General features: G+C 45.1%; 2 protein-coding genes across 2 annotated transcripts; both read left to right on the top strand.

Moving 5' to 3' along the window:
• Positions 1–49,819: 49,819 nt before the first annotated feature.
• On the top strand, positions 49,820–128,347 carry LOC143930767 (cytochrome P450 2J6-like). Its single transcript, XM_077455347.1, has 9 exons — positions 49,820–50,034; positions 59,182–59,344; positions 77,881–78,033; positions 96,467–96,627; positions 103,987–104,160; positions 105,141–105,285; positions 105,474–105,661; positions 124,504–124,645; positions 127,859–128,347. Exons 1-9 carry the CDS (start codon positions 49,873–49,875, stop codon positions 128,038–128,040), a joined length of 1,470 nt encoding a protein of 489 aa, XP_077311473.1. The 5' UTR covers positions 49,820–49,872; the 3' UTR covers positions 128,041–128,347.
• Positions 102,979–224,989, top strand: LOC143930745 (cytochrome P450 2J6-like). The gene is made up of 10 exons (XM_077455316.1): positions 102,979–103,021; positions 185,922–186,115; positions 192,725–192,887; positions 202,515–202,667; positions 209,471–209,631; positions 211,240–211,413; positions 212,834–212,975; positions 213,183–213,370; positions 220,845–220,986; positions 224,507–224,989. Exons 1-10 carry the CDS (start codon positions 102,994–102,996, stop codon positions 224,686–224,688), a joined length of 1,527 nt encoding a protein of 508 aa, XP_077311442.1. The 5' UTR covers positions 102,979–102,993; the 3' UTR covers positions 224,689–224,989.
• The last annotated feature ends 63,369 nt before the right edge of the window (positions 224,990–288,358 follow it).

A 288,358-nucleotide genomic window follows, 5' to 3' on the forward strand; every position in this document is an offset into this window, starting at 1 on the left:
AAAGCGGTCGTGAGTCATGTGACCGGCCTTAAAACAGCTCAAATTCCGTATTTACAATGCTCGTTTTTTAAAAACAACTTACATAGTGTGCTATGCCAGCCTCTAATAGAGGGGCTGGCAGTGACTTATAAAAACAGGTTAACAAATACTTTAAATTCGCCACTGAATGTTCCTTCAAATCACTTCTGATTGAAGAAATTACCCTCAGCCCATGGAAGGTGATTTGTAACATTCCTTGCAGGCACTACAGAATTCACAAACAAAGTAAGTTTACTGTTGAGTTTTATTCTGCCTGAAGTTCTACAAATTATAAAACAAAAAGTAATCATACATGTAGCCTTCCGCTGTATGTTAATGGTTGTGACACAATACCAGGTGAAGTTCCACAGCATTTCTTCAACTCTGTGCCACCCCACCAGCAGTTCATTGAAAGGTAAATACATTGGCCACTTTCAGTGACGTGAAAAAAACAAAAACAAAAAAAAAAAAAAATTATATATATATATATATATATATATATATATATATATATATATATACAGTGGTGTGAAAAAGTGTTTGCCCCCTTCCTCATTTCCTGTTCCTTTGCATGTTTGTCACACTTAAATGTTTCGGAACATCAAACCAATTTAAACAATAGTCAAGGACAACACAAGTAAACACAAAATGCAATTTGTAAATGAAGGTGTTTATTATTAAAGGTGAAAAAAAATCCAAACCATCATGGCCCTGTGTGAAAAAGTGATTGCCCCCTAAACCTAATAACTGGTTGGGCCACCCTTAGCAGCAACAACTGCACCCAAGCGTTTGCGATAACGTGCAATGAGGCTTTTACAGCGTCCTGGAGGAATTTTGGCCCACTCATCTTTGCAGAATTGTCCTAATTCAGTTACATTAGAGGGTTTTCGAGCATGAACGGCCTTTTTAAGGTCATACCACAACATCTCAATAGGATTCAGGTCAGGACTTTGGCTAGGCCACTCCAAAGTCTTCATTTTGTTTTTCTTCAGCCATTCGGTGGTGGACTTGCTGGTGTGTTTAGGATCATTGTCCTGCTGCAGAACCCAAGTTCGTTTCAGCTTGAGTACACGAACAGATGGTCGGACATTCTCCTTCAGGATCTCTTGGTAGACAGCAGAATTCATAGTTCCTTTTATCACGGCAAGTCTTCCAGGTCCTGAAGCAGCAAAACAGCCCCAGACCATCACACTACCACCACCATATTTTACTGTTGGTATAATGTTCTTTTTATGAAATGCAGTGTTCCTTCTACGCCAGATATACTTGGACACACACCTTCCAAAGAGTTCCACTTTTGTCTCATCGGTCCACAGAATGTTGTCCCAAAAGTCTTGGGGATCATCAAGATGTGTTGTGGAGAAATTAAGACGAGCTTTGATGTTCTTTTTGCTCAGCAGTGGTTTTCTCCTTGGAACTCTGCCATGCAGGCCATTTTTGCCCAGTCTTTTCCTGATGGTGGAGGCATGAACGCTGACCTTAACTGAGGCAAGTGAGGCCTGCAGTTCCTTGGACGTTGTTGTGGGGTCTTTTGTGACCTCTTGGATGAGTCATCGCTGCGCTCTTGGGGTAATTTTGGGCGGCCGGCCACTCCTGGGAAGGTTCACCACTGTTCCATGTCTTCGCCATTTGTGGATAATGGCTCTCACTGTGGTTCGCTGGATTCCCAAAGCTTTGGAAATGGCTTTATAACCCTTTCCAGACTGATAGATCTCAATTACTTTCTTTCTCAATTGTTCCTGAATTTCTTTGGGTCTCGGCATGATGTGTAGCTTTTAAGGATCTTCTGGTGGACCTTACTGTGTCAAGCAGCTCCTATTTAAGTGATGTCTTGATTGTGAACAGGTGTGGCAATAATCAGGCCTGGGTGTGGCTAGAGAAATTGAACTCAGGTGTGGACAACCACAGTTATAGTATGTTTTAACAAGGGGGGCAATCACTTTTTCACACAGGGCCATGATGGTTTGAATTTTTTTTCACCTTTAATAATAAACACCTTCATTTACAAATTGCATTTTGTGTTTACTTGTGTTGTCCTTGACTATTGTTTAAATTGGTTTGATGTTCCGAAACACTTAAGTGTGACAAACATGCAAAGGAACAGGAATTGAGGAAGGGGGCAAACACTTTTTCACACCACTGTATATATATATATATATTATATATAGTTTGCCATATGGAAAATTCACATAAAAGGGAGCAAGTATGCTTAATTTACAGCTGAATAGTAGTGGGAATTGAACAGAATACAAAAACCAACAGTTTTATAAAAAAAAAAAAAAATTTAAAATCTATTGCTAGTTAAAACCTCAGGCAAGAATTATGTTTTCCAGATGAATTCTTGTTAATAATTATGCTGTACTGAAACGTTGTAGCGCTCACAGAATTGATTGTGAAAATTCATAGATATAGTGTGCTCCCTAGTGTGCAGATATGAATAGTTCAGCTTCTTCCCCTATTGTGGGGACAGTAAGATATATTGTAGCAGAGTAAAGCTGGCCATACATGGGCTCAGTTTTTTTTTTTTTTCAGCCAGCAAATTCAAGGTAGAATCAGTAATCTTGGGAGAACAAATATTGCCCTTCCACCAACCACAGGCACTAGGTAGTTTTTTTTATGCCTACTGAATACCAACCCTGGGGCATTGTTTACTTTCAGTAGTAAATGAGTAAGTACTGGAATTAATCTTCACAAACCAGTCTTTTAAAATTTGAACATTTTGTTGAATTCCTCCAATCGTAATGTCAACAGACCAGGATTGGTGAGGTCTTCTGTAGTCTTTAGTGTGTACTTATCCTAAATGCTAAACAAATCGAGAACACTCAATAGCAGTTCTCTAAACTGAAATGCTACTTATCTGTGCCTACAAAGCAGATTACACTCAATCAGGTTTAAACCAACATAGAAGCCATTGCATACAAAAAAATGTAATGCAGCACTGAACTTTCCCTCAAATCACTTTTGATTGCAGAAATTACCCTCAGTCCATTTAAGGTTACTTAGTTACATAGTTACATAGTTAGTGAGCCCGCAGCAAAAAGACAAAAAGAATAGGCGCAGGGCGGGCATGACTGGGTTAACAGTGGAAGAATGGAAAGCAAGAGGAGGGGCTTAGGTGCCGAGGGGGACGGGTTGGGGCAGAGCTAATTTATACTCCCGGTGCATCATTTAACAGAAGGTCAGGGGAAAAAGTTCCCACCCACCCTCCCTTTCTTATTGCTGTGGTTTTTGTGTCTGGTTTGTGTTTGTGTGTTTCATTTTCTCATGATAGGTGCTAAACTGTGAATGTCGTGGCGGAGGCGGGTGTTGGTCTGTGCAGGGGAAGGATACCGTATATACTCGAGTATAGGCCGACCCGAATATAAGCCGAGGCCCCCAATTTACCCCCAAAAAACTGGAAAACTTATTGACTCGTGTATAAGCCGAGGGTGAGACATGGCTGTCCATCCCTGTGTGTCCGTCCATCCCTGTGTGTGTGTCCGTCCATCCCTGTGTGTGTGTCCGTCCATCCATCCATCCCTGTGTGTGTGTCCATCCATCCATCCCTGTGTGTGTGTCCATCCATCCATCCATCCATCCATCCATCCATCCCTGTGTGTGTGTCCATCCATCCATCCATCCCTGTGTGTGTGTCCATCCATCCATCCATCCCTGTGTGTGTGTGTCCATCCATCCATCCCTGTGTGTGTGTGTCCGTGCAGCCTTGTGTGTGTGTCCAGCCTACCTGTGTCCCGAGCCTGTGTCCCGAGCCTGTGTCCCGAGCCTGTGTCCCGAGCCTCCGTCCCGAGCCGCCGTCCCGAGCCGCCGTCCCGAGCCGCCGTCCCGAGCCGCCGTCCCGAGCCGTCGTCCCGAGCCGTCGTCCCGAGCCTCCTCCGTCCTTCCAGGATCGCCGCTCTTCTCGGCGGCCATTCTAAAATTCAAAAGCCGCGCCTCCGCCTTCGCCTGTGATAGGCGGAACACTGAATTTCCCAGCAGCCTGTGTTCCGCCTATCACGGACATCGTCTCATCCTCGTCCGTAGTACGAGGATGAGCGGATGTCCGTGATAGGCGGAACACTGACTGCTGGGAAATTCAGTGTTCCGCCTATCACAGGCGAAGGCGGAGGCGGAGGCGCGGCTTTTGAATTTTAGAATGTCCGCTGTCTGTCTGCTCGATACGCTGATCGAGCAGTCAGACAGCGGTGACTCGAGTATAAGCCGAGGGGGCACTTTCAGCCTCAAAAAAGAGGCTGAAAATCTCGGCTTATACTCGAGTATATACGGTATATGGCAAAAGAAAAGTTCAGGAACTATCGCTGGATGGCTCCCGATGGTGGTTTCCGGACAACTAAGGTTAGACGGAAAGTGTTATGGGGCACTGCGGACAGTGTTTGTCTCTGAGCCTGCTTGTCGGCTTGAGGCCTAATATTACACTTGGAGAGGGACCGCAGTGCCAGTTGGTTATTTGTTTTGGAGGTTTACAAAAAGTGCCTGCACAGACCAATGCCAGATAGTATTTATAACTGAAGTTTTATATTCATACAGAATTTTTTAGATTTATTTGTTATTTGTTATTTAAATAAAGTAGGCCGCTACGGCCTTTGTTACTCCAACTCGGTGTTGTCTCAAGTTAATGGGTGAAAAAGAGGGGTAAGTTCGGGGTTGGAATGATTCATATCTGGTATACAACAGTCAAGTAAGGTTGAATAAAGACACCAGTCCATCCAGTTCAACCTGAGTAAGTGTCTAGAATTGTCCCTACCCCTGTACATTGCACACTCACATTGCTCCCTACCCTCAAGGAGCCCACAAAGGTGATTTGTAACATTTCTTTCGGGTCCTACAGAATTCACAATCAAAGTAAGTTTGCAGTTGAGTTTTCTTCTGCCTGAACTTATAGGCTCTACCACAATTTACAAGACAAAAGGTCTTTCCGCTGTATGGTAATGGCTTGGCAGGGCCGTCTTTAGCGCAGGGCAAACGGGGCACCTGCCCTGGGCCCAATGTTTGTAGGGGGGCCCGCATTGCTACCCGCGAATTGGGGCCCCAATGAAGGTTTTGCAGAGTGCGCAGAGGACACGGGACGGGAGGCTGTATTCTCCCGCGCTAGCCAGCTGAGAGAGGGCGGGGCCGGGAGCTCCACTGACGCTCTGACCCCGCCCCGTGCAGTCTGTATCCTCGGAACAGAGCGGCTGTAGTGAGAGTCAGTGATCAGAGTGGGAGCGTCAGTGGCTGGGGAATACAGAGGTCCGGGGGCGGGGGCGGGAGCTCCACTGACGCTCCCACTCCGATTACTGGCTCTCACTACAGCCGCTCTGTTCCCAGCATACAGGCTGCACGGGGGCGGGGTCAGAGCGTCAGTGGAGCTCCCGGCCCCGCCCCCTCTCAGCTGGCTAGCGCGGGAATACAGCCTCCCAGGTCCTCTGTGCACTCTGCAAAACCTTCATTGGGGCCCCAATTCACGGGTAACGGGGCCCCCCTACAAAGCATCAGTGGAGCTCCCGGCTGTTGTAGTGAGAGCAGAGAATGGAAGCCCGCCCACATACCTCTAAATGTATGTAGTGAGTTTGGCTGCCCAGGTATGTCCTTGCACCCATAAAATGCCTGACTGCTTAAGCTGTCTTAACCCTGAGCTGTGTTATTCAACTGTCAAGCTGTGGGTTGCTGAAAGTTTTCTGACCATCACCTGTAGCATGTCCGCAGTCTTTGATTGTCTCCTGTAGTATGTCCGCAGTCTTTGATTGCCTCCTGCAGTATGTCCGCAGTCTTTGATTGTCTCCTGCAGTATGTCCGCAGTCTCTGATTGTCTCCTGCAGTATGTCTGCAGTCTCTGATTGTCTCCTGCAGTATGTTGGCAGTCTCTGATTTTCTCCTGCAGTATGTTGGCAGTCTCTGATTGTCTCCTGCAGTAAGTTCGCAGTCTCTGATTGTCTCCTGCAGTATGTCCGCAGTCTCTGATTGTCTCCTGCAGTATGTCCGCAGTCTCTGATTGTCTCCTGCAGTATGTCCGCAGTCTCTGATTGTCTCCTGCAGTAAGTTCGCAGTCTCTGATTGTCTCCTGCAGTATGTCCGCAGTCTCTGATTGTCTCCTGCAGTATGTCCGCAGTCTCTGATTGTCTCCTGCAGTATGTCCGCAGTCTTTGATTGTCTCCTGCAGTATGTCCGCAGTCTCTGATTGTCTCCTGCAGTATGTCCGCAGTCTCTGATTGTCTCCTGCAGTATGTCCGCAGTCTCTGATTGTCTCCTGCAGTATGTCCGCAGTCTCTGATTGTCTCCTGCAGTATGTCCGCAGTCTCTGATTGTCTCCTGCAGTATGTCCGCAGTCTCTGATTGTCTCCTGCAGTATGTCCGCAGTCTCTGATTGTCTCCTGGAGTATGTCCGCAGTCTCTGATTGTCTCCTGCAGTATGTCCGCAGTCTCTGATTGTCTCCTGCAGTATGTCCGCAGTCTCTGATTGTCTCCTGCAGTATGTCCGCAGTCTCTGATTGTCTCCTGCAGTATGTCCGCAGTCTTTGATTGTCTCCTGCAGTATGTCCGCAGTCTCTGATTGTCTCCTGCAGTATGTTCACAGTCTCTGATTGTCTCCTGCAGTATGTCCGCAGTCTCTGATTGTCTCCTGCAGTATGTCCGCAGTCTCTGATTGTCTCCTGCAGTATGTCCGCAGTCTTTGATTGTCTCCTGCAGTATGTCCGCAGGCTCTGATTGTCTCCTGCAGTATGTCCGCAGTCTCTGATTGTCTCCTGCAGTATGTCCGCAGTCTCTGATTGTCTCATGCTGTATGTCTGCAGTCTCTGAACCTCTCCTGTAGTATGTCTGCACTCTCTGACACTCTCCTGTAGTATGTGTATTAATGTGCCCCTATACTTGCTCAATTATTTAGGATTGCTCCACTGCTCAGTGAGAGGTAATGATGTGCATTAACCTGTAGCAACCAATCAGCGAACAGTAGTGACCTGCTTTAATCTCTAGCAGCCAATCAGTAAGTGGTAATGATGTGCATTAACCTTTAGCAACCAATCGGCAAGCAGAAATTATGTGTTGTAACCTCTAGCAACCAGCCAGCGAGCAGTAAGGATAGGCTGTAACCTCTGGCAAACAATTGCAATCACTGCGTGATCTGCTGCAGTGAACTGATTTTGAGTCTACCTGCTATTTTTTGTATGTCTCAGAATGGAGGGGGGGGCCCCAAGAAAATGTTTGCCCAGGGCCCAATCAAAATTAAAGACGGCCCTGTGGCTGGGGCACAATACCTGGTGAAGTTCTACAGCATTTCTGCAACTCAGTGCCACCCCACCACCAATTCTTTGAATGGTTAATACAATGGCCACTTTCATCATAAGATCAGTTTTAGTGACATGAAATATTTATACAGGAGGGTTTGTCAAAATTGTTTATATATATATATATATATATATATATATATATTAGGATTTGTTAATGTGGAAAATGCACATAAAAAGGGAGCAGGTACTCTGTTCAAGCAATTAGTAGAAAAAAAAAAAATGATTTGTTTTCCTACACTTAATTTATATCCGAATTGTAATGGTAATTGAACAGAATACAGAAACAAACAGTTTTTAAAACAAAAAATCTATTGCTAAATAAACCCAAGAGTAAAGTTTTTCCAGTGAATTCTTGTAGTTATGTTGTACTGAATCATTTGTAGCACTTACAGGAATTGATTGTGAAAAATCATAGATCTAGTGTGCCCCCTAGTGTGCAGTTATGAATAATTCAGCCTCTCCCCCTATTGTGGGGACTATATAATGCCGCAGAGTAAAACTGGCCATACATAGGCTCAGTTTTTTGTTTGTTTGTTCAGACAGGGAGCAGGTACTCTATTCAGGCAATTGCATAGAAAAAAATATGTGTTTTCCTACACTTCATTTATATCCGAATAGTAATAGGAATTGAATAAAATACAAAATCGAACAGTTAAAAAAATAAATCTATTGTTAATTAAAACCTCGGGCAAGAATAAAGTTTTTCCAGTGAATTCTTGTTAATAGTTATGCTGTACTGAAACTTTGTAGCACTCAAAGGAGTTGATTGTGAAAATTCATAGATGCAGTGTGCCCCCTAGTGTGCAGATACGGATAGTTCAGCTTCTTCCCCTATTGCAGGGACAGTAGTATAGCTGGCCATACATGGGTTTTAGTTTTGTTTTTTCATTCAGCCAGCGTATTCGAGGTGGATTCAGGAATCTTCACCGCTGTATCATTGTATTCTAACAGCAGGACTCCCTGCATCCAATTCGCATGTCAGGAGTAGGGATGAGCCAAACACCCCCCGGTTCAGTTCGCACCAGAACTTTCAAACGGACCAAAAATTTGTGCGAACTTTAGAAACCCATTGAAGTCTATGGGACTCGATCGTTCAACATAAAAAGTGCTAATTTTAATGGCTAATATGCAAGGTAATGTCCTAAAAAGGGTTTGGGGACCTAGCTCCTGCCCCAGGGGACATGGGTCAATGCCTAAAATGTTTTTAAAAACTGCATTTTTTTCAGGAGCACTGATTTTAATGACAATTAAAGTGAAAAAAAAGAAAGTGAAATATTCCTTTAAATATCGTGCCTGTGGGGTGTCTATAGTATGCCTGTGAAGTGCCACGCGTTTCCCGTGTTTAGAACAGTCCCTCCACAAAATGACATTTAACGGAAAAAAAGTCATTTAAAACTGCTTGCGGTTTTAATGTATTATCTAGTTCCAGCAATACGGATGAAAATCATTGAGAAAAATGGCATAGGTAGCCCCCCCTGCCCATTACCAGCCCCTTTGGGTCTTGTACGGATATTAAGGGGAACCCCGTACCCATATTAAAAAAAGAAAGGTGTGAGGCCCCCAGGCCCTATATACTCAGAACAGGAGAATACAGGCGGTGCAAACAAGACAGGGACTGTGTAGGTTTGTTGTGTTAAGTAGAATTTGTTTGTAATTTTCAACTGGTACATTTTTAAAGTGTAGCTCCAAAAAATCTATTTTTAAGCTTTTCGGAAAACATAGTATAATTTGTTTTGCCGTCCGTCTTTTTTCATCTCACTTGCTGTTGTCTCCTTCTGTTTGCAAGTAGGAGACGTTTGTAAGTTGGATGTTTGAAAGTAGGGGCCTGCCCTATATGCTCTGCAGAAATGGCGGAACAAGGTGTTGGTGGGCGCTGGAGTGCCCTGCTGTGAACGATTATATCAAGAATTGTAATTACATGCCATTGTTGAACAGTGGTAGAAAAATTGGGCCTTTGGTGGTTGTTTTGGTGGTGCAGGTGCCACAACACTATAAGTCCTCACAGTTACTCTCGGTGGTCACAGGAACGGGCCCTGCTGTGAAATATTATATCAAGAATTGTAATTACATGCCCCTGTTAAACAGGGGGTGAAAAATTGGGCCTTAGGCACTGCTTGCTGGTGCCACAACACTGCAACCTCTCCCAGATACTCTAGTTGGAGTGCAGGAATGAGCCCTGCTGCAAAGAATTGCATGACAAATTGTAATACATGCTCCTGTTAAACAGGGGCTAAAAAATTGGGCCTTAGGCACTGGTGCTGGTGCCACAACACTGCAACCTCTCCCATATACTCTATTTGTAGTGCAGGAATGAGCCCTGCTGCAAAGCATTGCATCAAAAATTGTAATTGCACACCCCTGTTAAACAGGGGCTGAAAAATTGGGCCTTAGGCACTGGTGCTGGTGCCACGACACTGCAACCTCTCCCATATACTCTATATGGAGTGCAGGAATGAGCCCTGCTGCAAAGCATTGCATCAAAAATTGTAATTACACACCCCTGTTAAACAGGGGCTAAAAAATTGGGCTGGTGGCATCACCCAGAACCAAAAATGTTCTTCCAAGATATCAGCGGAGGAGGAAGAGGATAGACAGTCAACATAACAGGACAGTCACTCAGCATCAGCATAGGCAGTCTTGAAGGGATGTGATATTTAAAAAAAAAAAATATTTGGTTACATCAGCTTCAGGTGCTTGGTAGCTGGTGGTGATCCAAGACTGATTCATCTTTATGAAGGTCAGTCGATCAACCAAGTCGGTGGACAGGCGCACCCTGTGATCAGTTACAAAGCCACCAGCAGCACTGAAGGTGCGTTCCAAAAGAACGCTGGATGTAGGACAGGCCAGTAGCTCAATTGCATACTGTGCAAGCTCTGGCCAGTGATCCATCCTCAAGACCCAGTAAGCCAGAGGATTTTCAGTGGGAAAGGTGTCTAAGTCTGACCTTGCCCCTAGGTATTCCAGCACCATGTAAATCAGACGCTGACGATGGTTGCTGGAACCGATCATACCTTGGGGCTGACAGAAACCGTAGTCTGTCATAATACCACAGCCTGGGGACATACATGTCATCTGCTGCTGCTTCTGATCTCTGGGAATCCTGGACCTTCTTGCGCTCCCTATTAAAAGTGCTCCTCAGGCCACCAATTTTGCACTTCAAATAGTTGATATTTGCCGTGGGGATCTGTAGCTTCACAAATTCCAGCAATTTATCCAGTGCTGCCTTCCTCTTTATTCGATTTGTATAAAAGGGGTGTTTTGTCTGCCACAGACAGGGCAGCACTCTGTACAAATTAATGAATTAGGGGAGGAAATCATGATCATTGAATCGATCCATTTTATCTGCAAGACACAACACGAGACAACCCCTAATGTCAGGCTAAACTCTTCTAATCTTGTCCCAATATAGGCCTCAATCTATAAGCAGTATAGGCCACTGATGCACCAAGTGAAAATTGTACCTTTGTTATAATGATCGGCGATTCCACTACTACTTTCTCTGCTCACAGATCGTACATACATCGCACACATGTTCTGCTTTATATACTTTATATACATTGCGCATGCGTTAAACTCCACCTGCCCCCTGACCTTCTTTGTGGTATATTTCCCACCCCTTTTCTTTCGGCGCAGTGGGAGAGCACATGGCGGAGAAAGAACGAGTACATGAAGACAGCAGCAATGACGAAAGCCCGAAGCCTCAAAGGTCCCGATCCCGGAGGAGATTTAAGGCCTCAAATATGTCCTTTGTAGAGATGGTGGAGATGGTGGACATCTTGAAGCAGGCCGCCTATGATGGGAAGCATGGACCTTACCTAAAATTCAAATGTGAGAAAGGCCAAGATCATAAGAGTTCTGCAAAAAAGTAGTTGTCGTGTGTGTTCTATTATTATTATTACTTGCATGCTGCTCCATGTGCTTTTCTTTACTGTTGTACAGTTTAAAATGGAAACTTTCAGGTTCGTGGGCACAGTAATCGTTCATAGTAAACATTGTTCGTTCACTAATACAATGTTTTTTGCAGATGCAGGTTAACTACATTTGGTCAGGCCTATTTGTATTAAAAGAAGTTTAGCACATTGTTGTCTAGATGGGTTTGTAATCCGAATGAAATGCCAACTTGATTCAGTGTAAGGAGAGGACTCTCAGCAGCTGTTTATACAAATGGACACAGGAGCACTAGTGTGGGACACCAGAACAAACTTTTTAGGGTGTCCCACACAGGTGCTCCAGTGGATATTAGGGGTCTCTATATGTGTGATACTTTACCAAAAACTGTAATTATTCCAGCTTTAAGAAATGGAAAAAATCATGTCTTCAGCTTGGAACTCTGCCAAAACAGACAATTGGACGACACTTCCAAGCAATGTTTCATATTTCTATTTTTTGCCTAAAATATCTGTCTGCTAAGTATACCTTTTTTATTCACATAGGGGAGAAAAGACTCAGGCCATCAGAGGACACCAGGGACCCACAACCTCCTAAAGAAGGGGAAATCCCAAAACCACAACCTCAGGATGTGGAGGAAGGAGAGGTTTATGAATTGGGCGAAATTATGACTACAACAGGTGAGTGTCTGAGACCACATGGTGTGGCAACATCTGAAGTGAAGAAGAGAAGAAGAGAAGAACAGAAGGCGGCGACAGAAGACTGGGCCACCGCCTGTAAAAGAGCTAGAAGAAGGCGCGGTGGCCCAGCAAGAAGAACCGAAGAGGGGTACAAGACCCCCGAAGTCGGAAGAAGAGGGTGGCGACGAAGAAGAAAGCCGGGCTCCTCCACTAGCAAAAGAGCTAGCAGAAGATAGCGGAGGAGTCCGGCGAGAATACCCCTGAAGATGGAAGACCCCCGGAGCTGTGCAATAAACTATTTTAACCCTTGTGTGTTGTGTTTTATTTTTACTTTTTTCCACAGGTGAATGGGTAGGGGTACATTGTACCCCATACTCATTCATATAGGGTGGGGGGCCGGTATCCGGGGGCCCCCTTATTAAAGGGGGCTCTCGGATTCCGATAAGCCCCCCGCCCGCAGACCCCGACAACCAACAGCCAGGGTTGTCGGGAAGAGTCCATTGTCCTCATCAACATAGGGGCGAGGTGCTTTGGGGTGGGGGGGCGCCCGGCCCCCCTTCCCCAAGGCACCCCCCATGTTGAGGGCACGCGGCCTGGTATGGCCCAGGGGGGGGGGGCGCTCGCTCGTCCCCCTCTTTCCGGGCCGGCCGGGTAGCGTGCTCGGACAAGGGTTTGATGTGGACCTGGGGGGACCCCCACGCCGATTTTTTCGGCGTTAGGGTTCCCCTTTAAGTCCATACCAGGTGGCGGGGCCAGTGACGCTTCCTTCACGGGCCCTGCCTACCTGGAGACGCACTCAAAATGAGCGGACTTTTCTCCGGGCGGGAAAAGTCCGTTCATTTCAAAAGTACGGCGGACTGGCATACGCACGGCCGGATTGCCTGCCGAAAAGCGAGTCCGGCGGTAAGATTGGAGTGCAAAACTACTTTCTAAGTCCGCCGTACTTTTGGGTAAAAAACGTCCGCCGGAGGCTACACACGGGGGGATTGTCCGGCGGACTTGAGTTTGCCGGACTTTTCCACTGGATTGTTTGATCGTGTGTACGCGGCATTAGATTGTAGATGCCAGTAGATTTACAGATTTTAGTATTAAGGTGAACTTCTACTTTAACCCTAAAACTAACCCTAATGCTAACCCTTACTCTAACTGTAACATTACCACTAATGCTAATTCTAACTGTAATCTTAATGCAAACCCTAATGTTGAATATAACCCTAACCTTGATGCCAACCCTAACTTTTACCCTGTGAACTTTTTTCAGATAAAGCCATGTGATCATCATATAAGCTCTTACATTGTGATCACATTGTTTTATTGATAAACAAAATAACTAATCAGCACTAATCTGGTATTGTTTATTAACATCACCAACTTGGATTGATTCGTTTTATCAACAAAGCCATTTAGTGTATCTAAATCTGCTATTACATATACTTCCCTCTCTCTGGATTAACAATGCTGCTGTCCAAAGGTGCCACCTGTGTTCCTTCATCCAGAGTAGGGGCACTCTAATACAGGAGGTGTGTTACTGGCCAGAGCACCAGGTTAAAACAGAGGGGGTAAAGAATGAAGAAAAAAAAAAAAACAAATGCAACCACCACATATAACGATTGGTAAGTTGCAATATTTTACAGTTTTGGTTTTAGCTTGTGGTTTATTCTCGCTTTAAGCACTGGCAGTGTGTTTGTTTATTTCATCATAATATTACAGTTTGCGATTATAAACTACTCATGAAAATACATGAATTAATTAATGGAGTACAGAAGTTAATATTGCACCCCTACTCTGCTATTCTACAAGGACAGGTGGTGGCATTTTGAGTGAGAGAAAGAACAAAGTGGAGTTAGGAAGTGTGATATTAAATGAGGACACTAGATGGCCCTAGAACACCTCACAATCCTGGCTCTTCATAACATAAACATATAATAAACATATACTACTGTGCAAAAGTTTTAGGCAGGGGTGAAAAAATGCTGTAAATTTAAAAAGTGCTTTTCGGAAATAGAAGCTGGTTTTATCAATCAACAAAATGGAAAGTAAATGAACAGAAGAGAAATCCAAATCAAATCAGTATTTGGTGTGACCACTCTTTGCATTCAAAACAACACCAATTCTTCTAGGTACACATCCATTCAGTTTTTTAAGGAACTCGTAGGTTGTTCCAAAAATCTTGGAGAACCAACCATAGATCTTTTGTGGATCTAGGCTGCCTCAAATCCTTCTGTCTCTTCCCAGAGTCCCAGACAGACTTGATGTTGAGTTCAGGGCTCTGTAGGGGCCAAACCATCACTTCCAGGACTCCTTGTTCTTCTTTGCACTGAAGATAGTTCTTGTGATTTTGTATGTTCAGGCGCTAGCTATTAAAGTTTACACCATAAATTTTGACACATGTATCCACTTCAGAAATCGAAAAAAAAAAAAAATACACACGTGAATGGGAATAAAAATAGAATTAAACAATTCCGTGCTGTCGATAACGGTGAGAAAATGTCCTGTAATCTATTAAAGCAAACTATTACCAGAAGAGGGACTTTTGTGTTGATAGACCAGGGCTGCAACATTTGATCAATGATCTTATTGTACTTGTGGGTACAGCAAAGCTTTCGAACGGGACCGCATCTTCTGCAAAGTTCCACCGAGGTGTCATCATGGATGGTGGACATGATGTAAACATCTTTCCTATACCTCCATATCACGGCCAACATTTCCTCGTTCAGGCTTTCTGATTCCCCCCTTTGTAGCCTTGTGGTGACTAAATGCTGTGGGAAGCCCTTACTGTTTTTTCTTGCTGTACCGCAGGCCAAAGTTTTCTTCAGGTATAGGTGGCGGAAAAAGGGGCAAACTAGTATAGTAGTTGTCCATGTAAATGTGATACTCCTTTTGGAAGAGTGGGAATGACAAACTCCCAGACAATTTTCCTGCTTATTCCCATGTACTTTGGATACTCGGGGGGCTGGAGCTTGGGAGTCTTTGCCTTTGTACACTTGAAAGGCATGCACATTTTCAGACGAGCTTTCACAGAGCTTGTATGTCCTAAAAGTAAATACAATTACCATGTGCAAAACACCATATATGAAACCTTTAAAATGAACAGAAAATCCAATCAAAATATTATTCAATCTAAAGATGTCCTTATACAAAAGTGCAAAATATTTATTATTCATAAATTGATATTTTAAGTTCATAAATTGATCACTAAAGTGCTCCTGTGCAAACAGTTCGTGCATGCCAGTGTCCCATACTGGATAGATTGATCCTGGTGGCGCAGTTCTCAGACATTCTGACACCTTCACCATAAATCACATGGGGGATGACCAGACCACCACTGAATGTCCTTACTTAGGAAGATCATTCAGCGCTTATTGGGATCTCTGGTCCTCAAATTGAAATCCAGAAATGTCCCCCTGCCAGCCTCACTGTGTTTCCCTTATGGTCACAAGATGATCAAGTTCACTGTCTCAGATGAGATGGATAGATGAATCCTCAAAGGGTAAAAAACAGGGAGACTCCTCATAGTTTAGTTTGGTCTTAACCATTTTATTTTAAAATCAGTGCACTTACATATAAAACAAATATGCTGCTGGCTGTAAATCTCTCCACTATAGCCAGTGCTATCCTTCAAACAGTCATAAATTCAAAAACGCAACAAAGCTTAAATTCAAAAAAGCATCTGTGCAGCAGCGTGTGTGCATCGTCCCTATGATTGTTTCATTACATGTAATGTCATCAGGGTTTCACAGAACTTGTTGAGCTTCAATCCGTACCTAGCCCTCTTACAGGGGATATACTTCTTGAATCCCAGCTGGCCTGTGAAATGGACCAGGGATTCGTCCACAGAGATTGTCTGGTCAGGGATATAAATTTTGGCAAACCTCTTATAGAAAAAATCAATTAGGGGGCAAATTTTATATAAATTATCATAGTCGGGTGATTTTGGGGGGGACACTGAGTTATCACTGAAATGCAAGAAGTGCATTGTCACAATAGGACCTGGACATGACAGCTGCAAAAATGGGCATGTGGTGGATGTGGTTGGTAGACCAGTATGCATGCAATTCATTTTTTTTGTAAGCCCCAATTGATTGTATGGCCTAAAAATCTAAGGTCCTCCACTGTTAGGGGTCTCCATTCGAAAGGGGGGGGGCATAGCTTGAGTTGCGGTTGTTTTCTATAAATTGATGGGCAAAAAGATTTGTTTGATCCACAACGCTTTGAGCTAACCCATCAGGTAAAAAAATAAATAAAATAAAAAAATCGATTTCAGAGAAACCTTCGGTGTTGACCTGCATACCTGGCTGTGCTGTGAAAGGGGGGATTGTGGCTGACCCTGTGCTAGATGTAAGCCACAATGGGTTTGCCAAAGCATTCAGAAGCTGGGTTTGGGCCCTAATTCTTTGCCATGAATATCCAGCACTTGTACTGGGCCTTTCCTCCTGGGGTCTAGCCCTGTTGGCATTGGGTGATTGGCCATTGGGTTGTCTGGCGCTTCTAGTAGCTGCCTGGTCTTCTTTTAGGACAGACTACATCCTCCTCTGATTAGGATGCCGATATACTGCCTTCGATGGGCTCGTATTCCAAACCAGAATCTAAATGGGAATTGGAACTGTAACTGGGCGGTAAGAGCTCCCCGCTCCTCTCATCGGTCAGGCTTAGTATTTGATATGCCTTTTCTGGAGTGCATACTTTTCTGGACATGGTGGCTATGTGATGGGTGACACTGATGGGCTGCACAGCTGGTAGTGATGGGTTGCACGACAGGGACTAATAGGCTGCATGTGGGTAGTAATTGGCTGCACAGACAGGTACTCCTGCTGGGCACATGGGACAGGTAGTCCTGATGGGCTCACGAGACAGATACTCCTGATGGGCTCACGAGACAGATACTCCTGATGGGCTCACGGACAGGTACTCCTGATGGGCTCACGGACAGGTACTCCTGATGGGCTCATGGATAGGTACTGAGATGGGATGCCAGGTACTGAGACAGGATGACAGGTACTCTGACAGGGTGACAGGTACATTGACCAGATTACAGGTACTTTGATGGGGTGACAGGTACACTGACTGGATGACAGTTACTGTGATAGGGTGACAGGTACTCAGACGGGGTGACAGGTACTCTGACGGGATGGATGACAGGTACTCTGATGAGCTCACAGACAGGTACTCAGATGGGATGATAGTTACTCTGATGAGTTTACAGACAGGTACTCGGATGGGATGAAGACAGGTCCTATTTTTTCAGAAGGGGCAATCTGGACACAGTAGTATTCACAGTAAAGTGGTAACTCACTTTTCCCACAATCTCCTCCTCATGCTGGATCGGTGTGTGGGGAAGAGAACCCATTAACAGGCAGTTACCCATAGTTTGTTTACATTGTTTGATTGGACACAGCCATTCACTTGGTAAAGAGCCAATTTAATTGGCTCTTCACCCTGATTGAGGATGGGCTGTGTCCAAGGGACACGCCTGGTCCCTGATCGCCACACTGCGTGCTCCCCGGCGGTCAGAAGCAGAGGACATCATATGACCTCCCTGGATGGGATGTTCCTGCGGGCATCATTTGACTATGCGCCGGTATGGAAGTGGTTAAATCAGAGTTCCCAGAGTTCTCCCTTACATTAGATTATGCAGCAGCCTTACAATATAAAAGAACTCTGTGAGTTCAGATGTAAGGGAAACACTGCAGATTTACATGTAAAGGGGAACTCTGAGGATTCAGATGTAAAGGGAACTCTGTGGACTCTGATTTGAGGGGGGACTCTTGAGTTTAAATCCATAATTAGAAAACAAATATTTCAACCTTCATGGTTTCTTACACCAGGGCCCTGAAGGTTCTAGTTATGTCAGAGAATGGACAGTCTTTGAGAGCTACTCTCTGCACTGGGTTCCCTTGGCTGTTTGGTGCCATAGCTGCCATATGGACTGATACATACAGTCTTCAGTGCTAAACTGGAAAGGCTCAATGTCATTTACTTCATCCTCCACCCCAAATCATGTGTTGCCTTATAAGGAGGATTTTATACTGATCTGATTAAACACATAGAAACTTTACTTCACATGATATTTCCTCTACTTGCACACTTTTATGATTGTTCACATTCTGACAGTTGACTTTTGGCCTCCATTGAGCTGTATATCTCACGTGCAAACTCAGGGGCTTCACTAACATGAGTCAAGTTTCATGTGCTGCCTCGGGTATATTTCCTGATATTACATAATGGCTAATATTATAAAGCCGTGCAAAAATCAACGATGTTCAGTATTAGTAAATTATTGTACAACTCCAAAGTTATCCCTTTATTAAATTGACCCTTCTGATTTTCATATGTCATACAGAATTTGGTGACAGATAATTGTTTGTTTGATTTTTTTGGTTTGTTTTTTAAGATTGGGATAAAAGGGAAACTATAGTGAACAAATCTTGTGAATCATTATTTTGCCATTTTTATGTACTGTAAGTAGAATTTGCTGAAAATGTTAAATTTTTACATTTTAACCACTTCAATACCGGGCACTTAGACACCTTCATGCCCAGACCAATTTTCAGCTTTCACGCTATCGCATTTTGAATGACAATTGTGCAGTCATGCTACACTGTACCCAAACTAAATTTTTATAATTTTCCCCCACAAATAGAGCTTTCTTTTGGTGGTATTTGATCGCCTCTGGGATTTTTATTTTCTGATAAACAACTAAAAAAAAGACCAAAAATTTTGAAAAATAAATGTTTCTTTTACAAAACTTTGTAAATAAGTAAGTTTTCTCCTTCGCTGATGGGCACTGATGGGGCTGCACTGATGGGCACTGATAAGGTGGCACTGATAGGCACCGATGATGGGCATTAATATGCAGCACTGATAGGTGGCACTGATATGCATTACTGATGGCCACTGCAAGGTGACACAGATGGGCACTGAAAGGTGGCCCGGATGGGAACTGATAGGCAGCATGGATGGGCACTGATTGGCGGCATGGATGGGCACTGACAGGTAGCATGGATGGGCATGGATGGCCACTGATAGGTGGCACTGATGTACACTAATAGATGGTACTGATGGATGGCAATCAGTGCCAAACAATAATGCCTGCCAATCAGTGATGGCTATTGTGGGCATTGATTGGCATCCATTGTGGGCACTGATTGGCATCCCTGGTGGTCTAGGGTGGCATACCTGGTGGTGACATTACTGGTGGTCCTGGGGTCGTCCCTGGTGGTCCAATGTGGGCATCCTCGGGGGGGGGGGGGGCGCACTGATAATCAATCAGCACAGACCCTCCCCCCTGTCAGAGGAGACAACAAAGAAGAGGGGGTCCCCTGGGGGTGGACTTTTAAGGCACGTACAAATTATAATAGTATACAAATTATTTTATCACATAAAACCAACAAAAGGTAATTGAATATACAGTATACATTAAAAAGTACACCAACAGGTATATATACAACCAGTATTGATGCTATGTCGTATCATTAATTTGAACAGAAACACCCTACGCGTTTCGGAGCTTGGAAAAGCGTGTCCTTCTTCAGGGGTGTGTGGATACAATGTTTCTGGGTAAAACAACTATAAAAGTCCCAGTTCATATGAAAAAAAATCTTCTTCCCCAATAGGGGACTGCAGACCTGTTTTCACACCACTCCTGCAGGATCTCTACAACACTTTATTGAATAGAGATAGACTGGGGCATATACCTCGAGCATTGGCGGAGTCAAATATACCCATATGGTCCTGTACAATTGTTTGTTCTTTTATCAAATGGTGCCCAGCGGCTATTGTCATATATCTTAACAGTATTATTCTACAGAAACCTGAAGAAGGACACGCTTTTCCAAGCTCAGAAACGCGTAGGGTGTTTCTGTTCAAATGAATGATACGACATAGCATCAATACTGGTTGTATATATACCTGTTGGTGTACTTTTTAATGTATACTGTATATTAAATTACCTTTTGTTGGTTTTATGTAATAAAATAATTTGTATACTATTATAATTTGTACGTACCTTAAAAGTCCACCCCCAGGGGACCCCCTCTTCTTTGTTGTGATGTTTTAGGATGTGGCACAACAAATTTACGTGACCCTGTCATACCCTCTCTTTTGTCCCTGTCAGAGGAGCAGCCGATCGCCTCTCCTCTACTCGCGTCTGACAGACGTGACTGAGGGAAAGCCGATCACCGCCTCTTCCTGTTTACATCTTGATTAGCCGTGATTGGACATGGCTGATCACATGGTAAAGAGTCTCTGTCAGAGACTCTTTACCTAGATCGGAGTTGTGGTGTGTCAGACACACCGCAACAACGATCACTGCGATGCGCACCCATCTTAACCAGCAGCTCTTTCAGGGGTAGGGATACAATAAGTTCACCTTTTCTTGAAAAATGAAAAGCGGAACTAAATCTGAATCTCCCAGCCACCCCTCTGAACTCTTCTGCACATAGCAGCTGTGTTGCCCCATGCTTACAGTGGTCTGTATACTGCAGTACACAGCCCCAGAATGAGTATTGTGAGGGGTTAGCTCGGCAGCGGGTGTGTGTGACCCCCTGGATGGGTACACAACACAAAATTAGGCACAGCAGACAGCGTTGTAGGTGCAAAAAAACAAAAGATGCAGTTTATTTATGCTACATGCAGTGAAACATATAACAGCCAAACAAAAATAAAACATGAAAATAAATCCTGGTCAGCTTGACCTCTAATTACACACTTAGACTCCCTGTCTAACAACTGAGTGCAGCCTTGTGCTGCCCCCCAGTCCTTGTCTCTGTTGTAGGGGTTTGCCACACAGGCGTTAACTCACCGCACAGAACAGGTATCACACTCCCCAGTCTATACACACAAAACTGGTTCCAGGATGGAGCATCTCCCTAAGCATGCTGGGGTTTTTTGTAGAGGTCTTAATGAGCCCACTTACTTCAGCTGGGCTCATTAACTCTTCCCCTCTAGTTGTACAAGTCTGTGTAAAGCCTGAATCTAGGGCACACATATTTCCCATCCTGGATACAACCAGGTGACTTTACCTGTGTGCTGCCACATACCCCCCCCCCCCCTCTTGTTTCAACCTTGGGGTTGTAACACAAGCAGTCAGACACGCATGTATCCGAGACAAAGCATCCACATTCCCCATTTTAACACCAGGGCAATGCTTAACTGTAAAGTTAAATTCCTGTAGGGCCAGGAACCACCTATTTACCCTTCTATTGGTCTCCTTGTTTTGAGCCATCCACTTTAAAGGAGCGTGATCAGTCACCAGGTCAAAGTGCCTACCTAGCAGATAGTACCGAAGGGAATCTAGAGCCCACTTCACTGCTAAACATTCCTTCTCAATCGTGGAGTAATTTACCTCATGGGACTTCAACTTCCTGCTGAGGTAAATGACTGGGTGCTCTTCCCCGTTCCAGACCTGGGATAACACTGCTCCTAACCCAACGTCTGATGCATCAGTTTGTACCACGAAGTCCTTAGAGAAGTCTGGTGAGTACAACACTGGCTGGCTACATAAGGCTGTTTTTAAGGACTGAAATGCTTCTTCAGCCTCTGGGGACCATTTAACCATGACCGACTCTTTCCCTTTTGTCAGGTTGGTGAGGGGCACAGCCTGAGAAGCAAAATGGGGAATGAATCGTCGATAATAGCCAGCGATTCCCAGAAAGGCTCGTACCTGTTTCTTGCTGTTGGGACGTGGCCAACTCTGTATGGCCTCGACTTTATTGACTTGGGGTTTTATCACCCCCCTCCCAATAGTGTACCCAAGATATTTGGCCTCCTCCTGTCCAATGGTACACTTCTTTGGATTGGCCGTAAACCCAGCTTCCTGGATAGAGTCTAGGACTGCTTGTACTTTTGGCAAATGTGAGACCCAGTCTGTGCTATGGATAATCACATCATCCAGGTAAGCTGCAGCATATTTCTGATGGGGCCTCAGAATCGTATCCATTTTCCGCTAGAATGTTGCCGGTGCATTCTGTAACCCAAACGGCATTGTCTTATATTGGAATGCCCCATCTGGGGTTACAAACGCAGTTTTCTCCTTGGCCGACTCGGCTAGGGGAATTTGCCAATACCCTTTGGTGAGATCAAGAGTTGTCATATATTGGGCTGTTCCCAGCCGGTCAATCAACTCATCTATATGCGGCATGGGGTAGGTGTCAAATTTTGTAACTTTATTTAATTGTCGAAAATCGTTACAAAACCGCCAGCTCCCATCAGGTTTGGGCACTAGTACGATAGGACTGGACCAGTCACTCTGGGACTCCTCTATTACACCCAATTCCAGCATCCTTTGTACCTCCCCACGTATTGCCTCCCGTCGGGCCTCTGGTATTCTATAAGGTTTTAGTTTTACCCTTTCTCCTGGCGGGATGATAATGTCATGCTCTACGCCAGATGTTTGTCCCGGAAGCTCAGAGAAAATCTCTTTGTTACGAAGTACAAACTCTTTAACCTCCTGTTGTTGGGGTTTCGATAAGGTGTCTGCTATTCCAACCTCAGGAACTAAGCAATCAGGCTGTACTTGTGACAAAGTCTCTGCGACTAGGGATTCCCTATCCCTCCAGGCTTTCAGCAGCTTAACGTGATAGATCTGCTCCGGCTTTCGCCTTCCTGGCTGTCTAACCCTGTAGTTCACCTCACTAATTTTTTCAATTACTTCATATGGACCTTGCCATTTGGCCAGAAATTTGCTTTCAACCGTTGGGACTAGCACCAAGACCCTATCCCCCGGGGAAAAAGTACGGGTCTTGGCTCCACGGTTGTACACTCTCTGCTGTGCTAACTGCGCTTGGGTTAAATGTTCCTTTACAATTGGCATTACCTGTGCAATTCTATCTTGCATCAGGGCGACATGCTCAATCACACTCCTGTGAGGAGAACTCTCATTTTCCCAAGTTTCCTTGGTGATATCCAGCAGCCCTCTTGGGTGTCTCCCATAGAGCAACTCGAAGGGTGAGAAACCCGTAGAGGATTGGGGTACCTCCCTAATGGCGAACATCAGATAGGGTATTAGACAGTCCCAATTCTTTCCATCTCTATCCGCCACCTTCTTTAACATTTGTTTTAGGGTTTTGTTGAATCTTTCAACCAACCCATCTGTTTGGGGGTGATACACAGATGTACGCAATTGCGTCACTTTGTACAACTTGCATAATTCTTTCATAACCCGGGACATAAAGGGTGTACCTTGGTCCGTAAGCAGTTCCTTACAAATACCCACGCGGCTAAAAACAAGAGATAGCTCTTTGGCTATGGTTTTGGCCGAGGTATTTCGAAGAGGAATTGCTTCCGGATAACGGGTGGCATAGTCCAATATAACCAAAATGTACTGATGCCCCCTGGCGGACTTCATTATCGGACCTACCAAATCCATTGTGATCCTTTCAAAGGGGACCTCAATGATAGGAAGAGGTACCAGCGGGTTACGGAAATGTGGCATAGGTGCCGACTTCTGACACACAGGGCAGGAGGAACAATAATTTTCTATTTCCTTCATGACCCCAGGCCAATAGAATCTCTGCAATATCCTCTCTCTGGTTTTCTTTGTCCCCAAATGACCTCCCAGAATGTGCCCATGGGCCAATTCTAACACCAACTTCCTGTAAGGTTGGGCACTACAAGTTGCTCAATGGTTTCTTCTGCCCTTTGAGCCACTCGATACAGCAGGTCCCTTTCCATAGTGAAGTACGGGTAAGTGCAAGTTCACTAACGCGCCATCTATTTTCACCACATTTTCCCGTGCCTTTATTAGGGTGGGGTCTTTTAACTGTTCTGTGGCAAAATTTTCCCTGTGAACCTCAAGATCTGAAAACTCCACAGATGGCATGTTTTCATCTGAGGATGTTGGCTCCTCCCCAGTTTCTCGAGTTTCCCCCGCCAATACCGACAAAGGAAATTCAGGAGAGTCCTCACCACTCCCAGAGGAATTCTGGTCATCTTCCTGGTTTATAGGGGCACCAGTGGGGGGCTCAGGACAATCCCAGAGTTCCCAGAATTTTGGAAAATCCCTTCCCACAATAGCATCATGTGGTAAGTGAGACACTAACCCCACCCGATGAGAGAGGATACCTTTGGGGGTCTCAAAAAACACTGTAGTTACAGGATACTCTCGGGTGTCCCCATGCACACAAATAACAGCCACCCTGTTCTTCCCAGAGACCTCTGTAGTAACTAATTCAGCTTTTATCAACGTTACCAGGCTACCTGAATCCAGCAACACATCAACATTTCTACCATTAATACACATTTTACATAAATGTTTCTCAGGTCCCCGAATGGCAGTGCATGCAACTGTCGCAAACAGCGACTGACGTCTCTCCCTTATAAAGTCACATTGCATAGGCTCATCCACAACGGGGCAATTGGCTGCAATATGTCCCTCTTGGCGGCAGCGGTAGCAAATAATCTTTTTCGCTGCCTCTTGCAGCATGGGCTTCCTGGGCTGCTCCCGCCAGACCTTAGGAAGAACTCCCACCCTCTCACTCTCTCCACCCTCACCCCTTGGAGTCATCTTACCTGCCACTGGGAATGATCTGGTCTTAGGGTGGAAAGTCCGTGAGTCCCTGGAAGAGGTGGTCAGGTTCTCTGTAGCCAAGTACCTCTCAACCAGATCCACAAGTTTATCTGCATTTTCTAGATCTCCATGGCTTACCCATTTTTGGATGGCAGTAGGAAGAGCTCTCAGGAAACGATCCATAACAACACGTTCCACAATGTTTGGTGCGGTCAAAATCTCTGGCTGCAGCCACTTCCTGCTCAGGTGAATGAGATCATACATTCGAGACCTGGGGGGTTTTCCAACCTGAAAAGTCCAATTATGCACACGCTGAGCCCGGACGGCCAGGGTAACACCCAGCCGTGCCAATATTTCTGTTTTTAGCACCACATAGTCTTTTGCTTGGTCAGGCTCTAGGTCATAATAAGCTTTCTGCGATTCCCCAGTTAACAGAGGGGCCACCAGTCCAGCCCATTGCTCCTTAGGCCACTTTTCCCTTTCAGCAGTCCTTTCAAATGTGGTCAAAAACACCTCCGGATCATCCTCTCCAGTCATTTTTGTCAGTAAACGGCTCACACCAAAGGATGCGGTATTAGTGTAACCACTTGCCTCATTGGTCTGCGGACGTTGCTGTATTAATGTCTCTATTTGCTGTTGAAAACTCTGCTCTTGCTTCTGCAACAGGTCTATGAAGCGGGCTTCAGATCGCTGCTGGGCTTGTTGCTGAGCTTCCAGACTCTGCTGCAAAGTTGCATTTGTCTGCTGCTGGGCTGCAAGGCTCTTTTGTAAAGCTGCATTTGTTTGCTGCTGATTTGCATTTGTTTGCTGCTGATTTGCATTTGCTAGAGCCAGCTGTCTCAGTATCTCTTCCATGCTGGCCTTAAAAAAAACTGCCAAAATTCTCCACCAACTGTGAGGGGTTAGCTCGGCAGCGGGTGTGTGTGACCCCCTGGATGGGTTCACAACACAAAATTAGGCACAGCAGACAGCGTTGTAGGTGCAAAAAAACAAAAGATGCAGTTTATTTATGCTACATGCAGTGAAACATATAACAGCCAAACAAAAATAAAACATGAAAATAAATCCTGGTCAGCTTGACCTCTAAATACACACTTAGACTCCCTGTCTAACAACTGAGTGCAGCCTTGTGCTGCCCCCCAGTCCCTGTCTCTGTTGTAGGGGTTTGCCACACAGGCGTTAACTCACCGCACAGAACAGGTATCACACTCCCCAGTCTATACACACAAAACTGGTTGCAGGATGGAGCATCTCCCTAAGCATGCTGGGGTTTTTTGTAGAGGTCTTAATGAGCCCACTTACTTCAGCTGGGCTCATTAACTCTTCCCCTCTAGTTGTACAAGTCTGCGTAAAGCCTGAATCTAGGGCACACATATTTCTCATCCTGGATACAACCAGGTGACTTCACCTGCGTGCTGCCACAGTATCCATCACAATGCTTGCAATAGCAAGTGTGTAAGGGGGACTAATGTCCCATATACACGGTCAAACATTCCGACCACAAAATCCATCAGATTTTTTCTGACGGATTTTGGCCAAAACTTGTGTTGCATACACACAGTCACACAAAGTTGTCGGAAAATCTGATGGTTCGGAAAGAGGGGACGTACAAAACGTACAACGGGATTACATAGAGGCCAGTAGCCAATAGCTTTCGTCTCCAAATTTGTTCTGAGCTTGCATGGCACTTTGTGCTTCGGAATTCTCTACACATGATCGGAAAAAAGTCTGATCGGACTTTGTTGTCAGAAAATTTTAGATCCTGCTCTCAAACATTTTCCGTCGGAAATTCCGACTGAAAAAGTCTGATAGAGCCCATACACGATCGGATTTTCGACACCATAACCCGATCGGACTTTTTCCGTCTGAATTTCCGACCGTGCGTACAGGGCATAAGATTGGGCAGGTGCTGGTGCCAAACTGTGCAAGTCCCCGCCCCACTTCTCAGATAGAACAACTATGACCTGTTGTAGAGTTACACTATCCGACATCTTGTGTCATTTTCCTAGCTTGAGGCCCACTCATGAAATCCATGGCCTAAGGCCTTAATATTTGATAATAAAGGAATGTCCACACACATGTGTTTTGCACTCTTTGCTGTAACTTTTTCTGGCTCCAGCAGCTGTCAAAATACCCAAAGCCTCGATGTTTCGGCCACCGATTTTCCACACAACTCCTTCAACAAAAGTCAATTGTTCAATTGACTTTTGTCAAGCTGGGTGATGTCAACAGGGGAAAAAGCTGTGTGACCAGTAGACAAGTGCAGAAGGGAAAATTGTGTTTTGTTTAATTTCGGATAGATTTGTCATGTTATTAATTTAGTTCCCTTATGGAATTCGTTTAGTTTGGTTTTGGATTTCGTTTAGTTTTCGTTAAATATAGTTTAGTTTTAGTTAAAATTAGTTTAATTTATTAACTTTTTAACGCATTCCAGCTTTTTACAAAGAATTCAAATTTTGCGTAAGAATTATGCCACCCGCACCCTTAAAAAAATGATGTATTGTAAGGGGAACCCCACACCAAAATGTAAAAAAAAAAACTGATTCCATCCCACCTCCATGTGAATGGGTATAACATCGTACCCTTGCCCATTCACAAAAAAAGTGCTAAAGGGCCTGGTATGCTATTGCCGGCCTTGTTTTCTTTACATTCATTTGTCACACAGAATTTGAAACAAATTGCACATGTCTAGTCACCAGTGCCTAGGCTGAAGAATTGGAAGCCACATTCTGTGGTAAGGAACTTTTAATATTTATTACTAAGGTTTTTTCCTATGTATTCAGCTAGCAGGAGCAGTGACAAAGAATGATTCATTTTTAGTGGAAGGTCCTCTTGAAGAAGTTACAGCATGGAGCCACATGATGTGTGTTCCTTGCAGAGGCAAAAATCTACTGTAGGGATGTAATAATTACTCTAGGGCCATCTTTAAGGCAGGGAAAAAGGGGCAGCTGCCCTGGACCCTGCCATTACTGTGGGGCCCAAAGTAGCTGCCTCTTACTTTCCAACTATCCCAGTTTGAATTCCCTCATCCCTTGAGGTTTTAGTCCCATGCTGTGTCCTGATATCTCTGTGTGAAGTTCTGTTACAAATGCTGCCCAGCTCTGCCCTATTGTTGGGTACAGATGACTCACCTGCAGACCCTGTGTTTACATGTAAATACCAGCATTGATATGTAAATAGCAATGGACCAGCAGCATTCATATGTAAATATAGGTGGTATTCATATGTATATCATGCCCCCCGAGGTCATATCCACCATCACCTATACTGAATACTGCCCACTTGGGAGATAAGGGGGCATGCTTGAAAGTCCTGCCTACAACTGTGGTCATTAAGCCTACCATCAGCCTGTTCTGCAAAGGTAAGCAAATTAGTGGGGGTGGGGGGGTAGTGTGGGGTGTGCAGAGGTAGGCAGAGAAGGAATTACAGTTTGTGGTGCACAGGTGAGCAAGGAGAGGATGTATGGAGGTAAGGAAGGTAGGTGCAAAGATGAGCAGAGGAGGCAGGTAGAGTTAAAGGAGAGGGGTGGAATTAGAGTGGAGAGGATGTGGGAGGTTTGGGGTGCAGAGATTAGCGAGATTAGCATGGGTTTTAGGATGCAAAGGTGTACTGACATAAAGATGTAGATAAAGATGTAGGTAATGTGTAGGGCAGCCCATTCCCCATTCATTTCAATGGGCTGCTCTATGTGCTACAAATGTAGAAGAAAGTTCCTAACCCTTTTTCAAAATCACACGGTGCCAAGGCACATGTCAGCAGATGCCTGAGGGTGTCATTAACAATTAATGGCACTGCTTTGTATCTGCTAAAGGGCAACACGTTTCTGTGGTGTCAGGAAAGCGATCTTGCATGGGTTCCCGACACACATAAATGTGAACGCAGGCTAAATGTCTCAGTTACATTGGTGGTCAGTGTAAATATTCTCATGACATTGGTGCTTGGTGTAGAATCCTTTTATTCACACTAGCGGCCAGTGTGAACATCCCCCTTACATTGGTGGTCAGTATAAATCCCTCCTTACATTGTTGGTTACAGTGAATGCTTCTATTACGTTAGTGGTCAGTGTAAACCCCTATTACATTAGTGGTCAGTGTAAACCCTTATTACATTGGTGGCCAGTGTTGAAAATCCTCTTTATTTTGGTAGTCGGTAAAAAAAATCAGCATTGCCATTGATCACACCCTCCCCTCCCTCCTGCACTGCCACTGATCCCAGGAATCCTAGGATTCCTAGGAGTTTTCTGTCTACTAATGGGTCCCCTCACCTCCCCAGTCCATGATGTCCAGGCAGTGAGGAGATGATGTGCTGAAACCTCTAGCAACCAATCAGTAAGCAGCAATGATGTGCAGTAACCTCACCGTTAAAATAATCCTACCATTTAAATTATAGACTGATCATTTCTTTGTCAGTGGGTAAACGTACAAAATCAGCAGAGGATCAAATACTTTTTTCCCTAAGCCCGGGTTCACACATGTGCTTTGCGAATTTAAGCTCCGGTTTTGCTGCGAAGATAAAAATCAGTTGCTCAGAGTTGCTCTTGTTTTAGCTGTGGATTAGTGAGCAGGGAGGGGAGGAGGGAGGTGTAGTGAGGAGAAGGAGAGAATTTGTGTTTAGAATGGAATGCATCTGCGAATCAGATGCGTTCCCATAGAAGATAATGGGCTTGTAATTCGCACCGCAATGCCCAGAAAACACACACTTTTTTGTGCAATGCGCAAGTGTGAATGCAGGTGTGAACCAGATGCATTCAAATGAATGTATTTTAAAATGTCCCGTCAATTGGATGCGGGGTAAGGCGCATCTAATTCGCATAGGTGTGAACGGGGGCTCACTGTATATGAAAATGCAACAGAGAATCAAAGCAAATAAGAGCAAATCAACCATTCTGGTTTCTTGAATTTGTTTCCCAAATGTTAGATGATAACACCTTAATGGTCAAAATTAGCAACTTGGCCGTGTTTTAAGTGTAGCGCTGGTATTTTTAATACCAATGCTAGTGCATTTTTGTAAATGTAAGTTGTCTGAAGCTGCACTTTGGTTCAGACTAAGTATTCTAAATTCCTGGCTTCTGTACCAGTTTGGCTGGGTTGTGCTCATTCCACTTGACTGTGGGTGTCGCTGTCACCACCGGTAAGTGTTGGAAATGCAACAAATGTTTTGGGTACCTCTTTACTCAGAAACAGCATGGTGGGAGTGGTCTACCCACTGTGCATTCTGGGTAAGGGTACTTAAAGTGGTTGTATGGTCTTAATTTGAACTTTTACCTACAGGTAAGCCTATAATAAGGCTTACCTGTAGGTAAAAAAATAACTCCTAAACCTGTATGGTTTAGGAGACATTCCCCTGGCAATACGCCGCTGACTGCAGCAGCGCATGCGCACAGGGGATTCTTGGCTGGAAGCCCGGCAGACGCTGGACCCTGCCGGAAAGAAATCTCCTGTGCGCATGCGCGGGAGTGACGATATCGCTGCTTCGGCCACTCACAGCGCCGGAGCTACGATATCCGGAAGACACGCCGTTTCAGCTCCCTCAGCGTGTATCGGGTGAGATGTCAGGGGCTCGTTCTAAGGTAAGTAGCTCATTATGCCATTTGCCTTGCAGGTGTGAAAAAAAAACAAAAAACATGTCAGCGGGTTTACTACCGCTTTCAGGTACCGACGCCATATTTTTGGAGAGGTGGTGGTTCGTTTTCTCTGGACCTCGTGGCCCTCCTGGCCTGGAGGTGTGTGCTGCCTGATTCAATGTCTCAGGGCTGGCTGGCCTGAGGCTCCACAACTGAAGGGTAGGCCCAGAGGATCTGGGGCCTACTGATCCAGAGATGATCCTGTGCTGTGTTGCCTGTGGGGAGAAGCCAAGCAATTGGAGGATCCAGGGGAGGACTTTTCTGAGGAGAACCGAGCAATAAGGCTGGTACCTCATGGAGAAGCCTGGAGACTCAGTTGGAGAATGCATCCTGGGTCGTCTAGCACACAGTATCACCGTGGCAGAGGATTGCATAACAAGGTGGTTAATTTTATCAAGTCTGTGGCAGAGACTTTGTTTGAGTATCTCACCGGCTGCTAGGTCAGTGAGAGAGGCCTATGCGGTGATTGCTAGATCCAGATTGTGGGAATCGTTTGTCCTCTGGATCAAGGAAATACCTTTAACCCGCATAACTACAAAGGTACCTGAATTCCCCTTATCCTCTACCCCTCTATTGCAGAAGTGTGTTTTTGTTGAATAAACAGCCAGAGAAAAGGACTAAAAAAGTGTCGGAGGTAATATTCTTTAATCCACTCTACAACGGGACCCCTAAGACGGACACAGTGACAAGGTGAGGTAATGGTAAGCCCAACAAAAACCAGCAGCTCCTTCGGGGGTCAGTGCTACATAATATTTTCATAAAGCAGCCCCATATTTCTGGAGTCTGGAGTAGAGTACAGTATATATGAACCATCATCACAATGCAAAGATTAAACGCTACAGTGAGGCGACCGCCTTATACCGGTTACATGGGTGCAGCACTCATGTCTATGATAAGGGGTTAGTATGGTCATGACTGTGCATATTTTATCACATGATCTTATGACATGCTTTGTGTACTGTTGCAATACACTTTCTTTCAACTTTTTTCCCTGTGTATTTTTTCCTTTTGTCAAATATTTAACTAAGTGTAACAAGGGTCTGTTTTGATAACAATACCAGGTCTATGATAGTTACAAGCAGCTTCTGTAACCCTCAGGAAATATTTGAAGCCCACTGCACCCTTTATAACAACCAATGAAATGCATTTTGTTAAAATGGCAAAATGTTGTTGAACTCTTCTGATATTTCACACAATTTCAGGGAAATGAAAACTCTCTGTTGGAAATTAGAATGTGTTTATGCATGTTTTAAGACTCTCCTTTTTAAACAAATTTCAAGTATTGCTGTATCTTACTGCAGCTAAAACAGACCATCAACGTCTCTCTTCATTCTGATCAGTGGGAACATCAATTCATACATTTGTTCGCTTTTTAGTAAGGGGACCACAATGGGGGAGATTTACTAAAATTGGTGCACACAGAATTTGATGCAGTTGTGAACAGTAACCAATCAGCTTCCAACTTCAGCTTGTTCAATTAACCACTTGAGATCCGCGCTATAGCCAAATGACGGCTACAGCGCGGATCTCCTTTTCCGGGACTACGTCTATTGACGTCGTCCCGTGCACGAGCGGCCTGCGTGCCCCCTGAGGGGTGCACGCGGCGCGCTCTGTGATCGGCGAGTCCATGAGACTCGCCTGATCACCGATCCGTGCAAGGGGTCGATCCCGACCCCTTATCACGTGATCAGCTGTCAGCCAATGACAGCCGATCATGTGATATAACGGAGCCAAAAAAAAGCCGATCACCGGCGGCCGTGATCGGGACATCAGTCCCAATCACGGCCAGCCATGCTAGTGCCCACCTGCCCCCTGCCAGTGCCCACCTGCCCCCTGCAGTGCCACATGTATTAAAAGTAAGTGCCCCCCGTCAGTGCCACCCAGCAGTGCCCATAGTGCCACCCAGCAGTGCCCACAGTGCCACCCAGCAGTGCCACCCAGCAGTGCCACCCAGCAGTGCCACCCAGCAGTGCCCACAATCTGCCTCAAAGGTGCTGCACCCCAGTGCCACATATCCGTGCCCATCAGTGTCATCTACCAGTGCCCAGCAGTGCTGCCCATCAGTGCCCAGCAGTGCCACCTATCAGAGCCACCTATCAGTGCCACCTATCAGTGCCCATCAGTCCCATCTATCAGTGGTACCTATCAGTGCCCATCCGTGCCACCCATCCGTGCAACCCATCCATGCCACCCATCCGTGCCATCTTATCTGTGCCCATCTTTGCCCATCAGTGCCGCCTTATCTGTGCCCATTGGTGCCGCCTTATCTGTGCCTATTAGTGCCGCCTTAACTATGCCTATCAGTGCCCACCAGTGCAGCCTATCAGTGCCCACCAATGCAGCCTATCAGTGCCCACCAATGCAGCCTATCAGTGCCCACCAATGCAGCCCATCAGTGCCCACCAGTGCAGCCTATCAGTGCCGCCTAATCAGCGCACTTCAATGAAGGAGAAAAATGACCCGTTTGCAAAATTTTATAACAAACTATTAAACATGATTTTTTTTTTTTTTGCATCTTTTTTTGTTTGTTTAGCAAAAAATAAAACTCCGAGCTGTAACTAAATACCACAAAAAGAAAGCTCTATTTGTGGGAAAAAAATGATAAAAATTTCATTTGGGTACAGTGTTGTATGCCCGCGCTATTGTCATTCAAAGTGCGTCAGTGCTGAAAGTTGAAAATTGGTCTGGGACTGAGGGGGGTTTAAGTGCCCAGTAAGCAAGTGGTTAAGCTTTAACAATATACACATAAAATTGATGATCATTACCAGCAGCTTGGTATAATTGGTATAATTGGTTAATCATACACTTGACTGTAATCCTTCAAAATCCCTGACTTTGTGAAGTGTAAAAAGTGTAAAAAGTGTGCAAGTGTAAAAATTGATGCTGAACCAAAATGTGGTCACACCAAATATTGATTTGATTTAGATTTTTATTCTGTTCGCTCACTTTGTAAATTGATGAAAATAAACTATATACATATTATATATATATATATATATATATATATATATATATATATATATATATATATATATATATATATATATATATATATTTATGGTCAGAGCCCTCCGCTCTAAGAGATATGAAAGAACACATAAACACGTCACAAGACTAACAACATAAAATAGACCTGAATTGTGCCCTTGGTCTGCTGTAAGGTAAGCCCTGGGGAGCTGTGCGGTGAGCCTTGGTCTGCTGGGCGATATGCCAAGAGAAGGCCGCATACCTTAAGAAAGTGAATGGATGTTTCTGTAGAGAAACGTGTTTTAAGAGAAGTACTCTGAGAAGGGAAATGGGTGGGTGGGTACCTTGCACTGGAACCGACACAGACCGTTGTGGGTGGTCTGATTAAATACCCTCCAGGCTCCTCCCATAATTACGGGCCACCATACTGGCCCTCTTATTTATGGTCGGAGCCCTCCGCTCTAAGAGATATGAAAGAACACATAAACACGTCACAAGACTAACAACATAAAATATACCTGAATTGTGCCCTTGGTCTGCTGTAAGGTAAGCCCCGGTGAGCTGGGCGATGAGCCTTGGTCTGCTGGGTGATATGCCAAGAGAAGGCCGCAAAAGACTTGATTTAGGGAGGTAATTATTAATTTATGTACAAGACACTATGGGGCAAAGTTGCTGAAGGCTCAGGACATTTCCACTTGTGGATTGGAGATGTATCGAGTAAAGCAGGTGGATTCCCGCCTGCCCATCTTTGATTGCGTGGACTGGGACCCCGTTTCGTGAGGCTGCAGATACTGCTCCAATGCGAAAGAATGTCTAAGAAAATGACCAGGGTCCTGGCCTAATTTGCTCAAAAGGAAGCTGACGTGACTAATGAACTGGTTGCTGCCTGGGGTACTAATCAGGAACGGTAGTAATGGGCTGTCCTGCGAGGGATCAAACATATGGGCCAAAAATTGATCTAGGACGGACACAGGGCACCAGGCTTTGAGAGTTTGGAAAGGTTTGATGTCAACCCCTGGACCGGACTATTGTGTTTTGGACACCCTGAGGAGCAAGATGAAGTAAGTCTGATGGCGTGTGAGGTGGCGTCTACGTAACACTTTACAACTGGGATGGTGACAGTATTCACTGGGGCGTAAGAAGCTGTAGAAAGCCAGGTAGATGGCTGCTTGCACGACCAGGCTGAATTTAGCCAAAGGGGAATGTGACAGGATGAAAGACACATCTCGGAATATGGCGCTGGTGACGGGTAGCCGTTTGATACTGATTTGGGGTCATTGCCTGTGAATGCCACACAACATGGTCTTGACCGTATGGGCGGCAAACAAGACGGTTTGTTAGGATCTCATAAGGGGATGAAATACTGGATGTCAGCTGAGTGGGGTCTACGGTATTGTGTGACAATGCCAACTGTGTGTGGTGGCATAATATGAAGACCAGGATGTGATGGAGAACTCTTGGTATTGCTCTGGGGTTTGAGGCTAGTAACCTGACATGCAGTAGAACCTCTAGGCTGCACGGTAGGCGTTCAGGGTGTTGTGAGATGATGAAAGATTAATAAGGCAGGTAGCGTCATGAAGGTGTTGTTTGAATCCGAGGTTAGCTACGACCAGTGTGGGATAAGAGACATGGATGGGTCGGTTCCAGCAAAAAATAACGAAGCAAGGTTAACGGGTAGTGCGTCAGCTAGATTATTGCGTTTGTCTGGGATGTGGACGCATAGGATGTTAGATTGGTGCTGTGGGGATAGTGGCACCAGCCTGCGCAGGAAGGCCACGGTGGCCGGCTACTAGGACCTCCTTTATTCATAATGCTGGCTGTGGCTTGGTTGTCTGTGGCGAACGTCACTGTTTGTCCTGCCCAGTTGTTGCACCAGACTTGAGCTGCTGCGACAATGGGGTAGAGGTCGAACAAAGAGGGGGACTAACTGAACCCAGGAATCAAGAGGATTTCTGACGGCCATGGCCCTATAAACCCAAGTTGGCCAAAAATTGAGGCAAGGGTCTGTGGAGGCTGTGGTGACCATGACTACCCGAGATGAAGAGAGAGATGCTGAGGGAATACACATTGGCATGCCATTCCAATTTGTGAGAAATTCGACTCCCATGGGCAGATCTGCTATAGCTGGCACATCTTAATTTAAGGATTTAGTCAGGGTCTTTACCTGGAAGAGAAACACTAAAAGATGGGAGGTAAAGGATCCCCTTGAGTCTGGCTGCTGCCTTGGCTGAAAATGAGTGGTGATAGTCAAAGGATGGGCACCCTGCGTACTTGTGACCTGCTGCATGCAGATACGGGTCCAATTCTACCCTCCTGTTGGGGTTGCTCTGCCTAGCATGTCTCTGACTGTCCCCAAGGTCAGCACAAACTCTGTGACAGTGAGCTTGCGATTAAGTAAAGGGTCTCTGGCCTTCAGGATTACGGAGACATCTCCCCGCGAATATGACTTGTTCTAGGCCAAGTTGTGTACTGCTATGAGGAGGGATGCTAAGTTAACGTCGTTGTCATCCAAGATGTCCTCCTAGATGCCCTGATAGGACAAGGTGTGCAGGGAAGACAATGGTGCAGAAGTTGGGTGTATCTGTAAGTGAAGGTACGGGAATGACGGTGGTGACTGGAGCTGATAGGGGCACGGCTGGGCATACCTCCAGGCCTGCCACTTTGCTTGGACTTCGGCGACTGCTGTTTACAGTGTGGTTAACCAGGAGTGCAGCTGAGTAGTCGCAAAGAAGATAGACTGAAGTGGTGCCTGGAAGGGCTGCCACTGGCGGTGGGAACAGTAGCCTAAAGGCTTGGTTTCCTGGCTGCGGCAGGATAGGATTTACTCCTGCGACACCGTTCTGCTATGAGTTTTTTTTTTTGTTTTTTTTTTATTGGTCCAAGCTTTTGTGAGACTGTAAACCGCTGCTTGCTGAGCCCGTAAAGAGTGATGGCAGGGCTGAGGCAAAATCCTCACTGTCTGCCTGCGACATGGCGTCAACTAAAAGCAAGGGGGGGGGGGTGCGTATGTTTGAGGTAAGTTGCAAAGGTAGAAGGGGATAGTTGCGTTTGGGTAGATAAGATGAAAGGCGGAAGGAAACAAGAAGAATAGGACAAGGAACGACAGCCATAGTGACAGTTGGTTTGCGCTCGAGCGCTGTTGAGCGAGACTTTAGAAAACTCAAAAGAATGCGTGACAACTGAGGTGAGCCAGGAGGTGACTGGCTAGGTAACGATAGCTCAGGTGTCAGTCTGTGCTCGGCACAGACTAATGAACCAGAGCACCCCAGGGCGGACTGGGGTGGGTAGCTTAAGTCTGGTACTAAGTAGGAATGTTGCGATCTGTAGTTAATTGACGTGGGTTCGGTCTACTAATGCTTGCACTGCCAGCAAGTATGGAGATTAGGCGAACTTGTCTGCGTATTGAAGGCTTGTGCTTCGAAAACAGAGTGAAGTGCACAGAAGTATGTGACAGTTGCTAACGCCTCAAGAGCAGGTCAAATTCTGTATGTGAAGTAAAAATATGTAGTGAAAGAGTGTTTAAGAGAAAGGCGGAATCCCATTGAACTAAACACCTGACTTTATGCCCTGGTTGTGAAGTCGACTGGTTGGGGTCGAGAACTGAGTTGACCGGGAGCCTGTAGTAAGGTGACATGAGAATTTCGTTTTGACAAGGGGGATTGCAAAGAGGTGTTTGGGGCAAAGCTGGCCCCCTGGTGAAGATGCAAGCCCTCGACAATGTTTTTTTTTTTTTTTTTTTTTTTTTGGGAGATACTGTCCAAACCTGGCGCAGGGTGGACTAACTGGTGTTCTAACTGGCCTAAAAAGGGGAAAGCGACAGAGAAAACAATGAGCAGCCGTGTTGCTACTGGAGACGATGAGTGGCAGTTTGAGCCACTTGCTGAAATGCTTGCAGCGATTGCAAGGAAGCGGCCTTATTTGAATTATGAGGTGAGAATGAATGAATGGATGAATGAGGTGAGCAGCTATGTTGCTACTGGAGATGAGTGGCCGTATTGAGCTATTGCAGAGATGCTTGCAGCGATTGCAAGAAAGCAGCTTTATTTGTATCTATAAATTAAATTATAAGTGTGTAGGAAATGAGGAGAGCAGCCGTGTTGCTACTGGAGATGAGTGGCCGTATTGAGCCATTGCATGGATGCTTGCAGCAATTGCAAAGAGCTTTGTTAAAAGGCGAAAGAAAAGGTTATAGAGGAAATGTGATTATGTAGGAATGACCGTGCGCAACACTGAGCAAATTGGTGGAGAGAATTGTGTATGAACATGTATGGATAGACTGAGAAAGTCAAACGTAAGTACTGCTGAATTTGTACAGTCAATGTGACTAGTTTGAACTGGGTTATAGCTATGGAATAGTCTGCAAAAGATTTGACTCATTTGAGTTGGTGATGCAACAGGATTCGGCTGGGTTGTTAGAGTTGCGTTTGGCAAGGACTGGAATCGTTGCGCCGATGCTGTGACTAGACTCGAATCCTCTGTAGATGTGACTGAGAGGCTCGTATATGGGATCCGACCGTATCGCTGAGGATATGGCTGGGTTCGGATTGATTGAATTGTGATGGTGGTTGAAGGGGCTGGTGATTGCCAATGGTCCGAAACATAGAAGCGAAGTTGCGACTAGATTTGAATCGGCCGTAGATGCGAGGTGACTACAGGGCTCGTATGACAGATCTGCCCGTATTGCCGATGATATGGCTGGGTTTGAATCAAACTAAATAGTGATGGCGGTTTGAAGGGGCTTGTGATTGCCGAGGATCCGAAACATAGAAGCGAAGTTGCGACTAGTTTTGAATTGGCCATAGATGTGAGGTGACTACGGGGCTCGTATGACAGATCTGACCGTATTGCTGATGATATGGCTGGGTTCGAATCAACTAAATGGTGATGGCGGTTGAAGGGGCTTTGTGATTACCGAGGATCCGAAACATAGAAGCGAAGTTGCGACTAGATTCGAATCGGCCGTAAATGCGAGGTGAGGAAGGGGCTTGAGTGTCGGATTTGAGCGCATCGCCGTGAAGTGAATGGTTCGAGTAAACCCGCGTTGGGTAGAAAGCATGAAATACATGAAAGATGACATAGAAAGACTTACGGTGGCGTAAGTGTGACTTTTTGCAAAACAACATGATAAACAAACATGATAACGTAACTACTAGAGTTTAGAGGAGCGGTAATAACAAAGTCCTACCTACGACAGCGAGTGTGTAGCGGTCCAAGCGTGGGACAATCGATGAAGATATACGACCGATCTCGAAGGTACAACTACGTGGACACGCAGTGAGTTGGCAGAGTCAGCCTGTGCAATGCCTTTGACACGAATCAGCTTAAAAAATGTATGAGATGAATCTGATATAAATTGGCAGTAAGGAGTATCTGATACTAATTGGTTGTAGAGTGTATGCCATTCCTTACTGTGAAACCAAACACCTATCAACCACCCACCCCCCCCCCCCCTCCCCCCATGCTAGTCAAGTGCAGGAAAGACATCAGGTGGGTTTAATTACACCTCAATCAGCCACAGAAACCCATACAAACAATACATGTTTATCTCAAAAAAAGCATGAGAACAGTGAATCTTATAACCAGTGAAGCCTATAGCGAGTGATATTGGAGAACGACCGACAGCGACTCGGAGGCTTGGATCTATGAATGAATCGTATGTTTGGTAGAAGGAATTTACGAATGTACTATGCCTGTGCCGAAAGATGTCGGGACATGAGTGCCAACAACTCAGAGGTAGGTTTTGCGAAAGGGGTGCAGGATAGTAAGCATGATAAGCCGCAAGTTTGCACATGATATGAAAAGATTCGGATACTACTTATCTGCGACCATGAGCGGGAACCGCCGATGAAGACTACGAATGAAGAAGCCGAAGTGCACCTGCGATTGGACGCACAGATAGTCCACCGTGAGGGAGCTGAGAAGAGTCGGCCCCTTGATGTGCAGTACCTTGCACTGGAACCGACACAGACCGTTGTGGGTGGTCTGATTAAATACCCACCAGGCTCCTCCCATAATTACGGGCCACCATACTGGCAAGGGCTAATTAGCAGAGAATTAAGAAGACTACGAAGAGGTCAATTTGATGCCTAGGTATCCAATCAAGTGGGAAGCCCAACAATATGGGAAATGCTCCTGAAGGCATTCCATCATATCAGTAGAAAGGGTGATATTCAGCACCGTCATTTTAGAAGGGTTCATTTGAAGACCTGAAAAGGCTGAGAAGCGGTCTAGTGTGAGTTTCAGATTGGGGAGAGAAATGAGCAGGTTGGTCAGGATCAGGAGAGCATCATTGTCCAAAAAAGCTTTCTATTGGACCCCAACATATGTCACTGCCGATACATCGACGCTGGCACTAATTGCCACTGCCAATGGTTCTAATGCCAAATAAAAAGCACCAGAGACAGGGAGAACCCTGCCAGGGTTAGGGAACGAATCAGCAGAAAAGCTTCCATATTTCACTAAGGTTGGCAGCAATTAATACAGGGCCAGGATCCATGATAGAAAGTAGTCTCCAAAGCCCCATTGTGACTCAATGAATTAAAGATAATCCCAGGAAAGCCTCAAACGTTTTGTAAATACCAAAGAGTGTAAAAAGTCTGGAATTTTACACTGGTGAAGAATATGTATAAGATGAATTGCCTTGTGTACATTATCACCCGCTTAGGGTCCAGGCATGAAGCCCACCTGGTCCCTGTGAATAAGGGCCTGAAGGTATTTGTTAATACGTGAGCTGAACATTTTTCCTAAAGTCTTCAGGTCCACATTCAACAGGGGAATGGAATGGAAGTATGGTAGGTCAAAGGCCTCCATGGTTTATTTAGGAGTCATAGTGATGTGGGCTTTGAGTGAATCCAGGGAAGGCCTCACCACGTCTTGTAAGGAGTAGAAGTTAAAGTGATTGTAAAGTCTAATTTAAAAAAAAATACCAAACATGTTATACTTACCTCCTCCGCGCAGTTGGTTTTGCACAGAGCAGCCCGGATCATCCTTTTCTCTGGTCCCTCTTTGCTATCCTTGGCCCCTCCCTCCTATTGAGGGCCCCCACACTCAGAAGCTTCCAATGGGTGCACTGGAGCTGATTTGCTGACTGACTTTGACAGTCATGGGAGCCAATGGCACTGCTGCTGTGTCTCAGCCAATCAGGAGGAGTGTCCCAGATGGCTTAGACATTTGTGGACACCCTTGGAGAGAGACGAGGCTCGGGTAAGTAATTAGGGGATGCTGGGAAGGCTGCTACACACAGTTTTTTTTTATCTTAATGCATAGAATGCATTAAGATAAAAAACCTTCTGCCTTTACAACTGCTTTAAGTGTGGGGTAAGAAGAGCTGCAAACATTTTATAATATAGTCCCATGAAACCATCCAGGCCAGGAGCCTTAGCTGGTTTCAGGGCATTAATAACTCATATGACTTCCAATTCGGAGATAGGAGAGTTTGGGGTGTCCCAGGTCGACGACAAGATGAGGCTCGGCGATTAAAAGAAGCTCTCAGCTTTGTCCAGGTCAAAAGAAGATGATCTACTGTAATGGAACGAGAGAAAGTTAGCGAAGGTGGAAGGAATCTTTGAAGGGTCTGAAGTAAGACCCCTCCCCTTAGCCTCAGCTGAATCGACCTATACATGCAACCCAGAGAATTAAGTTTCCTGGCTAGCATGGAACCAGATTTGTTTGTTTTAATATAGAAAGAATCTATGTTTGATCCAAAGCAAGGCCTTTTCTGCCTGGTCAGATGCGAGGAGATTTAGTTCAGTGGCCAAGTTGCCACGGGCCTTCCTATTTACCACTGTTGGATGTGCCTTCCAGGTTGCATCCGCAGCGTCTGGAAAAGAGATGAACTGAACACCCCCTGGTTCAGTTCACACCAGAATATGCGAACAGACAAAAAATTTGTGTGCACTGTTAAAGTCTATGGGACACGAACGTGAAAAATAGAAAGTGCTAATTTTTGAAGGCTTATGTGCAAGTTATTGCCATAAAAAGTGTATGGGGACCTGGGTACTGCCCCAGGGGACAGGTATCAATGCAAAAAAGTTTTAAAAATGCCCGTTTTTTCAGGAGGAGTGATTTCAATAATGCTTAAAGTGCAACAATTAAAATTAAATATTCCTTTAAATATCGTGTCGGGGGGGGGTCTCCTTAGTCTGACTGTAAAGTAGTGCATTTTTCCCATGTTCATAACAGTCCCACAACAAAATTACATTTTTTTTAATTTTTTAAAACCAACTTTATTGAAAAATATATGCATGGTACATAAATCGGTATAAGCCAGTATGGCCAAAACAGTAGTACATACATAAACACATTGAAATATCTATGTGACATAATGCAAAATAACCATCGGGAGTGGAACCAGTACTTAATAAACAAAAGGAGAGCGATGAGGGAGGAAAAAAAAAGGGGGGGGGGAGGGGTGAACATATAAAGTACACGTTTCACTGTCTGCTAACCATCTGCTCCAGACCTTCTCATACTCAAGCAGGCACCCTCTATGTAGATAGATCCGCTTCTTATATGGAAGAGTGTCGTTAATCTCTATTTTTTGTAGCACTGGATTGTAGGGGGCAGGGCCTACATCCATTTGCGAGTCACAACTTTTCTCGTCATGAATAGCATCTCATGTAGAAAGGTACGGAGGTGTTTGTCTGCATCTAAGTCTGGCAGCAGACCGAGTAGGCACATCTTTGGGTCTAGGGTAGCAGGAGAGCTGATTGTGCAGGAAACGAACCACCTGTATCCAGTACATTTATATAGTTGGACAGGACCATATAAGGTGATAGAGGGAGCCTGGGGTGTGGTCACATAGACGGAACCCTGGGTTGTACGTGGGTTTGTAGAGCGCTATCCTCTGAGGAGTCAGATACGGCCTATGTAAATTATACAACTGTGTGAGGTGGTCTGACAGTTTGGGGGAAACTTTTTTCACATCCTCCAAAATTTCATCCCAATCCTCATTCTCAATACTCCAACATCCGCCTCCCATCTAGTATTGGCAGTATAGGCCAATGCTGTGGTACTAGGAAGGCGGATGGCAGAGCATAGGGTAGATATTAGCTTGGCTGGTTCAGTACCTGTGATTGTGTCTAAAATAGAGGGGACTGCCAAGGATGGGTTGGAGCCAGTAAACTGGGTTTGTATAGCATGGCAGAGTTGTAGATACCTGAAGAGAAGGCAATTGGGGAGGGAAAATTTGTCCTTTAGCGCTTGGAATGTTTTAATTTCCGTAGAGGTCATGATCTGGTGTTTTGCGCTAATCTGGTGTTTTGCGCTGGCAGCGCACCTCATCAGTCGGGTGTTGCAGGGGGTGCAAGATATCTTCCGCTCTGCTGATACGGGTCTCCTTCTCCGTCACATGGTCTCGCAGGGTAGAGAGATCCTGCCAGATGGGGGATACGTCGATTTTGATCTCCTCTATTTTGGTGGTGAGCGTTCTCTGACACAGGGCAATCGCATCAAGCACTTTGTTGGTGGCCACCATGGAGTTCTCCGTATTCGAGGATGCGCCATCCTTGGCCTGTTGGTCTTCCTCGAGCCGGTGGTACTTGGTGAACTTGTCGGCAGCCTCGGAAGCCTTTTTTGGTGGAGACATATTGCAGGGGTGATCGGGAGGGTCCCTGGGTGTACCAAGATGGCTGCTTCTTATTAGGCTGGATCCTCAATGCCCCCTCCTGTCGCAGTTTAGAAGTGTCACACTGGGGGCTGCAAGTAGCAGCTGACCAGTTGTGGCATCCAGTGGCTGCGTCAGGAGGAATCTGGGCTCAGGGTGTTCAGGGAGTTCTGGAGTATCTGCTATGGCCGCCTCAGGGTGGAGCAAGATGGAGTCTTTATCTTTTATGTACCACGTCCATCCATCTACCAGTCTGAGCTTATAAGAGGCGGCTTGGGGATAACTAAGCAGGCTCATTGTATGTTGGAACCAATTTGTGTTTAGACTGCAAATGCTTTCCTTGATCCTCTGTAACGGGGGATAATGGTAATCTGGTAAGAAGTGATTTATTTTATCTGGTGGTGGATTCAGCACATCGGAGATGCCATTGCATACATTTATGGACTATATTATTTGAGCACTGGTGGACTTTATATAAATTTTCAATTTAGGCAACTATCAATTATTGTTTGCTTATAGGTTTAGCACAATTCTATTTTCTTTTGAAACATTGTAAGATGTTTCTGGTCAAGTGTCCCCAGTCTAGGGGCCACCAGTGGGAGGCGATCATTGAGGGCCCCCTGGCAGGAGAGACAATACAGGTGCATTGTAGCGCACACGGTAACCGGCAGTGGCTCCAATGGGGTAAGGGGTCAAACCGGAGTATGAGGCGAAACTCTATTAAGGAGAGGCCTATCAGATAAACCAATAGAACAATAGATAACAGCCTGGTGCATTAAAACAAGGGGGGAAGGAAGGGGAAAATGGTGGAGTGGGGAAATAAAAGGGAGGGGGTGAGAATTGGAGGAAATGGAAGGCAAGGAAAAACGAGGGATGGAGGGAGGGAAAGGGAAGCGAATATCAATAGGTCTCCCAAGTAATAAGTAACCTGACTGAGAAAATGTGCATACCAACTCAGGTCTCAAGGGATATCAGAGCATCAAGGTGTACGACTCCCACATGGCAGACTTGGTATGCCATGTCAGGTCTTAGAGGTAGCCATATGGCCCACAGAAGGAAACCCAGTCCTGAGTCACTGAGGTCCTAAGCGAAAGTTTGAGTGCAAGAAATGGAGCGGCACAACATCTAACAAGGTATCATCAACCTACAGGTAAAAGTTAAGAACGGGCTTAAATGGCCAACAGAAAAAATTAACAGTCATACTGGAAAACAAATAATATTTACCCCTTTAAGGGTGACGAACGGCAGGGAAAAGGGCAAGTCCCAATTTCAATAAAAGGAGGTTGTCACGGTACTACTTACAATGAGCCCACAGGCGAACAGGTGACACAGGATCCCCCAGGGCATGGAGTCTAAGGGCCAGCCGGTATCCTGCCAGGGACCCCCTCAGGAGGGTTTGGGCTTAGCTGTGTGCTGACCCCAGGACACGACCCCCGGGTTCACCCTGCTTGCTAGGGAAGTACCAGAAGACACTGTCAGACAAGGTTGGATGGATGAAGCAAAGGAGAGCTGGGAAGCGAGCCAAGGCCAGGGTGGGCTGCAGACACAATCTCCTGACAATCAGAACAAGCCACGTTGGTACACAAGCGATCAGTTTACAAGAGGTCAGGCTAAAGCAGGTTACATGAAGGGAGCTCAGAAACAAATGTTGCTCAAGCAACCAGAAAGTGGTCTGAAAGGGATTTAAATAGAGAAGCACATGAGGGGCTGGACAGGTAGCAGGAAGGAATTGTATATTAAGCAACAGGTGAAGCCGGCGACACATATAGCTGCAGAGTACAACAGAGCTGAACACAAGCTAGTGGAACAACAGGTGCCAGCCGACCACAGTAGTAAAGGTAAGATACAGATCAGCTCCGCAGCTGATCTGTGACAGAGGTATCAAGCAGGCTCTCCCGTTTAATTGCTCATCCAGGATCAGAGGCCCACACAAGGCTAAAATATATATTTTTTAAAGCATTCTTACTTTACAGCATTTCTTCACACCTGCCTAAACCTTTTGCATAGTACTGTACATACAGAAAGAATTTGTTGAGTACTGTCCATATAAGGCTCTGTATAATACTTTGCTCCCTAATGATTCACAGTGTTCAGTGATAACTAACCCCTTCCAAGTGTACACTGATAACATACATTCTGGATGTAGAGGCAATAAAGAGAAGTGATTAATTCCCTGTAAGTCTGAATCTGCTTAGTCTTTCACAATTTGTATGAAGAATATGCAGTATCTCACAAACGTGAGTACATCCCTCACATTTTTGTAAATATTTTATTATATCTTTTCACGTGACAACACTGAAGAAATTACACTTTGCTACAATGTAAAGTAGTGAGTGTACAGCTTGTATAACAGTGTAAATTGTCTGTCCCCTCAAAATAACTCAACACACAGCCATTAATGTCTAAACTGCTGGCAACAAGTGAAAATGTCCAAATTGGGCCCAAAGTGTCAATATTTTGTGTGGCCACCATTATTTTCCAGCACTGCCTTAACCCTCTTGGGCATGGAGTTCACCAGAGCTTCACAGGTTACCACTGGAGTCCTCTTCCACCCCTCCATGACAACATCACAGGGAGGGAAAATTGCTAATTGGGCCCAATTAGGGGTGTACTCTTGTTGTCAACAGGTTAGACAATAATGGCTGTGTCATTGAGTTATTTTGAGGGGACAGAAAATTTACATTGTTATACAAGATGTAGACTTACTACTTTACATTGTAGCAAAGTATAATTTCTTAAGTGTTGTTAAATGAAAAGATATCATAAAACATTTACAAAAATGTGAGGGGTGTACTCACTTTTGTGAGATTCTGTACATGGCAATAATTTTTTTTTCTTTTTACATTTTTATTAGGGATGCACTAATTCCAAGCATTTGCATGAGTATCGGTACTCGTGCAAATGCTCCGATGCCTAATCCGATACCTGTTGTATCAGACCAGGCGTCATCAAGCACAGTAGGGGATTCAGGCAGCCTCACAGGTGATTGGTGCGGTGGTGGGGGCAGTTAAAAGCACTGATCTCCCTGTATAGCTTTTCTGACAGACACTTCTCCTCCTCTCCCTCCTGCAGCTGTCAGGTGCTTTATTGAAAGTTATATAGGGAAATTGGTACTTTTAACTGCCCCACGATCACCCCCGACTGTCCCCTGTCCAGATATGTCAGGATGGGGAGCAGAGGAAGGAGACCTTAAATTTACTGGCTCCTTTCTTTTCTGAATGCACACTGATCACTGACTGTCCATTCATAATTGAAACATCGTAACCTGTGTTTACGATGCTTCAGTTTATGAATGGAGAGGAGCCGCTGTCTCCTGTCCATTCATTTTCAGTGCTGCTGAGGCTACAGAGAAAGGGACTGGGGAATCTGTGCCCCAAGAAAATAAAGCATTGTAAAAAAATTAAAATAAAATAAAATTGTAGAAAATAAAGTTGTAAAAATAAACGACTGACACAGTCCACGCTTAATCAGTGCCCATCAGTACTGCATATTAGTGCCACTGTCACACATTAACAAAAAGTATCGGTAATCTGCGAGAACTTGAAAAAAAGTATCGGTACTTGTACTCGGTCTTAAAAAAGTGGTATCAGTGCAACCCTACTTTTTATGTAATACACTATAAGTAAAGAATTATCTGGTTCTACAGGTTGGCACCTTTCAGGAGGCCACAGCAAGATGGTCTTGAATATGAAGGGTATCAAGAATATTTCCTTAATAGAAGCCAACCTCAAAATTATGACGAGATGGTATCTCACCCCATATAAACTGGCCCGCATGTTCCCCACTGCAAATCCCCTGTGCTATAGGGGCTGTGCCCTGTATGGAACCATGGCCCACACCTGGTGGGAATGCCCAAAAATCAGATCATTCTGGAGGAGGGTCTTCGCCTTAATTCACAAGGTAACAGGTCTTCGGCTGGCTAGAACTCCAGTGGTAGCCCTACTAAATGCCAATGTCCAGGCCGACCGCCGACTGATCCACTTTATTCTCCTGGGCGCTAAGGTAACTATAGCCAAGGCCTGGAAAAAAACAGGGGTTTCATTCACAGCAGCCAAACATAAAATATCTTGGATCATGTCCCAGGAGAAACTGGCCAGTATTCTCCTTGATTCCAAAGAAAAGTTTGAGTCCGTCTGGGAGCCCTGGGAAAACTATGTTGGCATCTCCCTTATCCCAGGTGTTCAACGGTGACCCTCAAGCTTCTTCTTGTTCCCTTTGGCCTACCACCTGTCGGACGGCTCCTGCCTTTTTCTAGTCTCTCCTTCCCTACTTATCTGCCTTTTCTACTCTTTCCCTCTTTGAGTCTTAGGTAATGAAGAGTCTATTTTCTGGTCCGCCTCAAGAGGGCGAGATGTGGTTATGGAATGGATTCAGCTTGTGTTGTGAAACGGGAGCCCGGGGAATGGGGTTTCCCCCCACCCCGGGACCGACTGATATGAGCCCGCTCCACTTCGAAACTCATACACCCTTATGAGCCTCCATGCTATTTTTTTTTCTTTTTATTAGAGCTTTAAAGGTTCTGGGTGGCCCGGCCTGGCACAGTTAGATCCCATTAGGGGTGTCGGGAGGGCCCACTGGTACTAGATCTGTAAGAGAAGGGCGAGGGCTAAGGTCTCTCGAAGTGCCCTCTGGGGGAACCGAGAGTAGCAGATTGAGGTGATTTTGGATCGACCAAAGGTTTATTTCTATGCCTGGCTCATAATCTTGCCTGACTGATACCTTACTGCGTAAATGTAGCACAATACGAGGCGGATGGCCTCTCTACATATATTCTTCGTACATATATGCTTTTGTTTTTTTGTATTTTCTGTCTCTATAATACTCAATAAAAATGTTGAAAGTGGAATTTTACTGACAGAATGAAGCTACCATCTTTCCTAATAACCTCATGCAGAGGTGAACAGAAGGACTTACCCTTGTCCTGACCATGTGAACTAGTTTTCTTATGCCGCGTACACACTATCGGAATTTCCGTCTGAAAAATATTGGAGCAGAATTTCCAATTGGAACTTTTTCCGACCGAAAAATAGAGAACCTGTTCTCAATCTTTTGCTGGCAGGAATTCAAGGAGCATACACACGGTAGCATTTTCTGACCAAAACTCTCATCTGTCTTTTGCTGGCTGAATTTCCGATCGTGTGTACGGGACATTATAGCGCAAACTTTTGCCTGGGGTAAAAACACTTTCTTGTGGGTTGTGTCTATAACTAGAACCAAGTATTCCAGTCTTCTCACTGGCCATAGGGATGATTTTTTTAGGTTGAGAATCCAAACTAAATGCTCCAGATATTTGACCGTGTTTAACACACTGTGATCTGGCCCTGTTATGGACTGATCTATCAGCAGCAGGTTGTCTAGGTATGCCCCCACCGCGATACTCTGGGCTCTTAATCTCGGCAAAAGCGGAGCCAGGATTTTTGTAAATACCCGAGGTGCAATGGCCAACATGAAGGGCAAGGCCACAAACTGAAAATGTCTCTGTTCCACTGCGAATCACAGGAATCTCTGGTGAGCGGGGAATATTGGAACATGGAGATAAGCATCCTTTATGTCTATTGATGCTAGGAATTCTCCTCCCCTTAGAGTGGACACTACAGAGCGAATCGACTCCAATGCGAAACAAGACAATGTTTAGGAACTGGTTCCGACCCTTGAGATCCAAAATAGGCCTGACATCTCCATTCGGCTTTGGCAACGTGAAGAGGTTTGAATAAAACCCCAGCCCCTGTTCTCCTAAGGAAGTCTCTATGATCACCCCCTGAGACAACAGTCGGTCTATTGCCTGGAATAAAGACTTTCTTTTTATTAGGTCCTTAGGAATGCTTGATTTTAGGAAGCGAGATGGTGGAAACTCCCAAAACTCTAGTTTGTATCCCGGGGACACTGTGGAGATGACCCATCTGTCCTGGATTTCCTCCCGCCAGACTCCTGAAAACTGTCAAAGCCTTCATAAGGAGGCCTTGGGACTCTGTTTTGCACATTTCTGCCCCTAGGGCTTTTGCTGGCCCTGCATTTGGTTCTGAGGCCTTCCTCTCGGAGTTGACGTCAGAGGCCGTCGTAACTGCCTGGAGGCCATTGTCCTGGCGATGGAGAGGCAGAATGTTTGAAAGATAAATGCTTACTCTTACTTTTTACTGGAAGAAGGGTACTCTTTCCACCCGAGATTTTTTGGATGCATTTATCCAAGTCATCCCCAAACAATTGTTCCCCATGGAAGGGAAAACCAGTCAGCAGCTTCTTACAAGGCTCACTGATCACTAGTCTAGTGTAATACACACATGTTCCCACACATGTCCCCAAAACACACATGTTCCCAAATAATAAAAAGACATGTCCCCAAATAATAAAAACACATGTCCCCCACATATGTCCCACTAAAATCACATGTCCCAATGATTATCTGCACACATATGTACGTGATCACCTGCACACATATGTACATGATCATTTGCGTACATATGTCCGTGATCACACAAACCAATTATTATACACTTAACGGAATTTTTTTTACCAAAAACATGTAGCAGAATACATTTTGGCTTACATTTATGACAAAATTTGATTTCATTGGATTTCTTTTCAAATAGAAAGAAGAAAATATAGTTTTTTTCCCAAATTTCTGCTTTTTTTGCGCTTATATCACTAAAAAAAAAAACGGAGTCGTGAATAAATACCACCAAAATAAAGCTCTATTTGTGTGAACAAAATGGTAAAAATTTCATTTGGGTACAGTGTAGCATGACTGCACAATTGTCATTGAAAGTGCGAGAGCGATGAAAGCTGAAAATTGGGCTGGGAAGGAAGGGGGTGAAAGTGCCCAGTATTGTAGTTGTTAATTATAATCATATTCTGAAACCACAAATTCATTTTTATTTTTGTGTAGAAAGAATGCGGGTTCATTTTTTTATACTTCCTAATTATGTTTCCTAATCCTCTTACCAAATTATCATTTTTGGACCCATGGCATTGCAGGTTGCAGCAAAAGAAAACATAGTTCACAAATATGAGAAAAAAACTATTTTTGAAATTGTGATATTTTTATTTCTATTTTGTCTTGCGCTGTCCTGTGTATACATTAGATCAGAGTTATATATTTACATTTATCTAATTCCTTGAAATACTTTTTTGTTGTGGCTTGCTGTATTGTGTTGAGCAATTTTAAACCTATTTGTACTTATGAATGTTGTGGTTAGAAACAAGAAAATCTTGCTTTGTGGGTTTAACTAAACACCAATGGTGATCACATCAGACTCTGAGGGAGGTGTAGTCTCAGTGTTGTACTTTGTATTCTAGGAAGCAGAAACAGACATTGTGAATTCTCAATCATGGAGCTGAGTACTGCACTGCTGCTGGGCCTCCTCCTCTTGGCTTTGTTATGGAAGAAATTCTCTCGGCCAAAGGATTTCCCTCCTGGGCCTCTAGCATTGCCTGTACTGGGTAATATACTACAAATGGACTTTTCTAATCCTATAAAGAACCTGAGAGAGGTGAGTTAAAGGATAATAATAAAACTAAAGAACATCTATGTATATGCTGATAGTAGTTTAGCAATGAGCATTATAGCCACCCACCTATCTTGGAAGGTCAGTCTAGGGTTTTGAAGATTTGATATTGAATATACTCGCTACCTGTTCTCAAAAGTAAAAAAAAATATCACCAGCAAACCGAGGATTGTCAAAACTAACGTCCAAATATTTATTTGAGAGGATCACTATTCTGTGGTAAGGTCCCCTTTGTCAGGCATGTGATCCATGTCTGATGAAGGCGCCTTGTGTGACCCCAAAACGTTACACTTTACCGATGTTAGGTGATCTTATCATATATTTGAATGGTAATTTTTACAATCCACAGTGTGCTGGTAATATATATTTTGATCTATAGTGTCACCAGTCTCCAGCTGGTATCTGCTACAGCCTATGGTTTTACCCCATGCATTACACATGCATTAGGAATATTTTTATTATTATACAGGATTTATAAACAGCAGTGGTGGCTGGTGTTTTTTTGTTTGGGGGGGTGCCAAACACCCCCCCACCGCAGTACTTCAACCCCCCCCCCCACCGTCTGCCGTCTGTCTTACCCCATCGGCAGCGGGGATCGGCAGGCACATGGGGGTTCGGTGGGCACACAGCATCGGGGATCGGCTGGCACACAGCGGCAGGGATTGGTGGGCACTTCGGTCAGGGGATCAGGCTGCAGTCTGTCAGTGTCTCATGTGTCCTCTCCTCTTCTGAGATCACTGCGGCTTTGGCCGTGCATCTCCTACCCTCCTCCTAGGCGCCCAATAGGATCGCCTGCCCTTTCAGCCAATCAGACTTGCGCTTCCTGATTGGTGGAAAGGCGATTCAGTGTTAGAAATGCGAATATTTATTCTCTTTTCTAACACACCTTGGTGGGCTCCGAGCACAATGCTCTGCACTCTGAGTCCACCCTATTTTGAAATATATTAGAACCTATGGCTTTAATCAGCTGCTTCAAAAAAAAAACCCCGCCACTGTAATTCATGCACCCGGCACCCTGAAAGGGGGCAGACACATGAATACGGGGTGGCTGTGGCGGGCATGGATAAATTCATGCAATGCATGAATCTATCCATTAACCATATAAGGGTGGCATGGATAGAGGGGGCGGCGCCCGTGCGCCCTTAATGGACGGACCGCCCCTGATTTACAGCATCTCACAAATTGAGTACACTCCTCACATTTTTGTAAATATTTTATTATATCTTTTCATGTGACAACACTGAAGAAATTACACTTTTCTACAATGTAAAGTAGTGAGTGTACAGCTTGTATAACAGTGTAAATTTGCTGTCCTCTCAAAATAACTCAACACACAGCCATTAATGTCTAAACTGCTGGCAACAAAAGTGAGTACACCCCTAGGTGAAAATGTCCAAAGTGTCATTATTTTGTGTGGCCACCATTATTTTCCAGCACTGCCTTAACCCTCTTGGGCATGGAGTTCACCAGAGCGTCACAGGTTGCCACTAGAGTCCTCTTCCACTCCTCCATGACGACATCACGGAGCTGGTGGATGTTAGAGACCTTGCGCTCCTCCACTGTCTGTTTGGGATGCCCCACATATGCTCAATAGGGTTTAGCTCTGGAGACATGCTTGGCCAGTAGGGATGAGCCAGCGGTTCGAGTCAAACATCAGGTGTTTGTTTGTTCTAAAATGAACCGAACATATGGGGCATTCGTGGGAAATTCGAGAGAATATGGGGAACACCCCACAATGCACTGCAAGATTGCGAGGTCATCATACAGCAGTGCATTGCTGTATGATGATTATCCAAAGCATGCACCTGACCTGCATGCTTTGGCTAATCACAGCGTGATGATTATCCAAAGCATGGACCTGACCTGCATGCTTTGGCAAATCACAGCGCGCAAGGTGCTATTGGCTAATCATGGCTCAGGGATACTAAGTCCACACCACACACTATATAAGGCTGCTTACAGAGCGTCTGCATGTAGTGTTGTTGGCGTGGACAGAGATATAGCTTGAGTTAGATTAAGCACGTGAGTTATTCAGTTAGTGGCAGTGTATTTGATATATGTATATGTGTAGGAAGGCCAGTATGGTGGCCTGAATTTATGGGAGGAGCCTGGGGGGGTATTTAACCAGCCCACTCACCTGTGGTCTTTTTCGGTTTCCTGTGCATGATACCCACCCTCCCATCCCTTTTTCAGAGTATTTCTCGAAATAAATTTCTCTTCACGGAATATTCATTTCTAATCTAGGGTATGCCCCCTTATTTTGGTATACCGTCCATCAAACCAGGGCACACTTTCAGGTCCATTTCATGTGGCAAGTCCTATGTTAATGCTTATCCATATCTGTATCGGCCATAGGGCTCCGTGTATATATAAATATATATATATATATATATATATATATATATATATATATACACATACACACACACATACACACACACACAGGCAGTGTATTAATATATATATGACATATATATATTGTAGAGGACGCCAAGGTGGGGTCCTGGATGGGTGCTATGTAGCACCAGTATTCGGGTTGTGGTCCCTTTAAGGAAATCCCGGTAGACTTTAGGGGGTCACCCAAAATGGGTGAGAAATTCCGGGTATAGTCATCAGGAGAGGACTGACTCGCGGTCCTCTCTATATTGAGAGAGAGATAGTTGGGACCTGGAATTTGGGGGGCTCTGAAGTGACATTTGGGTGGGAAAGAGCCTCCCTCCCTGACCACAGGGATTCTGCACAAAGTGGGTTAAAGGCCTCTAAGAAGACAGCTCATAAGACAGGAAGTAGTGAAGAGTTGGTGGTGAGGAGGAGTAGGAGATTAAAGCGGATCTCCACCCTAAAGTGGAGCTTCCGCTCATTGGAACCCCCCCTCCGGCGCCACAATTGGCACCTTTCAGGGGGGAGGGGGGTGCAGGTACCTGTACAGTACAGGTATCTGCACCCACTTCCGGCATAGATATCTGCAGAAGCTACGTCCCTTTCCGCAGAATCTACGCCCCTTTCCAAAGGTCCCCCGCTGTCTGCTAGGGAAACACACGGATCCCAGAGACAGCGGGGACCATCTTTATTGCGCAGCGCGACTCGCGCATGCGCAGTAGGGAACCGGCAAATGAATCCGCAAGGCTCCACTTCCTGATTCCCATACCCAAGATGGCGGCGGCAGCACCCGAGAGACGATCGAGAGATCGGCTTCGGGTGCCGACATCACGGGCGTGCTGGGCGGGTAGGTGTCATTATTTTAAAAGTCAGCAGCTGCAGTATTTGTAGCTGCTGGCTTTTAAAAAAAAAAACGGCGGACTCCCGCTTTAACACCTGTCTGATGAGCTGTGTTGCTGTTTTGGAGGCTGCAAAAGATTTCTATAAGGACTCTGAAAACTTTGGGGCGAAGACCTGGCTAAAGAACTGTAGGTGTTTTCTTTAATTAGTGTTTTTGTGCTGAAGATAAGCGGACTTTAATTTACGTTTTGATCTGTGTGCTGAAGAAAGCATTATTTTTGATTTAATTATAAATAAAAATCTTTTGGTTTCACCTTTGAACGGTTTATGCACTTGGTCCCGCGGAGCTATTATCCCATATATATATATTTATATTAATACACTGTCTGAAGTGTATTAGAGACAGTACATCACGGAATGCACTGTAGATATAGGCTACACTGGATGCAGTATAGCAGTATATATATATATATATATATATATATATATATATATATATATATAGTGTCTTTTCAACCTTTTGCCACATTTCAGGCTTCAAACATAAAGATATAACATTTTTATTTTTTGTGAAGAATCACCAACAAGTGGGACACAATTGTGAAGTGGAACGAAATCTATTGGATTTTTGAAACTTTCGCTTGGGGTATGTCTCTATCAGTTTTGCACATCGAGAGACTGAAATTCTTGCCCATTCTTCCTTGCAAAACAGCTCGAGCTCAGTGAGGTTGGATGGAGAGCGTTTGTGAACAGCAGTTTTCAGCTCTTTCCACAGATTCTCGATTGGATTCAGGTCTGGACTTTGACTTGGCCAATCTAACACCTGGATACGTTTATTTGTGAACCATTCCTTTGTAGATTTTGCTGTATGTTTGGGATCATTGTCTTGTTGGAAGATAAATCTCCGTCCCAGTTTCAGGTCTTTTGCAGACTCCAACAGGTTTTCATCCAGAATGGTCCTGTATTTGGCTGCATCCATCTTCCCCTCAATTTTAACCATCTTCCCTGTCCCTGCTGAAGAAAAGCAGGCCCAAACCATGATGCTGCCACCACCATGTTTGACAGTGGGGATGTTGTGTTGAGGGTGATGAGCTGTGTTGCTTTTACGCCAAACATATCATTTTGCATTGTGGGCAAAAAGTTCGATTTTGGTTTCATCTGAAAAGAGCACCTTCTTCCACACGTTTGGTGTGTCTCCCAGGTGGCTTGTGGCAAACTTTAGATGAGACTTTTTATGGATATCTTTGAGAAATGGCTTTCTTCTTGCCACTCTTCCATAAAGGCCAGATTTGTGCAGTGTACGACTGATTGTTGTCCTATGGACAGACTCTCCCACCTCAGCTGTAGTTCTCTGCAGTTCATCCAGAGTGATCATGGGCCTCTTGGCTGCATCTCTGATCAGTCTTCTCCTTGTCTGAGCTGAAAGTTTAGAGGGACGGCCAGGTCTTGGTAGATTTCCAGTGGTCTGATACTCCTTCCATTTCAAAATGATCGCTTGCACAGTGCTCCTTGGGATGTTTAAAGCTTGGGAAATCTTTTTGTATCCAAATCCGGCTTTAAACTTTGCCACAACAGTATTACGAACCTGCCTGGTGTGTTCCTTGGTCTTCATGATGCTCTCTGCGCTTTCAACAGAACCCTGAGACTATCACAGAACAGGTGCATTTATACAGAGACTTGATTACACACAGGTGGATTCTATTTATCAACAACATTGGATCATTCAGAGATTCTCGCTGAACTTCTGGAGTGAGTTTGCTGCACTGAAAGTAAAGGGGCCGAATAATTTTGCATGCACCACTTTTCAGTTTTTTATTTGCTAAAAAAGTTTAAAATATCCAATAGATTTTGTTCCATTTCACAATTGTGTCCCACTTGTTGGTGATTCTTCACAAAAAATTTAAATTTTATATCTTAATGTTTGAAGCCTGAAATGTGGCAAAAGGTTGAAAAGTTCAAGGGGGCCGAATACTTTCGCAAGGCACTGTATATATATATGCTACACTGGATGTAGTATATATAATGTCCTCTAGAGGGCAGCTTAAGGGCAGCCAACCTATCACATCACACCGCAGAGGTGCAGGACGCAAATGACTCCTCAGTGACTTTTAAAGTTCCTTCGTGTGGGCCTTTTTTGACACATGTGCAGCATATCACACCATTGCTGTTTGAAATCTATGGCTAAAGTGGATCAGGCATGGGCCAGAACAGCAGACACTTCGGAACCACATGCTTGACCAGTGGTATGATGACCTCCCATGCAGTCTGTTGGCAACAGCACTTGAAAGACCCACATCAAAGAAAAAGGCAGACTTCTCCTTGCTCCTCATCTGGGATCTCCAACCCTACTATAACTCCAGTCCTCTCAAAAACCTGCACTGAGGAATGAAGGTACAGCAATAGGTGTCCCAAGTATTTGCAGCCAATCTGCTAGCAGTACACCACCAATTGATTATAGAGGGCAAATTTCCCTACCCCAGTTGCTGAACCGTAAAAAGAAACCATCCACATGCTCAGTGTCTAAATGCTAGCTTGGCCAAATTGCTAGCACTGCAACTGCTGCCTTTTCAGCTGGTAGACGCTTCCCCCTTTAATGAATTTGTGGAATGTGCTGTACCTCACTGGCAAGTTCCAAAATGCCATTTCTTTTCACGGAAGGCCATTCCGGCTCTCTACTGGCATATGGAAGGCAATGTTTTGGCCAAATTGGTCAGCAGTAAGCTTCATATTACTGCTAACCCATGGTCCAGCAGGCATGGGCAGGGATGTTACCTTTCCTTCATGGCGCAGTGGGTAACTCTGCTGGCAGCTGGGAAGGATGCAGGACAAGGTTCAGTGTTTTTGGAGCTTGTTCCGCCACCACGGCTCCAAAATGCTAGTGGTGATTCTGCCACAGCTCTCTCCTCCACCACTTCCTCTTCTTCTTCCTCTATGGCCTCTTCTGTAGATTTATCCTCTGAACCAGTGGTGCTCTGTAAGTATTCAAGGGGCTACGCAAGCAGTCAGGCTAAAGGGTGCCATGCAGTGTTTGAGTTGGTCTGCCTAGGGGCCAGGAGCCACACTGGGGCAGAGATTCTGTCAGTTCTGCAGGGGCAGGCTCAGAGGTGGTTGACCCCATGCTAGCTTCAGCCAGGAATGGTTGCATGCGACAATGGCACTAACCTTCTCTCCGCCCTCCAACATAGACTCTTGACCCATGTTCCTTGTTTGGCAAATTGGCACACTTCCAGAATTTGGTGGTGCAGCAGTTCTTGAGCAGGTACCCAGGCTTACAGGATCTCCTGAAACAGGCCAGAAAAGTCTGTGGTCATTTCTGCCGGTCATACAATGGCAGTGTTCGGCTGGCTGACATTGAAAGGGAATGCAACCTGCCCACCGCCTCATTTGTGACATGTCCACCAGGTGGAACTCAATGTTGGCAATGCTGCAGCAGCTGCACACGCAGCAGAGAGCCATCAATGATCCCTGTGTCCTGTGTGAGTATGGCACCAGGACAGGGTCGGGGGAGCTTGGCTTCTTTTCACCACGCCAGTGGCTACTGATCAAGGATGCATGCACTGTCCTGTCACCATTTGAGGAGGCCACAAGGATGGTGAGCAGCGACAATGCATGCATCAGTGACACTGTCCTTCCAGTCTTGCTGCTGGAGCACATGCTTCATGGAATCATGGACAGGGCACTTGAGGCAGAACAGCGAGAGGAAGAGGAGGACTTCCTTTCCTCTCAAGGTCCCCTTTATCCAGATAGCATTCCTGCGGGCCCACTAAACACACAGGGAGAGGAATTGGAGCAGGATTGTGTCAGCATGGATGTTGAGGATAACACTCAGCAGCAGTCTTCAAGGGATGGTTTTCAGTCCCCAGAAACCCAAGGAGTTGTACTTGGTTGGGAGGAGGTAGTTACAGATCATGTGATCCTTAGTGACCCAGAGGACTCAGAATCGAATGCCTCTGCAAACTTAAGCTGCATGGCCTCCCTGATTCTGCAAAGTCTGCAAAAGGACCCTAGGATTCGTGGTATCAAGGGGAGGGATCATTACTGGCTGGCAGCCCTTACAAGGGTAAGGTTGCAGAACTCACTCTGCCTTTGCAGAGGGTGCAGAGAGGATAAAACATCTTCAGGAGGCCTTGAAGAAAGGTTTGTGCAATGCATTTCCAGACCCTGAGAGGTTACCATTTCCTGGTGCTGGACTACATGTTGCTGAGGCTTCTTTCAGTCAGAGGAAGAGTGGTGGAGAAGGTGGCCGTCTGACCAATGAATTTAAAAAAGTTTCAGTCCTTAGTGCCAAGGTCTGATTGGTTCAAGCAACCATCGCCAGCGTCTGCGTTATATGGTGCAGGAATAACTAGGGACAAGAGCAGACTTGGAGACCTTTCCAACAGAGTATCCACTGGGTTTTGAGGATGGACCACTGGCCAGAACTTGCTCAATATGCAATTGAGTTACTGGCCTGTCCTACATCCAGCGTGCTTTCTGAATGCCCATCCAGTGTTGCTGGAGGGTTCGTAACAGATCAAAGAGTGCGCCTGTCCACAGACTCTGTTGATAGGCTCACGTTTATAAAAATGAATCAGTCCTGGATCAGCAGCTATCAAGCACCTGATGCTGATATAACTGAATTTGCTATGGATCTGGGATCCCTTGAAGACTGCATATGCTGACTATTCTATTCCTCCTCAATCTTGATGATGATAGCTTCCAACAATATTTTTGGTTTAGGGCATCCCCACCACCACCACCCAAGGGCAAATTTTTCTGCCCCTGTTCAACAGGGGCATGTAATTAAAATTTTTGATATAATATTTCACAGCGGGGCCGACTCCTTTGCCCAACAGGAGTATCTGTAAGGGGTTACAGTGTTGTGGCACCACCACCACTGCCCAATTTTTCTGTCCCTGTTTAAGAGGGGCATGTAATTACAGTTTTTGATATAATATTTCAGTGCAGGGCCCGTTCCTGCACCCAACACGAGTAACTGAGGGGTTACAGTGTTGTAGCACCACCAAAACCAAAGGCCCAATTTTTCTGCCCCTGTTTAACATGGGCATGTAATTACAATTTTTAATCTAATATTTCACAGCAGAGCCCGTTCCTGCGACCAACACACAAGGCCCAATCTTCTGCAGAGTATATAGGGCAGGCCGTGTAGTATATATACTGTTGTTCAGAGTATATAGTGCCTGGGGCCTGGGGGACCCCCACGCCAGTTTCTTTAGCAAGGCAGTTGTTGTCTTGGAGGTGTGTTTGGGGTCGTTATGTTGGAATTCTGCCGTGCAGCCCAGTCTTTAAAGTGAGGGGATCATGCTCTGCTTCAGTATGTCACAGTACATAGTCTGTCTATATAATACCCAAGCCTGTTCATATACTACCCTAGTCTGTCCATATACTATTTAAAACATATAAAAGGTTGGCGCTAACTCTCATATATTTGTAGCTATGAATATAGTGCATAACATATAACCACACAAATAAAATGAAATTATACAGTGTCTATATACTACCCTAGCCTGTCCATATACTACCCTAGCCTGTCCATATACCTGCGGAACACAGCTGGCATGAGGTAGAAAGCTGGTGCCGCCACGATTTGTCTTCAGACCGGGTCCAGAGGCTGAAGAAGTAGGTGAAGAGGTGTCGCAAACATCTCCACCCCGCCACCTCCACCGTATACATGGGCAAGGCAAAGAGGATGGGGTCAGGAGCAGAGATAATGGGGGAGGGCCAAAATGAGGTTTCACCTATGGTGTCAAAATTCTTTGCACCAGCCATGCCACTAATCCTGCACTGTTCATAAAATGGCACTAGGAACTTCATTGGTTAAATATAGTTGAACTTTATTTTTTGTGAAGTTTTCATAAATCAGTTCTCCAGTGTTTATTTATAGTATGCAAAACATCATTTGTAATTTTTCAGTTTTCCAAGGTGTACGGCCCAGTGTACAGCATTTACTTGGGATTTACCCCGGCTGTGGTCATCCAAGGGTTCAAAGACCTCAAAGAGGTCCTGGTGAACAAAGGAATAGATTTTGCAGACAGACCGCAAAATAGAATAATGAAAGTAATTTCTGATACCCGAGGTAATGTGATTATTTTTTTTATTGACTGTGAATATTTTGATTGGATTACTGACCAATTTGGTCACAGAAGTTAAACAGAACTGACTTAACTTTGACAATTTACCAGTTACATCAATTTTAAAAGTTATAAAGTTGCATACACAGAAATATAAAACACAATGTAATTTATTGCATAATTTAAAAAAAATATTAAATGTATACAGTTGTGCTCAAAAGTTTTCATACCCTGGCAAAAATCATTAACTTTTAGCATTGATATTGAAAATATGATTAATCATGCCAAAAAACTGTCTTTTATTAAGGATTGAGGTCATATGAAGACATGTATTATCACATAGTAGTTTTGCTCCTTTTCAAATCATATTGATAACAGAAATCACCCAAATGGCCCTGGAAAATTTGCACGTTAAAATTGCAAATAAAGGTTAATTTCCCATATCTGTGGCTTTTCAGATTGCAGTTAGTGTCTGTGTATATAACCCAGAAGGTGAAAAAAGAAAAATAAATAAAAGAAAAAATGAAACTACATCACAAAAAACACCTTGTGGCGCTAGATAACTCCTAAATAGTGATAATAAAATTAATCCATATGGAAAATATACAAACATTTACATGTGCATAATAAACTTCCAAAAAAGATAAATTGAAAAGTACTGTGATCAAATATCAGATAAATTGCTAAAAGCAATCACATGTGCATATTAGTGTTTTAATACCAATACAGAAAATAGTGATTAAAGTCCCCAAAAAAAGGAAAATGAAAAAAGAAACCCAAATCAGTTCAAAGGCTCCTTTTCAGGTGAAAAAAGCACATATAGCAGAGTGTCCATATAACGAAAAGCCTCCACCGCACCCTTGATGTTCGTGCCCCCCCTCGTTTGGAACACTCACCAGCTGTATTGCTCAGCACTCTCGTGTCGAGCCAAAGGAGCTTTTAATGAATGAGGATGATCAACGTTTCTCCAGCAAACACTTGCAGTATACTTCTCAACAAAGGATAACAAACTATCATCTCAAATATACCTCGGGGAGACAAAGAGACTTCCCATAGTGCAAGATTGCAAAACTGCTTTTAATCTCAATAAAAGTCAATTAAAATCACACTCACATGGACCAACTTAAAAACAAGCACTTCGAACAGAAATTTCACTTCCTCACAGGCATCGGTGAGCACACTGGATGCTGGCTAGGTTAATATCATAGGCACTGTCCATATAAATGGTAGCTGTGTGGTACCTGACAGCAGACAACCAAATTTGAAAGTAGTGCCAAAACGTAACGTCCAGTCCTTTCGCTTGTGTGTCCTCCTCCCTCCGCCTTAACTCTGCTTCTTACTGTGTACAACAATCGCCGTATAGCCACGCCCTCGACATGTTTCGTCAAATAGACTTTCTCATGTCCCATGAGGAAGTCTATTTGACGAAACATGTCGGGGGCGTGGCTATACGGCGATTGTTGTACACAGTAAGAAGCAGAGTTAAGGCGGAGGGAGGAGGACACACAAGCGAAAGGACTGGACGTTACGTTTTGGCACTACTTTCAAATTTGGTTGTCTGCTGTCAGGTACCACACAGCTACCCTTTATATGGACAGTGCCTATGATATTAACCTAGCCAGCATCCAGTGTGCTCACCGATGCCTGTGAGGAAGTGAAATTTCTGTTCGAAGTGCTTGTTTTTAAGTTGGTCCATGTGAGTGTGATTTTAATTGACTTTTATTGAGATTAAAAGCAGTTTTGCAATCTTGCACTATGGGAAGTCTCTTTGTCTCCCCGAGGTATATTTGAGATGATAGTTCGTTATCCTTTGTTGAGAAGTATACTGCAAGTGTTTGCTGGAGAAACGTTGATCATCCTCATTCATTAAAAGCTCCTTTGGCTCGACACGAGAGTGTTGAGCAATACAGCTGGTGAGTGTTCCAAACGAGGGGGGGCACGAACATCAAGGGTGCAGTGGAGGCTTTTCGTTATATGGACACTCTGCTATATGTGCTTTTTTCACCTGAAAAGGAGCCTTTGAACTGATTTGGGTTTCTTTTTTCATTTTCCTTTTTTTTGGGACTTTAATCACTATTTTCTGTATTGGTATTAAAACACTAATATGCACATGTGATTGCTTTTAGCAATTTATCTGATATTTGATCACAGTACTTTTCAATTTATCTTTTTTGGAAGTTTATTATGCACATGTAAATGTTTGTATATTTTCCATGTGGATTAATTTTATTATCACTATTTAGGAGTTATCTAGCGCTACAAGGTGTTTTTTGTGATGTAGTTTCATTTTTTCTTTTATTTATTTTTCTTTTTTCACCTTCTGGGTTATATATTAAGCGTTGAAGTGGCAGCTATTAGGGGAGGAGATTGAGCACTGTGGTGATACACTAGAGGGGAGGTCTTTTATGGTGTATCTAGATTTTTAGTGTCTGTGTATAAACAGATAATTTGTTTGTTAGCTCTCGCGTGGATACACTCAGCAGGCTAGATACTGAGTCATAGGGAGCAGAAAAGAACTGTAAAATGACCTGCATAACAAGGTAATGGAACTTTATAAAGATATAAAAATATATCCAAAGTCTTCAATATGCCAGTCAGTACTGTTCAATCACTTATTAAGAAATGGAAAATCTGGGATCTCTTGATACTAAGCCAAGGTCAGGTAGACCAAGAAAGATTGCAGCCACAACGACCAGAAGAATTGTTTGGGATACAGAAATAACCCCACAGGTAACCTCAGGAGAAATACAGGCCACTCTGGAAAAAGACAATGTAGTTGGTTCAAGGAGCAGACTACGACGATACTTGAACAAAAATTAACTGCATGGTCGAGTTGCTGGAAAGAAGCCTTTACTGTGCCAATGCCACAAAAAGGCCGGTTACAGTATGCCCGATAACACCTTGACACGCCTCACAGCTTCTGGCACACTGTAGTCTGGAGTGACAAGCCCAAAGTAGAGCTTTGTGATCACAACTATAAGGGCTATGTTTGAAGAGGGGTCAACAATGACAAGAATACCATCCCCACTGTGAAGCATGGCGTGGCTCACTAAAGGCATGGGGAATCTTGTGAGAATTGCTGGCAGCATGAATGCAGCATGTTATCAGAAAATACGCACATTCTTCTGCACAAAAGATGCACATTAGACACTCTTTCAATTTCCAGCATGACAATGACCCTAACCACAAGACCAAGTTGACACTCCCAGTGGTTACAGCAGAAAAAGGTCAAGGTTCATCACAGTTTCCTGACCTCAATATCATTGAGCCACTCTGGGGAGATCTCAAACGTGTAGTTCCTGCAAGACAACCAAAGACTTTGCATGACCCGGAGGCATTTTGCCAAGATGAATGGGCAGCTATACCACACCTAGTGTATAGACAACTGTTACAAAAGACTGCATGCTGTCCTTGATGCTAAAGGGGGCAATACACATTAAGAATTAGGGGTATGCAGACTTTTGAACAGGGGGACATTTAATTTGTTTACTTGTTTCCATGTGTGGTTTTTATGATTGTGCCATTCTGTTATGACCTACAGTTGAATATGAATCCCATAAGAAATAAAAGAAATGTGTTTTGCCTGCTCACTCATGTTTTCTTCAAAAAATGTACATACTATATATTACCAGTTCTCCAAAGGATATGCAAGCTTTGAGCACCACTGTACGTAACTAACATTCAACATCTCCTGATATCCCAGGGACAGGGAGATTTCCTACCTACACCCCTCTTCAACAGAGACCTCATGGGGCAACCCGTCGGTAGTTTGTTAAACTGCGGTGTATATGATTTTAATATTGTGAATGTTCTGCCGTATAATTTTCTGTCTTTATTAAATTATTTGTAATTTTTTATAATTTTTTCTGTGCATTTTCTACCAAGTACCGAGAGATAGTCCATACAACAAAAAGTTTTTGGGTGTAGATACAAAGGGAGCAACTTCAGCAATTGCCCCGATATTCCTAGAATACCTTCCTTTTCCTTGAAAATTATTAATCGGGATAATGGTACTTTTATGTGTATTGTGTCTAATATTTACTTGTGGCTATACTCAGTCTATGGCTAGGTTAAGTTATTAGAGATCGAAGCTTTTGGAATCTAAGCTTAAGTTAACGAAAAAAAGGGTGAGTATCATATCAGTCTAGACTCTGGAGTCAGTGCCAAGTTGTCTAGTGACAGGCTGGGGACAGGTTACTGACAACACCATATTGCTATATTGAAGAGTTTGTGCATTAGTAGGAACTATAAACCACTTATATACAGTGCCTTGAAACAATATTCACACCCCTTGAAATCTACAACCCAAACATAAATGTATTTAATTGGGATTGTATGTGATAGACCCAAACAAAGTGGCACATAATTGTGAAGTGGAAGGAAAATGATAAATGGTTTTCAATTTGTTAACAGATAAATATCTGAACAGTGTGGCATGCATTTGTTTTCTGATACCCCTAACTAAAATCTAGTGGAACCAATTTCCTTCATAAGTCACACTAATTAGTAAATAGAGTCCACCAGTGTGTAATTTAAAGCGGTTGTAAACCCTCTAGGTTTACAGGGGGTGTTTTATGTGGCGCTAACTAGATTAATACTACAAAGTGGTTTTACTAAATAAATACATTTGTAAATAAAAAATTATATAAATAAAAATATGTGAATACATCCAGTGTATCAAATTGTGAAAAAATAGCCAAACTAATAACGGCAATAAAAGCATGCATAAAATATCAATATGATATGAATGATAAAGTGCATCAACAATAGCAAAATACAAATTATCTCAGTTGCAAAAATGCATGCAGCAATGCAAATAGTGAAAAATCGCCTAACATATTACTGCCATAATTCTGAAAAATTATTGAATAACCAGTGCTTAAAAATTAAAATGTACCAAAGATAATAATATACTAGAAATATATATATATATATATATCAAATGCAAAGTCCATGCAGCAGTGTAGAATAGTGCAAAATCACATTACGGCACTTAAAATTTTTTTTTTATTATATGTGAACGTTAAATATCCAGTGCAAAGTGAAACCAGTGTGTAAACAGTCCACTCCAAAAATGTGCAGTCTGTATAGCAATTGATGGTATTCATGCAATGTGAGAAATCAATATGGTGTTCCCTCTTCCTTTGCCTTTCAGTGCTTTACATGCACCCCTTGTTTCCCCCAGCCTCTCACCTCCAATAAAGGTCCCTACGGACCGGATCACGCTTGAGGGGTGGTTAGTAAGAAATCTTCCACCATTAATAATAAAGCCTCCAAGAACTCCAACTAATTCCTCCAATATCCATAATCCAGGCAGTATATAAAAGAGTAAGGGGGGGCTCCAATGAGTAGTAACGCACAAATAAAAAAATCCACACTTACATTACAGTAAAACGATTCAGGAAATATATACAGCGGTGCTTCCGGTCTCGGCCGCAACCGGAAGTAACAAGCGACACCTCAACTCCTTCTGACGCGTTGCGTCACAATCACGTGACTTTCTCAAAGGGTGAGGGGTCAGGTGTCTCTCTTCTCTTTTTATATGGTGCGCTCAGCTGTCGTGTTAATCGAACGGCAGCGGAGCGAGCTAGATCTGATTGCAGCAATTTTACTATCATACTTTCTTTACTTATTCTTTATAATGATTATTCTCAACTCGTCAACATTAAAATACTATTAAAATATCCTTCTATTTAATGTTAAAATTCGCTAAATTACAGCTTAAAAGTATAACTGGGTTCATTAATAACCAGTGTGGCCATCTTGTGGACAAAATGTAAAATGCATTAAAATTCATTGCAATTGTAATAGGTAATCCACCTGCATGCTCACTATGGCCATCTTGTGTATAAACTAGAGAATGCAGTCCGGCTAAACGAAATATTAACTACTAAGCAGCCCAAATGCTAAGTAAGGTCAACTTATAAATAAATAATACAAAAAATTGGATCAAAAATAGGTATAAATTGACAGCTATAAGTAAATTCTTAATAAAAATTATTGCTTGGTAGAGTATTTCAATACCACAAATGGAATATATAGAATATAATAAAAAGTAATCAAAAATGTATATATATAAATATTATCAATAAATATTACACAAGATGGCCACACTGGGTATTAATGAACCCAGTTATACTTTTAAGCTGTAATTTAGCGAATTTTAACATTAAATAGAAGGATATTTTAATAGTATTTTAATGTTGATGAGTTGAGAATAATCATTATGTAAGTGTGGATTTTTTTTCATTGAAAATAAAGTTTTGTGCGTTACTACTCATTGGAGCCCCCCTTACTCTTTTATATACTGCCTGGATTACGGATATTGGAGGAATTAGTTGGAGTTATTGGAGGCTTTATTATTTATGGTGGAAGATTACTTACTAACCACCCCTCAAGCGTGATCCGGTCCGTAGGGACCTTTATTGGAGGAATTAGTTTGAGTTCTTGGAGGCTTTATTATTAATGGTGGAAGATTACTTACTAACCACCCCTCAAGTGTGATCCGGTCTGTAGGGACCTTTATTGGAGGTGAGAGGCTGGGGGAAACAAGGGGTGCATGTAAAGCACTGAAAGGCAAAGGAAGAGGGAACACCATATTGATTTCTCACATTGCATGAATACCATCAATTGCTAAACAGACTGCATATTTTTGGAGTGGACTGTTTACACACTGGTTTCACTTTGCACTGGATATTTAACGTTCACATATAATTAAAAAAATTTTTTTAAGTGCCGTAATGTGATTTTGCACTATTCTACACTGCTGCATGGACTTTGCGTTTGATATATATATATATTTCTAGTATATTATTATCTTTGGTACATTTTAATTTTTAAGCACTGGTTATTCAATAATTTTTCAGAATTATGGCAGTAATAGGTTAGGTGATTTTTCACTATTTGCACTGCTGCATGCATTTTTGCTACTGAGATCATTTGTATTTTGCTATTGTTGATGCACTTTATCATTCATGTCATATTGATATTTTATGCACGCTTTTATTGCCGTTATTAGTTTGGCTATTTTTTCACAATTTGATACACTGGATGTATTCACATATTTTTATTTATATAATTTTTTATTTACAAATTTATTTATTTAGTAAAACCACTTTGTAGTATTAATCTAGTTAGCGCCACATAAAACACCCCCTGTAATTTTATTTTGAGTGCAGAGAACACTTTTATATGTGAGCAGCTTCCTATAGTTCATACTCATTTTTCCTAGCGAAGGTGTTGCGCAACAGGACTTTCCCATTTTTCTAAACCCTCTAGGTTTTTCACCTTAATGCATTCTATGCATTAGTAAAAAGTAACAGTACAGCGCAAATAAATAAATAATATAAATAGATAAATAAATAAATAATACTCAATTGATATAGTGCATAAAACACAAAAGTCCATAAGTGAGAAGAAAACAGGTGTAGTAATCAAGAAGAGTCCGCTTGTGCAGTGTGTCTTCAATCAACGTAACAAGTGATGATGTGATCCCTTCACCAATGAGCAAGATGGACTCTCACCTCAAATAATGGACCCCAGATATATCAGACAGGTCAGAAAACGCATGTTCCCATCAAGGGTAAATCACAGCATTCAGCAGACATAACGGAAGTACTCCAAGAATAAATCCTTTTCCATGTCCTCAAATCAATATGATTCCATATAGAAACATAAAACACAAAATCTAGTGCTCTCTGTTTATACAAATTTATTAAAAAAGAAACAGTAGTAAGAAAGGTACACTCACATTCTGATGCACTGATCTCCAGTGCCGAGTGCTGAGCATAAAAACAAATACAACCAAACGTCCATGCGCGGATCAGTGTAACAGCTTGCGGATGACGTCACGGCTTAGGTCACGTGGTCCGTACGCGTTGCATCCCCGAAAGTAGGCGGGACTTCATCAGCAGCGACGGCGTGATGTCGGACAGCCGCTTTTAAGCTAGTACATTGATAGTAAGCCAATGAGAAAGAAGATTGTGCGCAAGACAGCTACCCAGGGACACACGCATCAAGCGTGACCCCGGAAGCCAGATTTACGCCTAATAAATTGCAGGAGAGAGAGGAGATATTAAAAAAAAAATAATAATATTAGAAAAAAACAGAGGAATGCGCATGAATTGTGCCATTTCAGTAGTAATATACAAACACTACACCTCCAGTTGCCCTCAAATGGAGCATATAGATATAAAAAAATACCAAAAATGACTAAAAAAAGCATGTATTAAATTACCAAAAACACAATCATGCAGTATTTAGCACTGAAGTGGGGACACATATGGGTCTCTTAGATAATCAGTGCAACCCTGCTGACATAAAATGAAATAAAATATAAACCACATAGCCGCCGACGCCATCAACAAGCAACACTGATCCGTGCATGGGGAAAACAATAAATATGAAAAAATGAAAAAGAAATATGAAAAAGAAAATAAATAATGAAATAAAAATAAAAATAGAAAAAAAAATATAAAAATATATAAAAATGACAATAAAAATAAAAATAAAAATACAATAAAAAATACAATAAAAAAATATAATGTAAAATATATATATATATATATATATATATATATATATATATATATATATATGGAATTAGCTAAATTATCTGTCCGAAATGAAGCAATTTAAATCAAAATCAACGTTCAAGCCACTCGGGGCGAGAACCCTTGTTTCATGAATCCAATAAGACTCACGTCTACTTAATTGGCGTATGAAGTTGCCTCCATGCCAATGTTTCGTAACCTTCTCAATCCCCCAGAAACTCAAACTTTTAGGATTCTGGGCATGTACCAGTTTAAAATGACGAAACACATTGTGTGTCTTAAGACCCTTCTTAATATTATTCACATGCTCACCTAACCTAACATGGAGGGGCCTGGACGTCCTACCAATGTATTGGAGGCCGCATCCACATTGTAACATGTATACCACCCCTACCATGGAGCAGGTAATAAGTTGATCAATCTTATACTCCCTGTTGTTACTGGTGGCAACGAAAGATTTTCTCTTTTTTATGTTACATCTGGAATGTTTGCATGCTGTACACCTACCACACGCATAAAAGCCTGACAGAAAGGAAAAAAGCCTACTTTCAGTTTGCACAGGAGGATCGATGACACTAGGGGCTATCTGATCACGTAACGAAGGAGCCTTTTTATATATAAAAGAGGGACGTGCGGGTAGGAGAGGTCCTAATACCCGGTCTTGTTTCAATATAAAACAAGACCGGGTATTAGGACCTCTCCTACCCGCACGTCCCTCTTTTATATATAAAAAGGCTCCTTCGTTACGTGATCAGATAGCTCCTAGTGTCATCGATCCTCCTGTGCAAACTGAAAGCAGGCTTTTTTCCTTTCTGTCAGGCTTTTATGCGTGTGGTAGGTGTACAGCATGCAAACATTCCAGATGTAACATAAAAAAGAGAAAATCTTTCGTTGCCACCAGTAACAACAGGGAGTATAAGATTGATCAACTTATTACCTGCTCCACGGTAGGGGTGGTATACATGTTACAATGTGTATGCGGCCTCCAATACATTAGTAGGACGTCCAGGCCCCTCCAGGTTAGGTTAGGTGAGCATGTGAATAATATTAAGAAGGGTCTTAAGACACACAATGTGTCTCGTCATTTTAAACTGGTACATGCCCAGAATCCTAAAAGTTTGAGTTTCTGGGGGATTGAGAAAGTTACGAAACATTGGCGTGGAGGCAACTTCATACGCCAATTAAGTAGACGTGAGTCTTATTGGATTCATGAAACAAGGGTTCTCGCCCCGAGTGGCTTGAACGTTGATTTTGATTTAAATTGCTTCATTTCGGACAGATAATTTTGCTAATTCCATATATATATATATTTTTTTTACATTATATTTTTTGTTGTATTTTTTATTTTTATTGTCATTTTTATATATTTTTTTATTTTTATTTCTATTTTTTTTTTTATTTTTATTTCATTATTTATTTTCTTTTTCATATTTCTTTTTCATTTTTTCGTATTTATTGTTTTCCCCATACACGGATCAGTGTTGCTTGTTGATGGCGTCGGCGGCTATGTGGTTTATATTTTATTTCATTTTATGTCAGCAGTAGGGATGAGCCGAACACCCCCCAGTTCGGTTCGCACCAGAACTTTCGAACGGACCCCAAATTCGAACGAACTTTAGAACCCCATTGAAGTCTATGGGACTCGAACGTTCGAAATTAAAAGTGCTAATTTTAACGGCTAATATGCAAGATACTGTCCTAAAAAGGGTTTGGGGACCTGGCTCCTGCCCCAGGGGACATGGGTCAATGCCTAAAATGTTTTTAAAAATGTCCATTTTGGCGGGAGCACTGATTTTAATGATGATTAAAGTGAAAAAAAGTGAAATATTCCTTTAAATATGGTGCCTGGGGGGTGTCTGTAGTATGCCTGTGAAGTGCCACGTGTTTCCCGTGTTTAGAACAGTCCCTGCACAAAATGACATTAAACGGAAATAACACCATTTAAAACTGCTTGCGGTTTTAATGTTATATCTGGTTCCTGCAATATGGTTGAAAATCATTGAGAAAAATGGCATGGGTAGCTCTCCCTGCCCATTACCAGCCTATTTGAGTCTTGTACGCATATAAAGGGGAACCCTGTACCCATATTAAAAAAAGGAAATGCGTGTGGCCCCCAGGCCCTATATACTCAGAACAGCAGTATACAGGCGGTGCAAACAAGACAGGGACTGTGTAGGTTTGTTGTGTTAAGTTGAATCTGTTTGTAATTTTCAACTGGTACATTTTTAAAGTGTAGCTCCAGTCAAAAAAACAATTTTTAAGCTTTTTGGAAAACATAGGGAAGGGTTATCACCCCTGTATAATTTGTTTTGTCGTCCATCTTTTTTCATCTCACTTGCTGTTGTCTCCTTCCGTTTGCAAGTAGGAGATGTTTGTAAATTGGATGTTTGAAAGTAGGGGCCTGCCCTATATGCTCTGCAGAAATGGCGGAACAAGGTGTTGGTTTTGCCACAACATTGTAAGCCCTCAAAGTGACTCTTGGTGGGCGCTGGAGCGCCCTGCTGTGAACGATTATATCAAGAATTGTAATTACATGCCATTGTTGAACAGTGGTAGAAAAATTGACCTTTGGTGGTTGTGGTGCTGGTGCCACAACACTATAAGTCCTCACCGTTACTCTGGGTGGGCACAGGAAGGGGCCCTCCTGTGAAATATTATATCAAGAATTGTAATTACATGTCCCTGTTAAACAGGGGCAGAAAAATTGGGCCTTAGGCACTGCTGCTGGTGCCACCACACTGCAACCTCTGCCATATGCTCTAGTTTTATTGCAGGAATTAGCCCTGCTGCAAAGCATTGCATCAAAAATTGTAATTAAACGCCCCTGTTAAACAGGGGCAGAAAAATTGGGCTTTAGGCACTGGTGCTGGTGCCACCACACTGCAACCTCTCCCATATACTCTAGTTTTATTGCAGGAATTAGCCCTGCTGCAAAGCATTGCATCAAAAATTGTACTTAAACGCCCCTGTTAAACAGGGGCAGAAAAATTGGGCCTTAGGCACTGGTGCTGGTGCCACCACACTGCAACCTCTTCCATATACTCTAGTTTTATTGCAGGAATTAGCCCTGCTGCAAAGCATTGCATCAAAAATTGTAATTAAACACCCCTGTTAAACAGGGGCAGAAAAATTGGGCTGATGGCATCACCCAGAACCAGAAATGTTCTTCCAACATATCAGCGGAGGAGGAAGAGGATAGACAATCAACATAACAGGACAGTCACTCAGCATCAGCATAGGCAGTCTTGAAGGGATGTGATATTTCAAAAAAAATTATTCTGTTACATCAGCTTCAGGTGCTTGGTAGCTGTGGGTGATCCAAGACTGATTCATCTTGATGAAAGTCAGTCGATCAACTGATTCGGTGGACAGGCGCACCCTGTGATCGGTAACAAAGCCACCAGCAGCACTGAAGGTGCGTTCTGAAAGAACGCTGGATGCAGGACAGGCCAGTAGCTCAATTGCATACTGTGCAAGCTCTGGCTAGTGATCCATCCTCAAGACCCAGTAAGCCAGAGGATTTTCGGTGGGAAAGGTGTCCAAGTCTGACCTTGCCCCTAGGTATTCCTGCACCATGTAAATCAGACGCTGGCGATGGTTGCTGGAATCGATCATACCTTGGGGCTGCGGACTAAAAAATTGTCTGAAAGCATCAGTCAGACGGCCACCTTCTCCACCCTGACCGATGCCTCAGCAACACGTTGTCCAGGACCAGGAGTTTGTAACCTCCCAGTCTCTGGGAACGCGTTGCACAGACCTTTCTGCAAGGCCTCCCGGAGATGTCTCATCCTCTGCTCCCTCTGCGATGGCAAGATAAGGTCGGCAACCTTACCCTTGTACCGTGGCTCAAGGAGAGTGGCCAGCCAGTAATGGTCCCTCTCCTTGATCCAAAGAATACGAGGATCCTTCCGCAGGCTTTGCAGGATCAGGGAGGCCATGCAGCGTAGGTTAGCTGAGGCATTCGGTCCGGAGTCCTCTGGGTCACTAAGGACAACATGATCCGCAGCTACCTCCTCCCAGCCACGTACAAGTCCACGTGTTTCTTGGGACTGTAAATCATCCCTACAAGACTGCTGCTGCTGCTGCTGATGATGCTGAGTGCCAGCCTCCACCTCCATGCTGACACACTCATCCTCCTCCTCCTCTTCCTCCTCCTCATCCTCTTCCTGTGTGATGGGTGGCACAGCAGGAACACTGTCTGGATAAAGGGGGCCTTGAGAGGCAAGGAAGTCCTCCTCTTCCTGCCTCTGTTCTGCCTCAAGTGCCCTGTCCATTATTCCACGCAGCGTATGCTCCAAGAGGTGGACAAGAGGTACAGTGTCACTGATGCATGCACTGTCACTGCTTACCATCCTTGTGGCCTCCTCAAACGGTGACAGGACAGTGCATGCATCCCTGATCATGCCCCACTGGCGTGGTGAGAAAAAACCGAGCTCCCCTGACCCTGTCCTGGTGCCATAGTCGCACAGGCCCTCTGCTGCGTGTGCAGCTGCTGCAGCATGGCCAACGTTGAGTTCCACCTGGTGGGCATGTCACATATAAGGCGGTTCTTGGGCAGGTTCAACTCCCTTTGGAGCTCAGCCAGCCGAGCACAGGCATTAAATGATCGGCGGAAATGCACACAGACTTTCCTGGCCTGCTTCAGGACATCCTGTAAGCCGGGGTACCTGCCCAAGAACCGCTGCACCACCAGGTTAAGGACGTGAGCTACACAGGGCACATGGGTCAGTTGTCCCTGTCGGAGGGCGGAGAGAAGGTTGGTGCCATTGTCACAAACCACCATTCCTGGCTTAAGCTGGCGTGGCGTCAACCACCTCTCGGCCTGCCCCTGCAGAGCTGACAAAACATCCGCCCCAGTGTGGCTCCTGTCCCCCAAACAAACCAGCGCAAGCACGGCATGGCATCGTTTTGCCTGCGTACTTGCGTAGCCCCTGGAACGCCTACGAAGCACCGCTGGTTCTGAGGACAGAGCACTGGAAGAGGCCATGGAGGAAGAAGAAGTGGAGGGGGTGGAGGAGAGAGGTGTGTCACAACCAATAGTAGCATTTTGGAGGCGTGGTGGCGAAACAACCTCCAACACTACTGCACCTTGTCCTGCATCCTTCCCAGCTGCCAGAAGAGTGACCCAATGGGCCGTGAAAGACAGGTAACGTCCCTGTCCATGCCTGCTGGACCATGAGTCAGCGGTAATATGCACCTTACCGCTGACCGCCCTGTCCAGCGAGGCAAGGACATTGCCTTCCACATGCTGGTAGAGAGCCGGAATCGCCTTCCGTGAGAAAAAGTGGCGTTTGGGGACCTGCCACTGAGGAACCACACATTGTACAAACTCACGGAAGGGGGCCGAGTCTACCAACTGAAAAGGCAGCAGTTGAAGTGCTAGCAATTTAGCCAAGCTAGCATTCAACCGCTGGGCATGTGGATGGCTGGGAGTGAACTTTTTTCGCCGGTCCAGCAGCTGGGGCAGGGACATTTTCCTGCTATAATCGGACGTGGGTGTACTTCTAGCAGAGTGCCCGGAAGCACTTGGCTGTGACACACCTAATTCTACACCTTCATTCCTCTCAGAGCAGGTTTCAGAGAGGACTGAAGGTCTAGTGGGGTTGGAGATGCCAGCTGATGAGGAGCAAGGAGAGGTCCGCTTTGTTCTTTGGTGTGGGTCTTTGAGGTACGCTTGCCAACGAGCTGCATGGCAGGTCAACATATGTCTGGTCAAGCATGTGGTGCCCAAGCGGCTGATGTTTTGGCCACGCGAGATACGCTTGAGACATATGTTGCAAATAGCAGCGGTGCGATCTGATGCACTCGTCTCAAAAAAGGCCCACACCAAAGAACTTTTAGAATAACGCGCAGAGGCAGCGCCCTGCACAGGCGGAGCTCTGCGGTGTGATTCAGTCGGTGTGCTGCCCCTAAGCTGGCCCCCGGAGGGCATCCTGCCTCGTAGAACATGTGCCTCCTCCTCCTCCTCCTCCTCCTCCTCTCTCCTTCCAGGCACCCACGTGGAGTCAGTGCCCTCATCATCCCCTCCCTCTTCATCGCTGTAGCAAACCTGGCAGTATGCTGCAGCTTGTGGAACATGACTGCCAGATTGCTGTCCTTCTTGAGCATCCCCTCTCTCTGCGCTCACGCTACTGCCTTCCTCTAGCTGAGTGTCATCATCAGAGCCCACAAAACACTGGGAATCCTCCTGGAGCATGTACCCAACACTGTGCTCAAAGAGTTCAGGAGACTCCTCAGGAGGACGTGGTGGGTCTAGGGAAGGAGTCACTGATGATGACATTGAGAGGAGGGAAGACGATGCGTTGGCAGCTGCTTTGCTAGTACCCTGAGACTGGGTGAGAGAGGATGAGGAGGATGAAGAGGGCTTGGTCATCCACTCTACCAAGTCGTTGGCATGTTGCGGCTCAACATGTCCAGCTGCCGAAAAGAAGGACAAGCCACGTGCTGATGACAATGCACCGCGTCCACGACCAGCACTGTTGTCTCTAGACACAGAGTCTGCTTGCCCTCTTTTATTGGCCTGTCTGCCTCTCCTTGCTGGCCTTCCAGACATGGTAATGGCCTGAAGGGAGTTGGGTAAAAAAGCAGTTGGGTAGTGTATATTGTGCTAGAGGCACACAACACCCACTAACTACTGCAGATGCCTTTATTATAGAACACCAGAGATAAAGGGGTATATACAGATGTATACTGTGCTGTGCTGGAGGCACACACTGAAAACGATCGGTGTGCACTGTGTTGAAGGTACACAGAACACCCACTAACTCCTGCAGATGCCTTTATTATAGAACACCAGAGATAAAGGGGTATATACAGATGTATACTGTGCTGTGCTGGAGGCACACACAACTTCCAATAACTCCTGCAGATGGCAAGTGGGCTCAAATAGAGAACAGCTATGTAGGTGGATATAGCGGTATGTACTGGGTACAGAGCACGCAGACAGCACGCACAAGCTCGTAACACTACTGACTGCAAGCTCTATTATAAAAGATAGATCACTAGCTATATAGGTGAGGTGAATATAGCGGTGTATACTGCGGTCAGGGCACGCAGACAACAACCACTACACAACAGCAAGATCGAAAATCGGCCGAAAATGATCGGTGTGTACTGTGTTGAAGGTACACAGAACACCCACTGCTTCAGACGTCAACACACTACACAAGGCCGCCGCCGCGCTGGCGGCCTTATATAGTGTGGGGCGTGCACTACACAGCCTGAGCTATGATTGGCCACAGGCATCCTGCCTGTGGCCAATCATGGCTCTCCTCGCTGCTGGCGCTGCGATTGGCCAAGCATGCGGGGTCACAGTGCATGCTTGGCCAATCATGAGCCAGCAATGCACTGCGCCATCGCAGTGCATTGTGGGCCGTGAGCGCCACACGAATTTGGCGCGAACGGACCAAAATGTTCGGACTTCGCCGAACGGACGAACAGCTGATGTTCGAGTCGAACGTATGTTCAAGTCGAACGTATGTTCGACTCGAACACGAAGCTCATCCCTAGTCAGCAGGGTTGCACTGATTAGCTGAGAGACCCATATGTGTCCCCACTTCAGTGCTAAATACTGCATGATTGTGTTTTTGGTAATTTAATACATGCTTTTTTTTGTCATTTTTGGTATTTTTTTATATCTATATGCTCCATTTGAGGGCAACTGGAGGTGTAGTGTTTGTATATTACTACTGAAATGGCACAATTCATGCGCATTCCTCTGTTTTTTTCTAATATTAGTTTTTTTAAATATCTCCTCTCTCTCCTGCAATTTATTAGGCATAAATCTGGCTTCCGGGGTCACGCTTGATGCGTGTGTCCCTGGGTAGCTGTCTTGCGCACAATCTTCTTTCTCATTGGCTTACTATCAGTGTACTAGCTTAAAAGCGGCTGTCCGATGTCACGCCGTCGCCGCTGATGAAGTCCCGCCTACTTTCGGGGACGCAACGCGTACAGACCACGTGACCTAAGCCGTGACGTCATCCGCAAGCTGTTACACTGATCCGCGCATGGACGTTTGGTTGTATTTGTTTTTATGCTCAGCACTCGGCACTGGAGATCAGTGCATCAGAATGTGAGTGTACCTTTCTTACTACTGTTTCTTTTTTAATAAATTCGTATAAACGGAGAGCACTAGATTTTGTTTTTTATGTTTCTATATGGAATCATATTGATTTGAGGACATGGAAAAGGATTTATTCTTGGAGTACTTCCGTTATGTCTGCTGAATGCTGTGATTTACCCTTGATGGGAACATGCATTTTCTGACCTGTCTGATATATCAGGGTTCTATTATTTGAGGTGAGAGTCCATCTTGCTCATTGGTGAATGGATCACATCATCACTTGTTACGTTGATTGAAGACACACTGCACAAGCGGACTCTTCTTGATTACTACACCTGTTTTCTTCTCACTTATGGACTTTTGTGTTTTATGCACTATATCAATTGAGTGTTATTTATTTATTTATCTATTTATATTATTTATTTATTTGCGCTGTACTGTTACTTTTTACTTTGTAATGTGGGATTTGGTATTTTGACCTATAGTATTCTAGCTGCAACATTTTTTTCACTATTTTTTTCACTATTTCACTTATTTTATTGTGTTTAGCGCTGATTGATTTTTCGTTTTTTAATTCTATGCATTAGCCCTGGTTCAGACTGACTGCAGGAATGAAATTGTGCGAGTTCAGCTGAACTCAGAAGATTTCATTCTGGCGTGTCAGTCCCTACTTCGGGGGGCAATTTCAAATGGTTTCTGCACAGACGTCAATGGAAATCGCACACCGAAATAACCAAAAGTAGTACAGAAACAACAAATCGGTGCAGCGTCGCATGGATTCAGACATTGCCATTGCCGGGCGCCCTCCTTTTTCTTACCTGAACCCGGTCTTTCCAGTGACAGGGACGAGCACAACAGCTCCAGTCGGTGTCTTGGGTCCGGATTGGATAGATTGATAGCAGCACAGCCATTGTCACTGTGAGTGCCCTGAGGGAGAGGACTCTCCTACAGGGCACTCGAGAAGAGGAGGAGCCAAGAGCACTGCTGAGGGACCCCAGAAGAGGAGGATTGGGATCACTCTGTGCGAAACCAACAGCACAGAGGAGGTAAGTATGACTTTAAAAAAAACAAAAACAAATAAAAAAACTAACCTTTAGTTATCCTTTAATATCACTATAAATGCAGCTGTTCTGTGAAGCCCTCAGAGGTTTGCTAGAGAACCTTAGTGAACAAACAGCATTGTGAAGGCCAAGGAGCAGTTGTGGAGAAGTATAAAGCAGGGTTAGGTTAAAAAACAAAAACAAAGCTTTGAACATGTCACGGAGCACTGTTCAATCCATCATCCGAAAATGGAAAGCGTATGGCACAACTGTAAACCTACAAAGACATGGCCATCCACCTATCCTGGCAAGGAGAGCATTGCTCAGAGAAGCAGCCAAGAAGCCTATGGTAACTCTGGAGGAGCTGCAGAGATTCACAGCTCAGGTGGGAGAATCTGTCCACAGGACAACTATTAGTCATGCACTCCACAAATCTGGCCTTTATGGAAGAGTGGCAAGAAGAAAGCCACTGTTGAAAGAAAGCCATTGGAAGTCCTGTTTGCAGTTTGCAAGAGTGAGGTGAGGAGGGGATTCCTTTCATTCCTATTGTTCTATGCGTTTTACAAGTTTACTAAATGGGAGCAGATGGATTTTAGCTTCAAATGCGTTTTTATTATCAGTATTGCGCTATGGTTGTCTTTTTTCCCCTTTGCTTTGAACAACATCCTTTGGGGAGATAAGTTTTGCAAACTGAAACCCCTGACCCAGAGATTCGGACCAGAATAATTTTTTTAGAAATAAGAAAATTCATCCAATAGAGCAAATAATGGACTCCGCACTGGTGAAGCAAATTTTCATTACTCGTTCATCACTGCTATGGAAGTGATAGGCTGTACTTAAGACTATTGGATTAGATTAGATTATTCTAATAAATTATCTTATTCCAGGTCTGGTTACTGCACCCTATGGGCGAGCATGGAAAGAACACAGGCGCTTTACCCTGTCCACACTGCGTAACTTTGGCCTGGGCAAAAAGTCCATGGAGGAGAGGATTCATGAAGAGAGTGTGTACCTAATTGACGAATTTAGGAAGAATCAAGGTGAGATTAGATGGCACTGGTGTCCTAGAGAAATAAAGAATATACAAAGCCGCGCCAACCCTCCCCTACATATATAATATAAATACAAATTAAAAACTAGTACAGTTAAGTAATAGGTTTCAAAAAAATGTGAAGGTGACCAAAAAAAGGCAAAAATGGCAAAAAATAAAAAATACAAAGTCCAATTTAAGAAAAATTCACAGGTGAATCCAAATGACGGACATAAGTGTTCTTAAATGACAGCACCACAGTGGTTCAACACTTTCCTAGGCGCGTGAGATACCCGTCACCATATATTGAATGCGCTTACCAGAAGATATATGGAATGAAGCATATATGAATGATAAATGGATGACGTCCAAGTTAACCTTCCTCAGCTGGGTCAGCACTCAATCCCTTAGCGGTGATTCCAAGGTAATAATCTGTTCAGTGGTCTCGATATGTGACACTCAGAAGCCCACAGAAAAAAAAGGGACTGACATAGCGTAATAACGTAGGAACAGTTTAATGAATAAAAGTAATGCACTTACAGGTTTGTAGATAAAATACAGCATATAGGAGCAAATATAAAAAGCCGGCCGGCAAACAGGAGCCCGTCCTCCTCTCCTACAACGTGGTGGCGTCACTGCGTGCCTTCCCAGACGCGTTTCGTCATACCAGATGTTGTCAATGGGGACATTGACAACGTCTGGTATGACGAAACGCGTCTGGGAAGGCACGCAGTGACGCCACCACGTTGTAGGAGAGGAGGACGGGCTCCTGTTTGCCGGCCGGCTTTTTATATTTGCTCCTATATGCTGTATTTTATCTACAAACCTGTAAGTGCATTACTTTTATTCATTAAACTGTTCCTACGTTATTACGCTATGTCAGTCCCTTTTTTTTCTGTGGGCTTCTGAGTGTCACATATCGAGACCACTGAACAGATTATTACCTTGGAATCACCGCTAAGGGATTGAGTGCTGACCCAGCTGAGGAAGGTTAACTTGGACGTCATCCATTTATCATTCATATATGCTTCATTCCATATATCTTCTGGTAAGCGCATTCAATATATGGTGACGGGTATCTCACGCGCCTAGGAAAGTGTTGAACCACTGTGGTGCTGTCATTTAAGAACACTTATGTCCGTCATTTGGATTCACCTGTGAATTTTTCTTAAATTGGACTTTGTATTTTTTATTTTTTGCCATTTTTGCCTTTTTTTGGTCACCTTCACATTTTTTTGAAACCTATTACTTAACTGTACTAGTTTTTAATTTGTATTTATATTATATATGTAGGGGAGGGTTGGCGCGGCTTTGTATATTCTTTATTACTGTTGGGTGTCATATCACATTTATTGCTGCTGCCTATTTTTGTTAGTTTTGTCATTTTTACACTATTCATCCTAGCGCAGTTTACATTTTTTCTATCTACTGGTGTCCTAGAGCCCAGTGCCAAGAAAGTTCCACCACCTGTTGCCAGTTTTTTTTAAAGTTAACTTTTTATTGTTTTATAAACATAAAAAATAATAGTTACACAGTTGTATAATCAGAGCGAACATCGCTACAGTCATAGTGCAATACATTGATCGGGTATACATTATGAAACATCATACAAAAAGTGTCATTCAGCACAGTTTATTCTAGTCAGGGCTCAGTCCCTGGTATTCTTTAAAACGTAATATCCTTATTATTTTCTGCAACCTAGGGGACAGGTGGTATTGTACTATCTGAGTTGACCCAGGAGTTCCATATTTTGATGAACTTTTTTGGGCATTCTCTAGCTTCGTACGTTAACTTATATAGTAGTATTGCTTGGTTGATAATAGCAAGCCAGAACTTTATAGTCGGTAGAGATTGAGATTTCCAGTGCATGGTTATTGTTTTTTTTAGCGTAGAACATCACTATGCGTATAAAGGATTGTACATTTTTGGATACATTTTCATCATAAATGTATCCTAGCAGACATCTAAGAGGATTACAAATGTTTGGTATTTTAGCTACAGAGCTGATGAAGGCCATGACTTCCGACCAGAACTTCCTTATTGGAGCACATTCCCACATTAGGTGAAAGAATGTGCCATCGGCCATTCCACATCGGGTGCATAAAGGAGATGGATAGTCTCTTCAATCTATATAACAAATACGGTGTGAAATACAGTCAATTGGTCTGGATCACCTTGTCCCATGAGGAGACGACGGAGGACATCTGCAGGGGAAGAATCTCACCACAGATCTCCTCTGTCAGCTCAGGTATGTCCAGGGCCAGTGCTACCACTAGGCAAACTAGGCAGCCGCCTAGGGTGCCCTGCGGCCTAGGGTGCCCAGCCACTTGTGTTCCTACTCTCTTCACTCTGCAGCAAGCATTTAAGTCTCAGCATCAGCAGGCAGCCACCGCTCTGTTCACACATAGTGTCAGAGGCGCAGGACTGTGTCTGTATCTCATCTCCTGAATGAATGGAAGCAAGCAAACATTCATTGATGGGCGCTGGTAGGCTGCATTTGATGGGCGCTGGTAGGCTGCATTTGATGGGTGCTGGTAAGGCTGCATTGATGGGCACTGATGAGGCTGCATTTATGGGCACTGGTGAGGCTGTATTTGATGGGCGCTGGTAAGGCTGCATTTGATGGGCGCTGGTGAGGCTGGATTTGATGGGCACTTCATTAAAAAGGTGGGGTTTACATGGACAGGGGAAAGAGGGTGGAGTCAGGGGTTGAGCCAGGGGGGGCGGCAAAAGGAGGTTTCGCCTAGGGTGTCAAAAATCCTTGGACCAGCTCTGGGTATGTTCAAGCGCTATCTGTGTTCAATGGTGGCAAGCCTAGTAGCCGTGGAGTGGAGTAGTCTTATAGTATGATGAAACTAATTTATGGTGGGAGGGGTTGATAAGTGTTCAAGCGGGGAAGATTGCATCTCTATATTTTGAAGCCCAAATTGTGCAGCAGTAGTATGTCTTATCTGTAGGTATTGAAAGTAGGTCATGCACGGGAGTCCAAAGTCTCTCTGGAATTCCGCAAAAGAGCGGAATGAGGTGTTTACAAATAAGTGTGAAATTGTTTTTACCCCTTTCTTGAACCAATTTTCCCCGTCAGTTCTCTGGTAGAATTCTGGTAGGCATGGGTTTCTCCAAAGTGGGGTGTTGGGAGAGGATGTAGCATGGGTACTGGGTGGTAACAGCTTAGAAATTCAAAAGATCTGCAAGGTCATGGCCTGGACATTTACTCCTTCCCTCCCCCTAAGCGGCATACAGTGTATTAGGTTCTGAGAGAGATTCATATGAGGTGAGGATGGTCGCCTCCAGGGAGTAGCTGCATTGTTGGCCTCAGGATGGAACCACCAATGGGCATGCACCAGTTGTGAGGCAATCTAGTACTTTTGGAGACAGGGGAGTGCCAGGCCCCCCTCCAAAGTAGGTGGCTATAAAGTGTGTTTAGCGATCTTCACCACACCGCCCCTCCAGATAAAATTGGTGATTATGGAGTCTATCTCTTTAAATTTTGCTTTGGTTATATATATTGGTGAATTGCTCAGGATGTACAGAAATCGTGGGAGATAGGGTGTTGTATCAAGACCCCAAGATATCGAAAAGTGTGAGCTATTTGTAGTGGACACGCTGGAGGTAGTGTTATTGGTGTCTCCTGGTCAATCTGAAACAAAAGGGATTTGTCCCAATTAACCCGGAACCCTGAAGTGGCCAAAACTCCAGATAATTTCCAGTAGGGCAGGGAGTGACGTCTGGGGGTCCGCCAGATATATCAGCATATCATCCGCATATAAGGATATTTTTTCCTCTAGAATCCCAATCGTCAGTCCCCTAACCTCCCCACTGGATCTTATTGCTGCAAGGGGCTCTATCGCCATCGCAAACAAGAGCAGCGACAGTGGACATCCCTGTCTGGTGCCTCTTTATCAGGAAGGGGTGTGAAAGGGATGCGTTAACTCTTAGTCTAGTGATGGGTTTGGAGAATAGGAGTTGCACCCACTTTATAAAGGTAGTGCCAAATCCGAATTTAGCCAGGACTTCAAAAAGATATGGCCATTCGACTGAGTTAAAGGCCTTGTGAGCATCTAAAGCCAGTACAGCTCAAGAGCCAGTCGTGTAATGAACCGCTTGTATATTTGTAAAGAGTCTGAGTCCAGGCATAAATCCCTATAATGGTTGTAATTACTGTATTCAATCGTTGGGCAAGCACCTTGGCCAGAATTTTAACATCCGAGTTAATAAGTGAAATCGGTCTATATGATTCGCAAAGGAGGTGATCCTTGTGGGGTTTGGGAATCAAGACTATCAGTGCTTCAAACATGGAAGGCGGTAATTGTCCCATTTTAAGAGCAAAATTGTACATTCATAGTAAATGTGGGATCAATAGATCTCGAAATTGCATGTACCACTTAAAGGGAAATCTATCTAAGCCTGGAGTTTAATGTCTGGCGAACGACTGTATAGCCTCCCCTATTTCTTCCGTCGTCAACGGAGCATCAAGTTCCAGAGACCTGATGGTCCGTTTTGGGAGTGAAATGTCTGAAAGATAGTCATCTAGTTCCACTATTGTATAATGGGCTCTAGTAGCATATAGCGTGGAGTAGAAAGTGACAAACGCTTTCATAATGTCATTGTTTTGCTCAATTATTGTGCCTGCTGAGTTTGTTATTCTAGGGATGTTGCGTGGCTGGTAATCAGGCCTGGTTAAGTAGGCCAGTAGGCAGCTATTTTTATCCCCGAGTTCAAATATTCATTGATTCTGATATAGTAGTTTTTTTTTGTGTGCGTTCCAAAAGTACCAGCTCTAATTCTCTGGCTCTGTGTCGCTATGTAGCGTGTGCTTCGGAGGTAGGGTTTGCAGAATAAGCAGTTTCCGCATCCCCAAAGTCCTCCTTCTGCGTTCATCAGTTTGGACTGTAATGCCTTGCAGGCCCGCCCAATCACTGCAGCAAATGAGCCACGGGCAGTGGACTTAAAGACATTCCAGACCACTGGGGCGGACGCACTTTGTTAATCACCCAAAATGATTGCTCATCTGCCGAACACTAGTCTATCATGGCATGGTCTGCCAACCATAACGGGCTCAGTCTCCATACCCGGTTCAAAGAGGGTGTGCCCAGAATGAGGTCCACCATCAAAGGTGAGTGGTCGGACATAGTTCTGGGGAGATATGTGACTCCAGCCACCAATTGAAGCATATCTGATGAAACAAGGCAGAGATCTATATGTGCTAATGTACGGTGAGAGTCAGACTGGTACAAGTATTCCAAAACATTTGCATGTTTCCATCTCCAGGCCTCCACTAGGTCAAATTAAGTTAGGAAGGATCCTAGGGGCACGGGGGGTAGTATAGAGCATCTAAATCTATCCATAGAATTATCTTTAACTGTGTTATAGTGCCCAGCTATTATTAAGGGGCCTTCAGCAATCTCCAGTATCGTGCCCATCACCTTCTCAAAAAATGTCTTGGTGAAAGGCGGTGGGACATATATATTTGTCACTGTATATGGTTTACCCAGAAGTTCCAGGACCACAAAGCAGCCATTAGGGTCAATTTTAATGTGTTTAATTGAGATTGGTGCTGATTTGGTTATAAGGATAGACGTCCCTCAAGCATATGTGGAGTAAGTGGAATGAAGAGGGTATGCTATTTTGGCTCTTTTAAGGGAGTGCTGGAGATGAGTTTCCTGGAGAAGGATTACATGCGGTTTGTGCTGTGCTAAATAGGCATTCATTATAGAGCATTTAACTTTACAATTAAGCCCCCTAACATTCCATGAAATCAGGCATAAGTTAGTCATGTGGGAGTGTTGGTCAAAAATATGCACGTCCATCTCTCGCAACGCTCCAGAAGCCAACCAGACCTTGGAGCTCTGTGCATCTCGAGAGATGGGGGCGAATCCTGATAAATATATATGAGAGTACATTGTGCTTCCATTCAATAATACCTGTGCACCCTGATGGCCTATCAGGCCTGTGAACCTGTAAACAAATGGTATAAAATAACAGTCATGTAACCTTAACGAACAAATTCTGCATGTATGCGGACGATGTCCTGATGTTTATGTCCAAACCACTAATCTCCCTGCCCAATTTATTTAACGTATTATCAGAATTTGCTAATGTCTCGGGTCTATCCATCAATTTATCCAAATCCGAAGCTCTTCCCATAGGCATTCCCTTGCTGGAACTCTCCCATCTTAAGCAGACTTTTCCCTTTCATTGGTCTTCTACCCACCTCTCCTATTTAGGGATAGTTCTGTCAAACAATTATAAAAAACTATTTTCATCTAATTACCCTCCGTTGTTTGTTAAAATCAAGAACACCCTGAAATCATGGTCAAATTTACACATTTCCTTTATGGGTCGCATAACGGCTCTTAAGATGGTCATTCTCCCCCGCCTGTTATACGTTTTCCGGTCTCTCCCAATAAGAATTTCCAAATCATATCTTAATAATATCCAATCATATCTCAATAGGTTTATATGGCAAGATAAACCTCCCAGATTTGCTAGGGACGTTTTGTACCGTTCTGCTACAAACGGGGGACTGGGAGTCCCACAAATTTGGCTCTACTACTTGGCCAGTAGATTTTCCCAACAGGCTCAGTGGTCCATTAGGAATTCTAGGGTACCGTGAGTTCAATTTGAACAGGAATCCATACTTCCTCGAGTTCTGCCAAACATTATGTGGTCCCCTTACTTACCGAAATGCTCTCATATTCATGCAAACCTTATTGTTCTAGATGGCCTACGCCTCTGGCATATGTATGGTGATAAATATAGCTTGGTACCCCAGACACCTATGGGGGCCTCATACCTAGGTGACCCTAGATTCACATCAGCCCATAATCCCCAAATTGCATTCCGTACTTGGATTGAGCTCGGCTTGGAGGACTTCCTTATCGACTCCCATTTTGCCACCTTTCAGGAGTTGCAATCCAGATTCCAAATCCCAAATACTGAATTTTTCCATTACTTACAAATTCGGCATTTTTTTTCTCAACATTATCCTGGCCCTTACACCTCGCCTCCGGGGTACTTTGAAGATATCTGTTACACGGCTCCTAGACAGAGAGGCCTTATCTCCGGTCTTTATAAAACTCTGGCGTCGGCAGTGGAGGCAGTAGGACTGAAATACAGACTCAAATGGGAATGTGAGTTGGAACTGGATTGCGATACTATGGATTGGGACAAAGCCTGGAGGAATATGCGCCAGTGTTCAAAAGCTCTTTCACTTAGAGAAACCGCAATTAAGTTACTCACTAGATGGTACTATACACCTCATCGGTTGCATAGTATTTTTCCTCAGGTTTCCCCTACCTGTTTTAGGGGTTGCCCCCGCCCAGGCTCCTTTAAACAAATTTTTTGGGAATGCGACCGGATCCAGCCCGTATGGCGTTTACTTTTCGACCTAATTAATAAAGTAGCAGGTTATACGATTAATATTGACATATCTCATGCCCTTTTATTTGAAGCCCCACCTGATACTTCTAAACATTTAAGATGCCTGGTTCATTCAATTTGTTTGGCCATGCTCTGGTCTATAGCATTTAACTGGAAATCTCCCTCCTTACCTTTTGATCAGATCCTTTCACGCATAGACCTAATGATGCATATAGAAAAGATTTATCACACGCTACATGATTCTATCCCATTATTCGATGCTAAATGGAAACCATGGTCGGTATTCAGGCTCCTGCATTAAATGTGCTGGTCTCTTCCCTTCCCCTGGTTTAATAACTTTTTAATTTCTTTTATTACCGGTACTTCATTTTGATTTTGGATTCTCTTTTTCCTTTCTCTATATTATACCTAATTCTTTTTTAGAGCCTTGTGGTATCTCGTATCTGAGATGTTAATACTCATTTTATCCATATGGATCTCATTGTACATGTATGATTCACATGCATTGACTAGTTCTTTCATCATGGACTGTACGTGAAGCTTACTATGCAATATTATATTCTTGTTCTGTATGGTTGTATATGCTCTACCACAAAATATTTTTGTTTCTGCTTATTATTTCTTAATAAAACCCTCCCAATCCACCCTAAACCTCCCGTCTTCCATACCCAAACACATGAGAGCTTTGTTCCCTGAACTAAAACTGTGAAACAGGGGGGTTTTAACCACTTGACAACTGGGCACTTAAACCCCCCTTGTGACCAGACCAATTTTCAGCTTTCAGTGCTCTCACAGTTTGAATGACAATTACTCAGTCATGCAACACTGTACTCAAATTCATTTTTTGTTCTTTTTTTCATACACATAGAGCTTTCTTTTGGTGGTATTTGATCACCTCTGGGGTTTTTATTTTTTGCGCTATAAATGAAAAAAAGACCGTCAATTTTGAAAAAAAACGCAGAGCCTGGCTTAACGTGGGACCTGGACAGACAGCGACTATCACTGAAGCGCTGGACGCTTCAGTTGTTTTGCCTATTTTAATCAACTTAAATGTGAGTGGAATTGTTTTTTCTTAATAAATTGGGCATCGTTTTTTAAGATATCTGCGTAATGAGTGTTGTTATTTTCCTATATCCACATGACTGCTGAACTGCATGGGAATCTTAATACCTGTTCATGATTGGAGAGATTTCTGATTCCAGTGTACTGCTTGTGAGGAGTAGTGGAGCAAAGTGGCTTTTCTATTTTGTGCATTATCGTTGCACTGATGCTACGGGTCTGTAGTGTTGGGTGATGGTGATGGGACCCCTACTATCCTTATCTCTGCTGAATGAGGTGGAGGGAGATCTGTTGTGGATTCACTGAACTTTCAGTACCTGTTTTGGACTTTTACACATGAATGCATTACTTTAAATGCGTTTATATTTTTTGTTTTGTGCGCCGCATTTTCTTTGTTTCTATTGTTGGCCTAGGCAAGAAATAAATCAGCTTTGCAACCTCACTTCCTGCCACATCGCAAGTCCCAGGAGGCTGCGGGACTAGTCTCATAGTGCTGCAGTGCCATAGCTCCCAACTGTCCCTGAATTTGAGGGACTGTCCCTGATCTGGAGCAATGTTCCTCTGTCACTCCTTCCTCCTCATTTGTCCCTCATTTTGGCCTGATCCATATAGTTGTGTATAAAATGCACTTTTTACCTTTCAAAAGGTGTTGCCCAGTGCTAAACCTTTTCATCCAATTTCTAAATTACTGCATTTGTACATTTTAAAAGCCAATATAAAGGAATAGTAGTGGTAAAAAAAGTCCTTGTGGATTTCATCTTTTTTTGGTTAATTTTCCTTCTAAGATGGTGTGGTAGGAGGGGGCATGTCCTATGCCTACATACGTTTGTTAGTAGGTGTCCCTCATTCTCACCTCAAAATGTTGGGAGGTATGGCAGTGTCTCACGCATGCACAGTGGGGAGCTGACTGTGAGACTGCAGGAAGTCACAGCCAGCTATCATATACAAGATGGCAGCATCAGAGGGCCATAGCCCGACAAACAACTGGCTCTGGGTTAGATAGCGCTGAGTTCCACACTCTGGTAAGTATCCGTTTGTTAAAAGTCAGAAGCACAGTATGTGTAGGTACTGACTATTAATTTTGGATTTTGCAGAGTTTCTATTTAAAGCTGCGTACACACGGGCGGACTGTCTGGCCAACTTAGTCCGTCGAAACACATTTCAGCGAACAGTCCGCTCGTGTGTGGGCTTCAGCGGACTTTTTCAGCGTGCAATCTGGCGGACTAAGTATTTCGGAATTTCCGAAATACTGTCCGTCATACTTTGGTTTCAGCGGACAATCCGCTCGTCAGTAGGCTAGTTGGACGGACTAAGTATGGCGCATGCTCAGAAAGGATTTACACGGCGAAAGGTTGCATTGCTGTGTATTGGACTTCCTATTTCTAGTCCCGTCGTACGTGCTGTACACGTCATCGCGCAAGCTTTCGACGGACTGTTTGTGCATCCGTGTGTGGTCAAGTCCGTTCATTCGAAAGTAGGACGGACTGTCCGTCGGATTGTCTGACGGACTAAGTTGGCCATACAGTCCGCCCGTGTGTACATGGCTTAAGAGCTCTGGAATCTACTCTTGTCTAATCTGTCTGAACAATTCAAATGATAATTCCACAAGTGATTTTTATTTTATTTTTACCACGTCAGCGAATCTTCACCAGAGACTATAAATCAACTTGACGTGCATTGTTGTCTCTTAATATTAATCTTCACATCATTGTGGCGTTTTTCTTATTGATTTCTTATATAATTTAAAAGAATGTTTATATAACTTTTATTTCATATTCTTAAAACTATTCTTACATCTTACTCCCATTATTCACTAAGTTTTTACAACCCCCCCCTCCCTCCTCCCCTATTCCCATGTCAGTAGTGTCCCTACTCCTAATAACCTAGTCTTTATGGTCTTAATTGTGCGGAATAACTCCAGTCTCGCTTAAATTGTTTCCAACCTCTCCATTTTTTTGTAAATATTACCCTTTCCTCTTCTTCTCTCAGAGTCAGGCTTTCCATGTTATATATTTCCTCTACCGCATCTACCAACTCCCATGTTGTTGGACAATCTGCCTCTTGCCATTTTTTGGGAATCTGTTTTTTCGCTGCATTTAATAGATGCGGGATGATTGTATCCTGATATTGTTTAACCCCGCCCTCTGTACCATGGAAGAGTACTATCCAGGGGTCAGGTTTCAATGTCATTTGAGTTATTTCCTTTATCATTTGAAGGATCTTTTCCCAATATATCTTAATTTTGGCACACTCCCACCAAATATGTGTCATGGTTCCTGTTTTTCCACAACCCCGCCAACACTCGGCGGTCCCGCCTTGTTGGTATTTGGATAACTTATCCGGAGTGTTATACCAACGGGAAATAAGTTTGTAGTTCATCTCAGCTGTTTTATTATCCCTTGCCGAACAGTGTGTCATTTTCAATATTTTATTGATTGTTTCTTTACCCTTTTGTGACCCCAATTCCCTTTCCCACTTATTTATATATGGCGGCGCCTCTCTCCAGCTGGCCCATATCAATAGCCCATATAGCTTTGAGATTGTGCCCTTCGCCCTGTCGGCTATACATAATTGTTCCACCCCTGTCAATTCATCTTCAGATCTAATCGGCTGGGGTAGTTTTTCTATGAAACGGGTCAGCTGGAGATAACGCCACCTATCCCTTTTCATGAATCCCATGTGCACTAACTCTTCATGTGAAAGAAGTTTCCCTTTTTTAATTATATCTTTTATTTGTGCCCCCTCGAGTCTTATCCAATTCCCTCCTATCACCCTTCTACCCGGGGGGAAGTATTCATTATCTTTTAAGGTTATCAGTGGTGAATTATAGTGTCCGTTTAATCTTTTATACACCTTATCCCATATCTTCAGTGCAATCTGTGTTAACTCATTTGTGTCTATATCTAGTGCCCTATTTTTTGGAGGGTTCCATATTATCTTACTTAGTTGTGCTTTACTATATGTATATTCTAAATTAACCCATCTTTTTTCCTCTTTTTTTTTTTCCCTCATCCATTCGACAATTCTTGATAGTACTACCGCCTGATGATAATATTGTAAATCCGGGACCGCCAATCCTCCCCTCCCTTTTTCTTGTTTTAATACCCCATGGGAGATCCTAGGTTTTTTATTATTCCATATATATTTACTCATTAGTGATTTTAATTTTTTTAAATAACTGGGTGGAATTTCAATCGGCAACATCTGGAATTTATATAAAATTTTTGGAAGAATAAACATTTTAAACACATTTATTCAGCCTATCCAAGAGATCGGTCTATTACTTGCTCTTCTGAGTTCAGTTTTTATTTCATTTAGTAAAGGAATAAAATTTAAGCGGTATATCTTATCTAAAGTATTTGCCAGTTTTATTCCAAGGTATTTCAAATCTTTAGTCCACCTAAATTTACTTTGTTCTTGGATTAGTTGTGCTTCTAGCGTACCTACATTTATATTAAGGATTTTATTTGATTAATTTTGAAATTTGATAGTTTCCCGTAATCGTCCAGGGCCTTAATTATCTTAGACAGTGAGTCTTTAGGGTTACTTATATAAAACAGTACGTCATCCGCATATGCTGAAAGTTTATGTTCCTCCTGCCCCGCCTTAAATCCGATTATTTCCGGGTTATTTCTAATTGTCGCGAGTAGGGGATAATTCCACAAGTGATTTTTTTAACTACATTTCATAATAATTTTGGCACCAATAGGCTTGTCCAAAACATTCTGCTTTATCCACCCAGTGAGTAATCTTGCAGCCAGTTTTATGCCTATAAGAATGGGAGGGGAGATTTATCCAGAGGTTCTTGGTGCTTAGAAGTCACTACAGCAATGGATGGATCTGGAAAGGCCTGACCAGCCCAGGGATTGAGTTTTACTGGTTACATTATCAATGTTGGATGCTCCATGTTCCATTTATGACCAGTTAGCTGTACTACCATCAATAACTGACTGTGTGCAAGGCCCTTTGCCAAGGAGTCCAACTCAGATGGTTGCTGGGCAGTGCTCTTTGTCCATCTTCTTTATTTATTTAGAGGTATTTAACGTTGGTGGGAAGAGTCTGGTTTGGTTGTTGGGTGACCTGGGTCCTCAGGCCTAGGAGTCATATTTGGACTTCAGAGCAGTAGCCTGGGAGCTACTGCACCTGTTTGTGTGTGTGGCCTGTCATAGGAAGGTGCTGACCTTGACAGTGCTGTGTTACATCTAGATATAGAATATCCCATAGTTGGCTTTAAATTCAAGGTTGACAAGATTTTCTAGTTCAGAGCCCCCTATAGCCCTTAAAGTGGCCGCCGTAAAGCTACCGCGTTTCGTGCAGGGGAGCCAACCTGCTGCCCTAGAACGACGGCAGCTGGTCATCCAGTAGTTAAAGCAGAAGTTTAATCTGCTTAGATTTTGCCTTCTGTGGTTCCACCTTTCCCCCTCATCAACATGTTAATGACATTTTTCAGTAAAACTTTTATATTTTCATTCCACATCTTATATAAGACCCAGTAATGCCATCTCTGTGTTTTGCTGTGCAATGCTGGCAGATCATGGCTGGTGGGAAAGGCTGGCAGGATGCAATAAAAAAAAGTGCAGGCCAGGAACAGTAATGCCGCGTACACACGATCGCACTTTCCTTCAGAAAAGGTCCGACGGTCTTCTCAACGGAGTTCCGACCGAATGGACTTGCCCACACATGATCACACCAAAGTCCGTTCGTTTCTAAAGTGATGACGTACGACGGGACTAGAAAAGGAAGTTCAATAGCCAGTAGCCAATAGCTGCCCTTGCGTCGTATTTGGTCCGTCAGACCAAATATAATACATACCGTATATACTCGAGTATAAGCCGAGATTTTCAGCCTCTTTTTTGAGGCTGAAAGTGCCCCCTCGGCTTATACTCGAGTCACCGCTGTCTGACTGCTCGATCAGCGTATCGAGCAGACAGACGGCGGACATTAAAATTTAAAAGCCGCGCCTCCTTCTCCGCCTCCGCCTGTGATAGGCGGAACACTGAATTTCCCAGCAGTCAGTGTTCCACCTATCACGGACATCCGCTCATTCTCATACTACGGACGAGTATGAGAGGATGTCCGTGATAGGCGGAACACAGGCTGCTGGGAAATTGAGTGTTCCGCCTATCACAGGCGGAGGCGGAATTTTGAATTGTAGAATGGCCGCCGAGAAGAGCGGCGATCCATCGGCACGGCACGGGACGGAGGAGGCACGGGACGGAGGAGGCACGGCACGGGACGGAGGAGGCACGGGAAGGAGGAGGCACGGCACGGGACGGAGGAGGCACGGCACGGGTCGGAGGAGGCTCGGGACGACGGCGGCTCGGGACGGAGGCTTGGGACACAGGTAGGCTGGACACACACACAAGGCTGCACGGACACACACACACACACACACACACACACACACACACACACACACACACACACAAGGCTGCACGGACACACACACACACACACACACACACACACACAGGGATGGATGGATGGATGGATGGATACACACACACACACACAGGGATGGATGGATGGATGGATACACACACACACACACACACACACAGGGATGGATGGATGGATGAATACACACACACACACACACACACACACAGGGATGGATGGATGGATGGATGGATACACACACAGGGATGGATGGACACACAGGGATGGACGGACACACACACAGGGATGGACAGCCATGTCTCACCCTCGGCTTATACACGAGTCAATAAGTTTTCCAGTTTTTTGGGGGTAAATTGGGGGCCTCGGCTTATATTCGGGTCGGCCTATACTCGAGTATATACGGTAATAAATAAAATAAATAGATCAAATAAATAAATAAAATGCAGATGAACGGTTTTCCCTATAGAAATTGATTCCGTTGGAAAGATTTAAACATGTTCTATTTCTAGGTCCGTCTGAATTTTTGAAGAAAAAAGTCAGATGAAGCCCACACACGGTCGGAATATCCAACAGAATGATTCTGTCAGACCTTTTCTGCCGGAAAGTCTGGTCGTGTGTACGCGGCATAAGGCTGGGGAGGTAAGATGGTGCTAGATCTCTTCCAGCCAGGAAATGAGGCAGGCTCTATCTAACTTCCTGCTCCTTCTATTGCACACTGTAAGAAGCTCATACGTAGTGAAAGGAGCCTGTTGGACTGTATAAGAACATAATGAAGGCTTTAACATTTTTACACCTTTGTGCTTTGATTGAACCAATTTATTAATGAATGAATTCATAAAATCGGTGACGTGTGTATAGATGCATTTAGCTTTTAAAAACTTGCAAGCGATTTAGTGTATATACAAATTTAACCCTTTCAGTCCACCCAAGAGAATGCCTTTTAACAATTTACTGAATTAGTAGAATCTGAGATTTTTAATACTTTAGCCATTTCATGAAGGTGACGGCACTCAGCTTAAGTTACAAACACTCCATAGTTCAGAAAAGGGTGACATGAGAGGAGAGCAGCGGTGTCTGCAGACTAGACATATTAGAGTGTGCACCCCAAAGCTCAAACACATATGCACATGTGTGTATATACTGAATATACAGCGTCAGCTGCACTGGACAGTGATTGAATGGGAAATGCTCTGTACTGAGTTGCTCAGTTCATGTTCATTTACAAACTGAAGCCTAGTAAACACAGTTTACTAGGCTTCAGTTATGAATGGACATAGTGAGTGATCTGTACCAATCACTCACTGTGCTCATTCAGAAAAGGAAGCGGCCAGTAAATGACATGAGTCCAGGCAGCAGGGGGAATCTACACCGCATGTAGGTGATTACGGTGTGCCCAGACATTCCTGGAACACCCCCTGTGCACGCCTATAGAGGAGAGACAAAAGGCCCATTACTCACAGAAGGGGTGTCCCAGCATGAGGTATCCCCATTGATCCAGGCTTCCCCCTAAGGCTAGCTGCCTATGTATAGATCTGGTCCGGTTCACCCACAGAAAAAAACAGTAGTCACTTTCCTTGTGGTAACTAACCCAGGAAGATCATTCTTTTTCCTTACCTAGGGTATCCATTTCCTGGCAGGGCTGGCACTTAGTTCATACAGCTCCTAAGCAGAATATCACCCTCAAGCTATAGGGGCATTTAATGGTCAATGTGGGAACAACGGGCCATATCCATGCCCTACCCTACAAAAGCATAATTAAAAAATTTAACAACAGTATACAAGTAACTCAAATCACTGCCAAATACATAAAAAGAAAAAAAAACACATATACAAACATTCATTAAAAATAAACTAAATTAAAAAACAAAAAAAACCTCAATATAAAAAACAATCTCCTTTTTTCAAGCACATTTTATCTCCATGAGTGAAGTTGAAACTTTCTGCTTTGACAATAATTTACAAAAGCAATCATTTATAAAAAAATTGATCACATTTATTGGCATTCTGCAAAATAATTACTAAATAATTAAGAGAAAATAGGAAATTGTTCATTTAAATTATGTTTATACTTACAGTGCCTTACGAAAGTATTGGGCCCCCTTGAACTTTTCAACCTTTTGCCACATTTCAGGCTTCAAACATAAAGATATAACATTTTTATTTTTTGTGATGAATCACCAACAAGTGGGACACAATTGTGAAGTGGAACGAAATCTATTGGATTTTTGAAACTTTTTTAACTAATAAAAAAATGAAAAGTGGGGTGTGCAAAATTATTCGGCCCCCTTGCGTTAATACTTTGTAGAGCCACCTTTTGCTGCGATTACAGCTGCAAGTCGCTTGGGGTATGTCTCTATCAGTTTTGCACATCGAGAGACTGAAATTCTTGCCCATTCTTCCTTGCAAAACAGCTCGAGCTCAGTGAGGTTGGATGGAGAGCGTTTGTGAACAGCAGTTTTCAGCTCTTTCCACAGATTCTTGATTGGATTCAGGTCTGAACTTTGACTTGGCCATTCTAACACCTGGATACGTTTATTTGTGAACCATTCCTTTGTAGATTTTGCTGTATGTTTGGGATCATTGTCTTGTTGGAAGATAAATCTCCGTCTCAGTTTCAGGTCTTTTGCAGACTCCAACAGGTTTTCATCCAGAATGATCCTGTATTTGGCTGCATCCATCTTCCCCTCAATTTTAACCATCTTCCCTGTCCCTGCTGAAGAAAAGCAGGCCCAAACCATGATGCTGCCACCACCATGTTTGACAGTGGGGATGGTGTGTTGAGGGTGATGAGCTGTGTTGCTTTTACACCAAACATATCGTTTTGCATTGTGGGCAAAAAGTTTGATTTTGATTTCATCAGACCAGAGCACCTTCTTCCACATGTTTGGTGTGTCTCCCAGGTGGCTTGTGGCAAACTTTAGACTAGACTTTTTATGGATATCTTTGAGAAATGGCTTTCTTCTTGCCACTCTTCCATAAAGGCCAGATTTGTGCAGTGTATGACTGATTGTTGTCCTATAGACAGACTCTCCCACCTCAGCTGTAGTTCTCTGCAGTTCATCCAGAGTGATCATGGGTGTCAGGAAGATCCTCCTCACGAACGTCCGAGCGGCGAAAGTCGCAGAAGATCTTTTGCCCAGTTTCAGGAGCGTTACCGCGATCAGCGGTGCGCGCGTGCGCGTGTGGCTGTTTGACGCAAATTGGCGCCAATAGCGCTATTTAAACTGGAGCCATGCTTCACTGTCTTGCTGCCTGATCAACAGCGTTCCTGTGCTTCCTGGTAATCCGTATCTGAACCTGAACCTGAACCTGTACCTGTATCCTGATCCGTATCGAACCCGGCTTGTTCCCAACTCTGCTGTTTGCTGCCTGCCCCCCGACTTTGGCTTTGTACCCGACTACTCTTCTGGATTCCGTTTCTGTACCTGATCTGCCCGCCTGTGCCTGACCTGGACTGTTACACCATCCGTCAACTGTAAGTTGCTTGCTGTTGTACTACAGGACACCTCCCAGTCCTCCGCAATATTTGGCTGTACTCCCTCTGCGTTTGTAGCCTTCTACCTCAGGCTGCAGACTACTGGACTCTTCCACTTCCGCTTATTCCATTGCACCTGCATCCGTTGTTGGACTACAATACCCCTCCGTTGTTTGTCATTTCCTGCAATCACTTGTATGCCGTTGCTGGACTACAGGAATCCTTCTGCTGTCTGCTGAACCTTACCTCACCTTTGCCTGCATTCTGACACCGGACTACAATACACCTCCTCCTTCAACGGTCTGCTGCCTCTACCACCTGCTATCCAGTCAGGCACTTGTGCCCCTCTGTGCTCCTGAGCCCCTGTCATCACTACCAGGGTCTCTCGAGTCAGAGGTCTACGAGAGGCCACTCCCTGCACTCCGGGCTCTGCTTAAAGGTACGTGACAATGGGCCTCTTGGCTGCATCTCTGATCAGTCTTCTCCTTGTCTGAGCTGAAAGTTTAGAGGGACGGCCAGGTCTTGGTAGATTTGCAGTGGTCTGATACTCCTTCCATTTCAAAATGATCACTTGCACAGTGCTCCTTGGGATGTTTAAAGCTTGGGAAATCTTTTTGTGTCCAAATCCAGCTTTAAACTTCTCCACAACAGTATTACGGACCTGCCTGGTGTGTTCCTTGGTCTTCATGATGCTCTCTGCGCTTTCAACAGAACCCTGAGACTATCACAGAGCAGGTGCATTTATACAGAGACTTGATTACACACAGGTGGATTCTATTTATCACCATCAGTCATTTAGGACAACATTGGATCATTCAGAGATCCTCACTGAACTTCTGGAGTGAGTTTGCTGCACCGGGGCCGAATAATTTTGCACGCACCACTTTTCAGTTTTTTATTTGCTAAAAAAGTTTAAAATATCCAATAGATTTCGTTCCACTTCACAATTGTGTCCCACTTGTTGGTGATTCTTCACAAAAAATTAAAATTTTATATCTTTATGTTTGAAGCCTGAAATGTGGCAAAAGGTTGAAAAGTTCAAGGGGGCCGAATACTTTCGCAAGGCACTCTATCTGACTCCTTGATTAACTAAGTAACAGTAAGTATTTACTACTGTCATTTTCAGATACACTGGTTGACCCTCATTTTGTTATTGAGAATGCTGTATCCAATATTATCTGTTCCATTGTGTTTGGGAGACGCTATGACTATGATGATACCACATTCCGAGATATTCTTAATGTCGTCAATGAAAATATGAAGATGGTCACTGGAATTTGGGCTCAGGTAGGTCCTTCTCTGACTGCCCAGTCCCAAAGTAGAAGTATTTATTTAATAATGAAGTGCAAAAATCAGTCACTCCTGACCAGTTTGCTAAAGCCACATTATATAAAGCTGAATTCCTGGAAGATAATAACATATAACATCAATGCAGCTTTGTATTGATCAATATATCATTAAATGTTTTTTTTTTTAAAGCAAACAATGTTACATTGAATATGACTTGGTATAAGCCTCTTGCAGTTCAATGTACAGCAGAGACAAGACTAGGAGTCATAGAAGCAGCACATGGAGGCAATCAGATTGGCCGCAGTGCTCATTTTCTAAGAAGGAACATATTGATAGATGGATAGAGAGAGGAGTGACAATGGTATAAGCTCAGAAGTCTGCTTCTCATTTCACTCATTTTCATTTCATTCAATTTCACTATCTATTCAGACGCTGGGGGAGGGGACATGAACCAGGCCTCCTGGATAGGGCTGTGCTGTTTGTCAGAGCTGTTTAAATCTCAGGAGTGGATGGATAGATTTTCAAATATTTTAGCAAGTAAAACAGCTCCCATATATGTATTTATGTGTGTATTGGGCTATTTGCCTTGAGTTCAACTTCAACATGTTTTTAATCAGTCACACTGACTGTGTTGCATAAACTTACACATGGTGCTAAAAAAAATACTTTCTTGGTCATACATCACGGGACACAGGAGCTTCATTACATAGTGGGTTATATAGGCACCTCTGGTGATTGGACACTGGTTGACCCTAATTAAGGAGAATTCCTCCCCTATATAACCCCTTCCATATGGGAGGCACCTCAGTTTTTTTCGCCAGTGTCTATGGTGGTTGGTCACGTAAAACTTTAGCTCTGTGCAGGTCTCTGCAGGGGCCTAAGGGCTACAACAAACCAGATCCATACCTCGGGCCGATATTTGACTCCCAAGATGGTATGGTACCCAGGCCTCGTCAGCCGAAGAAACGAGGTTTGGCCTGTAAGTCCTCTCCACTGGAAGACTGGGCTCTGGGAAAACCAGACTTGGTGTACTGTTTACACAGAGCGCATGAAAGTTTCTGGCAGAATCTTTTACATGGTCCAGATAGGAGGCTCTTCCGAGAAAGAGCCCCAGATAAACCTGAAGGTTGGCTAACACTGCCCACCGTGATGGGTGAAGGCTGGAATTTGTCTGGTTCAGCAATTCCTGCGGCGGGGACAGGTAAGGGAAGTTAATCCTATATATATTATTATATGATGGATTTCTTCATTGTGAGTAGTTGTATGTCTTACCTGGTTTCCACCACTAGAGGGAGTAAGAGCAGCCTGATGCATACTTACATGCCTTTCAGTACACACGCTCAGTGAAGCCTGGTTCTCCAGCTGTCTCATGTCTCCACTGCAATCCCTGCCACAGCAAGGTAACACAGGGGTCCCACGTAGTCTGGGGGTCCCACGCAGCTCCGGTGGAGTTCTCCTTCCCCCCCCTGGATCCCGCGGTCCTCGTGCACGCGTGCCTAATGGAGGAGGGGGGAGTGTGGTTGTGAGTCGTGCACGTTGGTGTGCACGGCGTGTACTGCGCAGGCGCCAGGCGGCAGTTTTAAAAGGCCCAGAGCGTCAGGGGGCTGTAAGTGGAGACACAGGAGCTGTGGGCAGTAAGCATCCGTGGGGATTGGATCCAGGCAAACCTTAGACACCTACTCAGCATCAGGTTGTGCAGTTTAAGCATATATATTTATTGTGAGACTTTAAGCACAACAGTGATTGCACTTGTACTAGTACCTCTGCTTTGTAGCTTAGGACTATGTCTCCTCGTAAGAGGGTCTCAGGGGGAGGTAGCAAGGGCACTGGTAAATCACCGCCTAGGTCCAGGGGTTCTAAAAGTGCCTGTAAGTTACCATCCCCCCCTGCAAGACTGGAGCCAGCCTCTCAAGACGAGTCAGTGCCCCTGTCAGGTTTTGCAGCCTCTCCTAATGTTCCAGCCCCGGTTTATGTCACTGAGGACTCCCTTAGGGCTACATTGGAGGGTTTTGAAGGGAGAATAATGAATTTTATTTCTGCTTCCCTGAAAGATAGCAGGAAAAGGGGTAGATCCCCTCCCTCTGCTGAAATTCCTCTTTCAGAGGATTCTGCTGAAAATGAGGAGAGATCCCTGTCTGGGGACAGGGATCATGAGCAGTCGGATGAATCAGAGGAAGAGGAGAGAGTCCCCTCCTCCCAGGCGCTCAGAAAACAGGTGCAGTATTATACTGAGTTGGTGCATACCACATTCAGAATGCCTGCTGCTGAAGTCGCTACGTCCTCTGTTTCTTCCCTGGGAGTCAGGAAAGCCCCACAGACTGCCTATTCCTTTCCAATCCATCCCTTAATGGATGAATTGTTGTATGAGGATTGGGGACAACCCGATAAACTGTTTGCTCCTCCTAAAAGGTTTTCTATGCATTATCCTCTGGAGGAAAGTTTCACCAAGAAGTGGGGGGTCCCATCTGTTGATGCGGCTGTTTCTTGCGTGAATAAAAACCTGACTTGTCCCTTGGATAATGCGCAGGTATTTAAGGATCCAACTGATAAGAAGCTCGAAACCTTATTAAAAACCTCCTTTTCCATGACTGTCGCTGTGGTGCAACCTACAGTCGCAGCCGTGGGGTTGTGCCAGTTCCTCAAGGAACAGGTTAAGCAGATGCTTGGGCTCCTTCCCAGTGAGGAAGTGGAAAATTATGCAGAACTGCCTCATATTCTGTGTTTCAAGATTGATGCGATTTTGGATTCTGTCCAACAAGCATCACGTTTGTCCCTCATGTTGGTACACATGCGAAGGGCCCTATGGCTAAAGAATTGGGCAGCTGAGCTGTCATGCAAGAAGCATTTGATTGGGTTCCCGTTTAAAGGGAAGAGTTTGACAAATTCGTCCAAAAAATTTCAGGGGGTAAATCTACTCTCCTTCCAGTCAAAAGGAGCAAGCGTCCTTCATTCAGGTGTGCTCTCTCTCCCGGAGCATCAAGCTCTAAGCAGTGGCGATGGCCTTCTCAACCCTTCTCTACAGGAAAGGCTCAAGGCCGAGCCCAGGGACAGAAAAAGACTTGGGGGCGAAAGCCTGCCAAGCAGAGCCCAAAAGCTTTCCTGTGAAGGGGTGCCCCCCCTCGGCCAAGTGGGGGGAAGGCTCCTGCGATTTGCAGGAGCCTGGCGGGAAGAGATTCGGGACAAGTGGGTGATCTCTTCGGTATCTCTGGGCTACAGGCTAGAGCTTCAGGAGATTCCACCTTCTCGCTTTCTAAGGTCAAGGATCCCCAGGGATCCAGTAAAGCTAAAACCACTATTTCTGGCCTTAGATCACTTACTATCCCAGGGGGTGATAGTAGAAGTAGACCCAAAAGAACAGGGTTCAGGGTTTTACTCAAATCTCTTCACTGTTCCAAAGCCAAATGGAAGTGTCAGACCTATCCTAGATCTGAAGGATCTGAAGCGGTTTTTACGCATCCGGTCCTTCCGAATGCAGTCAATCCGCACTGTGGTCTCCTCCCTGCAAGGGGGAGAATTTATGACATCAATAGATATCAAAGATGCATATCTTCATGTGCCAATTTTTCCCGCACACCAAAAATTTCTAAGGTTCGCGGTAGAGCGGCGCCATTTTCAATTTGTGGCCTTGCCGTTCGGGCTTGCTACGGCCCCTCGAGTCTTCACAAAGATTCTGGACCCTCTCTTAGCAAACCTAAGAGCTCAGGGTATAGCCGTCATGGCTTATCTAGACGATTTGCTTCTCATGGAGAAAACAGCAGCGTTCCTGAACCACAGCGTCACCAGAACGCTAGAACACCTGGAACGCCTAGGTTGGATCATAAACTTAGAAAAGTCGTCCCTACAGCCTGCCACAAGGTTGGAATACCTGGGCATGATCATCGACACAGCTCAGGGCAAGGTGTTTCTTCCAAGGCCAAAGGCCTTGGCCATTGGGGATCTGGTGCGCCTAATTCTGGGCAGGAGATCTTCCCCCATTCGGTTGTGCATGAGACTGTTAGGGAAAATGGTCGCCTCCTTCGAGGCTGTCCCATTCGCCCAGTTCCACTCAAGGCCTCTGCAAAGATGCATCATTGCGGCTTGGAACAGGAAGCCCCAAGCCTTGGATCTTCCTATGTGTCTATCTCCAGGGACACGCAAGAGTCTCATCTGGTGGTTACAAACCAAGAATTTGCTGAAGGGCAAAACTTTTCTTCCTCTTCCATGGAAGATTATCACAACAGATGCCAGCCTGACAGACTGGGGAGCAGTATTGGAGGAGACGTGCTCGCAGGGGAAATGGTCTGCGATCGAGAAGCTATTGCCCATAAATATCTTGGAGATCCGGGCAGTTTATATGGCTCTCATGAAGTGGTCTTACAGACTACGAGGTCTCCCGGTTCGGATTCAGTCCGACAATGCCACAGCAGTGGCTTATATCAATCACCAGGGCGGTACCAGGAGTCTGGTGGCCCAAAAAGAGGTGAATCGCATACTTGTCTGGGCAGAAAAGCATGTTCCTTGTCTTTCTGCAGTCTTCATTCCAGGAGTGGAAAATTGGCAGGCGGATTTTCTGAGCCGCCAGCAGTTGTGCCCAGGAGAATGGGCTCTGCACCCCGACGTGTTTCGGAGCATATGTCACAGGTGGGGTACTCCAGACGTAGATCTGTTTGCATCCAGGTTCAACAGGAAACTGGACAATTTTGTGCCAAGGACAAGAGATACACTCGCTCAGGGGTCGGATGCTCTGACAGTTCCCTGGGATCAGTACAATCTGATCTATGCCTTCCCCCCGAGCCCGCTTCTGTCGCGGTTCCTGGGAAGAGTCAAGAGGGAGACAAAGTCAGTCCTTTTGGCCCAGGCGAACATGGTACGTGGAGATCATGAGGTTGGCAGTAGGCAGGCCATGGATTCTCTCTCTCCGGCCAGACCTGCTCTCACAGGGACCAATCTACCATCCTGCTTTACGCAGACTGAATTTTACGGTTTGGCTGCTGAGACCCACATTCTGAGAGACCGTGGCCTTTCGGGGCCAGTCCTTTCTACTCTGGTCAGTGCCAGAAAGCCGGCCTCCAGGCTTATTTATTACAAAATCTGGAGGGCATATTTTTCCTGGTGTGAACTCAGGAAATGGCATCCTAGAAAGTATGTCATTAGCAGAATCTTGGCCTTTCTCCAGTCAGGCCTAGAAATGAATTTGGCCATAAGCACTATCAAGGTGCAGATTTTGGCCCTGTCAGTGTTTTTTCAAAAGCCACTTGCATTGCATTCCCTGGTGCGGGCTTTTATCCAGGGGGCCATGCGGATAAGACCGCCAGTCAAACCTCCGGTATGCCCTTGAGATCTGAATTTGGTTCTCTTGGCTTTGCAGGGGCAACCATTTGAACCTTTGCATCTGGCTTCATTAGTTCTCCTGACTAAAAAATTGGTCTTCTTGGTAGCCATATCCACGGCTAGAAGAGTGTCAGAGCTAGCAGCTCTTTCCAGCAAGGAGCTGTATCTAATTATTCATAAGGACCGGGTGGTCATGCGTCCCAACAGGTCCTTTTTACCTAAGGTGGTTTCCGGATTCCATTTGAATCAAGACGTAATCCTACCATCCTTTTTTCCGGACTCACAGTCCGCAGAAGAAGAATCTTTGCACACTTTGGATATGGTTAGAGCAATCAGTATTTATCTTCAAGCAACTGCTCAGATAAGGAAAACTGATTGCTTATTTATTTTGCCGGAAGGCCCTAGGAAGGGCCAGGCGGCGTCAAAATCCACTCTCTCAAGGTGGATTAGACAGGTTATTTCTCAGGCCTATAGTGTAAAGGGGAAGATTCCTCCTTTTCAAGTGAAAACACACTCTACTAGGGCTCTAAGTGCTTCTTGGGCAGTGCATCACCAGGCCTCCCTAGCTCAGATCTGTAAGGCTGCAACTTGGTCATCAGTCCACACATTCAGCAGATTCTATCAGGTGGATGTCAGAGGGCAAGAGAATATCGCCTTCGGGCGCAGCGTACTGCAGGCTGCAGTTTAGGTCCTCCGGTCCCTGGTGGTCTATAATTATGATTTGTGTCTCCCTCCCCTCAATCTGAGCATTGCTATGGGACATCCCACTATGTAATGAAGCTCCTGTGTCCCGTGATGTATGATCAAGAAAATGGGATTTTTATATACAGCTTACCTGTAAAATCCTTTTCTTGAGAGTACATCACGGGACACAGGGCTCCCGCCCCTCTTGGGTTTTATGTGGTTTCTTATTGCTTTGCTACAAAACTGAGGTGCCTCCCATATGGGAGGGGTTATATAGGGGAGGAATTCTCCTTAATTGGGGTCAACCAGTGTACAATCACCAGAGGTGCCTATATAACCCACTATGTAATGAAGCTCCTGTGTCCCGTGATGTACTCTCAAGAAAAGGATTTTACAGGTAAGCTGTATATAAAAATCCCATTATTCTTGTATTTGGAACAGTCTTCACCTATGTACACTGCTATTTTGACACATTTTCTTCTGCATGTACTTACTTTTACTGTGTTCTTAAATTCATCTATGGGCAAATGCAATATTTTATTTCTTAAGCTTCATTACCATATACACTTGTATTCTATACAGAAGAGCAGTATGTTACCCAAAGTAACTGATCTTCAATTACAATAAATCTGTCCTTTGAATTGCATTATCAAATACAAAGTCTAAGGCCGGCCATAGATGGAGCGATTTTTCTTTTCTGCAACCTCAGGTCAGTGTTGATGGGGGAATCCATCCCTCAAAGTCATTGTGTTCTTCTGGCAGGGGGGCAGGGGAAGCCACCCCGGGCTGGGAGAACACAGTGATTGTTGCTAGTGGCTATAACAGCTGCTGGCTAATCACATATAAAAAACCAACAGGCTGGTTGTACTTTAGTTGATTGATTGATGAACTTGGGTACATTCAGCCTGCCCAAACATGTTTGAACATGCTTCCTGCTGAACCGGCCGAGATTACAACTGTCTTTGGCCGGCTTTAGGTATTACACATAAAACCCCAATAATAGCAAGAGATGTCACATATTTTAGCACTGTTTGTGACAACTAGGCCATGTAAGAGATCACTAGACATCAATCAACAGATTATCACACAAACACAATCTTGAACATACTGGCAGATCCCCAGGTGGTGATCAATCCTTTTGTTTGGATAGAAGGTTTGGAAACAGCTATCTGCATGCTCTTTATAGTACCACTAACCAAGATGGTGACAGGCACCCAGGAAGATCTTCCCTTACATGGCCACCTCTAATGTATCAATCAACTTTAAGTACAGAAACATTATATATGTAACATATCTCAATATAAAAGGAAACATGAAAGCAAAAGAACCTATGAATGATCTTTTGTTAATTTTTTCTCTCAGCTCTATAATGCATTTGGATTTGTGAAACATCTTCCATTGCCACATCAGAAGATATTCAGAAATGTTAAGACAGTCTATGCATTCCTTGGTAAGGTTTTAGAAGAACACAAGAGAACCAGAGTGCCTGGAGAAGCCAGGGATTACATAGACTGCTATCTGGAGGAACTTGATATGGTAATCTTTAACATAACTTTCTTTTTTCCCCACCATATTATCACGTAATAATAAAGAATAAAATGATAAAAAAAAAAACTCTTAATTCACACACACACAAATAAATTCTAAGCCCTTGTACACACGGTTGGACATTCTGACAACCAAATCCGTTGGATTTTGCCTGACGGATTTTGTCCGAAACCGTTGCATACACACGGTCAGACAAAGTTGTGGGAAAATCCGATTGTACATAACGTGATAACGTTATTTCGTTATGACGGGACTACGTTCAGGCTAGTAGCCAATAGCTTTGGTCTAGGAATTTGATCTGAGCATGCGTGGCACTTTGTCCGTCAGAGTAGGCTACACATGATCGGAGTATGTCCGATCGGAGCATTTTGTCGGAAAATTTTACGGACAAGTTGGAAAACTTGGTCCGTCGGATACTCCGACCGAAACAGTCCGATGGAGACCACACACAGTCGGATTATCTGACAAAACGGTCCGATAGGACACATTCCGTCTGAATCTCCGACCGTGTGTATAAGGGCTTACACATATTGTCATGTATTGAATGAGCATTGGAAGCAAGAGCCTTTGCTAGCATGAGCAAAGTAAAATATTCTTCAGGGACACAGTCCTCTAAGGACCAGTATCAGCACAGATTACGAATCATGTTGCCAGCACACCAACAATCTCTGAGAAATCACAAAATAGTGATGATATTTCCTCTTCGGCCATGTGACCGTCACATGTCCTGCGTGACCCCGAAACCTTGCTATTTTATGGTGTGATGTGATTGCTTTAATAAAACTTTTGGATTCTGTCTCAGAGATCCTTGGTGTGCTGGTGGCCTATCTCTTAACTTTAGCTACCACCATGCCAAGGAACACTCCTGAGCAAACCTTGTGCTCTCCAGCAAATCCAATGCTGTGTACAATCTTGTAACATTTGACTACTAATGAGTAACTTAGTGTAATCTCTTCCTATATTTTCAGGAACATGAAGATGGTCACAAGTCAACCTTTGATGCTGAGAACCTATTCACATGTGTGGCAGATCTCTTTATTGCTGGGACAGAAACTACCTCTGCCAGTCTAGAATGGGGTCTGCTTTATATGATGACCTATCCCAACATTCAGGGTAAAGTCTTCAGAAAACAATTTCCTTTTTGGCTTTGTTCTGTAAGTGTCCGTTACAACCTAGCACTCGGGTGCTTTCACTTTCTGTCACCTGCAATGTTATTGATTTTTAGGTAAATATTTAGTAATACAAACCTATGCTGCCTTACATCTGTAGTATGAGTATTATACTGTGCTTGTTGTTTTCAGAGAAATGTCGGGAAGAAATAGATAAAATTAGAGGAGACAGAGACCGTCTTGACTTTGATGACAGAGTAAAGATGCCGTACACACAGGCTGTTCTACAAGAAATCCAGCGCTTTGCCTCCGTTGTGTCGCTAGGAGTTGCTCATGCACCCATTAAAGATGTTCAGCTGAATGGATATTCTATACCAAAGGTCAGAAGATACTTCAAGTGTATGTCTGAGCAAAATAAACAGAAACATATTCAATATATCTCTGCAATACAAACACAGTTACCTATATCTCATCTTTATAAAAACACTATAAAATAGAGAATCAATCAGCGCAATACATATATCACAAAGACAGCAGCTGAACACTGAGAACCAACTTATCAAATCCTTACAAAGAAATAAATAAAAAGCAGTGCAGCGCAAAACAATTAAACACAAAAAGACATCATATATAATAGCTGCAAGAAAAGAAAGTCCATAGAAGCACCAACAAGTGTCCATACAGGGTGATCCTATTAATGAACAAGCACGGTGTAAGACATTCTCTTCAACCAAGTGATCTCCTCCACCAATCGAGAGTGCTAACAGCTCACCATACTTGATGGACCCCTCAGCGTGAATAGGGTCAAACAAGCAGTCCTTTAAAACAGGGTAAATGTAGTATTCCACTTTAACATCTGCAATGCTAGGGATATACTTCTAAGCAGTGTAGATCACATGTATCCAAAAATGGGCTCCACAGGTTTCCAAACGTGTGGACATGCAATGGCAATAATGGTACAAAATAGTGCTCTCCATATGGTAAAATAGATACAAATGTATTAAACGACTATTGCACTTACATATTTCTGCACTGTTCACAAGTGCTAAGGATCAGCAGTAAAAACGATCTTAATAGCCACGAGTATGAACGGAGGACGCGGGTGACATCACATAGTCACGTGGTTCCGTACTCATTACGTCCCAGGGGGCGGGACTTCATCAGCGGTGACGGAGTGATGTCAACCACCCACTATTTATACACTGCCATGACGCCGTCTATCAGGGGCATCCAAAGCCATAGCAACCCAGTAAACAAAACGAGTGGAACTTCTGGCTTGCCACTAGACCGCTGAAAGCCTGGAATAACTGGTGCTCTGCATGACACCATAACCATGATATGCAAACAGTGACATTGCCGCAACACCAGACAGCAACATCACCGCCTACAATACCAACACTGGTGTCCGCATAAATATTGCTTTCTAATTCATAAGCCAGCAAAATTACCAGCATATACAAGTGGCCATTACAATATGACTCTATATTAGAAAAATACTAGCAAAATGAATTATAAAATTCATTATAAAAAGGCAACATGCCTAGTTAATTCAATGTCCTAAAATATAAAAAAAATAACAAAAATGATATGTGACCACCCACATCTCCGTTCATCCTCATGTACATATTACTTTCAAAATAATAAAAACAGAAAAAATTATTTAATTTTAAATTAATTAAATTAATTAACATACATAACCATATAATCAAAAGCAATTTTAATTATCTGAAATAAAACAGTTAACATCAAACTCGACATTCAAGCCTGTCGGTACAAGAACTTTTGTTTGATGTATCCAATGAGACTCTCTGCGACTAAGCTTGCGTATAAATTATTACTGCCTCTCCAATGTTTCACAACTTTCTCAATTCCCCAGAACTTCAAACCCCTAGGGTTTTGATTATGGACAAGTTTAAAATGTCTGGAGACTTTGTGGGTTTTAAGTCCCTTCTTGATGTTGTTCACATGCTCGCCTAATCTAACGTGGAGGGGCCAAATGTCCTACCAACATACTGTAAGCCACACTCACATTCGAGCATGTAAACTACACCAATCATAGCAAATGAGATCAATTGCTGAATTTTGTACTCTCTATTTGTTGCTGAAGATACAAAGTTTTTGCGTTTTTTAATATTACTTTGAATGCTTACACACGGTACATTTACCGCAGGCGTAGAACCCAGAAAGGAAGGAAAACAAATGATTTTCCGATTGTGTATGGGGATAAATAACACTAGGGGCCAACCTAGGTACTAGGGTGCCTTTTTGTATATAAAAGGATGGCCACTGGGGCCAAGTAACTTATCTTGTTTCAAGATGGACCCGTTTTTTCGAACAATATTTTCAAATTTTTTGTGTTGGATATTATAATTCAATATCTTTTTAAAATTCGCAAAATCAACATCCTTTTCCTTGATTTTATCAGCAACAAGAGCCTATCTCTGTATGTCTCTCACCCGCTCTACTTCACCATCAAGGATAGATCTCTCATACCCCTTTTGTTGGAACCTGGTCACAAGAACCTGGGACTGGGACATAAAGTCTTCATCTCGAGAGCAATTCCGCCTGAGCCTAATGAACTGACCTCTGGGGATATTGCATAACCATGACCGGTGGTGAAAGCTCCCCAGAGGGATGTAGGAATTTAGGTCCGTTGGCTTAAAATGATTGCCAACACAATCCAGAGCAACCTGGTCCCCCTGCCATATTAAAATAAGATCGTCGATAAAACGCCTATAGCAGAAAAGTTGGGGGGGGGGGGTCCTCCTCCCAGTGGGCCATAAACAAATTGGCCACACTGGGAGCAAAAGGTGCCCCCATCGCCACTCCCCTTGTCTGCAAATAGTATTGTCCACCATACCAGAAATAATTTCTGGATAGGCAAAAACTAAGGCAGCTCAGAAGGAAGTTTTTATGTCTTCTAGAGAGGCTGGATGATGCTAAAGCCCATTGTACAGAACATAGCGTCCTCATGGCCTATTATAGTGTATAACGAGCTAACATCGGCAGTCACTAAAATAGTAGATGATGTACAGTTGATTGATTCCAAAACTTGTACAATATGTTTTTTTATTGTCTTTAAGGAATGCCTCTGTTTTACACACAAGTTGCTGCAAAAAAGAGTCAATGTACTGTCCGATAAAATAGAGTCGATTCCATTGACAATCGGCCTCCCAGGCGGGTTGGCACTGTCCTTATGGATTTTTGGTAGACAGTATATAATTGGGGTCTTACAGAATAGGGGGTCTAGATAAGCTGCCTCCTTTTTGTTCAATATACCCTTATTCTTACCCTCTTCAACCAACATGTGCAATTCATCCTTAAATTCCAACATCAGATCCTTTGCGAGGATTTTATATGTATCCTCGTCATTTAATAACCTCCTCATCTCTGCCTGATAATCGATCTTATTCAAAACCACTAGACCACCTCCCTTATCGGCTGGACGAATAATGATGTCCTTACACTCTTCCAATAGTTTCATGCCCTTCCTGATATATTGTGGGTCTGTTACCTTTCTTATATTCATCGCATCCAAATCATTAAACACCATACTTTTGAACACTTCTAAATATTTATTATCCGTATTCAAAGGGTTGAAAGTAGATTTATTGTGTAAATTAAAATGCGTCCCTACCTCTAATACAGGGGTTTTGACCGGGTTGGACAAACAATATTTTTTGATGTTTAAACCTCTAATGTACTTGTGAATATTTACAATGGTCTGAAATTTTTTCAGGTTCTGGACGGGGCAAATTTCAATCCCCTGTCCAGAACCCGTATCTCATCTTCACTAAGCACACACCTACTTAAATTATAAATCCCTGCACCTAATGGGGTTTGGGTCTTTTGAATTCTCCTACCCCCTCACCTTCCTCTCTTTATTTTCTCTTTCGAATTTGACCATTTCCTTGTAGAGACTGATTGGGTGGCGGTTTCTACTATTCCACTGGATTCAGATAATAAGGGGGAGGGCCCCTCCCTGGGCCACTCTAAGGCCCTGAAAAATACCCTCCTTCACATATGGGTTGATTTTGTAATGGTATATCTGTTATAGGTAGGTATTTGAATCCCTCTCGGGTATTGTGCCTTACCCCTTCCCCTATTATTATAAGGTCCCTGCTCATACCAATGATTATCCCAATTACGAAGGCACTCAGAATTACCTCTTCTGTTTCTTCCTTTCTGGTTAAAAACTCTAGGGGTTTGAGGGTACCTGTTTTACCATATGGAGAGCACTATTTTGTACCATTATTGCCATTGCATGTCTGCACATTTAGAAACCTGTGGAGCCCATTTTTGGATACATGTGATCTACACTGCTTAGAACTATATGCCTAGCGTTGCAGATGTTAAAGTGGAATACTACATTTACCCTGTTTTAAGGGACTTCTTGTTTGACCCTATTCACGCTTAGGGGGTCCATCAAGTGAGGTGAGCTGCTAGCACTCTCGATTGGTCTAGGAGATCACTTGGTTGAAGAGAATGTGCTTGTTCATTAATAGGATCACCCTGTATGGACACTTGTTGGTGCTTCTATAGACTGTTATACACTGATAAATACGGTATGTATGTGTGCGACCCCTCCCCCCCCTTATGGAAATTCGGTCACTTAGACAGTTTGTTTGTTTTTCGGCCAACTAATGGGCACAAAATCGATAATCCTTGGGACGTTTTTGAGCCGAAAAAACAAAGGATAAATTTGGAAATTTTCTGCCGAACGAATGATAAATTAAATGTTAATGTGTTTCCCGTCCAAACGGTTTGCACTAGGCATATGTAAAATAAAACAAACAAAAAATGTATTCATTTATGTCCACTGAACGATTTATCATTCATTACATGATGGCACTATTGTTTGCTCTCATGGCCGAATGTTAGTTTTTTGAACATGGGTTTGGCTAATTTTTCATTTAGCGTATGGCCAGCATTACTCAGGGAGGTCATACAGCACTTGACTGGATCTCTGATCCACTGAAGAGAAGCCCAGGTGCTCTCTCAGGTGTCCTTAATTGGTAAACCAAAAGGCTCTGAACAAACCAGGAAGTAGTGCCAAAAGCCATCAATGGATCAGCTAGCTGAAGTATATATTGAACAAAAGACTCCACATAGTGTGATACTGTATCAGCTTCAAATTTAATAAAAAGTAATGCACTTGTATCAGATTTGTAAAATGCAGGCATATAGATACATAAATCCAAATGAAACCCTTGGCCAGATAGCAATCATGCATGCACAATAGCATATATACGTATCAGTCCCGAAGGATCGCTTTGTCCTAAATGACATCATCATTGCACTGATATTTATGCTTAAAATTTATCTCTAGATGAATTTTAGGTTTTGCACAATTGATGGCACTTATTGCACTTTAATTAGTACATGTTTTATTGGAATTTTTGCATATTTCTTTTTTTATGCAATATTTTTCTATATTGTTCATACACTATTGATTGCACTGAATGCACTTTATTAATCTTTGCACCTGTTATATCCATTGTGTTATATATTGCAAGTATATTTTTTTTTTGCGCTGCACTCTTTATTTACAAAAAACAATGATGCTGTTAGAAAGGGCTCCTGGAGAATGTAGTTCTGTAAACATACCTACACTTATTGGAGCTGAGCTCCCAACAGCTGTCCCTGCAAGAGTTTTACAAAGCTGGTGATGATATTAAAGGGAATAATTAAATCTTTTTCTATTTGATAAGCCAGACCTCTACCCTCCTCATTCCATAGATTCTGTCCATCCAACATTCTTGTTCATACCTCAGAATCATATTGATTTTCATTAATCAATAATGTGTAAAAATATACTAAAGCGCTGATGTGAATAAATATTAAAATATGTGAGAAATTAATATTAAAAGATAACTAAATAATATAGCTGCAATTATATATGTGAACTGATACACACAAAAAATTGTTTTAAATGAATAATTGCGCTAATATTAACCTACTAATATTGCACAGTGTACCACCAAATTAAGTGAATAATTATGATCATATAGTGAACCATGCAAAATATAAGAAATATATAAAATTCCTTCTGTGTAATGGTAACAATAGAGAACTTTTGCCACAGGTAAAAGAATATCAAACCAAAAGTCTCTGTCAATAAATTCACATAAGTGGGACTAGATAATCAATTAAAAAAAGAAAAGGAGTGGGGCCCTCAGGGGGGATATTTATTATAACAAAAAGTAAAAAATAATATGTTTTTTTTCAAAATTGTCACTCTATTTTTGTTTATAGCGCAAAAAATAAAAAACACAGGGGTGATCAAATACCAACAAAAGAAAGCTCTATTTGTGGGAAAAAACGCAGTGCCAAATCGCATAAAATGGTCTGGTCTTAAGCCAGCAAAATGGTCCGGTCTGAAAGTGGTTAATGATGATTAAAGTGAAAAAAAAAGTGAAATATTCTTTTAAATATCGTGCCTGGGGTTATCTATAGTATATATGTGAAGTGCCATGTGTTTCCCGTGTTTAGAACAGTCCCTGCACAAAATGACATTTAACGGAAACAAAGTCATTTAAAACTGCTTGCGGTTTTAGTGTAATATCTGGTTCCGGCAATACGGATGAAAATCATTGAGAAAAATGGCATGGGTAGCCCCCCCTACCCATTACCAGCCCCTTTTGGGTCTTGTACAGATATTAAGGGGAACCCCATACCCAAATTAGAAAAAGGAAAGGTGTGGGGCCCCCTGGCCCTATATACTCTGAACAGCAGTATATAGGCGGTGCAAACAAGACAGGGACTGTGTAGGTTTGTTAAGTAGAATCTGTTTGTAATTTTGAACTGGTACATTTTTAGTGTAGCTCCAGTCAAAAAATCAATTTTTAAGCTTTTTGGAAAACATAGGGAAGGGTTATCGCCCCTGTAACATTTTTTTTGCTGTCTGCACCTCTTCAGAAGATTTCACCTCACTTTCTGTCCCAATGACAAATGTTTTTTGAGAATTTTGAGTTTTTAGTGAAACAAGGATTGGTGATAAAGCATCAGTGGAGAGGAGACACGTTTTTCCCATATCAACTCTTACAGGAGAGAATTTCCCTTCCTAGGGGTAGATTTCATCTCACTTCCTGTCGTCTCCTTCCGTTTGCAAGCAGGAGACATTTGTAAGTTGGATGTTTGAAAGTAGGGGCCTGCACTATATGCTCTGCAGAAATTTGGGCCTAAGGTGTTGGTGTTGCCACAACACTGTAAGCGCTCAGTTACTCTTGGCGGGCACTGGAACACCCTACTGTGAACTATTATATCAAGAATTGTAATTACATGCCATTGTTGAACAGTGGTAGAAAAATTGGGCCTTTGGTGGTGGTGCTGGTGGCATAACACTGTAAGTCCTCACAGTTACTCTTGGTGGGCGCTGAAATGGGCCCTGCTGTTAAATATTATATCAAGAATTGTAATTACATGCACCTGTTGAACAGGGGCAGAAAAATTGGCCCTTTGGTGGTGGTGTTGCCACAACTCTGTAAGCCTTCACAGTTACTCTTGGTGGGCGTAGGAATGGGCCCTGCTCTGAAATATTAGATCAAGAATTCTAATTACATGTCCCTGTTGAACAGGGGCAGAAAAATTGGGCCTTAGGCACTGGTGCCACAACACTGCAATCCCTCACAGAAACTAGTTGGAGCGTAGGAATGAGCCCTGCTGCAAAGTATTGCATCAAAAATTTTAATTACATGCCCCTGTTAAACAGGGGCTGAAAAATTGGGCCTTAGGCACTGGAGCTGGTGCCACAACACTGCAACCACTCATAGATATTGTAGTTGAGCGCAGCAACGAACCCCCCCTGCAAAATATTGCATCAAAAATTGTAATTACACGCCCCTGTTAAACAGGGGCTGAAAAATTGGGCCTTAGCCACTGGTGACGGCGCCCAGAACCAAAAATGTTCTTCTAAGCTATCAGCATGATCATTGAGGAGGAAGAGGATAGTCACTCAGCATAACAGGATAATCACTCAGCGTCAGCATAGGCAGTGTTGAAGGGATCTGACATTTCAAAAAAGATTATTCAGTTACATCAGCATCAGGTGTTTGGTAGCTGGTGATGATCCAAGACTGATTCATTTTTATGAAGGTCAGTCAATCAACCGAGTTGGTGGACAGGCGTACCCTGTGATCGATTACAAAGCCTCCAGCAGCACTGTGCATTCCGGAAGAACGCTGGATGCAGGACAGGCCAGTAGCTCAATTGCATACTGTGCCAGTGATCCATCCTTAAGTCCCAGTAACCCAGAGGATTTTCGGTGGGAAAGGTGTTCAAGTTTGATCTTGCCCCTAGGTATTGTAAATCAGACGCTGGCCATGGTTGCTGGAACTGATCATACCTGGGGGCTGCAGACTAAAAAATTGAATGCATCGGTCAGACGGCCACCTTCTCCACCGCTCCCTCTGTGACTGACTGAAGCCTCAGCAACACGTTGTCCAAGACCAGGAACCAGCAAGACCAGAAATGTTTAACCACCCAGTTTCTGGGAACGTGTTGCACAGACCTTTCTGCAAGACCTCCCAAAGATGTTTCATCCTCTGCTCCCTCTGCGACGGCAAGATAAGATTCGCAACCTTACCCTTGTAACGTGGATCAAGGAGGGCTGCCAACCAGTAATCATCCCTCTCCTTGATCCAACAAATATGAGGATCTTTCTGCAGGCTTTGCAGGATCAGGGAGGCCATGCAGCGTAGGTTAGCTGAGGCATTCGGTCCAGAGTCCTCTGGGTCACTAAGGACGACATGATCTGCAGCCACCTCCTCACAGCCACATACAAGTCCATGGGTTTCTTGGGACTGTAAATGATCCTTAAAAGACTGCTGCTGATGCTGAGTGCCAGGTTCCACCTCCATGCCGACACAATGCTCCTCCTCCTCTTCCTGTGTGATCGGCGGGCCAGCAGGAACACTGTCTGATAAAGGGGGCCTTGAGAGGTAAGGAAGTCCTCTTCCTGCCTCTGTTCTGCCTTAAGTGCCCTGTCCATTATTCCCTGCAGCGTGTGCTCCAACAAGTGGACAAGAGGGACAGTGTCACTGATGCATGCACTGTCACTGCTCACTATCCTCGTGGCCTCCTCAAATGGTGACAGGACAGTGCATGCATCCCTGGTCATGGCCCACTGGCGTGGGAAAAAAACAAGCTCACTTGACCCTGTCCTGGTGCCGTAGTCACACAGGTAATCATTGATTGCCTTCTGCTGCATGTGCAGCCGCTGCAGCATGGCCAACGTTGAGTTCCACCTGGTGGACATGTCACAGATTAGGTGGTTTGCCCGCTAGTACTTGGCTGTGACACACCCAATTCTACACCTTCATTCCTCTCAGTGCAGGTTTCAGAGAGGACTGAAGGTATAGTTGGGTTGGAGATCCCAGCTGATGAGGAGCAAGGAGAGGTCCACTTTGTTCTTTGGTGTGGGTAGGCAGGTTGACATATGCCTGGTCAAGCATGCGGTGCCCAAGCGGCTGATGATTTGGCCACGCAAGATACGCTTGAGACATATGTTGCAAATAGCAGTGGTGGGATCTGATGCACTCGTCTCAAAAAAGGCCCACACCAAAGAACTTTTGGAATAACGCGCCATGCACCTTCTGTGGTGTGATGCAGTCGGTGTGCTGCCCTTAAGCTGGCCCCTGGAAGGCATCCTGCCTCATTGGAGATGTGCCTCCTCTCTCCTTTCAGGCACCCACGTGGGAGTCGGTGACCTCGAAATCCCCTCCCTCCTCATCACTGAAGCAAACCTGGCAGTATGCTGCAGCTGCGGGAACATGACTGCCAGTTTGCTGTCCTTCTTGGGCATCCCCTCTCTCTGGGCTCACATTACTGCCTTCCTCTAGCTGGGTATCATCATCAGAGCCTTCAAAACGATGGGCATCCTCATGGAGCATATACCCAACCCTGTGCTCAAACAGTTCAGGGGACTCCTCAGGAGGATATGGTGGGGCTAGGGAAGGAGTGACTGATGCCATTGTGCTAAGGGAAGAGGCTGCGTTGGCAGCTGCTTTGCCAGTACCCTGAGCCTGGGAGAGAGAGGATGAGGAGGATGAGGACGGCTTGGTCATCCACTCTACCAAGTCTTCGGCATGTTGCGGATCAACACGTCCAGCTGCCGAAAATAAGGACAAGCGTGTCCCATGGCCACGTGCTGATGAGGATGCACCGTGTCCATGACCAGCACTGTTGCCTCTAGAATCAGAGCCTGCTTGCCCCCTTTTATTGGCTCATGACTGTCTGCCTCTCCTTGTTGGCCTTCCAGACATACTAATGGCCTGCAGGGAGATGTAGCTGCACAAAGCTGGAACGTATATACTGATATACTGCAGCTAGCAGAATCAACTGCCTGCCTGTAGTATTATTAGTATGAGAACACCACCAATTGGGGTAGCTTTATGTGCACACTGTGTAGAGTACTCAGTACACCAACTTTAATTACTGCAGCTGCCTTCCTGTGGCATAGGATCAGAAGAACACCAGTAATTGGGGTAGCTTTATGTGCACACTGTGCAGATGACACAATACACCAATACACCAACTGTAATTACTGCAGCTGCCTGCCTGTGGTATAGGTTTATAAGAACACCAGCAATGGGGTAGCTTTAGGTGCACACTGTGCAGATGACACAATACACCAACTCTAATTACTGCAGCTGCCTGTGGTATAGGATCAGAAGAACACCAGCAATTGGGGTATCTTTAGGCACACACTGTGCAGATGGCACAATACACCGACTGTAATTGCTACATCTGCCTGCGGACAGGATCAGCAGAACACCAGCAATTGAGGTGGCTTTAGGTGTACACTGTGCAGATGGCACAATACACTGACTGTAATTGCTACAGCTGCCTGTGTATAGGATCATCAGAACACCAGCAATTGGGGTAGCTTTAGGTGTACACTGTGCAGATGACACAATATACTGACTGTAATTGCTACAGCTGCCTGCAGGATCAGCAGAACAAGGGAAAAGGGGCCAAAAGGGAAGGTGGGACTTTATATGAAACAATATACTTGGGGTATATGCAATCAGTATAATATATTTAATTAGTAATTTATTGGGAACACACCAAAAGGTAGTACAATGGATATGTTATTAATGAATCAATATGTAATGAAAAAACTTTAACAGTATAATAAACAGATTATCTTTTTTTTTTATCTCTTATTTTTCATTACATATTGATTCATTATTAACATATCCATTGTACTATCTTTTGGTGTGTTCCCATTAATTACTAGTTTAATATATTATACTGATTGAATTAATATACCCCAAGTATCTTGTTTCATATAAAGTCCCACCTTCCCTTTTGGCCCCTTTTCCCTTTTTCTTTATCAATTATCGGGGATGGAGTCTTGTGTACTGGATGGTCACGGCTCATACAAAGTCCCACTTGCATTTAGCTCTTCCAAGATCAGCAGAACATCAGGTGCTGGTCCCTCCACACATCCATCATTTGACATTGATACATTTTCTGCTTTTATCATTTTTAACAGGGCATTTTTGTCCCCTGTACACGGGACATGCTATCCAAATTCAGGTCCATAAAAAAATTTAGGTCTCTGGTCAATATCACATCCCCCACTTAAAGTCCATTAACTTTTGTCTTTTCTTGACCTCTTTCAAAAAATGTATGGGGTTCCTATTGGGGCAATATATGTTTGCCAATGTACATGTCATTTCCCCCAGTCTACCTTTCAAAAAGAGGTATCGACCCAAGGGGTCTGTCATTCTGTCTTCCAGTGTGAATCTCATCACTTTCGCAAACCCAGTTGCCACCCCCTTGGCCCTTTTGTTTGTTGAGTCCCCATAGTACCAGGTTGGGAAGTCTTTGGAGTAAAATTTAACGTTTGTTTCCTGAGAAAGGTGGGTCTCCTGTAAAAATACAACTTATGCTCTATACTGCTTGAGTTTATTTTAAATTTTATGTCTCTTGGCAGGGGAATTTAGACCTCGAACATTTTACGTCAGAAAATGTATTTCTGTCATCTGTTTTTTTCCACCACCCCCTTATGTTTCTCTCACCTGGATTTCAACTGCTTTAAGGGTCTCCATACCTGCAGTGTAATGCAGCCAGATGGAAATGCAGTCTCTCCTGAGGGATCCCTTTGCTATTACAGGTCTGTGGGTGGTAAACCCCAAAACTATTGTGTCTGAGGATATTGAGCCCTTTGATATAAATTCTGTCTACTGTAGGTAGTTAGTGTTTGTCTTTGCGAAGTACTTCTCCACCACCCCCCATCTCCACCCCCCCGGCCACTTTCTGACCCGGAAACCATAGGTGGGGCTACACTCCGTTCCCACCCGTGGCTCTCCAATTTTGAGGTGTGGCTCCAGCCGTGCCCCCCCGCCCCTTCACCACTAATCTGGGGGTGCAGGGGTGGGCCGTGAGCCCAAAGAGGAGCCATTTGATGCCACTTTCAAACCCTCCCCACTCAAAACCTTGCCCTTCCCCCTCGCCACACCCCTCCAGCACAGTTTATTATTTTCCTTCTAGTTCGTGCTTTACTTTTTCATCAGTACTAATACTAAACAACTCATTTACTATAGATCACTTCTGTCTATTATATCGTCTCTTCCTCTTCCCATCCTGGGATAGATGGGGGCCTGTAAGCTGGTTACAGAATTCTCATAGTTCTTCTGGGAAACTTATGCCGCGTACACACGATCAAACAATCCGGTGGAAAAGTCCGGCAAACTCAAGTCCGCCAAACAATCCCCCCGTGTGTAGCCTCCGGCATACTTTTTTGACCCGAAAGTACGGCGGACTTAGAATGCCATGTTGCACACCAATCTGCCCGCCGTACTCGCATTTCGGCGGACAATCCGGCCGTGTGTATGCCAGTCCGCCGTACTTTTGAAATGAGCGGACTTTTCCGGCCCAGAGAAAAGTCCGCTCATTTCGAGCGGGTCTCCAGGTAGGCGGGGCCCGCGAAGGAGACGTCGCTGGCTCCGCCGAATGGTATGGACTTAAAGGGGAACCCCAACGTCGAAAAAAATCGGCGTGGGGGTCCCCCAAAGTCCACAACAGACCCTTGTCCGAGCACGCTACCCGGCCGGCCAGGAAAGGGGGGAGAACGAGCGCCCCCCCTCCTGAGCCGTACCAGGCCGCGTGCCCTCAACATGGGGGGTGCCTTGGGGAAGGGGGGCCGCGCGCCCCCCCCACCCCAAAGCACCTTGTCCCCATGTTGATGAGGACAAGGGCCTCTTCCCGACAACCCTGGCCGTTGGTTGTCGGGGTCTGCGGGCGGGGGGCTTATCGGAATCCGGGAGCCCCCTTTAATAAGGGGGCCCCCGGATACCGGCCCCCCACCCTATGTGAATGAGTATGGGGTACAATGTACCCCTACCCATTCACCTGTAAAATAAAAGTACAAAAAAAACACAACACACAAGATAAAATACTTTATTGCACAGCTCCGGGGGTCTTCCGTCTTCGGGGATCTTCTCGCCGGACTCCTCCGCTATCTTCTTGTAGCTCTTTTGCTAGCGGAGGAGTCCGGCTTTCTTCCTCGCCGCCGGCCTCTTCTCCCGACTTCGGGGGTCTTGTCCCCCTCTTCGGTTCTTCTGCCGGGCCACCGCGCCTTCTTATAGCTCTTTTACAGGTGGTGGCCCGGTCTTCTGTCGCCGCCGCCTTCCGTTCTTCTTCTTCTTCGCTCGCTCGCCCCCCTTTCCTGGCCGGCCGGGTAGCGTGCTCGGACAAGGGTCTGTTGTGGACTTGGGGGGACCCCCACGCCGATTTTTTTTCGCCGTTGGGGTTCCCCTTTAAGTCCATACCAGGCAGCGCGGCCAGCGACGTCTCCTTCGCGGGCCCCGCCTACCTGGAGACGCGCTCGAAATGAGCGGACTTTCCTCTGCGTGTGTGGGCGAGTCCGTTCATTTCAAAAGTAGGGCGGATAGTACGGCAGACTTAGTACGCCGTATTAGTCCGCTCAAAAAGTGCCGTGTGTGGGCAAGTAGCCCGTTCGGAAAGTCCGACGGACAGTCTGGCGGAAAGTACGCCAGACTAAGTACGTCGGACAGACGGCTACGTGTGTACACGGCTTTAGTCTCCTTGATCTTCTGTCTTTTTGACCTATTAGGCAAACCACAGTTATATTTGATGTCTGTACTCGCATTTGCTCCAATAGAGGTTTAAAGAGATTTGGAGCTCAGTCCCTGCATATTTTATGCATGGTCTTAACCACATTTTCCCCCATATTTCCACTTTATCTTCATATAATTGGAATCTAATGATGATGTCTCTTGGCCGGTCTTCTGCAATATTTTGGGGTTTTCTAAGCCGGTGGACTCTCTCAATCTTGAGACCGTCTTCCACCCCTTTATTCAGTAGAGGGTTAAAAATTGTGTTCATAATTTTACTCAGGACTGTGGTTTTGATTCTCTTGATCTTCTAATTTGTATAAGATTTTCCTCTGATCTCTTTGCATTGATTTGACTTGTTCATTTAATTTTCTTTGTTCCTAGCTTGTTTGTCTGTTCTCTCTTCCGTCTCCTTTACCTGTTTCAACAATTGTCCCAGATCAACCCTTAATATAGTAAATTCTAGTTTTATGGCATTTTCCAGTCTTGAAAACATCTCAATCATTTCCATTTTAGTCGGAATTTGATTCTCCATATTCCGTTCTTCCATTTTACTTTCCTTTACTTTTTCACTTTCTGTGCTTATTTCATCTCTGGATTGATCTAAGGTCTCTCCTAGCTTTTTCTCAGTGTCTTTTTCCTTCTCTTGTGGCCCTTTCACCTGTTTTCTTAACCCTGGACTCTTTGGGCTTACCTCCTTGGTCATGTATGGTTTAATCGTACAGGTATTGGCTTTCCCTTTGGGGGTTTTTGTTCACCTCCCTTCGTTGTTTTTTGTTTCATACTGTTTTGTTGGTTTGTATTTTTTCATTTCCCCAGCTTTAATATGTTTTATTGCTTACTCTGGAAAGAGCTTTGGTTGGGCACCCCTGCTGTATGCAGTTTACCTTCTTTTCACCAGACATTCAATACACAATTAGAGCAGTGCGGGTTAGCCACAGCATTCCTGCATCTCCCCCTCACACTCTCCTTGGCGGCACGGTCAGGCCCCTCGCTCAGCAAGAGAGCGTCACATCCTCACGTCCTTCTCCTCCCACCAGCTTGTACTTAAAATGTCCACTCTGTATGTAGCTTCTGACAGGTTGCGCAAGGAGCCCCCTATTTCCAGAACCATAGGTCGTAGGTGCCCCAAATTTGGGGTCTCTGTGACCTCCGGTCACCGAGCTACAACCCCGGATTTTTTCTTTTGTTTTTATGTTCATGGCTCTGCCTCCCCTGACTGCATGTCCCTGGTATAACTGCTCTTCCCAGGATATGGGAGGCGAGCCATGGCTTAGGCTGCAATCTTGCCTCATGATAGTTTTGTTTTTTGCTTTATGAAAAGAAAAACTTGAAGGAAGTTAGGGTCCTTTCACACGGGGCGGATCAGTTCTGATCCGCCCCGTGGATGTCCGTTTGCTCAGCGGGGATCACTCCGCCGATCCCCGCTGAGCAGGGAGATGACAGGTCTGTCTCCGCACACTGTGCAGGGACGGACCTGTCACAGCGCCGCTCTCCCCTATGGGAGATCGGATGACGACGGACCGCAGTGCCCGTCGTCACCCGATCCGATCCGCAGACGGATGGAAAAATAGCTTTTTCCTCCGTCACACTTTTTCGGATCGGAGCGGGTCGGATGTCAGCGGACATGTCACCGCTGACATCCGACGCTCCATAGAGCTCTATGGAGCACCCGTTCAGGTCCGCCTGAAAAACTGACAGGCGGGCCTGAACGGGACGTTAGTGTGAAAGGGGCCTTACTGCTTTAGCTTGCACCTATTTAAAAACCCATTTCTAAACAGCAAAAAATAAAAAAAATCCTCTATATAAGATTTAATAAAACAGACTTTTTTAAAGCAAATTTCGCAGCACAGTGAGTGAAAATTAGAGTTTCCATTGGCTCAGTTTTGCTGAAACAACTCCACTCATTACTGCTTGCCAGCGGGGTAATCACAGCATACTTAACCCCTTTGCACCCAAGAGTAAAACAAATCTAAATGTCTAAGCCCAATTTTGTGACTTTGACATGTATTAGTAAAACCGTTCATATCATCACAACTACTTTACCATTCAGGTGGATTATACCTTGTTGTTTTCAGAACATATTTGGCTTTCATTTGGTGGTACATGGTAATGGACAGCCACGAGGCTCAGTCCTCCAGCATTCCACTGATCTACTGTTTATCAGCTTTTATCCACACCGAGCCTTCTGACTGACTGAATGGGCAGACTCCAAACCGGTGGAGGGTCCTCATATGTGGCGGCCCCGCAGCCTCACACACTGCGGGTTAGCCACAGCATTCCTGGATCTCCCCCTCGCATTCTCCTTGGTGGCTCGGTCAGGCCCCTCGCTCAACAAGAGAATGTCACATCCTCACGTGGATTATACCTTGTTGTTTTCAGAACACATTTGGCTTTCATTTGGTGGTACATGGTAATGGATATCTCTTAGTACTACCTGAACCTACCACCAAAGAACCACTCAAAATAAATTCTCCTCCGACTGGTGATCACAGTGATACCATAAATGTGTATGTTAGTTGTTGTTTGTACCCAAAACAATAGTGTGCATTTTGCTTTTTTTTTTATCCTACCTAAAACACACTGAAACTAACTGACACTAATTAAACAAAAAAAAAAAAAGAAGAAGAAATTCTGTCCTCCCCAAAAAATAGTAACCCTGACCTTGACACAAACACTGTCCTAGATCAAACATTGATCTAGGTATTTTTTTATTATTTTTTAATTTATTTGTTTTTATACACACTTTTTTTTTCTGTGCAAGGACAGAGAGAGATACAATGTTTCTCTTTCCTCCATTCACATAAAAAGAAAACACAGGGATGGGTTTTCACAATGACTGATCACTGTGATAGAAAATATCACAGCCATCAGGTGACCTGGAATCTTGCGTTCCGGGTCCCGATCATTAGTACGGGCCCGGGCTCACGGTGGGACCCTGATCTCTGTGCTGGGAGTGTGCCATGCAGTGCGCTCCCAGCAGAAAGTAAGGTGTGCAAATATGCAACCCCATGGCAAAAAAGTCTAGTCCAGTGGGGGCCACATATTTTTCTGACGTCTGCGTGAAGGAGTTAAACCCAAAATCAAGAATGTTGTGTATTGTAGTCTAATAGTCCTTAGACATACGGACTGCTTTCATTTACTTATTTACTTTCCTTTCGTTTCACCAAATAATCCTGCAGAATATCACGCTTCCTGTCCTTTCATGGCCACATTATTTTCCTCATGGTATCTATAGAAGGCACAATGGTTGATAAAAAGGCTAGACTTCAACCATAAGACAAAGGGGGGGTAATAGATATGGCGCTTATACCTATATGTGGGGACTAGTAGTGTGTTGGTGTATAAAAATGAGTTGTATTGTATAGGTCAATATTTACATGTGTGGAAGTATATAATTCTTGAAGTGCTATCTGATTTTGGGCCTGAGTGTGTGTAGTATATATTTTCCAGCGTGCTGGTTCAAAACCCAAAATTTTAAAAATTACACGAAAATTAAATAAAAGTACAATAAACTCAAAGTGCACACCAATAGCAACAGATTACAATATAGCAAAACATATAACTTAAAATAGCAATATGCAGTTATTAAAATATTAGTCTAAATGGCAATATGCAATTATTAAAGTGCGCGTGCAAAATAAATTCCTACTGGCCTATAGGTGAAGACTAATTGTGATGGTTGGTGGATTAGCCGTGGGAATATTAAAGTATATTACATATACTGTGGTGTCAGACTATAATCAATAAACATATATGAAATAACACGGTGATAGCATAAACTGGTCTGATAGTGTTGCTTTACATAAATTAGTATAAAATTAATATAGAAATTATAAAAATGCCATCTACATGAAGCAAAAATGTGCTAAAATGATAAAACACAGGAAAAATTAAATAAAAGATAAAATATAAAAATATATCCAAACAGCGTGCAAAATTAGTGCTGTTTGGATATATTTTTATATTTTATCTTTTATTTAATTTTTCCTGTGTTTTATCATTTTAGCACATTTTTGCTTCATGTAGATGGCATTTTTATAATTTCTATATTAATTTTATACTAATTTATGTAAAGCAACATTATCAGACCAGTTTATGCTATCACCGTGTTATTTCATATATGTTTATTGATTATAGTCTGACACCACAGTATATGTAATATACTTTAATATTCCCACGGCTAATCCACCAACCATCACAATTAGTCTTCACCTATAGGCCAGTAGGAATTTATTTTGCACGCGCACTTTAATAATTGCATATTGCCATTTAGACTAATATTTTAATAACTGCATATTGCTATTTTAAGTTATATGTTTTGCTATATTGTAATCTGTTGCTATTGGTGTGCACTTTGAGTTTATTGTACTTTTATTTAATTTTCGTGTAATTTTTAAAATTTTGGGTTTTGAACCAGCACGCTGGAAAATATATACTACACACACTCAGGCCCAAAATCAGATAGCACTTCAAGAATTATATACTTCCACACATGTAAATATTGACCTATACAATACAACTCATTTTTATACACCAACACACTACTAGTCCCCACATATAGGTATAAGCGCCATATCTATTACCCCCCCTTTGTCTTTACATCGTTCCACCCGCGGGTGGAAACTAATAGAGGCTGCTCTTACCTTTTAATTTTTCTTTTCTACATTTACCTTTAAGGATCCATAGCGCAACCCACCCCCCAGTTACACACTAGACTTCAACCATGACTGCCTTTGCTTATCTCAATTACATGATGATTGTTGAGTCTAGTAGTTTATACAATAAGGATAAGGTTCTTTGTTTTTTTTTCTAAATCATAGGAAGAGAGAAGGACATTTATGGCAGAATCAACTGGTATTTTCTGTAATTACTAAAAAAGGGTCTTAGCCCTAAAAATAAAAACTAAGGCAGACACCATCTGTAAGAACTGGTAATCTGCAGTATATAAAATATTGCTTTGAGGTTTAGATTTTCTTAGAAACTGATAACCAGATAACCAATTAAATTCACTGATGTTCACCCAAAACCTATACTACAGTTTTGGGTGGGCACTGGTGATTTAAATCTTCAACTTTTAGCTGTTATAGGTTCAGTTCCTTTATCTTAAACAGTTTTTTTTCATTTTGTGTCTCCAGGGAACACTCATCATCACAGATCTGTCATCAACACACTATGATGAAAAATATTGGAAGTATCCAAATGAATTTAATCCAGAGAATTTCCTAAATGAGGATGGAGAACTAGTGAAAGTAGAATCTTTCCTTCCTTTCTCTGCAGGTAAAGGATAGTTACAATACAGGTGGTGACTTTAGAAGACCTAGATATTTATATTACTTATTAACAGAATATTTAAAACCAGTGATGGCTGGTGACTTTTTATTTGACCCCTCCCACTTCTCATAAGACCCACCCCTTAGAGGAATCCACCCACTCCATCCCATATATTCCACTTGCTTTCCTCCATAGTGTGGGGAGTATACAGCTCAGCATCACAGGACAGAGTATACAGCCTCAGAATCACAGGACAGGGTATACAGCTCTGCATCACAGGACAAGATTTACAGCTCAGAATCACAGGACAGAGTATACAGCCCCAGGATCACAGGACAGAGTATACAGACCCAGGATCACAGGACAGAGTATACTGCCCCAGCATCACAGGACATTGTATATAGCTCAGCCTCACAGATCAGCGTATATAGCTCAGGCTCACAGATCAGGGTATATAGCTCAGGGTATACAGCTCAGGGTATACGGCTCAGCCTCACAGATCAGGGTATACAGCTCAGCCTCACAGATCAGGGTATACAGCTAAGCCTCCCAGATAAAGGGAAACAGCCTAGCCTTACAGAACAGGGTATACAGCTCAGCATCACAGATCAGGGTACACAGCTCGGGGTATACAGCTTAGCCTCACAGATCAGGATATACAGCTTAGGGTATACAACTCAGCCTCATATATCAGGGTATACAGCTCAAGGTATACAGCTAAGCCTCACAGATCAGGGTATACAGCTCGGGGTATACAGCTCAGCCTCACAGATCAGGGTATACGGCTCAGGGTATACAGCTTAGCTTCACAGATCAGGGTATACAGCTCAGCATCACAGATTAGCACTGACAGCACTGGTCACTCAGCCTCACTGATTGGCACTGACAGCACTGGTCACTCAGCCTCACTGATTGGCACTGACAGCACTGGTCACTCAGCCTCACTAATTGGCACTAGAACAGTACACCCCTGGCGGCACTGACAGCACCACACCCTGCAGGCTCACGGCTCTGCTCTGACAGCACCCACCCGCAGGTGGTCTGGCACTTACCGCCGTACTGTGGTATCCTCTCTGTGGAGTGCTGAGTCCTGACTGTATTGTCTCCACCAGAGCAGCAGCGGTGGCAGAGGTATCCTTCCTCGAGTCCAGCGCATGTCTCCTCTGCTGGTGCATCCTTTTCCTAAGTGCCAAAAATCCAATAGGATCGCCTGGCGCTTTGGCCAATTGGGGTAACAGGTCTGATGACCTGCCTCCTGATTGGTGGAGAGGAACGTTAGTATGAATATAGCGAAAATTTATTTGCTATCGTCACACAATTGGGTGGGATCAGGGCACACTTTCTGCGCCCGAGACCACCCTATTTTGCAGCCTCTTAGAGCCTCTGGCTCTAATCAAGTGCTTAAAAAAACACCCCCTCCCACCCCCGCCTTAGGAGTCCATGCGTCCGGCATCCTGAAAGGGCCCAGGTGCATGGATGAAGGGGCGGCACCTATGCGCCCAAAATGCACTGGCCACCACTGTTTCAAACTTAGGAATTTATACATGGCATTAGTACCAGGGCTAATAGATCATGCACTGCCAGTGCTGAAGCCAAAAGCTGACCAGTAAGATCTGTGGGCGATGTATCCAAAAACAGCAGATTATATTAATTAGAACTTTTTTTAATATCATTTTACACCTCCAGGCAACTATCATTACCTGCCTTTTTAGTTTTGGAAGAATGGCCAGAATGTTATTACTGTCTGTGTCTCTGACTGGGAGATTCACCCTGGGGACTATTGTTATTTGGACAGAAAATTAAGGGAAATAAAATATTTTACAGTTTATTATTCAAAACAAACAACTTGGGATTAAGTTGCATTTTAAGTGTAGCACCCTGGTGTTTAGGCAGGGTTCCTAGTAAATTTAGTTTGCCAGGCGATAGTTGACCTGATTAATTGTTAGTAGATCCACTAATTCCTCTCTAGTTCTGGACTTGCACCTTCTCTCCCTTCTGTCGCTAGATAGCGTTATGCTGGTGACATTAGCTAGAGAAGGGCTTAGCAAGGGCAGGTTATGAATGGATGGGGTGTCTCAGCCAATTGGTGGAGGTTTTTTTTTAGTCCCTTGGCCTGCTGGGAGAGCCTATTTATCTGGGTGGAGTCAAGTGATTGGGGTTCTGTGCCACCTGGACGGCTGTCTGGGTGGATGTTTGTTATACTGCCCCAGGCTGCTAGGCCGGAAGCCTGAGGCCTATCCCTGGGACATCTGGCTGATAGGCTGTCTGAGGGCCTATCCAAAAGCCAGAGAAGCAGTGCAGGGTTGGGAATGCAGAATTGGAGTCCAACCAAAAGAAACGGTTCAGCCGGATGGGGAACCAGTTGTGGTTGGAGGTAGAGGGAAAGTGGCACCACTAAGGGACCATCCACCTTGTTACCGGAGACCACTGTAAGTAAGCTGGAGCCAGTACCAGAGCAATCTTCTCACCAACCGGGACGGTGAAGAAGTGGGAAAACTTCAGCAAGTGCCAAGCCAAGGACCCAGCGGGACAGCAGAGGTGACGCTTGAGGAGCATCAGTGAGCATCAAGCCAGGGACCTAGCAGATCAGCAGGGGTGAGGTTTGAGGAGTATCTGTGAGTGCCAAGCCAGGGACCCAGCAGGGAAGCGGTGGTAACGCTTGAGGAAGATACCGAGTTATGGAAGTGGAGGAGCTCCAGGGATCCAGTGGTGATTGGATCTAAGAGTCTAGTCAGAGACTGGGAGCTTGGTGAGTGAAGACCTACAGTGAGAGACTGTAGAGTGTGAGGAGAACTATCTGTGTTACCAATAGTTAAATACAACTACCGTTAGTGACTGTATTGTTGCCATAGGAGACAGTGGTCCTACCTATACAGAAGTGGTATCCTGCTGGAGGCCTTCTCCTGTATAGCTGTCTACCTATAGAAGTCTCAAAGTCTGCCGATTAACATTGTATCTACTTAAGGGTCTCCTGGCCCTAACCCTCTCTCCCACAGTTCTATTAAGAGACAATAAATCTCTTTTGCATTCAAAAAGTGTCTGGCGCCCATCACTCCATCTTGCATTACACCCACCATGCCTTGTAACCCACTCTACAAAGACAGATGTCAGCTCTCCCTAACTCTGGAGGTCACCCTTAGGCCTTTAGAGGTCTGGGACCCTTGCTACATAAGTGTTACTTCCCTGAGTTCCCTCTGACCTTCATGTGTTTCTCTTTAGGTCCCCGTGTTTGTCCTGGAGAGAATCTGGCCCGGATGGAGCTCTTCCTCTTTTTCACTACTCTGATGAAACACTTTGAATTCCACTGGCCGGACCCCAAGTCTCCTCCAGACATCACTCCAGTTTTTGGACTCTCACAGAAACCAAAGCCTTTCAAAATGAGACTGGTACCGCGCACATAGAACTGACCATATGGACTCAAAGGACTCAAAAGTGCACTCCAAGAATACCCAATTATCATTCACATTAATAAATAGTATTTTGTTTTATTTATAATATGTTAGATAATTTATACATGTCCACTATAATATAGTAAGTGGTATCACAAACTTGGAAAATGTACCATAAAATGTTATACTTTTTGATGTTAAGAATTATATAGTTATTCATGTCACATTACAGTGCCATCTATGGCAAGAGTACTAAAAAAAATGTATAAGTGGACCTGTTCTGGGTTTAAAAAAATAAAATCAAACTATTGTATTATTATTTACAGTGGATTGTATTGCTTTTTACACAAATATTTAGTTTATCAATTTACATTGCATCAACATTTCCCACTGCTCCTTAGTTAAAGGTGCATTGGCTTTTATATATAAAAACCTTAATACTCTTTTCAGACATGTGCGGGCTTGGGATTCAATTTGTGAGACCCCAAGTCGCATGACATGTGAAATTCAATGTATTTCTATGAGAGACATTCCTATAACACTACAGAAGTCGCTGCGACTTAAAAAAAGGTTTCAGCAGTATTAATGTTCGACTTTTGATGCAAATTTGGTCCAGAGAATGTAAACTCTTTCCCCCTGGAGGACCCCTGGCTCATGCAGCATCCCCCACAGAGGGGGGAGTAGGGACAGGAAGAGAAGAGAGGGAGGAGAGGGACCCCCTTATCGACCTCCCAGGGAATGCCCTGCTGCTCAATCCCGCCGAGGCAGGAAGAGCCAGACGAGTAGAGGACATCCCATGACAGACCCACACCCAAGCAGTACGGGGTGGCCTCTTGGCCACTGTACACTGTGACAAAGACATCGGTAGTCCGGTCATATGTGTGGCCCAGAGTGTTGCGCTCACTGGCCACCCCTGGAGCCTGAGAGGCATGTCGTGGTCAACCTAGCACGTAGCTAGGGTTTGCACACGCTCGATGGCCAGGCTGGGGAGACTACAAGGATCTATATTATACAGCCTGTCACCCAGCCGGCTGTTGATAGCAGATCACAGGATCTTAAAACCTTACGCAAAAGGCAAAAATTCAGAAGAAAATCCCAGGACCAATGGTCCCACAGGGAGCCTAGGCTCTTCTTCACTAGGCAGAAAAAAAATGAGCTGCAGGAAGCAGGCTGAGGGGTTATTACCAGAGGGACCCCCCTAGGCGGAACTGTAAAGTTCTGTTTTCACATGTATTACATGTTCTGCCTAGTCCTCTCCTGAAGGTGGCATAATAATCCTACAGTCAAGATTACTGGAGCTGTGTCCGTCAATGAACAAAAGAGAAATATAATTTAGTGACAACTTTTTGCAAAAAAAATAAATAAAATAGGCTCCCAAAAAGTCCCACATATGTGTTATCACCGTACTCAGGAGAAGCAACATAATGTATTTTGGGGTGTAATTCCACATATGCCCATGGCATGTTTGAGCAACATATCATTTAGTGACAACTTTGTGCAAAAAAATAAAATAAAATAAAAGTTTGTAATTTTTGTGGCAAAATATAAAATATTCCATGGACTCAACATGCCTCTCAGCAAATATCTTGGGGTGTCTACTTTCCAAAATGGAGTAATTTGGGGAGTTTTGTGCCATCTGATCAGTTCCAATGTCAACAAGGTGCGACTTGTCATGCGATTTTGACCTGTCAAATTTGTATGACAAGTGGCACCAATGTACACGGGGTCTTTAACCCTAATCTGGTATTTTTGCTGACAGTTTGCTACTAAGAAAATTTCCCTTCGTATTTTGTCTGGGAGTGGCAACAGGAGATCTCACCAAAGTGAATTGATCTCCCATCACACCCCTTACATTGGATTGTATGGCCCCCACATGCTTATATGTAGGGATGGCCGAACGGTTCGCCCGGCGGTCGTTTCGCAGCGAATTTCGGCTGTTCACCATCCGCCCGATCGGTGGACTTTTGCCGCCGTTCGTCCGGCGGACTTCCGTGTTTACTGTGTAAAAGAACTTTGACCTATGATGACACATCCATCATGGGGTACAGGACAGCCAATTGAGACATTACAGCACATGGACACTTGGACATTCCCCCTAACTTATAAATAGACCCGATCCGGCGGCCATTTTACATTCTTTCGTATGTCACTATAGAGAGAGGTTGCTGTGTTTAGCAGGGAGAGACTTCAGTGACCCAAATCGCTAGCTATTAGGTCCACAAAAGTTCTTTTCAGGACTGGTATGGTATAGGTGTAGCTCAGGATATAGGTTTGAGGCACTGCTGTGCTAGTCATTGTTGCAGCAGCCTGTCTTTTGTCAGTGTAGAGAGAGGGACAGGACGCTGTGTGCAGCAGGGACAGTCAGTTTAATCATTAGCTGTTACTATTAGGTCCACAAAAGTCCTTTTCAGGACTGGTATGGTAAAGTAGTACAGGATAGCGTTTTGAGTGCTATTAAAGTTATTGTTCCAGCAGCCTGTGTTTTGTCAGTTTAAATAGGGACAGGCAGGAAGCTGTGTGTGGCAGTGAGGGACAGTCAGTTTAATCAGTAGCTGTTACTATTAGGTCCACAAAGGTTCTTTTCAGGACTGGTATGGTAATAGGCTTGTACACGTATAATATTCTTTCTTCCAAATATAGAAAGAATATTATACTTGACTGCTGCCCTTCTGCTGCAGTAGTCCTTTATGAGTATAAGGACTGAGGTACAGTCTGCTAATCATTCACAGCCTACTGGTTCCACAAAGGTCCTTATAAGGACTGGTAAGGTATAGGGTACTACAGTACATAGGGTTGAGTAAGGTTCAGTCTGCTATTCCTTAAGGACTAGTATAGGTCCACAATATATAGGTTTGAGGTGCACTACTGCTGACTGCTGCCCTTCTGCTGCAGTAGTCCTTTATGAGTATATGGACTGAGGTACAGTCTGCTAATCATTCACAACCTACTAGTTCCACAAAGGTTCTTATAAGGACTGGTAAGGTATAGGGTACTACAGTACATAGGGTTGAGTGAGGTCCAGTCTGCTATTCCTTAAGGACTGGTATAGGTCCACAATATATAGGGTTGAGGTGCCCTACTGCTGACTGCTGCCCTTCTGCTGCAGCAGTCCTTTATAAATATAGGGACTGAGGTACAGTCTGCTAATCATTCACAACCTACTAGTTCCACAAAGGTCCTTATAAGGACTGGTAAGGTATAGGGTACTACAGTACATAGGGTTGAGTAAGGTTCAGTCTGCTATTCCTTAAGGACTAGTATAGGTCCACAATATATAGGTTTGAGGTGCACTACTGCTGACTGCTGCCCTTCTGCTGCAGTAGTCCTTTATGAGTATATTGACTGAGGTACAGTCTGCTAATCATTCACAACCTACTAGTTCCACAAAGGTCCTTATAAGGACTGGTGAAGTATAGGGTACTACAGTACATAGGGTTGAGTGAGGTTCAGTCTGCTATTCCTTAAAGAACTGGTATAGGTCCACAATATATAGGGTTGAGGTGCACTACTGCTGACTGCTGCCCTTCTGCTGCAGCAGTCCTTTATGAGTATAGGGACTGAGGTACAGTCTGCTAATCATTCACAACCTACTAGTTCCACAAAAGTTCTTATAAGGACTGGTAAGGTATAGGGTACTACAGTACATAGGGTTGAGTGAGGTTCAGTCTGCTATTCCTTAAGGACTGGTATAGGTCCACAATATATAGGGTTGAGGTGCACTACTGCTGACTGCTGCCCTTCTGCTCCAGCAGTCCTTTATGAGTATAGGGACTGAGGTACAGTCTGCTACTCATTCACAACCTACTAGTTCCACAAAAGTTCTTATAAGGACTGGTAAGGTATAGGGTACTACAGTACATAGGGTTGAGTGAGGTTCAGTCTGCTATTCCTTAAGGACTGGTATAGGTCCACAATATATAGGGTTGAGGTGCACTACTGCTGACTGCTGCCCTTCTGCTCCAGCAGTCCTTTATGAGTATAGGGACTGAGGTACAGTCTGCTAATCATTCACAACCTACTAGTTACACAAAGGTCCTTATAAGGGCTGGTAAGGTATAGGGTACTACAGTACATAGGGTTGCGTGAAGTTCAGTCTGCTATTCCTTAAGGACTGGTATAGGTCCACAATATACAGGGTTGAGGTGCACTACTGCTGACTGCTGCCCTTCTGCTGCAGCAGTCCTTTATGAGTATAGGGACTGAGGTACAGTCTGCTAATAATTCACAACCTACTAGTTCCACAAAGGTCCTTATAAGGACTGGTAAGGTCTAGGGTACTACAGTACATAGGGTTGAGTGAGGTTCAGTCTGCTATTCCTTAAGGACTGGTATAGGTCCACAATATATAGGGTTGAGGTGCACTACTGCTGACTGCTGCCCTTCTGCTGCAGTAGTCCTTTATGAGTATAGGGACTGAGGTACAGTCTGCTAATCATTCACAACCTACTAGTTCCACAAAGGTCCTTATAAGGACTGGTAAGGTATAGGGTACTACAGTACATAGGGTTGAGTGACGTTCAGTCTGCTATTCCTTAAGGACTGGTATAGGTCCACAATATATAGGGTTGATGTGCACTACTGCTGACTGCTGCCCTATACTGCAGCAGTGCTTTATCAGTATAGGGACTGAGAGTTTTGTCACAGGGTCATTTAAAAAATGACAGGCAGAGGAAGAGGCAGGCCCTTCCGCAGGGGTGGTAGGGGTAGGGCAGGAGCAACAGGCTTGAGCCAAAGTGGGAAGTTGCAGAAGGTGCGTTCAATTACTTTAAAGGATGCACCAGACTTGGTTGAGTGGCTCACTCAGCCTTACTCTTCTGCACCCTCCTCATCCTCTCGATCTGCACCCTCTTTTTCACTCTCTGCTATATGCACCCCCAAAGACACCACCACCAACACCACCACCACCACCACCACCACATACCTTCCGCTTGAGTCACAGGAATTATTTTCCATCCATATCAAGACATTTCTGAAGCGCAGCCACTCTTGGCATTGGATCAGGAAGAGGAGGTAGCAAGAACTGCCACTCAGCAGTCTGACAACAGTACCCAGATCAGCCCAAGGAGGAGGTTGGTCCCCACGGCCATGGCTCGCCTTGCTGACATTCAGCGGCGACACAATCTGCCGGTCAGACGTCTTATTTGCGATTGCCCGACGCGATGGAACTTAACCTTCTAGATGCTTGATAGGCTGCTCCGGCAGAAACGTGCAGTTAACATCTACCTGTATGAACTCTGCGGCAGAACAGGTTCTGGGGAGCTGTTTTTTTTTTCACCGCGCCAGGTTCTGCTCATGCGCGATGCATGCAGACTTCTGCGGCCATTTGAGGAGATCACCAAACTGGTCAGTCACAGCCATGGCGCTATCAGTGACATGGTACCTTATGCCTTCTTTATGGAGCGTGCATTGCGTTGTGTCATTGATCAAGCTGTGGAGGAGCAGGAGCGGGAAGATGAGGAAGTCGCAATGCTGGATAAATTCCCGGGGGCTGCTCTATCTGAGACAAGTGAACAACAGGAGTCTGAAGAGGAGTCAGAGGAGGATGGTGGCGGGGCGGATGAGGAGGAGCAAGAAGAGCATGCTTTAAACCTTTCTGGGATCCCTGTTGTTGTGCGTGGATGGGGAGAGGAGAATGAAGAGGACGACATTATCCTGGAGGATGAGCAGGAGCCAAGCCACCACACCGCTTCCAGTTTAGTGCAAATGGGGGCCTTCATGCTCCAGTGTTTTAATAGGGACCCTTGTATAAAAAGCATAAGGGTCAAGGACCAGAACTGGGTGGCAACATACTTAGACCCCGGTACAAACACAAAATGGTGGAAATGTTACCGCCGTCACAGGACTGGTGAAGTATAGGGTACTACAGTACATAGGGTTGAGTGAGGTTCAGTCTGCTATTCCTTAAGAACTGGTATAGGTCCACAATATATAGGGTTGAGGTGCACTACTGCTGACTGCTGCCCTTCTGCTGCAGCAGTCCTTTATAAATATAGGGACTGAGGTACAGTCTGCTAATCATTCACAACCTACTAGTTCCACAAAGGTCCTTATAAGGACTGGTAAGGTATAGGGTACTACAGTACATAGGGTTGAGTAAGGTTCAGTCTGCTATTCCTTAAGGACTAGTATAGGTCCACAATATATAGGTTTGAGGTGCACTACTGCTGACTGCTGCCCTTCTGCTGCAGTAGTCCTTTATGAGTATATTGACTGAGGTACAGTCTGCTAATCATTCACAACCTACTAGTTCCACAAAGGTCCTTATAAGGACTGGTGAAGTATAGGGTACTACAGTACATAGGGTTGAGTGAGGTTCAGTCTGCTATTCCTTAAGGACTGGTATAGGTCCACAATATATAGGGTTGAGGTGCCCTACTGCTGACTGCTGCCCTTCTGCTGCAGCAGTCCTTTATAAATATAGGGACTGAGGTACAGTCTGCTAATCATTCACAACCTACTAGTTCCACAAAGGTCCTTATAAGGACTGGTAAGGTATAGGGTACTACAGTACATAGGGTTGAGTAAGGTTCAGTCTGCTATTCCTTAAGGACTAGTATAGGTCCACAATATATAGGTTTGAGGTGCACTACTGCTGACTGCTGCCCTTCTGCTGCAGTAGTCCTTTATGAGTATATTGACTGAGGTACAGTCTGCTAATCATTCACAACCTACTAGTTCCACAAAGGTCCTTATAAGGACTGGTGAAGTATAGGGTACTACAGTACATAGGGTTGAGTGAGGTTCAGTCTGCTATTCCTTAAAGAACTGGTATAGGTCCACAATATATAGGGTTGAGGTGCACTACTGCTGACTGCTGCCCTTCTGCTGCAGCAGTCCTTTATGAGTATAGGGACTGAGGTACAGTCTGCTAATCATTCACAACCTACTAGTTCCACAAAAGTTCTTATAAGGACTGGTAAGGTATAGGGTACTACAGTACATAGGGTTGAGTGAGGTTCAGTCTGCTATTCCTTAAGGACTGGTATAGGTCCACAATATATAGGGTTGAGGTGCACTACTGCTGACTGCTGCCCTTCTGCTCCAGCAGTCCTTTATGAGTATAGGGACTGAGGTACAGTCTGCTACTCATTCACAACCTACTAGTTCCACAAAAGTTCTTATAAGGACTGGTAAGGTATAGGGTACTACAGTACATAGGGTTGAGTGAGGTTCAGTCTGCTATTCCTTAAGGACTGGTATAGGTCCACAATATATAGGGTTGAGGTGCACTACTGCTGACTGCTGCCCTTCTGCTCCAGCAGTCCTTTATGAGTATAGGGACTGAGGTACAGTCTGCTAATCATTCACAACCTACTAGTTACACAAAGGTCCTTATAAGGGCTGGTAAGGTATAGGGTACTACAGTACATAGGGTTGCGTGAAGTTCAGTCTGCTATTCCTTAAGGACTGGTATAGGTCCACAATATACAGGGTTGAGGTGCACTACTGCTGACTGCTGCCCTTCTGCTGCAGCAGTCCTTTATGAGTATAGGGACTGAGGTACAGTCTGCTAATAATTCACAACCTACTAGTTCCACAAAGGTCCTTATAAGGACTGGTAAGGTCTAGGGTACTACAGTACATAGGGTTGAGTGAGGTTCAGTCTGCTATTCCTTAAGGACTGGTATAGGTCCACAATATATAGGGTTGAGGTGCACTACTGCTGACTGCTGCCCTTCTGCTGCAGTAGTCCTTTATGAGTATAGGGACTGAGGTACAGTCTGCTAATCATTCACAACCTACTAGTTCCACAAAGGTCCTTATAAGGACTGGTAAGGTATAGGGTACTACAGTACATAGGGTTGAGTGACGTTCAGTCTGCTATTCCTTAAGGACTGGTATAGGTCCACAATATATAGGGTTGATGTGCACTACTGCTGACTGCTGCCCTATACTGCAGCAGTGCTTTATCAGTATAGGGACTGAGAGTTTTGTCACAGGGTCATTTAAAAAATGACAGGCAGAGGAAGAGGCAGGCCCTTCCGCAGGGGTGGTAGGGGTAGGGCAGGAGCAACAGGCTTGAGCCAAAGTGGGAAGTTGCAGAAGGTGCGTTCAATTACTTTAAAGGATGCACCAGACTTGGTTGAGTGGCTCACTCAGCCTTACTCTTCTGCACCCTCCTCATCCTCTCGATCTGCACCCTCTTTTTCACTCTCTGCTATATGCACCCCCAAAGACACCACCCCCAACACCACCACCACCACCACCACCACATACCTTCCGCTTGAGTCACAGGAATTATTTTCCATCCATATCAAGACATTTCTGAAGCGCAGCCACTCTTGGCATTGGATCAGGAAGAGGAGGTAGCAAGAACTGCCACTCAGCAGTCTGACAACAGTACCCAGATCAGCCCAAGGAGGAGGTTGGTCCCCGGTGTTACTGCCTACTCCGAGATCTCTACTTATAGCGGTGGGGAAGGTGACGTTGATGATGACATGTCTAGTGATGTCATGTGGGTGCCCACAAGAGAGGAAGAGGAGGGGAGTTCAGAGGGAGATATGGACCAGCAGATAGGGAGGAGAAGCAGGAATAACTTACATTGCACAGGAGGGACAAAGCAGAGTGCTAATGTATCAGGATCGAGTCATCGACCATGTACGGTCACATCTGGCGCTCCCAGGACGCCGGCACATGGCTCCGCAGTGTGGGCTTTTTTTAACGTGTCCGCTGCTGACAATAGCGTTGCAATCTGCAATCTTCGCAGTCAACGCATTAGTCGCGGTAAGCCCAACACTAACCTAGGGACTACCACCTTAAGAAGGCACATGAGCAGCCATCACCGAGCCCAGTGGCTCCACTCCACCTTCCATCACGCCAAGCTCACGTTTTTCTGCAAAAAGGCAGGCTTCCGTGGGCCTAATGTTCGAGCGTAAAAAAATGGTGACGCCGGATAACCCTCTTGCCCAACGGTTGACGGCTGGCTTGTCAGAACTCATAGCCTGCCAACTACTGCCATATAAACTAGTGGACTCGGAGGCCTTTCGAAAATTTGTGGCCATTGGAACACCGCAATGGAAGGTCCCAGGGAGGTAGTATTTCTCAGAGAAGGGCATCCCAGAGCTATATGGCCATGTTCAGCGGCAAGTGAATGTATCTCTGGCACACAGTGTCAGTGCCAATATACATCTGACCACCGACACGTGGTCTAGCAAACACGGACAGGGAAGGTATATCACTTTTACTGCCCACTGGGTGAACCTTCTGACTGCCGTCAAGCATGTAACCCGTGGCTCCCGTGTAGATTTGGTTTTACCGCCACAGATTGCATGCAGGCCTGGCTCTTCTTCTCCTCCTCCTACTCCATCTTCCTCCCTCTCCTCCTCAGCTGACTCCTCCTTTTTGTCACGGTCCCTACCGTGTATTTTGGACAGCCAGGTGTAGTCACGCCTCAAGTGGCTCTGGGTGGTATTGAACTCATGACTGCCAGTAGTTGTTCCCGTTACCTTACCTCTGAGCCACACCTCAGTTCTATTCTGCCTGCTTTCCAGCCATGTCTAGTTTTGCATTAGTACTGTGGGCAATTCTGTTTGTACCTTTCACTCTTGGATCAGCTGTGGCAGGTTACCTAATCAGCTAGGGTATAAAACACTGCCTCACTCTGAGGGCTTTGTCAGTTCATTGTCTCTTGTTGCCAAAGGTTCCTGAGTTCCTGAGTTCCAAGACTGACCCCGGCTACCGACCCTGGCTTGTATATCGTTTATTCTGTCTTCTGGAATCCCTGACTACGGCTTTACCTGGACAATCCTTTGGCAAATTCCTGTCAAGCCCCCGTGCACAGATTCACAGCCCAGGTAGCTTATCTGTTTGTTACTGTGGGCTGTGTTTATTTGCAAGGGTGAGCCTACATCTCTGCAACATGGACTCCAATCTAGGTAAGCCCTTACACTTTTGCGCTGCTAGCGTCTCTTCCGCTGCGCCGCCCAAGCTCCCCAGAACCTATTCGACATGCCAGGTGAGACGTTGCCATGCCGTGCTGCGTCTGTTGTGCCTGGAAGCCAAGAGCCACACTGGCCCGGCACTCCTTTCAGCTTTGCGTTCACAGGCAGATCAGTGGCTAACACTGCTCAATTTGACAGTTGGTAAAGTGGTGTGTGACAACGGTGCCAATCTGCTTAGCGCATTGAAACAGGGCAAAATCAAGCACATGCCATGCATGGCACACATCTTAAACTTGGTCGTGCAGCAATTCGTTGTCAAATATCCTGGGGTCCAAGACATCTTGCGGCAGGCAAGGAAAATCTCGGCCCATTTCAGAAGATCTTACACGGCCATGGCTCGCCTTGCTGACATTCAGCGGCGACACAATCTGCCGGTCAGACGTCTTATTTGCGATTGCCCGACGCGATGGAACTTAACCTTCTAGATGCTTGATAGGCTGCTCCGGCAGAAACGTGCAGTTAACATCTACCTGTATGAACTCTGCGGCAGAACAGGTTCTGGGGAGCTGTTTTTTTTTTCACCGCGCCAGGTTCTGCTCATGCGCGATGCATGCAGACTTCTGCGGCCATTTGAGGAGATCACCAAACTGGTCAGTCACAGCCATGGCGCTATCAGTGACATGGTACCTTATGCCTTCTTTATGGAGCGTGCATTGCGTTGTGTCATTGATCAAGCTGTGGAGGAGCAGGAGCGGGAAGATGAGGAAGTCGCAATGCTGGATAAATTCCCGGGGGCTGCTCTATCTGAGACAAGTGAACAACAGGAGTCTGAAGAGGAGTCAGAGGAGGATGGTGGCGGGGCGGATGAGGAGGAGCAAGAAGAGCATGCTTTAAACCTTTCTGGGATCCCTGTTGTTGTGCGTGGATGGGGAGAGGAGAATGAAGAGGACGACATTATCCTGGAGGATGAGCAGGAGCCAAGCCACCACACCGCTTCCAGTTTAGTGCAAATGGGGGCCTTCATGCTCCAGTGTTTTAATAGGGACCCTTGTATAAAAAGCATAAGGGTCAAGGACCAGAACTGGGTGGCAACATACTTAGACCCCGGTACAAACACAAAATGGTGGAAATGTTATCGCCGTCACAGAGGGCTGTCAGAACGGAGCACTTCCAGGCCTTGCTTCGAGAAATGCTGCATTCTGCTTTTGCGTGCGCTGGCAGAGAAGCAATTCCCACTCCCAGAGAAGGAGTTGCGGGTACCAATCCAACAGCGCCTGCAAGAAGAGGCCGGTTTGAAGATGTGTTGGTGACTTCGGATATGAGGTCATTTTTTCAGCTGATCCATCGACAGGTGTCATCTGGATCCAGCATCAGGGAACGCCTAGACCGTCAGGTGTCCGACTACATCGGGTTAACGGCCGATGTGGACGCTCTGAGGAGTGATGAACCCCTGGACTACTGGGTGGGCAGGCTTGACCTCTGGCCAGAGCTTGCCCAATTTGCAATCGAACTTTTGGCTTGCCCCTCGTCCAGTGTCCTGTCCGAAAGGACGTTCAGCGCATCAGGGGGGATCGTGACCGATAAGCGTACTCGCCTAGCTCACGACAGTGTTAACTACCTCACATTTCTAAAAATGAATGAGGCATGGATCTCGGAGGAATTCAACACATGTGACCAGTAGACCAAGTATATGTCTATAAACAATTTTTTTAATCAAGCACACAGACCTTCTTTCTTCATTTGGCTCATTTCATTGTCCAAAAAAAGCACACCGTACTATATGCCCATACCCTCCTGTTTGAAGAGGCTGAGCGGTGTCATATTTCTACTGGGGCTGCTTATTATGAGGGGCTCCCACCATCCCTGTGCTGTGCTGACTTCATCCTGGGGCTGTACCTCTGCTGTGCATATTATGAGGGGCTCCCACCATCCCTGTGCTATGCTCATTATGAGGGGCTCCCACCATCCCTGTGCTGTGCTGACTTCCTCCTGGGGCTGCTTATTATGAGGGGGTCCCACCATCCTTGTGTTGTGCTGACTTCCTCCTGGGGCTGCTTATTATGAGGGGCTCCCACCATCCCTGTGCTATGCTGACATCCTCCTGGGGCTGCTTATTGTGAGGGGCTCCCATCATCCCTGTGCTGTGCAGACTTCCTCCTGGGCTGCTTATTAGGAGGGGCTCCCACCATCCCTGTGCTATGCTGACATCCTCCTGGTGCTGCTTATTATGAGGGGCTCCCACCATCCCTGTGCTGTTCTGACTTCCTCCTGGGGCTGCTTATTATGAGGGGCTCCCACCATCCCTGTGCTGTGCTGACTTCCTCCTGGGCTGCTTATTATGAGGTGCTCCCACCATCCCTGTGCTGTTCTGACTTCCTCCTGGGGCTGTACCTCTGCTGTGCATATTATGAGGGTCTCCCACCATCCCTGTGCTGTGCTGACTTCATCCTGGGGCTGTACCTCTGCTGTGCATATTATGAGGGGCTCCCACCATCCCTGTGCTATGCTCATTATGAGGGGCTCCCACCATCCCTGTACTGTGCTGACTTCCTCCTGGGGCTGCTTATTATGAGGGGGTCCCACCATCCTTGTGTTGTGCTGACTTCCTCCTGGGGCTGCTTATTATGAGGGGCTCCCACCATCCCTGTGCTATGCTGACATCCTCCTGGGGCTGCTTATTGTGAGGGGCTCCCACCATCCCTGTGCTGTGCAGACTTCCTCCTGGGGCTGCTTATTATGAGGGGCTCCCACCATCCCTGTGCTATTCTGACATCCTCCTGGTGCTGCTTATTATGAGGGGCTCCCACTATCCCTGTGCTGTTCTGACTTCCTCCTGGGGCTGTACCTCTGCTGTGCATATTATGAGGTGCTCCCACCATCCCTGTGCTATGCTCATTATGAGGGGCTCCCATCATCCCTGTGCTGTGCTGACTTCCTCCTGAGGCTGCTTATTATGAGGGGCTCCCACCATCTCTGTGCTGTTCTGAATTCCTCCTGGGGCTGTACCTCTGCTGTGCATATTATGAGGGGCTCCCACCATCCCTGTGCTATGCTCATTATGAAAGGCTCCCATCATCCCTGTGCTGTGCTGACTTCCTCCTGGGGCTGCTTATTATGAGGGGCTCCCACCATCCCTGTGCTGTGCTGACTTCCTCCTGGGGCTGTACCTCTGCTGTGCATATTATGAGGGGCTCCCACCATCCCTGTGCTATGCTCATTATGAGGGGCTCCCACCATCCCTGTGCTATGCTGACTTCCTCCTGGGGCTGCTTACGGTGCAGGTGTCAGTGCTGTATATCACGGTGCTGGTGTCAGTGCTGTATATCACGGTGCTGGTGTCAGTGCTTTACGTCATGCTGCTGATGTCAGTGCTCTCTATCACGGTGCTGGTGTCAGTGCTGTATATCATGGTGCTGGTGTCAGTGCTTTATGTCACGCTGCTGATGTCAGTGCTCTCTATCACGGTGCTGGTGTCAGATCACTCTATCACGGTGCAGGTGTCATTGCTGTATGTCACGCTGCTGATATCAGTGCTCTCTATCATGGTGCTGGTGTCAGATCACTCTATCACGGTGCAGGTGTCATTGCTGTATGTCACGCTGCTGATGTCAGTGCTCTCTATCACGGTGCTGGTGTCAGATACCTCTATCACGGTGCAGGTGTCATTGCTGTATGTCACGCTGCTGATGTCAGTGCTCTCTATCACGGTGCTGGTGTCAGATAGGGATGAGCTTCGTGTTCGAGTCGAACATACGTTTGACTCGAACATCGGTTGTTCGGCGAATTCCGAACGTTATGGGCCGTTCGCGCCAAATTCGTGTGGTGCTCACGGCCCACAATGCACTTTGTCATCGAAGTGCATTGCTGGCTCATGATTGGCCAAGCATGCACTGTGACCCCGCATGCTTGGCCAATCACAGCGCCAGCAGCGAGGAGAGCCATGATTGGCCACAGGCAGGATGCCTGTGGCCAATCATAGCTCAGGCTGTGTAGTACACGCCCCACACTATATAAGGCCGCCAGCACGGCGGCCTTGTGTAGTGTGTTGGCGTCTGAAGCAGTTAGTGGGTGTTCTGTGTACCTTCAACACAGTATACACCGATCGTTATCGGCGGATTTTCGATCTTGCTCTTCTGTAGTGGTTGTTGTCTGCGTGTCCTGACCGCAGTATACACCGCTATATTCACCTCACCTATATAGCTAGTGATCTATCTTTTATAATAGAGCTTGCAGTCAGTAGTGTTAGGAGCTTGTGCGTGCTGTCTGCGTGCTCTGTACCCAGTACACAACGCTATATCCACCTACATAGCTCTTCTCTATTTGAGCCCACTTGCCATCTGCAGGAGTTATTGGAAGTTGTGTGTCCCTCAAGCACAGCACAGTATACATCTGTATATACCCCTTTATCTCTGGTGTTCTATAATAAAGGCATCTGCAGGAGTTTGTGGGTGTTGTGTGCCTCCAGCACAATATACACTACCCAACTGCTGTTTTACCCAACTCCCTTCAGGCCATTACCATGTCTGGAAGGCCAGCAAGGAGAGGCAGACAGGCGCGAGCCGATAAAAGAGGGCAAGCAGGCTCTGTGTCTAGAGACAACAGTGCTGGTCGTGGACGCGGTGCATTGTCATCAGCACGTGGCCATGGGACACGCTTGTCCTTCTTTTCGGCAGCTGGACATGTTGAACCGCAACATGCCAACGACTTAGTAGAGTGGATGACCAAGCCCTCTTCATCCTCCTCATCCTCTCTCACCCAGTCTCAGGGTACTAGCAAAGCAGCTGCCAACGCATCGTCTTCCCTCCTCTCAATGTCATCATCAGTGACTCCTTCCCTAGACCCACCACGTCCTCCTGAGGAGTCTCCTAAACTCTTTGAGCACAGTGTTGGGTTCATGCTCCAGGAGGATGCCCAGTGTTTTGTAGCCTCTGATGATGACACTCAGCTAGAGGAAGGCAGTAGCGTGAATGCAGAGAGAGGGGATCCTCAAGAAGGACAGCAATCTGGCAGTCATGTTCCACAAGCTGCAGCATATTGCCAGGTTTGCTACAGCGATGAAGAGGGAGGGGATGATGAGGGCACTGACTCCACGTGGGTGCCTGGTAGGAGAGAGGAGGAGGAGGAGGAGGCACATTTCCAATGAGGCAGGATGCCCTCCGGGGGCCAGCTTAGGGGCAGCACACCGACTGAATCACACCACAGAGCTCCGCCTGTGCAGGGCGCTGCCTCTGCGCGTTATTCTAAAAGTTCTTTGGTGTGGGCCTTTTTTAAAACGAGTGCATCAGATCGCACCGCTGCTATTTGCAACATATGTCTCAAGCGTATCTCGCGTGGCCAAAACATCAGCCGCTTGGGCACCACATGCTTGACCAGACATATGTTGACCTGCCATGCAGCTCGTTGGCAAGCGTACCTCAAAGACCCATACCAAAGAATAAGGCGGACCTCTCCTTGCTCCTCATCAGCTGGCATCTCCAACCCCACTAGACCTTCAGTCCTCTCTGAAACCTTCTCTGAGAGGAATGAAGGTGTAGAATTAGGTGTGTCACAGCCAAGTGCTTCCGGGCACTCTGCTAGCAGTACACCCACGTCCGATTATAGCAGGCAAATGTCCCTGCCCCAGCTGCTGGACCGGCGAAAGAAGTTTACTCCCAGCCATCCACATGCCCAGCGGTTGAATGCTAGCTTGGCTAAATTGCTAGCACTTCAACTGCTGCCTTTTCAGTTGGTAGACTCGGCCTCCTTCCGTGAGTTTTTACAATGTGCGGTTCCTCAGTGGCAGGTCCCCAAACGCCACTTTTTCTCACGGAAGGCGATTCCGGCTCTCTACCGGCATGTGGAAGGCAATGTCCTTGCCTCGCTGGACAGGTCGGTCAGCGGTAAGGTGCATATTACCGCTGACTCCAGCAGGCATGTACAGGGACGTTACCTGTCTTTCACGGCCCATTGGGTTACTCTTCTGGCAGCTGGGAAGGATGCAAGACAAGGTGCAGTAGTGTTGGAGGTTGTTCCGCCACCACGCCTCCAAAGTGCTACTATTGGTTGTGACACACCTCTCTCCTCCACCCCTTCCTCTTCTTCTTCCTCCATGGCCTCTTCCAGTGCTCTGTCCTCAGAACCAGCGGTGCTCCGTAGGCGTTCCAGGGGCTACGCAAGTACGCAGGCAAAACAATGCCATGCCGTGCTTGCGCTGGTTTGTTTGGGGGACAGGAGCCACACTGGGGCGGATGTTTTGTCAGCTCTGCAGGGGCAAGCCGAGAGGTGGTTGACGCCACGCCAGCTTAAGCCAGGATTGGTGGTTTGCGACAATGGCCCCAACCTCCTCTCCGCCCTCCAACAGGGACAACTGACCCATGTGCCCTGTGTTGCTCACGTCCTTAACCTGGTGGTGCAGCGGTTCTTGGGCAGGTACCCGGGCTTACAGGATGTCCTGAAGCAGGCCAGGAAAGTCTGTGTGCATTTCCGCCGATCATTTAATGCCTGTGCTCGGCTGGCAGAGCTCCAAAAGGAGTTGAACCTGCCCAAGAACCGCCTTATATGTGACATGCCCACCAGGTGGAACTCAACGTTGGCCATGCTGCAGCGGCTGCACACGCAGCAGAGGGCCATCAATGAGTACCTGTGCGACTACGGCACGAGGACAGGGTTAGGGGAGCTCGTTTTTTTTCACCACGCCAGTGGGGCATGATCAGGGATGCATGCACTGTCCTGTCACCTTTTGAGGAGGCCATAAGGATGGTGAGCAGTGACAGTGCATGCATCAGTGACACTGTACCTCTTGTCCACCTCTTGGAGCATACGCTGCGTGGAATAATGGACAGGGCACTTGAGGCAGAACAGAGGCAGGAAGAAGAGGACTTCCTTGCCTCTCAAGGCCCCCTTTATCCAGACAGTGTTCCTGCTGTGCCACCCATCACACAGGAAGAGGATGAGGAGGAGGAAGAGGAGGAGGAGGATGATTGTGTCAGCAAGGAGGTGGAGGCTGGCACTCAGCATCAGCAGCAGCAGCAGTCTTGTAGGGATGATTTACAGTCCCAAGAAACACGTGGACTTGTACGTGGCTGGGAGGAGGTAGTTGCGGATCATGTTGTCCTTAGTGAACCAGAGGACTCCGGACCGAATGCCTCAGCTAACCTACGCTGCATGGCCTCCCTGATCCTGCAAAGCCTGCGGAAGGATCCTCGTATTCTTCGGATCAAGTAGAGGAACCATTACTGGCTGGCCACTCTCCTTGATCCACGGTACAAGGGTAAGGTTGCCGACCTTAACTTGCCATCGCAGAGGGAGTAGAGGATGAGACATCTCCGGGAGGCCTTGCAGAAAGGTCTGTGCAACGCGTTCCCAGAGACTGGGAGGTTACAAACTCCTGGTCCTGGACAACATGTTGCTGAGGCATCGGTCAGAAGGAGCGGTGGAGAAGGTGGCCGTCTGACTGATGCTTTCAGACAATTTTTTAGTCCTCAGCCCCAAGGTATGATCGGTTCCAGCAACCATCGCCAGCGTCTGATTTACATGGTGCAGGAATACCTAGGGGCAAGGTCAGACTTGGGCACCTTTCCCACCGAAAATCCTCTGGCTTACTGGGTCTTGAGGATGGATCACTGGCCAGAGCTTGCACAGTATGCAATTGAGCTACTGGCCTGTCCTGCATCCAGCGTTCTTTCCGCACGCACCTTCAGTGCTGCTGGTGGCTTTGTTACTGATCACAGGGTGCGCCTGTCCACCGAATCAGTTGATCGACTGTCCTTCATCAAGATAAATCAGTCTTGGATCACCCACAGCTACCAAGCACCTGAAGCTGATGTAACCGAATACATTTTTTTGAAATATCACATCCCTTCAAGACTGCCTATGCTGATGCTGAGTGACTGTCCTGTTATGTTGATTGTCTATCCTCTTCCTCCTCCGCTGATATGTTGGAAGAACATTTCTGGTTCTGGGTGATGCCATCAGCCCAATTTTTCTGCCCCTGTTTAACAGGGGCGTTTAAGTACAATTTTTGATGCAATGCTTTGCAGCAGGGCTAATTCCTGCAATAAAACTAGAGTATATGGCAGAGGTTGCAGTGTCGTGGCACCAGCACCAGTGCCTAAGGCCCAATTTGTCTGCCCCTGTTTAACAGGGACATGTAATTACAATTCTTGATATAATATTTCACAGGAGGGCCCGTTCCTGTGCCCACCCAGAGTAACTGTGAGGACTTATAGTGTTGTGGCACCAGCACCACAACCACCAAAGGTCAATTTTTCTACCACTGTTCAACAAAGGCATGTAATTACAATTCTTGATATAATCGTTCACAGCAGGGCGCTCCAGCGCCCAGCAAGAGTCACTTTGAGGGCTTACAATGTTGTGGCAAAACCAACACCTTGTTCCGCCATTTCTGCAGAGCATATAGGGCAGGCCCCTACTTTCAAACATCCAACTTACAAACATCTCCTACTTGCAAACGGAAGGAGACAACAGCAAGTGAGATGAAAAAAGATGGACGACAAAACAAATTATACAGGGGTGATAACCCTTCCCTATGTTTTCCAAAAAGCTTAAAAATCGTTTTTTTGACTGGAGCTACACTTTAAAAATGTACCAGTTGAAAATTACAAACAGATTCAACTTAACACAACAAACCTACACAGTCCCTGTCTTGTTTGCACCGCCTGTATACTGCTGTTCTGAGTATATAGGGCCTGGGGGCCACACGCATTTCCTTTTTTTAATATGGGTACAGGGTTCCCCTTGATATGCGTACAAGACCCAAAGGGGCTGGTAATGGGCAGGGAGGGCTACCCATGCCATTTTTCTCAATGGTTTTCAACCATATTGCAGGAACCAGATATAACATTAAAACCGCAAGTAGTTTTCAATGATGTTCTTTCTGTTTAATGTCATTTTGTGCAGGGACTGTTCTAAACACGGGAAACACGTGGCACTTCACAGGCATACTACAGACACCCCCAGGCACCATATTTAAAGGAATATTTAACTTTTTTTTCACTTTAATCATCATTAAAATCAGTGCTCCCGCCAAAATGGCCATTTTTAAAAACATTTTAGGCATTGACCCATGTCCCCTGGGGCAAGAGCCAGCTCCCCAAACCCTTTTTAGGACAGTATCTTGCATATTAGCCGTTAAAATTAGCACTTTTAATTTCGAACGTTCGAGTCCCATAGACGTCAATGGGGTTCTAAAGTTCGTTCGAATTTGGGGTCCGTTCGAAAGTTCTGGTGCGAACCGAACGGGGGGGTGTTTGGCTCATCCCTAGTTTGTTGTGTTAAGTTGAATCTGTTTGTAATTTTCAACTGGTACATTTCTCACAGTTACTCTGGGTGGGCACAGGAACGGGCCCTCCTGTGAAATATTATATCAAGAATTGTAATTACATGTCCCTGTTAAACAGGGGCAGAAAAATTGGGCCTTAGGCACTGGTGCTGGTGCCACGACACTGCAACCTCTGCCATATACTCTAGTTTTATTGCAGGAATTAGCCCTGCTGCAAAGCATTGCATCACAAATTGTACTTAAACGCCCCTGTTAAACAGGGGCAGAAAAATTGGGCTAATGGCATCACCCAGAACCAGAAATGTTCTTCCAACATATCAGCGGAGGAGGAAGAGGATAGACAATCAACATAACAGGACAGTCACTCAGCATCAGCATAGGCAGTCTTGAAGGGATGTGATATTTAAAAAAAAATTATTCGGTTACATCAGTTTCAGGTGCTTGGTAGCTGTGGGTGATCCAAGACTGATTCATCTTGATGAAGGTCAGTCGATCAACTGATTCTGTGGACAGGCGCACCCTGTGATCGGTAACAAAGCCACCGGCAGCACTGAAGGTGCGTTCCGAAAGAACGCTGGATGCAGGACAGGCCAGCAGCTCAATTGCATAATGTGCAAGCTCTGGCCAGTGATCCATCCTCAAGACCCAGTAAGCCAGAGGATTTTCGGTGGGAAAGGTGTCCAAGTCTGACCTTGCCCCTAGGTATTCCTGCACCATGTAAATCAGACGCTGGCGATGGTTGCTGGAACCGATCATACCTTGGGGCTGCGGACTAAAAAATTGTCTGAAAGCATCAGTCAGACGGCCACCTTCTCCACCGCTCTTTCTGACCGATGCCTCAGCAACACGTTGTCCAGGACCAGGAGTTTGTAACCTCCCAGTCTCTGGGAACGCGTTGCACAGACCTTTCTGCAAGGCCTCCCGGAGTTGTCTCATCCTCTGCTCCCTCTGCGATGGCAAGATAAGGTCGGCAACCTTACCCTTGTACCGTGGATCAAGGAGAGTGGCCAGCCAGTAATGGTCCCTCTCCTTGATCCTAAGAATACGAGGATCCTTACGCAGGCTTTGCAGGATCAGGGAGGCCATGCAGCGTAGGTTAGCTGAGGCATTCGGTCCTCTGGGTCACTAAGGGCAACATGATCCGCAGCTACCTCCTCCCAGCCACGTACAAGTCCACGTGTTTCTTGGGACTATAAATCATCCCTACAAGACTGCTGCTGCTGATGCTGAGTGCCAGCCTCCACCTCCATGCTGACACAATCATCCTCCTCCTCCTCTTCCTCCTCCTCATCCTCTTCCTGTGTGATGGGTGGCACAGCAGGAACACTGTCTGGATAAAGGGGGCCTTGAGAGGCAAGGAAGTCCTCCTCTTCCTGCCTCTGTTCTGCCTCAAGTGCCCTGTCCATTATTTTACGCAGCGTATGCTCCAAGAGGTGGACAAGAGGTACAGTGTCACTGGTGCATGCACTGTCACTGCTCACCATCCTTGTGGCCTCCTCAAACGGTGACAGGACAGTGCATGCATCCCTGATCATGCCCCACTGGCGTGGTGAGAAAAAAACGAGCTCCCCTGACCCTGTCCTGTTGCCGTAGCCGCACAGGTACTCATTGATGGCCCTCTGCTGCGTGTGCAGCCGCTACAGCATGGCCAACGTTGAGTTCCACCTGGTGGGCATGTCACATATAAGGCGGTTCTTGGGCAGGTTCAACTCCTTTTGGAGCTCAGCCAGCCGAGCACAGGCATTAAATGATCGGCGGAAATGCACACAGACTTTCCTGGCCTGCTTCAGTACATCCTGTAAGCGGGGTTACCTGCCCAAGAACCGCTGTACCACCAGGTTAAGAACGTGAGCTACACAGGGCACATGGGTCAGTTGTCCCTGTCAAAGGGCGGAGAGGAGGTTGGTGCCATTGTCACAAACCACCATTCCTGGCTTAAGCTGGCGTGGCGTCAACCACCTCTCGGCCTGCCCCTGCAGAGCTGACAAAACATCCGCCCCAGTGTGGCTCCTGTCCCCCAAACAAACCAGCGCAAACACGGCATGGCATCGTTTTGCCTGCGTACTTGCGTAGCCCCTGGAACGCCTACGGAGCACCGCTGGTTCTGAGGACAGAGCACTGGAAGAGGCCATGGAGGAAGAAGAAGAGGAGGGGGTGGAGGAGAGAGGTGTGTCACAACCAATAGTAGCACTTTGGAGGCGTGGTGGCGGAACAACCTCCAACACTACTGCACCTTGTCCTGCATCCTTCCCAGCTGCCAGAAGAGTGACCCAATGGGCCGTGAAAGACAGGTAACGTCCCTGTCCATGCCTGCTGGACCATGAGTCATCGGTAATATGCACCTTACCGCTGACCGACCTGTCCAGCGAGGCAAGGACATTGCCTTCCACATGCTGGTAGAGAGCCGGAATCGCCTTCCGTGAGAAAAAGTGGCGTTTGGGGACCTGCCACTGAGGAACCGCACATTGTACAAACTCACGGAAGGGGGCAGAGTCTACCAACTGAAAAGGCAGCAGTTGAAGTGCTAGCAATTTAGCTAAGCTAGCATTCAACCGCTGGGCATGTGGATGGCTGGGAGTGAACTTCTTTCGCCGGGCCAGCAGCTGGGGCAGGGACATTTGCCTGCTATAATCGGACGTGGGTGTACTGCTAGCAGAGTTCCCGGAAGCACTTGGCTGTGACACACCTAATTCTACACCTTCATTCCTCTCAGAGCAGGTTTCAGAGAGGACTGAAGGTCTAGTGGGGTTGGAGATGCCAGCTGATGAGGAGCAAGGAGAGGTCCGCTTTGTTCTTTGGTGTGGGTCTTTGAGGTACGCTTGCCAACGAGCTGCATGGCAGATCAACATATGTCTGGTCAAACATGTGATGCCCAAGCGGCTGATGTTTTGGCCACGCGAGATACGCTTGAGACATATGTTGCAAATAGCAGCGGTGCAATCTGATGCACTCGTCTCAAAAAAGGCCCACACCAAAGAACTTTTAGAATAACGCGCAGAGGCAGCGCCCTGCACAGGCAGAGCTCTGCGGTGTGATTCAGTCGGTGTGCTGCCCCTAAGCTGGCCCCCGGAGGGCATCCTGCCTCGTTGGACATGTGCCTCCTCCTCCTCCTCCTCCTCCTCCTCCTCTCTCCTACCAGGCACCCACGTGGAGTCAGTGCCCTCATCATCCCCTCCCTCTTCATCGCTGTAGCAAACCTGGCAGTATGCTGCAGCTTGTGGAACATGACTGCCAGATTGATGTCCTTCTTGAGCATCCCCTCTCTCTGCGCTCACGCTACTGCCTTCCTCTAGCTGAGTGTCATCATCAGAGCCCATAAAACACTGGGCATCCTCCTGGAGCATGTACCCAACACTGTGCTCAAAGAGTTCAGGAGACTCCTCAGGAGGACGTGGTGGGTCTAGGGAAGGAGTCACTGATGATGACATTGAGAGGAGGGAAGACGATGCGTTGGCAGCTGCTTTGCTAGTACCCTGAGACTGGGAGAGAGAGGATGAGGAGGATGAAGAGGGCTTGGTCATCCACTCTACCAAGTCGTTGGCATGTTGCGGTTCAACATGTCCAGCTGCCGAAAAGAAGGACAAGCGTGTCCCATGGCCACGTGCTGATGACAATGCACCGCGTCCACGACCAGCACTGTTGTCTCTAGACACAGAGCCTGCTTGCCCTCTTTTATCGGCTCGCGCCTGTCTGCCTCTCCTTGCTGGCCTTCCAGACATGGTAATGGCCTGAAGGGAGTTGTGTAAAACAGCAGTGTAATGGAGTCACACAACACCCACTAAGCCCTGCAGATGGCTCTATTAGAGAACAGCAATAAACGGTAGATACAGGTGTATATTGTGCTGGAGTCACACAACATCCACTAACTCCTGCAGATGCCTTTATTATATAACACCAGAGATAAAGGGGTATACTGTAATTGAGTCACACAACACCCACTAAGCCCTGCAGATGCCTCTATTAGAGAACAGCAATAAAGGGTAGATACAGGTGTATATTGTGCTGGAGGCACAAAAAACCCACTAACTCCTGCAGATGCCTTTTTTATAGAACACCAGAGATAAAGGGGTATATACAGATGTATACTGTGCTGTGCTGGAGGCACACACAACTTCCAAAAACTCCTGCAGATGGCAAGTGGGCTCAAATAGAGAAGAGCTATGTAGGTGGATATAGCGGTGTGTACTGGGTACAGAGCACGCAGACAGCACGCACAAGCTCCTAACACTACTGACTGCAAGCTCTATTATAAAAAATAGATCACTAGCTATATAGGTGAGGTGAATATAGCGGTGTATACTGCGGTCAGGGCACACAGACAACAACCACTACACAACAGCAAGATCAAAAATCGGCCGAAAACGATCGGTGTGTACTGTGTTGAAGGTACACCAACGCCAACACACTACACTAGGCCGCCGCGCTGGCGGCCTTATATAGTGTGGGGAATGTACTACACAGCCTGAGCTATGATTGGCCACAGGCATCCTGCCTGTGGCCAATCATGGCTCTCCTCGCTGCTGGCGCTGTGATTGGCCAAGCATGCGGGGTCACAGTGCATGCTTGGCCAACCCCTTTGGGTCTTGTACGCATATTAAGGGGAACCCAGTATCCATATTAAAAAAAGGAAATGCGTGTGGCCCCCAGGCCCTATATACTCAGAACAGCAGTATACAGGTGGTGCAAACAAGACAGGGACTGTGTAGGTTTGTTGTAGGGATGAGCTTCGTGTTCGAGTCGAACATACGTTCGACTCGAACATCGGCTGTTCGCCCTTTCGGCGAATTCCGAACGTTATGGGCAGTTCGCGCCAAATTCGTGTGGCGCTCACGGCCCACAATGCACTGCGTCATCGCAGTGCATTGCTGGCTCATGATTGGCCAAGCATGCGGGGTCACAGTGCATGCTTGGCCAATCATGAGCCAGCAATGCACTGCGATGACGCAGTGCATTGTGGGCCGTGAGCGCCACACGAATTTGGCACGAACGGCCCATAACGTTCGGAATTCGCCGAACGGGCGAACAGCCGATGTTCGATTTGAACGTATGTTCGACTCGAACACGAAGCTCATCCCTACAACAAACCTACACAGTCCCTGTCTTGTTTGCACCGCCTGTATACTGCTGTTCTGAGTATATAGGGCCTGGGGGCCACACGCATTTCCTTTTTTTAATATGGATACTGGGTTCCCCTTAATATGCGTACAAGACCCAAAGGGGCTGGTAATGGGCAGGGAGAGCTACCCATGCCATTTTTCTCAATGATTTTCAACCATATTGCAGGAACCAGATATAACATTAAAACCGCAAGCAGTTTTAAATGATGTTATTTCCGTTTAATGTCATTTTGTGCAGGGACTATTCTAAACACGGGAAACACGTGGCACTTCACAGGCATACTACAGACACCCCCCAGGCACCATATTTAAAGGAATATTTCACATTTCACACTGAATTGTCACAGCAATTTCACATATAAAAAAAGAATGCTTGTAGTTGTCGATCCCAGATTCACCTCATACATGTGTTATGTCATTGGCCATGTGGTGGGACTATGTTTGCAGAGCTAGTAATTATTTTGTGGCTGCAAATTTGACCTGTAGGTTTGCAAAGTTCGCCTCCCACTGAAGTCAATGGGGCCCACCGCGAATGTTACGGTTCGCGAACGATCGGCCATGTTCGCGGTCCGCGTTCGCGAAATGTCCCGTCGGAAGTTCGTCCATCACTACTTATATGCATGCCTGATCATATCGGGGGATGCTCCTAATGAGACGACGGATGGTGACCTGGGGTATTTCCTCCCAGATCTGGAGCAGGGCATCACTGAGCTCCTGAACAGACTGAGGTGCAACCTGGCGGCGTTGGATGGACCAAAACATAATGTCCCAGAGGTGTTCTATTGGATTTAGGTCAGGCGAGTGTGGGGGCCATTCAATGGTATCAATTCCTTCATCCTCCAGGAACTGTCTGCATACTCTCGCCACATGAGGCCGGCATTGTCGTACACCAGGAGGAACCCAGAACCCACTGCACCAGCGTAGGGTCTGATAATGGTCCAAGGATTTCATCCCAATACCAAATGGCAGTCAGGGTGCTTGCCTTATTGTTACCCTCCGCCACCCCTGCCTCTGTCTAAACCCACCCCCCGCCACCCCACGCCACCCCTGCCTGTGTCTAACCCCCCCACCACCCCTGCCTGTGTCTAACCCCTCTGCCACCCCTGCCTGTGTCTAAACCCACCCCCCCGCCTGTGTCTAACCCCCCCACCACCCCTGCCTGTGTCTAACCCCTCTGCCACCCCTGCCTGTGTCTAAACCCACCCCCCCGCCTGTGTCTAAATCCCCCCACCACACCTGCCTGTCTCTAAACCCCCCTCTTCACATTTTTGTTACCACTGTGAAAATCATATTATTTTGTATTATTTATACATGCACTGTATACTTCCTTCATAATTGTTTTGCAAGAAGTTAATGCTGTTAAAGTGGTTGTAAACCCTCCCCCACAACTTTGTCCCATGTAAATAAACATAAAAAACCCTAATGAACACTGCTTGTAGATATCTCCTTACTTGCTTAGTATTGTTGTAATCCTTTTTGTTCTTTAGAATGATGTCACTGAGCATGCCCAGATCTCCCCTGATTTACGGCACACTCTCTATGTCTTATCTATCTGTTATCAGGACTTCCTACGGCACACAGCACTGAACACCCAGGAGGCTGCTAATCACTCAGAGCTTCCTTCTACACACCATGTAACCATGGGACCTCACATACAGTGTAAAGCAGGGCATGGGACAGAAATAACTGCAGTCTTATCAGCTGAAGCTGATAAGACTCATACAGGCAAACACTAGGTAATCAGCACAAGTAAATACTATGAAATAAAACAAGTCAGCTATGAACAGGGAAGCAGGGTTGCCATAGAAACGTTGGAATAAGAAAGAGGCTTGGTTTACAGTACAGGAAGTGATCAATGTAAGGGCGGAAATACACTCCACTATGGACTCAGAAAACAATACTTAAGATGGCGCTGTCTAACCCCTGGAAACACGTTTTTTAAAGTTTCTTTAAACAGTGAGTAATATGCGATTTGGGCTGGATTACACTGACTAAACTTTGACAATTACTTATTATAATAGATTAAATGAAAAGAAGCATCAGAGTGGGAGAGTTTACTTTCTCTTTAAGACCGTTCTACTTCATCAATTTGTCTTCCTGAAGAAACAGGCTCTGCCCTGCGAAACGTGTTGAGAACATATTCAGTTCTACTTCATCAATTTGTCTTACTGAAGAAACAGGCTCTGCCCTGCGAAACGTGTCGAGAACATATTCACATACAAGATGCTATGAGTGGAATCTTTAAAAATATATGATGACAGCATTTATATAACATGGTGTATAAGGCCCCTATCACAGGGGCAGATAGAATTGTGCTTTTAGCTGTGGATTTTATAGTTTTCTACCGCAGCTAAAAGCACACAATGCTTTCCTATGGCCCCATTCACACACTGCGTTTAGCTGCGATTTAGTTACATGCAGTTTGGTGCAGATAGAAAAAATAGAATTGACTGTGTCCAGGAGCGATTTAGCGCAGGTATCTGCACATAACCACATGTAATCGCAGTGTACTTTTTCACCTGCGGGTAGCAGCGTGAGAAAAAAAAAGAACAACAGGAAAACACATCATAATCTGCAGGTATACCTGGGAAATGACACAGGAAGTTCAGAGGGATAGAGGAAAGAGGAGAAGGCAGCATGGCGGCACGATATATCTCCCATGAGGCCATAATAGCCCTGGTGCATGCCCAACTGGAGTTATGGGACTCAGAATGCCCAGGATATGCTGACCGAGTGTTGAGATCAAAGTGGGAGGAAGTATACAGATTTGTTACATCGAACTGGGACGATATGTCTGCAACTGAACAGGATAAACAAGGTGAGTGCAAAGTTTGTTGAGTCTATGTAACAGGGTACACATGCATCATAGCTGTTTCCCAAACCAACCAAACTTTAACCACAAGCTTAAGATTTACCCCCTAATGACCAGTGACTATTTTGGAAGACAGATTGGACACTTTTGAAACTTTTGTTTGGGAACAGTGACAGTAACAGTCAGAGTCGAAAAAATAGCCACTGATTACTGTATTGATGTCACTGGCAGTGAAAGGGGTCAATATGGAAATCAAATGGTTGTTGTCTCTCAGAGAAGTGTTTCTTGGGTGGGGGGTGTGAGCAGATCTCTCTCAGCTTTTGTTCAAACATGCGCTATGTTTGATATATAACAAATTTATATAATGAAATATATATTGCAGGAAAGGAGGTTTATACACGATGGAGGTCCCTACGCGACCAGTACAAAAAAGAACTAAACAAAGAGAGGTCTGCAGATAGAAGTGGAGCACTCTCAACTCGTTGTAGGCCTAACCCCCATGCAGAGGCTTTGTCATTTTTGAGGCGCACCACCGAGATGCGCTCGTAAGTGTGTATATATATATATATTTTTACCCTTATTTATTTTACTTTGTGTGTGCTATAGCCACACTGTCCTATTGATTTCAATGGGCTGGAGAGGTGAAGATGCGGTATACACACCGTTCCTTCACCACTGCAAAGATGCTGCTAGCAGGATTTTTGTTCACGTCTTGCCTGCGCACCACTCCAGTGTGAAAGGTGTCTAAACCCCTGTTCCCCCAACTCCAGATAGAGGGCTATTCTGTAGTGTACACATGACCGTAAAACCATGGTATTTTTTTTAAGCTTGTAATGTTGTTATTCTTACATAGAACTGTCTCAAGTGTTCCTGCAAGAGCACGAGCAAGGCGTGCAAGTTTGTCATCAGAAAATGGTGACGCTGACCCAAGTCAAGAAACCAATTCAGAGACAGTTTTATCCCAAGATTATCAACCAGTCACTCAAGAACCTGCGGTATGTATTTTCAAAAAGTCACAACCTGCATCCAAAAAACATATATTACAATGGCAGCTGGTACACAACGGCTTCTTTTTTTGGGCAAAGTACCACATCAGTACTTCTGGCTTTGGAGGTCTTGCTGTTAATATAGTGACATCAGTTTTTTGGGGCAAAAAAATATTCCCATGTCTAATCTACTCAAAACAGGTGCTGCAAGCTCTGACACGACTTCAATATTTGGGCAAGCATCAGGTAGATCAGTATGCTGTCCACCACGTGTGACCTGAACATCAGAAGCATAATCTATATATTCTATCTATTTGCAGGCAAATCTTTATAGAAGAGTCCGGTCTACTTCCACCACTCGTCGAACGCGCTGTACTCAGCAAGAGCTACCTTTTGAGGAATATTTTGATCGAATAATTCAAGAAATGAGAAACCAATCACAAAGAAAATGCCACAAAAGATGATGAATTCCTCAACATCTCAGACCCTGATATGATGTTTTTGAGAATGTTACTGTGTGTAGTCAGTAGGGATGAGCTTGGTGCTCGAGTCGAACGCATGTTTGGCTCGAACACCGGCTGTTCGCACATTCGGCGAATACCGAATGTTATGGGCCGTTTGCGCCAAATTCATGTAGCGCTAACGGTCCACAATGCACTGCACCATCACAGTGCATTGCTGGCTCGTGATTGCCAAGCATGCACTCTGACCCCACATGCTTGGCCAATCACAGCGCCGGCAGTGAAGAGAGACATAATTGGCCACTGTGGGCAATTATAGCTTAGAGGGTTTAGTACACACCCCACACTATATAAGGCCGCCAGCACGGCAGCCTCGTGTAGTGTGTTCCGGCGTGCAGGGAAAGAACAATATAGGCAGGGACAGTGTGTTCTTTTCTCAGGCATCTGCAGGAGTTAAAGTGGGTGTTGTGTGCCTCCAGCACAGTATACACCTGTATCTACCCTTTATTGCTGGTGTTCTCTAATACAGGCATCTGCAGGAGTTAGTGGGTATTGTGTGCCTCCAGCACAGTATACACCTGTATCAACCCTTTATTGCTGGTGTTCTCTAATACAGGCATCTGCAGGAGTTAGTGGGTGTTTTGTGCCTCCAGCACAGCACAGTATACACCTGTATCTACCCTTTATTGCTGGTGTTCTCTAATACAGGCATCTGCAGGAGTTAGTGGGTGTTGTGTGCCTCCAGCACAGCACAGTATACACCTGTATCTACCCTTTATTGCTGGTGTTCTCTAATACAGGCATCTGCAGGAGTTAGTGGGTGTTGTGTGCCTCCAGCACAGCACAGTATACACTTGTATCTACCCTTTATTGCTGGTGTTCTCTAATACAGGCATCTGCAGGAGTTAGTGGGTGCTCTGTGCCTCCAGCACAGCACAGTATACACCTGTATCTACCCTTTATTGCTGGCGTTCTCTAATACAGGCATCTTCAGGAGTTAAAGTGGACGTTGTGTGCCTCCAGCACAGTATACACCTGTAGCTACCCTTTATTGCTGGTGTTCTCTAATACAGGCATCTGCGGGAGTTAGTGGGTATTGTGTGCCTCCAGCACAGTATACACCTGTATCTACCCTTTATTGCTGGTGTTCTCTAATACAGGCATCTGCAGGAGTTAGTGGGTATTGTGTGCCTCCAGCACAGTATACACCTGCATCTACCCTTTATTGCTGGTGTTCTCTAATACAGGCATCTGCAGGAGTTAGTGGGTGTTGTGTGATTCCAGCACAGCACAGTATACACTTTAATCTACTCTTTATTGCTGGTGTTCTCTAATACAGGCGTCTGCAGGAGTTAGTGGGTGCTCTGTGCCTCCAGCACAGCACAGTATACACCTGTATCTACCCTTTATTGCTGGTGTTCTCTAATACAGGCATTTTCAGGAGTTAAAGTGGACGTTGCGTGCCTCCAGCACAGTATACACCTGTAGCTACCCTTTATTGCTGGTGTTCTCTAATACAGGCATCTGCAGGAGTTAGTGGGTATTGTATGCCTCCAGCACAGTATACAGCTGTATCTACACTTTTGCTTGTGTTCTCTAATACAGACATCTGCAGGAGTTAGTGGGTGTTGTGTGCCTCCAGCACAGTATACACCTATATCTACCCTTTTTTGCTGGTGTTCTCTAATACAGGCATCTGCAGGAGTTAGTGGGTGTTGTGTGCCTCCAGCACAGCCCAGTATACACCTGTATCTACCCTTTATTGCTGGTGCTCTCTAATACAGGCATCAGCAGGAGTTAGTGGGTGTTGTGTGCCTCCAGCAGAGTATACACCTGTATATACCCTTTTTTGCTGGTGTTCTCTAATACAGGCATCTGCAGCCTTTACAGTGGGTGTTGTGTGCCTCAAGCATAATATACACTACCCAATTGCTGGTTTTCCCATCTCCCTGCAGGCCATTACTATGTCCGGAAGGCCAACAAGGAGAGGCAGACAGTCACGAGCCAATAAAAGATGGCAAGCAGGCTCTGTGTCTAGAGACTGTAGTACTGGTTGTGGACGCGGTGTATCATCATCAGCACGTGGTCATGGGACAAGCTTGTCCTTATTTTCAGAAGCTGGATGTGTTGAGCCGCATCATGCCGAAGACTTGGTAGAGTGGATGGCCAAGCCCTCTTCATCCTCCTCATCCTCTCTCACCCTGGCTCAGGGTACAAGCAAAGCAGCTGCCAACGTGTCCTCTTCCCTTGTCTCAATGTCACCAGTCACTCCTTCCCTAGACCCACCATGTCCTCCCGAGGAGTCCCCCGAACAGTTTGAGCACAGTGTTGGGTACATGCTCCAGGAGGATGCCCAGCGTTTTGAAGGCTGTGATGATGATACCCAGCTAGAGGAAGGCAGTAGCATGAGCGCAGAGAGAGGGGATGCTCAAGAAGCACAGCGATCTGGCAGTCATGTTCCACCAGCTGCAGCATACTGCCAGGTTTGCTCCAGTTATGAAGAGGGAGGGGATGATGAGGTCACTGACTTCACGTGGGTGCCTGATAGGAGAGAGGAGGAGGAGGCACATCTCCAACAAGGCAGGATGCCCTCCGGGGACCAGCTTAGAGGCAGAACACCGACTGAATCACACCGCAGAGCTCCGCCTGTGCAGGGCGCTGCCTCTGTGCGTTATTACAAAAGTTCCTTGGTGTGGGCCTTTTTTGAGACCAGTGCATCTGATCGCACCGCTGCTATTTGAAACATATGTCTCAAGCGTATCTCATGTGGCCAAAACATCAGCCATCCACATGCCCAGCGGATGAATGCTAGCTTGGCTAAATTGCTAGCACTTTCACTGCTGCCTTTTAAGTTGGTAGACTGGGCCCCCTTCCGTGAGTTTGTGCAATGTGCGGTTCCTCAGTGGCAGGTCCCCAAATGCCACTTTTTCTCATGGAAGGCGATTCCGGCTCTCTACCAGCATGTGGAAGGCAATGTCCATGCCTCGCTGGACAGGGCGTTCAAGGGTAAGGTGCATATTACCGCTGATTCATGGTCCAGCAGGCATGGACAGGAATGTTACCTATCTTTCACAGCCCATTGGATTCCTCTTCTGGCAGCTGGGAAGGATGCAGGACAAGGTACAGTAGTGTTGGAGGTTGTTCCGCTACCATGCCTCCAAAATGCTACTACTGGTTGTGACACACCTCTCTCTTCCCCCCCCTCCTCTTCTTCTTCCTCCATGGCCTCTTCTAGTGCTCTGTACTCGGAAACCAGCGGTGCTCCGTAGGCGTTCAAGGGGCTACGCAAGTACGCAGGCAAAAAGATGCCATGCTGTGCTTGCGCTAGTTTGTTTGGGGGACAGAAGCCACACTAGGGCAGACATTTTGTCAGCTCTGCAGGGGCAGGCTGAGAGGTGGTTGACGCCATGCCAGCTTAAGCCAGGAATGGTGGTTTTCAACAATGGCACCAACCTCCTCTCCACCCTCTGACAGGGACAACTGACCCATGTGCCCTGTGTGGCTCACATCCTTAACCTGGTGGTGCAGCAGTTCTTGGGCAGGTACCCAGGCTTACAGGATGTCCTGAGGCAGGCCACGATAGTCTGTGTGCATTTCCGCTGATCATTTAATGCCAGTGCTCGGCTGGCTGAGCTCCAAAACGAGTTGAACCTGCCCAAGAACCGCCTTATATGTGACATGCCCACTGGGTGGAACTCAATGTTGCCCATGCTGCAGCGGCTGCACACGCAACAGTCGGCCATCAATGAGTACCTGTGCAACTATGGCACCAGGACAGGGTCAGGGGAGCTCTTTTTTTTTCACCACGCCAGTGGGCATGATCAGGGATGCATGCACTATCATGTCACCATTTGAGGAGGCCACGAGGATGGTGAGCAGTGACAGTGCATGCATCAGTGACACTGTACCTCTTGTCCACCTGTTGGAGCATAAGCTGCATGGAATAATGGACAGGACACTTGAGGCAGAACAGAGGCAGGAAGAGGAGGACTTCCTTGCCTTTCAAGGCCCCCTTTATCCAGACAGTGTTCCTGCTGTCCCACCCATCACACAGGAAGAGGAGGAGGCGGAGGCTTGTGTCAGCATGGAGGTGGAGCCTGGCACTCAGCAGCAGCAGTCTGTCCCAAGAAACATGTGGACTTGTAGGGGGTTGGGAGGAGGTGGCTGCGGATCATGTTGTCCTTAGTGACCCAGAGGACTCCGGACCGAATGCCTCAGTTAACCTACGCTGCATGGCCTCCCTGATCCTGCAAAGCCTGCGTAAGGATCCTCGTATTCTTTGAATCAAGGAGATGGACCATTATTGGCTGGCCACTCTCCTTGATCCACGGTACAAGGGTAAGGTTGCGGACCTTATCCTGCCATCGCAGAAGGAGCAGAGGATAAGACTTCTCCGGGAGGCCTTGCAGAAAGGTCTGTGCAACGCGTTCCCAGAGACTGGGAGGTTACAAACTCCTGTTCCTGGACAACGTGTTGCTGAGGCTTCGGTCAGTCACAGAAGGAGCGGTAGAGAAGGTGGGAATCTTTTAGTCCGCAGCCCCAAGGTATGATCGCTTCCAGCAACCATTGCCAGCGTCTGATTCACATGGTGCAGGAATATCTAGAGGCAAGGTCAGACTTGGACACCTTTCCCACCGAAAATCCTCTGGCTTACTGGGTCTTGAGGATTGATCACTTGGCAGAGCTACTGGCTTGTCCTGCATCCAGCGTTCTTTCAGAACGCACCTTCAGTGCTGCTGGTGGCTTTGTAACTGATCACAGCGCCTGTCCACCGTCTCAGTTGATTGATTGACCTTCATAAAGATGAATCAGTCTTGGATCACCACCAGCTACCAAGCACCTGCAGCTGATGTAACCGAATAATTTTTTTTTAAATGTCACATCACTTCAAGACTGCCTATGCTGATGCTGAGTGACTGTCCTGTTATGTTGACTGACTATCCTCTTCCTCCCCAATGATCCTGCTGATATCTTGGAAGAACATTTTTGGTTCTGGGTGATACCACCAGCCCAATTTTTCAGCCCCTGTTTAACAGGGGTTTGTAATACAATTTTTGATGCAATGCTTTGCAGCAGGGCTCATTCCTGCACTCCAGCTAGAGTATATGGAAACCCAATTTTTCTACCACTGTTCAACAATGGCATGTAATTACAATTTTACATTACAATTACATTGTAATTACAACAACTTACAAACGTCTCCTACTTGCAAATGAAAGGAGACAACAGGAAGTGAGATGAAAAAAGACGGACGGCCCAAAAAATTATACGAGGGGGAAAAACCCTCCCCTATGTTTTCCAAAAAGCTTAAAAATAGATTTTTTGACTGGAGCTACACTTACAAAATGTACCAGTTCAAAACTACAAACAGATTCTACTTAACACAACAAACCAACACAGTCCCTGTCTTGTTTGCACCGCCTATATACTGCTGTTCAGAATATATAGGGCCAGGGGGCCCCACGCCTTTCCTTTTTCTAATTTGGGTACGGGGTTCCCCTTAATATCTGTACAAGACCCAAAGGGGCTGGTAATGGGTAGGGGGGGGCTACCCATGCCATTTTTCTCAATGATTTTCATCCGTATTGCCGGAACCAGATATTACACTAAAACCGCAAGCAGTTTTAAATGACTTTGTTTCCGTTAAATGTCATTTTGTGCAGGGACTATTCTACACACGGGAAACACATGACACTTCACAGGCATACTATAGATACCCCCCAGGCATGATATTTAAAGGAATATTTAACTTTTTTTTCACTTTAATCATCATTAACCACTTTCAGACCGGACCATTTTGCTGGCTTAAGACCAGACCAATTTTTTGCGATTTGGCACTGCGTCGCTTTAACTGACAATTGCGCGGTCGTGCGACGTGGCTTCCAAACAAAATTGACATCGTTTTTTCCCCACAAATAGAGCTTTCTTTTGGTGGTATTTGATCACCCCTGTGTTTTTTATTTTTTGCGCTATAAACAAAAATAGAGCGACAATTTTGAAAAAAACACATTATTTTTTACTTTTTGTTATAATAAATATCCCCCAAAATATATATAAAAAAAATTTCCCTCAGTTTAGGCCAATACGCATTCTTCTACATATTTTTGGCCAAAAAAATCGCAATAAGCGATTATTGATTGGTTTGCGCAAAAGTTATAGCGTTTACAAAATAGGGGATAGTTTTATGGCATTTTTATAAAAATTTTTTTTACTAGTAATGGCGGCGATCAGCGATTTTTTTATTGTGACTGCGACATTATGGCTGACACATCGGACATTTTTGACACATTTTTGGGACCATTGTCATTTATACAGTGATCACTGCTATACAAATGCAGTGATTCCTGTGTAAATGACACTGTCAGTGAAGGGGTTAACCAGTGTAGGGGTTTAGGGGCGTGTTACTAACTGTGGGGGGCTGGGCTTTGTTTTAGTGAACACTGATCTCTGCTCCAATCACATGGAGCAGAGATCAGCGTCACTTGTTGCTAGGCAGAACGGGGAGATGCTGTTTACAACAGCATTTCCTTGTTCAGCCGCCCCGTGAGACGATCGTGGCTATGCCCACGGCGATCGAGTCCGCGGGACCCGCGAACGGACTCACGGGGGTCCCGACCAGCACTCGAGCATGCCGACGGTGGTTGTTGGGAAGGAGCCCTTGTCCCCATCAACATTGGGAAAGGTGCTTTGGGGTGGGGGGGCGCAGAGCCCCCCTGCCCCAAAGCACCCATCCCCCCATGTTGAGGGCCTGGTATGGTTTAGGGGGGTCGCTCTCTCGTCCCCTTCCTTTCCTGACCTGCTGGGCTGCATGCTCAGATAAGGGTCTGGTATGGATTTTGGGGGGACTGCTACATGTGTGGGGGTCCCCTCTGAATCCATACTAGACCAAAGGGCCTGGTATGGACCTGGGGGGACCCCACGCTGTTTTTTTTTTCCCAATTTTTTTTTTTTTTAGCCCGCATTTTTACATTGGTCGTGAAGCTAGCTGGCAGCTGATGACTCATCGGTTGTTAAGGACGCGGCGGCCGGCTTTCCGGCCCCCTGCTTAGAAACCAGCTATATACAGTGTATATAAAAAAAATTTAAAAACGCATAATGCAAATTGCGGCAATATCGCGGTAAAAACATCCGTACTTGCATTTTGGATGCGGATCCATTGAATTCTATTACATGCAAAACGCTGCATTTTTCTTGAAAAAAAGTCCCCAACCCTTTCCAAAAATGCAGAGGCACAAAAATGCATTGAACATGTTCCCTAGGAATCCATGTTAAAAAATGTCCCTGCATTTCTGCAAAATGCAATATGCATCAAAAAACGGATTAGTGTGAATCGAGCCTTAGTGGACAGTGTAAACACTTATTACATTGGTGACCAGTGTTGAAACTCCTCTTTATTTTGGTAGTCGGTAAAAAAAATCAGCATTGCCATTGATCACACCCTCCCCTCCAGCACTGCCACTGAACCCAGGAGTCCTAGGATCCCTAGGAGTTTTCTGTCTACTAATGTGTCCCCTCACCTCCTCAGTCCATGGTGTGCAAGCAGTGAGGAGATGATGTGCTATAACCTCTAGCAACCAATCAGTAAGCAGTACTGATGTACAGTAATCTTTAGCAACCAATCAACAAGTAGAAATCAAGTGCTGTAACCTTTAGCAACTAATTACTGAGCCACAATGTGTGCTGTAACCAGTCAGTGAGCGGTAATGATACACTGTAACCTCTGGCAACCAATCGCAATAGCTGCCTGATCTATTCAGTAAACGGATTTTGAGTTTAGCTGCTATTTATTGTATGTCTCAGAGCAGGAGGAGAGTGAAACTGCATGGGGGGAGGGAGGGGGGCAAGAAAAATTTTGCCCAGGGTCCAATTAATATTAAAGAATGCCCTGAATTACTTCACTAATGTAATAATGGCCTTTAGCAGTAAAGGAAGCTTCTCTGAGCAATTCTTCCACAGTTTTTTTTTTTCTTTATAAGGAACTATACAGAGGATTTCCGTTGTTATTTTAATGAAATCTACAGATTTTAAAAGATTATAAATTATAATTAAAAAAATTACATTACTACAGTAAAGATTATAAGAGATTTTAGTGACTAGCGTTAGATCTTCTTTAAGCTACTGGACACGTTTTTACTAATTGGAGATCCTATGAAGCAAACACCAGAGATAAGAGAAATACAGAGGTGGCTGTCATTGCTGACTTCCTACCAAGATAACTAGTTCCCTATGAATTTTATTTTCAGTAACTGATCCAGGACAAGCATACATATTAGAAATTGAGTGAAGTCAGAACATCTGCTCTTCATACTAATTCTACGTAAAGGACAGTAATGAAGCCATTGGATTAGCATGACAGCCAGACAAATACCACTTTTAAGGCTCAATCACACGAGCACCCATACAGCATGCAAGAACAATTTGTTTGCTGGCTTCAGGACCTTAACGTGCTTCTTCTTGAGTCACTCCTTTGTTGCCTTGGCTGTGTGTTTTTGTGGCATTGTCATGCTGGAATACCCATCCATGACCTAGTTTCAATACCCTGGCTGAGGAAAGGAGGTTTTCACCCCAAGATTTGACGGTACATGGCCCATCGTCCCTTTGATACAGTGAAGTTGTCCAGTCCCCTTAGCAGAAAAACACCCCCAAAGTATAATGTTGTCACCTCTATTTTGACAGTGGGGATGATTTTCTTGGGGTCATAGGCAGCATTCCTTCTCCTCCAAACACGGCGAGTTGTGTAGATGTCAAAGAGCTAGATTTTGGTCTCATCTGACAATGCTTTTACTCATTTCTCCTCTGAATCATTCAGATGTGCATTGCCATTGATTTGTATGTGTTTTTTTTGTTGTTTTTTTTTTTCTCTTTTTTTTTTCTCTTCTTTCCCTCAGAGGTATTTTTTTTTTTTTTTTACATTCTGCTTAACAATTTGTAAATCAGTACTGCTTGGACCTTGAAGAAGGGGACATACCCCGAAAGCTTGTCCTGAAAAATTGTATGTTAGTGCAAATAAAAAAAGTATCACGGACAGTACTCAATTTTCTGTCACAATTGCACTAATACGGCTACAATCACATTAAGTAAGATGTTCATTAGCAAACTTCACATGGGCCTGTATATGTGCTTTCTTGAGCAGAGGGACCTTGTGGGTGCTGCAGGATTTCAGTCCTTCATGATGTAGTGTGTTACCAATTGTTTTCTTGGTGACTATGGTCCCAGCTGCCTTGAGGTCATTGACAAGATTCTCCCGTGTAGTCCTGGGCTGATTCCTCACCGCTCTCATGATCATTGAAACTCCACGAGGTGAGATCTTGCATGGAGCCCCAGACCGAGGGAGATTGACATTTATTTTGTGTTTCTTTCATTTGCGAATAATTGCACCAACTGTTTTCACTCTCTCACCAAGCTGCCTGGCGATGGTCTTGTAGCCCATTCCAGCCTTGTGTAGGTCTACAATCTTATCCATGACTGCTGGTCTTGACCATGGTCAGAGATTGGAATCTGATTGATTGCTTCTGTGGACAGGTGCCTTTTTATAAAGGTAACAAGCTGAGTTTAGGAGCACTCCCTTGCTCCTAATCTCAGCTTGTTACCTGTATAGAAGACACCTGGGAACCAGAAATCTTGCTGATTGATAGGGGATCAAATATATTATTTTACTCATTAAAATGCAAATCAATTTATAACTTTTTGAAATGTGTTTTTTTTTGTTATTCTGTCTCTCACTGTTAAAATAAACCTACCATTTAAATTATAGACTAATCATTTCTTTGTCAGTGGGAAAATGTACAAAATCAGCAGAGGATCAAATACTTTTTTTCCCTCACTGTATATGAAAATGCAACAGAGAATCAAAGCAAATCAGAGCAAATCAACCAATTCAGCTTATTGAATTTGTTTCCCAAATGTTAGATGATAACACCTTAATGGTCAAAATGAGCAACTTGGCTGTGTTTTCAGATTTTCATAAAGCAGCCCCATATTTCTGGAGTCTAGAGTAGAGCACAGTATATATGAACCATCATCACAATGAAAAGATTAAAAACTACAATGAGACGACCGCCCTATACCAGTTACATGGGTGCAGCCCTCATGTCTATGATAAGGGGTTAGTATGGTCATGACTCTGCATATTTTATCACATGATCTTCTGACATGCTTTGAGTACTGTTGCAATACACTTTAGGTTTTTTCCCTGTGTATTTTTTACCCTTTGTCAAATATTTAACTAATAAGTGGAACAAGGGTCTGTTTAGATAACAAAAACAATACCAGGTCTATGATAGTTACAAGCAGCTTCTGTAACCCTCGGGAAATATTTAAAGCCCACTGCACCCTTTATAACAACCAATGCAATGCATTTAGTTAAAATGGCAAAATGTTGCTGAACTCTTCTGATATTTCACACAATTTCAAGGAAATTAAAACTTTCTGTTGGAAATTAGAATTTGTTTATGCATGTTTTAAGACTCTCCTTTGTAAACAAAATTCAAGTATTAGAGCCCATTCACACAGGGGCAACACGACTTGTAGGCGACTTGAGTCAGGCAACTTGGACACGACTTGAGTTAAGATCACAGCGCGACTTGGGACGACTTCAACACGACTTGTGATGACTTCAAGCCCGACTTGGGACGACTTACAAGTCGCCCCAGGCCAGGCGACTTTTGCCGAGGCCAAGCAGAGAATGAGCTCAAGGGGGAACTCCACGGCAAATTTCTGAAAAAAATTTGGCGTGGGTTCCCCCTCCGAGAGCATACCAGGCCCTTAGGTCTGGTATGGATTCCAAGGGGAACCCCCTACGCCGAAAAAACGGCGTGGGGGTCCCCCCCCAGATCCACACCAGACCCTTATCCGAGCACGCTACCCGGCCGGCCAGGAAAGGGGGTGGGGACGAGCGGGCGCCCCCCCCCCTCCTGAGCCGTACCAGGCCGCGTGCCCTCAACATGGGGGGGGTGCCTTGGGGGAGGGGGGGCGTGACATCAACCCATGTGACCAACCCATGTGACATCAACCCATGTGACACCGCCCCATTGTCTCTATATAAGTGGCAGCGGAGCGCGTCCCTGGCATTGTGGCCGGAGAGAGCGTCGTGTCAACATCTCCTGGAGAAGAAGAAGAAGAAGAAGAAGAAGAAGAAGAACGGAAGGCGGCGGCGACAGAAGACCGGGCCACCGCCTGCAAAAGAGCTATAAGAAGATGCGGTGGCCCGGCAGAAGAACCGAAGAGGGGGACAAGACCCCCGAAGTCGGGAGAAGAGGCCGGCGGCGGGGAGGAAGAAAGCCGGACTCCTCCGCTAGCAAAAGAGCTACAAGAAGATAGCGGAGGAGTCCGGCGAGAAGACCCCCGAAGACGGAAGACCCCCGGAGCTGTGCAATAAAATATTTTTTCCCTGTGTTGTGTTTTTTTTTTGTACTTTTTTTCCACAGGTGAATGGGTAGGGGTACATTGTACCCCATACTCATTCACATAGGGTGGGGGGCCGGTATCCAGGGGCCCCCTTATTAAAGGGGGCTCCCGGATTCCGATAAGCCCCCCGCCCGCAGACCCCGACAACCAACGGCCAGGGTTGTCGGGAAGAGGCCCTTGTCCTCATCGACATGGGGACAAGGTGCTTTGGGGTGGGGGGGCCGCACGCCCCCCCTCCCCCAAGGCACCCCCCCCCATGTTGAGGGCACGCGGCCTGGTACGGCTCAGGAGGGGGGAAATTTGCCGTGGAGTTCCCCCTTCAGAGCTAATAATTCTGTCAAAGTCGCCTCCGTATAGACGGAGATCCGACTTGGAGGCGATCTCCATTGAAATCAATGGGTACCGGTCGCCTACAAGTCGGATAGAAGTAGTACAGGAACCTTTTCTAAAGTCGGAGCGACTTCAGTAGTGTGCATTAAGACGGCTCTCATTCACTTACATTGCTTTTTAAATGTTGTCCGACCTGAGGCGACCTGAGGCGACTAGGGGCGACCTGAAGTCGGATCAGGAGTTGCCCCTGTGTGAATGGGCTCTTACTGTATTTTGCTGCAGCTAAAACAAACCATCAACGTCTCTCTTCATTCTGTTCAGTGGGAACATCAATTCATACATTTGTTCGCTTTTGTAGTAAGGGGGGCCACAATGGGGGAGATTTGCTAAAATTGGTGCACACAGAATTTGATGCAGTTGTGCACAGTAACCAATCAGCTTCTAACTTCAGCTTGTTCAATTAAGCTTTGGCAAAAAAAGCTATATATAAAATTGATGATCATAACTACCAATTTGGTATAATTGGTTAATTATACACCTGACTGTAATCCTCCAAAATCCCTGTGCAAGTGCAAAAAGCGTGCAAGTGTAAAAATTGATGCTGAACCAAAGTTTGGTTACACCAAATATTGATTTGATTTAAATTTGTATTCTGTTCACTCACTTTGTAAATTGATAAAAATAAACAATAAAAAAAAAAAAAAAAAAATATATATATATATATATATATATATATATATAGATATATACATACTGTAATGGACGCCGTGGCTGGGTCCTGGAAGGACGCTATATTTCCCCTCTGTTTGGGTTGTGCTCTCTTTAGGGAATGAAAATTGATTAACCCACCTGTTAGAGGAAGTGTCTTTAAAAGGCAAGACAGGAAGTTGTAGATGGGTGTGGAGGAGTGGAGAACACATGGTGGATGGTGTTTGGCGTTTGTTTTGGAAGGCTCCTGGCAGGGGAAGCTACCTGCCATCAAGACCAAGCTCTGTTTCTGATAAGGACAGCTGTTCTGGACTTTGCAAGTCGGTGAGACTACAAATCTTTTTCCTTTTGTTTTTGGCTGCTGTAAAGCTATTTAAGTTAATAAACCCTTTGTTGTATGAAAAGCCTGTGTCCTGCGGTCTACCTGGTCCCCCGAACATTACAATACATATATATATATATATATATATATATATATATATATATATATATATATATATATATTGTAGCAGAGCGTCCCAGAGAGAGCCAGGAAAAGTCCTGTTCGGGGTTTATACGTCTCCCAGGCTCCTCTCGTACACATTTAAAAATCTGTGATCCATGATCCAGCTCGGGTCTTGGTCCTATTCCCCAGGCTAATTTAAGCTCACCTGGACAGACAGCCGTTACTCTCTGCCTGGGACATACACACACAGTTGGTCTGTGAAGAAAGGGAGGTTGGTAAAAGCTTTTAAACGGTTTTTGTAGAGACTGACAAGTGTTATGTTGCGTATACATGGTCGGAGAATCCGTCGGAATGCGTCTTATCGGACCGTGTCGTCAGATAATCCGACTGTGTGTGGTATGCATCGGATTGATTCCATCCGAATCTCCGTCTGACCCAGTTTTCCAACATGTTGGAAATATTTCCCGACCAACTGGGCCGGTCGGACATATTCCGATCATGTGTAGAGAATTTTGATCGGACCAACTGCCACGCATGCTCAGATCAAATTCCTACATCGAAGCTATTGGCTACTAGCCTGAACGTAGTCCCATCGTAACGAAATTACGTCATCACGTTCTGAAAGATCGGATTTATCGCCAAACTTGGCCCGACCATGTGTATCCGACGGATTTGGTTGTGGAAATCTCCGACCGTGTGTACAGGGGCTAAGGCTTATTCAGCCTGGTAGTGAGGGCCTGCAGTTTGTAGAGCCGGGACACGGCTAGGATTTGTGTTTTGCTATTTTGTCCTTTATTTTGTTTTCTGGAACACTGTACAGCACCTGTATATGGACTTGTATACAGAAATATCACAAATAAACACAGCACTGTTTGTCACTTCATCTCTGGATTTGGTATCTGTGCCTGAGAAACTGCTCATCCCAGGGAGCTTTATACCTGCTACCTGTCCTACACTGTATATGTATGTATGTGTATATATATGTGTATATATATATATATATATATATACTTTTTTTTTTGGAAGGATGGCCAACAGGGAGATTTGCACTGCCCCCAAGCCCCCTTGAAGCCTGTGAACTTAGAGAGTCGATCTGGGAACTCGAGTGTTTCCCTGCCCATATAAAGTGAAGGATCTAGTTTTACAAGAGACGAAGGAAGAAGGAAGGCACTCTTATTGGTAGTGTGTGAAAATAAAATAATTAATCACTTTAGGTAAGATCGTCATTTTAACAACAGAAAAATCCTCCCTATCCCCGAAAGGGAAGGGAATTCCTAAGAATTCATAAGGGAGGTCAGGGTTTGTAGCAAAGGGTAATAATTAGAGGAGAATTAAGAAGAGGTCAATTTGATGCCTAGGTAATCAATCGAGTGGGAAGCCCAATGATATGGGAAATGCTCCTGAGGCTCCTGAATAATAAACCTCAAACTTTAACTCACCACCAATTTAAACTCCTATTATCGATAACCACGGCTGCCAAACAAAATATTGCAAAAGCCTGGAAAACACCCACTTTATGCATGGTATCATTCAAACATAGAGTAACGCAAGCCATGATTCACACTAAAATAGAGGCAACCGTATTAGATAAAGTTCCCATGTTCGAATCATTATGGCTTCCTTGGATTGAACACTACTTACCACATGGTCTAGACCAATCTCTTATATTCTCATGAAACAACTAATCAAACATATATCTTACCCCCTATGTTACATGTAGAATTTATTAACATACCATTTTCTTTCGGAGTGGTCTCCTCCCTCCACAACCCTTATATATGCTTCCCCCACCCTTGCTTTCCCCACACCCTCTCCTTTTACTATATATAGATGTACAAGCTAAATTAATGAGTTATATATTTCCTAATGTTATTACTATAGAGGAGATTTTAGGGATGGTTTAATTAAGTATCTTTTATTCAGGGAATAACCAAGCCACATGGTTGGATCTTGGCCCTGAATTATCTACTTACCTCTCTATACCTTCCTGGTAACAACCTTTCTTTTACCCTATATTATACCAAATCTCCTCCAACCCTAAACTTTGAAACTACAATTTTTACTATGTATCTAATCCAGTTATTAAACTTTATACATGTTTATCTTTAGCTAAAATGTGTTAAACTAATATCTCCCAAATTACATGACTGTTATTATAGTATTCACCGCCTGTTAATATACTGAGAAGCCTCATTTCACACTTTTATACATTCTACTTAACTATAAATCTATTGTACGACTCTTTTTATTGCATTATATTCAATAAAATATTTGAAAAGTAGGAAATGCTCCTGAAGGCATTCCACTGTATCAGCAGAAAGGTTGATATTCCGCTCCGTCTTTTTAGAAGGGTTAATTTGAAGACCTGAAAAGTTTGAGAAGATATCTAGTGCGAGTTTCAAATTGGGGAGAGAAATTAGTAGGTTGGTCAGGATCAGGAGAGCATCATCGTTAAAAAAGGCTTTATATTGGACCCCAGCATATGTCACCCCCAAGATATCAACGTTGCCACTAATTGCCACTGCCAGTGGTTCTAATACCAAAATAAAAAGCACCAGAGACAGGGGGAAACCCTGCCAGGGTTAGGGAAGGAATCAGCAAAAAGGCTTCCATATTTCACTGGGGTTGGTGGCAATTAATACAGTGCCAGGATCCATGATAGAAAGTGGTCTCAGAAGCCCCATTGCAACGCAACGAATTAGAGGTAATCCTAGGAAAGCGTCAAATGCTTTGTAAATACCCAAAGAGAGTAAAAAGCCTGGAATGTTACACTGGTGAAGAATATGTATAAGATGAATTACCTTCTGTACATTATCACCCAATTGGTGTCCAGGCATGAAGCCCACCTGGTCCCTGTGAATAAGGGCCTGAAGGTATTTGTTAATGTGTGAGCTGAACATTTTTCCTAAAATCTTCAGGCCCACATTCAACAGGGAAATGGAATGGAAGGATTATGGTTCAAAGGCCTCCATGGATGATTTAGGAGTCATAGTGATGTGGCCTTTGAGCGAATCCAGGGAAAGCCTCACTGCGTCTCGTAAGGAGTTGAGATAGGAAGTTAAAGTAATTGTAACGCCTCGTTCAGGCACTTCAGCCCCGGAGGATTTGGCTGGCCAAAGGCCAGAGCACTTTTGGCGATTCGGCACTGCGTTGCTTTAACTGAAAATTGTGTGGTCGTGCAACGTGGCTCCCTAACAAAATTTACATCCTTTTTTTCCCACAAATAGAGCTTTCTTTTGGTGGTATTTGAGCACCTCTGTGGTATTTATTTTTTGCGCTATAAACAAAAAAATCAGAAACAATTTTGAAAAAAAAAGCAATATTTTTTACTTTTTGCTATGATAAATATCCCCAAAAAATATATAAAAAAATGTTTTTCCTCAGTTTAGGCCGATACGTATTCTTCTACAGATTTTAAGTAAAAAAGATCGCAAGAAGCATTTATTGATTGGTTTCGCAAAAGTTATAGCATCTACAAAATAGGGGATAGTTTTATGGCATTGTTATTAATAGTTTTTTTACTAGTAATGGCGGCGATCAGCGATTTTTATCATGACTGCGACATTATGGCGGACACATCGGACACTTTTGACACATTTTTTGGACCATTGACATTAATACAGCGAACAATGCTATACAATTTGCATTGATTACTGTAAAAATGTCACTGGCAGTGAATGGGGTTAACCAACAGGGGGTGCTGCAGGGGTTAAGTTTATCCTAGGGAGTGATTCTAACTGTAGGGGGATGGGCTAGCTGTGACACATCACTGATCACTGCTCCCGATTACAAGGAGCTGTGAGCAGTGTACTGTCACCACGCAGAATGGGGAGATGCTTGTTTACAATAGCATTTCCCTGTTCTTCCTCTTCATTGAGTCTGCGGGACCCGCGGTCGGACTCAGGGGGCTCGCGGAGGGCACACGCGCCTGTCTGCTATGCAAGCCTCATAAAATACTGTGATTTTACGCAGCGGAGCCAACCTGCAGCAGTAAAACTGCGATGGCTGGTCCACAAACTGTTAAATGCCGAACATGTTATACTTACCTCCTCCGAGCAGTTGGTTTTGCAGAGTGCATCCCGGATCATCCTCTTCTCGAGTCCCTCTTTACTATTCCTGGCCCCTCCCTCCTATCAAGTCCCCCACAGTCAGCAGCTTCCTATGGGGGCACTGGAGCGAAGTCATAGCTCCGTGTGTCCATTCAGACATGGAGCCCTGACCTGGCCCCGCTCCCCCTCTCATCCCTGATTGGCAGACTGACTTTGACAGCCGTGGAAGCCAATGGCACCTCTGCTGTGTCTCAGCCAATCAGGAGGAGTAAAACAATCAAAACAAACTATAACTTGCACTTAATGGAAAAATTAACATGACTTGAGAGACCGCAACTGCCGTTGCAAAGGTACTAGAACCTTAATAGCTGAAATACATAGATAACATGAGTGCTAGCGAAATAAAGTGCTACCATATATTACAATGTAACACACTAGACAATGCCGATACCCGAGTATTTGTCCAAGTACTTGTACTCGAGCAAATGGTCCCGATGCTTCCCCCCATACCTGGACAGTCAGGGGGTGATCGGTGCAGCGGTGGAGGGAAGTTACAAGCATCAATCCCCCCTGTATAAGTTTCAATAAAGTAGCTGACAGCCGTTCTCCTCCTCTCCCCTCAGTGGATTCCAGCTGCTTTATTGAAATCTATACAGGGGGAACAGTGCTTGTAACTCCCCCTCCCCACTGCCGCACCAATCACCCCCTGACTGTGCCTGTATACTCCTCCAGTCCCCCTCTGTATCCCCCTCCATGTGCTCAGGTCCCCCTACGTGTGCTCAGGTCCCCCCTCCTCCATGTATTCCAGTCCCCCTCACCTCCATGTGCTCCACCCCCCTCCATGTGCTCTGGTGCCCCCCCTCCGTGTGCTCCGCCCCCCCTCCGTGTGCTCCGGTCCCCCCCCTTCCATGTGCTCCGGTCTGGTCCCCCTCTGTGTCATTCTTTCAGGATGGAGAGCGGAGGAAGGAGCCAGTAAATCTGTTGGCTTCTTCCTATTCCAAATGAACAGAGTCAGTGATCACTGACTCTGTCCATTCATAACTGTGAATCGTAAACTATGTTTACAATACTTCAGTTTATGAATGGAGAGGAGCCTTTGGGGCCGATTTATGAACAGGTTGGCGCATTTGCATGTGCAGGAATAGTTATTGTGATCTGGAGCATTCTTAAACAAATAGAAACCAGCTGGTGACTTGCGCTGGATGCACAGAATCATTGTGCGCATTGGCGCAGACACATTCTTAAATACAGAACAGACATCTCATAAGAAAAAAGATTATGGTGTTCCTTTTCTAACAGGGTTCACTAGACAGCATAAACAATTTGAGAACAATTTGAGAAGATAATTAAAGAACATTGGCCATTGTTGCTCAAAGATAGAGATCTCAATAGTGTCCTACCTGTTTTACTTAAGTTTATATGTACTAAACCTCCCACATTGAGATTAAAATTGGCCCATAATGTTGTAAACCCTCCCAAGAAAATTTGTACTTTTTAGGACCAGACAGGTTTTTATAGTTGTGGTAAATGTGTTGTTTGTCGAACCTCCAGACATAGGATCAGAAGGACAACACATTTTACCTCTTTTTCTCAAAATAGAAACTATGAAATAAAAAAGTTTATCACTTGTGGTACCACCCATGTAACTTACCTTTTGTCTTGCTCTTGTGGGCACCAATACGTGGGCAAAACCACCAGAAAGTTAGGTATTAGACTAAGTGAACCTGTGAATAGGATAAAAAAGAGTTTTAAACATAGTTTAATCATTTCAGATTATTCCATAATAGTGACCCAAGGGGTTTAATGTTTTGTGGAATTGATAGGGTTGAGGCACACTGGAGCCTTAAGAAAGCCATCTCACAGAACGAAACCCAGTGGATACATAGGTTGGGCACTTTAAGCCCACATTGCCTCAATACTGAACTTGATTTAAAATATTTTTTATCCAATTGGTAGCTAATATTTATTTATATTTTATTTATTTTTATTTTATGTTTATTTTACTTTTTTATATTTATTTTATTTTTTAATTTAATTTTTTCTATTTTTCTGTTTCTTTATTTTTTATTTATTTACTTTTTAATTTTATTTATATTTATTTGTTTTCATTATTATTTTATTATTTATTTTTCATTTATTTATATATATATTTTATGTTTTATAATGTCTTTTAAGATGTTCAAATTGTTATTTGTTATTCAAGTTTATTACAATTTGGTAAAAACAGGAAGTGATGTGTTTTAAAGGAAAGTAGGTGTTTAATTACATCAGAAGGTTCACATTCATATCATTGGTTATTTAGCTGGGAGGTGACTACCCATAAGCATATATAAACTCCATTTACGATACCGGAAGCAATGTCCTTGATGATGCCTTGGAGGAGGGGCGAAACACGCCAACGTAATTTCTGGTATAGTGAACTAGTGACGCTACTTAAGTTTCCATGGAATGCACGCCGATGGTGGGAACCCGAAAACACGCCGATGCCTGTTTTTGCCCATTGTCTTGTGAGTGACATATGTTAGCAGTGTTATGACTAATTTCTGATTGGGACTCTAAAACAAATATTAATGCAGCTGCAGGAACAGATTCACAGGACTCAATCACTGTGTTTAAAATGTCCGTTCAGTGTGAAAATGTATTATTACATGTTATTTTATACATAGATAAGAAAGGGGTGGTGTGAGATGTTATTAAAAACTAACAAATAGAAATATGTTATTAAAAGTTAATGTAGCCATGCTTGTTACATTCACATTGTTATACAGAAATTATCTAGATTTGCTCCACCTGGTGTTCTTTTTATATAATGATTATTAAGACTTTTGTGTGGTTTATTAAAGCCATGCTCCAAAACATTATGGGAGATGAAGTGAACAAGGAGGTGACTCATATGTTTAATTCAGTTTCAGAACTACCTACCCATGATGCTTAGTTCACTTACCCACGGGCCCAAGTCATAGAACAGCCTCCTGAGTAAGGATATAAAAGGGACAGGCATGGTATGTTTCTGGCCTATTGGCCACCATTCAAAGCCTGCCTGCAGGGAAGTCTGTGTGTGCATGTGACCGACAGACTGTGGCCCACAAGGCACGGAGTGGAATTATTTGGCCTCTTGGGAGTTTCCGAACACAGTCGACTGGAAGGGCATGCAAATGGACCGTAGAGCTTGGGATTTCTAAGGTTTCCTGCATCACAGTCATCAGAAGGAGCAATGCGGTGTGACAGCACCAGCATGGACCAGACTGAGGGGAGCTGTGCAAGGCTCTGGACCTATTGTGGTGAGCGGGAACTTGCCCAGATCAATAGAGTGTACTGTTGCTGTGTCACATAGTTACAGACAGCTGGTGGGATTTGTAGTCCCACAGAAATATTCTCACTCAGCCATAGCTTTCATACAGTGGAACTGCAGGATTGCTTTTCATGTGCTATAAGTTGATGTTGAGACACGACCACTGCTAAGGATGAGTTTATGCTGATTGCCTTTGTCACAAGTGCACAACTATCAAAGCATTATCTACAGTTACTTGTTCACTGTCTGGATTACAAATACTGCAGTTTAATAAGATAGCTGAAGAAAGAAGACGGCAGGAGACTTTTACCTTTGGTTATACAGCATTATAACTAGGGATGGACTTTATTTTTGGGTCAAACATGAGTTTCCATGCTGTTTTTATCAATGAACTTTTATGTGTATCGCCAGACCGTCAATTCAATATAGCCGCTAGCGCTATCACTAGTACTTTTAAATTACTTTTTTCTTTAGAAATGTCATTCTGCCTCGGACTGTTCTAAACACGGGAAACATGTGCCATTTTACAGGCATTCTACAGACACCCCTCAGGTACGAAATTTGAAGGAATATTTTATATATTAAAGGAACACTTTTATTGTTTCACTTTAAGCATTATTAAAATCACTGCTCCTGAAAAAACTTCAATTTTTAGAACTTTTTTTTGCATTGATACATGTCCCATGGGGCAGGACCCAGGTCCCCAAACATTTTTTTAAGACAATACCATACATATAAGCCTTTAAAATTAGCACTTTTGATTTTTCCTGTTCATGTCCCATAGACTTTAAAGGTGTTCGCATGTTCGAACAAATTTTTTGCCTGTTCGCATGTTCTCGTGCGAACCAAACGGGGTTTAGGCCCATCCCTGACCTGATGGAGAAGAGGAATCTGAGAGTTGGATGGATCAGGCTATGCAAGCTCTGGAAGACTGGAATGTGCCGGGTAGTGATGGCCGAACGGTTCGCCCGGCGGTCGTTTCGCGGCGAATTTCGGCCATTCGCCGTCCGCCCGATTGGTGGACTATTGCCACTGTTCGCCCGGCGGACTTCCCTAACTTATAAATAGACCCGATCCGGCGGCCATTTTACATTCTTTCTTCTGTCACTATAGGGAGAGGTTGCTATGTGGAGCAGGGAGAGATTGCAGTGACCCAAATTGCTAGCTATTTGGTACACAAAAGTTATTTTCAGGACTGGTATAGGTGTTAGGTGTAGTTCAGGATATAGGTTTGAGGCAGTGCTGTGCTAGTGATTGTTGCAGCAGCCTGAGTGTCTTTTGTCAGTGTAGAGAAAGGGACAGGACGCTGTGTGCAGCAGGGACAGTCAGTATAATCATTAGCTGTTACTATTAGGTCCACAAAAGTGCTATTCAAGTTATTGTTCCAGCAGCCTCTGTTTTGTCAGTTTATATAGGGACAGGCAGGAAGCTGTGTGTGAGGCAGTGAGGGTCAGTTTAATCAGTAGCTGTTACTATTAGGTCCACAAAGGTTCTTTTCAGGACTGGTATGGTAATAGGCTTGTACACGTATAATATTCTTTCATCCAAATATAGAAAGAATATTATACTTGACTCCTGCCCTTCTGCTGCAGTCTGCTAATCATTCACAACCTACTTGTTCCACAAAGGTCCTTATAAGGACTGGTAACTTGGTCTAGGGTGCTACAGTACATAGGGTTGAGTGAGGTACAGTCTGCTATTCCGTAAGGACTGGTATAGGTCCACAATACATAGGGTTGAGGTGCACTACTGCTGACCGCTGCCCTATACTGCAGCAGTCCTTCATCAGTATAGGGACTAACGTACAGTCTGCTAATCAGTCACATCCTACTTGTTCCACAAAGGTCCTTATAAGGACTGGTAACTTGGTCTAGGGTGCTACAGTACATAGGGTTGAGTGAGGTACAGTCTGCTATTCCGTAAAGACTGGTATAGGTCCACAATACATAGGGTTGAGGTGCACTACTGCTGACCGCTGCCCTATACTGCAGCAGTCCTTCATCAGTATAGGGACAGACGTACAGTCTGCTAATAAGTCACAACCTACTTGTTCCACAAAGGTCCTTATAAGGACTGGTAACTTGGTCTCGGGTGCTACAGTACATACGGTTGAGTCAGGTACAGTCTGCTATTCCATAAGGACTGGTATAGGTCCACAATACATAGGGTTGAGGTGCACTACTGCTGACCGCTGCCCTATACTGCAGCAGTCCTTTATCAGTATAGGGACTGAGAGTTTTGTCACAGGGTCATTTAAAAAATGACAGGCAGAGGAAGAGGCAGGCCCTTCCGCAGGGGTGGTAGGGGCAGGGCAGGAGCAACAGGCTTGAGCCAAAGTGTGAAGTTGCAAAAGGTGCGTACAATTACTTTAAAGGATGCACCAGACTTGGTTGAGTGTCTCACTCAGCCTTACTCTTCTGCACCCTCCTCATCCTTTCGATCTGCACCCTCTTCTTCACTCTCTGCTATGTGCACCCCCAAAGACACTACCATCAACAACACCACCACCACCACATACCTTCCATAGATGTCATAGATGTCATCTGCTGCTGTTCCGGGTTTCATGAACTTCAGGACCAGACTTCTCTCCCTCAGACATGTATTCCTCGGGCCACCAAGTTTTGCGTTGAAATAGTTGATGTGTGCCCTGGGGGCCAAAGGCTTCACGAATCTCCCCAGTTTCAACATTGCTGCCTCCCTCTTTATTTGTTACTGACACCAAAATAAAGGTATTTTTTGTTTTGAAGAAATACTTGCGTATGTGTTTTCCTTCCAAAAGGCCAGTTTATTTGTGAGCAGGCAGGTACATTTCAAAAATACAAAGTGAAATAAATAACAAGGGGTACCAACACTAAACAACCTCCTGTAGATTAAAAAAGAAAAACAAAATATAAAAAATAGAATAATGTTGTTGTGGTAAGTTTACACACCAAAAAAAGGAGAGATGAGCAAACTGTCTTTAAATTAGATTTTTAGGGTAGGTTCTCAACCACTCTTCGGGCTCTGGACAGGCGGAAATTAAAAATACTCTGGTCTGGGGTGAGGGTCCTCATGGGGAAAGGCTGCATCAGATGGTTCCCCAGGGCAAACGCCTCATCCGCGACAAAGATGAACGGGAGTCCTTCCTGATTCTCCTCTGGGGTTGGCAAGCCCAGACTGCCACTCTGGAGACGCCAGTAGAACTCCGTCCGTGCGAAGACTCCACCATCCGACTTCCGTCCATTTTGCCCCACGTCCACATACAAAAACTCATATGTCGCAGACACCACCGCCAACATCACGATACTATGAAACCCCTTGTAGTTATAATAGTACGACTCCGAGTTGGGTGGTGGGACGATGCGGACATGCTTCCCATCTATTGCTCCTCCACAATTGGGAAAGTCCGACTGGCAAAGTGGGAGGCCACAGTCTGCCATTCCTGTGGCGTTGAAGGACACTGTGGAGTGAAACGAGAACAAAAATTATTAATTTGACAAATCAACATTACAAGCAGATTAGACACCAACATTTTTGGTCAAAATTAGTATAACATTTTGGGAACTGAGTATTTAAAGCCTAAAGTCTAATGTCCCCTTATGAGAGTCATTACCCCCCCATCCCTCCCCCACCCCCCATATCCCCCATCTAATGGGCCCTTGCTAAAAATTGAGACGGGGGTGTTTAGGACAGGTAACCCTCTCCACTTGATTGAGAGATGAATGGCTAAATAATGTGTGCTACTTTGGGAAGCCCCTCCTTAGTTACACTATTGGCAGCCCACCGGACAGGTAAGAAGTGTCATAATAAGAAAAAGAAACCAAAATGGAAGCACTTTTCGACATTCTACTATTACATATCCAGATAATTAATAGGTTAAAAAAAATAGCATTTGAAAGTATTGAGGCAGGCCCTTGCACTACATGCTTAGGTGAATTCATCCATAAATGTGAGCATCAAAAAGGTAGGTATGGTGTGTATTGGGTTTGGTAAAGTCAGCAGATCAAGGATTGCTATCAGCTGAGCTAGCAGTTGGGGGAAGGGGGGTTCCTAATGAGTTTGGCACAACCAAAAAAAAAAAAAAAATGTCACTCTGCATGAATTGAAGCACACACATAACATTTGTAGACATTTTAGGGGGTGTTTAGGCGAAAGCAATACTATGGAGCTGCCAAAAGACATTGGTAAGTGACTAGACTATAGTTTTATGGGCCAAGAAGAGCATGATGGGGAAGTTAGTGAGGCAAATCTGCATGAGGACAAAGGGGCAGAGCGTATGAATTAGAGCATATTGCAATGATGGTAATTGGGGAATGAGGAAAAAAATGCAAGACATTAGCATTCATAAAATACATAGAATGTGATGTTAAAGGATAAAACTTACCTTCATATAGTCCTTCTGCAGGACCAGAATGATGGCAGAACAGGTCTCTGGTATAATGATCCCCAGAGCCTGGGGGGAGATGCCTGTAGAGAACTTGAGGTCCTGAAGGCTTCTCCCAGTCGCCAAGTAGCGCAACGTGGCGATGAGCCTCTGCTTTGGAGTGATGGCTTGCAGCATGTAGGTATCCTGCCTGCTGATATAAGGGGTCAGCAAAGCCAGCAGACGGTGAAAAACGGGGTCCGTCATCCGGAGATAATTCCTGAAATCATCAGGATTATTCTCGTGGATCTCACGGAGCAAAGGCATGTGCGAGAACTGGTCACGCTGGCGCAACCAATTCTTGGTCCACAAACGCCTCCCCTCCCTGTTCATGGACCGGGCTTGTGTCAAAGTAACAGCCCCAACACGAAGCCCCTGCACAGCATAAACTCTACGACGAGTACATAGATGAAACATGGTTTGAAAACGGTCGGCTCGTCAGAACGGACACCAGAAAGCACCGATAAACAGCAAGGCCTGAAAGAACGACCGGAATAGCAGAAGCAAGCAGACAATAAAAAATGCCTTTCAAAGCGTACTATACCAAGATATAGTCCACAATGATCAACAAATACTTACTGACTGCATGCATTGATTATCAGATACGCAAAGACAAGCACAAACTGAAGAGCGGTAGCGATCTGAATCACAAATCTGAAAAGCGCGAATCGTCTCTCACCAAACTTCTACTAACACGCGATAGACACGAGATCAGCAGAAGGAGCCCAAAGGGTTTTCTAGTCCCGCCATACATGGCTTACGTCACCGCGTTCTTGACAACCGCAAAATCAGACAACTTGGTCCAACCGTGTGTATGCGACAGTTTCGGACACAATCCGTCGGACAAAATCCGTCGGACAAAATCCGACGGATTTGGTTGGCAGAATGTCTGACCGTGTGTACAGGGGCTTAGACAAATTAGTCCAAAAAATTTCAGGGGGTAAATCTACACTCCTGCCAGTCAGAAGGAGCAAACGCCCATCATTTAGGCGTTCCCTCTCACCCGGAGCATCAAGCTCTAAGCAGTGGCGACAGCCTTCTCAACCCTCCTCTACCGGAAGGGCTCAAGGACGGGCCCAGGGGCAGAAGAAATCCTGGGGGCGAAAGCCTGCCAAGCAGAGCCCAAAAGCTTCCTTGTGAAGGGGCGCCCCCGCTCGGCCGAGTGGGGGGAAGGCTCCTGCAGTTTGCGGGAGCCTGGCGGGAAGAGATCCGGGACAAGTGGGTGGTCTCTTCGGTATCTCTGGGCTACAAGCTAGAGTTTCAGGAGACTCCACCTTCTCGTTTCTAAGGTCAAGGATCCCCAGGGACCCAGTAAAGCAAAGACTGCGATTTCTGGCCTTAGATCACTTACTATCCCAGGGGGTGATAGTAGAAGTGGACCCAAAAGAACAGGGTTTTACTCTAATCTCTTCACCGTTCCAAAGCCAAATGGAAGTGTCAGACCTATCCTGGATCTGAAGGATCTGAACTGGTTTTTACGCATCCGGTCCTTCCGAATGCAGTCAATTCGCACTGTGGTCTCCTCCCTGCAAGGGGGAGAGTTTATGGCTACAATAGACATCAAGGATGCATATCTCCATGTGCCAATTTTTCCCGCACACCAAAAGTATCTAAGGTTCGCGGTAGAGCGGCGCCATTTTCAATTTGTGGCCTTGCCGTTTGGGCTCGCTACGGCCCCTCAAGTCTTCACAAAGATTCTGGACCCTCTCTTGGCAAACCTAAGAGCTCAGGGTATAGCCGTCATGGCTTATCTAGACGATTTGCTTCTCATAGAGAAAACGGTAGTGCTCCTGAACCACAGTGTTACCAGAACGCTAGAACACCTGGAACGCCTGGGTTGGATTCTAAACCTAGAAAAGTCGTCCCTACAGCCTGCTACCAGGTTGGAATACCTGGGTATGGTTATCGACACCGCTCAGGGCAAGTTGTTTCTACCAAGGCCAAAAGCCTTGGCCATTGGGGATCTGGTGCGCCTAATTCTGGGCAGCAGATCTTCCCCCATTCGGTTGTGCATGAGACTGTTAGGGAAAATGGTCGCCTCCTTCAAGGCCGTTCCATTCGCCCAGTTCCACTCAAGGCCTCTGCAAAGATGCATCCTTACGGCTTGGAACAGGAAGCCCCAGTCCTTGGATCTTCCTATGTGTCTATCCCCAGGGACACGCAAGAGTCTGGTCTGGTGGTTACAAACCAAGAATTTGCTGAAATGCAAAACTTTTCTTCCTCTTCCATGGAAGATTATTACGACAGATGCCAGCCTGATAGGCTGGGGAGCAGTGTTGGAGGAGACATGCTCGCAGGGGAAATGGTGTGCGATCGAGAAGCTATTGCCCATAAATGTCTTGGAGATCCGGGCAGTTTATATGGCTCTCATAAACTGGTCTTTCAGACTACGGGGTCTCCCTGTTCGGGTTCAGTCCGACAATGCCACAGCAGTGGCCTATATCAATCACCAGGGCGGTACCAGGAGTCTGGTTGCACAAAGAGAGGTGAATCGCATACTTGTCTGGGCAGAAAGGCATGTTCCATGCCTTTCTGCAGTCTTCATTCCAGGAGTGGAAAATTGGCAGGCGGATTTTCTGAGCCGCCAACAGTTGTGCCTAGGAGAATGGGCTCTGCACCCCGATGTGTTTTGGAACATATGTCGCAGGTGGGGTACTCCAGACGTAGATCTGTTTGCATCCAGGTTCAACAGAAAACTGGACAAATTCGTGTCAAGGACAAGAGATACACTCGCTCAGGGGTCGGATGCTCTGACAGTTTCCTGGGATCAGTACAATTTGATTTATGCCTTCCCCCCGTGCCCGCTTCTGTCGCGGTTCCTGGGAAGAGTCAAGAGGGAGACAAAGTTGGTCCTTTTGGTAGCCCCGGCTTGGCCCAGGTGACCGTGGTACGCAGAGATCATGAAGTTGGCAGTAGGCAGGCCATGGATCCTCCCTCTCCGGCCAGATCTGCTCTCACATGGTCCAATTTACCATCCTGCTTTACACAGTCTGAATTTGACGGTTTGGCTGCTAAGACCCACATTCTGAGAGACCGTGGACTTTCGGGGCCAGTCCTTTCTACTCTGGTCAATGCCAGAAAGCCGGCCTCCAGGCTTATTTACTACAAAATCTGGAGGGCATATGTTTCCTGGTGTGAACTCAGGGAATGGCATCCTAGAAAGTGTGTCATTAGCAGGATCTTGGCCTTCCTCCAGTCGGGCCTAGAAATGAATTTTCCCGTAAGCCCTATCAAGGTGCAGATTTCGGCCTTGTCAGTGTCTTTTCAGAAGCCACTTGCATCGCATTCCCTGGTGTGGGCTTTCATCCAGGGGGCTACTCGGATAAGGCCGCCAGTCAAACCTCTGGTATGCCCATGGGATCTGAATTTGGTTCTCTCGGCTTTGCAGGGGCAACCTTTTGAACCTTTGCATCTGGCTTCGTTAGTTCTTTTGACTAAAAAATTGGTTTTCTTGGTAGCCATATCCACTGCTAGAAAAATGTCAGAACTAGCAGCTCTCTCCAGCAAAGAGCCATATCTAATTATTCATAAGGACCGGGTGGTAATGCGTCCCAACAGGTCCTTTCTGCCTAAGGTGGTTTCAGGATTCCATTTTAATCAAGATGTAATCCTACCATCCTTTTTTCCAGACCCACAGTCCGCAGAAGAAGAATCTTTGCACACTTTGGATGTGGTAAGGGCAATCAGTATCTATCTTCAGGCAACTGCTCAGATAAGGAAAACTGATTGCTTATTTATTTTGCCGGAAGGCCCTAGGAAGGGCCAAGCGGCATCAAAATCCACTCTCTCAAGGTGGATTAGACAAATTATTTCTCAGGCCTATAGTGTTAAAGAGAAAATCCCTCCTTTTCAAGTGAAAGCGCACTCTACTAGGGCTGTAAGTGCTTCTTGGGCAGTGCATCACCAGGCCTCCCTGGCTCAGATCTGTAAGGCTGCAACTTGGTCATCAGTCCACACATTCACCCGATTCTATCAGGTGGATGTCAGAGGGCAAGAGGATATCGCCTTTGGGCGCAGTGTACTGCAGGCTGCAGTTTAGGTCCTCCGGTCCATGGCGGTCTATATTATGATCTGTGTCTCCCTCCCCTCAATCTGAGCATTGCTTTGGGACATCCCACTATGTAATGAAGCTTCTGTGTCCCGTGATTTATGATCAAGAAAATAGGATTTTTGTATACAGCTTACCTGTAAAATCCTTTTCTTGAGAGTACATCGCGGGACACAGGGCTCCCGCCCCTCTTTGGGTTTTACGTGGTTTCCTATTGCTTTGCTAGAAAACTGAGGTGCCTCCCATATGGGAGGGGTTATATAGGGGAGGAATTCTCCTTAATTGGGGGTTAACCAGTGTTCAATCACCAGAGGTGCCTATATAACCCACTATGTAATGAAGCTCCTGTGTCCCGTGATGTACTCTCTTTTTACAGGTAAGCTGTATATAAAAATCCTATTTTTGAAATTGTGATATTTTTATTTCTATTTTGTCTTGCGCTGTCCTGTGTATACATTAGATCAGAGTTTTTTATATTTACATTTATCTAATTCCTTGAAATATATTTTTGTTGTGGCTTGCTGTATTGTGTTGAGCAATTTTAAACCTATTTGTACTTATGAATGTTGTGGTTAGAAACAAGAAAATCTTGCTTTGTGGGTTTAACTAAACACCAATGGTGATCACATCAGACTCTGAGGGAGGTGTAGTCTCAGTGTTGTACTTTGTATTCTAGGAAGCAGAAACAGACATTGTGAATTCTCAATCATGGAGCTGAGTACTGCACTGCTGCTGGGCCTCCTCCTCTTGGCTTTGTTATGGAAGAAATTCTCTCGGCCAAAGGATTTCCCTCCTGGGCCTCTAGCATTGCCTGTACTGGGTAATATACTACAAATGGACTTTTCTAATCCTATAAAGAACCTAAGAGAGGTGAGTTAAAGGATAATAATAAAACTAAAGAACATCTATGTATATGCTGATAGTAGTTTAGCAATGAGCATTATAGCCACCCACCTATCTTGGAAGGTCGGTCTAGGGTTTTGAGGATTTGATATTGAATATACTCGCTACCTGTTCTCAAAAATAAAAAAAAATATCACCAGCAAACCGAGGATTGTCAAAACTAACGTCCAAATATTTATTTGAGAGGATCACTATTCTGTGGTAAGGTCCCCTTTGTCAGGCATGTGATCCATGTCTGATGAAGGCGCCTTGTGTGACCCCAAAACGTTACACCTTACCGATGTTAGGTGATCTTATCATATATTTGAATGGTAATTTTTACAATCCACGGTGTGCTGGTAATATATATTTTCCAGGTACACATGCATTAGGAATATTTGTATTATTATACAGGATTTATAAACAGCAGTGGTGGCTGGTGTTTTTTTGTTTGGGGGGGGTGCCAGACTTGCGCTTCCTGATTGGGGGAGAGGCGATTCAGTGTTAGAAAAGCGAATATTTATTTTCTTTTCTAACACATGTGTGGGCTCCGAGCACAATGCTCTGCACTCTGAGTCCACCCTATTTTGAAGTATATTAGAACCAATGGCTCTAATCAACTGCTTCAAAAAAAACACCTCACCACTGTAATTCATGCACCTGGCATCCTGAAAGGGGCCAGACACATGAATACGGGGTGGCTGTGGCAGGCGTAGAAAAAAATTGATGCTATGCATGAATCTATCCATTAACCATATAGGGGGTGGCATGGATAGAGGGGGCGGTGCCCGTGCGCCCTTAATGGACGGGTCGCCCCTGATTTACAGTATCTCACAAATTGAGTACACTCCTCACATTTTTGTAAATATTTTAATATATCTTTTCATGTGACAACACTGAAGAAATTGTATAACAGTGTAAATTTGCTGTCCTCTAAAAATAACTCAACACACAGCCATTAATGTCTAAACTGCTGGCAACAAAAGTGAGTACACCCCTAGGTGAAAATGTTCAAATTGGACCCAAAGTTTCATTATTTTGTGTGGCCACCATTATTTTCCAGCACTGCTTTAACCCTCTTGGGCATGGAGTTTACCAGAGCTTCACAGATTGCCACTAGAGTCCTCTTCCACACCTCCATGATGAGCTGGTGGATGTTAAAGACCTTGCGCTCCTCCACTTTCTGTTTGGAGATGCCCCACATATGCTCAATAGGGTTTAGCTCTGGAGACATGCTTGGCCAGTAGGGATGAGCCAGCGGTTCGAGTTAAACATAAGGTGTTTGTTTGTTCTAAAATGAACCAAACATATGGGGCATTTGCGGGAAATTCGAGGGAATATGGGGAACACCCCACAATGCACTGCGAGATTGCGAGGTCATCATACAGCAGTGCATTGCTGTATGATGATTATCCAAAGCATGCACCTGACCTGCATGCTTTGGCTAATCACAGCGTGATGATTATCCAAAGCATGCACCTGACCTGCATGCTTTGGCCAATCACAGCGCACAGGGTGCTATTGGCTAATCATGGCTCAGGGGTACTAAGTCCACACCACACACTATATAAGGCTATTTACAGAGCGTCTGCGTGTAGTGTTGTTGGTGTGGACAGAGATATAGCTTGAGTTAGATTAAGCACGTGAGTTATTCAGTTAATGGCAGTGTATTTGATATATGTATATGTGTAGGAAGGCCAGTATGGTGGCCTGAATTTATGGGAGGAGCCCAGCGGGGGATATTTAACCAGCCCACTCACCTCTGGTCTTTTTCGGTTTCCTGTGCACGATACCCACTCTCCCATCCCTTTTTCAGGGCATTTCTCAAAATTCATTTCTCTTCACAGAATATTAATTTCTAATCTAGGGTATGCCCCCTTATTTTGGTATACCATCCATCAAACCAGGGCACACTTTCAGGTCCATTTCATGTGGTAAGTCCTATGTTAACTTTAAATGTTATCCATATCTGTATCATGGCCATAGGGCTAAGGTGGGGTCCTGGACGGGTGCTATGTAGCTCCAGTATTCGGGGTGTGGTCCCTTTAAGGGAATCCCAGTATAGTCATCAGGAGAGGACTGACTCGCAGTCCTCTCTATATTAAAAGAGAGATAGTTGGGACCTGGAATTTGGGGGGCTCTGAAGTGACATTTGGGTGGGAAAGAGCCTCATTCCCTGACCACAGGGATTCTGCACAAAGGGGGTTAAAGGCCTCCAAGAAGACAGCTCATAAGACAGGAAGTAGTGAAGAGGTGGTGGTGAGGAGGAGTAGGAGATTAACAGCTGTGTTGCTGTTTTGGAGGCTGCAAAAGATTTCTGTAAGGACTCTGAAAACTTTGGGGCAAAGACCCGGCTACAGAACTGTAGGTGTTTTCTTTAATTCTTGTTTTTTGTGCTGAAGATAAGCGGACTTTAATTTACATTTTGATCTGTGTGCTGAAGAAAGCATTATTTTTGATTTAATTATAAATAAAAGTCTTTTGGTTTCACCTTTGAACAGTTTATGCACTTGGTCCCGCGGAGCTATTATCCCCTATGTATATATATATATATATATATATATATATATATATATATTAATACACTGTCTGAAGTGTATTAGAAACAGTACATCACGGAATGCACTGTAGATATAGGCTACACTGGATGTAGTATGTATGTATGTATATATATATATATATATATATATATATATATATATATATATATATATATGCTACACTGGATGTAGTATATATAATGTCCTCTAGGGGGCAGCTTAAGGGCAGCCACCCTATCGCATCACACCGCAGATCTCCGCAGGAGCAGGATGCTGCTGACTCCTCGGTGACTTTTAAAGTTCCTTGGTGTGGGCCTTTTTTGACACATGTGCAGCATATCACGCCATTGCTGTTTGAAATCTATGTCTGAAGTGGATCAGGTGTGGGCCAGAACAGACGCTTGGGAACCACATGCTTGACCAGTCGTATGATGACCTCCCATGCAGTCCATTGGCAACAGCACTTGAAAGACCCACATCAAAGAAAAAGGCAGACTTCTTGCTCCCCATCTGGGATCTCCAACCCTACTATAACTCCAGTCCTCTCAAAAACCTGCACTGAGTAATGAAGGTAGAGCAATAGGTGTCCCAAGTATTTGCAGCCAATCTGCTAGCAATACACCACCAATTGATTATAACAGGCAAATTTCCCTACCCCAGTTGCTGAACCGTAAAAAGAAACCACCCACATGCTCATTGTCTAAATGCTAGCTTGGCCAAATTGTTAGCACTGCAACTGCTGCCTTTTCAGCTGGTAGACGCTGCCCCCTTTAATGAATTTGTGGAATGTGCTGTACCTCACTGGCAAGTTCCAAAATGCCATTTCTTTTCACGGAAGGCCATTCCGGCTCTCTACCGGCATATGGAAGGCATTGTTTTGGCCTAATTGGTCAGCAGTAAGGTTCATATTACTGCTGACCCATGGTCCAGCAGGCATGGGCAGGGATGTTACCTTTCCTTCATGGCGCACTGGGTAACTCTGCTGGCAGCTGGGAAGGATGCAGGACAGGGTTCAGTGTTTTTGGAGCTTGTTCCACCACCACGGCTTCAAAATGCTAGTGGTGATTCTGCCACAGCTCTCTCCTCCACCACTCCCTCTTCTTCTTCCTCTATGGCCTCTTCTGTAGATTTATTCTCTGAACCAGCGGTGCTCTGTAAGTATTCAAGGGCTACGCAAGCAGTCAGGCTAAAGGGTGCCATGCAGTGTTTGAGTTGGTCTGCCTAGGGGGCAGGAGCCACACTGGGGCAGAGATTCTGTCAGCTCTGCAGGGGCAGGCTCAGAGGTGGTTGACCCCATGCCAGCTTCAGCCAGGAATGGTTGCATGCAACAATGGCACTAACCTTCTCTCCACCCTCCGACATAGACTCTTGACCCATGTTCCTTGTTTGGCAAATTGGCACACTTCCTCAATTTGGTGGTGCAGCAGTTCTTGAGCAGGTACCCAGGCTTACAGGATCTCCTGAAACAGGCCAGAAAAGTCTGTGGTCATTTCTGCCGGTCATACAATGGCAGGGTTCGGCTGGCTGACATTGAAAGGGAATGCAACCAGCCCACCAACTGCCTCATTTGTGACATGTCCACCAGGTGGAACTCAACGTTGGCAATGCTGCAGCAGCTACACATGCAGCAGAGAGCCATCAATGATCCCTGTGTCCTGTGTGAGTATGACACCAGGACAGGGTCGGGGGAGCTTGGCTTCTTTTCACCACACCAGTGGCTACTGATCAAGGATGCATGCACTGTCCTGTCACCATTTGAGGAGGATGGATGGTGGATGGCCACAAGGATGGTGAGCAGCGACAATGCATGCATCAGTGACACTGTCCTTCCAGTCTTGCTGCTGGAGCACATGCTTCATGGAATCATGGACAGGGCACTTGAGGCAAAACAGCGAGAGGAAGAGGAGGACTTCCTTTCCTCTTAAGGCCCCCTTTATCCAGATAGCATTCCTGCGGGCCCACCAAACACACAGGAAGAGGAATTGGAGGAGGATTGTGTCAGCATGGATGTAGAGGATAACACTCAGCAGCAGTCTTCAAGGGATGGTTTTCAGTCCCCAGAAACCCAAGGAGTTGTACTTGGTTGGGAGGAGGTAGTTACGGATCATGTGATCCATAGTGACCCAGAGGACTCTGAATCGAATGCCTCTTCAAACTTATGCTGCATGGCCTCCCTGATTCTGCAAAGTCTGCGAAAGGACCCTAGGATTCGTGGTATCAGGGAGAGGGATCATTACTGGCTGGCAACCCTTCTTGATCCATGTTACAAGGGTAAGGTTGCAGAACTCCCCCTGCCTTTGCAGAGGGTGCAGAGAGCATGAAACATCTTCAGGAGTCCTTGAAGAAAGGTTTGTGCAATGCATTTCCAGACCCTGAGAGGATACCATTTCCTGGTGCTGAACTACATGTTGCTGAGGCTTCTTTCAGTCAGAGGAAGAGTGGTGGAGAAGGTGGCCGTCTGACCAATGCCTTTAAAAAAGTTTCAGTCCTTAGTGCCAAGGTCTGATTGGTTCAAGCAATCATCGCCAGTGTCTGCATTATATGGTGCAGGAATATCTAGGGGCAAGAGCAGACTTGGAGACCTTTCCAACAGAGTATCCACTGGGTCTTGAGGATGGACCACTGGCCAGAACTTGCTCAATATGCAATTGAGCTACTGGCCTGTCCTACATCCAGTGTGCTTTCTGAATGCACATTCAGTGTTGCTGGAGAGTTCGTAACAGATCAAAGAGTACGCCTGTCCACAGACTCTGTTGATAGGCTCACATTTATAAAAATGAATCAGTACTGGATCAGCAGCTATCAAGCACCTGATGCTGATATAAATGAATTTGCTATGGATCTGGGATCCCTTGAAGACTGCCTATGCTGACTATCCTATTCCTCCTCAATCTTGATGATGATAGCTTCCAACAATATTTTTGGTTTAGGGCATCCCCACCACCACCTAATGCCAAATGTTTCTGCCCCTGTTCAACAGGGGCATGTAATTACAATTTTTGATATAATATTTCACAGTGGGGCCAGATCCTGTGCCCAACAAGAGTATCTGTAAGGGGTTACAGTGTTGTGGCACCACCACCACTGCCCAATTTTTCTGCCCCTGTTTAAGAGGGGCATGTAATTACAATTTTTGATCTAATATTTCACAACAGAGCCCGTTCCTGCGACCAACACATAAGGCCCAATCTTCTGCAGAGTATATAGGGCAGGCTGTGTAGTATATATACTGCTGTTCAGAGTATATAGTGCCTGGGGCCTGGGGGACCCCCACGCCAGTTTCTTTAGCAAGGCAGTGGTTGTCTTGGAGGTGTGTTTGGGGTCGTTGTGTTGTAATTCTGCCCTGCAGCCCAGTCTGGGGATCGTGCTCTGCTTCAGTATGTAACAGTACATGTTGTCATTCATGGTTCCCTCAATGAACTGTAGCTCCCCAGTGGTGGCTGTCTGCTCTTACTGACAGGCAGTTACACAGTTAGCCTGTCCATATACTACCCTAGTCTGTCTATATAATACCCAAGCCTGTTCATATACTACCCTAGTCTGTCCACATACTATGTAAAACATATAAAAGTTTGGCGCTAACTCTCATATATTTGTAGCTATGAATATAGTGCATAACATATATCCACACAAATAAAATGAAATTATACAGTGTCCATATACTACTTTAGCCTGTCCATATACCTGCGGAACACAGCTGGCATGAGGAAGAAAGCTGGTGCCGCCACGATTTGTCTTCAGACCGGGTCCAGAGGCTGAAGAAGTAGGTGGAGAGGTGTCGCAAAAATCTCCACACCGCCACCTCCACCATATACATGGGCAAGACAGAGGGGATGGGGTCAGGGGTGGAGATAATGGGGGAGTGCCAAAATGAGGTTTCACCTATGGTGTCAAAATTCCTTGCACCAGCCATGCCACTAATCCTGCAGTGTTCATAAAATGGCAATAGGAACTTCATTGGTTAAATATAGTTGAGCTTTATTTTTTGTGACGTTTTCATAAATCAGTTCTCCAGTGTTTATTTATAGTATACAAAACATCATTTGTAATTTTTCAGTTTTCCAAGGTGTACGGCCCAGTGTACAGCATTTACTTGGGTTTTACCCCGGCTGTGGTCATCCGAGGGTTCAAAGACCTCAAAGAGGTCCTGGTGAACAAAGGAATAGATTTTGCAGACAGACCGCAAAGTAGAATATCGAAAATAATTTCTGATTCCCGAGGTAATGTGATTATTTTATTTATTGACTGTGAATATTTTGATTGGATTACTGACCAATTTGGTAAACAGAACTGGCTTAACTTTGACAATTTACCAGTTACATCAATTTTAAAAGTTATAAAGTTGCATGCACAGAAATATAAAACACAATTTAATTTATTGCATAATTTAAAAAAATATTAAATGTATACAGTTGTGCTCAAAAGTTTTCATACCCTGGCAAAAATCATGAACTTTTAGCATTGATATTAAAAATATGATTGACCATGCCAAAAAACTGTCTTTTATTAAGGATTGAGGTCATATGAAGCCATGCATTATCACATAGTAGTTTTGCTCCTTTTCAAATCATATTGATAACAGAAATCACCCATATGGCCCTGGAACATTTGCACGTTAAAATTGCAAATAAAGGTTAATTTCCCATATCTGTGGCTTTTCAAATTGCAATTAGTGTCTGTGTATAAACAGATAATTCGTTTGTTAGCTCTCCCGTGGATACACTCAGCAGGCTAGATACTGAATCATAGGGAGCAGAAAAGAACTGTCAAATGACCTGCATAACAAGGTAATGGAACTTTATAAAGATATAAAAATATATCCAAAGTCTTCAATATGCCAGTCAGTACTGTTCAATCCCTTATTAAGAAATGGAAAATCTGGGATCTCTTGAAACTAAGCCAAGGTCAGGTAGACCAAGAAAGATTGCAGCCACAATGATCAGAAGAATTGTTTGTAATACAGAAAAAAACCCACAGGTAACCTCAGGAGAAATACAGGCCACTCTGGAAAAAGACAATGTAGTTGGTTCAAGGAGCAGAATATGACAATACTTGAACAAAAATTAACTCGAGTTGCTAGAAAGAAGCCTTTACTGTGCCAATACCACAAAAAGGCCAGTTACAGTATGCCCGATAACACCTTGAAACGCCTCACAGCTTCTAGCACACTGTAGTCTGGAGTGACAAGACCAAAATAGAGCTTTGTGATCACAACTATAAGGGCTATGTTTGGACAGGGGTCAACAATGACAAGAATAGTGATGGGCGAACTTCTGACGGGACATTTCGCGAACGCGGCCGATCGTTCGCGAACCGTAATATTCGCGGCGGGCCCCATTGACTTCAATGGGAGGCGAACTTTGCAAACCTACAGATCAAATTTGCAGCCACAAAATAATTACTAGCTCTGCAAACATCCCACCACATGGCCAATGACATAACACATGTATGAGGTGAATCTGGGATCGACAACTACAAGCATTCTTATTTTATATGTGAAATTGTTGTGACAATTCAGGACTGTGGTGCGCATGAAGGCAATGGAGGAGAGGGAAGGTCAGGGTAGGCAAAGAAGAGGGTGCAGGAGATGATCACCAGCAGCGTGACATACAGCAATGACACCTTCACCGTGATAGAGTGATCTGACACCAGCACCGTGATAGAGAGCACTGACATCAGCAGCGTGACATAAAGCACTGACACTAACACCGTGTTATACAGCACTGACACCAGCACCGTGATAGAGAGCACTGACATCAGCAGCGTGACATACAGCAATGACACCTGCACCGTGATAGAGTGATCTGATGCCAGCACCGTGATAGAGAGCACTGACATCAGCAGTGTGACATACAGCAATGACACCTGCACCGTGATAGAGTGATCTGACACCAGCACCGTGATAGAGAGCACTGACATCAGCAACGTGACATAAAGCACTGACACCAGCACCGTGATATACAGCACTGACACCAGCACCGTGATAGAGAGCACTGACATCAGCAGCGTGACATAAAGCACTCACACCAGCACCGTGATATACAGCACTGACACCAGCACCGTGATATACAGCACTGACACCTGCACCATAAGCAGCCCCAGGAGGAAGTCAGCACAGCACAGGGATGGTGGGAGCCCCTCATAATAAGCAGCCCCAGGAGGAAGTCAGCACAGCACAGGGATGGTGGGAGCCCCTCATAATGAGCATAGAACAGGGATGGTGGGAGCCCCTCATAATATGCAAAGCAGAGGTACAGCCCCAGGAGGAAGTCAGCACAGCACAGGGATGGTGGGAGCCCCTCATAATCAGCCCCAGGAGGAAGTCAGCACAGCACAGGGATGGTGGGAGCCCCTCATAATAAGCAGCCCCAGGAGGAAGCCCAGCACAGGGATGGTGGGAGCCCCTCATAATAAGCAGCCCCAGGAGGATGTCAGCATAGCACAGGAATGGTGGGAGCCCCTCATAATTAGCAGCCCCAGGAGGAAGTCGGCACAGCACAGGGATGGTGGGAGCCCCTCATAATAAGCAGCCCCAGGAGGAAGTCAGCACAGCACAGGGATGGTGGGAGCCCCTCATAATGAGCATAGCACAGGGATGGTGGGAGCCCCTCATAATATGCACAGCAGAAGTACAGCCCCAGGAGGAAGTCAGCACAGCACAGGGATGGTGGGAGCCCCTCATAATAAGCAGCCCCAGTAGAAATATGACACCGCTGAACCTCTTCAAAGAGGAGGGTATGGGCATATAGTATGGTGTGCTTTTTTTGGACAAGGAAGTGAGGCAAATGAAGAAAGAAGGTCTGTGTGCTCGATTAAAAAATTTGTTTATAGACATATACATGGTCTACTGGTCACATGTGTTGAATTCCTCTGAGATCCATGCCTCATTCATTTTTAGAAATGTGAGGTAGTTAACACTGTCGTGAGCTAGGCGAGTACGCTTATTGGTCACGATCCCCCCTGCTGCGCTGAACGTCCTTTCGGACAGGACACTGGACGAGGGGCAAGCCAAAAGTTTGATTGCAAATTGGGCATTGTAAACCATTTTGTGTTTGTACTGGGGGTCTAAGTACGTTGCCACCCAGTACTGATCCTTACCCTTATGCTTTTTATACGGGGGGCCCTATTAAAACACTGGAGCGTGAAGGCCCCCATTTGCACTAAACTGGAAGCGGTGTGGTGGCCTGGCTCCTGCTCATCATCCAGGATTATGTCGTCCTCTTCATTCTCCTCTCCCCATCCATGCACAACAACAGGGATCCCAGAAAGGTTTAAAGCATGCTCTTCTTGCTCCTCCTTATCCACCCCGGCACCATCCTCCTCTGACTCCTCTTCAGACTCCTGTTGTTCACTTGTCTCAGATAGAGTAGCCCCCCCTGGGAATTCATGCAGCATTGCGACTTCCTCATCTTCCTGCTCCTGAAAAAAACCCAGCTCCCCAGAACCGGTTCTGCCGCAGAGTTCATACAGGTAGATGTTAACTGCACGTTTCTGCTGGAGCAGCCTATCAAGCATATAGAAGGTTGAGTTCCATCGCGTTAGGCAATCGCAAATAAGACGTCTGACCGGCAGATTGTGTCGCCGCTGAATGTCAGCAAGGCGAGCCATGGCCGTGTAAGATCTTCTGAAATGGGCCGAGATTTTCCTTGCCTGCCGCAAGATGTCCTGGACCCCAGGGTATTTGACAAAGAATCACTGCACGACCAAGTTTAAGACGTGTGCCATGCATGGCACGTGCGTGATTTTGCCTTGTTTCAATGCGCTAAGCAGATTGGCACCGTTGTCACACACCACTTTACCAACTGTCAAATTGAGTGGTGTTAGCCACTGATCTGCCTGTGAACGCAAAGCTGAAAGGAGTGCCGGGCCAGTGTGGCTCTTGGCTTCCAGGCATGGCAACGTCTCACCTGGCATGTCGAATAGGTTCTGGGGAGCTTGGGCGGCAGAGAGGAAGAGACGCTAGCAGCGCAAAAGGAGGAGTCAGCTGAGGAAGAGAGGGAGGAGGATGGAGTAGGAGGAGGAGAAGAAGAGCCAGGCCTACATGCAATCCGTGGCGGTAAAACCAAATCTACACGGGTGCCACAGGTTACATGCTTGACGGCCGTCAGAAGGTTCACCCAGTGGGCAGTAAAAGTGATATACCTTCCCTGCCCGTGTTTGCTAGACCACGTGTCTGTGGTCAGATGTATCTTGGCACCGACACTGTGTGCCAGAGATACATTCACTTGCCGCTGAACATGGCCATATAGCTCTGGGATGCCCTTCTCTGAGAAATACTTCCTTCCTGGGACCTTCCATTGTGGTGTTCCAGTGGCCACAAATTTTCGGAAGGCCTCCGAGTCCACCAGTTTATATGGCAGTAGTTGGCGGGCTATGAGTTCTGACAAGCCAGCCGTCAACCGTTGGGCAAGAGGGTTATCCACCTTCATCATTTTTTTACGCTGGAACATTAGGCCCACGGAAGCCTGCCTTTTTTCAGAAAAACGTGAGCTTGGCGTGATGGAAGGTGGAGTGGAGGACAATTATGAGGAGAGAGGAGAAGGAGAAGTAGAAGACGAGGCTGGACGGTGAGAGCCTGGAGTGTGGCTTTGTGTGTTCTGTTGCTCCCACTGGGCTCAGTGATGGCTGCTCATGTGTCTTCTTAAGGCGGTCATCCCTAGGTGAGTGTTGGGCTTACCGCGACTAATGCGTTGACCGCAAAGATTGCAGATGGCAACGCTATTGTCAGCAGCGGACACGTTAAAAAAGCCCACACTGCGGAGCCATGTGTCGGCATCCTGGGAGCGCCAGATGGGACCGTACATGGTCGATGACTCGCTCCTGATACATTAGCAGTCTGCTTTGTCCCTCCTGTGCAATGTAAGATATTCCTGCTTCTCCTCCCTATCTGCTGGTCCATATCTCCCTCTGAACTCCCCTCCTCTTCCTCTCTTGTGGGCACCCACGTGACATCACTAGACACGTCATCATCTACGTCACCTTCCCCACCGCTATAAGTAGAGATCTCGGAGTAGGCAGCAACACCGGGAACCAACCTCCTCCTTGGGCTGATCTGGGTACTGTCGTCAGACTGCTGAGTGGCGGTTGTTGCTACCTCCTCTTCTTGATCCAATGCCAAGAGTGGCTGCACATCAGAAATGTCTTGATATGGATCGGAAAATAATTCCTGTGACTCGAGCGGAAGGTATGTGGTGGTGGTGGTGGTGTTGTTGGTGGTAGTGTCTTTGGGGGTGCACATAGCAGAGAGTGAAGAAGAGGGTGCAGATCAAGAGGATGAGGAGGGTGCAGAAGAGTAAGGCTAAGTGAGTCACTCAACCAAGTCTGGTGCGTCCTTTAAAGTAATTGAACGCACCTTCTGCAACTTCCCACTTTGGCTCAAGCCTGTTGCTCCTGCCCTACCCCTACCACCCCTGCGGAAGGGCCTGCCTCTTCCTATGCCTGTCATTTTTTAAATGACCCTGTGACAAAACTCCCAGTCCCTATACTGATAAAGGACTACTGCAGCAGAAGGGCAGGCAGCAGTCAGCAGTAGTGCACCTCAACCCTATATATTGTGGACCTATACCAGTCCTTAAGGAATAGCAGACTGTACCTCACTCAACCCTATGTACTGTAGCACCCTATACCTTACCAGTCCTTATAAGGACCTTTGTGGAACTAGTAGGTTGTGAATGATTAGCAGACTGTACCTCAGTCCCTATACTGATAAAGGACTGCTGCAGCAGAAGGGAAGGCAGCAGTCAGCAGTAGTGCACCTCAACCCTATATATTGTGGACCTATACCAGTCCTTAAGGAATAGCAGACTGTACCTCACTCAACCCTATGTACTGTAGTACCCTATACCTTACCAGTCCTTATAAGGACCTTTGTGGATCTAGTAGGTTGTGAATGATTAGCAGACTGTACCTCAGTCCCTATACTGATAAAGGACTACTGCAGCAGAAGGGCAACAGTGAAGTATAATATTCTTTCTATATTTGGAAGAAAACAATATTATACGTGTACAAGCCTATTACCATACCAGTCCTGAAAAGAACCTTTGTGGACCTAATAGTAACAGCTACTGATTAAACTGACTGTCCCTCACTGCCACACACAGCTTCCTTCCTGTCCCTATTTAAACTGACAAAACACAGGCTGCTGGAACAATAAATTGAATAGCACTCAAAACTATATCCTGTACTACTTTATCCTTTCAAGCCTGAAAAGGACTTTTGTGGACCTAATAGTAACAGCTAATGATTAAACTGACTGTCCCTGCTGCACACAGCGTCCTGTCCCTTTCTCTACACTGACAAAAGACACTCAGGCTGCTGCAACAATCACTAGCACAGCACTGCCTCAAACCTATATCCTGAACTACACCTAACACCTATACCATGATACCAGTCCTTAAAAGAACTTTTGTGGACCTAATAGCTAGTGATTTGGGTCACTGAAGTCTCTCCCTGCTCCACACAGCAACCTCTCCCTATAGTGACATATGAACAAATGTAAAATGGCCGCCGGATCGGGTCTATTTATAAGTTAGGGGGAATGTCCAAGTGTCCATGTGCTGTAATGTCTCAATTGGCTGTCCTATACCCCATGATGGATGTGTCATCATAGGTCAAAGTTCTTTTACACAGTAAACATGGAAGTCCGCCGGGCGAACGTTGGCAATAGTCCGCCGATCGGGCGGACGGCGAACAGCCGAAATTCGCCGCGAAACGACCCCTGGGCGAACCGTTCGGCCATCCCTAGACAAGAATACCATCCCCACTGTGAAGCATGGTGTGGCTCACTAAAGGCATGGGGAATCTTGTGAGAATTGCTGGCAACATGAATGCAGCATGTTATCAGAAAATATGCACATTCTTCTGCACAAAAGATGCACATTAGACACTATTTCAATTTCCAACATGACAATGACCCTAACCACAAGACCAAGTGGACACTCCCAGTGGTTACAGCAGAAAAAGGTGAAGATTCATCACAGTTTCCTGACCTTAATATCATTGAGCCACTCTGGGGAGATCTCAAACGTGTAGTTCCTGCAAGACAACCAAAGACTTTGCATGACCCGGAGGCATTTTGCCAAGATGAATGGGCAGCTATACCACACCTAGTGTATAGACAACTGTTACAAAAGACTGCATGCTGTCCTTGATGCTAAAGAGGGCAATACACATTAAGAATTAGGGGTGTGCAGACTTTTGAACAGGGGGACATTTAATTTGTTTACTTGTTTCCATGTGTGGTTTTTATGATTGTGCCATTTTGTTATGACCTACAGTTGAATATGAATCCCATAAGAAATAAAAGAAATGTGTTTTGCCTGTTCACTCATGTTTCCTTCAAAAAATGTATATACTATATATTACCAGTTCTCCAAAGGATATGCAAGCTTTGAGCACCACTGTACATAACTAACATTCAACATCTCCTGATATCCCAGGGACAGGGAGATTTCCTACCTACACCCCTCTTCAACAGAGACCTCATGGGGCAACCCATCGGTAGTTTGTTAAACTGCGGTGTATATGATTTTAATATTGTGAATGTTCTGCTGTATAATTTTCTGTCTTAAATTATTTGTAATTTTTTATAATTTTTTCTGTGCATTTTCTACCAAGTACCGAGAGATAGTCCATACAACAAAAAGTTTTTGGGTGTGGATACAAAGGGAGTAACTTCAGCAATTGCCCCGATATTCCTAGAATACCTATTTCTTGACAATTATTAATCGGGATAATGGTACTTTTATGTGTATTGTGTCTAATATTTACTTGAGGTTATACTCAGTCTATGGCTAGGTTAAGTTATTAGAGATGGAAGCTTTTGGGATCTAAGCTTAAGTTAACCAAAAAAAGTATCAGCAGGGTGAGTATCATATCAGTCTAGACTCCGGAGTCAGTGGCAAGTTGTCTAGTGACAGGCTGGGGACAGGTTACTGACAACACCATATTGCTATATTGAAGAGTTTGTGCATTAGTAGGAACTATAAACCACTTATATACAGTGCCTTGAAACAATATTCACACCCCTTGAAATCTGCAACCCAAACATAAATGTATTTTATTGGGATTGTATGTGATAGACCCAAACAAAGTGGCACATAATTGTGAAGTGGAAGGAAAATGATAAATGGTTTTCAATTTATTTACAAATAAATATCTAAACAGTGTGGCGTGCATTTGTTTTCTGATACCCCTAACTAAAATCGAGCGGAACCAATTGCCTTCAGAAGTCGCACTAATTAGTAAATAGAGTCCACCAGTGTGTAATTTAAAGCAGTTGTAAACCATCTAGGTTTTTCACCTTAATGCATTCTATGCATTAGCCCTGGTTCAGACTGACTGCGGGAATGAAATTGTGCGAGTTCAGCTGAACTCAGAAGATTTCATTCTGGCGTGTCAGTCCCGACTTCGGGGGGCAATTTCAAATGGTTTCTGCACAGACGTCAATGGAAAAAAAGTAGTACAGAAACAACAAATCGGTGCAGCGTCGCACGGATTCAGACGTTGCCATTGCCGGGAATTGCCGTTGATTCAGCATGCGATTTGACATGTCAAATTGCATGCCAAATCACATCAATATAAACCAGGGCTAAAGGTGAAAAACCTCCTGTGCTGAAACTACCACCCAGCGCCCTCCTTTTACTTACCTGAACCCGGTCTTTCCAGTGACAGGGACGAGCACAACAGCTCCAGCCGGTGTCTTGGGTCCGGACTGGATAGATTGATAGCAGCTCAGCCATTGGCTCCCTCTGCTGTTGATCAAATCCAATGGTGTGGAAGCCGGGGGGAGGGGCCGAGCCCTGCTGCCTGTGTCACTGTGAGTGCCCTGAGGGAGAGGGCTCTCCTACAGGGCACTCGAGAAGAGGAGGAGCCAAGAGCACCGCTGAGGGACCCCAGAAGAGGAGGATTGGGACCTCTCTGTGCGAAACCAACAGCACAGAGGAGGTAAGTATGACTTTAAAAAAACAAAAACAAATAAAAAAACTAACCTTTTAGTTATCCTTTAATCTCACTATAAATACAGCTGTTCTGTAAAGCCCTCAGAGGTTTGCTAGAGAACCTTAGTGAACAAACAGCATTATGAAGGCCAAGGAACACACCAGACAGGTCAGGGATAAAGTTGTGGAGAAGTTTAAAGCAGGGTTAGGTTAAAAAAAAATCCAAAGCTTTGAACATGTCACGGAGCACTGTTCAATTCATCATCCAAAAATGGAAAGAGTATGGCACAACTGTAAACCTACCAAGACATGGCCATCCACCTATCCTGGCAAGGAGAGCATTGCTCAGAGAAGAAGCCAGGAGGCCTATGGTAACTCTAGAGGAGCTGCAGAGATTCACAGCTCAGGTGGGAGAATCTGTCCACAGGACAACTATTAGTCATGCACGCCACAAATCTGGCCTTTATGGAAGAATGGCAAGAAGAAAGCCACTGTTGAAAGAAAGCCATTGGAAGTCCCGTTTTCAGTTTGCAAGAGTGAGGTGAGGAGGGGATTCCTTTCATTCCTATTGTTCTATGCGTTTTGCAAGTTTACTAAATGTGAGCAGATGGATTTTAGCTTCAAATGCGTTTTTATTATCAGTATTGTGCTATGGTTGTCTTTTTTCCCCTTTGCTTTGAACAACATCCTTTTGGGAGATAAGTTTTGCAAATTGAAACCCCTGACCCAGAGATTCGGACCAGAATTTTTTTTTTAGAAATCTTAAAATTCATCCAATGGAGCAAATAATGGACTCCGCACTGGTGAAGCAAATTTTCATTACTCGTTCATCACTGCTATGGAAGTGATAGGCTGTACTTAAGACTATTGGATTAGACTACATTATTCTAATAAATTATCTTATTCCAGGTCTGGTGGGTGCACCCTATGGGCGAGCATGGAAAGAACACAGGCGCTTTACCCTGTCCACACTGCGTAACTTTGGCCTGGGCAAAAAGTCCATGGAGGAGAGGATTCATGAAGAGAGTGTGTACCTAATTGACGAATTTAAGAAGAATCAAGGTGAGATTAGATGGCACTGGTGTCCTAGAGCCCAGTGCCAAGAAAGTTCCACCACCTGTCTCCTTTTTTTTTTTTTTTTTTTTTTTTTTAAATGTTAACTCTTTATTGTTTTATAAAAATAAAAAATAATAGTTACACAGTTGTATAATCAGAGCAAACATCGCTTCAGTCATAGTGCAATACATTGATCGGATATACATTATGAAACATCATACAAAAAGTGTCATTCAGCACAGTTTATTCTAGTCAGGGCTCAGTCCCTGGTATTCTTTAAAACATAATATCCTTATTATTTTCTGTAACCTAAGGGATAGGGGGTATGGTACTATCTGAGTTGACCCAGGAGTTCCATATTTTGATGAACTTTTTTGGGCATTCTCTAGCTTCCTATGTTAACTTATATAGTAGTATTGCTTGGTTGATAATGGCAAGCCAGAACTTTATAGTGGGTAGAGATTGAGATTTCCAGTGTATGGTTATTGTTTTTTTTAGCGTAGAACATCACTATGCGTATAAAGGATTGTACATTTTTGGACAAAACTTCATCATAAATGTATCCTAGCAGACATATAAGAGGATTACAAATGTTTAGTATTTTAGCTACAGAGCTGATGAAGGCCATGACTTCCGACCAGAACTTCCTTATCGGAGCACATTCCCAAATTAGATGAAAGAATGTGCCATCTGCCATTCCATATCGGGTGCATAAAGGAGATGGATAGTCTCTTCAATCTATATAGCAAATACGGTGTGAAATACAGTCAATTGGTCTGGATCACCTTGTCCCTTGAGGAGACGACGGAGGACATCTGCAGGGGAAGAATCTCACCACAGATCTCCTCCGTCAGCTCAGGTATGTCCAGTGCTACCACTAGGCAAACTAGGCAGCTGCCTAGGGTGCCCGGCTGCCTAGGGCGCCCAGCCACTTGTGTTCCTACTCTCTTCACTCTGCAGCAAGAAACGAAGTCTCAGCATCAGCAGGCAGCCACCGCTCTGTTCACATACAGTGTCAGAGGCGCAGGACTGTGTCTGTATCTCATCTCCTGAATGAATGGAAGCAAGAAAACATTCATTGATAGGCGCAGGTAGGCTGCATTTGATGGGCACTGGTAGGATGCATTTGATGGGTGCTGATGAGTTTGTATTGATGGGCGCTGGTGATGCTGTATTTGATGGGCGCTGGTAAGGCTGCATTTGATGGATGCTGGTGATGTAGCATTTATGGGCACTGGTAAGGCTGCATTTGATGGGGGGGTTTACATGGACAGGGGAAAGAGGGTGGAGTCAGGGGTTGAGCCAGGGGTTGAGCCAGAGGGGGTGGTAAAAGGAGGTTTCGCCTAGGGTGTCAAAAATCCTTGGACCAGCCCTGGGTATGTTCAAGCGCTATCTGTGTTCAATGGTGGCAAGCCTAGTAGCCGTGGAGTGGAGTAGTATTATAGTATGATGAAACTAATTTATTGTGGGAGGGGTCGATTAGTGTTCAAGCGGGGAATATTGCATTTCTATATTTTGAAGCCCAAATTGTGCAGCAGCAGTATGTCTTATCTGTAGGTATTGAAAGTAGGTCATGCACGGGAGTCCAAAGTCTCTCTGGAATTTCCGCAAAAGAGCAGAACGAGGTGTTTACAAATAAGTGTGATTGTTTTTATCCCTTTCTTGAACCAGTATCCCCCGTCAGTTCTCTGATAGAATTCTGGTAGGCATGGGTTTCTCCAAAGTGGGGTGTTGGGAGAGGATGTAGCATGGGTACTGGGTGGTAAAATTCTAAAGATCTGCAAGGTCATGGCCTGGACATTTACCCCTTCCCTCCCCCTAAGCGTCATACGGTGTATTAGGTTCTGAGAGAGATTCATATGAGGTGAGAATGGTCGCTTCCAGGGCAGCAGCTGCATTGTTGGCCTCAGGATGGAACCACCAATGGGCATGCACCAGTTGTGAGGCAATATAGTACTTTTGGAGACAAGGGAGTGCCAGGCCCCCCTCCAAAGTAGGTGGCTATAAAGTATGTTTAGCGATCTTCACCATACCGTCCCTCCAGATAAAATTGGTGATTATGGAGTCTATCTCTTTAAATTTTGCTTTGGTTATATATATTGGTGAATTGCTCAGGACGTACAGGAATCGTGGGAGATAGATCATTTTGAAAATATTTATTCTTCCTAACAGTGTAAGAGGGAGATTGTTCCATGTTTTCAGGGTGCTTTTTAATCTGTTGATAAGGGGGTCTAAATTAATCTTGGCATAAGAGGAGATAGGGTGTTGTATCAAGACCCCGAGATATCGAAACGTGTGAGCTATTTGTAGTGGACACGCTGGAGGTAGTGTTATTGGTGTCTCCTGGTCAATCTGAAACAAAAGGGATTTGTCCCAATTAACCCGGAACCCTGAAGTGGCCAAAACTCCAGATAATTTAGAGTAGCGCAGGGAGTGATGTCTGGGGGTCCGCCAGATATATCAGCATATCATCCACATATAAGGATACTTTTTCCTCTAGAGTCCCAATCGTCAGTCCCCTAACCTCCCCACTGGATCTTATTGCTGCAAGGGGCTCTATCGCCATCGCAAAAAAGAGCAGCGACAGTGGACATCCCTGTCTGGTGCCTCAGGAAGGGGTGTGATATGGACGCGTTAACTCTTAATCTAGTGATGGGTTTGGAGTATAGGAGTTGCACCCACTTTATAAAGGTAGTGCCAAATCCGAATTTAGCCAGGACTTCAAAAAGATATTGCCATTCGAGTGAGTTGAAGGCCTTGTGAGCATCTAAAGCCAGTACAGCTCAAGAGCCAGTCGTGTCATGAACTGCTTATATATTTGTAAAGAATCTGCGTAAATTAATAGAGCTCAATCGTCCAGGCATAAATCCGGTTTGGTCCGCCCCTATAATGGTTGTAATTACTGTATTCAATCGTTGGGCCTTGGCCAGAATTTTAACATCTGAGTTAATAAGTGAAATCAGTCTATATGATTCGCAAAGGAGGTCATCCTTGTGGGGTTTGGGAATCAAGACTATCAGTGCTTCCAACATGGAAGGCGGTAATTGTCCAGTTTTAAGAGCAAAATTGTACATTCGTAGTAAATGTGGGATCAATAGATCTTGAAATTGCATGTACCACTTAAAGGGAAATCTATCTAAGCCTGGAGTTTAATGTCTGGCGAACGACTGTATAGCCTCCCCTATTTCTTCCGTTGTCAATGGAGCATCAAGTTCCGGAGACCTGATGGTCCGTTCGTTTCGGGAGTGAAATGTCTGAAAGATAGTCATCTAGTTCCACTATTGTATAATGGGCTCTAGTAGCATATAGCATGGAGTAGAAAGCGACAAACGCTTTCATAATGTCATTGTTTTGCTCAACTATTGTGCCTGCTGAGTTTTTTATTCTAGGGATATTACATGGCTGGTAATCAGGCCTGGTTAAGTAGGCCAGTAGGCGGCTATTTTTATCCCCGAGTTCAAATATTCGTTGATTTTGATCTAGTAGTTTTTTATTGTGTGTGTTCTAAAAGTACCAGCTCTAATTCTCTGGCTCTGTGTCGCTATGTAGCGTGTGCTTCGGAGGTAGGCTTTGCAGAATAAGCAGTTTCCGCATCCCTAAGTCCTCCTTCTGCGTCCATCAGTTTGGACTGCGATGCCTTGCAGGCCCGCCCAATCACTGCAGCAAATGAGCCACGGGCAGTGGACTTAAAGGCATTCCAGACCACTGGGGCGGACCCACTTTGTTAATCACCCAAAATGATTGCTCACCTGCCGAACTCTAGTCTATCATGGCATGGTCTGCCAACCATAACGGGCTCAGTCTCCATACCCGGTACGAAGAGGGTGTGCCCAGAATGAGGTCCACCATCAAAGGTGAGTGGTTGGACATAGTTCTGGGGAGATATGTGACTCCAGCCACCAATTGAAGCATATCTGATGAAACAAGGCAGAGATCTATATGTGCTAATGTACAGTGAGAGTCAGACTGGCATGAGTATTCCAACACATCTGCATGTTTCCATCTCCAGGCCTCCACTAGGTCAAATTAGGTTAGGAAGGATCCTAGGGGCATGGGGGGTAGCGTAGAGCATCTAAATCTATCCATAGAATTATCTTTAACTGTGTTGTAGTGCCCAGCTATTATTAAGGGGCCTTCAGCAATCTCCAGTATCGTGCCCATCACCTTCTCAAAAAATGTCTAGGTAAAAGGCGGTGGGACATATATATTTGTCACTGTATATGGTTTACCCAGAAGTTCCAGGACCACAAAGCAGCCATTAGGGTCAATTTTAATGTGTTTAATTGAGATTGGTGCTCATTTGGTTATAAGGATAGGCGTCCCTTGAGCATATGTGGAGTAAGTGGAATGAAGAGGGTATGCTATTTTGGTTCTTTTAAGGGAGTGCTGGAGATGAGTTTCCTGAAGAAGGATTACATGCAGTTTGTGCTCTGCTAAATAAGCAATCATTATAGAGCGTTTCACTTTACCAATAAAGCCCCCTAACATTCCATGAAATCAGTCATAAGTTAGTCTTGTGGGAGTGTTGGTCAAAAATATGCACGTCCATCTCTTGCAAGGCTCCAGAAGCCAACCAGACCTTGGAGCTCTGTGCATCTCGAGAGATGGGGGCGAATCCTGATAAATATATATGAGAGTACATTGTGCTTCCATTCAATAATACCTGTGAACCCTGATGGTCTATCAGGCCTGTGAACCTGTAAACAAATGGTATAAAATAACAGTCATGTAACAACAACAGCAGAATAGGGAAAATTCCCTGACCCTCCCAATCCACCCTAAACCTCCCGTCTTCCATACCCAAACACATGAGAGCTTTGTTCCCTGAACTAAAACTGTGAAACGGGGGTTTTAACCACTTGACAACTGGGCACTTAAACCCCCCTCGTGACCAGACCAATTTTCAGCTTTCAGTGCTCTCACACTTTGAATGACAATTACTCAGTCATGCAACACTGTACCCAAATACATTTTTGTTCTTTTTTTCATACACATAGAGCTTTCTTTGGTGGTATTTGATCACCTCTGGGTTTTTTATTTTTTGCGCTATAAATGAAAAAAGACCGACATTTTTTGAAAAAAAACGCAGAGCCTGGCTTAACGTGGGACCTGGACAGACTGCACTACAGCGACTATCACTGAAGCGCTGGACGCTTCAGTTGTTTTGCTTATTTTAATCAACTTAAATGTGAGTGGAATTGTTTTTTCTTAATAAATTGGGCATCGTTATTTTAAGATATCTGCGCAATGAGTGTTGTTATTTTTCTATATCCACATGACTGCTGAACTGCATAGGAATCTTAATACCTGTTCATGATTGGAGAGATTTCTGCTTCCAGTGTACTGCTTGTGAGGAGTAGTGGAGCAAAGTGGCTTTTCTATTTTGTGCATTGTCATTGCACTGATGGTACGGGTCTGTCGTGTTGGGTGATGGGACCCCTACTATCCTTATCTCTGCTGAATGAGGTGGAGGGAGATCTGTTGTGGATTCACTGAACTGTCAGTACCTGTTTTGGACTTTTACACATGAATGCGTTACTTTAAATGCGTTTATATATTTTTTTTGTGCGCCGCATTTTTTTTGTTTCTATTTCTGGCCTAGGTGAGAAATAAATCAGCTTTGCAACCTCACTTCCTGCCAGAGTACAAGTCCCAGGAGGCTGCGGGACTAGTCTCGTAGTGCTGCAGTGCCATAGCTCCCAACTGTCCCTGAATTTGAGGGACTATCCCTGATCTGGAGCAATGTCCCTCTGTCCCTCTTTCCTCCTCATTTGTCCCTCATTTTGGCCTGATCCATATAGTTGTGTATAAAATGCACTTTTTTTTACCTTTCAAAAGGTGTTGCCCAGTGATAAACCTTTTCATCCAATTTCTAAATTGCTGCATTTGTACATTTTAAAAGCCAATATTAAGGAATAGTAGTGGTACAAAAAAAGTCCTTGTGGATTTCATCTTTTTTTGGTTAATTTTCCTTCTAAGATGGTGTGGCAGGAAGGGGCATGTCCTATGCCTACATACGTTTGTGTCCCTCATTCTCACCTCAAAATTTTGGGAGGTATGGCAGTGTCTCGCGCATGCACAGTGGGGAGCTGACTGTGAGACTGCAGGAAGTCACAGCCAGCTATCATATACAAGATGGCAGCATCAGAGGGCCATAGCCCGACAAAGAACTGGCTCTAGGTTAGATAGCGCTGAGTTCCACACTCTGGTAAGTATCCGTTTCTTAAAAGTCAGAAGCACAGTATGTGTAGGTACTGACTATTTATTTTGGATTTTGCAGAGTTTCTACTTAAGAGCTCTGGAATCTACTCTTGTCTAGTCTGTCTGAACAATTCAAATGATAATTCCACAAGTGATTTTTTTAACTACATTTCATAATAATTTTGGCACCAATAGGCTTTTCCAAAACATTCTGCTTTATCCACCCAGTGAGTAATCTTGCAGCCAGTTTTATGCCTAACAAACAGTATACAAGTAACTCAAATCACTGCCAAATACATAAAAAGAAGAAAAAAAAACACATATACAAACATTCATTAAAAATAAACTAAACTAAAAAACAAAACAAAAAACTCAATATAAAAAAACAAGCTCCTTTTTTCAAGCACATTTTATCCATGAGTGAAGTTGAAACTTTCTGCTTTAACAAAAATTTACAAAAGCAATCATTTATTAAAAATGTATCACATTTATTGTCATTCTGCAAAATAATTACTAAATAATTAAGAGAAAATAGGAAATTGTTCATTTAAATTATGTTTATACTTATCTGACTCCAGGATTAACTAAGTAAGGACTGTCATTTTCAGATACACTGGTTGACCCTCATTGTGTTATTGACAATGCTGTATCCAATATTATCTGTTCCATTGTGTTTGGGAGACGCTATGACTATGATGATACCACATTCCGAGATATTCTTAATATGGTCAATGAAAATATGAAGATGGTCACTGGAATTTGGGCTCAGGTAGGTCCTTCTCTGACTGCCCAGTCCTAAAGTAGAAGTATTTATTCAATAATGAAGTGCAAAAATAAGTCACTCCTGACCAATTTGCTAAAGCCACATTATATAAAGCTGATTTCCTGGAAGATAATAACATATAACGTCAATGCAACCTTGTATTCATCAATATATCATTATATATATTTTTTTTAAAGCAAACAATGTTACATTGAATCTGACTTGGTATAAGCCTCTTGCAGTTCAATGTACAGCAGAGACAAGACTAGGAGTCATAGAAGCAGCACAAGGAGGCAATCAGATTGGCCACAGTGCTCATTTTCTAAGAAGGAACATATTGATAGATGGAGAGAGAGGAGTGACAATGGTATAACCTCAGAAGTCTGCTTCTCATTTCACTCATTTTCATTTCATTCAATTTCATTCAATTTCACTATCCATTCACACGCTGGGGGAGGGGACATGAACCAGGTCTCCTGGATTGCAAGATAGGGCTGTGCTGTTTGTCAAAGCTGTTTAAATCTCAGGAGTGGATGGACAGATTTTCAAATCTTTTAGCAACAGCTCCCATATATGTATTTATGTGTGTATTGGGCTATTTTCCTTGAGTTCAACTTCAACATGTTTTTAATCAGTCATACTGAATGTGTTGCATAAACTTACAAATGGTGCTAAAAATATTACTATTCTTATATTTGGAACAGTCTTCACCTGTGTACACTGTTATTTTGACATTTTTTCCCCTGGCATGTACTTACTTTCACTGTCTTCTTAAATTTATCTATGGGCAAATGCAATATTTTATTTCTTAAGCTTCATTACCATATACACTTGTATTCTATACAGAAGAGCAGTATGTTACCTAAAGTAACTGATCTTCAATTACAATAAATCTTTCCTTTGAATTGCATTATCATATACAAGTCTAAGGCCGGCCATAGATGGAGCGATTTTATTTTCTGCAATCTCAGGTCAGTGTTGATGGGGGAATCCATCCCTCAGAGTCATTCCGGCAGGGGGGCCAGGGATGCCGCCCCGGACTGGGAGAACACAGTGATTATTGCTAGTGGCTATAACAGCTGCTGGCAATAATCACATATAAAAAGCCAGGCTGGTTGTACTTAAGTTGATTGATTGATGAACTTGGGTACATTCAGCCTGCCCAGACATGGTTTGAACATGCTTCCTGCTGAACCAGCCGAGATTCCAACTGTCTTTGGCCGGCTTTAGGTATTACACATAAAACCCCAATAATAGCAAGAGATGTCACATATTTTAGCACTGTTTGTGACAATCAGGCCATGTAAGAGATCACTAGACACCAATCAACGGATTATCACACAAACACAATCTTGAACATACTGACAGATCCCCAGGTGGTGATCAATCCTTTTGTTTGGAGAGAAGTTTGGAAACAGCTAACTGCATGCTCTGTATCGTACCACCAACCAAGATGGTGACAGGCACCTGGGAAGAGCTTCCCTTACATGGCCACCTCTAATGTATGAATCAACTTTAAGTACAGAAACTTTATATGTAACATATCTGAATATAAAAGGAAACATGAAAGCAAAAGAACCTATGAATGATCTTTTGTTAATTTTTTCCTCTCAGCTCTATAATGCATTTGGATTTGTGAAACATCTTCCATTGCCACATCAGAAGATATTCAGAAATGTTAAGACAGTGTATGCATTCCTTGGTAAGGTTGTAGAAGAACACAAGAGAACCAGAGTGCCCGGAGAAGCCAGGGATTACATAGACTGCTATTTGGAGGAACTTGATATGGTAATCTTTAACATAACTCTTTTTTTCCCCACCATCTTATCACGTAATAATAAAGAATGAAATGATAAAAAAAAAAAAATAACTTTTAATTCACACACAAATAAATTCTTAGCCCTTGTACACACTGTCGGAAATTCCGATGGAAAATGTCCAATCGGACCGTGTTGTCGCATAATGTGACTGTGTGTGGGCTCCATTGGACTTTTTCCGTCGGAATGTCGGACCAACAAAGTTTGAGAGCTGGATATAAAATTTTCTGACAACATGATCCGATCGGACTTTGTGGAGAATTCCGATCGGACAAAGTGCCACGCATGCTCAGATCAAATTACGAGACCAAAGCTATTGGCTACTAGCCTGAACGTAGTCCCGTCGTAACGAACGAACGTCATCACGGTCTGAACGATCGGATTTTCCGACAACTTTGTCCGACCGTGTGTATGCAATACCAGTTTTGGACAAAATCCGACTGAAAAATCTGATGGAATTTGTTGTCGGAATGTCTGACCGTGTGTACAAGGACTTACACTTATTGTCATATATTGAATGAGAATTGGAAGCAAGAGCCTTTGCTAGCATGAGCAAAGTAAAATATTCTTCAGGGACACAGTGCTCTAAGGACAAGTATCAGCACAGATTACGAGTCATGTTGCCAGCACACCAACAATCTCTGAGAAATCACAAAATAGTGATGATATTTCAGAGTCACATAGGCCCTCCTCTTCGGGCATGTGACCGTCACATATCCTGCGTGACCCCGAAACCTTACTATTTTATGGTGTGATGTGATTATTTTGATAAAACTTTTGGATTCTGTCTCAGAGATCCTTGGTGTGCTGGTAACCTATCTCTTAGACCCCTTTCACAGCACACCGCCCATAGCGTCGGCGGTAAAACGCCGCTATTTTTAGCGGCGTTTTACCGCCTGATTTGCGGCGCATTTGCAGTGCATTTCGGCCGCCAGCCGGCCGCTTTTACCCCTGCTAGCAGCCAAGAAAGGGTTAAAACCGCCGGCAATATGCTACAATAGCGGCGTTTTGCAGGCGGTATTACAGCGCTGCCCCATTGATTTCGATGGGGAGCAGCAGTGGAGGAGCAGTAAACACACCGCTCCAAAGAAGCTGCTGCCAGGACTTTTCGCCGACGTCCTGCCAGTGCACCGCTGTAGTGTGAAAGCCCTGGGCTTTCACACTACAAACAATGATGCAGATTTTTTAAGGCGGATTGCAGGTGCTATTTCTAACGCTATAGCGCCTGCAAAACGCCCTGGTGTGAAAGGGGTGTTAACTTTAGTTAGCACCATGCCAAGGAATACTCCTGAGTGAGCCTTGTGCTCTCCAGCAAATCCAATGCTGTGTACAATCTTGTAACATCTGACTACTAATGAGTAACTTAGTGTAATCTCTTCCTATATTTTCAGGAACATGAAGATGGTCACAAGTCAACCTTTGATGCTGAGAACCTATTCACATGTGTGGCAGATCTCTTTGCTGGGACAGAAACTACCTCTACCAGTCTAGAATGGGGTCTTCTTTATATGATGACCTATCCCAACATTCAGGGTAAAGTCTTCAGAAAACAATTTCCTTTTTGGATCTCTTATTCTCTAGTAGCTTTGTTCTGTAAGTGTCCGTTACAACCCAGCACTCGGGTGCTTTCACTTTCTGTCACCTGCAATGTTATTGATTTTTAGCTAAAGATTTAGTAATACAAACCTATGCTGCCTTACATCTGTAGTATGAGTATTATACTGTGCTTGTTCTTTTCAGAGAAATGTCGGGAAGAAATAGATAAAATTAGAGGAGACAGAGACCGTCTTGACTATGATGACAGAGTAAAGATGCCGTACACACAGGCTATTCTACAAGAAATCCAGCGCTTTGCCTCAGTTGTGTCGCTAGGAGTGTCTCATGCACCCATTAAAGATGTTCAGCTGAACGGATATTCTATACCAAAGGTCAGAAGATTCTTCAAGTGTATGTCTGAGCAAAATAAACAGAAACATATTCAATATATCTCTGCAATACAAACACAGTTCCCTATATCTTATCTTTATAAAAACACTATAAAATAGAGAATCAATCAGCGCAATACATATATCACAAAGACAGCAGCTGAACACTGAGGACCAACTTATCAAATCCTTAAAGAGAAATAAATAAAAAGCAGTGCAGCACAAAACAATTAAACACAAAAAGACATAATATATAATAGCTGCAAGAAAAGAAAGTCCATAGAAGCACCAACAAGTGTCCATACAGGGTGATCTTATTAATGAACAAGCACGGTGTAAGACATTCTCTTCAACCAAGTGATTTCCTCCACCAATCAAGAGTGCTAACAGCTCACCTCACTTGATGGACGCCTCAGCGTGAATAGGGTCAAACAAGCAGTCCTTAAAAACAGGGTAAATGTAGCATTCCACTTTAACATCTGCAATGCTAGGGATATACTTCTAAGCAGTGTAGATCACATGTATCCAAAAATGGGCTCCACAAGTTTCCAAACATGCGGACATGCAATGGCAATAATGATAAAAAAATAGTGCTCTCCGTATGGTAAAATAGATACAAATTTATTAAGCGACTATTGCACTTACATATTTCTGCACTGTTCCCCAGTGCTAAGGATCAGCAGTAAAAATGATCGTAATAGCCACGAGTATGAATGGAGGACGCGGGTGGTGTTACGTAGTCATGTGGTTCCATACGCGTTACGTCTCAGGGGGCGGGACTTCATTAGCGGTGACAGAGTGATGTCAACCACCCGCTATTTATACACTGCCATGACGCTGTCTATCAGGGGCGTCCAAAGCTATAGGAACCCAGTAAACAAAATGACCAGAACTTCCGGCTTGCTACTAGACCACTCAAAACCCGGAAGAACTGGTGCTCTGCGTGACACCATAACCATGATATGCAAACCGTGACATTGCCACAACACCAGACAGCAACATCACCGCTTACAATACCAACACTGGTGTCCGCCATAAATATTGCTTTTTGGAACTCATAAGACAGCAAAATTACCAGCATATACAAGTGGCCATTACAATATGACTCTATATTAGAAAAATACTAGCAAAATTCATTATAAAATTCATTATAAAAAGGCAACATGCCTAGTTAATTCAATGTCCTAAAATATAAAAAAAAACAAAGAAAAATTATAGAAAAATTATATGTGACCACCCACGTCTCCGTTCATCCTCATGTACATATTACTTTCAAAATAATAAAAACAGAAAAAATTATATATCAATTAAAATAATTCAATTAATTGACATACATAACTATATAATCAGAAACAATTTTAACGATTTGAAATAAAACAGTTAACATCAAACTCGAAATTCAAGCCTGTCGGTACAAGAACTTTTGTTTCATGTATCCAGTGAGACTCTCTGCGACTAAGCTTGCGTATAAAATTACTGCCTCTCCAATGTTTCACAACTTTCTCAATTCCCCAGAACTTCAAACCCCTAGGGTTTTGATTATGGACAAGTTTGAAATGTCTGAAGACGTTGTGGGTTTTAAGTCCCTTCTTGATGTTGTTCACATGCTCGCCTAATCTAACATGGAGGGGCCAAATGTCCTACCAATATACTGTAAGCCACACTCACATTCGAGCATGTCAACTACATTGATCGTAGCACATGTGATCAATTGCTGAATTTTGTACTCTTTATTTGTTGCTGAATATACAGAGTTTTTGGGTTTTTAATATTACACTTTGAATGCTTACACGTGGTACATTTACCGCAGGCATAGAACCCAGAAAGGAAGGAAAACAAATGATTATCTGATTGTGTAGGGGGATCAACACTAGGGGCCAACCGATCCTGCAGAGAGGGTGCCTTTTTGTATATAAATGATGGCCACTGTGGTAAATGGGGGCCAATACCTTATCTTGTTTCAAGATGGACCAGTTTTTTCGAACAATATTTTGAAATTTTTTGTGTTGGACATTATAATTCAATAACATTTTAAAATTCGCAACATCAACATTATCTTCCTTGATTTTATCAGCAACAAGAGCCTCTCTCTGTATGTCTCTCACCTGCTCTAGTTCACCATCAAGGGTAGATCTCTCATACCCCTTTTGTTGGAACCTGGTCACAAGAACCTGGGACTGGGACCTAAAGTCTTCATCTCGAGAGCAATTCCGCCTGAGCCTAATGAACTGACCTCTGGGGATATTGCATAACCATGACCGGTGGTGACAGCTCCCCAGAGGCATGTAGGAATTTCGGTCCATTGGCTTAAAATGATTGCAAAGGCGAAAATGATCACCATCCCTCGATATCTCTAAATCAAGGAAGACAATCTGTTCCATACTCACATTCCAGGTGAGTTGTATATTTTTAGAATTACTGTTCATAGTGTATATGAATTTTTCCAGAGCAACCTGGTCCCCCTGCCATATTAAAATAAGATCGCAGATAAAACACCTATAGCAGACAAGTTTGGGGGGGGGGGGCGATTTTTGAAGACAACGTCCTCCTCCCAGTAGGCCATAAACAAATTGGCCACACTGGGAGCAAAACGTGCCCCCAATCGCCACTCCCCTTGTCTGCAAATAGTATTGTCCACCATACCAGAAATTATTTCTGGATAGGTAAAAACGAAGGCACCTCAGAAGGAAGTTTTTATACCTTCTCGAGAGGCTGGATGATGCTAAAGCCCATTGTACAGAGGACATAGCGTCCTCATGGCCTATTATAGTGTATAACGAGCTAACATCGGCAGTCACTAAAATAGTAGAAATAGTAGATGATGTACAGTTGATTGATTCCAAAACTTGTATGATATGTATAGTGTCTTTAAGGAACGCCTTTACACACAAGTAGCTGCAAAAAAGAGTCAATATACCCTTATTCTTACCCTCTTCAACCAACATGTGCAATTCATCCTTAAATTCCAACATCGGATCCTTTGCAAGGATTTTATATGTATTCTTGTCATTCAATAACCTCCTCATCTGATATATTGTGGGTCTGTTACCTTTCTTATTGTCATCATTTAAATAATTAAATAAGTGTCATCAATTGTGCAAAACCTAAAATTCAGCCAGAGATGAATTTCAAGCATAAATATCAATGCAATATATAAAAAGGGTACAGATCTCTGCACAAAATCATATGGGACTAAAGTCCATGTGTAAATTCCATTTCAAAACCCGGGTTGAAATGATGATCAAACACCCAGTTGTGTGACACCCATCACCAAAGCAAATAATGGAGGCTTACCAGAAAGCCTGCGACCCCCCCCCCCCTTATGCTGACCATACACTTTGCAAAAAATCGCCAGAAATTTGGTCATTTAGACAGTTTGTTAGTTTTTCGGGCAGTTAATGGGCACAAAATCGATAATTGTTGGGATGTTTTTGAGCCGAAAAAACAAAGGATAATTTTGTAAATTTTCTGACTAATGAACGATAAATTTAAATGTTAATGTGTTTTCCGTCCAAACTGTTTGTACTAAGCATATGTAAAATAAAACAAACAAAAAATGTATTCATTTATGTCCACTGAATGATTTATCATTCATTACATGATGGCATTATTGTTTGCTCTCACGGCCAAATGTAGGTTTTTCGAACATGGGTTTGGCTGATTTTTCATATAGTGTATGGCCAGCATTACTTAGGGAGGTCATACAGTGCTTGACTGGATCTCTGATCCACTGAAGAAAAGCCCAGCTGCTCTTTCAGGTGTCCTTAATTGGTAAACCAAAAGGCTCTGAACAAACCAGGAAGTAGTGCCAAAAGCCATCAATGGATCAGCTAGCTGAAGTATATATTGAACAAAAGACTCCACATAGTGTGATACAGCTATAAAAATTTAATAAAAAGTAATGCACTTGTATCAGATTTGTAAAATGCAGGCATATAGATACATAAATCCAAATGAAACCCTTGTAAATGGCCAGATAGCAATCACGCATGCACAGTAGCATGTGTACGTATCAGTCCCGAAGGATTGTTTTGTCCTAAATGACATCATCATTGTACTGATATTTATGCTTAAAATTAATCTCTAGCTGAATTTTAGGTTTTGCACAATTGATGGCACTTATTGCACTTTAATTAGTACATGTTTTATTTGAATTTTTGCATATTTATTTTTTATGCAATATTTTTCTATATTGTTCATACACTATTGATTGCACTGAATCTTTGCACCTGTTATATGCATTGTTTTATATATTGCAAGTATATATATTTTTTGCGCTGCACTCTTTATTTACAAAAAAACAATGATGCTGTTAGAAAGGGCTCCTGGGGAATGTAGTTCTGTAAACATACCTACACTTATTGGAGCTGAGCTCCCAATAGCTGTCCCTGCAAGAGTTTTACAAAGCTGGTGATGATATTAAAGGGAATAATTCAATCTTTTTCTATTTCATAAGCCAGACCTCTATCCTCCTCATTCCATAGACTCTGTCCATCCAACATTCTAGTTCATACCTCAGAATCATATTGATTTTCATTAATCAATAATGTGTAAAAATATACTAAAGCGCTGATGTGAATAAATATTAAAATATGTGAGAAATTAATCTTAAAATATAACTAAATAATATAGCTGCAATTATATATGTGAACTGATACATAAAAAACATTGTTTTCAATGAATAGTTGTGCTAATATTAACCTACTAATATTGCACAGTGTACCACCAAATTAAGTGAATAATTATGAACATACAGTATAGTGAACCATACAAAATATAAGAAATATATAAAATATCTCAAATTCCTTCTGTGTAATGGTAACAATAGAGCAAACTTTTGCCACAGGTAAAAGAATATCACATTCCACTGTGTACAAACCAAAGTCTCTGTCAATAAATTTACATAAGTGGGACTAGATAATCAATTAAAAAAATGAAAGGAGTGGGGCCCCCAGGCCCTATATACTCGGAACAGAAGTATATAGGCAGTGCAAACAAGACAGGGACTGTGTAGGTTTGTTAAGTAGAATCTGTTTGTAATTTTGAACTGGTACATTTTTAAAGTGTACCTCCAGTCAAAAAATCGATTTTTAAGCTTTTTGAAAAACATAGGGAAGGGTTATCACCCCTGTAACATTTTTTTTTGCTGTCTCTGCACCTCTTCAGAAGATTTCACCTCACTTTCTGTCCCAATGACAAATGTTTTTTGAAAATGTTGAGTTTTTAGTGAAACAAAGATTGGTGATAAAGCATCAGTGGAGAGACACGTTTTTCCCATATCAACTCTTACAGGAGAGAATTTCCCTTCCTAGGGGTAGATTTAATCTCACTTCCTGTTGTCTCCTTCTGTTTGCAAGTAGGAGACATTTGTAAGTTGGATGTTTGAAAGTAGGGGCCTGCCCTATATGCTCTGCAGAAATTTGGGCTTAAGGTGTTGGTGTTGCCACAACACTGTAAGCGCTCAGTTACTCTTGGTGGGCGCTGGAACACCCTACTGTGAACTATTATATCAAGAATTGTAATTATATGCCATTGTTGAACAGTGGTAGAAAAATTGGGTATTTGGTGGTGGTGCTGGTGGCATAACACTGTAAGTCCTCACAGTTACTCTTGGTGGGCGCTGAAATGGGCCCTGCTGTGAAATATTATATCAAGAATTGTAATTACATGCACCTGTTGAACAATAGAAGGGGGACCCTGTGCAATAAATTATTTTAAAACCTTGTGTTGTGTTTTATTTACATTTTTTTCACCAGGTGAATGGGTAGGGGTACATTGTACCCCATACTCATTCATATATGGTGGGGGGGCCGGTATCTGGGGGCCCCCTTATTAAAGGGGCTCCCGGATTCCGATAAGCCCCCCGCCCGCAGACCCCGACAACCAACAGCCAGGGTTGTCGGGAAGAGGCCTTTGTCCTCATCAACATGGGCAGGGTCCCCCTTCCCCAAAGCACCCCCCATGTTGAGGGCACGCGGCCTGGAATGCCTCAGGAGGGGGGCGCTCGCTCGTCCCCACCCCCTTTCCTGACCAGCCGGGTTGCATGCTCGGATAAAGGTCTTATATGGACCTTGGGGGGACCCCCACACCGTTTTTTTGGCATAGGACTTCCCCTTTATGTCCATACCAGGTGACGGGGCCAGTGACGTATCAATCTCGCCACCAAAGGCGGCGACATTGACTTCCTTCGCTAGTCTCGTTTACTTGGAGCCGCATTCAAAATGAACGGGCTTTCCTCTGTGTGTGGGCAAGTCCATTAATTTCAAAAGTACGGAGGACTCCCTCTATAGCCGCGGGAAAAGTCTGATTATGTGTGGGCAGGTCCGCTCGTTCAGAAAGTCTGGCGGACTTTCCGGCGGTTTGTCCGCCAGACCTAGTCCGCCGGATAGTCTGATCGTGTGTACGCGGCATGACACTAACTGACACTGATACTAATTAAAAAAAAATAATAATAAATTCTGTCCTCTCCAAAAAATACTAACCCTGACCTTGACACAAACACTGACCTAGATCAAACGTTGATCTATGTATTTTTTTTATTATTATTTAATTCATTTAAATTCTTTTTACACACACTTTTTTCTGTGCAAGGACAGAGAGAGATAAAATGTTTCTCTTTCCTCCATTCACATAAAAAGAAAACACAGGGATGGGTTTTCACAATGACTGATCGCTGTGATAGCCAATCAGAGAATATCACAGCGATCAGGTGACCTGGAATCTTGCGTTCCGGGTCCCGATCATTAGTACAGGGCCCGGGCTCACGGTGGGACCCTGATCTCTGTGCTGTGCAGCTGGCTCCCAGCACAAAGGGAGGTGCGCATATATGCAACCCCATGGCAAAAAAGTCTAGTCCAGTGGGGGCCATATATTTTTCTGACGTCTGCATGAAGTAGTTAAACCCAAAATCAAGAATGTTGTGTATTGTAGCCTAATAGTCCTTAGATGTGCAGACTGCTTTCATTTACTTATTTACTTTCCTTTCGTTTCACCAAATAATCCTGCAGAATAACACGCTTCCTGTCCTTTCATGGCCACATTATTTTCTCCATGGTATCTATAGAAGGCACAATGGTTGTTAAAAAGGCTAGACTTCAACCATGACTGCCTTTGCTTATCTCAATTACATGATGGTTGTTGAGTGTAGTAGTTTATACAATAAGGATAAGGTTTTTTTCTAAATCATAGGAAGAGACAAGGACATTTATGGCAGAATCAACTGGTATTTTCTGTAATTGCTAAAAAAGGTCTTAGCGTTAAAAATAAAAACTAAGGCAGACACCATATGTAAGAACTGGTAATCTGCAGTATATAAAATATTGCTTTGAGGTTTAGATTTTCTTAGAAATGGATAACCAATTAAATTCACTGATGTTTTGGGTGGGCACTGGGCACTGGTGGGTTAAATCTTCAACTTCTAGCTGTTATAGGTTCAGTTCCTTTATCTTAAACTGTTTTTTTCATTTTGTGTCTCCAGGGAACACTCATCATCACAGATCTGTCATCAACACACTATGATGAAAAATACTGGAAGTATCCAAATGAATTTAATCCAGAGAATTTCCTGAATGAGGATGGAGAACTAGTGAAAGTAGAATCTTTCCTTCCTTTCTCTGCAGGTAAATGATAGTTACAATAAAGGTGGTGACTTCAGAAGCCCTAGATATTTACATTACTTATTAACAGAATATTTAAAACCAGTGATGGCTGGTGACGTTTTTTTGACCCCTCCCACTTCTAATAAGACCCACCCCTTATAGAATCCACCCACTCCGTCCCCTGTATTCTACTTGCTTTTCCCCATAGTGTGGGGAGTATATAGCTCAGCATCATAGGACAGAGTATACAGCCCCAGAATCACAGGACATAGTATACAACCCCAGGATCACAGGACAGAGTAAACAGCCTCAGGATCACAGGACAGAGTATACAGCCCCAGGATCACAGGACAGAGTATACAGCCCCAGGATCACAGGACAGAGTATACAGCCCCAGGATCACAGGACAGAGTATACTGCCCCAGCATCAAAGGACAGAGTATACTGCCCCAGCATCAAAGGACAGAGTATACTGCCCCAGCATCAAAGGACAGAGTATACTGCCCCAGCATCACAGGACAGAGTATACTGCCCCAGCATCACAGGACATTGTATATAGCTCAGCCACATATATCAGCTTATATAGCTCTGGCTCACAGATCAGGGTATATAGCTCAAGGTATACAGTTCAGGATATACGGCTCAGCCTCACAGATCAGCGTATATAGCTCAGGCTCACAGATCAGGGTATATAGCTTGGGGTATACAGCTCAGCCTCAAAGATAAAGGTATACAGCCTAGCCTCACAGATCAGGGTATACAGCTAAACATCACAGATCAGGGTATGCAGCTCTGGATATACAGCTCAGCCTCACAGATCAGAGTATACAGCTCAGCCTCACAGATCCAGATATAAATTTTAGGGTATACAGCTAAGCCTCACAGATCAGGGTATACAGCTCAGGGTATACAGCTAAGCCTCACAGATCAGGGTATACAGCTTAGCCTCACAGATCAGGGTATACGGCTCAGGGTATACAGCTTAGCCTCACAGATCAGGGTATACAGCTCAGGGTATACAGCTCAGCATCACAGATCAGGGTATACAGCTCTGGTTATACAGATCAGCCTCACAGATTGGCACTGACAACACTGGTCACTCAGCCTCACTGATCGGCACTGACAGCACTGGTCACTCAGCCTCACTGATCGGCACTGACAGCACTGGTCACTCAGCCTCACTGATCGGCACTGGCACTAGAACCTTACACCTGCCAGCGGGACTGACAGCACCGCACCCTGCAGGCTCATGGCTCTGCTCTGACAGCACCCACCCGCAGGTGGTCTGGCACTTACCGCTGGGCTGTGGTATCCTCTCTGAGTGCTGAATTCTGACTGTATTGTCTCCACCAGAGCAGCAGCAGTGGCGGAGGTATCCTTCCTCGAGTCCAGCGCGTGTCTCCTCTGCTAGTGCATCCTCTTCCTAAGTGCCAAGCATCCAGTAGGATCACCTGGCGCATTGGCCAATCAGGAAACAGGTCTGATGACCTGCCTCCTCATTGATGGGGAGGAACGTTAGTATGAAAATAGCGAAAATGTATTTGGCTCTAATCAGGTGCTTAAAAAAAACACCCCCTCCCACCCCCGCCATAGGAGTCCATGCGTCCGGCATCCTGAAAGGGCCTAGGTGCATGGATGAAGGGGCGGCACCTATGTGCCCAAAATGCACTGGCTGTCACTGTTTCAAACTTAGGAATTTATACATGGTATTAGCACCAGGGCTAAGAGATCATGCACTGCCAGTGCTGAAGCCAAAAGCTGACCAATGAGATCTGTGGGCGATGTATCCAAAAACAGTAGATTTCTATCGTTTTCAGTAAAGAAAGCTGCCATCTTGGCCTCTAATGATTCTTCAACTGCTATAATGCTGCACATGTGATCAGTTATGAAACCAGCCATTTGATAGTTTGAAAGTTTGGTTGAGAACACAAACAATGTGAAAGTTAGCATTTCCGGCATGCCGGGAATGTAAGTGTTTTTTGAAACTGGGTTTTACCTCCAGGCATATCTTGAACTATCATTACCTGCCTTTTTAGTTTTACGAAGAATGGTCAGAATGTTATTACTGTCTGTGTCCCTGACTGGGAGATTCACCCTGGGGACTATTGTTATTGGGACAGAAAATTAAGGGAAATAAAACATTTTACAGTTTATTATTCAAAACAAACAACTTGGGATTAAGTTTGCATTTTAAGTGTAGCACCCTGGTGTTTAGGCAAGGTTGCTAGTAAATTTAGTTTGCCAGGTCGATAGTTGACCTGGTTAATTGTTATTAGATTTACTGATTCCTCTCTAGTTCTGGACTTGCACCTTCTCTCCCTTCTGTCGCTAGGTGGCATTATGCTGGTGACATTAGCTAGAGAAGGGCTTAGCAAGGGCAGGTTATGAATGGATGGGGTGTCTCAGTCAATTGGCGGGGGCTTCTTTAGTCCCTTGGCCTGCTGGGAGAGCCTATTTATCTGGGTGGAGTCAGGTGATCAGGGTTCTGTGCCACCTGGACGGCTGTCTGGGTGGACGTTTGTTATACTGCCCCGGACTGCTAGGCCGGAAGCCTGTGGCCTATCCCTGGGACATCTGGCTGCTAGGCTATCTGAAGGCCTATCCAGAAGCAGGAGAAGCAGTGCAGGGTTGGGAATGCAGAATTGTAGTCCAAACAAAAGAAACGGTTCAGCCGGATGGGGAACCAGTTGTGGTTTTGAGGTAGAGGGGAAGTGGCGCCACTAAAGGACCATCCACCTTGTTACCGGTGACCACTGTAAGTAAGCTGGAGCTAGTACCAGAGCAATCTTCTCACCAACCGGGGACGGTGAAGAAGTGGGAAATCTTCAGCAAGTGCCAAGCCAAGGACCCAGTGGGACAGCAGAGGTGATGCTTGAGGAGAATCAGTGAGCAACAAGCCAGAGACCTAGCGGATCAGCAGGGGTGAGGCTTGAGGAGTATTTGTGAGTGCCAAGCCAGGGACCCAGCAGGGAAGCGAGGGTGATGCTTGAGGAAGATACTGAGTTATGGAAGTGGAGGAGCTCCAGGGATCCAGTGGAAAATGGGTCTGAGAGTCTAGTGAGAGACTGCGAGCTTGGTGAGTGAAGACCTACAGTGAGAGACTGTAGAGTGTGAGGAGAACTATCTGTGTTACCAATAGTTAAATACAACTACCGTTAGTGACAGTATTGTTGCCATAGGAGACAGTGGTCCTACCTATACAGAAGTGGTATCTGGCTGGAGGCCTTCTCCTGTATAGCTGTCTACCTATAGAAGTCTCCGAGTCTGCCGATTAACATTGTATCTACTTAAGGGTGCCCTGGCCCTAACCCTCTCTCCCACAGTTCTGTTAAGAGACAATAAATCTCTTTTGCATTCAAAAAGTGTCTGGCGCCCATCACTCCATCTTGCATTACACCCACCATGCCTTGTAACCCACTCTAAAAAGACAGATGTCAGCTCTCCCTAACTCTGGAGGTCACCCTTAGGCCTTTAGAGGTCCGGGACCTTGCTAAGTGTTACTTCCCTGAGTTCCCTCTGACCTTCTTGTGTTTCTCTTTAGGTCCCCGTGTTTGTCCTGGAGAGAATCTGGCCCGGATGGAGCTCTTCCTCTTTTTCACTACTCTGATGAAACACTTTGAACTCCACTGGCCGGACCCCAAGTCTACTCCAGACATCACCCCAGTTTTTGGACTCACACAGAAACCAAAGCCTTTCAAAATGAGACTGGTACCACGCACATAGAACTGACCATATGGACTCAAAGGACTCAAAAGTGCACTCAAAGAATACCCAATTATCATTCACATTAATAAAAAGTATTTTGTTTTATTTACAATATATTAGATAATTCATACACACTATAATATAGTAAGTAGTATCACAAAATTGGAAAATGTACCATAAAATATCATAATTTTTGATGTTAAGAATTATATTGTTATTCATGTCACATTACAGTGCCATCTATGACAAGAGTATTAAAAAATGTATAAGTGGACCTGTTCTGGGTTTAAAATAATAAAATCAAACTATTGTATTATTATTTACAGTGGATTGTATTGCTTTTTACACAAATATTTAGTTTATCAATTTACATTACATCAACATTTCCCGCTGCTCCTTAGTTAAAGGTGCATTGCTTGCAGGGCATGGATTATAAGGTGTGAGCTGATCACATTGGCTTTTATATATAAAAACCTGAATACTCTTTTCAGACTTGTGAGGGCTTGGGATTCAACTTGTGAGACCCCAAGTCGCATGACATGTGATATGTGACATGTATTTCTATGAGAGATGTTCCTATAACACTACAGAAGTCGCTGAGACGTAAGAAAAGGTTTGTGCAGTATTATGGTTTGACTTTTGATGCAAATTTGGTCCAGAGAATGTAAACTCAGATCAAAGTCGCACTGTAAAGTCGCAATGGAAGTCGCACTACTTTGTCGTCTCACAAGTGTGAAAACAGCCTTATGCCACGTACACACGATCGCACATTCTGACAACATAATCCATGTTTTTTCCGGACGGATGTTGGCTCAAACTTGTTTTGCATACACACAGTCACACAAATGTTGTTGGAAATTCTGAACGTCAAGAATGCAGTGATGTACAACAGGTATGACGAGTTGAGAAAGAGGAAGTTCAATAGCCAGTGCGCTCTTCTGCTTGATTCCGAGCATGCATGGAATTCTGTGCGTCGGAATTGTTTACACACGCTCGGGATTTACGAGAACGGATTTTGTTGATCCAGCTCTCAAATTTTGTTTGTTGGAAATTCAGACAGAAAATGTCCGATGGAGCCTACACACAAATTAAATATTAAAAGCAATGTGGGAAGCACATGCTACATGTGCTTCCCACATTGCTTTTAATATTTTATTTGTGATCACAATTTTATGCAGTCATCTGTAATCAATGTTTGTATTTTTAACCACTTCAATACCAGGCACTTAGACACCTTCCTTCCTAAGCCAATTTTCAGCTCTGTCGCAATTTGAATCACAATTGCTCGGTCATACAACACTGTACCCAAACACATTTTTTATCATCATGTTCCCACAAATAGAGCTTTCTTTTGGTGGTATTTGATCACCTCTGCGGTTTGTATTTTCTGCATAACAAATAAAAAAAGACCGAACATCTTGAAAAAAAAAACATGTTTTTCTTTGTTTCTGTTAAATTTTTTTGTAAAAAAAGTATGTTTTCTTCTTCAATGAAGGGCACTGATGGGCACTGATAAGGCGGCACTTATGGGCACCAATGAGGTGGCACTGATGAGGTGGCACTGACAGGCACTGATGATGGGCATTGATAGGCACTGATAGGTGGCACTGATGGGCACTGGTATGCGGCACTGATGGGCACTCATAGGCGGCACTAATGGGCACTTGTAGGTGGCACTGATGGGTACTTCTTTATGCTTAAAGTGAAAAAATAAAAGTGAAATATTCCTTTAAATATCGTACCTGGGGGTGACTATAGTATGCCTGTAAAGTGGCACGTGTTTCTCGTGTTTAGAACAGTCCCTGCAAAGAATGACATTTCAAAAGGAATAAAAGTCATTTAAAACTGCTTGCGGCTGTAATGTAATGTTAGGTCCCGGCAATATGGATGAAAATATTTAAGAAAAATGCCATGGGTACCCCCCCCCCCCCCCCGCCCATTACCCGGGCCCTTTGGGTCTTGTATGGATATTAGGGGAACCCCGTACCCAAATTAAAAAAAGAAAAGGTGTGGGGCCCCCAGACCCTATGTACTCTGAACAGCAGTATACAGGCGGTCCAAACAAGACAGGGAGTGTAGGTTTGTTCTTAAGTATAATCTGATTGTAATTTGGAACAGGTACATTTTGTAAGTGTAGCTCAGGGATGCCCAACCAGTGGCCCGGGGGCCAAATGTGGCCCGTGGAGCCCTCTAATGTGGCCCTCGGCCTCCTGCTCTAAGGTGGCAGGTTGGCAAGCCCAGATCACGGGTTGCTGACCCGCCATTCCAGAGCAGCAGTTTTGTGAATGAAGCCGCTGGTAGTGGAAGCAAGTGGCTGTGGAGCAGAGCCACATAAGCCAATGCTTTCTGTATCCTGTCACAGGCAGAGTGATACCAAATGCACTCCGCCTAGGACAGCAACAGCCAGTGATACCAGAATGCAAGACGGTTATTAAATGTAAGTTTACTACTAAATTCACAGGATATATGGATATATCTGTTTTGCAGTGGCTACTGGGCTGCTTTCAAACTGATCCGCAGGTGCAGTGCAGCTGCGGGTTGCCTGCATTGAGCCATAGACTTCCGTTATTATCTGCGGGTTTGTTGCACCTTCAGAAAGTGTGCCAAACTTGCAGGCTATAATAGAAGTTTACGGCAGAGTGCAGCTAACCTGCAGAAAATCCACAGGTTCACTGCGCTGCACCTGCGGTTTGGGCAAATCGCAGAGCATCAGTGTGAAAGCAGGCCCCTTAGGCCCCTTTCACACGATTGGTCCGACCCAATCGGACTTACTATTCACCTCTATGGAGCAGCAAATGTAATTGGACTTGTGTCTGTTTGCACTCGCCTACCTAAAAATTTTTTAAAGGGATCTGCCCCTTCCATGTGGGCGAACCGGATTGGATCAGAGGGCCCACAGAGTAGAGTGAGCTGTGTCAGTGGACACGGACCTGTCATCCTCCCGCTCCACTCATTGTGGCCCGCGACCAGTTACCAATTCACTTAAGTGGCCCTCGCCCTTCAAAAGGTTGGGCACCCCTGGTGTAGCTCCAGCCAAAAAATCTATTTTTAAGCTTTTTGAATAACATAAGCAAGGGTTATCACCCCTGTAACATTTGTTTTGCTGTCTGTGCCCCTGTTCAGAAGATTTCACCTCACTTTCTGTCCCAATGACAATTGGATTTTTAAAATTTGGGGTTATTAGGGAAACAAGGATTGGTGATAAAGTATCAGTGGAGACGCCTTTTTCCCATATTAACTCTTACAGGAGAGAATTTTCCTTTCTAGGGGTAGATTTCCTCTCACTTCCTGTTATCTCCCTCCGTTTGTAAGTACGAGTCGTTTATAAGTTGGATGTTTGAAAGTAGGGAACTGCCTGTATATACTATATGGCCTGCCCTATATACTCTGCAGAAAATTGGCCCTTAGGTGTTGGTGGTACCAGAACACTGTAAACCCTCACAGGCAGGCCCATCGCAACAGGATAGGCAAACCAAACAATTGCTTGGGGCCCCGAGCTGGCCTGGGGCCCCAGCAGGGCAGGCCCTTGCTGCGCCGCCGCTTCCTATAAATGCTGCGGCCTGTAGCTTGGCCGGGCTCCTGTTCCTTCCTCCTGCAGTTCGGCGGTACAGGAGATTCAGTTTGCTGTTCCCGGCCGGACTGACAGGAAGTGCACACACTGAGTGCTCACTGCCTTTCAGTCCGGCCGTCCGGGAACAGCAAACTAAATCTCCTGCCACGTGGTATGTGGTGGGGGGAGGGAGTAAGGGGGGGAGGCAGTCATCAAGACCTGTTGCTCACAGCTTGATTAGACACCGTTGAATTTCCTTTGCATATTGCACTTTTTGGACTTATTTCATGGACTGTATTAATATATGCTGGCACTAGTTATATACAGCATTTGCCACTGTGTTCACATGGATCACATTGCACTTTGCACCAGGATTTGCTGCTTTATTGTTGCCCATGCATTTTTTATGCACATTTATTTATATAAATTTTTTTTTGCACGTTGCACTATATATTTTTACAGTGTTTTTAACATGCCATGCACGTTTTTTATTAAGTTTATTAGAAGTATACTTTAGCATGTTATGCACTGTTTTATACTTTTATACCAGGAGTGTGCTGGGATATTAATTTATTCAAACTTTTTGACATTTTAACCATTAGGAGTAGTGTAACCTCTACGTTAGGAGTGCTATCTCCTTTTATCCTTTAATTAGCCTGTTGGCACTATACCCCTCAGGGACAGCGCAGCACCACCTCCACGTTTATCCAACAATTTTTAGGTTATGGTTTGACCCTTTTTTCGGTGTCTGCAGCAGTTCCACCATCTAATTTGCATTTACACTTGATAGCGCAGGAATAATATTACTCTAGTCATCAAGACCCATTTAGTATGAAAAATATGGTAGCTTGTTGACCATAACCTACCTAGATGATATGTATCATAAACAAAACAATTACCATAGCTTTCTTTCCATTTTCGTTCTTTACCATCCCATTTCCATCTTATTGCTTCCTTTTTGAATAAGGTATTACTTATTAAAGCTTTTTGCAAAAATTTACAAAGCAGAGAAAAGACTCTATAGTAGAGTCTTTTCTCTGCTTCATACTTGGATGGCTGTGCATCAAAAATCCTATTTTCTCTTTCGTTCATTAACGGACACAGCTCCAGTAATCTTGACCGTAGGGATGTCCCCAAGCAAGGGGTGGGAGCAGCAACATAACTTCACCCACAACCAATGGTGCTCCCTAACAGGGGAGTCACCATCTGAACTAACCACATCAGAACTTGCGGTCAACAATTGCAGCAATATGCATTACATTCAAAAAAGGTAACTTCTTCTTAACAGATGAAAGAGTGTAAAATTGCAACATTACATGGCTGCCTGCAAAACTTTGCGGCCAAAGCAGGCATCAGACAATGCGCTTATATCCACTTTGTAGAACTTTGTAAAAGTGTGAACAGACGACCAAGTCGCCGCCTTACACACTTGAGTGACTGCCACTTGATGTCGGAAAGCCCAAGAGGTCCCAATTGCCCTGGTGGAATGGGCTGTGACAGGAAAGGGGGGCACCTGCCCCTTCAAGGCATAAGCCTGGACCACAATCTGTCTGATCCACCTGGAAATGGTGGCCGACGAGACCGCCATTCCCTTTTTTTCCCTCTGACTTCCGGAAGGGAGCCATGGCAGGCAGATATACCCTTAGAGCCCAGACCACGTCCAGGGAATGGAGGGCCATCTCCTTAGGATGTGTCAGTTTAGGACACAGCGATGGTAACACAATGTCTTCATTGATGTGAAAAGCCAAAACCACCTTCGGTAGAAAAGAAGGTTGCGGCCGCAACACCACCTTATCCTTGTGGATAACAAGATAGGGCGACTTGCAAGACAAGGTCGCCAGTTCCGAAACCCTCCTGGCCGATGTAATGGCCACTAGGAAGATCACTGTCTGAGAAAGAGTCAACAAGGGAATTTCCCTGATGTTCTAAAATGGCCGTTTCTGAAGCACCGATAGCACCAGGTTCAGATCCCACAGGGGCACCAGAGGGACTACATGCCAGACCCCTTGTACAAAGGTGCTCACTAAAGAGTGAGACGCCAGGGGTCGTTGGAAAAAGACAGCCAAGGCTGATATCTGTCCCTTGATGGTGCTTAAAGCCAGTTTCTGGTCTACTCCTCGCTGTAGGAACAGCAGGATCCTGGAAACGGAATAGGTGCGTGGACGCCACCCCATCTCCTCCCACATGGAGATATAAGCCTTCCAAGTACGATGGCATATCTTCCTAGAAGAATTCCTTGCCCTCAACATAGTTGAAATCATTGTGGCAGACAGGCCTTGGTTCCTTAGCACCTGGCTCTCAACAGCCATGCCGTTAAAACCAGCGATGGTAAAGCAGGATGGAGAATCGGACCTTGAGACAGAAGGTCTTCTCGCATTGGTAGCCACCAGGGAGCGTCCGCAACCAGGCGTACCAGGGGCACCAAGGCCAATCTGGGGCAATCAGTATCACTGGAATCCCCACACTGCGAAGCAGACATGGTAACAGTTTTAGTGGAGGAAAGGCGTAGATAAATTGGTACTGAGTCCATGGAGCCACCGACACGTTTGACACGTCCGTCCAAGGATCTCTTGTCCTGGATACGAACCTCTGCACCTTCCGATTGAGTCAGGAGGCCAGGAGATCCACGTCTGGTGTGCCCCACCGCAGGCACAGAAGCCTGAACACCTCTGGATGCAATGAACATTCTCCTGGGTCCAGCATCTGGTGACTTAGATAGTCCGGCCAACAGGGCTTGTAGATGTCGCTCTGCCCACCGAAGGATGTGAGCGACCTCCCGTGCTGCAGCTGAGCTTCTTGTTCCTCCTTGATGATTGACATATGCCACCGCCGTGGCATTGTCTGACTGGATCCTGATCGGACGCCCTCTTAGTTTCATCGACCATGTGGAGAGACATAGCCTGATCGCTCGGAGCTCGAGCACATTGATCGGCAATTTGGATTCCTCCCCTGACCAGAGGCCCTGGGTCAACTGTACTCCCAGTACTCCACCCCAGCTGGTCAGGCTGGCGTCCGTTGTGATCACTGTCCAATGTAGAGGTAGCGGCCATAACCCGTTGCAGGGCAGCCTTGACTTAAAGGGCTTACCGGTTACCTTCCTTTGGCCTGCTCCTCCACATCTGGGGGTTCCCAGGGTTGATACCCAACGACTTGTACACAGACACAGATGAATTCCTTTTAAAAAAGGTTTATTTTGCAGTAGAACTTTCACAAACCCAGTCTCTTAGGGAACAGAGGGCACGGTGAAGAACTCAGGCACCTTGAACTGCAGGTTTAGCAAAGTCTCTATTTCAATCCAGAGAGTAGCCACTCGCAGCTGGGTACTTCAAGGCTGAACAGATCTCTAGCCAGAGATTATGGCAGTCAGCACGTTGACTCAAAACTTGAACAATAAACTGAGGGTGAACAGGAACCTTTTTTCCACCGTACCTGCAAAGTTTTCTGCTTCCTCAATGGTACTGGAAAAGTGTGAATTAGTCAATGTCCTTCCCAACTCTCAGCACTTCTCAGGATGCCACTTGCTGACCCTCCCCTGAAGAGTCCTCCCCCTGGTCACTTCAATGAGCTGTGGTGTCCCTCCAAGCCGAGAGCACACCCAGACACTTTGAATCCTCCCTCAGTTACTGCACCTCGGACCAGACGGCTCGGAGACTCGGGAACGGACGGATCCCTACCCCAGACCAGACGGGTCTATCAGGGGCCACTGACAGGAACATGTTGCGGGGTGTCGAAAACATCCCGTGACTGGGACCCCTCACGGGGCTACCCCGGTCCTGGAACCAGAACAGACCACACGGGTCTCACGAACAACTCCGGAACCCCGAACACGTGACCCACACCCGCTTAAGTATCCCCTCCCAGACTCCTCAGCGGGCCCCGGCACTCCCGCTGATTGGCTCTGAGAGGGCCGATACTCAAACATCCAACCAGACTTGGTTCTGGCCTGTCATGTGCACCTCACCATTAACATGACCAGGCAGAACTTTCAAACATAGAATTGAATTCCAACGATTAAAATAGAAATAATTATGTTTTTATGGAATAGATATGGTTATAATTTTGGTAATTAAATTATTAGAGTTATAATTTACATATAGAGTAGACAGTCTATTTTACATGTTTTTGTACGCCAACTTTGGGCATTAGCCCTTTCTCAAAATGGTGTATTAATATGTGTGAATTGAACGATGAGAGTTGGATGCCCCCACTGGAGTTATACACATTTGTTTGTGGAGATTACTTAACGGAATTTATCCACGTGAATATGAAGTGTTTTTTTTTCCCCCTTATGACATGCTATAGTACATGCCTGACGATTAGGGCAGTGTTGCCCTATTCCAAAATGGCGAATTGGGAGGGTGAACTAGGAGCTCAGAAGTGGGCGTTTACAATTGTAGTCATTGTATACTTAAGGCGGTGAATCAACGCGCCGCCCGTACCCCAGGAAGAAGTCAGTCTTGACGAAACCACGTAGGGTTGAGCGGCGTGCTGACGTCACCGCCATTCCCCGTTGGTCTAGGAAGGACGGGCAGTGAGAAAGAGAGAGAGCCGGCCGGCTCGTTATTTTACACACACGCTTGTATACGGCTAAATTGTGAGTTTGAAATCTTGATTTTTACATGTTTTAATAAAAGTCTTTTGTGGAGTTACGCTATGGGACCTCTTCTGTTTGTTTTATCCCATTAAATCAATGTGGCTGGGATGAGAAACGCTCTAAGGAGGAGATATACAGATCGGAGTTACCAGTGGTGTATCTTGATACAAAGGTCCAGACTGGGGGTTAAATTTGCAGGCACGTTTGATCTCCTTAAAACAAGATCTGGCTAGCTGGTAAACCTCACTGAATCTAGTGGTGGAGGATTCTTTCCTTGGTGCACTTGCTTCATATTCTGAGGGTGCTGTGTGCGGTGTCACCTAAGTGGACTGAAGCTTTATTTTCTTATCCTCCTGCCTCTATATTTAACCATCGGCTTCTCAATCAAATTTGGACTATATACATTTGTTTTTTACCATTGCTTTTTATTTTCATTTAAGTTTGTTATATCAAAAATTTTGTATACATGGTGGGAAATATGTTTTTTTCACGGTGGTAACGATTTATTTTAGCACTATTTATGGCATATGAGCATATATCACATATTTTTATGATTTTCAGTGCAGCTTCTTTTTCTTAATTGGTTCTCATTGTGTGTATTTCACATTAAGTTGCAGCAGGAGTTTACTAATATTTTATTTCGTTCACGGATATTCATTTATTTATTTATAGACAGCGCTGTTTTTTCACTTTTTACGGTGTTAAGGCCTACCTACATAATTAACCCTCAGAACCTTTATTGTCCTGAGGCCAAAAACTAAATTTACAATGCGTGTGACATTTGATGCCAGACCGAAGTGCCGGGGATCTCAGCCACCAGAACAGGGAGTCCCTGGCTGACTGGCTCACCCGAATCTGCCGATCCAAGGATAATGGAGATTTGTCTCATTTTGCCAATATCTCCTTCTGCAAGACTGAGAAAACTCTCACTTCCACGGAGTCCAGCAGTAAGCCTAGGTACTCCAGGCGCTGAGTTGGTACAAGCACCGCTTTTTTGAGGTTCAACAGCCACCCAAAGTCCTGCAGGGTTTGCATGGTGATTGCTACATCCTCCTTTAATTCTGAGGCGGAAGCTGCTCTCAGGAGGAGATCATCCAGGATACTGGGGGGACCATGATCGGAGGAGCCGGCCATTTTTTAAGAAGGCTCTCCTCAAAGGGGTAATGCACCGCCATTCTTTTTGGGACCAAAAAGCTCAGTTGCGGGCTACCCCATTCCTTGTATATGGACTTATCTAAATAAGTCAGATACGGAAACACCTTAGGTGTTCGGGCTGGCTTACAGGACCCAAAAGGGACCGCTACTTCAGCAGAGGATCCTGCTGTATCCTGAATTTTCAGGGTATCACGCACAGCTGTGATAAGTGCTCCAACTAGCGCTTTGTCTTGTGTGGACCTGGACGGGGAATCATCCTCACTGTCCAATCGGTCCTGGTCAGCGTCTTCTGACACATAAGAGCAGGGCCCGCTAGTCACTACGGGACCCGAGTATGAGTCAGAACTCTACCCAGAGGACGGGGGCAGGGACTGTTTTTTACCACCTTTGCGCCCGCACGCCGCTTCTACCCTGGAAACGAACATTTCAAGGACCACCGACAAAGCGCCCAAAGGCACTGCACTGTTTGCAGACGAGTTGGTTGCAATAGCAGGGAGTTCTGGGGAAGAAACACCAGTTTCTGATACCCTGTCTGCCACCCTTGGGTACTTAGGACAAGGTGCTCAATCCCACCATCCTAGCTGCTGCAGACTAAGCCCCCACCGCAGGACTCACCACCCCGACCGAGTGCTGCACCATGCTGTTACAGGTGCCTGTGTCTAGTGTCAGCTCCCAGGTGTCCAGAGCAAAAAAAAACACGCTGTTCTGAGGTACAGGGACCAGCGCTGAGGAGAAAAACCGTGCTGAGGCTACAACAAAATGGCGCCCTGTATAAGGGACAATCACAGGGAAAATGGCCACTGAACTTTGGGAAAATGGCCACCGACCATGCTTTCCACAGAGACTCATGGAAAATGGCCAACAAGTAACTGTAGACAGTGAATGAACAGAGATAATGCAGCACATACAGAGCTCACAGACACCAGCAGAGAGACCACAGACAGCCCAGGGACACAGACAACCAGCGCAGCCCCCAATCCAGGATCAGAGCCCCCTGGAGGACCCCTGGCTCAGGTACACACACCGCTCAGTAGCCCAGTCATGCAGCATCCCCCACGGGGGGGGGGGGGGGGGAATAGGGACAGGAAGAGAAGAGAGGGAGGAGAGGGACCCCCTAATCGACCTCCCAGGGAATGCCCCGCTGCTCAATCCCGCCGAAGCAGGAATAGCTGTACTTACCATCCGGACGAGTTGGGGACATCCCATCACAGACCCACACCCAAGCAGTACGGGGTGGCTGCTGGCCATGGCACACTGTGACAAAAACATCGGTAGTCCGGTCATATGTGTGCCCTGGAGCGTTGTGCTCACCGGCCGCCCCTGGAGCCTGAGGGGCATGTCGTGGCTGACCTAGCGCGTAGCTAGGGTCTGCACACGCTCGATGGCCAGGCTGGGGAGACTAGAAGGATCTATATTATCCAGCCTGTCACCCAGCCAGCTGTTGATAGCAGACCATAGTATCTTAAAACCTTACACAAAAGGCAAAAATCCAGAAGAAAATCCCAGGACCAATGATCCCACAGGGAGCCTAGTCCCTTCTCCTTCACTAGGCAGAAAAAAACTGAGCTGCAAGAAGCAGGCTGAGGGGTTATTACCAGAGGGACCCCCCTAGGTGGAATTGTAAAGTTCTGTTGTTTTCTCACGTATTACATGTTCTGCCTAGTCCTCTCCTGAAGGGGGCGTAATAACCCTACGGTCAAGATTACTGGAGCTGTGTCCGTCAATGAACGAAAGAGAAATATAATTTAGTGACAACTTTGTGCAAAAAAAAAAAAATGGCATTTTCCCGCAACTTATGGCAAAATATAAAATATTCCATGGACTCAACATGCCTCTCAGCAAATAGCTTGGGGCTTCTACTTTCCAAAATGGGGTCATTTGGGGGGGAGGGGGGGTTGTGCCATCTTAGCATTTTATTGCCTTCAAAACTGTGATAAGTAGTGAGGAGTGAAATCAAAAATTTACACCCTTAGAAATCCTGAAGGCGGTGCTTGGATTTCGGGGCTCCGTATGCATCTAGGCTCCCAAAAAGTCCCACTTATGTGTAGCGGCGGGTTCCTGAAGAGCACGCGCTATGTGTTTTCAAAATTTAACTTTACCCAAACTACAGTTTGGTTTGGGTCTATTTGCCTAAATTTCACTTCTGTGTCAGTCTGACTGGGCCGTGAGATGTTCAGCCTGGCCACAGTGGGGCTCTCTCTCTGGTGACAGGCAGGAACTATGGTCTGGTTGGGAGTTTAATTTACTCTCTCTCTGAGTCAGGTCAGTGGGAGTGGTCCTCTCGCTGTGCCCTCTGGGAGAGGGTATTTAAGATGCGGATGTCACGTGGTTCAGGATTCCGGTCCAGTATGCTGTGCTGATTACATGGTCCTGGTCCTCCTGACCAGCCCCAAGAAAGGCTATGGCCTGGGGTGTGGATCCACCCAACTTTAATGCCTCTGGGCTTGCTAACCCAAGGCAAGGGAACTAAGGAAGGATTCCAAGGTGGATGGGTGCTGTCTCCGGTTTGGGAGAGACCCATTGAACTTCGAGCATTCCAGGAGAGGACTCTTTAGAAGAACACCACATGCGGGTTGGTTTTCTTAACAAGAGCCTGGAAGGGCTGAAGTAACGATCCAGGTATCCTACAAGTGTTCTATAGCTTAGTTTCCCTACGTGTTCTACAACAACATCGGTGATAAAGACTTTGCTCCTGAGTAGACACCTGGTTGGCTGCTAGGCCTTGTGAGAGAGGGACTGTCTAATCTGACTGTTCATCCAGCTGCGAATGGCTATTCTCTGGATGCAGTCAAAGTAAGCAAGTTCTTTAATGTTTTTTGGACTTTGACATTGAGAGTACCTGAACTTTCCTTTCCAACCCTCTGATCCCAAGTTGAAAGACTGTTCAATGGTTTGAGTTTTTGCAACTGGAATCCATTCAAGTGGATCTATTGTCAGTCTCAAGTTACTGGGCCGTCTGCCATAGGATATCCCCTAGACGTGAAACAACGAAAGGTAACGGTAAGCCCAAAAATAAGCATCAGCTCCTTTGGGGGTTAGTGCTACATGTGGTATCCTCGTACTCAGGAGAAGCAGCAGAATGTATTTTGGGGTGTAATTCCACATATTCCCATGGCATGTTTGAGCAATATATCATTTAGTGACAAAAAAAAAAAAAGTTTGTCATTTTCCTGCAACTTGTGGCAAATTATAAAATATTTCATGGACTCAACATGCCTTTCAGCAAATAGCTTGGGGTGTCTACTTTCCAAAATGGGGTCATTTGGGGGGTTTTGTGCCATCATTTTATGGCTTTCAAAACTGTGATAGGTAGTGAGGAGTGAAATCAAAAATTTACACCCGGTAGCCGGGGCCAGCGAAGGAGGCATCGCTGGCCCCTTCACCTGGTATGGACTTAAAGGGGAATCCCTACGCCGAAAAATCGGCGTGGGGGTCCCCCCCAGGTCCATATCAGACCCTTATCGGAGCACGCTACCCGACCGGCCATGAAAGGGGGTGGGGACGAGCGAGCGCCCCCCCCCTTCTGAGCCGTACCAGGCCGTGTGCCCTCAACATGGGGGGTGCTTTGGGGAAGGGGGGGCCGCGTATCCCCCCACCCCAAAGCACCTTGTCCCCATGTTGATGAGGACAAGGGCCTCTTCCCGACAACCCTGGCCATTGGTTGTTGGGGTCTGTGGGCGGGGGGCTTATCGGAATCCGTGAGCCCCCTTTAATAAGGGGCCCCCGGATCCCGACCCCCCACCCTATGTGAATGAGTATGGGGTACAATGTACCCCTACCCATTCACCTGTAAAAAAAAGTAAAAAAAAAAAACACAACACACAAGGGTTAAAATAGTTTATTGCACAGCTCCGGGGGTCTTCTTCCATCTTCGGGGGTCTTCTCGACGGACTCCTTGGCTATCTTCTGCTAGCTCTTTTACTAGCGGAGGAGCCCGGCTTTCTTCTTCACTGCCGCCGTCCTCTTCTTCCGACTTCGAGCGTCTTGTCCCCCTCTTCGGGGGTCTTGTCCCCCTCTTCGGTTCTTCTTGCCAGGCCACCACGCCTTCTTTTAGCTCTTTTACAAGCGGTAGCCCGGTCTTCTGTCGCCGCTGTTTTCTGGCCTTCTGTTCTTCTCTTCTGTTCTTCTCTTCTTCTCTTCTGGAGATGTTGCCTCGTCGCTGTGTCCGGTCACAATGACACAATGACAGGGACGCGACTTATATAGGGGCATCCCGGATGATGTCCCCGCCCATCCCGGATGATGTCCCCGCCCATTATGATGTCACAGTCCCAGCATCCTCTGGGACTGTGACATCATAATGGGCAGGGACATCATTGATTACTGTGTAACTGTCACTGGCAGGGAAGGGGTTAACACAAGGGGGTGATCAATGGGTTAAATGTGTTCCCTCATGTGTTTTTCTAACTGTATGGGGATGAGACTTACTAGAGGAGGAGACATATGGCTGTTCTGCTCTCCTGCCCGCAATCGTGGGTGGGCATCAGCGATTGCGCCGCCGGCCACATGCATCGGGTCCCCAGCCATCAAGGAAGCACGCCTGCTATGGCTCTTAAAGGAGCCGACATACGGGTACGGTAAGGTGACCAGATTTTTAAAATGAAATCCAGGGACCTACTTTTTTTTTTTTACTAGTAATGGCAGCAATCAGTGACTCATAGCGGGACTGCGATATTGCGGTGGACAAATCGGACACTAATGCCACATACACATGACCGGTTTTCCCGTCGGAATAAACTCTGAAGGTTTTTCCGACAGAGTTCCAATGGAGTTCCACTGAAACTGGCCTACACACGATCACACCAAAGTCCGACCGTCTAGAACATGGTGATTTACAACATGTACAACGGGACTAGAAAAAGGAAGTTCACTTGCTTCAGAGCATGCATCGTTTTTGGTCCGTTGGAACAGCATATAGATGAGCGGAAATATTTAGAACATGTTCTATTTCTATGTCCGTCAGTATTTTTGAAAAAAAAAGTCAGATGAGGCATACGCACGATCGGAATATCCGATGAAAAGATTCTGTCTGACTTTTTCTGTCGGACATTCCGCTCGTGTGTACGCGGCATTAGTGACACTTTGTGGGAACCAGTGACACTAATACAGTGATCATTGCTAAAAATATGTACTGTTACTGTACTTTGACACTGGCTGGGAAAGGGATAACATCTAGGGCAATTAATGGGTTAAATGTGAGCCTAACAAGTGTTTTCTCACTGTGGGGGAGGTGCTTTTACTAAGGGAAAACATAGATCCCTGTACCTGCTTTGCAGGAACATAGGATCAATGTCTTCCACACTGACAGAATGTCGAACTGCCTTGTTTACATAGGCAGACCACTAGGCGAGTTCTGGCTGTGATACCCAGAAATGCAGGATCACGTATATGAGTGATCCTGCACAGTGCAACTGCCCTGTAGCAGTAAATCTGCTATCAGGCGATCTGAAACTGGTTAAGATCATCAGCATTATGATAACTCACAGGCAGAGGGCGCTCTATCATGGCTCTGGCTGGCTCTGTCACAGTGTGTCACATAACATGGCTGCTGGGTACTGATTCATAGTTGCCAAAGGTCCCGAATTTCCAGGGACATTTCCAGGATTAGGACATTTGTTCCGAATTAATTTTGTCCCGGGAAATTCGATTTGTCTCAGGAAATTCAAATTTCCAGTTTTTTGCCACCGGCCGCTAGAGGTCCGCGGCCGCTATTTCTAAGAAGACCAGAAGCTGGTCTTCAATAGAGAACCTGTGGCGCCACAGTTCAAAGTCTCCGTGCAGTGGGCGGCGCCACAATTCAAAGTCTCCACGCGGCAACAACTGCATGTCGGGGGCCAGTGTTATGTCGGGGGCCAGTCTGTGGATGTCAGGGCCAGTCTGGATGTCGGGGGCCAGTCTGTGGATGTGGGGGCCAGTCTGTGAGGTATGTGGGGGCCAGTCTGTGCAGTATGTGGGGGCCAGTCTGTGGATGTGGGGGCCAGTCTGTGCAGTATGTGGGGGCCAGTCTGTGGATGTGGGGGGCAGTCTGTGCAGTATGTGGGGGCCAGTCTGTGCAGTATGTGGGGGCCAGTCTGTGGATCTCAGATTCTAACCACACCCATTTGAGCCACGCCCCATGTAAGCCACACCCACTATTTTACGTAAGCCACGCCCATACATTGCCGCGTCACATTTTTGCCTTTTTCTATGCCACATCTATAGCCGCATGCCCCGTCCCCTAATTATAACACTACTCCGCCTACTGCCAAAAAAGTGTCCCAAATTTTTTTTTACAATGTTGGCAACTATGCTGATTTTGTTAACTTCTGACCAATAAGTGCTGCTGCCTGTGAGTTTTGATACCATCCATTATGCCAGAGAGACAGACACAGTGAAATGCAGTCTATTCACAGACACCCCCAAAGCACACCTGTGTTGAAGCCTTGAAGGCACTGGCAGCCCCATGATTGTATCTGCTTCCCCTCTATTCCCACTGCTGGGTATCGTCCGCTGAGCTTAGCTGCCTCTCTCTGCCCGATGCCGCCTCTGCCTGCCTCACAGCCTCTCAGGTCTCACTCTCCGGGCCCCGGGTACTACTGGGTGGATAGCAGAGGAAAATGACTCTGCCGGGGAAGGCAAGGAGATAAGCAGGCAGACGGCTGGCCAGGATTTGAGCCAAGGCAGAAGAACATGTGAGCAGAGCTGAATGGGCATGTGCCGGAAACTGAAGAAATAGTCCATCCGCTATGACCAGCACATCATCATCAGAAAGGGACACAGATAATGGAAACAATACACCCCCTAAGCTAGTAGGAGCGGGAGGGGGGTGTAATTCAGATTTTTTGCTCTGAAGCAAGCTTTTATTCTGCACTGACTGTCATTGAAAATTTCCCCAGCTCCTGTTGAAGTCAAATCTGGGGACAAAACTGGGGACAGAATTGGTCCATGGACAGTGTCCTCAAAACGGGGACTGTCCCCTGAAACCCGGGAACATCTGGTCACCCTAGGGTACGGGGTTTGCCAACATATATATGTGCGTGAGCCGGTCGGCAAGTGGTTAAGACTCCAGTAAAGTGGAAGTGATGTCATGACATCACTTCCGGTTTACTATATCCGAGACCCGATCAAAGACGATTCATGCATTGAGGGGTTACATCCCCTGTCAGGTTTAACTGCTATCTGTGTCCCTGTTGGGGAGATTCAACACAAAAGTCAGCGCCAAAACCCTTTCATGTGATTATCGCCTGTCTTCTCTCTTTGTTCCCCTAAAATTGCCAGTCAGGCCTCTTTCCATGCAGTATGGAATGTTGGAGGAGTTCAGTACACTATTTGAGCACAAAACATGCCCAGAAATTTACTGTGTGTGACTTTACAGGGGAAATTTTCCTTAGCTTAGTGAATGTGGTGAAAATCTGTTTTGTAAACAATACCTCATGTGCAAAGAAGATAGAAAAATCTGTATTTATGCTTGCATATGATTGGATTATGGACGTCAACAGAGCTTCATCACATTCAGTAAGCTAAGGAAAAATTCCCTTACAAAGTGACCAGCCTATTTACCTTTAGTAAATCGACCCATAGTGTTTCCAAAAGCAAAAGGTAGTTTTCTTTTTTTTTTTTTTTTAGATGGAGTAGGAAGGGGTTAAGCCCCCGTTCACACACCAAATCCAATTTTGAAATCGTTTTCACAGCCGCAGGTCATAGCAACTTCAAGTGCAAAACTGAAATCGCAAAAAATAGTGCAGGAACTTCTATTTCAAATCGGTGAGGCACCTCAAAGTCAAAGACGCACCCATTTGGTCCATGGTCAACAAGGTGTGACTTGTCATGCAATTTGGACCTGTGAAATTCATATGACAAGTGGCACCTATGTACACGGGGTCTTAAACCCTAATCTGGTATTTTTGCTGACAGTTTGCAACAGGAAATCTCACCAAAGTGAATTGATCTCCCATCACACCCCTTACATTAGTTTGTATGGCCCCCACATGCTTGTATGCATGCCTGATAACATCGGGGGGTGCTCCGAATGAGACGACAGATGGTGTCTTGGGGTGTCCTGGGGTATTTCCTCACAGATCTGGAGAAGGGCATCACTGAGCTCCTGAACAGACTGAGGTGCAACCTGGCGGTGTCGGATGGACCGAAACATAATGTCCCAGAGGTGTTCTATCGGATTTAGGTCAGGCGAGTGTGGGGGCCATTCAATTGTATCAATTCCTTCATCCTCCATGAACTGGCTGCATACTCTCGTCACATGAGGCCGGGCATTGCCATACATCAGGAGAAACCCAGAACCCACTGCACCAGCGTAGGGTCTGATAATGGTCCAAGGATTTCATCCTGATACAAAATGGCAGTCAGGGTGCTTGCCTGATTCTTACCCCCCCGCCACCCCTGCCTGTGTCTAAACCCCCTGCCTGTGTCTAACCCCACCACCCCTGCCTGTGTCTAAACCCCCCCCGCCACCCCTGCCTGTGTCTAACCCCCCGTCACCCCTGCCTCTGTCTAAACCCCCCCACCACCCCTGCCTGTGTCTAAACCCACCCCTGCCTGTGTCTAAATCCCCCCACCACACCTGACTGTGTCTGAACCCCCATGCCACCCCTGCCTGTGTCTAAACCCCCCCCCCACCACCCCCGCCAGTGTCTAAACCCCCCCCCACCACCCCTGCCTGTGTCTGAACCACCCTTGCCTGTATCTACCCCCCTGCCCCTTCTGCCTGTGTCTACCCCCCCGCCACCCCTGCCTGTGTCTAACCCCCCTCGCTAACCCTGAACTGAGTCTAAACCTCCCACCACCATCATTGCCTCTGATTGACCCCCACCACCACTGTCGCATGTAAATCTGACTTCCTAATCAATTTAATTTTAGTTTTTATTGTCATGATATAAAATAATGGTTTTGGGGGCTTTTGGTGGCCGTGATTATTTTTTTTTGGGGGGGGGGGGGGGGTTGGGCAGCATTTCATTCCTGGACCCAGGCAGCACAATGTCTTGGACCTGCCCTGATGACATGTATTTTTTTAAGTAGTGTACTTATCTGAATTTGTCTTAGGCTGATTTCACACTGGCATTAAGAGCAGGCGTTTGAGAGGCGTTAAAAAGGCCCCTCGAATGCCTATGCACAAATTACAATAGACGGCACATAGTGCTGTTCACACTAAGCGCTAGCGCCACATTGCCTCAAAATTGAAGCCTCATGTCGAGTCAGGAGGTGTTTGAAGCCTTTCAATGCCTCCCATTCAAGTCTATGGTAACGCCGCACGAATGCTCTGGTAGGCAGTTGCGGGGCGTTAAAAGTTGTTCATTTACTGTAATGGAATAGGCATTTGTGGAGCAGTTTTAACGCTCAGCAAACAGTTCAAAACTGCCCATAGGGTGTTTGGGGAGAATTTTTAACTCCTCCTTAATGCTTGTAAAATGCTTGTCTAACGCCAGTCTGACACCCACACTAACGCCATACAAACGCTATAGGAGCATTTGTTGAGCTTTAAAAATTTATATTAGCATCTTGCAGTCCTCGTACAGCAGGTCGTTCTTCACATTTTTTTTATCACTGTGACAATCATATTATTTTGTATTATTTATACATGCACTGTATACTTCCTTCATAATTGTTTTGCAAGTAGTTAATGCCCATATTTTACGTCTTAAGACATTTCTACTTCTTCAGTTTGTCTTCCTGAAGAAACAGGTTCTGCCCTGCAAAATGTGTCGAGAACATATTCAAGATACTATGAGTGGAATCTTTAAAAATGTATCATGACAGCATTTATATAGCATGTTGTATAAGGCCCCTTTCACAGGGGCGGATAGAATTGTGCTTTTAGCTGTGGATTTTATAGTTTTCTACCGCAGCTAAAAGCACAAAATGCTATCCTATGGCCCCATTCACACACTGCATTTAGCTGCAATTTAGTTACATGCAGTTTGGTGCGGATAGAAAAAATAGAATTGACTGCGTCCAGGAGCGATTTAGAGCAGGTATCTGCACATAACCGCACGTAATCGCAGTGTACTATTTTACCTGCGGATAACAGCGTGAGAAAAAAAAAAGAACAACTGGAAGCACATCATAATCCGCAGGTATACCTGGGAAATGACACAGGAAGTTCAGAGGGATAGAGGAAAGAGGAGAAGGCAGCATGGCGGCACAAGATATCTCTCATGAGTAGTGATGGACGAACTTCCGACGGGACGTTTCGCGAACGCGAAATGCGAACGGACCCAAACGTTCGCGAAACAGAACGTTCGCCGCGGGCCCCATTGACTTCAATGGGAGGCGAACTTTGCAAACCTTCATGTCGAATTTGCGGCCACGTGGTAATTATTAGGGGGTAAAACGTAGTCCCACCATCTGGACAATGACATAATACATGTATGAGGTGAATTTGGGATCGATAACTACAAGCATTTTTATTTTATTTGGGAAATTGTTCTAACAATTCAGGACTATGGAGCTAATGAAGGCAATGGAGGAGAGGGAAGGTCAGGGACCAGGGTAGGCAAAGAAGAGGGTGCAGGAGATGATCACCAGCAGCGTGACATACCGGAATGACACATGCACCGTGATAGAGGCATCTGACAGCAGCACCGTAATACAGAGCACTGACAGCAGCACCGTGACATACAGCGCTGACAGCAGCACCGTGACATACAGCGCTGACAGCAGCACCGTGACATACAGCGCTGACAGCAGCACCGTGACATACAGCGCTGACAGCAGCACCGTGACATACAGCGCTGACAGCAGCACCGTGACATACAGCGCTGACAGCAGCACCGTGACATACAGCGCTGACAGCAGCACCGTGACATACAGCGCTGACAGCAGCACCGTGACATACAGCGCTGACAGCAGCACCGTGACATACAGCGCTGACAGCAGCACCGTGACATACAGCGCTGACAGCAGCACCGTGACATACAGCGCTGACAGCAGCACCGTGACATACAGCACTGACAGCAGCACCGTAAGCAGCCCCAGGAGGAAGTCAGCACAGCACAGGGATGGTGTGATCCCCTCATAATAAGAACCCCCAGGAGGAAGTCAGCACAGCACAGGGATAGTGTGATCCCTTCATAATAAGAACCCCCAGGAGGAAGTCAGCACAGCACAGGGATATCATAAGCAGCCCCAGTAGAAATATGACACCGCTCAACCTCTTCAAAGAGGAGGGTAGGGGCATATAGTACGGTGTGCTTTTTTGGGTCAAGGAAGTGAGCCAAATGAATTAAGAAGGTCTGTGTGCTTGATTAAAAAAATAGTTTATAGACATATACATGGTCTACTGGTCACATGTGTTGAATTCCTCCGAGATCCATGCCTCATTCATTTTTAGAAATGTGAGGTAGTTAACACTGTGGTGAGCTAGGCGAGTACGCTTATCGGTCACAATCCCCCCTGCTGCGCTGAACGTCCTTTCGGACAGGACACTGGATGAGGGGCAAGCCAACAGTTCGATTGCAAATTGGGCAAGCTCTGGCCAGAGGTCAAGCCTGCCCACCCAGTAGTCTAGGGGTTCATCACTCCTCAGAGCGTCCACATCGGCCGTTAACCCAATGTAGTCGGACACCTGACGGTCTAGGCGTTCCCTGATGCTGGATCCGGATGACACCTGTCGATGGGTCGGCTGAAAGAATGACCTCATATCCGAAGTCACCAACACATCTTCAAACCGGCCTCTTCTTGCAGGCGCTGTTGGATTGGTACCCGCAAATCCTTCTCTGGGAGTGGGAATTGCTCCTCTGCCAGCGCACGCAAAAGCAGAATGCAGCATTTCTCGAAGCAAGGCCTGGAAGTGCTGCATTCTGACAGCCCTCTGCGACGGCGGTAACATTTCCGCCATTTTGTGTTTGTACCGGGGGTCTAAGTACGTTGCCACCCAGTACTGGTCCTTGACCCTCATGCTTTTTATACGGGGGTCCCTATTAAAACACTGGAGCATGAAGGCCCCCATTTGCACTAAAGTGGAAGCGGTGTGGTGGCCTGGCTCCTGCTCATCATCCAGGATAATGTCGTCCTCTTCATTCTCCTCTCCCCATCCACGCACAACAGGGATCCCAGAAAGGTTTAAAGCATGCTCTTCTTGCTCCTGCTCATCCGCCCCGGCACCATCCTCCTCTGACTCCTCATCAGACTCCTGTTGTTGACTTGTCTCAGATAGAGTAGCCCCCCCTGGGAATTCATCCAGCATTGCGACTTCCTCATCTTCCCGCTCCTGCTCCTCCACAGCCTGATCAATGACACGACGCAATGCACGCTCCAGAAAGAAGGCATAAGGTACCATGTCACTGATGGCGCCATGGCTGCGACTGACCAGTTTGGTGATCTCCTCAAATGGCCGCAGAAGTCTGCATGTGTCGCGCATGAGCAGCCACTGGCGCGGTGAAAAAAAACCCAGCTCCCCAGAACCGTTTCTTTCGCAGAGTTCATACAGGTAGACGTTAACTGCACGTTTCTGCTGGAGCAGCCTATCAAGCATATAGAAGGTTGAGTTCCATCGCGTCGGGCAATCGCAAATAAGACGTCTGACCGGCAGATGGTGTCGCCGCTGAATGTCAGCAAGGCGAGCCATGGCCGTGTAAGATCTTCTGAAATGGGCCGAGATTTTCCTTGCCTGCCGCAAGATGTCCTGGACCCCAGGGTATTTGACAAGGAATCGCTGCACGACCAAGTTTAAGACGTGTGCCATGCACGGCACGTGCGTGATTTTGCCCTGTTTCAATGCGCTAAGCAGATTGGCACCGTTGTCACACACCACTTTACCAACTGTCAAATTGAGCGGTGTTAGCCACTCATCTGCCTGTGAACGCAAAGCTGAAAGGAGTGCCGGGCCAGTGTGGCTCTTTGCTTCCAGGCACAACAGACGCAGCACGGCATGGCAACGTCTCACCTGGCATGTGGAATAGGTTCTGGGGAGCTTGGGCGGTGCAGTGGAAGAGACGCTAGCAGCGGAAAAGGAGGAGGCAGCTGAGGAGGAGAGGGAGGAGGATGGAGTAGGAGGAGGAGAAGAAGAGTCAGGCCTGCATGCAATCCGTGGCGGTAAAACCAAATCTACACGGGTGCCACGGGTTACATGCTTGACGGCCGTCAGAAGGTTCACCCAGTGGGCAGTAAAACTGATATACCTTCCCTGCCCGTGTTTGCTAGACCACGTGTCTGTGGTCAGATGTATCTTGGCACCGACACTGTGTGCCAGAGATACATTCACTTGCCGCTGAACATGGCCATATAGCTCTGGGATGCCCTTCTCTGAGAAATACTTCCTTCCTGGGACCTTCCATTGTGGTGTTCCAATGGCCACAAATTTGCGAAAGGCCTCCGAGTCCACCAGTTTATATGGCAGTAGTTGGCGGGCTATGAGTTCTGACAAGCCAGCCGCCAACCGTTGGGCAAGAGGGTTATCCGGCATCATCATTTTTTTACGCTCAAACATTAGGCCCACGGAAGCCTGCCTTTTTGCAGAAAAATGTGAGCTTGGCGTGATGGAAGGTGGAGTGGAGGACAATTGTGAGGAGAGAGGAGAAGGAGAAGTAGAAGACGAGGCTGGACGGTGAGAGCCTGCAGTGTGGCTTTGTGTGTTCCATTGCTCCCACTGGGCTCGGTGATGGCTGCTCATGTGCCTTCTTAAGGCGGTCGTCCCTAGGTGAGTATTGGGCTTACCGCGACTAACGCGTTGACTGCAAAGATTGCAGATGGCAACGCTATTGTCAGCAGCGGACACGTTAAAAAAAGCCCACACTGCGGAGCCATGTGCCGGTGTCCTGGGAGCGCCAGATGTGACCGTACATGGTCGATGACTCGCTCCTGATACATTTGCAGTCTGCTTTGTCCCTGCTGTGCAATGTAAGTCATTGCTGCTTCTCCTCCCTATCTGCTGGTCCATATCTCCCTCTGAACTCCCCTCCTCTTCCTCTCTTGTGGGCACCCACGTGACATCACTAGACACGTCATCATCAACGTCACCTTCCCCACCGCTATAAGTAGAGATCTCGGAGTAGGCAGCAACACCGGGGACCAACCTCCTCCTTGGGCTGATCTGGGTACTGGCGTCAGACTGCTGAGTAGCGCTTGTTGCTACCTCCTCTTCCTGATCCAATACCAAGAGTGGCTGCGCATCAGAAATGTCCTCTTGATATGGATCGGAAAATAATTCCAGTGACTCAAGCGGAAGGTATGTGGTGGTGGTGGTGGTGGTCGTGTTGTTGGTGGTAGTGTCTTTGGGGGTGCACATAGCAGAGAGTGAAGAAGAGGGTGCAGATCGAGAGGATGAGGAGGGTGCAGAAGAGTAAGGCTGAGCGAGCCACTCAACCAAGTCTGGTGCATCCTTTAAAGTAATTGAACGCACCTTCTGCAACTTCCCACTTTGGCTCAAGCCTGTTGCTCCTGCCCTACCCCTACCACCCCTGCGGAAGGGCCTGCCTCTTCCTCTGCATGTCATTTTTTAAATGACCCTGTGACAAAACTCTTAGTCCCTATACCGCTGAAGGACTGCTGCAGTATAGGTGAGCGGTCAGCAGTGGTGCACGTCAACCCTATCTATTGTGGACCTATAGCGGTCCTTACAGAACAGCAGACTGTACCGCACTCAAGCCTATGTACCGTAGCACCCTATACCAAGTTACCAGTCCTTATAAGAACTTTTGTGGACCAAGCAGGTTGTGTATTAGTGTTTAGCAGACTGTACGTCAGTCCCTATACCGCTGAAGGACTGCTGCAGTATAGGGCAGCGGTCAGCAGTGGTGCACGTCAACCCTATCTATTGTGGACCGATAGCGGTCCTTACAGAACAGCAGACTGTACCGCACTCAAGCCTATGTACCGTAGCACCCTATACCAAGTTACCAGTCCTTATAAGAACTTTTGTGGACCAAGCAGGTTGTGTATTAGTGTTTAGCAGACTGTACCTCAGTCCCTATACCGCTGAAGGACTGCTGCAGTATAGGGCAGCGGTCAGCAGTGGTGCACGTCAACCCTATCTATTGTGGACCGATAGCGGTCCTTACAGAACAGCAGACTGTACCGCACTCAAGCCTATGTACCGTAGCACCCTATACCAAGTTACCAGTCCTTATAAGAACTTTTGTGGACCAAGCAGGTTGTGTATTAGTGTTTAGCAGACTGTACGTCAGTCCCTATACCGCTGAAGGACTGCTGCAGTATAGGGCAGCGGTCAGCAGTGGTGCACGTCAACCCTATCTATTGTGGACCGATAGCGGTCCTTACAGAACAGCAGACTGTACCGCACTCAAGCCTATGTACCGTAGCACCCTATACCAAGTTACCAGTCCTTATAAGAACTTTTGTGGACCAAGCAGGTTGTGTATTAGTGTTTAGCAGACTGTACCTCAGTCCCTATACCGCTGAAGGACTGCTGCAGTATAGGGCAGCGGTCAGCAGTGGTGCACGTCAACCCTATCTATTGTGGACCGATAGCGGTCCTTACAGAACAGCAGACTGTACCGCACTCAAGCCTATGTACCGTAGCACCCTATACCAAGTTACCAGTCCTTATAAGAACTTTTGTGGACCAAGCAGGTTGTGTATTAGTGTTTAGCAGACTGTACGTCAGTCCCTATACCGCTGAAGGACTGCTGCAGTATAGGGCAGCGGTCAGCAGTGGTGCACGTCAACCCTATCTATTGTGGACCGATAGCGGTCCTTACAGAACAGCAGACTGTACCGCACTCAAGCCTATGTACCGTAGCACCCTATACCAAGTTACCAGTCCTTATAAGAACTTTTGTGGACCAAGCAGGTTGTGTATTAGTGTTTAGCAGACTGTACCTCAGTCCCTATACCGCTGAAGGACTGCTGCAGTATAGGGCAGCGGTCAGCAGTGGTGCACGTCAACCCTATCTATTGTGGACCGATAGCGGTCCTTACAGAACAGCAGACTGTACCGCACTCAAGCCTATGTACCGTAGCACCCTATACCAAGTTACCAGTCCTTATAAGAACTTTTGTGGAACAAGCAGGTTGTGTGTTAGTGATTAGCAGACTGTACGTCAGTCCCTATACCGCTGAAGGACTGCTGCAGTATAGGGCAGCGGTCAGCAGTGGTGCACGTCAACCCTATCTATTGTGGACCGATAGCGGTCCTTACAGAACAGCAGACTGTACCGCACTCAAGCCTATGTACCGTAGCACCCTATACCAAGTTACCAGTCCTTATAAGAACTTTTGTGGAACAAGTGAGTTGTGAATGTTTAGCAGACTGCAGCAGAAGGGCAGCAGTCAAGTATAATATCCTTTCTATATTTGGAAGAAAGAATATTATACATGTACAAGCCTATTACTGTACCACTGATACCAGTCCTGAAAAGAACCTTTGTGGAACTAATAATAACAGCAAGTCTTTAAAATTACCCTCACTGCCTGACAACACTGCTTCCTTCCTGTCCCTATACAAATTGGCAAAAAAAGAGAACGATTAGTGGTTACTGGAACAGCTCTTTTGTGGACCTTGATAGTAACAGCTAATGATGATGATGATGATGATGATGATGAAAGACTAATCTGGCTGTCCCTGTAGCATACACCGTCCTTTCCCTTTCTCTAAACTAACAAAAGACACTCAGGCTGCTGCAAGAATCAGCAGCACAGCAAACCTATCAACACCTAACACCTATACCAGTCCTGAAAAGAACTTTTGTGTACCAAATAGCTAGTGGTTTATCTCTCCCTACTCCACACAGGAACCTGTCCCTATCGTAACAGAAGAAAGAATGTAAAATGGCCACCGGATCGGGTGTATTTATAGGTTAGGGGGAATGTACAAGTGTCCATGTGCTGTCATGTCTCAATTGGCTGTCCTGTATCACATGATAAACGTGTCACCAAAGGTTAAAGTTCTTGTATACATTAAACACGTAAGTCCGCCGCGGCGAACGACGGAAAAAGGCGTTCGAACGTGCGGACCGCGAATGTCGGAAATTCGCCGCGAAACGACCGCCGGGCGAACCGTTCGGCCATCACTACTCATGAGGCCATAATACCACTGGTGCATGCCCAACTGGAGTTATGGGACTCAGAATCCCCAGGATATGCCGACCGAGTGTTGAAGAGATCAAAGTGGGAGGAAGTATGCAAATTTGTTACACCGAACTGGGACGATATGTCTGCAACTGAACAGGATAACCGAGGTGAGTGGAAAGTTTGTTGCATCTATGTGCTGTTTCCAAAACTTTAACCACAAGCTTTACCCCCTAATGACCAGGCCATTTTTTGGCAATACAGCACTGCGTCACTGACGATTGTGCAATGCTACAAACCAAAATTGCTTTTTTTTTCTACACAGTGTGTCTTTGGGAAAGGTATGGCATTTGTATTTTTTTGTCTGTACTAGTAAGGTGATCTGTGAACAAAAAAAATTTGCGAGAGGGACAGTGACCATTTTGGAAGACAGATTGGACACTTTTGAAACTTTTGTTTGGGAACAGTGACAGTAGCAGTCAGAGTCGAAAAAATAGCCACTGACTACTGTATTCATGTCACTGGCAGTGAAAGGGGTCAATATGGAAATCAAATGGTTGTTGTCTCCCCTAGAAGTGTTTCCTGGGTGGGGGGTGTGAGCAGATCTGTCTCAGCTTTTGTTCATACATGCTTTATGTTTGATATATAACAAATTTATACAATGAAATATATATTGCAGGAAAGGAGGTTTATACATGATGGAGGTCCCTACGCGACCGGTACAAAAAAGAACTAAACAAAGAGAGGTCTGCAGATAGAAGTGGAGCACTCCCAACTCGTCGTAGGCCTAACCCCCATGCAGAGGCTTTGTCATTTTTGAGGCGCACCACCGAGATGCGCTTGCAAGTATATATATATATATATATATATATATATATATATATATATATATAAATATTTTTAACCTTATTTATTTTACTTTGTGTGCACTATAGCCGCACTGTCCTATTGATTTCAATGGGCTGGAGAGGTGAAGGTGCGGTATACACACAATTCCTTCACCACTGCAAAGATGCTGCTAGCAGGATTTTTGTTCGTGTCTTGCCAGCACACCACTCCAGTGAGAAAGGTGTCTAAACCCCTGTTCCCCCAGCTCCAGATAGAGGGCTATTCTGTAGTGTACACATGACAGTAAAACCACTGTATTTTTTTTAAGCTTGTAATGTTGTTATTCTTACATAGAACTGTCTCAAGTGTTCCTGCAAGAGCACGAGCAAGGCGTGCAAGTTCGTGATCAGAAAATGGTGGCGCTGACCCAAGTCAAGAAACCAATTCAGAGACGGTTATCAACCAGTCACTCAAGAACCTGCAGTATGTATTTTCAAAAAGTCACAACCTGCATCCAAAAAACATATATTACAATGGCAGCTGGTACAGAACGGCTTCTTTTTTTGGGCAAAGTACCACATCAGTACTTCTGGCTTTGGAGGTCTTGCTGTTAATACAGTGACATCAGTCCCATGTCTGATCTACTCAAAACAGGTGCTGCAAGCACTGACTCGACTTCAATATTTGGACAAGCATCAGATAGATCAGTATGCTGTCTACCAAGTGTGACCTGAACATCAGAAGTATAACCTTTATATTCTATCTATTTTCAGGCAAATCTTGATAGGAGAGTCTGGTCTACTTCCACCACTCCTCAAACGCGCTGTACTCAGCAAGAGCTACCTTTTGAGGAATATTTTGATCAAATAATTCAAGAAATGAGAAACCAATCGCAAAGCCATGCCACAAAAATGATGAATTCCTCAACATCTCAGACCCTGATGTGATGTTTTTGAGAATGTTACTGTGTGTAGTCAGTAAGGATGAGCTTGGTGTTCAAGTCAAACGCATGTTTGGCTCGAACACCGGATGTTCGCACATTCGGCAAATACCAAATGTTATGGGCCATTTGCGCCAAATTCGTGTAGCGCTCACGGCCCACAATGCACTGCGCCATCGCAGTGCATTGCTGGCTCATGATTGGCCAAGCATGCACTGTTACCCACATGCTTAGCCAATCATAGCGCTGGCAGTGAAGAGAGCCATAATTGGCACCTGTGGCCAGTTATAGCTCAGGGGGTTTAGTACACGCCCCACACTATATAAGGCCGCCAACACGGCGGCCTTGTGTAGTGTGTTCCGGCATGCAGGGAAAGAACAATATAGGCAGGGACGGTGTGTTCTTTTCTCAGGCATCTGCAGGAGTTAAAGTGGGTGTTGTGTGCCTCCAGCACAGTATACACCTGTATCTACCTTTTATTGCTGGTGTTCTCTAATACAGGCATCTGCAGGAGTTAGTGGGTGTTGTGTGCCTCCAGCACAGTATACACCTGTATCTACTCTTTATTGCTGGTGTTCTCTAATACAGGCATCTGCAGGAGTTAGTGGGTGTTGTGTGCCTCAAGCACAGCACAGTATACAGCTGCATCTACCTTTTATTACTGGTGTTCTCTAATACAGGCATCTGCAGGAGTTAGTGGGTGTTGTGTGCCTCCAGCACAGTATACATCTGTATCTACCCTTTATTGCTGGTGTTCTATAATAAAGGCATCTGCAGGAGTTAGTGGGTGGTGTGTGCCTCCAGCACAGTATACACCCGTAGCTACCCTTTTTGCTTGTGTTCTCTAATACAGACATCTGCAGGAGTTAGTGGGTGTTGTGTGCCTCCAGCACAGTATAAACCTGTATCTACCCTTTATTGCTGGTGTTCTATAATAAAGGCATCTGCTGGAGTTAGTGGGTGGTGTGTGCCTCCAGCACAGTATACACCCGTAGCTACCCTTTTTGCTTGTGTTCTCTAATACAGACATCTGCAGGAGTTAGTGGGTGTTGTGTGCCTCCAGCACAGCACAGTCTACACCTGTATCTACCCTTTATTGCTGGTGTTCTCTCATACAGGCATCAGCAGGAGTTAGTGGGTGTTGTGTGCCTCCAGCACAGTATACACCTGTATCTACCATTTTTTGCTGGTGTTTTCTAATACAGGCATCTGCAGCCTTTACAGTGGGTGTTTTGTGCCCCCAGCACAATATACACTACCCAATTTCTGGTTTTCCCATCTCCCTGCAGGCCATTACTATGTCTGGAAGGCCAACAAGGGGAGGCAGACAGTCACAAGCCAATAAAAGATGGCAAGCAGGTTGTGTGTCTAGAGACTGTAGTACTGGTTGTGGACGTGGTGTATCGTCATCAGCATGTGGTCATGGGACGCGCTTGTCTTTATTTTCGGCAGCTGGATGTGTTGAACCGCATCATGCCGAAGACTTGGTAGAGTGGATGACCAAGTCCTCTTCATCCTCCTCATCCTCTCTCACCCAGGCTCAGGGTACAAGCAAAGCAGCTGCCAACGTGTCCTCTTCCCTTGTCTCAATGTCATCAGTCACTCCTTCCCTAGACCCACCATGTCCTCCCGAGGAGTCCCCCGAACTGTTTGAGCACAGTGTTGGGTACATGCTCCAGGAGGATGCCCAGCGTTTTGAAGGCTCTGATGATGATACCCAGCTAGAGGAATGCAGTAGCGTGAGCGCAGAGAGAGGGGATGCTCAAGAAGGACAGCAATCTGGCAGTCATGTTCCACCAGCTGCAGCATACTGCCAGGTTTGCTCCAGTTATGAAGAGGGAGGGGATGATGAGGTCACTGACTCCACGTGGGTGCCTGATAGGGAGGAGGAGGCACATCTGCAATGAGGCAGGATGCCCTCCGGGGCCAGCTTAGGGGCAGCTCACCGACTGAATCACACCGCAGAGCTCCGCCTGTGCAGGACGCTGCCTCTGCGCATTATTCCAAAAGTTCTTTGTGGGCCTTTTTTGAGACCAGTGCATCTGATCGCACCGCTGCTATTTGCAACATATGTCTCAAGCGTATCTTGCGTGGCCAAAACATCAACCGATTGGGCACCACATGCTTGACCAGACATATGTTGACCTGCCATGCAGCTTGTTTGCAAGCGTACCTTAAAGACCCACACCAAAGAACAAAGAAGACCTCTCCTTGCTCCTCATCATCTGGGATCTCCAACCCCACTATACCTTCAGTCCTCTCTGAAACCTGCACTGAGAGGAATGAAGGTGTAGAATTAGGTGTGTCACAGCCAAGTACTTGCGGGCACTCTGCTAGCAGTACACCCACGTCCGATTGTAGCAGGCAAATTTCCCTGCCCCAGCTGCTGGACCGTCAAAATAAGTTCTCTCCCAGCCATCCACATGCCCAGCGGTTGAATGCTAGCTTGGCTAAATTGCTAGCACTTTCACTGCTGCCTTTTCAGTTGGTAGACTCGGCCCCCTTCCGTGAGTTTGTGCAATGTGCTTGGGGCTTGCAATGGGTTTGGGGACCTCAGTGGCAGGTCCCCAAACGCCACTTTTTCTCACGGAAGGTGATTCCGGCTCTCTACCAGCATGTGGAAGGAAATGTCCATGCCTCGCTGGACAGGGCGGTCAACGGTAAGGTGCATATTACCGCTGACTCATGGTCCAGCAGGCATGGACAGGGACGTTACCTATCTTTCATGGCCCATTGGGTCAATTTTCTGGCAGCTGGGAAGGATGCAGGACAAGGTGCAGTAGTGTTGGAGGTTGTTCCGCTACCGAGCCTCCAAAATGCTACTACTGGTTGTGACACACCTCTCTCCTCCACCCCCTCCTCTTCTTCCTCCTCCATGACCTCTTCCAGTGCTCTGTCCTCGGAACCAGCAGTGCTCTGTAGGCGTTCAAGGGGCTATGCAAGTACGCAAGCAAAAAGATGCCATGCCGTGCTTGTGCTAGTTTGTTTGGGGGACAGGAGCCACACTGGGGCAGACATTTTGTCAGATCTGCAGGGGCAGGCCGAGAGGTGGTTGACGCCACGCCAGCTTAAGCCAGGAATGGTGGTTTGCGACAATGGCACCAACTCCTCTCCACCCTCCGACAGGGACAACTGACCCATGTGCCCTGTGTGGCTCACGTCCTTAACCTGGAGGTGCAGTGGTTCTTAGGCAGGTACCGGGGCTTACAGGATGTCCTGAGGCAGGCCAGGAAAGTCTGTATGCATTTCTGCCGATCATTTAATGCCAGTGCTCGGCTGTCTGAGCTCCAAAAGGAGTTGAACCTGCCCAAGAAACGCCTTATATGTGACATGCCCACCAGGTGGAACTCAATGTTGGCCATGCTGCAGCAGCTACACATGCAGCAGAGGGCCATCAATGAGTACCCGTGCGACTACGGCACCAGGACAGGGTCAGGGGAGCTTGGTTTTTTCATCACGCCAGTGGGGCATGATCAGGGATGCATGCACTGTCCTGTCACCATTTGAGGAGGCCACGAGGATGGTGAACAGTGACAGTGCATGCATCAGTGACACTGTACCTCTTGTCCACCTGTTGGAGCATATACGCTGCGTGGAATAATGGACAGGGCACTTGAGGCAGAACAGTGGCCCCCTTTATCCAGACAGTGTTCCTGCTGTCCCACCCATCACACAGGAAGAGGAGGAGGCTTGTGCCAGCATGGAGGTGGAGCCTGGCACTCAGCAGTAACAATCTGTCCCAAGAAACATGTGGGCTTGTACGGGGTTGGGAGGAGGTGGCTGCGGATCATGTTGTTCTTAGTGACCCAGAGGATTCCGGACCGAATGCCTCAGCTAACCTACGCTGCATGGCCTCCCTGATCCTGCAAAGCCTACAGAAGGATCCTCGTATTCTTCGGATCAAGGAAATGGACCATTATTGGCTGGCCACTCTCCTTGATCCACGGTACAAGGGTAAGGTTGCCGACCTTATCTTGCCATCACAGAGGGAGCAGAGGATGAGACATCTCCGGGAGGCCTTGCAGAAAGGTCTGTACAACGCATTCCCAGAGACTGGGAGGTTACAAACTCCTGGTCTTGGACAATGTGTTGCTGAGGCTTCAGTCAGTCACAGAAGGAGCGGTGGAGAAGGTGGCCACCTGACTGATGCGTTCAGACAATTTTTTAGTTCGCAGCCCCAAGGTATGATCTGTTCCAGCAACCATTGCCAGCGTCTGATTTACATGGTACAGAAATACCTAGGGGCAAGGTTAGACTTGGACACCTTTCCCACCAAAAATCCTATGGCTTAATGGGTCTTGAGGATGGATCACTGGGCAGAGCTTGCACAGTATGCAATTGAGCTACTGGCCTGTCCTGCATCCAGCGTTCTTTCAGAACGCACCTTCAGTGCTGCTGGTGGCTTTGTAACTGATCACAGGGTGCGCCTGTCCACCGACTTGGTTGATCAACTGACCTTCATAAAGATGAATCAGTCTTGGATCACCACCAGCTACCAAGCACCTGAAGCTGATGTAACCGAATCATTTTTTTTTTTATGTCACAAGACTGCCTATGCTGATGCTGAGTGACTGTCTTGTTATGCTGACTGACTATACTCTTCCTCCCCAATGATCCTGCTGATATCTTGGAAGAACATTTTTGGTTCTGGGTGAAGCCACCAGCCCAATTTTTCAGCCCCTGTTTAACAGGGGTTTGTAATACAATTTTTGATGCAATGCTTTGCAGCAGGGCTCATTCCTGCACTCCAACTAGAGTATATGGGAGAGGTTGCAGTGTCGTGGCACCAGCACCAGTGCCTAAAGCCCAATTTCTCAGCCCCTGTTTAACAGGGGTTTGTAATACAATTTTTGATATTATGCTTTGCAGCAGGGCTCATTCCTGCACTCCAACTAGAGTATATGGGAGAGGTTGCAGTGTCGTGGCACCAGCACCAGTGCCTAAGGCCCAATTTTTCAGCCCCTGTTTAACAGGGGCATGTAATACAATTTTTGATGCAATGCTTTGCAGCAGGGCTCATTTCTGCACTCCAACTAGAGTATCTGGGAGAGGTTGCAGTGTCGTGGCACCAGCAAGCAGTGCCTAAGGCCCAATTTTTCAGCCCCTGTTTAACAGGGGCATGTAATTACAATTCTTTTTTTTTTTTTTTCCCATAAAAGTTTTTATTTTTCTTCAAAGAAAAGGGAAAATACAAACTGCATTTCAGAGTATGCCAGAGTTACAATCAGATAGGTAACATACAGATGTCCCAAACATTGAGAAAAAAAAAAAAATAACATTTTTTAGTAGACACGTTGCTGGGTGTGTGATCTGTTAAACAGTAAGAACACCTTAACTGGAAAAATCTCCTTACCCCGAGAACTCAGTTGAAGAAATGGGGGATATAAATTTCCAAGGGGGGGGGTGTAAGGAAGGAGTGCCCTATGTGTCTGCCTTCGCGTTATCACTGAATTGTTCCATCAGCGGAAGGGGAAAACGCGGTGGCGCTTTGCCCGATTAGGGTCAGATTGGTCCATCCTGTATCACAGGGCGGTCTCTCTCGGGCATCGTGCACGAATGGTGTCGTCTAGAAGTCGTATTCATTTTTCCTTAATAAAAGTCTCGTCTACAACCGTCTTCAATGTAAGGGCGCGGGGGGTATGTGTCTGGTGTCAAGTCTTCAGGTACGTGGGTAACAGTCGGGGGGCAATGTAGGGATGGGGGGAGGGGGCGGACAGGTGGAAGGGAGAGGAGGGGTACCTAAGGAAGGAAAAGGGGAGGGAGATAGGGGGAGGGGTGGGGACCTTCACGGTCCGCCCCCTGACTCCCGCCGAGACAAACAGTTGATGGGGGCTAGGTATGGTAGTCCCATCTACAAATGTGGGCATCCCTCTTATTTTCGGGGTTGGTATGAGAGGACCCATCCGGTCCCGGACATGTCACCTTCGGAAGGGTGTATGGGATCAATTTTGCTCAGAGGTATGAGTAATCCTGGAGTTTTGTGTGACCGGGTTTGCAAGGGCCCTGAATTCTGCAGAAGAACGGAATTGGGTCCAACGGTCCCAGGTATGGGTGTATTTTTGGGGCGAGTCTCGAGCAATATGGATAAGCTCTTCCATTTCCGCTATCTTCCCCACTCTATGTAGCCATTCTGAGATAGTCGGGATCTCTGTAGAGCCCCAGTGTACCGGTATGCACAGCTTGGCTGCGTTAAGCATATGTAGGCCCAAAGATTTTCTGTAAGAGGAGTTAGATGTGGAAGAGAGGTGAAGAAGGAGCGTGGCTGGCGTAAATTCAATTTGCTGGTTTGTGATTCGGGAGGTCAATGTGTGGATCTGAGTCCAGAAGGTCTGGATTTTTGGGCATGACCACCAGATGTGAATGAAAGATCCCAGTTCCGACTGGCATCTCCAACAGTTCTCCGAAATCGCTGCGTTAAATTTGTGTAGGCGTGTCGGTGTACGATACCACCTGGATAGAATTTTGTAGTTATTTTCTTGTGTGTGTACATTTAAGGATCCCTTGTGTGTGGTGATCAAAACGCTTTCCCACTCAGCTTCTGAAAAGACTGTTTGCAACTCTCTCTCCCAAGCAGGGCAGGCCCAGCTGTCTTTCGGAGAACTCTGCCAGAAAAGCATAGTGTGTATAGTTGATATCAGGTGTTGTTGTGGAGCAACTTGGGAGCAGAGAGTCTCAAACGGGGTCAAGTTCCGTGACAAAGCTCCCTCACAGTTGGACGCTCTAAGAAAGTGACGGATCTGAAAGTACGACCAGAACGGGAGGGGCTCTCTGTCAGGTCTGACAGGGAGGCCCTCATAATCTAATAGCTGACCAGCCTGGTAGAAATGATGAGCTTGTATGTCTTCATGAGGCCAGTCCGACTTCAAAAAACAATCATTCATGCCAGGAGCAAATGCCGGGTTCATGCGAACCGGCATGAGCGGTCCTGGGTTGGATGATAGCTGAAAGTGTTTGCAGGCTGTCTTGAAGCTGTTTAGGGTGGCTGCTATGAGGGGATGTTCTTTAGCTCCCTTAGGTATGTGGGGGGGGAGAATCCACGGCAAACTTTAAAGGGGTAGGTTTGAGGCTAGGCTCTCAAGGTGGACCCAACTCTTGGATTTCTCATGGGTAGCCCAATCTACGATTCTACCCAAATGACAAGCAAGGGAGTAATATCGTAGATTTGGAAGGCCGATGCCGCCCAAATGTTTGGGCTTAGTGAGTTGGGAAAAGCTTATCCTTGGTTGCTTATCCTTCCAGAGGAATTGTTGGGATAGGCGCTGGATGCGTTGAAAGAACAAGTCAGGGATCGTGATAGGGATTGTCTGTAGCAGATAGAGAAAGCGCGGGAGGACGTTCATCTTTAAGATGGCCGCGCGACCAAACCATGAAAATTGGGGTTTGTCCCATCTGCGTAGGTCTTCCGCTATTGTGTGAACTAGGGGGAGAAAATTTTGTGAGAATAAGTCAGATAAGCGAGTGGGGAGCTGGATACCTAGATATGTAATGGAGTCCCTCTTCCAGGAAAATGGGAAGTTCTCCTGACATTGCCTGACAGTGTCTGGAGGGAGGGATATATTCAGGGCATTGGATTTGGAGAAGTTTATTTTAAGGTTAGATAGTCGGTGAAACAATTCAAAATCTTTCAATAAGTTGGGGATAGATGTGAGTGGGTCCTTGAGGAATAAGAGAATATCGTCGGCAAACGCCGCTAATTTGTGGGTGTGCCCCGCCACATGTATTCCCTTGATATCGTCGTTTGCTTGGAGGCGTCTTAATAGCGGTTAAAGTGTCAGGATGAAAAGAATAGGGGAGAGAGGGCATCCCTTCCTCGTTCCATTTTGGATGGGGAAGGCGTCTGACAGCTGGCCGTTAACCCTAATTCTCGCTGTAGGGGTGGTGTATAAGGACATAATCATATTATATAGCCTACCTGGTAGGCCCAGGTGGCGCAGTACCGCCCCTAAGTAGTCCCAGGCCAGCCTGTCAAACGCCTTCTCCGCATCCAGGGATAAAAAGAATCCTCTTTGTTTATTGGATGTTAACCAGTGATGAAGGTTGATCGCTTTTACGGTGTTATCTCTGGCCTCTCGGCCAGGGACAAAGCCTACCTGGTGATTGCCAATCAGTGTGGGGAGAAAAGGAAGGAGGCGGTTCGCCAGGATTCTGGCGAAAAGTTTAAGGTCAACGTCTAATAGTGAAATTGGTCTGTAGTTGGTGACCGCTGTTGCGTCTTTGCCGCTTTTTGGGATCACTGTAATGTGGGCTTCCAATAGCCTGTGAAAGGGTGGTGTTGTTGTGTTTAGTGAATTAAATGCTTTGAGGTAGGGTTTCGCTAGTATATCAGAGAAGGTTTTGTAGTAAGGGGCTGTGAGACCGTCCGGACCAGGGCTTTTGCCTGGTTTAAGTTGTTTAATGGCTTCTTTAAATTCAGCTTCGGTAAGTGGATGGTCTATGTCTTGGGCGACCTCTCTAGACAGCTTGGTGGGGCCATATTTATGTAAGAACTGAGTGATGAGTGTCTCCCTTTGTGTGCGTTCCTTGTCATTGGCATGAGTGGAGGGGAGGTTGTAGAGCCCTTTGTAATATCTCTCAAACTGAGTAGCGATATCTTTAGGGGAATGATACGTAGTACCTTGGGAATCTTTGATGGTATGTATGATCGTACTTGCTCTTTGGGCCTGAATTGCTCTCGCTAGTAGTCTCCCACATTTGCTGCCCTGTTCATAGAACAGTTTGTGAGTAAGGGTAATTTTACGACGTGTTCTGCGATTGAGAATTTCCAGGAGTTGCTTTCTGGTGTCTATCAGATCCTGAAGGGTGTTCTGCGCCTGAGTACGTTTATGGGAAGCTTCCAGTCCCTTAATTTTAGTAATTAGTGTGTTCAAGCACGCTTGGTGTGCTTTTTTCCTAATGGTTGCTAGTTCGATAAATTTCCCGCGGATGGTGCACTTGTGTGCTTCCCAGATCGTCAGGGGGGCGACATCTGGGGTGTCGTTCTCCTGGAAGTAATTAGTTAAACTACAATGGATCGAGTTGATATCAGCCTCCGAGGTGAGGAGGGAGGTATCAAGTCTCCATGTCTTCGTGGACCAGGTTTTCTCCGCAAGTGAGAGGAGGAGAGTGACGGGGTGGTGATCTGCTATGAGAAGAGGTTCGATCGTGGCTGCCTTTAATAAGGGAAGGTCCTTTTGGGATATGAATAGGTAGTCGAGCCTGGAGTACCGGTTATGTGGTGCAGAAAAGAACGTGAAATCTTTATCGTGTGGGTGTAGAGTGCGCCAGGAATCATGTAGTGTGAGATTATGCAGGAGTGTCCTAATCTGTTTCAGCGCTTTATAGGGGAGAGATGAGGAGCCGGAGGAGGAGTCTAGAAGGGGCTGGAGTGTCACATTAAAATCTCCCCCCAGAACAGTGATACCAGATTGAAAGTTTGTTAGGTGTTCGAAAGTCGAACGAAAAAAGCTGAGTTGGGCCGTGTTAGGGCTGTAAATGTTTGCCAGTGTAACGGGCCGGTTGTGAATGGTGCCCTTAAGGAATATATACCGGCCGTCTGGGTCTACAAAGGAGTCAAGCATTTGCCATGGGGTGGATTTGGAAATTAGAATTGAGACCCCCTTAGTTTTTGCTAGGGGATTAGTGGCATGGAAAGCTATAGGGTATCTATTGTTTGTCATTTTGGGAACATTTTTTGAGCAGAAATGGATTTCCTGTAGAAATATAACATCTGCCTTCAAGGCATGCATCATGGCTAGGATCTGACTGCGCTTTTCGGGTATATTTAACCCTTTTACGTTTTGCGATACCACTTTGAGAGTGGTTGATCGGGCTGGTACGTGGGCCGGGGCCATTGTGATCTGGTCAGCTATGGTTAAGTACTTGAAGCAACTAGAAATCTGGGTTGTATTAGTTTTACGTGTCCGGGAGCAGAATGGATCGAGGGCGGGCAAGCGATATAGGGGCGAGCCCTGATTAAGGAGTTCGAGGTGTCTCAACGGGAGTCAGAGGGACCAGGTCCCGGCGTTAGGGGAGTAGGGAAGGGAGGGGGGATAGGAGAGAGGGGGGGATCTAAGAGGGAGGGCCTAGGGTAAAGTTTGAGAGGAAAAGGGCAGTCAGTGAGGGGAGGGAAGAGTAACCGGAGGGGTGTACCTAAGTTAGGATGAAAAGTCCGGGGTGTGTCAGCGGTCGAGTCGAATCTCCCGCTGTGTGGAGGCGAGGAGGGTAGTCCGGGGCGAATGGGTGTGGTGTCCGGTCCTGCGGGAGTCCTCACAGACTTAAGTTAAATATAAGGAAAGAGCCTGCTAATAAAGAAACAACAATAGGTGGGGAGGCCATGGTTACGGTTAAGCAAGAATCGTAAAATATTTCATGAACACAGTAAACAATAGGAACAATAAAATGTTAACCAAGTATCATCAATCAACAACAACAGGGGCCCAGAGATAACACAAAGTAACTTTCAGGGATCTGGTGATATCACAGAAAACCTTTTTGCTGCAACATGCTGAAAGGGACAGGTATCATGAAGGCTATGGAGAGGAAGAAGGGGGGCGGGTTTAGTCATGGGTCTGTTCCTCTCCTCCAGGTAATCAAACGGACCAAAGGACAGGGTTGCAGGTTGTGTAACGAAGCCAGTTGTGATGGCTTGGTCGGCAACAGTGCAGAGTGTGGATAGAAACGGCCCGAAAAATGGAAGTTTGGGTGAGCTCCATTAATCGGGGCATTAGTCGACATTATGGACAGGAAGTACTCAATTAATCTACAGTGGCTGCAAAAAACAAAAACATCGTCTCTTGCCAGTCGCAATAGAGATCAATTAGGGGGCAGGTGGGAAAGAAGGCTGTCCTGTTCCTGGGAAGGGACCAGAACGCAGATAGATCACCTCAGTAAAAGACGTGACAAGACTCTCACCAAATGAGGGATGTAAATCCGCTATCTGCCTATGCAGGCAGTGGGGAGAGAATTGTAGCGTGTAGGGGGATGGTGAAGTGTTTCTCTGCATACCCCTCCTTTACGTGTGATCCAACATGTGCCTTTGGTGTGGAATATGCTTCCCTCTTTCCCACCCCTCCTCCCCCCACCTCAGTGAGCTAAAAGCCCCCCCGCCCTCCCTCTCCCTCCCGCCCCCCCGGTACTCCCCCTCCTCCACTGCGCATCTCCCCATCAAACAGAAGGAAAAAAAAAGGAGAGCCACCCATGGATTACGTTAGTGAAGGAAGTCCTTGAGCCGTTGGGTCAGTTCACAGATACCTCATTGAGCGCGTGGACCATTCCGTTGCTTGACAAGCCTGATATAGTCCAAACAGAGAAAAATGGCGGACTCACAGGATGGCTGTAGGATGAGAAGAGAGAGATTGAACAAGCACACAAAAAACAAGCATGAAAAAAAAAAGGGGGGGGGAGGGAGGGAAATAAAAAAAAGGGGGGGGGAAGGAGGAGGAGCGGGGAACCAGCGGTCCCTAATGTATAAAATGGGTCTTGAATTGTACCAGGTGGGGTACTGTAAGGTGAGGAGGGCAGTCATTTCCTCAGGGAATAGGGCTCCAGAGGTGTTTATCCATGGTCGTGGTGAAGCCTATGTTGTGCATGGTCAAATCCCCATGGGTGGTGTTAAGCTTCTCAGGGGTTTGGTGTAACCCTGCAAGGAGCACAGAAGAGTTATGGCCGGTTGCGATGCACGTTTTCAAGTCTTCCTTCCGTTGGAGGGTGACGCTTCACATGGCGAGAGGCCAACAGGATTCGACAGCCGTCGTGGGGTCTTCGGAGAACCCGGATTGTTTGTGGATTACCTGGAGGGATTCGCATTGCATGTTGATTTGTATGTCCCCTATCTCCCTCCTTGGTGTTTCAGCGGATGCCTGTTTAGGAGTTGTCAGGCCTGGGCCTCCTATGAGCAGGGGAGGCCGTAGAGCTTGGAAACACTCTATCCCCATTGCCTCTCTATGCGAGTGGTCTCGGTGATGGGGATCTGCGTCGTCTGACATGGAAATCATCCCTTTCTGGTATAGTGTCCATCGAGGCGGTCCTTTGTAGGTGAGCTGGACGGAAGGCTTTGTACCAGTCTGGGAGCTCCACAGGTGCTATTTGGAGTGTAGCGCAGAATTCCCTAAGGTCCTCCGGAACCCTCAGGTTTTCGGTTCGTCCTCCCACAGATGCTGATAAACAGAAAGGAAATCGCCATCTATACTGAATGCCTTTGCGGCGCAGGACATCAAGTAGTGGTCGCAGATCGCGTCTGTGCTGGAGGGTCAAGGGGGATAGATCTTGAAATATTTTAATTTCCGATCCCTGGAAGGATAAGTTATGGCGGTCCCTGGCCCCTCTCAGAATGTCCTCCTTAAGCTTAAAATTAACAACGCAGCCGATAACGTCTCTCGGGGGGTCTGTGTCCCTTCCCCTGGGTTTAAGGGCCCTGTGCAGCCTTTCAAATTCCACTGGTGTCTCAGGTGGTCTGCCCAGAACCTCATTGCAGATCTGTGTCGTAGCTTGTGACAGGTTTGCTTGTTCCACGCTTTCAGGGATGCCACTGATCCGCAGATTGTGGCGGCGACCCCTATTATCGAGGTCCTCTAAATGCCTGTGTACATCCCTGAGCTGCGAATTTTGGGCCTGAGATGTGCGGTGTAGCTGTTGTATAGCAGTGTCATGGCGGTCTACTGCTTCCTCTAGGTCAGACATTCTGACATGCATGGAATGAATGTCTCTCCTAAGCTCCGAGATTGCGGTAGTAAAGGAGCATTTTATATCAGCAGCTACTGACCGAAGGTCAGCCATCGTGAGCGTGTGAGAGTCACGCTGGTGTTACGCATCCCGCCTGGTGTTGTCTCCCGGCGGACTCCTGCTGGGGGAGTGAGGCCTCGTACAGGCCTGTGGTGAAGCCGCGGCCTCACGTGAGCGGGGCCGGAAGATTTCCGGAATGCTTCATCCGGGTTGCGATTCGGGTCCCCTCGGGGACCGCGAGCGGGATGGCGATCCCTTACCCTTGCTTCTCCCCATAGTGAGAGGGAGAGATGGCTCGTGTGCTGCTGCCGATCCGTCTGTAAAGGACTCCCGAGGACGGAGCTCTGCGCTGAGGCGGCCATTCGCATCGGCTCCAAGCCACGCCCCCGTAATTACAATTCTTGATATAATATTTCACAGCAGGGTCCGTTCCTTCGAGAGTAACTGTGAGGACTTATAGTGTTGTGGCACCAGCACCACCACCACAACCACCAAAGGCCCAATTTTTCTACCACTGTTCAACAATGGCATGTAATTACAATTCTTGATATAATCGTTCATAGCAGGGCGCTCCAGGGCCCACCAAGATTCACTTTGAGGGCTTACAGTGTTGTGGCAACACAAACACCTTAGGCCCCCATTTCTGCAGAGCATATAGGGCAGGCCCCTACTTTAAAACATCCAATTTACAAATGTCTCCTACTTGCAAACGAAAGGAGACAACAGGAAGTGAGATGAAAAAAGACGGACGGCTCAAAAAATTATACGAGAGGGAAAAACCCTTCCCTATGTTTTCCAAAAAGCTAAAAAATAGATTTTTTGACAGGAGCTGCACTTTCAAAATGTACCAGTTCAAAATTACAAACAGATTCTACTTAACATAACAAACCTACATAGGCCCTGTCTTGTTTGCACTGCCTGTATACTGCTGTTCTGAGTATATAGGGCCTGGGGGCCCCACGCCTTTCCTTTTTTTCATTTGGGTGAGGGGTTCCCCTTAAGACCTAAAGGGGCTGGTAATGGGCACGGGGGCTACCCATGCCATTTTTCTCAATGATTTTCATCCGTATTGCCGGAACCAGATATTACATTAAAACCGCAAACAGTTTTAAATTACTTTTTTTTTCCATTAAATGTCATTTTGTGCAGGGACTGTTCTAAACACGGGAAACACATGGCACTTCACAGGCATACTATAGACACCATCCAGGCACGATATTTAAAGGAATATTTCACTTTTTTTTGTCACTTTAATCGTCATTAACCACTTTCAGACCAGACCATTTTGCTGGCTTAAGACCAGACCACTTTTTGCGATTCGGCACTGCGGTCGCTTTAACTGACAATTGCGCGGTCGTGCGACGTGGCTCCCAAACAAAATCAACGTCCTTTTTTTCCCACAAATAGAGCTTTCTTTTGGTGGTATTTGATCACCCCTGCGTTTTTATTTTTTGCGCTATAAACAAAAATAGAGCAACAATTTTGAAAAAAACTATTTTTTTTACTTTTTGTTATAATAAATATCCAAAAATATATAAAAAAACTTTTTTTCCCTCAGTTTAGGCCGATACGTATTCTTCTACATATTTTTGGTAAAAAAAAATCACAATAAGCGATTATTGATTGGTTTGCGCAAAAGTTATAGCGTTTACAAAATAGGGGATAGTTTTATGGCATTTTTATTAATATTTTTTTTTTACTAGTAATGGCGGCAATCAGCGATTTTTATTGTGACTGCGACATTATCTGTGCAGGGGGGCGAGGCATGTGGTTATAGGTGTTGCATAGGAAAAGGATAAAATGCGGCGCGCTATGGGCGTGGTTTACGCAAAATAGTGGGCGTGGCTTACATGGGACATGGCTCAAAGGGGTGTGGTTAGTGTCTGAGATGAATGCAGGATGGAGAGGGAAAGGGAAAGGGGGGAGGGATGGAGGGACAGCAGCGCCCCGATCCTACACCACAATAGCAATGTGTTTTCCAGAGTTTGACAATCAGCAGATAAAGATACTCCAAATACCTGGTGTTAGCGCTTCAATCATCCCGGCGCCATGATTGTTTTGGTGTCAGGATGATTGAAGCGCATTATTTCTATTATTACATTGTAATATGAAATGAAATCATTCAACTCACCATAATGCAGAATAAGTGGGAGCCCTGAGCGCGTCACTAGCCACGTTGCCTGCCACCAGATGCCATCAGGTGCCCCATCAGAGCAGCCTTCCTCCCATCTAGTGTGCATCAGAGCAGCCTTCCTCACATCTGGTGTCCATCAGCGGAGCCCCTCCTAACATCTGGTGCCCCTCTGACATCCAGACTCTGACTGCGCCCCCCTGACATCCAGACTCACTGGCGCCCCCCTCTGACATCCACAGACTGGACCCCTCTGACGTCCACAGACTGGCCCCCTCTGACATCCAAAGACTGGCCCCCTCTGACATCCACAGACTGGCCCCCTCTGACATCCCATCCACAGACTGGCCCCCTCTGACATTCCATCCACAGACTGGCCCCCTTCTGACATCCCATCCACAGACTGGCCACCCTCTGACATGACATCCAATCCACAGACTGGCCCCCCTCTGGCATGACATCCCATCCACAGACTGCCCCCCCTCTGACATGACATCCCATCCACAGACTGCCCCCCTCTGACATGACATCCCATCCACAGACTGCCCCCCCTCTGACATGACATCCCATCCACAGACTGCCCCCCCCCCCCCCTGACATGACATCCCATCCACAGACTGCCCCCCTCTGACATGACATCCCATCCACAGACTGCCCCCCCCTGACATGACATCCCATCCACAGACTGCCCCCCCCCCCTCTGACATGACATCCCATCCACAGACTGCCCCCTCTCTGACATGACATCCTATCCACAGACTGTCCCCCCTCTGACATGACATCCCATCCACAGACTGCCCCCCCTCTGACATGACATCCCATTCACAGACTGCCCCCCCTGACATGACATCCCATCCACAGACTGCCCCCCCTCTGACATGACATCCCATCCACAGACTGCCCCCCCCCCCTCTGACATGACATCCCATCCACAGACTGCCCCACCTCTGACATGACATCCTATCCACAGACTGCCCCCCTCTAACATGACATCCCATCCACAGGCTGGCCCCCTGACATGACATCCCATCCACAGACTGCTCCCCCCCTTACATGACATCCCATCCACAGACTGCCCCCCCTCTGGCATGACATCCCATCCACAGACTGCCCCCCTCTGACATGACATCCCATCCACAGACTGCCCCCCCCCTCTGACATGACATCCCATCCACAGACTGCCCCCTCTGACATGACATCCCATCCACAGATTGCCCCCTCTGACATGACATCCCATCCACAGACTGCCCGCCCCTCTGACATGACATCCCATGCACAGACTGCCCCCCCCGACATGACATCCCATCCACAGACTGCTCCCCCTCTGACATGACATCCCATCCACAGACTGGCCCCCTCTGACATCCACAGACTGCCCCTCTGACATCCCATCCACAGACTGCCCCCTCTGCCATCCCATCCACAGACTGCCCCCTCTGCCATCCCATCCACAGACTGGCCCCCGACATACCGTTCTTCATGTTGCCGCACTGCGCGGAGACTAACTTTGAACTGTGGCGCCGCCCACTGCACATCACACACACACTGGCAGCGGGGGTGGGCGGCGCCACAGGTTCTCTATTGAAGACCAGCTTCTGGTCTTCTTAAAAATGGCAGTGACAAAAATGGCAATGACAATGTTTCCGCTGGCCGCCGACCACTAGCGGCCGGCGGCAAAAAAACGGGAAATTCAATTTCCCAGGACAAAATTAATTCGGGACAAATGTCCTAATTCTAGGAATGTCCCGGGAAATTCGGGACAGTTGGCAACTATGCAGGTGCCTTTTTATACAGGTAACAAGCTGAGTTTAGGAGCACTCCCTAGTGCTCCTAATCTCAGCTCGTTACCTGTATAGAAGACACCTGGAAGCCAGAAATCTTGCTGATTGATAGGGGATCAAATACTTATTTCACTCATTAAAATGCAAATCAATTTATAACTTTTTGAAATGTGTGTTTTTTTTTTTTTGTTATTCTGTCTCTCACTGTTAAAATAAACCTACCATTTAAATTATAGACTGATCATTTCTTTGTCAGTGGGCAAATGTACAAAATCAGCAGAGGATCAAATAATTTTTTCCCTCACTGTATATGAAAATGCAACAGAGAATCAAAGCAAATCAGAGCAAATCAACCAATTCAGCTTCTTGAATTAGTTTCCCAAATGTTAGATGATAACACCTTAATGGTCGAAATGAGCAACTTGGCTGTGTTTTCAGATTTTCATAAAGCAGCCCCATATTTCTGGAGTCTGGAGTAGAGCACAGTATATATGAACCATCATCACAATGAAAAGATTAAAAGCTACAATGGGACGACCGCCCTATACCGGTTACATGGGTGTAGCACTCATGTCTATGATAAGGGGGTTAGTGTGGTCATGACTGTGCATATTTTATCACATGATCTTATGACATGCTTTATTTGTGTACTGCTGCAATACACTTTAGCTTTTTTCCCTGTGTATTTTTTTCCTTTTGTCAAATATTTAACTAATAAGTGGAACAAGGGTCTGTTTAGATAACAAAAACAATACCAGATCTATGATAGTTACAAGCAGCTTCTGTAACCCTCAGGAAATATTTGAAGCCCACTGCACCCTTTATAACAGGGATGTCCAAACTTTATTCAAAGAGGGCCAGATTTGATGAAGTGAACATGCGCGAGGGCCAACCATTTTGCCTGACATTCTTTGAACCATTAAAATTCGGTCTAAGTGTGTTCGTCCGAGCACTAATACACTGCCCATCAAGAATTCTCTTGCCCATGCACCCACACCATTGCCGGGAATGCAGCCCCACCATTGCCGGGAATGCACCCACCATTGCCGGGAATGCACCCACTATTGCCAGGAATGCAGCCCCACCATTGTCGGGAATGCACCCACTATTGCCAGGAATGCAGCCCCACCATTGCCGGGAATGCACCCACTATTGCCAGGAATGCAGCCCCACCATTGCCGGGAATGCACCCACTATTGCTAGGAATGCAACCCCACCATTGCCAGGAATGCAGCCACCATTGCTATGAATTCACTCACCATTGCCAGGAATGCAGCCACTATTGCCAGGAATTCACCCACCATTGCTAGGAATGCAGCCACCATTGCCAGGAATGCAGCCACCATTGCCAGGAATGCAGCCACCATTGCCAGGAATTCACTCACCATTGCCAGGAATGCAGCCCCACAATTGCAATTGCCAGGAATGCAGCCACCATTACCATAAGTGCAGCCATGGAGGGCAGGACGAGCGCCAAAGACATCCTACAGGAGAATTTCCTGTTTACACAACAGCCCCTTTTAGAAAAAGTCCCGCCTCCTCTGATGGACAGAACAGTCGTCCAATGGTAGAGATGGGACTTCCTATTACAGCTGCCGTGTAAACAGGAAATTCTCCTCCTGTGTGCATGGCACTCGTCCTGCCTCCTCCCTCCGAGGCAGCCGGACTATATATCTTTTGTGACCCCGGCGCTGGGAGATCGCCGGGGGCCACAAAAGATGTATATGTTTAAATAACCAGGCGGGCCGTTCAAAACCGGACCACGGGCCGTGATTGGCCCGCGGGCCGGACTTTGGACATGCCTGCTTTATAACAACCAATGAAATGCATTTAGTTAAAATGGCAAAATGTTGCTGAACTCTTCTGATATTTCACACAATTTCAAGGAAATGAAAACTCTCTGTTGGAAATTAGAATGTGTTTATGCATGTTTTAAGACTCTGCTTTGTAAACAAAATTAAAGTATTGCTGTATTTTGCTGCAGCTAAAACAAACCATCAACATCTCTCTTCATTCTGATCAGTGGAAACATCAATTCATAAATTTGTTCGCTTTTGTTGTAAGGGGGACCACAATGGGGGAGATTTGCTAAAATTGGTGCACACAGAATTTGATGCAGTTGTGCACAGTAACCAATCAGCTTCCAACTTTAGCTTGTTCAATTAAGCTTTGACAATAAAACCTACATATAAAATTGATGATCATTACCACCAGCTTGGTATAATTGGTTAATTATACACCTGACTGTAATCCTATAAAATTCCTTTGCAAGTGTAAAAAGCGTGCAAGTGTAAAAATTGATGCTGAACCAAAGTGAGGTCACACCAAATATTGATTTGATTTTTTATTCTGTTCACTCACTTTGTAAATTGATAAAAATAAACAATAAAAAAAAAAAAAAATATATATATATATATATATATATATATATATATATATATACTCACACATACACACACTGTATATGTTTATATGTATATATATATATATATATATATATATATATATATATATATATAGATAGATAGATAGATAGATAGATAGATAGATACACAATTTTTTTTTGGAAGGATGGCCAACGGGGAGATTTGCGCTGCCCCAAAGCCCCCTTGCAGCCTGTAAACTTAGAGAGTCAATCTGGAAACTCGAGTGTTTTCCTGCCCCTATAAAGTGAAGGATCCAGGAAGGAAGGCACTCTTATTGGTAGTGTGTGAAAATAAAATAATTAATCACTTTAGGTAAGATCGTCATTTTAACAACAGAAAAATCCTCCCTACCCCCGAAAGGGAAGGGAATTCCTAAGAATGCACAAGGGAGGTCAGGGTTTGTAGCAAAGGGTAATAATTAGTGGAGAATTAAGAAGAATAAGAAGAGTTCAATTTGATGCCTAGGTAATCAATCGAGTGGGAAGCCCAATGATATGGGAAATGCTCCTGAAGGCATTCCACCGTGTCAGCAGAAAGGGTGATATTCTGCGCCGTCTTTTTAGAAGGGTTCATTTGAAGACCTGAAAAGTTTGAGAAGAGGTCTAGTGTGAGTTTCAAATTGGGGAGAGAAATTAGTAGGTTGGTCAGGATCAGGAGAGCATCATCGTTAAGAAAGGCTTTATATTGGACCCCAGCAAATGTCACCCCCGAGATATCAACGTTGCCACTAATTGCCACTGCCAATGGTTCTAATGCCAAAATAAAAAGCACCAGAGACAGGGGGAAACCCTGCCAGGGTTAGGGAAGGAATCAGCAAAAAGGCTTCCATATTTCACTGGGGTTGGTGGCAATTAATACAGTGCCAGGATCCATAATAGAAAGTGGTCTCTGAAGCCGCATTGCGACGCAACGAATTAGAGATAATCCTAGGAAAGCATCAAATGCTTTGTGAATACCCAAAGAGAGTAAAAAGCCTTGAATGTTACACTGGTGAAGAATATGTATAAGATGAATTACCTTCTGTACATTATCACCCAATTGGTGTCCAGGCATGAAGCCCACCTGGTCCCTGTGAATAAGGGCCTGAAGGTATTTGTTAATGTGTGAGCTGAACATTTTTCCTAAAATCTTCAGGCCCACATTCAACAGGGAATTGGAATGGAAGGATTATGGGTCAAAGGCCTCCATGGATGATTTAGGAGTCATAGTGATGTGGGCTTTGAGTGAATCCAGGGAAAGCCTCACTGCGTCTCGTAAGGAGTTGAGATAGGAAGTTAAAGTAATTGTAACGCCTCGTTCAGGCACTTCAGCCCCGAGGATTTGGCTGGCCAAAGGCCAGAGCACTTTTGGCGTTTCGGCACTGCGTTGCTTTAACTGACAATTGCGCGGTCGTGCAACGTGGCTCCCAAACAAAATTGACATCCTTTTTTTCCCACAAATAGAGCTTTCTTTTGGTGGTATTTGAGCACCTCTGTGGTTTTTATTTTTTGTGCTATAAACAAAAAAATCTGCAACAATTTTGAAAAAAAAGCAATATTTTTTACTTTTTGCTATAATAAATATCTCCAAAAAATATATAAAAAATTTTTTTTCCTCAGTTTAGGCCGATACGTATTCTTCTGCATATTTTTAGTAAAAAAGATCGCAAGAAGCGTTTATTGATTGGTTTTGCAACAGTTATAGCATCTACAAAATAGGGGATAGTTTTATGGTATTGTTATTAATAGTTTTTTTACTAGTAATGGCGGCGATCAGCGATTTTTATCATGACTGCGACACTATGGCGGACACATCGGACACTTTTGACACATTTTTTGGACCATTGACATTAATACAGCAAACAATGCTATAAAATTTGCATTGATTACTGTAAAAATGTCACTGGCAGTGAATGGGGTTAACCAGCAGGGGGTGCTGCAGGGGTTAAGTTTATCCTAGGGAGTGATTCTAACTGTAGGGGGATGGGCTAGCTGTGACACATCACTGATCGCTGCTCCCGATTACAAGGAGCTGTGAGCAGTGTACTGTCACCACGCAGAACGGGGAGATGCTTGTTTACAACAGCATTTCCCTGTTCTTCCTCTTCATTGAGTCTGCGGGACCCATGGTCGGACTCACGCCTGTCTGCCATGCAAGCCTCATAAAATACTGTGATTTTGCGCAACAGAGCAAACCTGCAGCAGTAAAACTGCGACGGCTGGTCCGCAAATGGTTAAATGCCGAACATGTTATACTTACCTCCTCCGAGCAGTTGGTTTTGCAGAGTGCATCCCGGATCATCCTCTTCTCGAGTCCCTCTTTACTATTCCTGGCCCCTCCCTCCTATCGAGTGCCCCCACAGTCAGCAGCTTCCTATGGGGGCACTGGAGCGAAGTCATAGCTCCGTGTGTCCATTCAGACATGGAGCCCTGACCTGGCCCCGCTCCCCCTCTCAACCCTGATTGGCAGACTGACTTTGACAGCCGTGGAAGCCAATGGCACCGCTGCTGTGTTTTAGCCAATCAGGAGGAGTAAAACAATCAAAACAAATTATAACTTGCACTTAATGGAAAAATTAACATGACTTGAGAGACCGCAACTGCTGTTGCAAAGGTACTAGAACATTAATAGATGAAATACATAGATAACATGAGTGCTAGCGAACTAAAGTGCTACCATATATTACAATGTAACACACTAGACAATGCCGATATCCGAGTATTTGCCCAAGTACTTGTACTCGGGCAAATGGTCCAGATGCTTCCCCCGATACCTAGACAGTCAGGGGGTGATCGGTGCGGCGGTGGAGGGGAGTTACAAGCATCGATCCCCCCTGTATAAGTTTCAATAAAGTAGCTGCCAGCCGCTTCTCCTCCTCTCCCCTCAGCAGATTCCAGCTGCTTTATTGAAATCTATACAGGGGAACAGTGCTTGTAACTCCCCCCACCTCTGCACCGATCACCCCCTGACTGTGCCTGTATACTCCTCCAGTCCCCCTCTGTGTCCCCCTCCATGTGCTCCGGTCCCCCTGTGTGCTCTGCTCCCCCCACCTCCGTGTGCTCTGGTCCCCCTATGTGTGCTCTGGTCCCCCCTCCTCTGTGTATTCCGGTCCCCCTCACCTCCATGTGCTCCGCCCCCCCTCCATGTGCTCTGGTCCACCCACCTCCGTGTGCTCCACCCCCCCCCCTCCGTGTGCTCTGGTCCCCCCACCTCTGTGTGCTCCGGTCCCCCCCCATGTGCTTCGGTCTGGTCCCCCTCTGTGTCAATCTTTCAGGATGGAGAGCGGAGGAAGGAGCCAGTAAATCTGTCGGCTTCTTCCTATTCCAAATGAACAGAGTCAGTGATCACTGACTCTGTCCATTCATAACTGTGAATCGTAAACTATGTTTACAATACTTCAGTTTATGAATGGAGAGGAGCCTTTGGGGCTGATTTACGAACAGGTTGGCGCATTTGCATGCGCAGGAATAGTTATTGTGATCTGGAGCATTCTTAAACAAATAGAAACCAGCTGGTGACTTGCGCTGGATGAGCAGAATCGTTGTGCGCATTGGCGCAGACACATTCTTAAATACAGAACAGACATCTCATAAGAAAATAGATTATGGTGTTCCTTTTCTAACAGGGTTCACTAGACAGCATAAACAAATTGAGAAGATAATTAAAGAACATTGGCCATTGTTGCTCAAAGATAGAGATCTCAATAGTGTCCTATCAGTTTTACCACAGTTTATATGTACTAAACCTCCCACATTGAGATTAAAATTGGCCCATAATGTTGTAAACCCTCCCAAGAAAATTTGTACTTTTTAGGACCAGACAGGTTTTTATATTTGTGGTAAATGTGTTGTTTGTCGAACCTCCAGACATAGGATCAGAAGGACAACACATTTTACCTCTTTTTCTCAAAATAGAAACTATGAAATAAAAAAGTTTATCACTTGTGGTACCACCCATGTAACTTACCTTTTGACTTGCTCTTGTGGGCACCAATACTTGGGCAAAACCACCAGAAACTTAGGTATTATAAGTGAACCTGTGAATAGGATAAAAAAGGGTTTTAAACATCATAGTTTAATCATTTCAGATTATTCCATGATAGTGACCCAAGGGGTTTAATGTTTTGTGGAATTGATAGGGTTAAGGCACACTGGAGCCTTAAGAAAGCCATCTCACAGAACGAAACCCAGTGGATACATAGGTTGGACACTTTAAGCCCGCATTGCCTCAATACTGAACTTGATTTAAAATATTTTTTATCCAATTGGTAGCTGTTATTTATTCAAATTTTATTTATTTTTATTTTCTGTTTATTTTTATTTTTTTATATTTATTTTATTTTTTTATTTTATTTTTATTTTTTCTATTTTTCTGTTTCTTTATTTTTTATTTATTTACTTTTTAATTTTATTTATATTTATTTCTTTTCATTAATATTTTTTTTTTATATATATATTTTATGATGTCTTTTAAGATGTTTAAATTGTCATTTGTTATTCAAGTTTATTACTATTTGGTAAAAACAGGAAGTGATGTGTTTTAAAGGGAAGTAGGTGTTTAATTACATCAGAAGGTTCCCATTCATATCATTGGTTATTTAGCTGGGAGGTGACTACCCATAAGCATATATAAACTCCATTTACGATGCCGGAAGCAATGTCCTTGATGATGCCCTGGAGGAGGGGCGAAACACGCCTGCTGGGTGATATAAAAGGGACAGGCGTGGCATGTTTCTGGCCTCTTGGCCACCATTCAAAGCCTGCCTGCAGGGAAGTCTGTGTGTGCGTGTGACCGACAGACTGCGGCCCACAAGGCACGGAGTGGAATGATTTGGCCTCTCGGGAGTTTCCGAGCGCAGTCGGCTGGAAGGAGGTGCAGATGGACCATAGAGCTTGGGATTTCTGAGGTTTCCTGCATCACAGTCATCAGAAGGAGCAATGCGGTGTGACAGCACCAGCTTGGACCAGACTGAGATACCAGGAGGGGAGCTGTGCAAGGCTCTGGACCTATTGTGGTGAGCGGGCACTTGCCCAGATCAATAGAGTCTACTGTTGCTGTGTCACATAGTTAAAGACGGCTGGTGGGATTTGTAGTCCCACAGAAATATTCTCACTCAGCCATAGCTCTCATACAATGGAACTGCAGGATTGCTTTTCATGTGCTATAAGACACAACCACTGCTAAGGATGAGTTTATGCTGATTGCCTTTGTCATAAGTGCACAACTATCAAAGCATTATCTACAGTTACTTGTTCACTTTCTGGATTACAAATACTGCAGTCTAATAAGCTAGCTGAAGAAAGAAGACGGCAGGAGACTTTTATACAGCATTATAACTAGGGATGGACTTTATGTTTGGGTCAAACATGAGTTCCCATGCTGTTTTTATCAATGAACTTTTATGTGTATCGCCAGACCAACAATTCAATATAGCCGCTAGCGCTATCACTAGTACTTTTAAATTACTTTTTTTCTTTAGAAATGTCATTCTGCACTCGGACTGTTCTAAACACGGGAAACATGTGCCATTTTACAGGAATACTACAGACACCCCTCAGGTACGAAATTTGAAGGAATATTACACTTTTATTGTTTCACTTTAAGCATTATTAAAATCACTGCTCCTGAAAAAACTTCAGTTTTTAGAACTTTTTTTTGCATTGATACATGTCCCATGGGGCAGGACCCAGGTCCCCAAACACTTTTTTAAGACAATACCATGCATATAAGCCTTTAAAATTAGCACTTTTGATTTTTCATGTTCGTGTCCCATAGACTTTAATGGTGTTCGCGCGTTCAAACAAATTTTTTGCCTGTTTGCATGTTCTCGTGCGAAACCGAATGAGGGGTTTAGGCCCATCCCTAATTATGACTTACTTTAGAAATCTGGAATGGTATTGTAGTCCAGGGGGAGCCCTTGAGTAGATTATATAGATCTATGTATTGTACCTCACAGTTACCTTGTGTTTGATGTTTTGCACTGCTAACTGAGTGTGTTTGTGCTCTGAGGATTGGAGTGGGAAGGTGTCCAATGTAGTTGCTTTGTTGGATTGGACACTAGCCACACTTCTCGCCTGTCTGCATACACTCTAGGTGGTTATTGAGTTATTACTTTTCTATATACATTGATGGTTATCCCTTTCATTAATTATATCTAAGTGTTCTAATAAGTTTATATTGTTGAAAATATTACAGTAAACTACTTAAGTGGTTCAGAACTTTGGTGTACGACTTTCCTTGGTAACATTGCACTACAACATGGAACCTGAGGTGTCAGAGGTAAGTGAGGATCTGGAGAGTCGGGGTAGCTAGTGAGGTATAGAGTCAATCAGCAGCCCTTATGGGGGTACCACTACAAATGGAGGTCCCACCGAGATATCCCATCTGGAATGCCCAAGCAGATCAGGAGAGGAAGTTAGAATGGAGGGGCTCATGGACTCAGCAATGGCTACCCAATGGAGCCAAGAACATGGGAGCCTGTTGGAGAAAACTACAGTCCTGAGGTTACCAGGAGACCAATGGTTTGACAAAGAGGCAAGGCAGCGGATGCAAAGGGCTGTGCCAGAACAGGGGTCTTACCTTCTGGACCTGAAACACGATGTGCAGGAAGACTTCACTTATGTCCTTCTAGAATGGAAAGAGTACACTACAGCAGAGTTCAGAATGGGAGTGGTGAGCCTAGCAGAGGGTCTTGATGGTCAGGTGATTCCAGTACAGGAGTCCCATGAGAAGGGAGAAAAATCACCAGGGACACCACCAGAGAGCCCTGTGTCGAGAAACTCAGTAGGGAGAAATCTAAACCACATGTGTCAAGCCACTGGGGGGAGTCCTGAGACTCCACCAATGAGAGATATCATAAGTTGACAACTTTCTCGGGTCGCAGACCTAGACCTGACGGAGTAGAGGAATCTGAGAGTTGGATGGATCAGGCTATGCAAGCTCTGGAAGACTGGAATGTGCTGGGGCCAGTAGGAAGAAGGCGAGTTTGTGAGAGCCTGTTGAGCCTGGCAGTCAATGTTATCGGACGTTTTAGGCGGGGAAAGCCAGATTGTGAAGCCAAGGACTACATTAACGCTCTTTATGCTGTTTATGGAAGAGAGGTGAACTTATCGGACCTGATGCACCGGTTTGAGCATACTTATCAGAGGAAAGGAGAGAAACTGTCGGCTTTTAGACCCGATCTTGCACCAGATCAACCTGAAGAAGGGTGTTGATCCCAAGGAGGCGGATAAAGTCAGGTTGGATCAGACTCTACAAGGAGCTAGATCAAACCATCCTATTGCTCTTCGATTGCTCCTAAAAGGCACCAAAAAAGCCCCTTCTTACCCAGAGCTGATGGAGTTGGTGAGAGAAGAGGAGGCTATCCTGGATGAGAAGGATTAAGAGGCTCAGTTTACCACCACGGCCTACCAGAAGAATGAGAAGATTTCTGCACAAACCGTGCATGTAGGAAGCATCATGGAAGAGAGTGATGAGGAATTTGAGTGGGGGGAGCACTCTAAGAGTCCTATTGTGCAGTCAACCCCAAAGGTCACTCTGGTTCATCCATTAGAGAATGGAGCACAGGTGCTGGAACAAGCTCTGTTAAAGGTGATGGAAACCCAAGTCAAGCACCAGATTGAGCAGACAGGTGCTACAAATGCGGCGATCCTGGACACTTTAGGGGACAGTGCCCAAAGAAGGAGCTGAATGTTGAGCTGTTGGAGGAATTAGGGAAGATACTGAAGATATTATTGAAAGACCAACCGGCGGAAAACTCCCGGGGGTCTCAGTGAAGGAGCCAACTGAGAACCCCATTGAAAAACAGAGCTCCAGGAGGGCCAAGAAGAGGAGAAGGAGGCCCCAGCAGACGAGAGTAGTCCAAAATTCGGATTCACACCAATGGTCAGGTAACCTGATACCGGGGTCATGGAGCCAGACACAGGAGGTCAATGCTTTACCATTTTTCAGGACCACAGTTAGGTCCTTTCAGGAGTACTCCTGAGAAAGTTTGCCTGACTAATCCAATTCAAAAAAATTTGAAAGCACTGCCTAGGGTCACGGCCAGAGTTTCCCAGAGCACCAAGAAGAGGACCTTAACCACACTCAGCGGGCTTCTGCAAACTTCCCAGAGAAGCTAGTGGGGCAAGTGCAAATTGAGGGAGTGTACACCAAAGCTTTGCTGGACACAGGGGCCCAGGTTACATTGTTATACCAGGACTTTTATGACAAGCTCCTGAGCCACATCACCATCCGCAACCTAGAGGAACTCGAGATTTGGGGAATTGGGACTACCAGATGTCCATACGATGGCTACATCCCTATCCAGATATCTTTTGGGCCAGCAGCGGTCGGGAAAGAAGAAGCTTTTGACACTTTGACGGACGTGTACCCCAGACCCCCGGGAGTGGGCGGAATTCCATACTGGTGGGAACCAACACTGACTTAGTGAGAAGACTGCTATTCTCTGTGCTAGATGAGGATGGGTCCAGGACCAGTAAAATTCACCCGCAGTTATGTCAGGCCTGTCAGCGAGTGGCAATGGAAAAGAAGGCTCCAAAAGAAGTGGAATGGTTGTTAGAGTCCAAAGAGAGGATACTACAACCAGGGGAAGTTGCCCATGTGAAGGCCACCGTTAAGCTGACTTGAGATCAACCGGTCCCATGTGTGTTGTTGGAGACGGGTGAGCGGGCCAAGGCAGCGGGATTGGAGATGGTTCCTGAGCTGGTTCCTACCCGAGATCTGCACCGAACAGGAAGGAAAGATCCAGTTGAAGAATGTGACTGATTGGCCTATTAGGTTGGGAGCCCGTATGCTAGTGGGGCAGGTGAGTGCTGCCACTCCTGTACTCCCGGAAGAAGGGAATGACTTGAAAAATAGCCAGTAGCTACAGAAGTAATTCCAGCACTGCTCAGAAGCTTTGCCTCCCTCTTGGCAGAAAAGGGTGAAGACTCAGTTGATGAGATGGGAGAAGCTGTTTGCTAAAGACGTTTTTGAGGTGGGATGTGTAAGAAGTGCTAAACACCGAATTCGTCTTCAGGAAAACAAGCCCTTCCGAGAGCGAGCCAGGAGGTCTTGGAATCGAGCAATGCCGGTCACGTGATGAGGGCGTGTCTGAAATCGCCATTTTAAATGAGGACATGCAGGTGAATTTGCCTATTAATACATCAGCACACAAGGCTAACGCAGCGATGCAAAGGAGGACACAGAAAATTTCACCTTCGGACCTACTCTTATTATCATAGCAAAAGGTAAGTAATCTTACTTACCGTGTATAATTAGACTCATTATGTGTCTAATTATACATATATTAGTATTGTGAAACTGTGTAATGTATTTTTAATATTAATCATACATCTGCAATATTTAATAAATGTATTTTTATAAACTAATAAGAACTGTTGTATCGTCTTTTTTTCTATGTTATGTGGTATATATTTTTTTTTTTTAGTCCTTTTTCGTACAATGGAAAATTCCAAACCTGACCACTGAATCCATTTAATCTATCTCAGAAGAGAAGATTGTAGAATGCTAGAGGATGTGGAAGTGTCTGGCCAGTTGCTGATGCTGACCCCTAAACATCCACATCTATAAGGCTTTGGGTTTAAATGGACTATCTCAATACTTGGTAGTGAATAAGGATGAGCCGAACACCCCCTGGTTCGGTTCGCACCAGAACCTGAGAACAGACCTAAACTTTGTACTTTAGAACCCTATTAAAGTCTATGGGACTTGAATGTTCAAAATCGGAAGTGCTACTTTTAAAGGCTAATATGCAAGTTACTGTCCTAAAAAATGTTTGGGGACCTGGGTTCTGCCCCAGGGGACATGTATCAATGCAAAAAAAAGTTTTAAAAACTGACATTTTTTCGGAAGCAGTGATTTTAATAATGATTAAAGTGAAACAATAAAAGTGTAATATTCCTTTAAATTTCGTACCTGGGGGGTGTCTATAGTATGCCTGTAAAGGGGCGCATGTTTACCGTGCTTAGAACTGTCCCTGCACAAAGTGTCATTTCTGCAGGGGGAAAAAAAGTCATTTAAAATCACTCAACAGAGAACGCTCATTGAAAGTCATTGATTTTTTTTTTTTTTTTTTAAGAATTTGGGGGAACCCCACGCTTTAATTACCAGGCCCTTCAGGTCTGGTATGGATATTAAGGGGAACCCGCGTCAAAAAAAAAATGACTTGGGGTTCCCCCTAAAAATCCATACCAGACCCTTTATCCGAGCACACAACCTGGCAGGCCGTAGGAAAAAAGGGGGGACGAGAGAGCGCCCCCCTCCTGAACTGTACAAGGCCACATGCCCTCAACATTGGAGGATGCTTTGGGGTCCCACCAAAGCACCATGTCCCCATGTTGATGAGGGCAAGGGCCTCATCACTACAACCCTGGCCGGTGGTTGTGGGGGGTCTGTGGGTGGGGGGCTTATCAGAATCTGAAAGCCCCCTTTAACAAGCGGACCCCCAGATCCCGACCCCCCCCCGTTTGAAATGGTAATGGGGTACAAAAGTACCCCTACCATTTCACAAAGAAAGTGTAAAAAATTGTTAAATATGACAAACACACTTTTGAAAAAGTCCTTTATTAAAAAGAAAAAAAAAGATTCCAGCGGTGGTAATCCACTCTTGCTATCCAGCGTCGGGTGATCATCTGCCCGGGGTCCAGCGATGGCTGATGTGATCTCCCCCTCCAGTCCAGCGCAGCGCAGTCCATCCATCCTTCCTCTGTCTCCACTGGCAGAGACACTGCGGGATCCCGAATCCCGCAGTGAAAACCACTTAGTCAGTTAAAATTGGTCTTCTTGCCAGGGAACAAAATCAATTATTGGTTTGGTTATGTCATTTTTGGCCCTATGGGGCATTCCAGCAGTAGTTTTCAGGGAGACTTCACTGAACATGCAGCTTCTGATAGTTGCAACAGGATACCAATGCAAAGACTCCATTTATACAAGGTGCAGGGAGCCATGGCATGTTTTAATTTTTGTCTCTGATCAAGTGAATTCTTCTATGGCAAGGTCAGTAACGGCACTCCAATCCAATTGGACTACTTTTAATAGCCTGGCTATGGAATAGGCTACACTAGAGGTACAGGGATTCTCATCTGATGCTGTTCAGATCCTGGTGACCAGAAGATCATCCATGAACGCAACATAGGAGGAGATATGAAAGAAGTTTGTTTTGTTTGCTCAGCAAAGCTTTCTCTCCTGTGTTCCTTGCCTCTAGGGATCTCTACTTAATTTTTTCACAGGCTGCAGATGGGTGCAAAGCCAGTGACCAGATGCTTCTTCCATATAACAATCTATATATGACCTTGAAGGAAATCCTTGTTGCCTCTGTGGAACTTAGGCTTGGATCTGAGAGCACCCTTTGCTGCAACAGGTTTCATTTCCATCAGAGTACTGCATGGTATAACTAGTTCTCCTGACAACAACTACGTCAGAGTAGGATGTTGAAGATTGCAACACTTTCCAGTGCTTTTGGTTAAAATAAATAAATAAAATTTACACCAGCGTTTGGGATACCACGTCTATCCCCACAGTTCAATTTTAAAGTGGTATCCAGTTTCCAGGAAACCTGGGAAGTTGAAAAGTATTAAAAAAAAATCCTTTCATTTAGCCATCAGGCCCTTTAAAAGTCATCAACTCTTCGGTTGCCAGGATGATTAAACTGGCATGCAGGAAGTACGCTTTTTCTGCTCTGAAATAATTGCAAGCCTATTTTAAATAATTGCAAGCAGTGGCAGCCTTTGAGGCAATTATGCCTTTTGGTTTTAGCATCTTTTCTTTAGATGTTAGTGTCTCTCTTAATTGTTCTCTCCCACCCTAATATTAAGCTTTGGTATATCCCATTGTGTACTGATGGGAAGATGGGCCAGGAAAATGGAAAATGGAAAATTGTTATCAAATACTTACCGTAATTTTTCCTTTCCTGTAGCATCTTCATGGTCAGCACAGGACTCCTCCCTAGTGGCCTGTCGCAGGCTAAGTTATCGAACTGTCTTAGTTGGGGAGGAGCTGCCTCTTATTCAGCTATACAGGTGGTAATATGGGGCTCCAGATGAGATGTTAGCCCATTGTGTGCTGATGTGAGGATGGGCAGGAAAGGAAAAATTATGGTATTTGATTATATATGTGTGTGTGATATACAATTTAATATTATTAAAATGTAAAATTTACACACAAAATAAATATTTGTTTTTTATAATATATTTTAATAATGGGCTTATATATATTATATAAAAAAAAGTGTGTGTGTGTGTGTGTGTGTGTGTGTGTGTGTGTGTGTGTGTGTGTGTGTGTGTGTGTGTGTGTGTGTGTGTGTGTGTGTGTGTGTGTGTGTGTGTGTGTTTTTTTCTAAACTCTAACTAACTTACTTTTTTCAAAAAAAAAATCTATAGCAATTTTTTTTTTTATAGACTAGGAAAATAAATATTACTAAATTATCTTAGTCTATAAAAAAAATGCTACAGATTACTTTTTCAAAAAAATTATTTATTAGTTAGAGTTTAGGAATATAGCTAAAATAATTTTCCAATAATCATATCTTCCAAAGTATTGTGGTATGTTTTATTTTTTATTTTATTTTTTGTTTTGTTTTTTCCATAGACATTTTATACAGCGCTACTAAAGATAACAAATGTATGTTATATACACTAACTAAAACTTTTTATGTATTCAGTAGAAATGCCGGGCTGCTTTGCAAAATTTTGCACCAACTACAGTACTTCAAAAAACAAACAAGCCAACATTAGTTATCATGCCTTTCCTAGGGATGATCACCAACTTAGTTTGGCTGAAAAAGGCTGGAATGGAGCCAGGAATGATAGAAGATTACATTCCACTGATCAAATCAGACATTCGGCAGACTTGTATCGAATGTGTTCGGTTCAGTTCAACAGGCAATTGAATTATCAACCAAAAAAATCATTTCGAAATAAATGGATCAGCAGACTGGAAAAATTTTGAAAATCAGATTCCATGATGGCAGGAACTTCTAAGACACCGTTAGGCAGCAGAAGATGTACTTGCCAATGTCATCTACTTACTCAATGTACAAATGTGCCAAAGAACGATGCTGGCACACAAACTGACCCATTTGATTTCCCGATGTCGGAATCTGAAGGCAGCTATTCCAAAAAAAGCCAGTCCACGATCTCTACGTTTAGATCATTCATATTCAATGGTTCAATGACATCCCCATATATGTCAACTTCCGGAAGTCATCAAAATACATCAAAAGTGCAACCATTGACCCCTCTATCACCCTCATCTATCTTGTCTACACCTTCACAAATACCAAAGAAAAATAAGTAAATTTTTAAGCCATATGTTGATAGTCCAGAAGTTGGGAGTAAAAGAAAATTGCCCTATGCTGATAACCCAAGTTTTCACGAGCCTGAATGTGAAACACCCCAAAAAAAGTGAGCTCAGTATTTGTGAAAGTGTAGAGGAAATACAAACAGTAGAAACACTTCCTCAGTCGTTAAATTTAAACAAAAAAAAATGATTGTGTTTGAAAGTAGCCTTGATAAACTGCTATAATGCAATGCGTTGTCCAGAATAAGACTATATTTCAAACATTATAAAAGTAGAGAAAAAAATTGTTGGAACAATGGTTTATGTCTATTCTACCTGTTCGTGTTTACATTGGTTGAAGTTGTGGGAAAGCCAGCCCAAAATCAAGCATTATCCAGCAGCTAACATTTTTCTGTCTGGGGCCATATGTGTAACTGGAGGCAGCTATGCCAAAGTTCAAGAAATGTTTGCTCTATGAGGCATAGAGATGTTTGGAAAATCTTCATACAACAGAGCTCAAACTCTATACATTTTTAAATCCATTGATCACAGTTGGCAAGAGAACATTTCAAATGTGATTAATGAATTGTCTGAAAATGTTTTTTTTTCTCGTAGGGGATGGTCAATGTGACAGCCCCGGGTTTTCAGCAAAGTACTCCGCCTAGACTTTCATGGATCTCTTTTCCCAAAAAATTGTGGACTTTGAATTAGTGCAGGTGTCACAAACAATGTTAGATTGCATAATTGGCAAAGAATTGAACAGATTGGGATTCGAAAATTACTATCAACAAATGTTAAATAATGAATCATCAATTGGACATTTAGCATTACGTGAAAAATGTAAAAAGAAAATTGCTTCAAATTACAAATTTTTTTTTTACCGTGCACTTTTTCCTTGGATTGGACCCATACTAAATCATTTTTATTGGTGTAGTAGAGCTTGTCAAGGAAACAAGATAGGTTTTAAAGAACTTTGGCAATCTGTACTACATCTTGTTGTAAATGTCCATGTATTGGAAATTGGAAACGTAGCGCACAAATGCTTGCATAATGAAATCGATGTGGATTCTCCGACTGTTCCCTTGTTAATCCAACAGACGCCTGCATTTCACAGGATGCCCAATTGGAAAAGGACATGAAACATCTAACTTTTTTTTGTCAGACCGGGGTTATAGAAACATATCACAGTATGATTCTAAAATATCGCCCAAAACGAATTCATTACCCATTTGGTTCAATGGAAGCCAGAACAAAATTGGCAGCATTATGCCACAATCATAATGTGATACAGAACCCCCGTTCTGACAAAAAAATAGATGAAAGAAGAGAAGAAATTCTGATGGAATGTAAAAATTTGAGTTTCCAAGAGGTAGAAAGAAGTGGATTGTGCGTAATGCATTCCAAAAAATGGACAATGAACATGTCATCCAGATGCTGTCCAACATGATTAGCATTGTTGAGGGAACCCTAATTACATCTTGGAAACTCAAAAAAAACAAAATGCCAAAAACATAGCTCTGGTTGAAAGGCCAGAAACCAGTGTTGCTGTGAAGCAACATATGACACGTTTTCCAACAGTTGATAAATAAAAATGTAAGTTGACATATGTCTAGGCTATTTATTTATTTTTTAACTCAAAATTATTGAAAAGAAAAATGTAACTGCTGTGTTTTCTGTATGATTGTTTGATATAAAGTTTTAATATAGTATTTTTTATTTGTTATTTTTTTAAAAAATATTTAATTACATTAATAAAACTGTGATATTTTGAATTAATGATTCTAATTTTTTTTAAATACTTTTTTTTTTCTAATGGTTTGAGGGAGCTAATGTGTGCTTACAATACAGTGGATACAAAAAATAAATACAATATTTATAATCTAATATTTATTTAAAAGAAATGTATGCACAAAAAACAGAAGTTCAAAAAATGTACACATTTACATATAAATGTCATATCGCTTTAATGAAATGCCATCTCAGATGCATTGTAATCTTCGGAATAGAGGAACCCATGTAAGATCGGATCTGGAAATACATCTCTCACAACTTTTACGGCACAAGATGGAATTACTCTTCTGTTGCCCTTTAAATCTATATTTAAGATTTTTCATATCTCATAGAAATTATGTGGGTCAAATGTGAGTTCTTTTGACCAAGACTGAAAGATTTAAATATAATAACATGTATTTAGAGTATCGTTAAAGTCTAGCAAATACACAGAAAATATCTATCTATAGCCTTACACCAAGGAAGAAAATATTAGGTTGAAATAAAATATTTACATGAAGGTATACAGAGTATATTCCTTAAGACAGTAATCTACAAACATAGTTAGTTACAAGTAAAAGGGCATACCTTTCCCCATAATTGCCCATTCTTACCAAGATTCCATTCTGATGGCTGGTTTCCCAAGGAAAAAAAAAGAATGTTACCTCCCCTTTAGTCTGTATATATCAAACCAGGCGGATGTCTCATTGGTTGGCATAGCGTGACTTCTGATTGGTTAGCTTCCCTATACTTTGCCTAAGCCAGCCCCCTTTTAATGCAAATCCTAGTGATCCAGATACACTTGAATGGTCCTGAGAAGTTTAAGTATTGAAACCTGAGGTGAGATTCACTTCATTGCATATCCCAGCACGGGGTCCTTTTGTAGTGAGTTTGTGTCCCACAATGAGGTTTGAAATCCATTGTTTGTATACAAAAGCCTGGGCACCTGACTAGTCTGCAGATATATGTGAAGATAAAATATGTTCTGGCCTGCATAGATACAAGCTAAATGTAATATATTCCTAATTACAATATTTTACAGCTATTAATGGAGATTTCACATAAACTCATAAGGCAGTAGATGGCCCCTTGTGGCCAGTTGAGAATAAGAGACTTGGCCACACCTGAAATAATGGTTTATGTGTAATCTCCCTTAATATTTGGAACTTTTGGCTTTGCCCTCTGAAATTAAATAAAAACTCTTTGAGAAGAAAAAAAAAACTTAAACTCTCCATCTCTACAGTTCACATTTCTGGATCCCAGTATCGGTAGTCATCATATGTTCTGGATGTAATAAGTCCATAAGATACAAAACACCCCAAAAAAAAACAGGAAGGGAAAAAATAAAAACATGAGGATCCTTGTTCTCAACCATCCAATAATAGTACGAATGTCAATCTGGTCATGTCCTTGCTTCTGGGACAGCCTTCCATGGTGATTCCAGTTGGATACAGTAATGGCCTTTGAACCAGCTTTCCGGGCTTTCTAAGATTATACTTTATTATAATCAAAGAATATATACAAAGAAAATAGTCACACGACTGTTGTTAAACCCTAATGTTACTCTTGTTATGATAATAGTTACAATGACCTAAATT

This window comes from Lithobates pipiens, unplaced genomic scaffold (genome assembly GCF_037356315.1).
Source record: "Lithobates pipiens isolate NorthernLeopardFrog02 unplaced genomic scaffold, aLitPip1_a1.2 Scaffold_10, whole genome shotgun sequence".
In the NCBI taxonomy this organism is placed as follows: domain Eukaryota; kingdom Metazoa; phylum Chordata; class Amphibia; order Anura; family Ranidae; genus Lithobates; species Lithobates pipiens.

Bases quoted from the DNA above. Each gene is read 5' to 3' on its own strand.
- LOC143930745 (XM_077455316.1), top strand. From the start codon at position 102,994: ATGTACTCTCAAGAAAAGGATTTTACAG. The intron at 202,668-209,470 runs GTGAGATTAGAT...TGTCATTTTCAG, and splicing joins CGAATTTAAGAAGAATCAAG to ATACACTGGTTGACCCTCAT. The intron at 211,414-212,833 runs GTAATCTTTAAC...CTATATTTTCAG, and splicing joins ATTTGGAGGAACTTGATATG to GAACATGAAGATGGTCACAA.
- LOC143930767 (XM_077455347.1), top strand. From the start codon at position 49,873: ATGGAGCTGAGTACTGCACTGCTGCTGGGCCTCCTCCTCTTGGCTTTG. The intron at 50,035-59,181 runs GTGAGTTAAAGG...GTAATTTTTCAG, and splicing joins CTATAAAGAACCTGAGAGAG to TTTTCCAAGGTGTACGGCCC. The intron at 59,345-77,880 runs GTAATGTGATTA...ATCTTATTCCAG, and splicing joins AGTAATTTCTGATACCCGAG to GTCTGGTTACTGCACCCTAT.